The sequence below is a fragment of the Oryza glaberrima genome, chromosome 1, assembly GCF_000147395.1.
Source record: "Oryza glaberrima chromosome 1, OglaRS2, whole genome shotgun sequence".
NCBI lineage: Eukaryota > Viridiplantae > Streptophyta > Magnoliopsida > Poales > Poaceae > Oryza > Oryza glaberrima.
The window spans coordinates 8,138,414-8,371,782 of record NC_068326.1 but is presented as its reverse complement, the minus strand read 5'-3'; the positions used below and the strand labels follow the sequence as shown (position 1 = coordinate 8,371,782).

General features: G+C 41.8%; 26 protein-coding genes, 1 long non-coding RNA gene, 2 other non-coding genes and 1 pseudogene across 50 annotated transcripts; 14 read left to right on the top strand and 16 right to left on the bottom strand.

Annotated features, from left to right (window-relative positions):
• The first annotated feature begins 3,949 nt into the window (after positions 1–3,949).
• LOC127781130 (peroxiredoxin-2F, mitochondrial) lies at positions 3,950–7,204 on the top strand. Its single transcript, XM_052308039.1, has 5 exons — positions 3,950–4,262; positions 4,371–4,400; positions 5,149–5,307; positions 5,870–5,964; positions 6,898–7,204. The coding sequence occupies exons 1-5, from the start codon at positions 4,056–4,058 to the stop codon at positions 7,001–7,003; spliced, it is 597 nt and encodes a 198-aa protein (XP_052163999.1). The 5' UTR covers positions 3,950–4,055; the 3' UTR covers positions 7,004–7,204.
• Positions 7,205–7,884: 680 nt separating this feature from the next.
• LOC127781115 (uncharacterized) lies at positions 7,885–10,869 on the top strand. 2 transcript variants are annotated; one of them, XM_052308024.1, is made up of 7 exons: positions 7,885–8,079; positions 8,184–8,408; positions 8,496–8,816; positions 9,411–9,572; positions 9,963–10,038; positions 10,368–10,451; positions 10,611–10,869. In XM_052308024.1, exons 1-7 carry the CDS (start codon positions 8,050–8,052, stop codon positions 10,820–10,822), a joined length of 1,110 nt encoding a protein of 369 aa, XP_052163984.1. In that variant the 5' UTR covers positions 7,885–8,049; the 3' UTR covers positions 10,823–10,869. The 2 variants fall into 2 exon arrangements, with proteins under 2 accessions (XP_052163984.1, XP_052163992.1); XM_052308032.1 differs by lacking the exon at positions 9,963–10,038 and having other exon boundaries at positions 7,887–8,079.
• A 156-nt stretch (positions 10,870–11,025) lies between these two features.
• On the bottom strand, positions 11,026–11,812 carry LOC127781138 (uncharacterized). Its single transcript, XM_052308050.1, has one exon. It carries the CDS (start codon positions 11,446–11,448, stop codon positions 11,194–11,196), a length of 255 nt encoding a protein of 84 aa, XP_052164010.1. The 5' UTR covers positions 11,449–11,812; the 3' UTR covers positions 11,026–11,193.
• A 15,686-nt stretch (positions 11,813–27,498) lies between these two features.
• Positions 27,499–28,457, bottom strand: LOC127760068 (E3 ubiquitin-protein ligase EL5-like). The gene has a single exon (XM_052284278.1). The coding sequence runs from the start codon at positions 28,390–28,392 to the stop codon at positions 27,775–27,777; it is 618 nt and encodes a 205-aa protein (XP_052140238.1). The 5' UTR covers positions 28,393–28,457; the 3' UTR covers positions 27,499–27,774.
• Positions 28,458–32,861: 4,404 nt separating this feature from the next.
• On the bottom strand, positions 32,862–42,041 carry LOC127779338 (la-related protein 1A). 2 transcript variants are annotated; one of them, XM_052306081.1, is made up of 14 exons: positions 41,367–42,041; positions 39,651–40,209; positions 39,399–39,561; positions 38,075–38,165; positions 37,847–37,918; positions 37,250–37,761; positions 36,717–36,786; positions 36,048–36,113; positions 35,056–35,360; positions 34,620–34,754; positions 34,422–34,485; positions 34,052–34,197; positions 33,853–33,957; positions 32,862–33,318 (listed from the first exon to the last, which is right to left on the bottom strand). In XM_052306081.1, the coding sequence occupies exons 1-14, from the start codon at positions 41,673–41,675 to the stop codon at positions 33,138–33,140; spliced, it is 2,778 nt and encodes a 925-aa protein (XP_052162041.1). In that variant the 5' UTR covers positions 41,676–42,041; the 3' UTR covers positions 32,862–33,137. The 2 variants fall into 2 exon arrangements, with proteins under 2 accessions (XP_052162041.1, XP_052162033.1); XM_052306073.1 differs by having other exon boundaries at positions 34,620–34,760; positions 41,367–42,039.
• A 3,224-nt stretch (positions 42,042–45,265) lies between these two features.
• On the top strand, positions 45,266–49,504 carry LOC127766533 (uncharacterized). The gene is made up of 7 exons (XM_052291599.1): positions 45,266–45,454; positions 45,541–45,677; positions 46,308–46,387; positions 47,014–47,155; positions 47,237–47,386; positions 47,482–47,683; positions 48,718–49,504. Exons 1-7 carry the CDS (start codon positions 45,295–45,297, stop codon positions 48,819–48,821), a joined length of 975 nt encoding a protein of 324 aa, XP_052147559.1. The 5' UTR covers positions 45,266–45,294; the 3' UTR covers positions 48,822–49,504.
• A 369-nt stretch (positions 49,505–49,873) lies between these two features.
• On the top strand, positions 49,874–53,889 carry LOC127782334 (RNA-binding protein P). Its single transcript, XM_052309498.1, has 2 exons — positions 49,874–51,446; positions 52,372–53,889. Exon 1 carries the CDS (start codon positions 49,974–49,976, stop codon positions 51,444–51,446), a length of 1,473 nt encoding a protein of 490 aa, XP_052165458.1. The 5' UTR covers positions 49,874–49,973; the 3' UTR covers positions 52,372–53,889.
• Positions 53,890–55,575: 1,686 nt separating this feature from the next.
• Positions 55,576–58,775, top strand: LOC127766223 (uncharacterized). The gene is made up of 4 exons (XM_052291310.1): positions 55,576–55,886; positions 56,688–56,781; positions 56,853–56,957; positions 58,069–58,775. Exons 1-4 carry the CDS (start codon positions 55,690–55,692, stop codon positions 58,396–58,398), a joined length of 726 nt encoding a protein of 241 aa, XP_052147270.1. The 5' UTR covers positions 55,576–55,689; the 3' UTR covers positions 58,399–58,775.
• A 3,915-nt stretch (positions 58,776–62,690) lies between these two features.
• On the top strand, positions 62,691–71,449 carry LOC127773893 (uncharacterized). Of its 14 annotated transcripts, XR_008017671.1 has the most exons (8): positions 62,691–63,190; positions 63,808–64,015; positions 65,043–66,892; positions 68,030–68,319; positions 68,384–68,436; positions 68,826–68,899; positions 69,089–69,183; positions 71,354–71,449. It is a non-coding gene; the product is annotated as an uncharacterized LOC127773893 (long non-coding RNA). The 14 variants fall into 14 exon arrangements; XR_008017673.1 differs by having other exon boundaries at positions 65,043–65,117; positions 65,808–66,892; positions 68,384–69,183; XR_008017665.1 differs by having other exon boundaries at positions 65,043–65,117; positions 65,577–66,892; positions 68,384–69,183.
• A 6,438-nt stretch (positions 71,450–77,887) lies between these two features.
• Positions 77,888–84,091, top strand: LOC127773844 (probable envelope ADP,ATP carrier protein, chloroplastic). The gene is made up of 10 exons (XM_052300041.1): positions 77,888–80,424; positions 80,554–80,610; positions 81,692–81,754; positions 81,853–81,909; positions 81,996–82,079; positions 82,190–82,258; positions 82,325–82,437; positions 82,535–82,704; positions 82,877–82,955; positions 83,079–84,091. The coding sequence occupies exons 1-10, from the start codon at positions 79,660–79,662 to the stop codon at positions 83,176–83,178; spliced, it is 1,557 nt and encodes a 518-aa protein (XP_052156001.1). The 5' UTR covers positions 77,888–79,659; the 3' UTR covers positions 83,179–84,091.
• A 635-nt stretch (positions 84,092–84,726) lies between these two features.
• Positions 84,727–88,651, top strand: LOC127773870 (ADP-ribosylation factor 2-like). Of its 4 annotated transcripts, none has more exons than XM_052300084.1 (7): positions 84,727–84,789; positions 85,828–85,996; positions 86,422–86,492; positions 86,718–86,837; positions 87,509–87,627; positions 88,084–88,165; positions 88,364–88,651. In XM_052300084.1, exons 2-7 carry the CDS (start codon positions 85,849–85,851, stop codon positions 88,367–88,369), a joined length of 546 nt encoding a protein of 181 aa, XP_052156044.1. In that variant the 5' UTR covers positions 84,727–84,789; positions 85,828–85,848; the 3' UTR covers positions 88,370–88,651. The 4 variants fall into 4 exon arrangements, with proteins under 4 accessions (XP_052156044.1, XP_052156054.1, XP_052156067.1 ...); XM_052300094.1 differs by having other exon boundaries at positions 84,772–84,793; XM_052300099.1 differs by lacking the exon at positions 84,727–84,789 and adding an exon at positions 84,857–84,962.
• Positions 88,652–88,736: 85 nt separating this feature from the next.
• Positions 88,737–90,493, bottom strand: LOC127773849 (uncharacterized). Its single transcript, XM_052300051.1, has one exon. The coding sequence runs from the start codon at positions 90,287–90,289 to the stop codon at positions 88,916–88,918; it is 1,374 nt and encodes a 457-aa protein (XP_052156011.1). The 5' UTR covers positions 90,290–90,493; the 3' UTR covers positions 88,737–88,915.
• Positions 90,494–91,789: 1,296 nt separating this feature from the next.
• On the bottom strand, positions 91,790–95,508 carry LOC127773857 (pre-mRNA-splicing factor SPF27 homolog). 2 transcript variants are annotated; one of them, XM_052300065.1, is made up of 7 exons: positions 95,173–95,508; positions 93,766–93,941; positions 93,065–93,148; positions 92,664–92,733; positions 92,453–92,586; positions 92,324–92,382; positions 91,790–92,216 (listed from the first exon to the last, which is right to left on the bottom strand). In XM_052300065.1, the coding sequence occupies exons 1-6, from the start codon at positions 95,419–95,421 to the stop codon at positions 92,325–92,327; spliced, it is 771 nt and encodes a 256-aa protein (XP_052156025.1). In that variant the 5' UTR covers positions 95,422–95,508; the 3' UTR covers positions 91,790–92,216; position 92,324. The 2 variants fall into 2 exon arrangements, with proteins under 2 accessions (XP_052156025.1, XP_052156033.1); XM_052300073.1 differs by having other exon boundaries at positions 91,790–92,211.
• Positions 95,509–100,107: 4,599 nt separating this feature from the next.
• LOC127760571 (uncharacterized) lies at positions 100,108–103,784 on the top strand. Its single transcript, XM_052284853.1, has 6 exons — positions 100,108–100,426; positions 101,123–101,236; positions 101,340–101,519; positions 102,024–102,122; positions 102,646–102,888; positions 103,147–103,784. The coding sequence occupies exons 2-6, from the start codon at positions 101,162–101,164 to the stop codon at positions 103,504–103,506; spliced, it is 957 nt and encodes a 318-aa protein (XP_052140813.1). The 5' UTR covers positions 100,108–100,426; positions 101,123–101,161; the 3' UTR covers positions 103,507–103,784.
• Positions 103,785–111,460: 7,676 nt separating this feature from the next.
• On the bottom strand, positions 111,461–113,472 carry LOC127759850 (protein PHYTOCHROME KINASE SUBSTRATE 4). Its single transcript, XM_052284069.1, has one exon. The coding sequence runs from the start codon at positions 113,260–113,262 to the stop codon at positions 111,658–111,660; it is 1,605 nt and encodes a 534-aa protein (XP_052140029.1). The 5' UTR covers positions 113,263–113,472; the 3' UTR covers positions 111,461–111,657.
• Positions 113,473–116,016: 2,544 nt separating this feature from the next.
• LOC127763872 (uncharacterized) lies at positions 116,017–119,664 on the bottom strand. Its single transcript, XM_052288675.1, has 6 exons — positions 119,471–119,664; positions 119,018–119,068; positions 118,676–118,727; positions 118,093–118,151; positions 117,225–117,270; positions 116,017–116,445 (listed from the first exon to the last, which is right to left on the bottom strand). The coding sequence occupies exons 1-6, from the start codon at positions 119,552–119,554 to the stop codon at positions 116,318–116,320; spliced, it is 420 nt and encodes a 139-aa protein (XP_052144635.1). The 5' UTR covers positions 119,555–119,664; the 3' UTR covers positions 116,017–116,317.
• A 1,847-nt stretch (positions 119,665–121,511) lies between these two features.
• Positions 121,512–122,342, bottom strand: LOC127755097 (uncharacterized). The gene is made up of 3 exons (XM_052280738.1): positions 122,063–122,342; positions 121,883–121,935; positions 121,512–121,782 (listed from the first exon to the last, which is right to left on the bottom strand). Exons 1-3 carry the CDS (start codon positions 122,196–122,198, stop codon positions 121,666–121,668), a joined length of 306 nt encoding a protein of 101 aa, XP_052136698.1. The 5' UTR covers positions 122,199–122,342; the 3' UTR covers positions 121,512–121,665.
• Positions 122,343–124,705: 2,363 nt separating this feature from the next.
• On the bottom strand, positions 124,706–124,841 carry LOC127760898 (small nucleolar RNA Z247). Its single transcript, XR_008015173.1, has one exon. It is a non-coding gene; the product is annotated as a small nucleolar RNA Z247 (small nucleolar RNA).
• Positions 124,842–131,204: 6,363 nt separating this feature from the next.
• LOC127760899 (small nucleolar RNA Z247) lies at positions 131,205–131,347 on the bottom strand. The gene has a single exon (XR_008015174.1). It is a non-coding gene; the product is annotated as a small nucleolar RNA Z247 (small nucleolar RNA).
• A 2,254-nt stretch (positions 131,348–133,601) lies between these two features.
• On the bottom strand, positions 133,602–141,377 carry LOC127758561 (UTP--glucose-1-phosphate uridylyltransferase-like). 2 transcript variants are annotated; one of them, XM_052283922.1, is made up of 22 exons: positions 140,796–141,377; positions 140,638–140,688; positions 140,449–140,539; positions 140,222–140,312; positions 139,324–139,384; positions 139,161–139,235; positions 139,045–139,089; positions 138,870–138,943; positions 138,624–138,696; positions 137,916–137,973; positions 137,793–137,839; positions 137,651–137,716; positions 137,424–137,456; positions 137,264–137,316; positions 137,121–137,196; positions 136,986–137,042; positions 136,800–136,883; positions 136,622–136,720; positions 136,380–136,484; positions 136,033–136,104; positions 135,042–135,941; positions 133,602–134,324 (listed from the first exon to the last, which is right to left on the bottom strand). In XM_052283922.1, exons 3-21 carry the CDS (start codon positions 140,525–140,527, stop codon positions 135,042–135,044), a joined length of 2,148 nt encoding a protein of 715 aa, XP_052139882.1. In that variant the 5' UTR covers positions 140,528–140,539; positions 140,638–140,688; positions 140,796–141,377; the 3' UTR covers positions 133,602–134,324. The 2 variants fall into 2 exon arrangements, with proteins under 2 accessions (XP_052139882.1, XP_052139883.1); XM_052283923.1 differs by having other exon boundaries at positions 133,602–134,320.
• A 1,775-nt stretch (positions 141,378–143,152) lies between these two features.
• Positions 143,153–144,802, top strand: LOC127760067 (uncharacterized; annotated as a pseudogene).
• A 5,606-nt stretch (positions 144,803–150,408) lies between these two features.
• On the top strand, positions 150,409–153,739 carry LOC127758587 (cyclic dof factor 2-like). Its single transcript, XM_052283924.1, has 2 exons — positions 150,409–150,735; positions 151,968–153,739. Exons 1-2 carry the CDS (start codon positions 150,589–150,591, stop codon positions 153,471–153,473), a joined length of 1,653 nt encoding a protein of 550 aa, XP_052139884.1. The 5' UTR covers positions 150,409–150,588; the 3' UTR covers positions 153,474–153,739.
• Positions 153,740–154,146: 407 nt separating this feature from the next.
• On the bottom strand, positions 154,147–171,399 carry LOC127760042 (protein STABILIZED1-like). The gene is given in 6 exon segments (XM_052284252.1): positions 154,147–154,833; positions 166,810–166,940; positions 167,686–167,955; positions 168,910–170,774; positions 170,776–170,864; positions 170,866–171,399. Coding segments are annotated over 3 exon segments (2,460 nt in total). The 3' UTR covers positions 154,147–154,833; positions 166,810–166,940; positions 167,686–167,955; positions 168,910–168,937.
• Positions 171,400–173,174: 1,775 nt separating this feature from the next.
• On the bottom strand, positions 173,175–177,718 carry LOC127758645 (mediator of RNA polymerase II transcription subunit 27). Its single transcript, XM_052283929.1, has 7 exons — positions 177,371–177,718; positions 175,436–175,597; positions 174,224–174,671; positions 174,068–174,127; positions 173,909–173,977; positions 173,699–173,742; positions 173,175–173,598 (listed from the first exon to the last, which is right to left on the bottom strand). Exons 1-7 carry the CDS (start codon positions 177,691–177,693, stop codon positions 173,454–173,456), a joined length of 1,251 nt encoding a protein of 416 aa, XP_052139889.1. The 5' UTR covers positions 177,694–177,718; the 3' UTR covers positions 173,175–173,453.
• Positions 177,719–177,863: 145 nt separating this feature from the next.
• Positions 177,864–182,809, top strand: LOC127758544 (pentatricopeptide repeat-containing protein At5g57250, mitochondrial). Its single transcript, XM_052283921.1, has 4 exons — positions 177,864–181,264; positions 181,365–181,429; positions 181,542–181,630; positions 182,685–182,809. Exon 1 carries the CDS (start codon positions 177,911–177,913, stop codon positions 181,181–181,183), a length of 3,273 nt encoding a protein of 1,090 aa, XP_052139881.1. The 5' UTR covers positions 177,864–177,910; the 3' UTR covers positions 181,184–181,264; positions 181,365–181,429; positions 181,542–181,630; positions 182,685–182,809.
• LOC127758678 (peroxidase 72-like) lies at positions 182,803–185,032 on the bottom strand. Its single transcript, XM_052283931.1, has 4 exons — positions 184,682–185,032; positions 183,836–184,027; positions 183,492–183,657; positions 182,803–183,399 (listed from the first exon to the last, which is right to left on the bottom strand). Exons 1-4 carry the CDS (start codon positions 184,919–184,921, stop codon positions 182,978–182,980), a joined length of 1,020 nt encoding a protein of 339 aa, XP_052139891.1. The 5' UTR covers positions 184,922–185,032; the 3' UTR covers positions 182,803–182,977.
• Positions 185,033–196,775: 11,743 nt separating this feature from the next.
• On the top strand, positions 196,776–198,858 carry LOC127758661 (peroxidase 9-like). Its single transcript, XM_052283930.1, has 4 exons — positions 196,776–197,090; positions 197,219–197,410; positions 197,660–197,825; positions 198,201–198,858. The coding sequence occupies exons 1-4, from the start codon at positions 196,827–196,829 to the stop codon at positions 198,620–198,622; spliced, it is 1,044 nt and encodes a 347-aa protein (XP_052139890.1). The 5' UTR covers positions 196,776–196,826; the 3' UTR covers positions 198,623–198,858.
• Positions 198,859–202,096: 3,238 nt separating this feature from the next.
• Positions 202,097–209,600, bottom strand: LOC127758619 (uncharacterized). 2 transcript variants are annotated; one of them, XM_052283928.1, is made up of 18 exons: positions 209,299–209,600; positions 208,975–209,040; positions 208,349–208,452; positions 208,213–208,251; positions 208,025–208,087; positions 207,494–207,568; positions 206,411–206,476; positions 206,265–206,307; positions 206,074–206,122; positions 205,231–205,324; positions 205,093–205,145; positions 204,195–204,279; positions 203,855–203,957; positions 203,686–203,778; positions 203,148–203,214; positions 202,824–202,890; positions 202,682–202,735; positions 202,097–202,566 (listed from the first exon to the last, which is right to left on the bottom strand). In XM_052283928.1, the coding sequence occupies exons 2-18, from the start codon at positions 209,036–209,038 to the stop codon at positions 202,432–202,434; spliced, it is 1,254 nt and encodes a 417-aa protein (XP_052139888.1). In that variant the 5' UTR covers positions 209,039–209,040; positions 209,299–209,600; the 3' UTR covers positions 202,097–202,431. The 2 variants fall into 2 exon arrangements, with proteins under 2 accessions (XP_052139888.1, XP_052139887.1); XM_052283927.1 differs by having other exon boundaries at positions 209,478–209,600.
• A 1,193-nt stretch (positions 209,601–210,793) lies between these two features.
• Positions 210,794–216,357, top strand: LOC127758603 (uncharacterized). The gene is made up of 7 exons (XM_052283925.1): positions 210,794–211,130; positions 211,545–211,687; positions 212,815–213,086; positions 213,398–213,552; positions 213,653–213,915; positions 215,130–215,192; positions 215,995–216,357. The coding sequence occupies exons 1-7, from the start codon at positions 210,836–210,838 to the stop codon at positions 216,250–216,252; spliced, it is 1,449 nt and encodes a 482-aa protein (XP_052139885.1). The 5' UTR covers positions 210,794–210,835; the 3' UTR covers positions 216,253–216,357.
• Positions 216,358–216,544: 187 nt separating this feature from the next.
• Positions 216,545–218,809, bottom strand: LOC127758694 (uncharacterized). Its single transcript, XM_052283932.1, has 5 exons — positions 218,325–218,809; positions 218,079–218,219; positions 217,869–217,988; positions 217,129–217,224; positions 216,545–216,936 (listed from the first exon to the last, which is right to left on the bottom strand). Exons 1-5 carry the CDS (start codon positions 218,559–218,561, stop codon positions 216,823–216,825), a joined length of 708 nt encoding a protein of 235 aa, XP_052139892.1. The 5' UTR covers positions 218,562–218,809; the 3' UTR covers positions 216,545–216,822.
• Between the last annotated feature and the right edge of the window lie 14,560 nt (positions 218,810–233,369).

Sequence of the window (233,369 nt, the reverse complement as noted above, 5' to 3'; positions counted from 1 at the left end):
CCCGTCCAACATTCCCGAACCAAACATATAGATATTCGCCACCATTTCTTGAGAGACCATTCCACAAGAGGCGACATAGACATCCAACATGTGAGAATCGACAAACAATTGGCGGATATCTTCACCAAGCCTCTAGATGAAGCTAGGTTTTGTGAGTTGAGAAGTGAACTAAATATCTTGGATTCTCGGAATGTGGCTTGATCTTTTGCATGCATTTGTTTTCAATTACTAGAATAGGATTGCATGCCACATCATGACAAAGTGAACATTCAATTCATGAATGAACACTAGTCATAATCTAAGTGGATAGCTTGAATCTATGTGTACGGGGATCTCATTCTCTAATGAATCTTGGTCCTTGCATAATTTGCTATAGATTCGTAAATTCCCTCTCTCGAGGGTGAATCATCTTGTCTCATGATAATTCACTCTCATTTGATTTTTGGATCATCCATTTGACTTGTGGCTATTGTTTTGTGTGGTTGATTGTGTGCTAGCCATGAACTCACATGGGGCCTAAATGTTCGACCATTCCTTTCTCTCCAACTCCCATCAAAAGTTTGTGAAAAATTGAATCTCTTCAAAATTCCCGGTGCAATTCCCTTAAAAAAATTCATTTCCAAAAGTTTGCAAAATGTTTTCATCAAAATTCCGGCAAAAATCCTCCCTTTTTGGTGCTTAGATGCCAAAGGGGGAGAAGATCTATCCTTTTATTTATTATGGTCGATCATGAGTGGTTTTTATTTGTATGAGAGATGTGTGTTTCTTAAGTTAGTTTAATGCTTTGTAAGACATTATTGTTTAATTATGAATGTTTGGGATGTAATGTGATATATTTGTTGTCTTGTGAGCTTCAATGTGGATGCAAAGATTTAGGGGGAGCTCTCTACTTGCTTTAATACACACTTTTCGGGGGACCTTTACTAAATCTTTGCACCAAAATTATCTATTATATTTATTATCTCTTGTGATCTAATCGTATTGTCATCAATCACCAAAAAGGGGGAGATTGAAAGTGCATCTAGGTCCCTAATGATTTTGATGATTGATTACAATACGATTAGAGAGGACTAACACTTTTATTCAAGCAAATGTGAAGGTTGTTATGTCCTCGACATGTTGTAATGAGATGCATACCCCATGAATGCGACATCACGATGCAATGTGGCAATGATCAAATGGTATATTGTATCTTTTACCTTACATTATGTCGTAGGAATGTTGTACTATTAAGAGGGATACCACATGCATATTATTGGTAGAATACTAGTGCTCAAAATGTTTCATCTTTGTGTGAGTTGAAAAACCTAAGTCAAAATTTCAATCCCGAGTTGTTTTACTTGTCACAACACTTACACCGGGTTTCTTTGCAAGTTTTTCAACATCTCTTAAAGGTTTTGGACCATGTTTTATGTTGGGTTTGATAGCCCACGAAACTAGCTTTCCATAGAGTCCAAGATCTTCGAAATCGGAGTTCGGAGTAAAAAGTTATTGCAGTTTTACTTGAGCAACATCAGACTATCTGATTTGAAATCAGACTATCCGATGTATCGGACTATCCGATTTTTCACAGAACTTCACTCTCTGTCTTGATTTAAAAAAATCCTATCGAGTGAGTTTTTCTAAGTATCGGAGTATCCGATGTCGGATCAGATAGTCTGATGATATAGAGACTCCGAAATTTCATAGAACTTGAGTCTCTGTTTGAGGACGGAGTTTTTGCTTCTAAAATATCAGATACTCCGATTTAACATCAGATAGTCCGATGTCTCGGAAAGTCCGAAATTTCATGGAACTTCATTCTCTGTTTCTCGTTGCCTTGGAGGTTGAAAATATCGGACTATCCGATCTTGTATCGGACTATCCGACGTGGGCTGAAAGATTCCCCTCCAACGGCCACATTTTTGGGGGGTCTATAAATACCCCCCACCTAACCCTTTTATAGGGTTACCCAACTTATTTCATTCTCATTCACTTTGGGTTGAGCTTGGTGCTAAGCTTCTTTGGATCTTTGAGCTCTTTCTCCCTCTCTCAAATCCCTCCTTGTTCTTTGTGTGGTGGATCTTGGTGGTTGTGGATTTGGTGTTTGAGGGCCTAGTGTGTGTTTCACTCGATCTTGAGCACTAGGGTTTGACCAAGAGTTGTGTGGTGTTTGTTGCTTTTGGAGGTTGAGGACTCCTAGACGGCTAGGTGTCACTCCCGAGCCACCGATCTACGTGTGGTTGGCCGAGAGAAGTTTGTGAAGGCCAGATCTCGCCTCCACAAGGAAAGAGATACCCTTAGTGGAAGGAGGAGTGCTTAGTGCAACCTCTTGAGGAAAGGGTTAGTAAAGACCCGGCTCTTAGTGAGCTCCTCAACGGAGAGTAGAATCCCCTCAAGGATTTGAACTCCAGGAACAACTTCGTGAACTTCATCATTGGTGATCTCCCTTCATCCTCCTTTTAGCTTTGCTTAATTGTGCCGCTATAGATCTAGTCGCTGTTTATGCTTTACTCTTGTTTATGTGATAGATCTACTTGTTGTGCTTTATTGGTGGATCAGACAGTCTGATCTAACTTCAGACTATCTGATATTTTCGGATAGTCTGACTGTGGATCAGACTTTCCGACCTTATTTCAGTTTTAGCTTCCGCATAAAGTTTTAAATTAGCCTATTCACCCCCCTCTAGGTCTAATTGACCCTTTCAAACTCTTATAAAATTTTCTGTTTACATTAATAGAAAAGAGTGGTCACAAGTCACAACTAGTTTATTTAGTTCCGCTGCCCCCTCTCTCTCTCTGCTATTTCTTGATAGATCCTTTCCTGATCAACGTGGATTTTTAAATAAATAGTTATCGAACTCGAGCCGCTTTGGGAGCTAGATAATTTGAGATATGTCCATTGGTTATTTTGCTGGCGAGATTACAAAGAATTCAGCTATAATCAGCTGATGAGAATCTGAATAAGTCGGATAACTCTAGCTTTTGGCTTAGTTTTTGGATTATGTAGATGCTAGGCTCTGTTCGCTATCCCCTCTTCCGCGTGCACGCTTTTCAAATTGTTAAACGGCGCGTTTTCTTTAAAAAGTTTCTATACGAAAGTTGCTTAAAAAATCAAATTAATCTATTTTTAAAAAATATTAGCTGATACTTAATTAATCAAACGCTAATAGACCGCTCCATTTTCCGTAATCACTGTTCAGGATGGGAACACCTATGTGCGAGCACAGCCCTAGGGGTGTTTGGTTCACCGTCACTCTTTTGCTACAAGTTTGATCAACTTGGTAGCTGTTTAGTTGGTACCATAATATTGGTAGGATTTCTTTTAACAAATTAGATCCCATATGTCAATTACTTTAAAAGGTATGATGAGATTTCCTAAGGCTATGTTCGGAGAGTTTTAAGATTACGAGAATATGTTGGTTGGTAGTCAGTTTTTGAGAATTTGTAGAAGTTGGTTTTTTTAAAATACGGGTGATAACTGATAATCTAGATTGTTGGGAGAAGCTAAAGATTACGTGAGAAGCTGTAGCTGTTAGAAGCTCTCCCAAACTGAACCTAAGATCTAAAGGTGTCAGAATGGATTTGGTCGTCTCAACTTAGACAATTACGACAACTTTTATTGATATATGTTGGCTAAGTATGGCCGGTAAGCTAATGCACCCAAAATCTTAAGATTAGAATTTGGACGGATTGCAGGGGAAGTTGACGCAGGGGAGGGGGGCGCTAGCCACTCTGGCGCGCTCCCCCTAGCCACCTCAGCATCGCCCCGCCACGTCGGCAGGGGGACGGCGCCAAAGAAGCCGCCGCGCCAGCCACTCTAGCGTCCTAAAAAGAACCATTTCTGGGATAAGTTTTTCCAGGGGTTTATTTACGAAATAAGTTTTTCAAAAGAACCAAAATGTGCAAAATGTGAAAAATCCAGTCACTTGTCGCCCAGTTTTACACTGCCCAGTGCCCACCCCACAACGCACGCGTGAGTTCGTGACGCGTCACGCCCCGCGGCCTTCCCCTCCCAAAAAGCGGCAGGACGCAACCTGATCCCCATCCCCCGAGCAAGCAAAGCGGAGGAACGCGATGGCGTCGGCGCTGCTTAGGAGGGCGACGGTAGGCGGCTCCGCGGCGGCGGCGGCGGCGAGGTGGGCTTCCAGGGGGCTCGCGTCGGTGGGCTCCGGCTCCGACATCGTCTCGGCGGCGCCCGGCGTGTCGCTGCAGAAGGCCCGCTCCTGGGACGAGGGCGTCGCCACCAACTTCTCCACCACCCCTCTCAAGGACATCTTCCATGTACGCCCCCGCCGCCGCCGCCGCCGCCGCCGCTAGCCCTACACTACCCACGTTCGTCTGCTCTGCTGCTCAGCCAGGCTTTTCTGATGATCCCTCGTGTTTTTGCAGGGCAAGAAAGTGGTCATCTTCGGCCTGCCTGTAAGCTCTCCCCTCCTCTCTTCCTCCCGAAATTCATGCGTACTCTATACATTTCGGATACCAGATGAGGACCTTCGGTTTGTTGCTTTTTGTGTGGATACACTCATCCTGAATGCGCATTGGGGATTATGGATTCGTCTTCCTGTAGCCTCTGTCATTACAGTCACATACATTAGCCATGGGCCATGGCGAAGAGGTAGTTTGGGCATCGATTACTTCAACTTTCAAGATAAATTCCAACATTTGAAGTTGAGTAGGAAATGCCAGACTTGAGAGTAGTTCTTTTGCGGATTAGGAGTGCAGAAATTAGAAAGCCTGGTATTCGTGGTGCCCACAGGTGAAATGGTAATAGAACTCTCTTGTTCGTGTAATAGAACTCTCCATTTCTTCGATTCTTCTCTATTCTCTGAAACAGCAAACAGGGTGCTGCATCTAATCAAACAATCTAGTGAGGGTAATATGGTTTGGGGTTGCAATAGTAAAAACAAAAAGGTAAAAATTTCATGTTACTTATCCACACAATTCTGCTTTCAGAGCCAGCCAGTAAGGCATTTCTATCAAAATTCCTAGTTGATTTCTAACTCTGTCTCTTAGTATTTATGAAGCTTTATATGTTTGATATCATTTGTTTATTGTCTAAATTTTTTCATCGTTTATTCCAAATTCTTATATCCTGGAGCGATTCTCTTTCTGAATGATCTACTGATCTGATAATATAGGTGACTGTTATCTTTACCACATATTTCAGGGTGCATACACAGGAGTCTGTTCACAGGCACACGTCCCTAGTTATAAAAATAACATTGACAAGTTGAAAGCAAAAGGGGTTGACTCTGTTATCTGTGTCTCTGTGAATGACCCTTATGCCCTGAATGGATGGGCAGAAAAGCTACAGGCAAAAGATGCTGTGAGTTACCATTCTATATGCTTAAATAGTAAGAAATGCATTAAACACGCTGTATGTTTTGCTAATCTAATTATATTTACTAATCATGCATGGTATATTAATATCCACCTTTGTGTTTGGTGGACTTTATCCATAATACAAATGCTGAATGCTATTGTATTCTCTCCCTGCCTCAGTACTTTGTAATGATTGAAAGCTGCACATGTCTGCCAGTAATGTGCTTATTTCATCATATAACCTGTAAAACAGTAAATTGCAAAGCTAATTTCATGTATCTCCTCAAGTTCACCTAAATTTATTTATGTTTTTCTTCTGATTTGTTTAATGTCCACTTTAATGTAAGAAGAAACATAAACATTCTTCAAGTATATAATAGTTATATGTTCTATACTTTAAAAATAATAAGGACCAGTGTATCATAGTCTCGTACCATTGTAGATGGCTATTGTATATGAATGTTTGTCCCATGAGTCCATGCAGATATAGTTCATATCAAACTTGCTCACAATCACATAATATTCAAATCTAACCATCTGCTATGATTTTGTAATATTGATACCAGATTGAATTTTATGGTGATTTTGATGGGAGTTTCCACAAAAGCTTGGATTTGGAAGTAGACCTCTCTGCTGCTTTGCTTGGCCGCCGTTCCCACAGGTCAATGAATTTTACTTTGGTTAACTTGGTTTATGTCCTTAAAAAGTTAAAACTGCTGCCTGTTTTATATAATTACAATTGAACATAAAACAACGTATTTCAGTTGCCTTTTGCTTTATTTGTTTAATTAAATCATTGTGTTAAACTTATTACTTACCATGGGTTAACTCAAGTACTCCTTTTCCTTACTGTAGCTTTACCCTTCAAAGTGCATTGCATTCGTTGTCATATTTGAGCATGTTTTATGTTGTCAAGGACATTCTGCATTGGCGGCATTGCTAATCTACACATGTTCCCTATTGTTAAACTGTCATGATTCATGACTGTAAATGATCAATTACTTCAAGCTGCATGCACATGCCTATACATGATTTAAGTGTGAGTCTTATTCAGTCGATTTCCAATGGATTTTGCTGTTGTTGTGACAAAATTTACTGCACTGAGGCTAACCTCTCAAAAGACTCCAATAAATGAATCCAAACCACTTCCTAAGTGTCGCACTTTAGCATGCCCTTGTTAGCTCCACAACTATCTATGGGTGCATTGAAATTTCAAACAAAAGAGCTGAGGTGCATATTTGGAACATAATTATGGTTCACCAGGTGCATGTATTGCATGTTTTTTTCTGAAGGAATATGTAGTTGCGTGATTCCGCAAAGTTGAACATCATTCAACATTGAGTCACTTTTGAACCTCCTTGTGTGCCCCCTTTCATTTGTTGTAAATAGTACTCTGGTGACACAATGTATGCATTTGGCTAAGCCTGAAATGCCTTTCCATAATCTCCATGGACAGCTCATGCTGTGGTACACTTTTTTTTTTTTTTTGAGGATGTAATTTACATGTTTTTTCATTTAAGAGATTGTGAAATGTGACTGGTTAATGGATAGATTTTTCTTACTTCTCTTCTAAAAGTATTGCTGTCCGTTTTAGGTGGTCAGCCTTTGTTGACGATGGGAAGATCAAGGCTTTCAATGTTGAGGAAGCTCCTTCTGACTTCAAGGTGTCTGGTGCCGAGGTGATCTTGGACCAAATCTGATCCGAGTAACGAAATTCTGCCGTTGTTTGTTTTCTCATGCAGCATGCATGCTTTTGCTGTAGTAAATAAACGAAAACTCGACTACTCGAGTATCCATGTAAAGATGTTTGTAGTCTGCCTTGCTACGCCCAGAATATTTGTTTTCCTGTTACAAATCAGCTTGCCGGGCAACATGTTTGTCAGCATTGACGTGAGCTCTAACTTCAACTGGATTACCAAATTGATTGGTTGAGCTCTGCCCTTGACTATCATTTTAGCTGGTCAGAAATATGAGGATAGAAAAAAGAAGGGAGCAGGTGAAGAACTGATGATGAAGTTGGCTCTTGGGTTTGTCATGGGAGCCGAACTGATTGATCATTTTCCATCTTGACTGAATGGAGAATTCTACTAGTACCAAGTTACTCTCACCAGTAAATACATTCGATATGATATAGTATATTATATTACAACAAATCTGGATAAGTAGGTTTTAATATAATACCATGTTGCTATATTTTGGTATTATGGGAGGAGTATATGCTAGTAGTATTAAACTATCTCGAGTCACCTAGGCCTTGTCTAGGCTGTGTTTAGTTCGACCCAAAGTTTGGAATTTGGTTGAAATTGGAGACGATGTGATTGAAAAGTTGTGTGTGTATGAAAGGTTTGATGTGATGGAAAGTTGGAAGTTTGGAAAAAAAACTTTGGAACTAAACACACCCCTAGTTTCCAAATTTTTCTTCAAAATTTTTGTGATGGGTGAGAGGCCTTCCAAATTTGTAACTTTCCAACTGTTCCCACACCGAGGGCTCCACTTGTCCATGGGCCCCATCTGTCAGTGACACTTGTCCGGTGCGGCAGTGCCTACAAGGAATAAAAGCCGCCAAGCTCCATGTCGTCAGTGCTGATGAACACAGCACCAGCATTCACCTGCAGCACGACTGGTCACTCTCTATAAAGTATAAACAAACGTGCCCCGCCTGCGCAGCCACCTCAGCACGCGCGCGAATTCGGAGCAGCCGCCGCCGCCCGCCGCAGTCGTCGTCGTCGCCGCCGCCTCGCCGGAAATGGTCAAGAACGCCATCCAGTACGCCGTGGTCAGTACATTATCCGCCCTTTCTCTTGTTGACCCACCGCGCGATGCTGATGCTGATGCTGACGCTGACGTGTCGGTGGCGCCACGGCGGCGCGGTCGTCGCAGGTGGACGCGTTCGCGGCCGAGCCGTTCAAGGGCAACCCCGCCGCCGTGTGCCTCCTGGAAGGGGAGGATGCCGCGGCGGCGGCGGACGAGCGGTGGATGCAGTCCGTCGCAGCCGAGTTCAACCTCTCCGAGACCGCCTTCCTCATCCGCGACCCCTCCTCCTCCGCCGCCGCCGCCGACGCCGCCCCGCGGTTCCGCCTCCGCTGGTTCACCCCCGTCGCCGAGGTCGCCTCCCCCTTCCCCCCAACCCTAGGTTTCCTCTTACTCGTCTCCCCTGTGTTCATCCGCACGCGTCGTCGTCGTCGTCTTCAGGTGAATCTCTGCGGCCACGCGACGCTGGCATCCGCCCACTTCCTCTTCACCACCGTCCTCGCGAAGCAACAGCACGCCGCCGCCGCCATGGTCGAGTTCGTGACGAGGTCCGGCATCCTGACCGCCAAGAAGGTTCCTGCTCCGCCGCCTCCGGCGAACGATGGCGGCGTCCCGGGTGAGGAGAAGCTGTTCATCGAGCTGGATTTCCCCATGATCGATCTCGTGGAGTACGATTCCGCGGAGACGCTGTCGATTCCGGAGACTCTGAATGGCGCCCGAGTCGTCAGTGTTTGGAAATCATCAACCGCCGGTGACCTCATCGTACTTCCTCTTATATCCCCTTAATACAAGTTACAACATCCGGCAAAATTTGGCAAAATTTGATATATGCTGCTCTGAATGTTGCCTTCATAACTAGTACATTTGGATATTACCATGTCTTTTTTTTTTTGGTTAAAATGATTGGCAACATCAATTGAATTATACACACTTTGACCACTACTTTTTGGTAATAAATTTGTAAATACTTTGAACTCTGCACTGTTATGAAAATAGTAATATGGAATGAATCTTACAATTTTATTTTTAGCCTACAAAGTAGAATAGCTTTGAAATTATTATTTGTCCAAATTTAATTAGGCGAGTCAACATTGTCAATGATTAAAAAATGTCTGTTCAAAGATTAAAATGGAGGTCATGAACCATGGCAATGCTACCGCTACGATTATTTCCCTAAGAGAAAGAATTGCTAATCTTTTAAGGATGCTAATATTAAATGAGGAGTTGGTAAGCTTTTCTGAAATGATGGAAAATTTATAATGGATTTTTTTTTTATTAAAAAAAGAAGATGGAGAGGAAGGAGTTGGAATTGTTCATTTGTTTGTTAGTACTAAATGATTCTGGCATGGCTTTCAGGTGGAACTTTCTTCCGGAAAAGAGGTTGCTGATATTATCCCTAACATTAATGAAATTAAAAAATGTGATGGTAGAGGAGTTATTGTTACGGGACCAGCACCTGCTGGATCTGATTATGACTTCTTTTCACGATTCTTCTGCCCAAATTTTGGGATAGATGAGGTATGCCGATTCTTTCCACCCAACAACCAAGTTTTTTATGCAGACAATGTGGTTTGTTAAGTTAAAAATGGCCATTTTAGTTCCAGAATATGTAGATATAATCTCATATGTGGTACACTTTTTAGTCATTGCATGGGTACAGAAGGATTCTCTGCTGTCACGATGTTACCAATGTTGCTTGTCTAAATTCAAAATTGTTAAATCATCACAAGCTATTTTTCATCAATCAGAGACATAAATTGATTACACCTTGCATGATTACTACAATACTTAACTCCTTTCATAAAAGAAAACAATACTTAACTCTATATTATATGGTGTTTTTTATTTGAAGTCTCTACAGTTCTGGTTTATGCGTAGTTTTAATCTTCCTAGTTCCTACCACACTAGGTGAGAAACATTGGCATTGATGCAGTGATGACTGATATAATCTCTCCAAAGAATCAGAACCTCTTAATACCTCAAGGTGAGTCAAGGGGTTATCGACAACTAGTAATTAAAAAAACATCATTTTAGATAGACTTGTGAAGTGACCAAAGTGTGAATTTGACTGAGTACTGAAATTTATTTTGGTCATGATTTCTTGTGACAGTTCCATAAACTTGTTATCATGCATTTGATAGTTTTATGACGATTCCCTGTATGGCTGTATCGTTCCTTGAGTGTTCAGAAACTTTTGGTATAACTTGGCAAGTTAATCTCTATGCCCCTTATCGACCAAAATTTGAAACTTCTCGTAGTATATTTTTTAGCACAGGCTTTTAAAACACTAACAACTCGGATATACTCTTACAGGATCCTGTGTGTGGAAGCGCACATTGTGTTCTGGCACCTTACTGGGGTGGAAAGCTGGGGAAACAAAAACTTACGGCGTTTCAGGTATTATCCTTTTGCTACCTTCTTGTGACAAGTAGGGAGTAAACAATTGTTGCCAACATTATACTTTTCTGAAAAAAAGAGATAACTACAAACTGCACAATACCATGGTCGTTTTTGAAAAAAAGATAACTACAAACTGCACAATACCATGGTCGTCAGGCTTCGCCAAGGAGTGGAACATTGTACTTGGAGCTGGACGGCGAGAACAGGAGAGTCCGGATCCAGGGAGAAGCTGTCACTGTGATGGCCGGGACTCTCTTGGCGTAGCATCTCTCTCTGTCAGAGTGTCTGGCGATCTGCTTGCTCTTGTATGCTTGAGAGTTCAGTGGAGAAATTGTTGTTCGACGCGTACCGCGAACGATTGTAATTGATGTTATATTTGGGAATAAAAGGTCATGTGATCTGCAATGTTTATGAAGCAATCTGGATGCGGGAACTGCATTGTCTGAAGAAGCAAGTGCGTATTTAGGTTAAGACTTCAGAGCGAATCGTGATGGTTTTTGAGACGGAATGAAAAAGAGTGGAGAACTAGTGAAAGAAACGAGTGAAGGAGAAAATCGATGACAAAATGACATGAAAAACATCCAAGAATCACTTCGTATATTTACAAATCTGATCTCAAAAAGAACAGTACACAACACATGCCTCGTTGGCAACCAAAAAAAAGGAGAAAAATAGAGAGAAAAAACTCAAGAATAGAATTTTCTTTTTCTTCTCCGGCGAGATGGCGGCGACGGATGCTCTAAGGCCACATCACGTCGACCGCGATCCGGGACACGGCGGCGAGATCCTCGAACGACTCCTCCTTCTTCTTCTCCCCCGCTGCCTCGGCCGCCGGCCGCTCGCACTTGGCCACCGCCGCCGCCGCCGCCGCCGGAGCAGCCGCCACGGGCCGGAACTCCCGGAGGCTGTGTCCGCTCATGTACCAGTCGGCCGCCATTACGCTGGTGCTCTCGCCGCCGAGCAGCTCCGACAGCAGCAGCACGATCGACGCCATCGACCAAAGCTCAAAAAACCTCACACAACAACGAGATCGATCCGAGTGGGGGGAAAAGAAAACCAAGCAAGCAGGAAATTGCACACAACTGTTGCGGGATTCGGCTGTAGCTACCTCCGATTTTGGGTTTGGATGGATTGGGAATTCTAGCTCAAGTGGGGGTTGCTATATATCGCACCGCGACGGCAGCGCGCGCGGGTACGGTGGGCGGGCGGCGGGTGGTATTTTGGTGCCGCCATGAATAGCCGCCGGCTTGGTTGGTCAGGCAGGTCAGCTGGTGGCGGCACTGACTGCGGTTTCGTCTGTACGACGCATGGGGCGAGGCCAGGGTCGGTCGCCGCTGGGTTTTGGGACGGAAACCTGCGGGCCGGGGTGGGGTGGGGGTGGGGCACCCGGGAAAACGGCCGCGCTTTGGCTTTGCCGAGACGGCTTTATTGTCTGTGATTAGTTTGTGCGGCAAATTTATTTTTAAGTATATGAACACATTTAAAGTATTAAACTTATACTAATAATAAAATAAAATAAATTACAGATGCCGTATGTATACTGCGAGTCGAATCTATTAGGCCTAATTAATCTATCATTAGCAAATGTTTACTGTAGCACCATATTATAAAATCATGGTGTAATTAGGCTCAAAAGATTCGTCTCGCGATTTACATGTAAACTGTGCAATTTGTTTTTTTCGTCTATATTTAATACTTTATATATGTGTTAAAATATTTGACGTGATGGAAAAGTTGAACGTTTGAAGAAGAAAAAAAAATCTAAACACGGCCTTAGCTGCTGGTTTTCTCGATGAAAAAATGGGCAGTTTGGGCGTCAATTTTGCCTTTTCGGTTGGGGACAGGTCAGGGGGGCCTGGAGGTGCAGGCGTACGTGCTAACGTGCAGCTGCTGGTTTATTTACCCGTTGACGGCTGCGCTGCGGCGTGGGCGTGTACCAACAAAAGGGTCACGTCTATACACAGCACATGGTTAAACAGAGCGACCACCTCATCCGCCGTGTGTCAACGAGTAACCCTTCCTGAAAATAGCAATATATTATTCTCTCGTACTATATCTTTTTAAAACTTTTTAATGATTTATATTTCCTAAACCGTATAGTATTTTTAAGAGCTATTTGCACTATTACACTTCACTCAAAATATATAACAAATAAAACAAGTATAGTGTTGAGTATATCTAAACATATATCAATTTTAAAGTAATTTAATTAAATTATAGAAGTAGCTTAGCTCTGTAATATAAATAACTCTTTATAGCACTACAAATTATTATATCGTGAGGCTATTTACAGTAAATTTACAAGTAAAACGTACGGACGATTTTCAAATAAATACATATACTTTCTTCATTCAAAGTGATCTCTATGTTATTTTTAAAAATACATATATAATTTAGCATCATGTACGGAGTAATTTTTCACGATCCTAGAAGTAACTACACTGCTTACAAAGGTAACTTTGAAAGAACAGAAGTAACTTTCTATGGTATTTGAAGTACCTACACTGGTACAGCCTACAGGGAACTAACTCTTAAAATTAGAAATATCTCTATAAGATATTAGAAGTAACTCTACTGCTAGAGAAAAGTATCTTTTTATGGTGTGCAGAAATAACTACAATGCTACAAGGTCTTCAAAATACTAGAAATAACTGTACTGTTAGAAGAAAGTAACTCATTAGGAAGTAACAAAATTTAAATAATTTTAACATATTTGATATTAGATTCGTTTTGTCACATATTTTAAGTACAGTATAATGGTTCAAACATATTTTAAAAATAACATATTGTCTAGAATATATAAGTAATGAAAGATTCTATTAAAAAAATAGCAGTGTTAATTGACGTGATAACTGGCGGATGGCATGCAGTTCTCTTTGTCTGACATTGGAATAGACTCGCTTCTTAGATGGTCACGTGTTCGTAACTCGACTACCATTAGCTAATTGGACGGCTTACGAAAGGGTAACGGGATAAGGACAAATAGTACGCGAGCACTATTTAGATTTTACCCAACGGAAGGGGTACATCCATGTTAGGGTACTTCCGTAGTACTCCGTATGAAACGGCGTGGCAGCGTTTTTTTTCCTTTTACATAGTCCACAAAACCAGGGTGGTGCCTGAGCCGTTCAATCATACTACAATCATAGTGTTAATACAAAGTCATTATAGTTTTGTTTTAAATTAAATATGTGTATATTTGTCCACTAATATCTAAAAAAATTATATAGTTCAATGATAAGATTTATGATTTTTAGCTTCACCATATGAAATATTTTCGTAATGTATAATTTACATGATGGTAAACTATACGTTTTCTTTAAAAAAAACTATACTAGTTTTGAAAAATTTATTGTCAAAGTTAGAAATAATTAGCTAAGGACAAAGCTAAGAGATAAGTAACATGAAAAAAGGAGGGTGTACTCCGTATTCTCGATGTCATATATTATTAATACACATTGATTTGTTATGCCGCCACCATTATTTTTATTAAGTATACTACTCCGCACTGGCTAAATGTCTTGGACACTCAACGTCATACATTGATCAGAGGAAGTACAACTTTTTACACTAAATTTCCATATAGATAAACCATCCAAAATTAATCAAGAACTTCAGTATGTCAAACTGCAATGTTAAAGGTTAATTTGTAACGAGGGATTTTCATAGGATTTCTAAGGATTCAATGCCCTTTGGTTTGTAGGATTTGATGGTTGGAAAAGTTTCGGACGAATATTTTTTTCCTCCACTTCTTGGAGGATTTCAAGCATGAGCTTAAACCTCAAGTTTTGAATTCCTTTTAAGTCTCTGTTCGGGAGCCGGCACACAAAACGAAGCAGCGTTTTAGTGCGTGATTAATTAAGTTTTAGCTATTTTTTTTAAAAATGGATTAATATGATTTTTTAAGCAACTTTCGTATATAAATTTTTTTTTGCAAAAAACACACCGTTTAGTAGTTTGAAAAGCGTGCGCGTGGAAAACGAGAAGGAGTCGGGAACTTGTACTACCAAAAGTCCAAGATACCATATCTCTATCTCTCTTCTATTAACTCTACTCTACTTTAAATTAACTCTACTCTACTTTAATGATACTTTTTCTCTAAAGTCTTTATAAGTTTTATGTGGAGTATCCAAACGACCAATTTGATAAATTTTTGTTTTTAATTTTTATAGGATTTCATACAGAATGACCTTTTATCCTGTGTTTTTTTATTTGTATCTTTTATTTTATGTTTCAAAGGAGTCCTGAGTACAAAGTGAGTTGAGTAAATTTAAAAAACTCTATGTGCATGCACAAAGTAAAAGAAAAAAACTTTTAGTCCCCTCCTCCGCAATATCAACAAAAGTAGGCTGGTTGAATATTGGCAATTTTGCCTTTTTCAATTGGTTTCAATTGGTGGCTGGCCTGGTCATCAGGGGCCTGCTGGTGCAGCTGGTTTACCCGTTGACGGCTGCGGCATGTGTGGGCGTTTACCAACAAAAGGTGGTTTTCGTGCTTCAGCTGATGTACGGTCCATGTTAGGTAGTACTACTCCAGTACAAGAGAGGAACCGGCGTGTGGTAGCGTTTTCTTATTTACTGTACTTCGGGCCCCTTTGAATCACATGAATGAAAAAATGAAGAAATAGGAAAAACATAGGATTCAGACAGGAATACAAGTGTAAAACAGAGGATTGTAAAACACAGGAAAAATATAGGAATGACCGTTTGATTGAGCCGCAGGAAAAACACAGGAATTTAAGGAGAGATAAAGACTCAGGGCCCATTTGAATCACAGGAATGAAAAAAATGGATGAATAGGAAAAACATAGGATTCTGACAGGAATGTAAGTGTAAAACAGAGGATTGCAAAACACAGGAAAAATATAGGAATGACCGTTTGATTGGACTGTAGGAAAAACACAGGAATTTGAGGAGAGATAAAGACTCAAAGGATTTCTTCCATGAGGTTCTACCTCTTATTAAAATTCCTCTAAAACTTGTATGGGAAGAGGCATTCCATAGGAATTTCATAGGATTCCATAGGATTCATTCCTTTGATTCAAAGAGCTTTGTGGGAAAAATTCCTATAGGAATGAAATCCTTTAAAATTCCTATGAATTTCCTTTAAATCAAAGGGGGCCTCAAAGGATTCTTAACATGAGGTAGAACCTCATGTTAAATTTCCTCCAAAACTTGCATGAGAAGAGGCTTCCATAGGAATTTTATAGGATTACATAGGATTCATTCCTTTGATTCAAAGGGCTATATAAAAAAAATTTCTATAGAAATAAAATCCTTTAAAATTTCTATAAATTTCCTTTGAATTAAAGGGGCCTTCGTTTTGTAGTCCACAAAACCGGGCTAGTACCGGTGTTCAATTCATACGGACACCATGACTTTGTTGGAGCACAACACTCCGTATTCTCGATTCCATATATTACTAGGTACACTTGCTCATATAAACACACACAAACTCACCCTATAAATGCTCACAGCCACACTCATATACAAACCGAGCCAACATATCTTTATATCAATGAAGTCACAATAATTAACTTGTTGTCACTGAGTATATCGTCTAGCATTAAAACAATAAATAGTTGTAAATGCAAGCACTTAAATTCAGGTGGACATGTTACGCCACCAAACATACTTTTTCCATTCCAATCGAACGGTATTTTTCTCGGGTGCACCAACCTTTTCTCATTCCCCCCTCTCCTTTTCCCCCTTATGGACCACATTCTCTCACCGAAGCCACTCATTTCTCTCCGGACTCATCCAACGCGTGGTTCCAGGTCGTGGCGTCGTTGTTCCCGAGCTGAGACGCAATGAGACCACCGGAACCTCTGCAGGTCACGCACAGCATCGCAAGACCACGGTCCTCACTGCCACGAGCACACGAATCCGACGTAGAGGTCTAAGATCACGCTCTACGGTGGAGCGTTGTACATGGTCTAATCCTCCGCCCGTTGTGGCCACCACCCAGCTCCTGTCTCGCAGCCGCTCCCCCTTCTCTCCGCTACGGCACGTATCTGGTGACTTGTCCATAACACCTGGCGGCCAACGCCGATGTCCATTTTTTTTAACGGAGTTGAACCAGGTATAGGACCATTTGATTTGCTCAAGTCAACTTCTCCTCACGAGAGCATGCTGTTTCCCTATGTATGTTTCGCAGCTTCACTCGCTTCACGGCTTCAAGTTAGTCGGCAACTGCTCGGTGCTGTCACGTACACACGCAAGCAAACAAAATGCACGACCGTCTCAGCTAAAAATTACTGGCGCCTCTGTTCTGAAAAAAAAAACCATTTCTCCACCTATCCCCTCCTCTCAACAAATCACAATAGTTATCCATTTAATTGTTTTATCTCATTTTTTTTTCTCAACCGATCACATCAATTTTTAAAAATGCTTATATTTTTTGATATAAGATATTTATATTATATTTTAGGACGGAGACAATATAACAAGTACACCAAGCCAATGAATAGTAACACGGATGCTGTCGGGACGAGGCCAAAGTCAGGGTGGTGGCTGGTATGGATGGTGTGATAGTGACGCCGCAAGCAGATCGGTCATCGGCGCGGCGCATGGGTCGTAAGCCCATAGCCGATGGATTGAAAGTGGACTTTTTCCATAATTGGATGTGGATGCACGCTCGACGCCACCGCGGCATCGCACACCGGAACAGGCCGAGCAGTCGGCAGAAGGCCCAATCGGGCACGCGGTTTCTTCTCTCTCTCTCTCTCTCTCTCTCGTTCTCGATTGTTGATCACGCATGTCTTTTCTTTTTGGATTTAGCAAGAGCACACGCATATGCTCTTGGATGACTACGGAGTGAAAAGGAGTGAATCTTACGCCCTGATCTGTCCTTCATGGATGTAGGATTATTTTGGATTGATACCAAAATGTGGAGTACTCCCTCCATTTCAAATTGATCTATATATTTCATAGGTACACTAAGATCAAGAAAAACTAATAACTCTTTTATACTACATTAACTCTAGCAACAAACTTAATGCATGCATCATCCCCACTATTTTCTAGCTAATAGCAAATCAAGATATTGTATGTGGGTTATAAATACTTGTGTGCATGGATGCATGCATCAATGTCCATTTACTCCAATACACAAATAACGAATAGACTTAATAAATGATCACAAATGTATAGATCATTTAGGAATAACTAAAATAAAACTATATGTAGATCAATTTAAAATGAAGGGAGTAGTAAATATGATGGTTTGGTTTGGAGCTTGCTCATGCTTAATTTGATAAAACTTGGCTCTCAATTGGTATCAATTTAAACCCACTTCACTTACTTAGAATGCTACGGACTCTTATTTTGATAGTGCCAAAAACATGTTTAGGTTTTGACATTGGTATTGGTACGACTAAACCAAACAAGCATGTACATATAGCTGTTGATTCTTTTACGCATCTCTTCTTGTTAACACTAGAAAAAACCTTGCCCGGGCGGTAGATTGTTAATTACTTTTGTTGCAGATCACAACTTCCAAACGTCCAAACCATCGACAAATATTCATATATGTCCAAGTCCAAACTGTGCCTAGGTACGTTATCATGTATGAGATCGTACTTTCTTAAAGCGTAACAACCTGCAACTGCACTGCTGTCCGCGTACGTAAACCAAGAGTTTTGCTGCAGCACGTTCTGTTTCGAACAAGATAGTACGGGGCTGGGAGGTGAGGTCCCGCACGCAAAACAGATTTGACACATTTTCTTATAATTAATTAAATATTTATTATTACTAGTAAAATGCCCATGCTTCGCTACGGCGTATTAAAACTAAAAATATTTGTTTTTAACTGAAGTTATTTTCACACTGTTTTGGTACTTTTGTTTTTTGTTTTTTTTTAAAAAAATGACGTTGTCCAATTGGATATCTGCATAAAACAAGTCTTTTGCCAAAAAAAAAAACCCCTAAACTGGATATATTAATCTGTCTGTATAAATAATACAACTTAATATAAAGGATGTGCGGCCCAATAGCTAGGTGGCCTAGGAACAACGCCCGACCTGACGCGGGAGAAACCAGGGCCATCCGATCTGATGGACGGTCTCGATTGATCCCGACCTAGATAAATATTCGGCAGCTCAAACCCTAACCTTAATATCATTTCCCCCGATCCCCTTGCTCTCTCTCTCTCTATCTCAAAAGGCGATGGTAGCGACCTCCCCCTCCCACCGCAAGCATTGCCGGCGGCGCCCTCCCCCACTGCGAGCGAGTGAAGCTGCGCCGTCCCCCACCGCGAGCAGCGGCGCCCTCCGCGGCTTCCCACGGCCGGATCCAATAGCGACAGCGACTTCCCGCGAGCGTCGTCGATGGCGGATCTGACGCCGACGGCACGCGGCTTCCCACAGGCCAATCCGATGATGACAGTGGCTTCCCGTGGGTGGATCTGGCGGTGACGAAGATTGAGATAAGATTTATGCGGGTTTTTTTTTCCATTCGTTTTCTCTTTCTTTGGATTGTCTGATTGGATCTCAATCGGATTTACAGACAAAAAAATTGATGTTACGGATGAAAAATGATGTGATGAACGGAAAATTACAAATTTTTAAGTAGTTAAGATAAGATTTGTCTTATGTTGCGATCCGTAATGTCTTGCGGCGTTGCGATCTGTCTTACCTGTTTGAATTTTGCTTTATGGAGAGAAAATTGTATCATCTTACATATGTGGGGACGCCATATAATAAAGAACATAACTAAACCAGCTACCACTCCATCTATAATAGGTATCATCCACCTATATTTCAAATATAATTTTCTCTCAAACTAATGTAGGAAAAGAAAACAGATTAGGATATGTTGTGACTGGTGCGAACGTATATGGGCATTTTGGGCTTGTACTGGACTCCAGGCTAGCTCCGGACTCTGTCTAGGCCTGCGCGCATGAAATCCGATTAAAACGGTTAAACGCGTACGGATTTACGGACCAAAAATTTGTGACGAAAGGAAAATTATTAATCTTTTAGTTAGTTAAGATTAAGATATATTTATTTATTTTTGCTCTGGCCGTTGTACACGATTACACTCGTGCGAAGATGGAGGGCGCCACTCAGTCGGACTTTACAGATGAAAATTTTGTGACGTACCTATAGCCCATTAAAAGTGTTGAGTGTTGGCACCAGTAATATTTTATATATTTTTTAAAACCGGTATATATATATAGGATATACGTGTCCGTTTTATCTGGGATATACGCCTCTCCCTCTCCCCTACGCCGCGGCAGGCGCCTCTTCTTCCCTCTCCCCTGTGCGGCGAGGCCTCTCCTCTCTCGTGAGGTGGAGGAGGAGGCGCGGGGCGGCGGGGGCTAGATCCAACGGCCCCCGAGCTGGGGACCAGCACGGCGGCAGGGAGCATGGCGAGGACGGTGCGATGGTTCCACGAAGGAGGAGGCGCGGGGCGACCGGTCCAGATCCAACATTGTTTTTTATGCCTTTCCTCCTGCTTTCACTCGAGCACCCCTGCTTCTGTTCCTCCATCAATCGTGGGATGGTTAGTAAGAGGATTCATGAGCGATGTTCTTTGGAAATTTGTGGCCTTTTTTATGGGGATCTTTGGTGTTTACCCGATTTGCTCTCCATTGGTGTTGTGGAGATGTTTGGGCTGATTTGGTCACAATTGGATTGGCCGCATCGCGAGCTGCTGCAATTGGTTTTTTTAGGGATCTAGGATTTGTTTGTGTGTTTCTGCTTCCACCTTCATAATTTTTGTAGTGTTGATCTTGTAATAGTGAATAAAAAACTGATTTTCTAGGATTATCGGTTGGTTTTGATGTTGTGATTTGTCATACACGATTAGGATTTTGTATCCTCTTTGATTTTTTCTTTGGCCACTGTACACGATTGCGTTCACGCGGAGAGGGAGGGCGCCGCTCAGTGAGACATTATTAGGGATGGAAATTGGGCGCCGCTCAGTCGGACATTACGGACGAAAATTTTGTCGCATGATCGGACAAAAACAGCGATCATTGAGAGGTGACGACAGGAAAAATCCAAATATTTATATTAGCTATAGATATATTTATTATTGAAAATGTATTAATATGATTTTTTTAAAGCAACTTTTGTATAGAAATTTTTTATAAAAAATACGTCGTTTAGCCGTTTGAAAAGCGTGGGCGCGAAAAACGATCAAGGTGAGTTGGAAAAGTCGGGGAAATAGCTCTACCGTCGACGAGCATGTTCAGGTTCATGCGCACTGCACATCATTCGGACCCCGCATGCAAAATCAGTTTATGAATAACTTACAAATTAATAATCTCCGCTCAGTTTAATAATTCTAGGTCGCCAAGCCGGTTAACTTTGATTTTTACTGTTTTTGTTTACTACTACTAATTACTCTCTTAATCTCATAAAAACCAACATCTAGATTTAAAGTCGGAAGTTGGTGTTTTATGGAACGGAGGTGGAGGTAGTAACTGGAGAGGAAGGGCCTGTTCACTTTAATGTCATTTTCAACCTTACCAAATTTTGATAAAGTGCCAAAAAAGTGGCTACATTTAGTTTGCTACCAAATTTTGTTAACTATATAAGAAATCCTACTAAAATTTTGACAAGTTACCAAAATTTTAATAACTATACCAAAATTTTGGCATTGCTAAAATTTAGTAAGGTTTTTTTTATTAAAGTAAACAAGCCCGAAGAAAAAAAAAATGGTGATAAAAGACACTGCGGAATCATGAGCTTGGGTACTATGGCCTCGAGGAGAAGACAAGTAGCTGACATTGACGCACAGGACCCTCCTCCGTTCAGCGTCACTCTTTTACACCCCCATCGCCGTCCATCTGACGATATATATGATGGACGACGGCGATAGACAATGAACAGCTACGGACGGCCGAACACACGCACTGATGAGATGGAATTATGAAGGGGCGAACCCAAACGTAGAAACAACTTTTGTAATGGTTTCCTGAAAAATTCCTATTTAAACTGTCTCCGTTGAAATTCCTATTTTTTTAAATAAGATCTCAAATTATGTTAGTATGCTAAAACAGGGCGAGACTAATCGGTTGCTTGAGTTATGTTTGTGACCTTTTTTTTGTTGTAAAGATACCCCAAACACGTAAATTAAAAACTCGAAAAAGGGCCATGTAAATCTAGGATGTCGCCGTGTAAATCTAGGACAAATACTCCCTCCTTTCCTAAATGTTTGATACTGTTAACTTTTTAAAACATATTTAACTGTTCGTTTTATTCAAAAACTTTTGTGAAATGTGTAAAATTATATGCATACGTAAAAGTATATTTAACAATAAATCAAATGATAGAAAAAGGATTAATAATTACTTAAATTTTTTAAATAAGACGAACGATCAAACATTTTTAAAATAGTCAACAGCGTCTAAAATGTTTTAGGATGGAAGGAGTACGTGAGAATCTTGACGATGTATATACTAAATACGTTGTCCACATGATGTTCATTTCTAGCATTACGGATAGGTTGAGTGTCACTGATATAAGAATAAGGCGACGTAAAGTGATGTTTTAGGAAAATACTTCTTCCGTTTCAAAATATTTGACACCGTTAATTTTTTAGCACATATTTGACCATTCGTCTTATTCAAAAAATTTATAAAGTATGTAAAACTATATGTGTACATGAAAGTATATTTAACAATAAATTAAATGATATGAAAAGAATAAATAATTACTTAATTTTTTTAAATAAGACGAATGGTCAAATACATACTAAAAAGTCAACGGTGTCAAATATTTTGAAACGGAGGGAGTATATTGTCTTTTTAAAAATGGAAACTCGTTTGTCTTTCCGAACCTGTCTGATTTCCTTTAGCAAATTAAAGTTGCTTTCGTGAAATGAAGAGAGTGATGACGATTCGTGCAGGCCATATGTGCGTGGGAGTGGGAACGTATTTTTCGGTTTTTTCCTAGGTAGTACGAGGGAAATTAAATGCACGGGGATTGAAGGGAAATGTTTTTTTCTTCTCTTTGTTTTTGCAACCGACAACCGAATCAGGTAGGGTTTGGATCCAGAGACTTAACTTTAGTCTCTATATTTAGACACTAATTTATAGTATTAAATATAGACCACTTACAAAACTAATTACATAAATGAAAGCTAATTTGCGAGACAAATTTTTTAAGCCTAATTAATCCATAATTAGATAATGTTTACTGTAGCATCACATAGTCTAATTATGGATTAATTAGGCTCAATAGATTCGTCTCACGAATTAGTCCAAGATTATGGATGAGTTTTATTAATAGTCTACGTTTAATATTTATAATTAGTGTCCAAACATCTAATGTGATAGAGAGTTAAAAGTTTTAGTCCCTTTAAAACAGGGTCTCATTGTTTGTGAAGTCCATACTTGGGTAACAGACTAGCTTGTACGAAATATACTGCAAAATCAATTGCAAGGGTCTGTATTAAAATTATACTATAATTTAGCATATAAAATCTCTCCCATAAAAAGTTATTCCCTCCATATCCCAAAATATACTTAATTAGTACTTAATTTAGGGACGAAGAGAGTAGCTACATAGTAGATACCACATAGCTCAACGATTCTAAATAAAGGGACCTGTCTATACTCGTACTACTAAATATTAGTATTAGGTGGTATCTATTCGAGCACTTGGTTGCTATATTTTAGTAAGAAGTGAATAAATATTAAAAAGTATCTACAGAGTAATTAAACCATGCTTAGGAATTCATTGAAAAGAAAATCATGGTCAGGACAACCAATAGTCACTACTACGAACTATGGGGTTTATGGCTCCTTTGAAATGGAGTATTTCTATAGGAATTTCAAGGATTTGAATTTCAAAGGATTTAAATCTTAAGGAAAATTTTCTATCTAGCTTGTTTGAAGCATAGGAAAATTCCTTTGAATTGTAATCCTATACTCCAATTCCTAGGAATTTTGCACATGAGCTCTCCTACCTCATTTTAACATTGCTTTGAGAAGTCCAATGCTTCCTCTATTTCTCTCTCTTCTCTCTCTAAAATCCATCCAAATCCCCAAGTTTTTACTATGAGCTATCTAAACACATTGTCTTGCAAATTCCTGTGTTTTGTATTTCATGGGATTTGCTTACATATGGCATCTCATTTCTATTTTTTTTTCTATTCATGTGTCCCAAAGAAGCCTTTAATGGAAGACGTTGACATCTTTTTCAATGTGATACTAATTTATCTGAGATTTTCTAAAAATACTACTCTCCCCGTCTAAAAAACTTAACTTAGGAGGCAATGTGACCCCTCCTAATACAATGAATCTGGATAAATGATATGTTTATATTTATCGTACTATGAGAGATCGTGTCTCTTTCTAGGTTGATTTTTTTTTTTTTTGACGGAGTGAGTAACTCTTTATACGATGAATAGGAGTAGTAGTATATTGAGAGGGAAGCTAGACACAAGGCAGCGTGGCGTCACCGTTAAATCAGAGTGAGTCACATGCAGGACTGATCCCCTTCTTCGTCGTCGTCTTCGATCGATGTGAATTAAGATGTCCGAGGCAGGGCAATTTAGCGAGCAAGCAAATGCCTAAACCATATTATTGGTTCTTGATCAGTGGCAACGAACATTGAATCCAAGCGGGGACGGGACAAATTAAATCGTCGACGTAGACGGCGTACGCCTTACCAAGCAAAACACCCTCGATTTTGATAGGGAACGTATGATCTATCGTTGCATATTTTGCATAACCTCTTCTCGGCGACCGTCCGACGATGGAACTCACCGGCTCTGTTTCAACTTTCACGGCTTCACGCGGTATACAAACTGAATTGCCCGTCCTTAGAGGCTATAAATCAACTATAAACTTATAAACTTATGTGGAGAAAAGAGAATTTAAAAAATAAAGAGAGTTGGCTCTCATACAATAGCTAGCTATTCATATATTTCAAGATAAATACATTAAATACATAGGTAAGAGATAGAGAGAGGAGGAGAAAAAAAAGAGATAATCTTATAGCTTATTTACTATACTTGTTAACTCTAATATAAGCTATAAGCTCATAGTTGGCTCTATTATTAAACTTGCTCTTTGTTTTCCCTCATCAGATCAGACATAGAGCCTTATTGGTTGGTCTAATAAACCAAAGAAAAAGCTAAAATTTAACTTTTTGAATGATTTTTAAATATTTTGAATGTAATTTACTTTTAGTGTTAGCTTTTAAGTCGCTACGAACAAATATATATAGAAGTTGTACTTATAAATTAACTTTTATTGTTTAATAAGCCGTTTTGGTTTATTCGAAAATATATGTGCGACAGAAGAGGTTAGTAGTTTTTTATCAATCGGTTGTTACGTTACGTCCCTCTTTTTTAGGAAGAAAAAAAGATCTGGCTGCTACACAGTAGTAGTACGTACAACTCAGTACGCCACAGTGCACGGCGGATTGAGTACCAAACGGCGATGGATATGTCGCCTGCCGGCCATATGCAGGTACACCACCTGTAGGCTGTACTGCCACGGCAGTTGGGGAACGGCTATCTTTTTGCTTATTAGGATACAAATAAAAAATAATTTATATATTTCTTATATATATACACACACGTGTTCTTAACGATTTGAAATTTTAAATTTTGGTTGATAACTATAAACATAAGAAAAAGATGAGGTTGTTTAGCATGCGCCCTCGCGGGATCGTGTTGAATGCTGATATGTTTTGGTCGTCGTGGCCGGGCCGGTCGCCGCGGCACCTGATCTCTCTGCGCTTCGGTGCCGGGTGCGCGCGCGATCGAGCTGCACCTGCAAGCGGGAAGGAGGATACCGGTTCACCACTAAATTTTAAGTCTCATTGATATCACGATTTTCGATGATTTTTAATTGGTTTTTGATAAATTCCGACTGAATTTCGACCAAATATACTGTTTAGCCTTCGAAATTCCAATTGAAACCTAATTTTGAGCCGTATCGAAACGTCGAAATTTCGAGGAATTCGACCGGTTTTCGTCGGAATTGTGAAGCCTGGAAGGATATATCACGCCCGCGAGGTTGTTAGAATGCCGGTCCGGATCATACTATGTTAGGGCTTCGTTCTGTTCTGATTTCTGAATTAAGATCATTAGCACGTTCTTTCGAACTGCTAATGATCTTAACAACTTCGGATAGGGGCGCACGGTCACGGATAGCTCCCCCGTTTGGGCGGAAATGCGGTGGGCGCGTACGTGCGCCATGCTACGGCTGCGCCACCTGCTGGTTGCTGGGCAAGTTGGCCTTGTCAACTTGCTACGCGACGGAGGATTAGGTTAGCTTAGGCTTATGGCTGGCTGGCCTTCACAGTCACTCACTGTACTCTCTTATGGCCTATTCACTTTAATATAAAAAAAAAACCTTACTAAATTTTGGCATTACCAAATTTTGATATAGTTATCAAAATTTTGGTAGGATTTTTTATATAGTTACCAAAATTTGGCAGCAAACTAAATGTAGTCATTTTTTGACAACTTTATCAAAATTTGATAAGGTTGAAAGTGGTATCAAAGTGAACAGACCCTTAGTTAGGAAAAAAATAAATAATTTAGAAATGGATTTGACATCATCTATTACAAAACAAATCTGAACTGTTCTGTTCAAATCTGTTGTACTCTCTCCGTCCTATAATATAAGGGATTTTGACTTTTTTACTTGCACTGTTTGACCATTCGTCTTATTTAAAAAGTTTTGAAATTATTATTTATTTTATGTGTAACTTAATTTATTATCCAAAGTACTTTAAGCATAACTTTTTGTTTTTTATATTTACACAAATTTTTTGAATAAGATGAGTTGTTAAATACTACCTCCGTTTTTTAATAGATGACGCCGTTGATTTTTTTCTCACATGTTTGACCATTCGTCTTATTCAAAAAATTTACGTAATTATAATCTATTTTATTATGAGTTGTTTTATCACTCATAGTACTTTAAGTGTGATTTATATCTTATACATTTACATAAATTTTTTGAATAAGACGAATGGTCAAACATGTGAGAAAAAGTAAATGGCGTCATCTATTAAAAAACGGAGGAAGTAGTACAAGTAAAAACTTAAGATCACTTGTATTATGAAACGGATGGAGTACTGAATAGTGTCAAATAGTGTCAAATCTACTTCAGGTACTTCTAGATTGTTTTTTACTGTGATGGAGAAACTACTACTGTAGGGGGGCTGCATAATCGTGATCGCGATGGACCGGTGTTGTCAACTCCGGCTGGCTGGCTGGCTCGCTCGGTGACACCGCCACCTACCCTAATTGCATTAGTCTACGTGCTTTGCACACTAGGTTAGGTCAATCCATCGATTTGCTGTGATATTATCCACCATGGAGCGGGGAATTCCACCATGGATTGGGACTCCGCTGATCCTTTGATAATGGAGGATGGATCAGGAGAACCGATCCAACGAATTACTTCCTCTTTCACGATCCCAGCAAACTTATTCCTATTATTAGGTGGTATCTAATCCATATTGTTAGTTAAATTGCTCACAAATAATATATTACTGTTTCCTTTTTGTGTTTTCTGAATTGGCATAACACTTCATTTCTCGCTATATATATACATCAGTAGGATTGCAGGAATGAAGCACTACTTCTACGTGGATAAAATATTTTATATTTTAGGATAGAGGTAGTATTTGTATATGCCCAGAAATGAAGCATTAGTGGGACGGTGTGTGGTTTGCATTATGCAGCGTTTTCTCGTGATGAATGCATATGACCATGTACTCGTGTAGTAGATGAAAGATGTACGGACGATCCGAGAAATAGTAGCAGGTGAGGCATCGTTATCAGTCGCTGATATTTACCGGGAGAGAGAGCAAGACAGGACAGGACAGCAGCCAGCAACCGCCACCTAAGCCTGATCGTCTTTTGCACTAATCAGGCAATCCGTCCCAAAATTAATTAGCAATTAACTACTAAAAAACCCCAAAATATGAAAAAACAGAGAGAATACTATGCTAAAAAAGACGTGAATATTAGATAAAGATTTAGTATCAAATAGCTAGAATGAACGAGGATTTAAATTCAAGTCGTCTAGCCTATCACCTCGTAAAGCTAGTCAAAAGATGCCTGTGTGTTTCTCGGCTTCTCTCGTGTGGCCGCAGCAATGGAGAATTGGAGATTATTACATTACATTACATGGGCCACCTAGCCAGATCATCTTAGATTACATTAGATTAATCAAGCAATCAGTCCCAAATTAATTAGCAACTAATTACTAAAAAAACTATGCAAAAAGAAACCAAAAAAAAAAAAGAAGAAGAAAAACAGAGAGAACACTCTGCTCCTCGGCTTCTCGCATGGCGGCAGCCGGCAGCCGGCAGCGGCAGCAATGGCGATTATTACATTTATTACATGGGCCAGAGCGCGACGCCGTGTGGGTAGGCGACGGCGGCGGCGGCGGCGGAGGTGGTGGTGGTGGTGGAGGAGGTGATGGAGAAGTCGTTGAAGCCGAAGTGGACGTCGTCGTCGTCGTCGTAGTAGTCGAGCGGGAAGCTGCGCGGCGGCTCGCACGGCGGCGGGAGGAGGCAGTCGCGGCAGAGCGGGCAGGTGGCGCGCGGGAGAACGAGCCAGGCGTCGAGGCAGGCGCGGTGGAAGACGTGGCGGCACCGGAGCTCGCGGACCTCCTCGCCGTCGTCCACCCGCGACAGGCAGAACACGCAGTCCACGGGAGCCGCGTCGCGCCCGCGCCGGTACACCGCCACTGCGAGGCGGTCGCAGCACTCCGCCGTCGGCTGCGCCTCCTCCTCGCCGTCCGCCCCGCCGGCGCCGCCGGAGACGGCGGCGCGGCGGCGGCGGGCGATGCGGTAGCCGAGGAAGTCGGAGCGGGTGGGCCAGGCGTAGCGGCCGCCGCGGAGCGCGAGGGAGGCGAGGCGGAGGCCGGCCTCGGCGAGGACGAGGAGGAGGAGGAGGCAGGGGAGGGAGAAGGCGGCGAAGAGCAGCGACACGAGCACGCCACCGATCTCCATGGCGAGCGCGCGGCGCGCGGCGAGGCGGCGAGAGCGAGCCGAGGCGCTTGGCTTTGGGCTGGAAAATGGCGCGAGCGAGCGGGAGCGGGAGGAGATGATAATAATAATAATAATAATTTAGATAAGGGTGGTGTTTTTTTTATTATTTTTATTTTTATTTTGAAGGGGTTGGTTTGTTTTGTCATGGCGTCCAGCGACATAGCGATGTGTGGGAAAGCCACGCGATGAAAGGGACGCGGTGGCCGGCGGTGGCCTCACCGAATTTATATCAGATTTTGCTTCCTTTTCGAGTAAATTTCATGGGCCTCAGCAACTTCTAACCGTTCTAAGCCTGAAGTGGCATATTACTAAAATGGAAAATGAGAACAGTATCTAGTTCGGATGGTATGATACCTTACATGTATTGTCTGATATCTAGTAGATATCGGCCGATACCCCATTCGAACGGAATAATACCTCTGAGGTCTCGACTGATACCTAGTAGGTATCAGCTGATACTCAAGTATCATGCGATACCTAGAGCTGTTTGATGGTTAGAAACATTTAGTTACATGGAAAATTGTGTGATAATCCTAGTTAATTCTCATGTATATTACAATCATACGGATTTCCAGTTAGGTGTTTGCACGAAAACACGGGAGCACACCGCAGCCAAGCCTTCCGGTGAAACATGCCGAATCGGAAGTTCCGGCCTTTGAAATGGAATTCCGAACTTGCACAAGATCCGCAAGAAACTATCCGATTCAAGCAATTGATAGTCATTCTCGTTTTCGTGGAGATGCATGGATGGTTTACACGATAAACGACAAGGAGTGTACTTCAATTTCGTCAAGGGGACGGATTTACATGTGAAAATCACTTACTTCTAGACTTATATTGAAAAGCTAAAAAATTGATTTGTGATGATTGCTTGGGTGGGGTTTCAATTGCTCTTAGGGCCTGTTTGGATGGGCTTGAGATTCTGAGAAGCAACTGCTGAGAAGCTAGTTGGTGAGAATCTGAAGAAACTGGGAAACCCAGCTTCTGGCTTCTAGTTCATTTTCCAGATTCTATAGCTATAGATTCTCAGAATCTGGGTAAAAAGCTGGACAGTTTGGGGGAGCGTCTGCTAACTAAAGATTCTAGGAGAAGCTGCAGCTGCTGGAAGCTCCTCAAACAGGCCCTTAGCCTAGCAGTGGTCTTGCCTCGTACCTACTCCAAATGTTTCATATTATAAGAGCAAGTTTAATAGTATAACCCACTACTAGCTTCAATTCATCTATAGCCAATCTAATAGCTAATTCATACAATAGTTGCTTACTATACTATTAATATATGGTCCCATACGTCATACACACATTACATCTTGGAGTCCGTGCTGCAGCTGGCTATAGATCTGTAGCCTGCTGCTTTTCTCTCTCATCTTTTATCTTAGTAAAATATGTTTACAGCTGGCTAATAGCCTGCTATTGTATCTGCTCTAAGTCGTTCTGATTTTTCTTATCAAATTTCTTTAGTTTTCATCAAGTTTATAAAAAAATTCAACATCTACAAGACTAAATTTGTTTAATTAAATATAGTACTTTAAATATTACAGCTATTAATATTGTCTTTGTGCAAACAAATGCTCCCTAAAGTTTTTAGAGTAGGTATGTTTTCTTTTTAATTTTCTGTTGCTTATAATGTCTGCTTGGGCGACACAATTATACATGTACGTTCATATCTTTTTCTAGCATTATGAGCCTTGGAGTTGATCTTAATAAGGGATGTGTCCACCATATAATCAACCTGAGTAGGTGGGATTGTTCTCTCTTTAAAAGCATTATTAGTTGGTGGGAGGCAACATGCTAACATCCTCACTCCCATCACTAACAACACTATTGTAGCGTTAGATATATGGTAATACTCTATTTAGTTAACTCTAACTGAGAGTAATTACACGTCCTAAATACATTTAATCTATAGTATTGACTATTATAGAGAGCTAGTTTAAATTGATTTCAACCATTCACCACATATAAACGATGCATTTTTTAAAAATAATATATAAAAAAATCACTTTAAAAATCTTACTAATCTATTTTTTTAAGCTAATACTTAATTAATCTTGTTTTTCCTGTGAGGGGAATGAGTTATCAACCAGTACTCCAAAGTCCTAACACAGCCCAAGCACTGTTTTGGACGACAAAAATCGGGGAGTAAATGTTTGTGTAGATACACACAGATACTTCCTTTGTCCAAAAGTATATTAAGCACATTCCCATTTATCTTAAAATACCCACATCACCGTTTATGCGATTTACATGAACAACGGTTTACGATTATGTACAACATCATGAATAGAGGCCAGAAATTATTATTTCAATATTAAAAAACATGAATAATCGTTTTTAAGAATACACTGTACTTTTAATGATGAAAATCAATCAATATCCACGTCAGTCTGTATCCGGCTACGTCTTATTACAAAAATATTGGCTCGTTTTAGAAGTAATAAATATTGGTGGTTTAGTAGGCGTTTTTCACAATTTGCCAACTTGCTAAGGTCACATTTCGATTAATTACGCAATAACGGCTTTACAGAGATTTTTAACATTTGAACTCCCAAGTGAGCTGGAAAATTATCGGATCTAGCTGGGGCTTGTCGTCACTCGTCACCGTCCATGTGTGAGCTGTTCATTCTGTCCATTTAGGAATGACTCGTAGCACAATTATGCAGAGGTTTTAGGTACACGCCAACTTAGTTACTGTTCTAATTAAATCTAGGGTCAGATGTCTTCTATCATCAAATAATTCCGGAACTACAGTAGTAGTTAGTTCCGTTTGGGGATTGGGTAGGACCAATCTCTAAAGTTAATCATCGACGAATTATTAGACACGTTTTAGAGAGCGACCAAACGTCTTACTAGTAAAGGTGCAGAGTGAAAAACAGCAAGCGAAAAAAAGTTGCATATACAAAATTTCTTAACTAAATGTACAATGAATCACATGTGACAAAAATATTTTCACTCCAAGACCACCACAACCTAAATAGAACACCGGCCTTTGGAAACAAGAATGACAATATCAAATGACTTCTAAGAGAGAAGTGAAAATATGGCGCTGACTATACTATACTAAAGTAAAATTAAACTTGAAGTTTTAATAGCGATATAAAGTTTAAGTTAGCATCAGACTCTAATCCTCTAGTTATTCTTTTAAATACAGAGTGAATATTACAATGTAACAATGATAATGACAATGTAGCAGTCATATAGAGGAAGGATGACAGTTAGGCTATTAAACCTGTAGTAGCCGATGTGCCATGTTGGTTGAGGTGTTTTAATAATTAGAGTCTGGAGATATAAGCTATACGTAAACTCGTAGTATTATTTTGTTTATCGTAATTTGGTATGATTGAGTCGATAGATGGCTAACAATATTGAAAAGATTATTTGGACTAACATCTATAACAAGTGGTCCTTTGACACTGGCATTGGGTACTCATTCGAACTACGAGAGCATCTACTCCACTTAGGCTCGGATCCATATGACGCAGAGCCTCAGCCCTGGCCACTGTATTTTCTCCTATCGTCCGTGCTGGGTTTGGGTCCAACGTCCATTATGTCGGTTTGCAAACAAAAAATCGAAAAACTTGTACATATCCTCCATTCCTGAAAACCAACTTATGAGAATAAATCTGAATAGTCATTTATCTCGTTCTTAGAAGTTGATTTTTTTTAATGAATTTGAAATATTTCCTCTATCCATAAATAAACATAGTGTTTATTTGGGAACAAAAGAGTAACAATACCCCCTATACGGAAACTGTGCTCCGTCAATCGAAAATTTCCTTTACCATTTCCAACCCCAGACACATGGCACTAGTGCTTATTAAGAAACGATTTAGGCCCTATTTAGAGGAGTTTAAGATTTTAAGAATCTTCTAATTGGTGACCAATTTCTGAGAATCTGGATGAGCTAGGTTTTTCAGCTTCTGAGTTCTAGAGTTCTAGTTCATTTTCTGGATTCTACAACTACAGATTCTTAAAATCTGGATGACAATCTAGATTGCTTGGGTGAGCTAGAGATTTTGAAAGAAGCTGCAGCTAGAAACTTCTCCGAACAGGCCCTTACTGCACCAGCAAAAGGCATCACAAACCGAGAAAACCTCGTCGTGCCAGTACGCCGGATAGCTAGAAACTTCTCCGAACAGGCCCTTACTGCACCAGCAAGGCATCACAAACCGAGAAAACCTCGTCGTGCCAGTACGCCGGATCTCCAGTAACGAGAATATGGCACTTTGTGCTGACATATAACGTGCGGCCGACGACAAAAATAAAGGCATTGCCACCAGAGAAGTGAAAGAGACTTCGAAAAGGACCATGGTCCATGGAGAGAAGCTCACAAAGGCAATATGACCGTGACTTGGTTTCCAGCCTCCGGACCACAGGTGAAGAAACTTCCTAAGATAAACCTTCCAAAAGCAACGGCAAGACGACAATGCCGTGTCATTTTAACTCCAGGCTCTATTATTTGTCCATTTAATCAACAAGTAATTATTATCTTTATGTACAAATCCCACAGGGCGCTGCGCCAGGAATGTAATGGGAAAAAATGCGAGAGGAAAATTTCCTGGACAAGGCCACACAAGTATCGTCGGCAGGGGAGAACAAAATCTGCACAGGTGTCTACTCAAATCCTTAAGTTTTTCACCAAACAAAAACGGTTTTGCTACTTTCTCCTTTTTGTGGGATGACCACCAAAATTTCATGCCATGCTAGGACCTACTTCGCATCAGCCTTGTTATGGCCTGCGGCGGCAGCAGTACTGCTGCCAGTTTCTTTCTCTGCTGCCTTCCGTGCCTTGAAATCCTCGATGGTTCGGAACTCCTCCTTTAGGAGCCTCTCCAATTCTGGATGCTTGATAATGGGGCTGCTATCTTGATTTCGGAAATGGTGGAAAGCCCTGGTTCAATTAGCAAAAAGCAGATCTGTCAGCAACAAAGTATCGCAAACTCAAATCTTACAACTGCTAGGTTGGCCAATTCCACTAGTCCAGCATAATTTTAAGATTCATTTTCAGTTACCCTTTTCAGGGCGTACCCAGGCTATCCAGGTCTGAACCAGCTTTCATGTAACAATAGCGTGTGTTATAATCAAAAGAAGATTTGGTTCAGTGCCACCACAAAAAAATATAAATTGGAAAATACGATCTAGTGTGAGGTTCACATGTGGGAGAAGGGAGGTAACGTATTAGTGACACCAGATGGTATTTCTCGTTGATGATCTTTGTGCTGGGACTGAGCATGTACAACTTTATCATGCCAATACTCCACAGCATAAGGTTGTGAATATTTGATATTGGAAATGCACCATTGAGTTGCATACTGTTTGGTGTTTGCTCAGGTGTAAATAGCTCTGTGCTAAATATTTCCCCAAGGACAGTAGCCACATAATTAGATTACTAGGGGACAGGAAGTAACAGAGAAATGCAAATTACCAGTATTTTTCGAGTCCATAAAGATCACCCTTGTGATGGAATTCGAGTGTCAGCTGCTCGAAATCTTCATACACATTGCGTTGGAAGTTTTTCTCCAAACCATAACTGTAAATACAAGCAGGCAGTGAACATTGCTGCTATATTATGGAATGCAAGGAAAAAAATGGGAATATTACTATAAAATTTTTATGTACCGTACCTATAAAATCTGAAGAGACATTCAAGTCCATATCTGTAATTTGCTGCCGCGTCATCTAGTGCAAACTTCTTAAAATGTTTGTACATATCATCATTAAAATTATCTCTCAGATAATACGACCAAAAACGATATAACGAATTCATTTCCTGCATTACATTGGAAGATAGAAGAGCATCAGTATATAATCAATAAACAGAACAAGTATTCATGCGGCATATAATCAGTAATAATTGCCAAAACAATAGTAACACCAAATGATTTCACATATGAAGAAAATGATTCAAAGAGAGTAATAAATGAGCTTGGTCAGATTTATGTATATCTAGTTAGAACGTTGCCATAGAAAGAGAGATGTGCGAGGAAGTTGCACCTCACTGCAACCAATCCCTAACTTCTTGCGTTCAGCGATGCATCGATTTTTGAACTTATTGTACCTTTACATGCAGAAGAAAACATTAAAACGGATCAATTTACTATGAAACAACGAATAAAGGGTAGTAATACACTTGCAAAGGAATGAGTACTAGAAAGAACTGCAACTCAATTGAGATCTATACTGACAGCTTACCTTTGCTGCTGGAATTTATTTTTCTCTAAAAGCTGATGACTTGGGTGTTGAAATGGTGGGAAAGATTTGGGCACAGAACCAACAGGCGAGCTACCAGTAGGGATTCCATGAGGAGAGGAGCTCAACCTTGAACTTCTATAGCTAAACAACAACACTTAGTTAAGATAACTTCAATAGCTTTGCTTCAATGAAAAAGGCACTCATGATAACAGTGGGTGTCTGTCCACCTTCAATAAAAAAAACAGGTTGGCAGAGATGGATTTGTCCATGCAAGTGTATAAACTTGAAACTTAAATGTCATGCGCAAATCATGTACTCAGTTTTCAAATCTCTTGCTAAGAATGGTGCAGGTGTATGACAATATGACCAGCTACAAAGCATAGAGATAAGTATTTGTTTTACAGAAATAAAACCTCAATTAATTTATTAACCTAACCTGTGGTTTTCTGGAGTAGATCCGTAGAAATATCCAATTGAATTGCTTGGGGGGCTCTCTGATACACCGCCATAGTGAGATCTATTATTGGTGTTATTCGCAAAGTTACCAGGAAAGAACCTCTGCTTATGAGAGGACTGTGCTTTTCTATTGCCTCTGTTGTGCCTCCTTCGTGGGATAGGCTGTCCAGAATCTTCAATTCCATTGTTTACAATATTAATGGGATTCCCCTTTGAACCACCAGCTGGTTTAGAATCAATATCTATGGTGCCAGCTTGGGAACTTCTTTGATTATAAGCGTGATTCTAAAGCAAGAATAAATATCATGTATTAGCATGAGAATAATGTAATTTTATAGGCAAGCATAAATCCAGAAAGGGCTTTGGGATAAAGAAAGGCAAGAACAGCTCAGGTTTGGATCAACCTGGCTTGACTTAAATTCGATTTAGCTCCAAGATAACCCTTGTCTCGTACCTTTTTCCCAACACTCAGTTTAGTACAAATGATTCAAAAATTCAAAGAATTGATTAGCCATACCAAAAAAAAAAAATCCAGCACTATACATGGAAAGATTCATGCTACTGGGACATTTCTAATTTCTAACATATAACTCAAAGCTATAATATGTATCAAGTATCAAATGCAGGCAATTCTTGAGAAAGAAAAGGGATGATAATCTAAAAAACAGAAAACCTGAATTAGAGCCTGGACAATTGTATTAAATTGAGCAGGAATTTTACTTAATTTTATGGATACTTCATGATAAAACAGGATACTGGCCTACTGGGTTGAATTGCATGCCCAAAATAAAGCTTATTTACTTGCATAAAATTGAGCATGTAATTGTTAAAATAAAATAATAAATACAAGCGTTGGAGTGAATGGCAGTTCCCAAACAACACAGCACTGTGTCAACATTATATTGGCCCCTAAAATGCACATACAACCCCAATTACTGATAATCTTGTTCTTTTTATGCTCTAAAATATTACCTCATAGTAATATAACCCCTCATTGATTCTTGATATTTCCTCTTTTGAAAATGCTTGAGGTCCGTCCTGTAACGCAGATAGTTGACAAGAGTTTATTGCACTATTACCAAGACAAGACTTGCTTAACATGGTGAAAGCATACAAGATAGCGTGCTGCAAAATTTGCTTGATGGATGCTAAGGTGCTAATTAACATATAATATTTAGAGATGAGAAAATTCAAGTCATTATAAAGCAAATAATGTTAAAATAATGGTATATCACAGTACATGGAAATGTATCTCAATCAAGTCAAAAATCATGAAATAAAAAGGGCATGTCCCTATAAAGCATAAAATTTCACTTAGCAATCAACTATTTATTTGTTATGTAATTATTAAGCATGAACATAATCTGCTCAAATAGGATTCGTAGCAAGGGAAATAGCAAGACTATTATAAATACAAAAAATAAGAAATCAGGTAAATCATCATAACATGAAAATTAGAAATAGTTAAACATTAAACAAAATTATCCAACGCCATTGAAACTGTCCCAAAACTTATTGGTGCATGGTGCATAAAAAAAGGCAAGCCCAGTGTGTTCAGATTACGAAGGCAAGGAGCTGCAAACTGAAGGAGGTATATCACTACACAGAGCTAGCAATACAAAATACTACTTGAAATCTAACCTGCGTAACGATTATTAGCCTGTTCACATCTTGGTCATCAACATAAAAATCATCTTCCTCATCATCGACCCTGCTTAAACAAACATAAAGAGAATCAATTATATGCATACCATTTCTAGAATCTGCAGTGTAGTAGATAAAAGATGCAGTATTACATGAAAAAATATATAATCAATTTTTGAACTTCTGAGAATACATGTGCCTAACACTCCAAAATGTGAACACAGAAGAATATCCAGTTTCATCAAATAATAGGACATTAACTGATGGAAAAGGAGGGTGTAGCAGTATAGCACACATCTCACATAAGTGGCCTGGATACATCTTTCATTTCATAAAACTGTACAAATGAATACATAAAATAATAATCACTTCGGCCAGAGTAGGAAGCCTAAATTACAACCAAAATCGCCTTAATCTCAAATCACAATAACAACACTATAAACTACCAAATGAATAACAAACTAATAAAACAACAAATTATAGCTCATGAAATGAAGTAACAGATCATATATAAACTAGTTAAAATTCACCTTTTGTGCGAATAGAGATCATGTGAAAGCTCTGCATGCTCCAATTCTAATTCCTCATCAAGCAAGAATGTGCTTTGATCGCCGCTGAAGCTAGGAGAGTCACTTGGGAAATCATTACAGAAACCTCTTTCCCTCTGAGAATCAGGCACTTTGATCTTTGTGTTTACTTTCTGAACTTTAACATCACCAGTCCTAAAAGCAGCTTCATGTTTTTGTGAGTTCAGAGAGCATGCAGAAATGCTCTTAGGCTTATTATCAATACTAATGTTTGATAAGCCCTTATTCAGTGAAGTGACTGAACTACTGAGTGTATCATGTGATGGCTCATCAGAAGCCCCCATACCAACACAATCTACGCTGCGAGGATGAGGCTTCTTTTCATCTTCAGAATAAGCATCCTTATTACATTCACCAGTAGTGTTATCCATACTGGTTGAAGATGGACTCGGAAGAGATGTCCCAGACAAGGAAACCCACTTTGACCAGTCAGAACGCCGCCTCATATTACCATCCTGGTGGTATACAAAAGGCATAAGATAAATAAGAGAGATGACATTCTAAGAGGGATCTAAGCAACAATAGTTGCATTAAACGTACCTGAACTTCTAAAAGACTTGAGTTTGCCAATGCTTCTACAATCAGTTGTATATCCGTGGTCATTTTCTTAAGCTGCAAATGAACCAAGCAATAACAGAGTTGTTAGATGTATATCCTTGATAATTTTCTTAAGCTGCAAAACAACTAAACAAGCCAAACTAGCAGAGTAGTTATATGGCATAATATAAAGGTGAAATAGCAAAAGTTTAAGTACTGAGAAAAACATACCCGATTGAAGTCTGCAACTTTGGAAATTGGAACCCAGCCATGTTCGTCCATTAAAGATTTAAGAAAATTATCATGATCCAGATTACTATCACTGAAAAGCATCATAATGGGTAAATAAAAGACCTTATGAATGACAAATGATAAAAGTGCATATGATAACCCATGTGCATCACATACATACAAAATAGTTTTAGTAGTGCAGCATGTCAGTGTTTGCATATAGGATAACAACAATGAAATTGACAAAATCAAATTGTAGTTCATATATTCCAAAGTTCAATAGACATACAATGGGACTAACTTGTCACTGCTTTCTGAAATTGCATGAAAACTCTATCAGGTAGTGTAAATGCTCAAATGCCTGTTTTCTAGTCATCAACCATCATGCTTCCTTGGGGAAAAAGTACTATTTAAGCCAGACGATTTACCCCCTTCTGCTAACCATATGGTGGTTTTAAGCCTACATGGCATCCAACGTGGAATCAGACCCACTTGTCAGCCTCTCCCTACCTTCTTCATCCCCTCTTATTTCTCTCCCCTCTCCCTCCTGCAACCTTTGGACTTTAGGCGCGATGGCATCTGGTTCTGAGCAGCAACCGAGTCGCATCTCCCTGCCCCTATCTCCACTGTAGCAGCACGATGGAGACAACAGTGGCAGACTGGTATGAGGCGGGAGCGACAGCGGAGCCCAAGCTGCTAGTGATTTCCCCGATCTATCCACAGCCAGGCCCATTCAAGCTGCTGGCGATCTCCTCGCGAACTTCCAGGAAAAGGACACCTGACGAGCTCCAACCATGTGCAGCAGCTCCATCTAGGTGTGCATCATAGCTCAACAGAGAGATCAATCAGGAAGTAATCAGTCATATGCAGCTGGATACTTCGATGACATATGGCCTTGGATTCAGTGGGAGGCATCCCTTCAAGCAAAGCCAGTTATTGATTGCATCAGGCGAGTCACAGAAATGGAACTGTTGCTGCCATGTCGGATGTGGTTTTGAGAGATCTCCGATTTGGATGGTTGCTCTTGCTCGTGTAGGAAGAACACAGAGAGAGAACACAGACAAAGGAGAATGGGAGGTGGGTCCATAGGTCTTAAAAAAAAGGTCCACTGATTTTGTTGCCACATAGACACCACTTATGCAAAAACTACCCAATATAGTGGAAAGGGGGTAATTCGTACAGTTTTAAAAGTTTGAGGGCGTAAAATATCTTGTTTAGAGTTAAGGGGGGTAGATCGTACTTTTGTGATAATTGAGGGGGAGTAAATCAGACTTAACCCAATATAAAATAGCTACCCAACTCAATAGAAGAAATAAGAATTTACCTAAAATAGTACTCCACTTGAGTCAGTATTTTAGCTCTTAATTCAGCAGCTTCAGGAGATAAAACAGGATGTGGAGGTGGTTGGTTTTGGACAAAACGTGGTGGACCTCTCATCGGCTCCATGGGTACAGCAGGCATGTAATAATACATGGGAGGCATTGGCCCTGGGTCAACACATTTTTTAATATTGGTGCAAAAAAAGCTCTAATACCAAGCATGAAAGGAGATGCCATTACAGTGAGCATAGCATTACCAGGGTATGGTGGACCATTTATGTATCCCAGAGTGTGAGGCAGATGTGCCATTGGTCTCATGAAAGCTCTTGGCCCAGCACCTTGTGGTACACTTGTGTTTTCCCTGGTACCGAACATCTGGGGATTCTGCCAATTGTGATTAAAATGGCCACGGCCTTCAAGGCCAGGCTGGGGTCTTGCACCAACAGGAGGCCTCCAAGCATGAAGGTCTCCCCTTGGTTGTGGAGGCACTGGCCGGTTACCTTCATTGCCACCAGCTTGATCTACTGGAACATAAGCAGGCATAGAATTCTCATATCCAGATTTTCCAGCATGCGGGTCATGACTTGGAACCGGAACAGCAAAAGGTGGGTAAGGATATTCATGTAGTATCACTGGACTGGGAATAACAGGGTAGTAAAAAGGTTGCCCTGGATGTTGGTGATATGGCATCGCGGCAGGATAAGATGGAGTCCCATTCGCAGCAGGAGAACGTCTCTTGGGGCCATTTCTATGGTATGCTTGATTATTCTTGTTGGGATTTCCATGGCCATCAAACTTGTGCGTGCGATTAGGTGCCTACAAACAAGTGTTTCCCCCTTTGCATCAGACTAAATCAGAACAGGAAGAATGCTTATATGATCAGCAAAAAAAATGCTTGTGTAGAACAGTGACAAAATAATGTATATTCAGCTCATAAGACATTAAAATAAAAAAAAATAACTCCTAAGGGACTTTAAACCATTTGATGAAAAGCATACAATTATCCTTAGTCTGCATGTGAAACACAAAACACCTGTTTGACAACTATTTGGTTTACAGGGAAGGCAAGGAACCAAACCAAATAAGAACGATGTTTTCCTGATCTTACCGAGTGGACCTTGGAACAAATCAGTTTCATGGGATAGACCACCCATGCATCTTAACAATGATAAATGTATATCATGATCGTTACAAAACTGCCACAAATGCAAGGCTTATATTTACCCCCACGATGATAAATAAGTTCAATATGTACTGCATTGCCATAGCACCCAAGAAAGTGCTTCCATGGGAGTCAGTTAGGTAACCATCCCAGCAGTCTTACAAAGGAGATAGCTATAAAAGGCATGTTCAGTTAAGATTGAATAACCGTCTAGATAGCATTGGAATGATTGCAAGTTTGCGACCAAACAGCAATACCTAAAATAATGTGATGGCTACAGACACAGTGGACAAAATCATACAAAGATCCAATTGGATCACAACTTGTGTGGAAACAAAATCTGATAATAGGTTAAAAAATGCACAAATCCTACGTATCAAAATATGACACCTATAATCTATCAACCACTTGCTGTCGGGGCATGGTTGACTTGAGAGAGAACATTACTTCTAAGACAAATAGCAAACTTACATCATAATGCAAAATGCATGTGTAACCTACTTTGAACATAAGCGGACAAGCGGTCTTGTCAAGCAAAAAAACTAACATGGACAGTTGAACACACTCGAGAAAGTTGAACCTGAAATACGTGGTTCCAAAAACAGCCAAGCTTTACTTTACTACTCACCAGTAGACCAATGCATACCCAGACCCAACCTATACCTATTTCGTATAGAGAGACAAATACTATAAACATCTACCGAAGTGAGCAAACTTTACCATACACTAAAATTTCCTTAAGAACTAAACTAACAAAAATAGAAAGCCATAGCAAACAAGCATATGGCTGGCCACGAGCACCAGATTATACCTGCGACTGTGGCGGGGGAGGGGACGGCTGCTGCGCCTGCGCCCCCTTCGCTGGTTCGCCACCGCCGCCAGCATTGCCCGCCCCCGGCCTCGCCGCGGCCTCCGCGGCGGCGACCTTCTGCCTAGCCTCCTCCAGCGCGGGCCACGACTTGGCCCCCATGACCACCGCCTCACCCGCCACAGGCGGCGGCGTGGTCTTCCTCCAGGGAGACGCGGGGGCGCCCGGTCCACCGCCGCCGCCGCCAGCCGGATCCGCCCCCTCAGGCGCCACCACCGCCGCCGCCCCTCCGCCCACATTCGGTTCCTCCATCGCCGACGCCCGAGCCGCCCCCGCCACAAAACGCCCAGATACCACCGCTCTACCGCCGCCTCCCCCGCCCACCACCACCAGCCGCCGCGCCGCCGCCGCCGCCTTCCGACACAGAGAGAGCACAGACTAGTAAGCTGCTTTGGATGATAGATAGCTAGAGCTTATCCGGTGGAGTGATGGGTGCACAGCCACAAGGGCCGCCGCCGCCGCCGGGGAGGGTGGTGAGGTGGGGTTAGGGTTTTGAGAGGGTGGGGGTAACTAGGGTTTTGGGTGGTGATGGGGAGGGGAGAGGCGAGGGCGAGAGCGAGAGAGAGAGAGCGACAGGGTGGCGTGCGCGTCTCGACTCTGCGTGCGTGGAGCACGTGAGGTAAGAGAGAGAGGAGGGGGAGATGACCTACGGGGACTTTTGTGTTTAGGAGGGGATGTGGGAAAGGCAAAGCGCTGGCTGGCATGTGGGGCCCCGACCGTGGGGAGGAAATACCGGCTGGATGAGGGTGTATATGACGGGTGGGGCCAGCAGCGGGTAGGGATGCACGGGTGGCGGCTGCTGCGGTGCTGCCGCGGTGTTTTCGCTGGGGCTCGTGCTCGTCGTCGTCTGTCCCTTGGACGGTTGGACCCTCCTGTGGCCTGTGTGGGCTTGTTGGGCTGTGGCCGTGGGTGACTGGGTTTCCAACGTCTTGTTTTACCGTGTCCTTTTTTCACACAAACACAATACAAAAGCACGGGACCACCTATATATTTATCGACAAATTTTCTTCCAAAAATTTGACAGATATAATTATAGTACAATTATAGTGTAATTACACTATAACTTATATGTAATTACACTGTAACTTGCACGTAACTACGGTGTAACTTGTATATAAGTTTCATGTAATTTTGAATCTTTACATCTATTAAAAGATTTGTTTTGGTGAGGAAGAAAAATAAAATCACGGCACACACATATGTGTAAGGATTTGTTCCCACAACTTCTATTTTACCGAAATAACATATCACGTAGAGATTTTTGCAAGTTACATATAAGTTACACTATAGTTACAGTGTAATTACATGCAAGTTACAGTGTAATTACACTACGATTGTACTGTAATTACATCTGTCAAATTTTTGGGAGAAAATTTGTCGACAAATATATAGCAAAATCGCAAAAGCACATGTTTTTTTAACTCAGAATTTGTGTATCTTTGCAAAATATTTATATTGTTAAGTAAATTATACATAGTTCCTTGGGTGCTTATAATGCTACAATTTTTTTATAAAAAAAAAAGTGGCATAAGTCTATTGCTGTTATACAGAAAATTGTCTCAACGTTACATTTTGTGGGATAATTAATAGTTACTTATGGCTATACACTGGTGTATGGACGGAGTTAGACAGATAGTACAAATGAGTTAATATAGTATGGACGGAGTTAGACAGGTAGTACAGATGAGTTAATATAGTTCTGAACAATATTCAATATAAAAACTCCATAAACAATATTATATATTCCATAAATCTTGTGTCTTTTTCCACACCCATATTCTTGTATTTAAACAGCCTACCTTACAAGGGAGGCTTCTGGAGAACATCAAAGGTGAAGAGAGAGAGAGAGAGAGCTACAGTAAAACCCTTCCATGACCCCTTTTCCACCTTGCTTCCAACAGCTTTCCCTCGGTGATGGTCAAACAAAGGGTCGGGCCTTCTTCTTTAATAAGTGTAGTATAGTTTAGTGTTCGAGTTCCATGTCAAGTCCTCTTGTGTTTTAAGGTTAATCCTGTTTTGGTGTCATGTCCATAGCGTTTGCTGAAGGTGGTTGGACCCGTGGTGGCGGTATGTGTTGCAGGACATCTCAAGTGTCATGCATGCTGGACCATGGTGGATAGTCCCTTCATCGACTTTATTGGCTAAATCATCATGGAGGCTTGAAGCTGTTGTTTCGGTGCAGCCATATTCCGATGGATCCGATGCCTCAATGCTAGGTTCAGGTTCCTCTTTTCGGTGATTTGGATGGGGTTGGCTGGAGACTTCTGCGCCCTTCCACTGGTGGTGGGGTTGCCCGAACCAACATTTGCTTGATCCAAACCTGCTGCTCATTGGCTAGCTCCCTCGATTGATGGATGGGCTACGGATGATGGTCGGTGGTCAAGATGGAGTAGGTGAGTAGATAGGTATTGCTTAACGAAGACTATGACGTTGGTGTGGATTTCATGCTTGTTCAACTGAATGTGGTGAACCAAGTCTACATGTTATAGCATTTAATGGTTTAAGGTTTCCAAAGGTTAATTTCTCTCGATATTCATATGATGTGCTCCAGCTTGATCTAGCAAGACAGATGTTCTACTGCCACCGTCCAAGTTCTCTCTTGATTAAGGTTGGTTGGATTTAGGGAACATCTTTCTCGACGTTTTCTATGCAACGGTAACCATGCAGGGTTCATTGTTCGGGTTGAGTATAGACTGCTTGTGCACCCTTGGTCCAAGCGGTTGCGATTAGTGCTCTTCAGATTTAACGGTGAACAACACACCACACCACATCAACAACAAACCTCCAATGCGTGTACTTTCCGTGGAGGCAACAGAAGGAAATTACCTGTATGTCAAGCGGATTGCACGTTAACGAAGGCCTAAGGACGCAATCATTGCGACAAATGACACAATACCCTATCGATCTGCTCCTATGCTACTCTTCAGTTTCATTAGAAAGTTTGTTTCTTTAATTCAGTTAGCCTCTTTTATGATAAGACGGTTCAATGCTTTCAGTGTATCTCTTCGTCGATGTACTTGGGTTGGGTGGATTCTCCTGAACTTAATCATAGGCCTTGTTTAGTTCGCGTAAAGAAAATTTTTGGGTGTCACATCGGACGTTTGACCAGATGTCGGAAGAGGGTTTTTGGACACGAATGAAAAAACTAATTTCATAACCCGCCTGGAAACTGTGAGACGAATTTATTAAGCCTAATTAATCTGTCATTAGCATATGTGGGTTAATGTAGTACTTATGGCTAATCATGGACTAATTAGGCTTAAAAGATTCGTCGCGCAATTTCCATGCAAACTGTGCAATTAGTTTTTCATTTTATCTATATTTAATGCTCTATGCATGTGTCTAAAGATTTGATGTGACGTTTTTTGGAATTTTTTTTGAGAACTAAGACCCTGTTTAGATTGCACTAAAACTTTCTAGTCCCTATCACATCGGATGTTTGGACACTAATTATAAATATTAAATGTAGACTATTAGTAAAACCCATTCTATAACCCTGGACTAATTCGAGAGATGAATCTATTGAGCATAATTAATCCATGATTAGCCTATGTGATGCTACAGTAAACATACGCTAATTATGGATTAATTAGGCTTAAAAAAATTGTCACGTGAATTAACTCTCATTTATGTAATTAGTTTTATAAGTAGTCTATGTTTAATATTCCAAATTCATCCATATGACAGGGACCAAAGTTTAGTCACTGGATCCAAACACCACCATGAAAAAAGGCCTTATTCGAATTTTTTTTTAGTTTTCTAAAAAAACAATAATAAAAAAAAGCATATTATGCCTTACAAATACAAATCGCACCAAGCGAGGCAAAGGAAACGGAAGTGCCGAGACGGGGCGGGACCCACAATCTGACAGATGTTGCCCCTGCGCGGCTGCCACCGCCGCCTCCTCTCCCTGCGCGGCGTCACCGCCCCCTCCCTTCTTCCTCCCATCACCACCACCCCCACCACGTCCATGGCGGCGCCCCAGTCCCACTCCCACCCCGCCAAAACCCTCCGCGCGAGCCCTCCTCCGCGTACGCTCTGGACGCTCCCCTCCCTCTCCTCCTCCGTCTCCTCCCCTCTCCGCGGTCTCACCCTCTCTGCTCCCCCTCCTCTGCAGCCTCCACCGCCGGCTCGGCGCCCAAGAGGTCCAGGACGATGGCCACCGACGCGGCGGCGACGGCGCATTCGGCTTCGGCGGGGTGCTCCGCGATGAAGGCCGAGTTCGCCAAGCACGCCGAGTACCTCAACACCCTGGTACGTTGTACGCACGCGTTAGAGCGCTCGTCCCTCGCCTCCTTGGCGTGCGGCGACGTTCTCTCTTCTCGAGCTATTTCCCCCCCCCCTGCAGCGGCGCGCTCAAAGAGGACGCTGTCGTATATTAGAGTAGAGTAGAGGCATGATTTTTTTTTTTGGGGAAACTGTTGGTGTGATCTGGTGCCAAGATCTTGTGCGGGCCAGGTGCTCGGAGAAATTCCCGTTGAGCCTATGCGATCACTGGCTTCTGCTAATGAGTGCATTATTGACGAGATAGCCTTGTCGATCACTTTGGAGTGCCGGTTAGTGGTGTAGGGTAGGAGAAGTGTTTTGACAAGTAAAGATTACTGACCTCACGGGGTGTGGACACTGCAAAACTTATTGTTATTGGACATTTGTACCAAACTGATCCTCAAAGCTGCTTGAACTAGATGCTAGGTAGCTCTGCTTAAGATATGTATATTTGGTTTAGTGTGTGATATGGACGGCACTGCTACTCTTAGTGTGTAATTCTTCAGTTGAACATTTTTTTCCCCTTGTACATGCTGAAAGCAGTTATGGTAGTAGCAGGCTGTATCTTTCTTAAGTTAGCAATATTTTTATATTATCTCATCAGTTTTCCATATGTAGAATGATAAAAGGGAAAGGCTTGTGAAAGCAAGTCGGGATTTGACAATGAACAGCAAAAAGGCCATCTTTCAGGTTCACAGGTAATTTGACAAGCAAACAATTGTGCTAGTGGCATTACATTGCTTCATTAAATAAAGGAAGAGAATTATCCATGTATGTTTCCTTGACAGATAATGTGATTCTGAGGGCCCCTTGTGTCATTCATTACCTTAGTTTGTTATGAATTAGTATGCCATGTGATACTAAAATTATTGTGGAATGTCAATGAACCAGTAAATTCTAGTTTATTCTTAGTGTAAAAACGTCATTCTGGTTTTGCAAAACTTATTACTCTCACTGTACGGACAATCAGGAACTCTCCATGAGCTAAGCTTTATGGAGTATTTGTTTCCTCCAAATCAAAGGCGATCAGAAACAAGATTTTAGATGAACTTATTTTCATCTCGTGGCACGTTGTGAGAAGTTATTGCTAGTCTCAACCTTTGGCAATTGATAAAAGCTGTATGTGCAAATGATACATTCAAGTTATTATTTAGTGTCAAAATTGTCCATTCATCTGACAACATTGGAGAACTATACATACTCATCTCAAAAGTCTCTTTCATGATTTCATAGTTAATAACCAAATTGACCTACTCTCTGTTATACTGCTTTGCAATTTTATTTGCTGCTACACTTAATTTATAACTGAACTGATTTGTTTCAGGATAAGTAAGAATAACAAGGAAGAGGTTCTTTCAAAAGCTGAAAATGATCTCACTGTTGTGGTTAACCAATACATTGGGAAGTTGGTAAAAGAACTGCAAGGGACCGACTTCTGGAAGCTCAGAAGGGCCTATACCTTTGGTGTTAGTATAAATGTTGTTCCTTTACATCGGTTCTGTTCTAGGTTTGTAACGGATCCAATATGTTTGTCATGACTATTTCAGGTACAAGAATATGTTGAAGCTGCAACATTCTGCAGATTTTGCAAGACTGGCACTTTATTAAGTCTTGCTGAAATCAATGATTCTTTGCTAGAGCTGGGTGACAAATCTGTTGAGCCCTTACAGATAAATGTACTCGACTATGTTTTAGGGGTAAATGCAACTGTCCAAAACTTAGTTCTGCTAAATATCCTTTTCTTTGTCTGCTTGAAGTTGTTGAGGGTATTTCTGTGCTGTCAATATGTTAGGTTGCCGATCTGTCAGGAGAGCTGATGAGGCTTGCAATTGGCCGTATATCTGATGGAGAAGTTGAATATGCCAAAAACATTTGTGCATTTGTACGTGATATATACAGGGAGCTGACCCTTGTGGTGCCTCTGATGGATGACAATAGTGAGATGAAGAAGAAGATGGAGACTATGCTGCAAAGTGTAGTGAAAATTGAGAATGGTATCACTTCTTTGATGCCCAACAATATCAACTTTATACCAGAGTCCTCATTTATGACCTTTATTTGAAAATACATAAAATCCTTGGACGTATCAATACTTATCACAACATGAATAATAGATGAAACATATTATCTTTTCCTTAAGTGAAACTATATATGGACTTGTTATATAGACTTGTACTCTTTAACATGCTATATAGATTAGTAGTTAACATGCACTATCCTTACTTCAGAGGTATCTTCATTTCTAATGCTCATTTATACTAGTAAATGACTGTTAATAATTTTTGTGCCAACCAAAGATGTGGTTTCTATATCTGCTAAATTCTAACTATATTTTCCCGATTCTTAAAATGGCACACTTTTGTTTGATGACGTGTTCCTTTATCCAAGATCTAGTGTTCTTTTTGGTACAACTGACATATCGAATCCCGTTTTTAACCGGCTTAGTTCTCTATGCACGGAGAACCTCATAACTCTGACATTTTGTTGAACCTTTGTTTTCTAAGGACGCCCCCACTTGAACTAGCTAACTAAGTTGATTTTAAGTTTTTTTGGAACTTGGAAGCATGTACTAGTCAAGTTTAAGTGTTTAATGTGATGGATTGATGGAATCCAAATGTTCTAGTTCAAAATAGAAAATGCTTAACATGACTTTCGTCAGTCATTTCTTAACCTCGTGAATGATTGCAGGGGGGGGGGGGGGGGGGGTGCATGTTAGACTGTAGTTGAGTAGTTGATTTTGCCTCGGCTTACCGTATTGAACTATAGCAATTGTTCTACCTTGTTTAATGTTTTAGTATGGACAAAATTCACAAACTTGATATTACAGCTGGAAAATAAATTATTTCAGTGTATCGTGTGAATCGGGTTCCACTCATTTGTGAAAATATTTACATATGGGCTAGCATCATTTTTTTTCATGTGTCCGCAGTTGATTAGTACAGTATTACCTTTTTGACATATGCAGTTGTCTGGGATACTATATCGCTAGATGTTTGTAGACGTTTGACAGTGTTTATGTATTTTGCAGCTTGCTTCAGTGTTCATGTGAGAGGATCAGAGTACATCCCTTTGCTTGGCTCATCTGCTGATCCAGATTACTCTTTTTTTGGTGCCTCAGACTTTGACCAATGAAGCCTTTGAAGCTAGATCCCCAAACTGACATGTTAGACGAACTATTGCTCTTAGCCTCCAGCTTGTTCACCGCCTGAAATCGTTGCTGGTGTACTACAGCATGGAATGTGTTAAATGGAGCTTGGAAGATTGTTTTTTTATAAACTTAAATTAGGATTTCGTTATCTCCACTCCAATGGTTTCTATTAACCAATATCTATGCTTTTGTCTGACGTCTTGGATATCTCCATTTAAGTTAATAGAAATAAAGGAAAATCTAAATAAAAAAAAGATCACCAAGCTAGGGAATTATTTCCATTATAGAAAAAATAGCGTAAAGCTAAACCCATATTATTACTGATATTTTATACGGTTTACTTTTAATCTTTACATCATTTTCTTGTTGGATTGGACACTTCTTGACAATAAGATTTTCAACTTTCTTCGCACTGCTGTACATACGTTGGGGCAAAATCAACTTTGCTGGATATTTTGTATTTTTGTTTTCTATTTTAAGTGCACGGAAGTTTTTTACATAATGGATAAACCGGCCGCTGCAAATAAGAAGCACAAAGCCGTACTTAATTATTACAATGATTCCACGCTAATTTAGAAAGATAAATATGTACACTAATAGGTTCGATAAATCTAAAGAAGCACAATTTTTCGACTCGCGTATATTCTATTGTTAATATTGTTATATTGCTATGATTGTTGAACACCTTCATTCTTGAAAATGGATTCGGATATTCTCTTGTATATATATTTTTTCAAAAAAAAATGGTTCAAGGCAGATGATTGTTAAAAATTATAGACAAAATTAACAATACAAAAGTATAGTGATATCTACCGCTCTCAAAAAGTCAAGTTTATATATTGAGAAAAAGAAAAGATGAACTCACGTTCTAATAGTACAAGTACTGTTTATAGTTTGGATCTATCATTGTGGCATTGTTGTCTTGGGAAAAACGACCGAAACTGGCCACACACGGAAGCGGGAAACGGTGTGTAGCCCCCGTTCCGTCGCCGTTAACCAAGAAAGCCCCACGACCGCGTGGCCTCGCGAGTCGCGAGCCCCAGACTCCACACCACACAGCCCCCCTTTCCCCTCCCCTCCACAGCCGTCGAAACCCTAGCCCCAAGGTTCCCCCTCGCCTCGCGCTCGCCGTCGCCATGGGCAAGAAGCGGAAGCTCGATTCCAAATCCCCCGCCGCCGCTAGGTCCGCAGCCGCCAGGGCCGCAGCAGCAGCAGCCGCAGCCGCCGCCGCCGTCGCCGAGCCCTCCTCCCAGCCCGAAGCCCTAGCCGAGGACCCGGCCCCCTCGTCGCAGCCCCTGGGCCTATCCAGCGAGGGCGCGGGGGAGAGGATGATGTCCCGTGAGGCTGGCGGTGGCGAGGAAGAGGAGGTGGAGGAGGTCGAGGTGGAGGAGGAGGTGGAGGTCGACGAGGACGAGGACGAGGATGTGGAGGGGGAGGGGGAGGAGGAGGAGGAGGCGGCGGAGAGGGACGCCGACTCGATCCAGGCGCTGCTGAATTCGTTCCCCAAGGACCAGCTCGTCGAGCTGCTCAGCGCCGCGGCGCTCAGCCACGAGGACGTGCTCACGGCCGTCCACCGCGCGGCCGACGCCGACCCGGCGCTGCGGAAGATCTTCGTCCACGGCCTCGGCTGGGACGCCACCGCGGAGACCCTCACCGAGGCGTTCAGCGCCTACGGCGAGATCGAGGACCTCAGGGTCGTCACCGACCGCGCCACGGGCAAGTGCAAGGGCTACGGTTTCATCCTCTTCAGCCGCCGGTCCGGCGCCCGCGCGGCGCTCCGTGAGCCCCAGAAGAAGATTGGCAACCGCACCACGGCCTGCCAGCTCGCCTCTGTTGGTCCTGTGCCGCCGGGCGGCATGGCCACTAACCCTGCCCCAGCGGTAGCCCCAGCCCCAGCGCAGCTGGCACTGCCGCCAGTGTCGGAGTACACGCAGCGGAAGATTTTTGTCAGCAATGTCGGCGCAGACATAGACCCGCAGAAACTGCTGCAGTTCTTTTCAAAGTATGGTGAGATTGAGGAGGGTCCTCTTGGGCTCGATAAGGTTACCGGGAAGCCAAAGGGCTTTGCTCTATTTGTCTACAAGACCCTCGATAGTGCTAAGAAAGCGCTTCAGGAGCCACACAAGCAATTCGAGGGGGTTGTGCTGCACTGCCAGAAGGCGATTGATGGACCAAAGCCCAACAAAGGTGGAGGACTTGGGGGTTTGTACGGTGCTGGCACTTCAGGCGGGAGGAAAGGCGCTGGTGGTTATGGAGCTCATAGTCATTCTTTGCCTGGTGCTGCTGTTGGGGGCCATGTGATGCCATCTCCAGTATCCAGTTTGACTTCATTGCCAGGTGTAGCTGGTGGCCCAGGGGTGAATCCTGCTCTGGGGCAGGCCTTGACAGCTATCCTTGCCTCCCAGGGTGGAGGGTTGGGTCTGAACAACATCCTGGGAGTTGGTGCAAATGGTTCAGGGTTGCCTAACCCAGGGGCTTCTGCAGGACTGGGTAGTAGTGGTTTGCCTGGTATGCCTGGTGCTGGTGGTTATTTGGGCGGCTATGGGGGTGGTGGTGGGTATGGCAGTACTCAACCAGGAGGCCCAGGAAGAAATTACATGGGTCATTAGGTAAGATCCGGATAGGTGATTGTGTCCCAACCATAGGAACCTACAAATAGTTTTCACATGTGTTTTCTGCCAAGAAATTGATCTTGCATTTTTTACATCGGTAAAGAAATAGCTTTCCCTTTATGAGTCGCTATATTATTTATCTCTTCTTGGTTGCTTTTAAACTGAGTTTGCTTTTGCATGAGCCAAGGTACTCTTTTTATGGTATTGCTATTTAGGTAGATGCTTCGCATGCACAATGAAAGTTAGGATAACATGCCATCTTGTGTTAATTTCTTTAATGCCACAATTGTTGCCATAAGAATCTGAAGTCTGCATTTTGCAATCAAAATTTCAGGGAGTTAATGCCTTATGTTAGTGTTAGTTGAATCGTTTCCAATAATTCTATTGCACATACTCTATATTAGGCATAGCTTGGGAAAGATTTGGGAAGCTTGATATTCTATTAATCAAAAGATATTGAAGTACAGCTAAATAATAGTAGGAGATATGCGTAGGCTGGTTGCTAGAGGTGAAATCACGTGCTTTTCTGGTCTCTTTTTTAGTTAAATGATGCTTGATTTCTGGTTTATTTCTTTATCATGTCTGGCTCTCGGATTTACCAAAAGTATCCAAAGATATTTACATGCACTATCCATAGTCATTCACAATTATTCGCAATCATGCATGGTTCATGTTGTGCCTTGTCATTCTCATGTGACTCAGTTTGCTCCTAACCTTATTTTGATGCGTATGCAGTGCAACTGTTCAGCTAGGTTGTAACATATTAGTTATTTCATAACCCTTCCATAACGTTTTTTTAACTGCTAGTAAATCACCATAGTACATGTATATCATTTTTTCAGAAACTTATTTTTTGTACATACAAATTTTAACTTTTTGCAGACCCATTTCACTTATTTTTATTCACCTTGCTATTTTACAGGATGCTTATAACTATTTTACTGTGGCCAGATGATTCTACGTGTTCCTGCTTCGCACTTATAAACTTGCTGTTTTAAGCTGTTTCTGGCAAATCGATTACTCTAGTGGTCAAAGTTTTCACAAGAACTTTGTTTCCTCAATCCTATCTTTCAAAATTAAGCAGTATGTACAACTATTTAGATTTTCGAATGGCCATCAGGGCTTGTGACCTTATTGTAAAAGAGCTTGTGTGGATTTAAAGAACCATGGATCTTTTCTACATCATTTTGGCTAAATAAGTGCAGATTTTCAGCATAAGATCAGGTTACCTTTTAAATTATTTAAATTGACCTGTGAACCCAATGCAGGTTACCTTTTCACATGCTTTATGTACAGAGCTCCTTTTCTATTATTTTTTACATATTTGCGAAACTTATTTTATCCTAACCTGCATGGGAGTGTCATGCAGACATGTTTCTAAACAAAGAGTTGATATTTTTTCATTGTGTAGAGTAACCTTAGTATTTTCAACCCAGTCTGTCATTATTGTTCTGCATACAGGTAATCTTGACTACAGGAATATATTGCATTTTAGAACTTTCTAACAGATGAAACTGTGCTTTTCCTTCATAAATTGCACTGCTGTGCTATGGTAGTTGGCTATGTTGCCATGCATGCCGCCCTTTGTGTTGAACTGTTGCACCTGTGTTCTATTCTAACATCGATTAGTGTTTATTCTGTTAAACTCCTAACTAGCCGGCCTTCCATTCTTGTTTCTTTTCTCTTATTCTTGAAGACATTTTCAGATTAGTGATCTGTCACTCAGTGCTGTTATCACTTATCTTTCTAGCTGTAATAGTTTGAAGTTAAATCCAGTAATATGGCTTCTATTGGTGAAATTCAGCGAGGCAAAACATTTGCCTGCTAAGCACCTCATTGCTGTTGCAAGCAAATAGAAATTGCTTCCCTCTTTTGCATGGATGCATCATAATGCACTGAATTAGAGTTCATGGCATTCATGACATTGTACCATGTGGGATAGTAGAGTTGTCTAATAGCTTGTTATCTTAGCTTGGTTATCTAGCCTTAACGACAGAAACTCATGTAGCTCATGCTTGTTTACTTAAGCCGATTCCAATTATTTAACCAGGTCAAGTTATAATACTGAGGACATTGTTTTGTCACGCAAATTCCATCTTGTGTTTGTTTTTATGCTGGTTTGCCAGATAATCTACTCCAGCATATGCATATCCATCCCATCTTTCTTTAGGAATGGGGTCAGCCAAACGGTGCATGGATGAAGAAGCGACATGGGACATCCGCCCAGAAAGGAACGAGGAACCGGTGTTCCATCGGACGGGTGAACGAGTTGCGACGTTGTTGCGGCAAGCCGGCAACGGCAGCGACGCAGCCATTTTTTCCATGGCACTTGCGAACTGTATACCGCTGGATTATCATTTGGGGGACTGGCCAATGTAACAAGGATTCATTTTGCTAATCGTGAGATGTTCAGGACCAGCAGATGAAGCAATTTCTGTTATACCCTCATTTCGATCCTCACGGAACAAGGCTCTGATTGGTTGAGTGAAGGCGATAAGCTGCGGGGAAGAAAATGAAAGAGCAACGAAGAATAATTTTAGCACTTATATATATGTGTCTTACAAGCGGTTAAAAATCTAACACGAAGCACCCACACCCCAAAAAAAGGGCCTAAAATTAACATTTAAATTTTTGTTGTGATCGTTTTGCATATGAAACCGAACATTTATTGGATTATTGAAATGGATTATTTATTTCACGCTCTGAGTTACTTAGACTAGTATTTATTTTGAGCTACTCCAATAGTCTCAAAAATAGATAACCCATCAGTACAAATCCTCCGTCTTAAAATAGATATAACCTACCATTATAAATCTGAATTATATATTATAAATCTGGATTATATAGAGGAGGGAGTATTTACTATATTTATTTCTTAAAATATTTAATTTATTCTATAATCAAATACATAATTCATTTGAATAATCCACTCATTAACCTACATTAAACATGACCTAACCCGTAGCAAATTTTGCCCCTGCTTCATTCTCTATGCTAAACTATGGTGTGGCTAACAAATTAGGGCTCGTTAGTTGTCACATCAGATATACGGACATACATTTGAAGTATTAAATGTAGTCTAATAACAAAACAAATTATAGATTTTGCTAAGAAATTGAGACGAATTTATTAAACCTAATTAATCTGTCATTAGTAAATGTTTATTGTAGCACCACATTGTCAAATCATGACACAACTAGGCTCAAAAGATTTTTCTCGCAATTTACACGCAAACTGTATAATTAGTTTTTTTCCACATTTAATACTCTATGCATGTGTCTAAACATTCGATGTGATGGGTGAAAAGTTTTTTTTCAGCTAAACAAGGCCTTAGTGAATATAGATTTGGTAAATTTTTGCACAAGAATGTGTATGCAGGTCGAAGGATAAAAAAACTGTGGCAAACCACCACGTGACAACGAAATAAGCAACTGTGTGACAAAGTTTAATAGTCTAAGGGTGTGTTTGAGGAGAGGAGATAGAGGAGATTGGTAAGGTACACAAAACGAGGTGAGCCATTAGCACATGATTAATTAACTATTAAGTATTTTAAACTTCAAAAATAGATTAATATGATTTTTTAAAGCAACTTTCCTATAGAATTTATTTTGCAAAAAATACAGTAGTTCAGGAAGCGTGCACGCGAAAAACGAAACAAAACTCACTCACAATCACCCAGATCACCCAGGAAAGAACACAACTAAGTCTGGACCAGGCTAGTGAAACTTACAAGTACAGTAGTAATTTATACTCCTATAAATAAATCCCCAATCTTATACTATTTGACACGCGAAATTCATAACAAGGAGAAAAACGGCTTAACAAGGAGAGAGAAACTGATTTTTCCTTTTTAACAACCGAGAGAAATGATTCGGAATAATTAATTATTTGCCACTTCTATTAGTGGTGATAAAAGAATTGTCATTGGACCCACATATCATAGACACACGAGAACCTACGTGTCATATACAATAAGTACAAATAATTAATTGGCACATCTTAAAATGGCAAGTTAAATGTCCATTCGGTTTGCTCTTCGATTCCTAACTTAACTGATCTTTTTTTTTTTTTTTAAAAAAAACTCCTGAACCGACCCAATCTCTGGGCCGGAAAAAGAGAGAGAGAGAAGGGGAGGGAGGGGAGGGCGGGACGCCGGCCGGAGCACGCAAAAATCTCGCTCACCTCGTGAAGAGCTGAGATCAAGGGGGGAGAGATCGGAGGCGGCCGTAGCGTGGCGGAGATGGATCCTGCTAGCGTCAGCGCCAGCGCCAGCGGCGACCCGATGGCGGAGTGCCCTCCGGCGGCGGCTGCCGCTGAGGGCAGCGACGCCATGGACTGCGGCGGCGGCGGGCGGAGCAACGCGAGGGTGGCCGGAGTGCTCCGCGGGTTCCTCGCCGTGCAGCAGCGCCGCGCCGAGGCGTACTCCACGCTCCGAAGGTATATATTATACTATCTCGCTGCTTGCTGGGTCCGTGCAACTTGTGCAGTCCCGCCCCTAAAACCCTAGGATTGGAGTAACTTTTAGAATCAGGGGGGGATTTTTCATTGCCCTGGTAACTTTTAAGCCGAGGTTAGAGTGCTGTGTATGTGATTCCTGTAGGCAGGATCTTTGTGGTTTTAGTGATAAATTGCACTCTGAATGTGATTTTTGAGGCGATGAATTGAATATGAAGAGCAAGCCATTTTGGGTATGTAAGTTTTTAAACTAGAAAAGATGAGCTATTGGAGATATTAAGTTATTAACAAAATGATAAAACCTTTTCCTGGAGCACGGAAGTAGTATCACCCTTATGCAACGCTAAAATAACTGAAATTATGGCAACGAAACGAAAGGAATGCGTCGGTATTACTGAACTCATTATATGCTTCAAGTGGCATGTTGAACAGAAAACATGATATCACATATGGAAAGATGTCACTGACTGTCGTATTTGCTAACAGCAATTAAATAATGTTGGTATGCTGGTTAACCTAACTCATCTTTTGTACAGAATTAAAATTATAATCACTACATTAAGCCAGCAAAGCTGTTTCATGTTGAAGTGTAACTTAAAAAGTAGAACTCACAACTCACAAGCATACAATCTTGAAGTGCTGAAAATCAACGCTCAAATCTAATTGTATCGCATACATGGTTTATTTTGGATACTGTGATGGAAATCTTTTATTTAAAACAGCATCGTCATATTTGAGGGTTGCGACCATTCTTTTTGTTATCTCATTTTGAAAGTTATGCAGGGGTTTTTCTGAATACATGGCTAATGGAGGTGAATTAGCTTTTCAACAACTATGCACGAGTGTTACGGCGGAGTTCAATGATTGCTCGAAACAAGTTAGGCAGTTATCACCTGACTCATCTCCTTTTATCATACAAAGTTCCATATTTCATATTATTCCCTATAGGTTCTCGAAATGGTAGCCCTCCTATCAACGCCAGAAATTTGTCGTGGCGATCTTGCCAACTTACTGAAGGATGTGCAGGCACACGAGAAAGAGAAGTTGCATCTGGTAACCTGTCTATGACTCCATTGTGTTGCTATGAAATTTGACATGGTTCAGCCTTATGCTTTATTTTCAACTGAAAACTGATTTTCTTTCAAAAACCAAATTACTTGGTTACCTACTATATTTTTTGCTTTTAATTGTGGCGTAAGGAAGCTACTATGTCGGAATGATTAATCACACAAAGAACTAAATTTTTTGTTTTTATGGTTTCGTTCTGACCGTTTTACAAATAGCAACTCAACCTATTTCAATTAACAAATTTAACATGCATCCCGATTCCTGAATTCAAAGTGCTGACTGGTTTGGAGTTATACTTTGCTCTAAGATCAAATAAAATACTCCCTCTGTTTCATATTATAAGTCGTTTTGACTTTTTTCCTAGTTAAACTTTTTTAAGTTTGACAAAGTTTATAGAAAAATATAGCAATATTTTCGATACAAAACACTCATTTTATCAAAATATATTAAATGTTGATTTCAATGAAACTAATTCGGTGTTGTAAATGTTGCTAATTTTTTTTTCTATAAATTTTGCCAAACTTAAAGAAGTTTGTCTGGAAAAAAAAAGTCAAAATGACTTATATTATGAAACAGAGGAAGTAATATAAACTTGTTTCCCTGATTTAGCAATAATAGTAATTGATATGCATTCAAAGGTTAATGTCACATTGACTAATCTGTTTGAGCATGATAGTATCAATTGCAATAGGATGGCATATTCCTGCTTGAAAACTACACCTATTACTCTCTTACTGATGACCCCTGAAATATTTTGCACTTAGCCTGTTATGTTTACTTAGGGTGTTTAAATTGCTTGTCTAGCAACTAGCAGCAATACCTTGATTTAATATTGAACTATTTTCTGATATACTTTTGTTTTCATCATCTTTTCTTTGTGAGGGAAAAGTAATTTCATTAATCAACGCATGGCATTGCTGCTAAATAAAATTAAACTCAAAACTAGTCCAGAAGCCTGACAAACGATTGTTTCTAGCTGTTGTGTCTAATCACGTTTTGGTTTGATCTAACGCACAATCTATCTGTAGGTCTCAGCTTGGAAATTTCTCAATTCACTGAACAAAGTTTTTTTTTTTTTAATCTCTGATTATTTCAGACGGCAAGAATTCAGGTGTTGAAGAAAGCTGGTCGTCCTTCGGAACGCCTGGTGAACCATGCAGATTGCAGGTCAAGCAATATGGCTCAACATGTCTGTGTGCATGTCAAAGAGATAACCGAGGCTGCTGGCACGGAGGATGCAGAGGCAGATGCTGAGTATGATGGTGCTCTTAAAGAGGCCATACAAGGTGTTCAAGAGGCAGTGACCAGCATAAACGAGCACATGGAGGAGGTGCGCTATGAGATTGATGCCCTTGGGGCAGAAATAATTGGTAATAACTTGGCTGAAGTTGAAGAAGCTTTCCCTGATACTCTATTGATAAAATAGAAAAGTTGCCTAGGCGCTAAAAGGCAGAGTGAAAACAAACAATTGGCACAAATATTTTGGACTAACAAACAAGCTATTCGTGTCCCTTTGGGGATTTATTAAAAAAAAGGAGAGAGAAGAGAACCGGAAGATTTGTTTATGCCAGCATTGCTTCTTTGGTGTTCTGCTATTCACTAGAATTCAGAGGAATGTGGCATGCTTTTGGTCCCTTGTTATTCACTAGAATTCAAAGGAATGTGGGATGCAATCTTTATGGGATCGATATTCGATAGAGAATGTGATCTGAAATTGTTGTGAATATTGTTATACTAATTTGGTATACTCATGCCAATAAGATTTTCTAAGGCTCAAGCTAACCCAGGCTTGACCATTTTGTCTGATGAGGTCATGAGGTTTGATACTTTAGATACTTCTGGAGGTTGCGAAATTGATTGTCATCATTCATTTAGTCTGCGTTCCTTTTATCAACTCCAAATTGAAAGTTTCTTGTTTTTGTTAGCACGCTTTCTAAATTGCTAAATGGTGTTTTTTTTTAAAAAAAAATAAATATCATATATTTCATTAAAGAAACAAACAAATCTATTTTTAAGTTTATAATAATTAATAGTTGATTAATCATACTCTAATCTCCTGTATCATTTTATGTGTCGACGAAAAAGCTCAAGCAAGTTCACCAGCACCACACGGAGTAGAAAATTTTCACGTTTTCTACGCACATGCTTCCCGAAGTATGTGTGTTTTTATAAAAGAATGATCTATAAGAAAGTTGCTTTAAAAAATCATATTAATCTAATTTTTTAAGTTTAAAATAATTAATACTTAATGATGCGATAACGTCTCATCTCGTTTCGCGTATTTTCACTATCTTTTTCTTTTTCACAAGCATACGCCTCATGTGTACGGCGCTAAAGGAGGTGGGTCAAAACAGTTCACCAATTTTTCCACGGATCAAGCCAACCTGGATATATAGACAGTATTCCCTTTTGGGTCTAACTCAACCCATGGAGTTTTTCAACCAAACACTTACAAAAAAAATAGAATGGCCCAGTCCAACTCACCAAAATCCTCCAACAAAAAACATGCTAGGTTAGATGGACCAAAGGGTGCTGCAGTGACAAGTATGACTGGCAGAGTGCTTCTGGACACTGTTCAAGTGCAACTACACATTATAATTATAGACTCTCCATATACTCTAGGGAGTAGCTATATTTATGGCGCCATATTTTTTATAAAAAAATAGCCGGCATGTATTTATATTATAAATTTCTAAATTACATATGTAATTTTAGTATATTTACAATGTAAGTTCTAAAATTACATATGTAAGTTCTAAAATTATATATGTAAATCCTAAAATTACATTAATTACATATGTAAGTGGTGTGTAAGTGATATGTAACTATAGTAGAATCACACTATAATTACATATGTACCTGCAGTTTAAAAACAGACATTGACGTGAGCTCTCTATCTTCCTTGGCTTCTCCTTTTCTTGTCCTTTTGCCTACCATCTGTGCATGGCATCTTGGTTTTTACTCCGTAATGATTAGATATTAGTATGTCCTGGATAGTGTATATCAATGTATAGTATCAACAATAGTAGTAATGATGGTGTTAGCAGTTTTCGACATGCACAAATCGCTGAACTAATTATACGGTAAAAGATCGACTGTAAACTGGAAAAGAATATGGCGCCATATTTATAGCAATTCCGTAACTCTATGCGTTCTTTTTTATAGTTTTATGTGAAATTCATGCAAACAAGTGAACAACTAAACACTGTACTAAGTCCTAACTACCGACAACACAATCAAGTACAGTAGATATCTATTTCCATATATACATTTCCTATTGTATGCCCTAAATGCATATCCAATCAGCCATCGCCGTGGTCCGTGGTACCAAACCCAACACATAAACAGCAACATAATGCAGTCCCATTCACGCGACAGGTTTTTTTTTAAAAAAGAAAAAACACACACTCTCTCTCTCTCTCTCTCTCTCTCTCTCTCTCTCTCTCTCTCTCTCTCTCTCTCTCTCTCTCTCTCTCTCTCTGAAGTCCTCAAAATCATTATAGAATATTTATTTTGGTTAGGCACGGAAATGTATATATTGAGTTAACTTGTAAGTAACTTGCAAATAAATCTATTAAGAAAAGGAGAGAAAATACTTCACCTACATCATTAATCATTAATATATTAAACCCCTAGAGCTACCCTTTTTCTCCTTTTTTGGATTTTTTTGGCTCCTCGGTAGTTGTCCTATGTAATTTGCAGGTGCAGAAGCTCCTCGATTGGGTGACATGATTTTTTTTTGCGCCGTTTCCTCCACCGGTTGTGCCAGTCTCGTCCTGCATGTGTGTCACACACAACCTTTCTTGTAGTAAATAACACATGGTGGTGTTTATGAAAAAAAAAAGACTCCTCGTGTTTGGACGGAATAGCGCGCACGTCCTTCCACCGACTAACACCATATTCCGTTTTATACAGAACACCCCTAGCTTTTAAAGAAATGCGACACGAAGAAGAAAAAATTCTGCTCTTAGGGGCAGCACTGTAAACATGAAAAACACAAGGTTTTTTTTTTCCGAAAAACAACCAAATCTATCCCCTTCCCTCCTATCCCCAAACTCTATCCATCTATTTCCTTCCCTGCCCGTCCCATCTCTTCCCCACGCCGCGAGAGCGCTGTCGTCCCTCCCTCACCACATGGGCGATGTGTGCGTTGGAGCCGGCGCCAGCCCTCTCTCCCCCTTGTCCTCCCTCTCCCCCTCCGCACGCCGGCAATGGGACCTACGGCGGCGGCAACGGACTTGGCTGCGAGCGCCAGTCGTCCCTCCGGTCGCATGGGCACCGACGCCGCATTGACCTTTGTCCCATGTCGCACGGAGACGACGACAACAGTGTGGTTTCGGCGCGATGGAGCTAATGGCCCTCAACGGTGACGGCCACGCTGCGGGGTTCACTAGCGCGGGGAGCAGCAAGCGACGTCGACTGGCGTCGTTTCTGCATTGCGGGCAAATCGGAGGACTTGGACCTTAGCGAGGAGGTTCGAAGGACCTCGTGTCGCTCGACAGCGATGGCAAAGGTCATGGTGGTGGAGCTTGCAAGTGTTGTCGAGCCAGTGGCATGGAGCAAGAGGTCGCGGCGGGCGAGCAGGGGCAGGCGATGGGGAACCGGGGAGCAGGAGGTCGTCAGTGTGGAGGAGCTCGCGGAACTCGAGGGCGGCGACCACAGCGGGGAGCTTGGCGGCGACACTGGATCCGACCGCAAGTTTGCCGCTCCTCCCCACCTCACGCAGATCGAAGGACGTGGAGCTCCGCCGCCAGCGCAGGGCTGCCTCCGTCACCGCCGCCCTCCCATCAACCCTACTTGTCAACACGAGGCAGGGCACAGCCTGAAACAGAGGCATGCCGGATGGGCCGCACGATTAGAGATGGCAACGGGGACGATCATCGATTCCCCACGGTGAAATCACACATTAAGGCCTTATTCGGTTTGGAGGGGATTGAGGGGGAATAATTCCACACCACAATAGGTGTGAAATAAATCCCCTCCAATCCCTCCCTAAAGGGGATTAACCAAACAAGGCCTAAGGGATGAGGATGGATGATATCTGCCATCCACAGGAAATCTAGTGGTGCAAAACTCATCACCATCGGGGATGGCAGGGGCGGGGGCGGGGACAGTGCTCCACTCCCCGTCCCCGTCCCCCGCGGTGACCCGCGTGTCCTGTAGCTAGGGACCTATTGCAACCCATCTCCGCCGCCACCCCCACCGTTTCTCTCCCTTGCCGGCTACTGGCCATGGCTTTGACCTCTCCCATTAGCTCCGACGGTGACGAAACAAGATGAGCACATGCGGTGACGGACCGTGCAAGGTCAAGGATGGATAAAATGTAGCACCGCCATAGTTGGCGGGGGCAGGGACGGTGAAATTTCATCACCATGGGAATGGTGACGCGGATGTAACCCCAGACGGTGAATTCTCCGTTGCCATCTCTATGCACGAGGAACAAAAGGGAAGGAGTAGGCCGGAAACGTCCTACGGAAAAGGAGATGATTTCTGATTTTTCTTTTGTAAATATGAAGGAGTAACCAACAGATACCTAGTTTTTAATGGGCGAAAAAAAACTTTTATTATATACTCACGTACTTTGTATAATTGTGCGAATAAATAAACAAATACGATACTTCTTAAGTACAAGCGTGCCAACGGATAGTAGGAGTACAATTTACATCTCGGCCACCTAACGGTAACATCTTAATCCAACGGCTACTCTTCTGCGTGTGACGCCTTCCTCACGCTCGCCGTCTCTCTCTCTCTCTCCTCCACGCCCTAATCCTCTCTCCTTCTCACACGCCGCCGCCGATCTCCTTCCACGAAGCGCCGCCAGGTGCTGCCTCCGCCGCGTCGCACTCGCGCTGCCGTCCCTCTGCCTCGCCGATCTCCCCGCCCCCGCTCACCTCACAACCACCTCCATACCGTGGTCGCCGACTCTCCCCCCTTCTTCGCGCCGGCCTCCCTCCGCCACCCACCTCACAACTACCTCCAGTACTCTGGCGTGCCGGTGCGGCTGCGGCAGGGAGGCGGCGGCTCGCGGGCTCGACCGGCCGGCGCTTCGTGCCGTGCGGCTGCGGCGAGCCGGCGAGTGGCAACTGCGGCGCGGCCGCGCGGCGCGACTCGTGAGGCAGCCAGGTAGGGGCGCACCGGCGGCAGCGCCACAGCGGCTCGGGCGGCGCTGCAGTGCCACGCAGGGCGCCGGCACGCCATCTCGGCCATCTCCTCAGCAGGTAAATATTCCTCCCGAAGGCTGAAAAGATCAGCAAAAGAGAAGGGATATATCAACATGTCATCACCACTTCACCAGATTATTTCTCAAGAGTTTTCAACTTTCAGTAATTCCTTCAGCAATCCAATGCCTGAATCATTTATGTTTTGATTGATTGGTACATCATAGTTTTCAGTACACTATATTATTCATTCATCTAGAAATTATATAACAGAATTGTTCTTGGCCCAAGTTTTCATGACATTTTATTCTAGAGTACTAGTATTATATCATCTGACTGACTTATAATGGTCTCTATGTTTAAATATACTTAGCATCGACAGTAAGGATATAAAACTCATTATTCCTTTTTTTTGTCTCTATGACTAAAATCGCAAAATTTGATACTTGTAATGAAGATTTTAGGATTGGGAACTACAATTCATTGATTTAGTATACTTGCTTGCTTAGTTCATACCATATTACCATAATTGTTTAATTTTCAGAACTATACAAGCTAATTTTTAGGCTTTTAGGTGTATGAACAAATTTTTAGACGTGTTATACTATATAAGCTAAATTTTTAGGCTTTTAGGTGTATGAACAATTTTTTTAACCCTTCCCATTTCGAATACACAGGTTCAAAAAGTTGGGCCCACCACTGCACTCCGCAGTGGCCTACATCGCCGACTCCCCTTCTCCACGCGCAATGGCAGTCTGCAATCGACAAGGTGTCTGGCTTCTGGATCCGTTTGTCTCCGTCGATCTCCACGGTGGTCCTCTTTGCGCCGGATCGCACGACGCCGCACTGATCCCATTCCCCTCTTCATATGCCCCTGTTGTGAAGGTAAGACCTGTTTATCCTCATTTCGTTGTTTATGTAGATCTGTGGTGTAGGCATTCAAGTTGGTGATATGTGATGCATACGTCCAAGTTGAGAATATGCAACAGAAATTGCTAACATGTATAGTCAATCCATGATAAAGACAAGCTTTCTGATAAGACTGGTTGAATTGCCTAGTGGTTTGGATCCCATCTGACAGTAGATCATTAGCTCTTGTTGCTTGTTATTATTCAAGTACATAAAGGCTAACTGAAATGGCCAACACGAATAATTTCATTTGGTTGGCTCCGTGTACAGCTTGCCGGATGCAGTGATCGGTTCAGTATAGTGTCTAACATCAGTTTTTTTTTACTCTGTTATAAAACCTTAAATGGAATTTTAGTGAAGAATGCCAGGTCCCATAACCAACACTACCATCTTTCAGCAAAACTAGTTCCAGCACACAACGGGTTCAGCTGAATAGTCATATATGTTTACCCATGATAATATACACATAGGCTCTTTTTTGCATTTGCTTTCAGGGCAAATTATGATTTTTTCCTTTTCTGCCATAAAATTCACTTTCTGGGACTGCTGCGAAGCTTATCATCCTCACTGTGGGAGAGGAAGAGAAATTGAGGAATTTTATGGACAGATTCATTTGTGGCCAGCACAAATTGAGAAACCATGCTTAGTGCTATTCATTATTTTGCTTGCTCATGATTTTTCATTGAAGTATACATCTGTTTTTCATTACTATCATAAGGTCATTATCATTATAGCTGTTATATTACATGTCGACTGTACCATGTAATGAATAGTGCTCCCATAGACCCTTTGTCCCATAAGACGTACACTCCCCTGAATTTGTTAGCTATAGCATGTGACAATCCAATTATTGTGGAATGTATAAAGAAGAAGCATTACAAGCTTTTACTAAATAATTACTTTAGGAAAAAAAGAGCAACTTTTTCCGTGTTGTTTCAGTGTACTATTGTGAACTGTGGTTTCTAGGAGCTAATTGGGAGGCTTCTGTTTTTTAATTGTTCAGGTTTGGATATCATGAAAGGTCCCATATTGGAGATTACTACATATAGCATACGGTGAACTTACCAAATGAACAGAGGTATTTAAGCTGCTCCTTTGCAGTTTATTTTTATACGGGTGTGCAATCTGTGACTTTAACCACCAGGCAATGCTTGCTCATAGCAAAGAAGTTAAAATTTGCTAAATAAGGCTACAAATCTGATCAGGACTATCAGAATGTTGAGTTAATTTATTCTTAGTACTTTCAATTAACCATGTATTATTTATCAATATTTAAAGATCGCATAAAATCTCTCCTGTTCTTGCCATTTTTCAGTATCTTTATCAATATTGTGTTCTTCTATGCGTGATATAAATTTTGAAGTATCCTGTACATTTATCCCCTCACCAGTGCTAGGAAATTTTGGGTTCTACATTCTTTAGTTTCATACTAAATTATATATGCATTTCAGCCATCACTCTTTGTTTCTTATGTCTTGGAAAATAAATAAGCTCAGGGCCTTGTCATTTGTATGGCATTTTTTTTGTGGTATGGCAGGTTGATATGAGAAGCTCATAAGAAAGGCACAAACTTTGTCCTCATTAAGGCGCGTTTACATGATAAATATTGTTCCCATTGCTGGATCACTAAACTTCAACAAACCATGTTTATTTTGGTCATAGATTCAGAAAAGAAAATGAGTTTGAATGAATATTGTTTACTTAAATTGCTCCTAAGTTGGTTCAACCTTCTCAAAAAAGATGTGAGGCAATGACTCCAGTTTTTTAGTTCTGTATACAGAATGTATTTGTCACCCTAGGAATTATTTGAGGGGCAATATTTTTATGAATCTTAAAGATTGAATTTCAATCCATCTGCCCTGGCTTGAAGGTAAACATGATTTTATTTTAAGATTGCATTTTAGTTTACACTAGATGTACATTGTAGCTAGGTCTGTCGTTTTTATTTGTGAAACTCAATTGGTGTAACTGCTGTAATTTAACTGCAGATCTCAAAACCATGTATACCACAATTGGTGCTATTAAGTACTTCTGCATCAATATTGATTATTGTTTGGTTTTTATACAATACAACTCTGTTAATTAGTGTGGAATCACTTCACCCATATACTTTTGGGATTTATTGGGATCAATTGTTTCCAGAGTGTGCAAGGGCTATGTATGGTGCTTCAGGGTGCTGGTATATTGTACACCCCATGATAATTTGCCTATACTTCCATGAACATCAGAAGTGTGTCATGCAAGGCCATGTTGGTGATAGTTTGAGGGTGCTATATGCTCTTTTTTTTTTTGCAAATCATTTGAGAACTGCTTTTACCACAATATATATTGATGTACTTTCATTAACAATGTAAAGATATTATTCATCAAATGTAAAGATATTGAATTTCTGATGTTTCTCTAACTCTTTTTTTGTATGGAAATAATAATGACACTTGGTTTCTTCTCCGTTGCAATGATTTATTTCTTGCCAACATAGATTCTATGTGCATTATTGTAAACTGGTGTTTATTTTTCATTTTTAATATCAATGAAAATTTACAATGAAGTTTGATTTCTCTCTAAAATAGAAATGGACTGTCATGTGTGTATATTGAGTCCGCACTGTAGAATGTTAGACTCAATCAAGGTTTTGTACCTCTATCTGTGAGATTGGCCTTATGCTCTGGAGATAATTTGTTTCCTGTGTTTCAACAGTAATTCACTAGGTTTATCCCTTGATGAACACAATTTCTATATATTATGAATACCGGAGGGGAAATTTTGGACCAGACATTTGAAGTTGATTGCTCCTTTGAAGACTCATGCTACAAAGCTAGGCAATCAGGGGTTCCAAAAGATGCACTCCAAATGGTATTTTTTTACTTGTTTTAAGATCACTTATGAACTTAGTTTAATACTCACTTTCAAATTTATGTGAGGCCTTGTCAATATGTATATCGAAAGTCTGAACACGCTAGAGAATATAATTGTCGATGCATTCTTTTCTTATATGTTTGTTTTTAGGCTACAACGGAAGTATTGACTGTCATATACTTGTTGAATTAATTAATATTTACAATTTGTGTTGGCCATATACTTATAGAGTGCTAGGTTATGTTTACAGTCTATGTTGGCCATATATGCTAGGCTATGGCAGCGGCATGGAAAATACCTGGCTGCAGCTTCACTGGTTTTTTTTTCCTCGGCAAATGCATTTCTGATTTTTCCAGGTCGTAATTTGTTCCAGACATAAAATTAAGAGTAAATTTCACAAAACTACATATTTTGTGGTCCAAGTTGTAGAAAACCACACGCACTTTGACACTTGGCACTTGAGTACATATATTTTGGTCGTGTAGTTTCACAAAACTACACTATCGATGTACAGATTCACCCGCGAGATGATGTGGCTGTTTCACCTAGGACGAGGACATGGCATCCTATTACCAGCCATCGCACGAAATTAATATAATGCCACGTCCTCATACTAGATGAAACAACCACGTCGTCATATCACAAGTGAATCTATTCATCGATAGTGTGGTTTTGTGAAACTAAACTACCAAAATATATGTACTTAAGTGCCAAGTATCAAAATATGTGTGGTTTTCTGCAACTTGAACCATAAAATATGTAGTTTTGTGAAATTTACTCAAATTAAATTGAGCTCCCAATGTTTTATGTTCTCATTATTGCTTTCAAAACAGAAATGAGGCCAATTGTAGAAAATGCATTGTGGTGAAAGTTGTGGCTAGGAAAAATGGCTGCTGGGCTAATTGTACTGAGTTACCTATTAATGTTAGTTGGATGCACCAATTAGTACTGTTTTTTTTTATCAAAAAGTATTGTTTTTAATTTATGTATAGTAGTAGCTCTGATCATGTTTTTTATCCATCATGATCAATGAAGATTTTCATTTATTGATGTTAGCCTTTTAGATTTATACCGATTTTTCATGATTACATATCATTGGCCATGTTTGGTGTTGAAAATTCACCAGTTTTATAGTTTTGCAGGAAAATCTGTAGGAAGCTGGAAACAACAGTGCAAGCCCGGCTTTCTGTCGATTGTTGCTGTACGTAGTAAGCAACGTTCATGGTGTTTTTGTAGCTCATGATGTAATTTATGAATGATTAGTACTTTCTCTGCTACATATTTTGTCAAAATATATGTCATTAGATTGGTATCCAGTGAATCTATTAGGTTGTGTGATCAGTGTAGATAAATTTGAAGTGTCGACTCTTTTCTGAAGTGAACAGTCCATGTTGCAGCCTTCAGTGATCCAAACTTCTGAATCAGTGAGTTTCAGCTCTCTTTTACTTTTGAGCATGATGAAGGGTTTTAACTATATTATCCTCTTAGGGAGTGTTTGAGAGGAGAGGAAAATAGAAGATTGAGAAGATACGCAAAACGAGGTGAGCCATTACCACATGATTAATTGAGGTCTGGTCATGTTTTTTATTCATCATGATCAATGAAGATATCCAATTATTGAGGTTAGCCTTTTACAGCCCCATTGTTTAGCTTATTTGAGGAATAAGCCAAACATCTTACTTGCAAACGAAAAATAATTTGTGAATAAAACTTTTATATACGTGTTCTTAATGATCTAAAAGCAAAGGCTGAAAAATAAACTACGATGAAAAAAAACTCAAAATCGACTCCAAATTTAAGGTTGAAAATTTAAATTCTGGCTAATAAGCATAAGCATAAGCGAAAAGATGAGGCCGTTAGATTTATACCGATTTTTCACGATTACATATCATTGGCCATGTTTGGTGTTGAAAATTCACCAGTTTTATAGTTTTGCATGAAAGTCTATAGGAAGCTGGAAACAACAGTGCAAGCCTAGCTTTCTGTCGATTGTTGCTCTACGTGGTAAGCAAAGTTCATGGTGTTTTTGTAGCTCATGATGTGATTTATGAATAATTAGTACTTTCTCTGCTACATATTTTGTCAAAATATATGCCATTAGATTGGTGTCCAGTGAATCTATTAGGTTGTGTGATCAATGTAGATAAATTTGAAGTGTCGACTCTTTTCTGAAGTGATCAGTCCATATTGCAGCCTTCAGTGATCCAAACTTTAGAATCAGTGAGTTTCAGCTCTCTTTTACTTTTGAGGAGAGGAAAAGAGAAGATTGAGAAGACACGCAAAACGAGGTAAGCCATTACCACATGATTAATTGAGTTTCAACTATTTTAAATTTCAAGAATGGATTAATATGATTTTTAAAGCAACTTTCCTATAGAATTTTTTTTTGCAAAAAACGCACCGTTTAGTAGTTTGGGAATCGTGTACGCGGAAAACGATGTGCTTTCTCTCCAATCACCCAACGAACGAACGCTCCGACTAATTTGGAGTATTAAATATAGACTAATTACAAAACTAATTACACAGATAGAGGCTAATTTGCGAGATAAATCTATTAAGCCTAATTAATTCATGATTAATTACTGTAGCACTACATTGTTAAATCATGGACTAATTAGTCTTAATAGATTCGTCTCGCAAATTAGCCTCCATCCGTGTAATTAGTTTTGTAACTAGCCTATATTTAATACTTCAAATTAGTGTCCAAACATCCGATGTGACAGAGACTAACCCTGTATCCAAACTACCCCATAGTAACGATATGTCTAACCCTATCTTCCTTTGTATGAAGGGCATGCAATACATTCGTGTGTTCTTGAAAAAGTGTGTAAAACATATCCATTCTAAATTCGGGGGAAAGCTCCATAGATTTGATTTTGGTCAGTTTGTAAAGAGCGGTAGATCTCTGGTTTAGAACTCAGACGATCTTCATAGTCAACCTTCCTAGAGTAACTTGGGAGTTTAAAAAACTATTGAATCAATGTTCCTATTTTTGGAGGCTAGAAAAGGAGAAAACATGATTATTGACCCTGTAAACTATGGTCTCCCACTGTTGTCTGTGGTTTTGTTTTTCAAAGAATCCTTACGCTTTGATAGCTCAAGTGAAACTGATCATGCAATGGGTTTTATGAATTAGGAAGTCTTGTATTAAATCAGTATACTGTGAGCAACAAGTATAATTAGTTGTTTGATTCTCAACATGATTCTATTTATCTGTCTATCACCATTGTTTTATGAAATATCGCCATAGCATTAGCACGTTCATATTACTAGTATAGTAAGTCAATTAGTAGGCATATACTCTCTCTGTTTCATATTATAAGTTGTTTTGACTAATCAAACTTTAAGTTTAATCAAGTTAGCATAGCATTTTAAATACAAAACAAATATGTTATTAATAAACTTGGTTAAGTTTGACTACGGAAAAAGTCAAAATGAATTAACAAAATATACCCAAATCATTCCTAACCGTTGGATCCTCTCATCTAACGACCTACGTTGTGAGTTGGATTAGCCGATGGATTAGTAGCAGGATTAGTGAAACCAATGGACAACCTCCCTGCTTCGAGCACCCCACGCCTCCACTTCGTCGCTGCCTTGAACCACCCCTCTTCCTTCCCAGGTGGCTCGTCGCCACTGCCATCCCCCAGCCAATGTCATCGCCGGCTCGCCAACAGGCCCACCACCGTGCGCCTTAGCCCACCACCATCGCCTCGTCTCGTGTCACCACCTCCCCTCAACACAGTGCGCTGTGGCTGCTACATATTAACTCCGCTCGACATCGCCGCCTGCCCACCGCTGTCGGTGCTGTCGATTTGTCGTCATCCTCAACTCTGCACTTCGCCATAAGGAAGGCAGTGAGCATGAGTTGAGGGCTGAGCGCGACCCTAGGGCAAGCAAAGCGGGATTAGATAGTAGGTCGCAACGTCGTCACCATAAGAGGAGGAAGAGATGAAATCTTATAAAATTATCCATCGTCTTCCGTTCATCCCCATCCATCTATCACTACAGATGCAATGGATGGGGATATTGGCGGTTTCCTGTGGACAAAGGGGAAAGATGGTAGCGACAATAGCGGTGGTTTCCTGCGGACAAAGGGGGAGAGATGGTAGCGACAACGGTTGGCAGCACGAGCTTGAGTCGCCTGACAGTTGCTGTAACTGATTTGCCAAGGCTTTCAAATTTTTTCAGGTCTTCACATCCCTTGCCAACTCCTATGCGGTTGCTCCTACCGTCTGCTAAAAAAAATGAGTTCAATGCCTCTTGCTTTGCTTGGTAGGGACGATTTGCTGCCCCGCTACAGGCTACAGCTACAGCTACAACTGTTGATGTTGTTGTTGCTGCTGCTGCTATTATGTTACTGCCACCGTATTGCTCTTTCTGATTTGTTGTCGATTTGCTTCTGCTCTACGTTGACCTCATGATGTATGTGCTGCTGTGCACTGCTGCTATGGCCAGAGAATAGGAGGATACAAAGAGAACAAGGAAGAGGAGGAACGCATTAGAGGTTTTTGGTGCTCAAGGACTGCTCGATGAAATGTATCTTGAGGTACTACTAAAGTCTGAACACGTTTTGAATTATCTTTTTAGTACTTTTACATGCGGAAACCTCCTTCCTTGTTTTTGTTATTATACTTTCAGTTGAAAGTAATTTAGATTTAACAAATATTTCAATGACTCATCCATGTCAATCAACTAAATCAATAAGAACATGCTTAGTTTATTCCCATTGGGAGGTTGTATAAAAAATACAAAACAAAATAGATGTTTGGTGCTTGTATTTACTTGGTCTGGCTTTTGGTGTGCTCCTAAGCAAGTCTGTCAACTTTTTTGCCTGTGGACATATTGCAGGGGCTCATCCCAAGTATTTGTCTCTTCTATCGATTGACATGTAGTGATTTAGTGCCTTCCTCTGGATTGTGCACACAAGAACTGTTGGCCACCTAGTCAAGGTTGTTTAGTGTTGTTAAGATTATCATGAATGCATGCTTATCCTTGTTATAAACACCCCTCTCCCCCTTATCTCTCTCTCCGCATGAGGGATGAGCTGCTATATAGTCACAGTTGCTTTTATCACAATCTCACATGTTTGTTTATGTTTTTTTTATTACACCATGTTTCATTTATTAGCTTGATCACTATTTCTCCTTATATACTTTAGTTCAGTGGAAGTATTTTTAGGGAATACTGCAAAGAATTATGCATCATTGTATTAAGAGAAATTAAGTTCAGGAGAAAAAAATAAAAAAATTAAAAGGTTTTGGCCTAATTCTCGTTGGTTCAGGTGCGACCAGATCGACTAAAAAAAAACTACAAAATAAGCTAGGGCATAAAACCTGCATCCATCGGCATCAGGCCAAAAAGAGGAGCACACAAAAACTTCATTCCCTCCACTCCAAACTTCTCTTGGCTCATCTCTATCGAAACTTGATATGAATAATTTGCCACCTATGTTTTTCCCATTTGTATTCACTATCCCAGTTCATGTTCCAAGAATACAAGAATTCCAAATTTATTCAACTACATGTTGTAAATCCTCTCAATAACTAGTTGATTTCAAATTTGAACATAGAGGATTTCCACTTGATGCCTTTTATATCATGTTAGATATATGCTAGCGGTGTTTGTTGGAGTTCTTAGTGTTGTCAAGAAACTACATATTATGGATCCTCGGATCCTGATTTCCTCGTGCCGAGAAGTAGGAGGATCTATAAAACTATACATAGTACTATATGTACACACATATTTCTCGTGTTGAGGATTAGGATGGTATATGTACACATGTCTCGTACTGTTATGTGCACGTCTACATCTGATTGTGTTAGGACTATATATACATCTATGTCTCGTGCTGAGGATTGCATTTCATACTAAGTTTGATATCTTACACTGCAAATGATAATGCTTTTTTTATATTTATTTGTGTAAGTTTATTTTCAGGTGTGATCAATTTATTCAAATATTGATGTTTATTTCTATAGGTTCTCCCTCCATTTTAGCTTAAACTCAATTGGTGATGATGAACAACCCACAACCATGGAGATCAACTATTATTACTATAAGGTACGCTTTGTTCTATGAACATAAGGGGGCATGTGCCCCCATCTGTGCTCCGCTCCGTTGCATCGTTGCAACGACGGTGCGGAGAGGGCAAGATAAAAGAGGTGATAATAGTCGCGGTTGGTCGCGTTGTGCTCATCTACAAAGAATTGTGTGTATGCATGTCTTGATGGATATGCTTACCGACCTTAGGGAGATTTGTCTTTGTGGATATATGGTTTGCGGTGCTTTGGGGTTGCTGGATTTGTCTTACAGAGATGTCTCGGTGGATATGTGGTTTGAGGTGCTTTGGAGTTCCTGGAGTTGTTTCTCCAATTAGCACACCAATTCTTTTGTGGCGTGAGACACATATCCACTACCCTACTTATCACGATGGTCATGATCAACATGATATGTTCACTGGCTCAAATAATCTCCTTGTGCCGAGGATTGTATTACGACTATGTACACATCTACGTCTCATGCTGAGGATTGCATTTCATAGTAAGTTTGATATCCTTACACTGCAAATGATAATGTATTCTTTATATTTATTTGTGTAAGTTGATTTTCAGGTGTGATATCTATCAATTCTTATTTTAGATGATTCGTTTTTGTCATCCTGTTATCTATTTTCTTTCAAGTGATATCTGTTAACTCAAAGTGTTTTAATTAACCAAAATAAATGTTAAATTGGTTATCTCATCCTAATATTTTAAATGTTTGATCAATTTATTCAAATATTGATGTTTATTTCTATAGGTTCTCTCTCCACTTTAGTTTAAGCTCCATTGGTGATGATGAGCAACCCACAACCATGGAGATCAACTATTATTACTATAAGGTACGCTGTGTTCTATGAGCGTAAGGGGGCATGTGCCCCCATTGCCTCCTTGTGGGCTTCGCTCCATTACATCGTTGCAACGACGGTGCGGAGAGGGCAGGATAGAAGAGGCGCTACTCGTAGCGGTTGGTCGCGCTGTGCTCGTCTACAAAGAATCATGCGTAGGTATGTCTTGGTGGATATATGGTTTGCGGTGTTTTGGAGATGCTGGAGTTGCTCGGTGGATATGTGGTTTGAGGTGCTTTGGAGTTCCTGAGTTGCTCCTTGAATTAGCACACCAGCTCTTAAACCCAACTCCACAACTCTAGAACATTTTGTGAGAGAGCTCCACCCAGCTCCACTCCTATTTTCTGTGGAGCTGAAACCATTTGGCTGAGCTCTAGCTCTAGGAGGGGTGAAGCTGGAGCTGTGCCATATAGTCCCTTTATACTCTCCTGATTAATATGCATAGAGCATGACAATAAACAATAAATTATACTCTCAGTTTCAAAGTACAACTATTACTAGTTTGTGTAGCAAAAATTGAGAATAAAATGAAATTCTTTTAATATCTTTTCCTTATATCTCTCCCCAATCAATAATGGACCAAAAATAAGCCTGGCAATAAATGAAGTAGTAAAGCACTACTAGCATTTTACTACTTTCCTCATCATGTAGTATTAGCAAATACATTTTTAAACAACAGTGGATGATGGTACTTGGCTTTGGAACAGTTTCATGAAAATTATTTATAAAACTGACTATATTTTGGAAATGGATAGAGTTAATTAATGCTTTGTTTATATGGGACTCAATGCTGGCCATGCAAATGAGGTCTTACAACTCATTTCCCCCTCAACAAATGCTCCCTAATTTGATTAAGTTATATCTATGTTAATGCATGTGCTCATGTGTTGCATGTGAGGTGGGGGGAATTGCAGCCTTAAGCACTGCCCTGCTTGCTAGACAGCATGATCTTTGCATAAGCGTGGTTGAGTGCACACGGTTCCTAGCTGGATCTGTGCTAGCGGTGTTTGTTGGAGTTCTAGCGTTGTCAAGTCACTAGACATGTTATGGATCGATCCCGATTTTCTCGTGCCCTGATTTCCTCGTGCCGAGAAGTAGGAGGTTTTTTAAAACTATACATAGTACTATATGTACACGTATTTCTCGTGTTGAGGATTAGGATGGTATATGTACTCTACATCTGATTGTGTTAGGACTATGGACTATGTACACATCTACGTCTTGTGCTGGGGATTGCATTTCATATTAAGTTTGATATCCTTACACTAGAAATGATAATGCATTTTTTATATTTATTTATGTAAGTTTATTTTTAGGTGTGATATCTGTTAATTCTTATTTTGGATTATTCGTTTTTGTCATCCTGTTATCTATTTATTTTCAAGTGATATCTGTCAACTCAAAGTGTTGTAATTAACTAAAATAAATGGTAAATTAGTTATCTCATCCTAATATTTTAAATATTTGATCAATTTATTCAAATATTGATGTTTATTTCTATAGGTTCCCCCTCCACTTTATTCAAATATTGATATCTACATACAGAGACGTGCAGGGTCTCTAATACATGAGAAAGATGAGGAAACAAAAACCGTGTAGGAGATAGAAAAAAATTGATGGATCCTATCCAACCCAAGCGTCCATCAATTTTATCTCCCGTTGAGTCCGACGGTTTTCCAGAGCGGTTCTTACCATAAACAACAATTTTGTATTTCTCGTGTTGATTCGGACGGTTTACTCTAACCTTTTTTTAGAAATGATGCTTTTTTTTTTCTCGCGTTACGTTAGAGTTCTCGAACCGTTTTTAGAAACATCGGTTCTTTCTTGTGTTGAACCCGATTGTTTTTTCTACTCGTTTTTTTTATAAACGGTGTTTTTTTCTGATAGTTTTTTTTAGAGCGGCTTGTTTTTTATAAACGGTGTTTTTTTCTTGTGCAGTTTTGTGACAGTTTTTTCCTAGCATGTTTTTTTTTTTGCTTTTTGTTTACTGATGACGAAAACCGTATTTTTCTCTCATGTTTTTTTGCTTTTCTTTTCTCGCGTGTTATTTTGCCCTTTTTTCTGACAATTATTTTCTCGCACGTTTGCTCTTTTTTTTCGAATGTTCTTTTTCCTTTATTCCAATACATGAGAATAGATGACGAAACATTGTTTTGATAATTTTTTCAGAGCGGCTTGTTTTTTAATAGACGGTGTTTTTTTCTTGCGCGGTTTTTTCAAACCATTGTTTTGAAATGGTGCGTTTTTTCTGACAGTTTTTTCCTCGCATGTTTTTTATTTTTTTTACCGACGATGGAAATATTTTTTCTTGCTCGGTTTTTTATTTCTTTTGGAAGATGGAAAACCTTTTTAGCATGTTTTTGCGCTTTTTTATGACTTTTTTCTCCCGTATTTTTTGAATCGTTTTTATTTTCTTGTGCATTTTTTCTTTTCAGTTGTACGATGAAAACTTCTCTCTTTTTAAATAGTTAGATTAGATTAGAGATAAAGAAGATATATATACTGACTACTAAAACGAATAGAAATCAAACTTTTTAGGCCTTTTTTTTTCTCGCGTGTATATTTTATTTTATACGAACCCATTTTTATTTTTTACAAACAGTTTTTTTCGCCACTTTCTTAGGGAATCGGACAAACTTTTTTTAGATGTTTTGGATTTTTTTTCACCTTTATAGGAATCGGATCTAGCGTTTTTTTTCACCACTTTTTTTTTGTTTTTGCCTTTTATAGGAATCGTATTTTTTTTCCCGTTTGGATCTGCGGTTTTGTTTGGCCACTTAAAGGAAACATATTTTTTTTGTTGTTGTTTTGTTCGCTATTTTTTCTCATATTTTCCCTCTTTTTAAGGGGGAATCTGATCTATTTATGCTGCATTCGTTCCCGCTTGTTCCCAACCCCTCTTCCTCGTTTTCCGGGTGCATGTTTTTTAAAATGCTAAACGGTTCTTTTCTTTTTGCAAAAAGTTTATATACGGAAATTGCTTAAAAATCATATTGATCCATTTTTGAAAAAAATATTAGCAAACACTTAATTAATCACGCGCTAATGGATCGCTCCGTTTTCCATACCGGAGGGCCAGCCCTGGCAAACGAACGCAGGGGAGTCGGACTTTTTTTTAGTTATTTTCTTCCTTTTTTTTGTTTTGATGGACGAAGGAAACGTTTTGATTTTTTTAAGTAGTAGAGATATATATATATACCGACATCATTATTTCTATTGTGGTTTAGAATAATTGTAGTCATTTGGATCATATATTTGAATGGACGATATCATTCATAGACTTTTTAAATAATTATTGATCATAATTATACCTAACTATACAAGATAACTGAGGTATCGAAGTAAGACTTGAAAAGGCTTATACGGAATAATCTTCATGGACGCATAAAGGCAATAGAGAAGCTTACATGTACATAGGATCATTCATGAATAGGCCTGGAGAGTGTCTAATAAGAATATAACGCACAGAAAACTTGCAACAAAAAGGAGGAACAAACATCCATCTATATATGGGCATGTGTTGACGTGAGATTTGCTTAGCTCCAGTGCAAGTCCTAAAATATCAGGTTTGGGTGTGCCAGTCAGTTTGATCCTGCAATTGACAAGATAGATAAATTGATGTTCAAAGAACCGATCAACCATTAAGCCAATGTATCAGTACTAGCCGATGTCGATATGGTCTTAAACAATAGGTTATATGCCCGATCTAAATTCTAACGCTTAGATAAATAATGATATAAAGACAATCAATCCAATCGACCGATGATAATATGTTGAAGTAGATGTCCAATGATATGCGCCGAAGTTGTATTGATCGAGAGATAGATTACATTTTTACAAAGAAACACCCATGGTTAGATAGTAGTTCATATCGGACGCGACACCATGTTTCCTAAAGACAAGGAAAGATACAAGTCCTAATCGGACACTAGACAAAACTTCCTAAAGATAAGGGAAAATAACTAAACTCTACCTAATTAATAGATAGAAATTAATCTGCCACGCCATGGTATTCATGACTCCTTCTTGAACTTGGACTCTTCTGGATGAGCTTTACATCGGCTGATTGTGTTTTTTCCTTAACCGAATCCACTACAAAATCTTACCAAATTTTGGCGTTAACAACCTGCTATATAAAACATACATAAGAATCCCTAATCAATAGTATATAACCAAAAAAAGGAGCATATATCACATAAATAGCGGTTGATACATATAATTTGCCTGGCACGCGTATATAAACAATATATGTGATATTACAAAAGGTGAAGCAGGTGCAATAACTCTTAACATTTTGTAGGAACCATCGCAACAAAATATCTTTTGAGCTAATAGAGCGAAAGAATGTATGAACATGAAATGCTTAATTCTGTAAGAAGTGATTTCAAAGACTTGGAAAAATAAAGTTCAATCCCTCTACATGAAAATAAGAAATGTAAAATGAAATGTCAAATTTCAAACTTGCAAAACAACAAAAAAGTGTAGTTCCTACTACTTTGTCCCATAAAAAGGCAAACTCTAGCTACGAATCTGACACACATGTGTCCAGGTTCGTAGCAAGGATTAGCAAGAATTGGACTTTTTTTTTGGAACAGAGGGGATACCTAAGAATAACCACATTCTATTTTTATCTCTTTGTGTGTGTGTGTTGGGGGGACAGGACAGGATCCTATATTTTGAAAGAAACATTATGGACATCATACAATTACTAAAAGAACCTTGACATAGATAAATACTTCTAATTCGGTATACATACCTGTCAACTGTTTATGTATTGAAATGCTAAAATAATTAGAAGAAGGCCAATCAATATGACACGAGAATCCTAAATAGTACTGAGCAGTATTGTAGAAAACCTGAAATGAGAAGAAATAAACAAAACACACCGTGGACATATCATATTTAATAGTGCTCAGTTGTGAATAACAAACATCAAAAGGTGGCAAAGAAAGTCAACTAATTTATGCCCTATATGTAATCTTACCGTTGATCTGCAAATCCAAGAGCAAAAGGGAAAAGCAAATAGACTTGCTCCAATTTATCCCATGGACTTTCTAAAGAATAGCTGGGACATGAGTTTTCTTTTTGTTTTGCTGTGTATCCGAATGGTTTCTAAACCTATATGCTTTACTTGGGATGATCTAGATGTCGTTTTAGCTTGGCTAGCTGGATCATTGCTCTAGTGGTACTCAATATAGACTAACTACATGCGTGCTAGTATAATTGAACTCAACTTTTAATAATCCTCGTTCATTCAGGAAAAAAAACTTAAACTTTTAATAATCCTCACGAAAAAAACACTTCACGTACATGCATAGTATTATTGTGGTATGCGTTTGCTGCAAATGATGTCAGCCTTTGATATGCAGCTATGCACCACGCTCAATCCAACCATCCACCCAACAACTCTTTGGTCTTCTTTATTAGGGAGCTAAATTCTGATAAACATTTGGTTGGTAGTTAGTTAGTTTTTGAGAATCTGTTCTGGTTTTTAGTTTATTTTTTGGATTGTATTTACTTAGAATTTGAATGAATCTCATTCTAAAATATAGCAATTTAGTACCGAAAAACCAGATTAGACACAATTTAGTACTTCAAATCAATTTAGAGGGGTATAACAAGATCTAGATAAGATTAGTAATAGGTTAGGTCTAATCCAGCTACTATATTACTATACTATCCATGTCTCAAAATGTTGCAACCTACGACAAAATTTAAACCATCCTATAAATTTGTATGGAGGTTTTGTTTATAGGATGGGTTAAATCGTATTGTAGATTCTAATATTTAAAAGTATTATTTAAGTACATATGAAATACGTATTGGTTCTAGTTACCACCCTATTAGCTGTCCCTTCTTCCACGATTCGGTTCCCATGTCCATGTACGGCACAAATGCCGAACAGACGGGCAACCAAAACCGCATTTACTTGCTGACATTGTGGCAAGAACCGAAACACGTCCCTTTCATTGTGCCACACTCATACACCATTAATCCTCTCAAGAAAAGAAAACGAAAAAGAAACAAAAAAAAAAGAAAAAAAAAGAGAGGAGTGCATTGCCCGCGTGTCCGGCGTGCGCGAGGGTTTAAACAACCAACCCCCCTCCTCACCGCTCTCTCGAGCTTCGACATAAAACGGGGAGGAAATCAATCCTCCCCCCCTTATCCCCTCTTCCTTCTTCGCTTCTTCTTCTTCCTCCGCATTAATTCTCTCTTCCATTCCGCCTCGCCTCGCCTCGCCTCTCGCGGCCAAGCAGATCCGGCCACCGCCTGCCCACCGACGACGATGAGCCACCGGCGAGTGGATGCGGCGGCGTGCGACTCATGGAGGCCCCCACCCACGCCGCCGCCTCCCCACGCCCGCCGCGCGCTCGCCCTCCGCGTGGGTGGGGGTGGGGGTGGCCCGGCGTTCGCGTCGCTCACCGTGCGGGAGGGGGGAGGGGGAGGGGAGGAGGGGGAGGTGGGGGAGGGGAAGGGGAAGCAGCAGCAGCTGCCGGCGGCGGGGGTGCTGGTGCGGCACCCGCTGGCGATGCTGGCGCTGGTGCCCAACGCCGTCGCGCTCTTCGCGGCGGGGGCGGCCGCGGGGGCCGTCGCCAAGACGATCACCGCGCCGCTCGACCGCGTCAAGCTCCTCATGCAGGTAGGGCACACCATGACCCCGCCCCTCCCGTCCCGGGGGTTTCTGATTTCTCTCCCTCTCCTTGCTGTGGGGTGGCCTGTGGGTGCGTGGTCTGTAACCCACTGTATTTCCTGCTCTTCTTCTTTGTAGACGCACAGCGTGCGGGTGGTGGGGGAGAGCACCAAGAAAGGGATCGGATTCCTCGAGGTAACTCTGATGATGTCCTCCACCTCTTCTCTTCAGTTTGCTATAAATTTCTAAGTTGGTAAGAGTGTGTAATTCTGTTGTTGCTATAGAATGGCTTTTCTGTAGCCATGGAGCTGATGCAACACTGTCTATTTTAGTAATGTTAATACTATCATCTGCGATTTTCATGACAACAATGTCAATCTGTTGTTGCTATAAAATGCCTTCCATCTAGCCATGGAGTTGATCCCAACCCTGTCTATTTTAGTACCTGTCATTTGCAATTGCATGATAAATTCCCTGAATTCATAAGTGCAGCTTCCGAATACATCAGGGATAAGTTAGAACGACCCGAGTTCTGTCTGTGTGTGTGGTGTTGAACATAACAATGGGGTACTCTTCTCTCCACTACAAATATGCAGTATTCTGGTCTTGCGGTTGTATGTGAACTGATATGGAACAATGAAACTCGTGGTTCACTAAAAATTAACACACAATCTCAAAATTACGTTTTAGAAATTTGAAAACTATTCCGGGAAACATATCATGAAAAAGGCTTTCGTGAGGCATGGAGCATTTTTCTTTAAAAAAGAACCTGTGAGGCATGAAACTGATGTGTTTCACCACTACCAATTCGTGGTTGCTATCTGAGGGAAAGCCATAATTTGTTCCAATATACTTATAATACACTGTACCATACTCACTGTGTCCTGAATTCATGATGCTTCTTGTATGGTTCAGAAATGAGGGTAACAATGGTTTTCAGAAATAGGCAGTGGCATGCCATTAAGTTTTACTTATGGCTTCATGATGTTTGTTCGTTTAGATGTTTTTAATATGATATCAGATGCTGCCATGCTGGTGCTTCATGTGTTGATGAGTTAGACACAAAGTACTGCCAGTTCGCATATGCTTTAACATGTTGTTTCTATGTGCGGTCTGACTTCTTAACATAATTGTTTCTAATTTCTCTTGGATATATGAACTTGCACTTTCCACTTTCAAACAAGGAGGAGAAGCATAGCTATCTTTTTCATAGATTTTACTTAGAGTTGTATATCTGGTACTACATAACTAATCTGATACATCTACAATTATGCAGGCTATTGCAGAGATAGGGAAGGAAGAGGGCTTGAAGGGTTACTGGAAAGGCAATCTTCCACAGGTGCTTGATATTCCCCATCATGCAGATTGTGGCTCATGCATGGTTTATTTTATTCTGTTGGTCCTGTTCTCACTTAGTTTCTTTATAAACTACTTCAGGTTATCCGCATAGTTCCTTACAGTGCGGTGCAACTGTTTTCTTATGAAGTTTACAAGGTGATAACGGCAACTCTTTATCATCAGTCAATTACCTATTTTGGATTCCTGTCATTTCAATTTCCATGTACCTGCTTTGCATTCAGAAATTTTTCCGGAGAAAGGATGGAGAGCTTACTGTGTTTGGGAGACTTGCTGCTGGTGCTTGTGCGGGCATGACATCTACACTTGTAATTTATTTATTTACTCCTAAGCAATTGTCCTTATATCTAGTTTGATTTGTTTGTTTGTGTTCTGATCATTATGAAACTTCTATATATACTTGGCTACTTGCTGATAGGTAACTTACCCACTGGATGTTCTTCGGCTGAGGCTAGCAGTTCAATCTGGACATAGTACTATGTCTCAGGTAACTAGTTTATAAGCTTGAGTTTTGTTTCTGGAAATTAATGTAACCTGATGACTTAACTTTTAGGTTGCTATGAACATGCTGAGAGACGAAGGTTTGGCCTCCTTCTATGGAGGCCTGGGTCCGTCTCTTATAGGAATCGCCCCTTACATTGCTGTGAACTTCTGTGTTTTTGACTTGTGAGATTCTTTCTACCTCATCATCATACAACGATATAAAAAAGTTGGTCTCAAAAGTAGATATTCACCTCACCCTCTATTCTTTTCTGTATGTAAGAATGAAGAAATCTGTACCAGAGAAGTATAAGAGTAGACCAGAGACATCTCTGGCAACTGCTCTTCTTTCAGCAACATTTGCAACTTTGATGTGTTATCCTCTGGACACTGTTAGAAGGCAGATGCAAATGAAAGGATCACCCTACAACACGGTTTTGGATGCTATTCCAGGTAGCTGATTTATATATAGTCCTTCTGGTGTTGGATAAACATCATCTTTTACTTACTGCATAACGTTCACTTCAGCTCTCAGATGCCAGTTCTACATGCTCACTTGTAGCTTGGTCTTGTCCTTTATGGGCTAAACTGAAGCATTTCTTAAATTTGTCTCTGCTGAATGCAGGCATTGTGGAACGTGATGGTCTAATTGGACTATACAGGGGTTTTGTTCCAAATGCATTAAAAAATCTACCAAATAGCAGGTGCCTTTTCTTTTCACCGTGGTGGTCAACTATATATTTAAATTTATGGCAACACTGATAGGTAATAGTATGTTTACTGGCACATAACTTCTCATTGCTCACAGTATTCCTCAATCCATGCAGTATTAAACTGACTGCGTTCGATACTGTGAAGACACTGATATCTACTGGGCAGAAGGAACTGGAGAAACTAATGCAAGAAAATCAAGAGAAAATGAGCTAAGGAAAAGTTGACCTCTTTGCATGCTGCATTTTGTTTGGTTTTCCCATTTCTTGGGGCCAATTCTAGGGTTTGAATAGTAGCACATCTATTCTGTTGCTTTGCCGGATATTGAGGCGGCGTTAGAAGCAAACAAGACAATAAATTCATTTCTTTAGTGGCAATATGGCTTTAGATAGCGTCAGCAGGAGCATTAACCCTACAAGATCTTATTTATTGGATTGCAAGTATTTGGTGATATCATAAGTTCTTCAAAAAGATCAGGATTATACCATACAGACAGATATATGAGGTGCTGTGGAGCACCCTGGTGACTGAAATGGCATCTTCCCTATGCAGATTGGCCTGGTCGCTGATTCTGATGCTGTGAATCCCAGTCCGAAGACTTGATTCATGTTCTTCAGTTCGTCTCTTCGTCACCTTTATATTTTATAATAGTATGTTGTAGAAATATAGGAGATGAAATGAAAAGAGTGAACTACAGTTTAGGGAGAGGAGAATGTATCTATTTTTCTTTTTGATATTTAGGAGATCGTATGTATTTATTTTCCTAGTTTTCAAGGTGTGGGGAAGTGATGTTGGAGAATTGAACTATTTTCTCATGTGTTTAGGTATTGATTGATTTAATTTTATCTTATGTGCAGAGTGAATATTTTGTATTTCCAGCGCGCACATGCCAAATATATTTTGTGCTAGAGAACACTTTACATCCCAAGTACCCTGACCTTAAACATTTGAATTCTGCACGACTTTATGTGTACATCTTATATACTCGAGCAAAAGATCTGGGTCGTCTGAATGAATTGTGACTGCAAACTAGCGGAACAACAGCATCTTCACAATAAATTTGCAGCTCTGCCCCAACGTTTTGGGTACACAGCCCAATCGAATTTTCCTATTGGTATCATGGCCAAGGGTTCCACCCTGACTTTAAACATTTGAATTTTATACGACTTTATACGTGTACACATGCTTATATGCTCTCTCCGTTCCATAATAAGTTTATTTTTAAAATAATCATTGCATCGGAGTTTGTGAACATAAAGAATAATTGTATTGGAAATAAAAAATAAGAAATAATTGCAGATGAATAATTATATTAGAATTTGATAAAGTGAGGACATTCTAGACTTTTTGGTTTTGGTCCTGATTGAAAAGCTTAAAATTCTAAGAAACAACTGGTTGGTAGTTAACTTTTGAAAATTTTAGTTCATTTTCTGGATTCTATAATTACAAATTCTTAAAATCTAAATAAAAATCTAGACTATTTAGGACAGCTGGAGCTTCTGGGAGAAGTTAGAAGCTCCCTCAATTTTAAAATGGTTTAAAAAATGAAACTTAGAGAAAGCGTCGGTTGCACGTTGAAGCTTCAAATGAGAAGCACCGCTCTCTCCTGCACCCGTCTCACGTGCACCGCACTCTACCTAGACCACCACCACCACCAGTCCACCACACCCGGCTCACGTAGACCGCGTCCACCCACCGCGGCGGCTCGAAGCCTCCCTCCGCAGCAACCACCGCGCGTCGAGGCGTCGTCTCCTTTTTCTTCGGCTCGACGAGGTGGGGAGGAGATGAGAGAGGCCACGCGCGCGCACGAGATCGATCTCCAGCAAGGTTGGTACGCCCAACTCCTTTCCCTCTCTCCTCTCCTCTCCGATCTCCGCCTCGCCCTCGGGGCATTGCTGGGGAGGGATGCGGTGGCGCTGGCGCTGGCGGCGAATCGGCGATGCTGCTGCTGCTGCCCAGGCCCAGATCCGTGGAGTGGAGGCGTAGATCTGTGTAGCCGAGTGAGTTCGTAGCGTGTGGTGCGTAAACTTCCAATGGCGTCGCGCGTGTGTAGATCTCGTTCGGTTCGATCCAGAATTTTTTTTCCTCGAGAAAATGGCGTGGTGCTGTGTGTTGTGTTCCGTTGCGTAGATCCTTGGGAGGCCTCTACGAGTCTGCGGAATTCGTTCGTGCGTGAGGTGCGGAATTGTTAGTCCGTAGATGAGCTTCTGGCCGGCCGGCGATCCGTTGTTTGCTTTGGCTGAGGTGATCGCCTAGCCGTTTCCATTGCCGGCCTTTTTCACGTGTTAGACTTGCATATTGTTCATTTTAATCCAGTGGCATCGTGTTGTGTTGTGTTGCGTTGCGTTGCATAGATCCTTCGCACAGCAGACTGGTCTGTGAATTTTGTTTACTGGTGGGATGTGAAATCATAGTCTGTAGATGCTGTTTTCTTTGCATTGCCTGAGGGATCACGGTGCCGTTCCAAATACTACCTCCGGTTTTTATGTATAACACTCTTGACTTTTCACATAACGTCTTGTTCAAAAATTTAGTATAAATATGTAAAAGTATCAAGTTAAGATTATAGTTTTAATGATAAACCAAGTTACAACAAAATAATGGTATTTATATATTTTTTTAGTAAGATGTCAAACGTCATGCTAAAAGACAACGGCGTGACGGGAGTACTTAATGTCGATATCCTTATATACTTTTCTCGTTTGCAAAAGATCTGGTTCGTTTGAATGAATTGTGATTTAACTAACTGAACTATGGAGCCCATTTTGGTTTTGGTCTTCCATCATCTGATCTGAGATTTACATTGTGAACTTTGCCTGCATGTGCTTTTGTATCATATCTCATATTGATTCTTGGTTGTTTAAGGGCTTGCACAACTGCGGCAAGATGGGGCTCACTTTCACGAAGCTTTTCAGCCGCCTCTTCTCCAAGAAGGAGATGAGGATCCTCATGGTCGGTCTCGACGCAGCTGGTAAAACCACAATTCTCTACAAGCTCAAGCTTGGAGAGATTGTCACCACCATTCCGACAATAGGTAAAAACCTATTCGATACTTTATATGTTTTGACTGGATGTGTCTATTAAGTACATTCATATACTCCCTACTTTGTGGTCGGTAGGTTAGGTTCAAACTGTAGTGTCGTTAAAAAGAAAAACAGATCACATAGAAGGTCGGTCCCTTATATGAAAAAGGGCTGGATTTCTTCCATTGGTTGCTTGGTGGATGTTAGTTTACAATTGTGTTTAGTGACTCACTTGCATTATTTTGTATCCATTTTCATATTGCAACCTGATAATTTTGGAAATATGAACAAACATGGTTGCACGCTTGTATGGCTATATATATATATATGTGCAAGTGCAAAATATTACTGTTAGACAGATGAGATATAGTTGTTCATTTTTGAAATAATGCTTGTAAAGAGGGCAAATCAACAAGTTACTTTTTTTTATGTCTAGGGTTTAATGTGGAGACTGTTGACTACAAGAATATTAGCTTCACTGTCTGGGATGTCGGGGGTCAAGACAAGGTAAAAAATAATTCATTCTTGCTTTTTTAACCAAAATCACTTTTCACTTCAGAAGGTACTTCTACAATCAGCAATCAGCAGTAGATTCTCCATTGTGCTGTATTGGAATATTTTAAACACATCAGACAGTAGGGAATATATGAACTTCATACTAATATATGGTCACAGCTCACAGGGTTTTAGAAACTTTTTTTTTTTCATAACATTCTGTTTTCTAAACTACAGATCAGACCTTTGTGGAGGCACTATTTCCAGAACACTCAAGGTCTCATCTTTGTTGTTGATAGCAACGACAGAGATCGTGTGGTTGAGGCAAGGGATGAACTCCACAGGATGCTTAATGAGGTAAACTTTGTTTTAAGGATCGTTTCTGGCTAAACCTGTTACATGGATAACTTTGTTCTGTCATATAAGATGTATGCTGAACATGCCTTTGATTTTGTTAACTTCGTCCTATTTCTTGTTCAGAATACTACCTAACATTTTTAAGCATATAACCACCTCCAAATAGTTTGTGCCGTAAATTGGACATACCATTATAAAATACTCATTTTCTGATGTCACATATTTTATTGTTAGTTCGTCATATTCATACACAAGTACCCTTTTTTTTTCTCAGATAAGCTCATAAGTGGTAGTAGGTTTAAGTTTTTTTTCCTAAGCTTGCAATACTTATTAACTCATCAATACAGATATTGGGCATGTTCCTACACTTCTGACATATCCTCATAATTTTTTGTTACTATATCGTTTTCCCAGAATTTTTTTAAAAAATCTATGCTGTCCAAAATATGTCATGGTATGCCACACACTATTACACACATAGCATATGTTTTTCAGAGCTTAAGACGTGCCTATGCAAAATGTTGCTAGATATTAGTTCCATATGGTTAAGGAATCTATCCTCTTAGGCAATTAGAATCCTGAATTTTGCTTTCATATACACTTGGACTTGCATGCATATAGGAATTCTTTTAAATCACTGCTTTAAGCATTCAGTCATATGGCATTTGCAGGATGAGTTGAGGGATGCGGTCTTGCTGGTTTTTGCTAACAAGCAAGATCTTCCTAATGCAATGAATGCTGCTGAGATCACAGATAAGCTTGGTCTCCATTCCCTGCGCCAACGCCACTGGTAATATATGGTTGCTTTTGTTGTCACTTGTATGCTGTCTACTTCTCATCACATCCATTCCTATTTTTGTACTAAATTTGATGGTCTTGTATTCTGGTTTGTCGATTTCTATCTTTCAATTTTAAACTTTTATGTTTTAATATTTTACTGAATCAGCCTTTTGGTTTACCTTACTCCACTTTGTGGTTCAACTCTTTTTTATCTCAAACTAAATAAGTCATAGGAGGTGAATAACTGTTACTCCGTATGTATCTTCTGCCATATACATATTTTCACCAAGAACCATCCTAGATCTATAAAACTTTTTAGTGATGTTCGCCATACAAATTATGTGGCTCATTATTACATGATGAATAGAATCACCTTAACAATGGATCAATAACTTTTCCTTCTTTTCCTTGAAAATATTATGCTATTGTTACATATCATAACCTGTTGGATTTTGCTGTCATTTAGGTATATCCAGAGTACATGCGCCACAACAGGAGAGGGTTTATACGAGGGCCTTGACTGGCTCTCGAGCAACATTGCAAACAAGGTAGTTCCCATGTGCCATTACCACATTACTTTGTCATGCAATTGTACCATGAGGGTGTTTGAAAGATGGTGGTACATGGTTTGAAGCTTAAGAGATGCCAACTCCTTTCCCAAAGTGTTGTTATATTGATAAAATTTGATTGGTAGTTTAGTTCTTTTTACAGTATCTGTCACGCTCTCATCTTTCAATTGACTGCAGGCCTGATTGGATGTCCAGAAGACCACATTTAGCTGGATTACATTGCAGCTACATTTTCAGGAGAACGGATGAGCTGGTCATTTTGATGCTGAGATTTGGATTATTATTTCACTGGAGTGTTCGTTGAATATATTGTATTTCTTCGTTAGGCTTTTCAGATCTGGTTTGTTATGTTACCTAGCTACTCTCTACAACCCCTTCCGGTATTATTAAGAGACTAATTGTCAGCTTGAACTATATCATATATTCATATACGATATACCCGAGTAATGCAGTTCTTTTCCTCAATTAATCGTTGCTAATGCCCACTAAATTCCCTATGTGTTGAGTACTGGTACACATAACAATCATCACGAATTCATGACAACTGGGATTTCCACTAAACTGAATAAAAATGTCACATATTATTGCTTAGAAGTTAAAGCATCCCAAAAATTACCATGCTTATTACTAGCAGCAGCATCTTTATGTAAGATACTATTGCAATTTGCAAATGCAGAGTTGCTACTACAAAACATGAGAAAGAGAGAGAGCAGAGCAGTACACACATCTTCAATGGCGGAGGAGCACCTGGTCGGCGGCCTGCTGCTCGAGACGGCGGAGGCGCTCGACCTCCCTGCCGAGCACGCCGCAGCGCACCATGGCCGCCGCCGTGCGCCACAGCAGGCGGAGGTCCCCCCACGGCTCGGCGGGCGCCATCCGCTTGTGCAGGTAGCTGTCGAACGTCCGGCGCTGCACGTGCTCGTCGGCGCACATCTCCACCAGCGCCTCCCTCCCGGCGTTCCCGCCGTAGAACACCCGCTGCAGCAGGTCCAGGAACCGGAACGTGGGGCGGAACTCGTCGTCCCACCGCCGGAGGTATCCCGCCCGTATCCCGGCCTCCGTCACCGCGCCGGTGAGCCGCCACTCGTCGGCCATGGCGCGGCCGCAGAGGCGCCCCGACCTGGCCGCGAAGTAGATGCCCTCGCCGGAGCACCGGGTGACGTAGCCCGCCGCGTCGCCGACGAGCGCCACGCGCCCCACCACGCGGCGGGGGCGCGGGTGCTCCGGGATCGGGTGCGCCTCCACCCTGACCACGCGGCCGCCGGCGACCTTGCCCGCCGCGCGCGCGCGGATGCCCGACTGGAGCCTCTTGATCTCCGGCTTGGCGGCCACCGTGCCCGTCCCGACGGCGACGTGGTCGCACTTGGGGAAGACCCAGCCGTAGAAGTCCGGGGAGACGTCGCCGCCGACGTACATCTCGGCGAGGTCGTCGTAGTAGGCCATGGCCTCGTCGGGGAGGCGGATGCGCTCCTGGAACGCGATGGCCGTCGAGTAGTCCCCCGCGCCGACCTCGCGGGCGACACGGCTGTTGGCGCCGTCCGCGCCGATGACGGCGTCGACCTCGAGGACGCACCGGGAGGAGGAGGGGCCACCGGAGTCGGAGGAGATGTAGTGGACGAGGTAAGGGTCGGTGGCGGGGTCGGCGGGGAGGGAGAGCGAGGTGACGAGGCCCGGGACGAGGGTGGCGCCGGCGTCGGCGGCGCGGCGGCGGAGGAAGGAGTCGAGCACCTCGCGGCGGAGCATGGGGATGTGGGCGCCCGGGGGCAGCGCGCGGGAGAAGTCGGCGGCGAGGTTGGACGGCGAGAGGACGCGCATGCGGGTGACGCGGCGGTCGACGAGGTCACGCGGGATGGCGAACTCGTCGAGCATGCAGAGCGGGATGGCGCCGCCGCAGGGCTTGGCGCCCGACGGGTTGCGCTCGAGGAGGAACGCCTGCGCGCCCGCCGACGCCAGCGCCTCGGCCGCCGACGCGCCCGCGGGGCCGCCGCCCACCACGGCCACCCGCAGCGGGCGCCGCGGCGGCGCGGGCGTGGCGGAGCTCGAGCAGGTGACCACGAGGCGCGCCGGGGAGTGGCAGGCGGCGGCGGCGACGGCGGCGGCCATGGTTGATGCGAGATGAGATGCGAGTGGAAGATTGGAGTGTAGCGGCGTTGTCGAATTTACCCAAATTGTTTTTGTGGGGATCGAGTGGGAGATTGGAGTGTAGCTCCGGTCGCGGCATGGTGGTACAGCAAAAGCTGGGTGGGATGGGAGATGGCGCCACAGCTCAAATTTTTTTTATGAATTTTGGACAGGGGGGTTTGATGAAATTTCAGAGATTTTCAAATGAACCTTTGTGTTTCGATGCTTATTTCTTTGTAGCTAGAATAGGGTTTTTTTTTTAGAATTACACAGTACAACGCAGACACTCACAACGCACGCACACTCACCCTATGAACACACGTACGCAAACCCTACCCCTATGAGCATCTTCGAAGAATAGGCCGGCAAATCCTGGAGAGATTGACGAAGTCAGCGCCTCGCTGTCGACGGGTACGTCGCCTACCACTGAAAGCACAGCGCCGCTAAATCCTAGAAAATTCGCTCCCATGGGGTGTCGAACCTAGGACCTCAGGTGTAGGGGTGGAAAAAAAAGTTTAGGCTCGTGAGCTCAGCTTAGGCTTGACTCGAGCTTGGTTGGCTTGACTCGGCTCGTAAGCCAAACAAGCCAAGCCCAAGCCTCCTTTTCAGCTCATTGCTGAAAATGAGCCGAGCCGAGCTAGCTCGCGAGCCGCTTGTTTTGGCTTGTGAGCCTAGGTAATCGTGTGTTTATATCGATTATTTTACTTTATATGGTGTTATTATTTGTCAACTTGAAATTTATCATTAAGATTTTGAAGAATTGAATAAACAAACTTATTTAAATTTTATATGTTGATGATTTGTTTTTACTTTTTCTAATAATTACAAAATATATATGAATAGGTGTTTTAACAAGAAGGCTTGCAAGCCAGCTTGAGCTGGCTCGAGCCAGGAAACGAGCCGAGCCGAGCTCAAGTTTTATCTTGTTTCCGGCTCGGTTCCATCCCTACTTAGATGCTACTGCCTTTTGCAGAATAGGGTTAATTGGATCATATGATCTATCTGTGTTTTAAAATAACTCAAAAACATTTCTTCAACATGAGAAGATACCATGTTGAAGGTTAAATTTGATAGCTTTTATAGTAGTTGAATAATGTTTGGTTTTAAAGCTGAAGATTTGTTTCTTACATGGAGTATTTTTTTAAAACAAAAAAAATAAATGCCGGAAAATGAACTTCTAGTTGCTTTAGTGCTTTCAAAACTAAGATTTTCTTTTGAGGTGTGGTTCATAAAATCAAAATAGAGTATTCACGCTCTAGGTGAACTATAGTTGTTTTTCATTACAAACTTAGAGATGGCCTCAAGGGACTACGCCGACCAGGAAGGTGGGCTTACTTCAATAATTCAATCCATGACATGCTAAGTATAATACTATGTCCATTTCAAAATATAAAAACCTAAAACCGGATGGATGGAATGGACCATCTCCTATTACTAGTGATCTGAACAAAGATCCTGTCGGTACTTCTATTCTAGGATGGAGGTAGTAATTATTTCCATATCAACCTCCATGGTTAGTACAACTCATGTTTAGTAAAACTGTATGGTAACAGCAGGAAGAGTACACAAACATGTCAACATAAATAACAAAAACCTTAACTGACGCTTCAATGTCAAGGTACATTCTATTTCAGTGATGAGATTTCTGCCTCTCACACAGGTTAGATCACTTGGAACAGAAACACAGCATGCATACGATCTGTTTCTCTATCAGGTCTCCATATGCACACAAGTCCTCGAAAAATGGATAACGGAATACAATCACAAGTGCGGGTTGTCAAGGTAATCGCCTAGATTGTTATCTTGGATTTGGCAACTGCAGATCATGCAAACAGATGTGCCTTGATGGAAACCTCCAGCTCCCATCTCATGGAATTGTCTCACCTCCATTGCTACCTATGTATCTGTGCTGTGGTAAAAACTTGTAAGCATGATGAAGGTAGATTTTGTCTCTTGACTTAACTTCAATACTCCTAAGAATACTGCTTTCTTTGAGAACAAAATAACAAATAGTACCTCAAATGGCTGATGATGCTTGCTGATTAGTTCCGGTGCTGTCATCGATGGGCATTCCCCTGTTAAGGAATCTGTTAGTCATGTGGATGTGGAGAGAGAGGGAGGAAAGTAGGGAGAGAGGGGGAGTACAATTCTTTAGCTCCAAGTTTAAGCTGATCAATCTGATTCTGCAGATCAACACATGCAGCTTGAATAGCTATATTTTTCTGACACAGCTCCTGCCATTCCGTCGTCAAGGCATGGAGTTGACCACCAGTGTTTTGCTGATCAAAACACAAATAATCAGCTTGGCTGTGAAATATGCCGTGGTTAAGAACAAGAGCAGGAGTAATATAATTACCTGGTGAAATTTCCTCTCGCGGTTGACAGTTTCTATCTTCTCATTGTATTCGACAGCCATATTTTGCATCCTATAAAGAGATCAACCCATCATATGCTGCTAGAATGATAAATGCTATATTCGACGTCTTAGATACCATGCAATCAGGCATAGAAATAATCTACCATCCATACTGTTACAGTGATAAGTAGCATTGAGACTTACAAGAATGTCGAAATAAGTGCTTCAAATATCAAAATAAGTGCTTTACTGGAAGTTTAAACAGCTAAGCTACACTATCAACATATGAGACCAGAGTCTACAAACAGGAGTACTGAAATGGCTCTAAATGAATCTCATGAATAACACAGGATACGTAGCTCCAAATTCAAAGATAATAAACTTATGTCACAATAGCCTACCTAGACAAAACTGATTCCATTTGTCTATTCTGAAGCTTCCAAACCTCAACACCATACTTCAGCATAAGCTCCAGATTCTCTATCCTGCAATATTAACTTTATTTCAAAACTAATAATAGCATAGAAGTATGCTGACTCCATAGATGATAAGAAACCATGGTCAGAAAAAAGCAGTATATCCTACACAGTGCGTACAGCAGTCGAATTCTGAAGTAACATGATCGAAGCTTTACATATTCAATCATAACTAACCTAGGAGCTCCCATTGTCAAGTAAACTGTTGAAGCTGATATTAGGCAATACATGATCAAATATCTTAATTTACCCAAGATACATTTAGTAAAGTACAAGGAAAAGTCTTCTGCTATGAGCATTATACAATCCTCCAATTTACAAATTGTCAGTGTATCCAAAAAACATGCTCTTTTATCAAAATAATACTGCTTGTTATTTTAAACAGACTGCAGAAACCTTTGTCAAGCAGCCCATCCTATCTACTCTGATACTATTCTCGAAGTCTATGTTTTCCACACCAGGGAAAGCTTAAAAGCTATTATGGTAATGAAAAATTATCAAAAGGACATGCCACAGGAAGACACTGGTCCCTGTGATCCTCACAATCAAATGCACAACGTTCAACAATACTGCACCTTTGATGGTAAATTTCATTAGTTCAGTACCCTGTGGCTCTCTACTCTTACCTTATGATTTGATGGTGCAGCTGGCTCTGAGCATTTCTTAGAGCCTGCCTCCATGCAGCAACATCATTCCTCTTGTTCGCTGGGGGTGGCTCCAAACCATAGCGGGACATCTCTATGGTAGCAGGAGGTTTCCCAGCTCTAACACGCTCGTACTCTTTAGCAAGCATAGGATGATTCTAGAACAGATGTGCAAAATGAGTATCAAATAATAAAAACTCATAAGGTTGTAAACATATTCACATGATGAGGCATAAGTTCTAAAAAAATGAAACCCAAATTGTGATTCAAATATTTTGTATAATTTCAATAAGCAATACAAGCCTACAACGAATTAAATGGCTGTATGTATCTTCAAATATGACTCAATTGCACAGATAAGCACAGATTATATCATCCAAAAGGGCAAACTTTGTGAAAAAAAAGGTATTAACCCTTTCCTTGCTCTCTGAGCTCTAAAACAACTATTTTGGAGCAGAGTTAATATGATGCAAACACCTAGACTGGTACATCTCATAAGAATTATTCAGATGAAATCATCAAAGCGTGAATGCCCATTCAATTTAGTTCTTTTTTCTTATAATAACTATTCTTCATTGACTGCCGTGTGCACTTTTGATACCTTAGGTCATATTATTGACTGCCACAGGTTCAAATTGCCTGTCGGTTTAGCTCAATGCACACAGAACATGGAAAAGAGCTTATATTTCAGTTCTTGGTGCCTCAAATTGTATACTTAATTTCAAGTAACCGATCAAATCAATAGGTTCATTTGGTGGTCAAGAAATGTTGCTAAGTAAAAAAGTTAAATATTTGCAGCCAAAATATGTTGCTTTTCTGTTTGCAGCAGGGTGGATCTAGTCAAAACTATCAATTATTATTATTTCAGAAAATTTGAAGGCACGGACCATCAGGCATCTGTCCTCCATACGAGCTAATCAATTGAAGCATGTGGCAACAGAAAAAAATACTCTCTTGTTCTTTTCAGGATCAACGTTAACATACAGACATTATAGCAGAGCAAAACATTAAGCTTTACAAAAAAAAAAAAGTTCTATACAAATCCAAGCAAGCCACATATACTCAGTTAATTAGCTCAACTATAATCCAAAATTCCGCCACCAAAACATAGTTATAAGCACAGTTCTAAAGGAGGATAATGTACAGTATTTAGCAATGTGCTCTCACTTTCAAGTACACAACTACTAACCCTATACACCCCCCAGCCTCTAACCCGTTTCATTCTTACAAGTAGCTAGAACCCTAACGCGAATCACATTCGAAAGAAAAGATACAGTTCTATTTTTTTTCGCCTGAAAAGATAGTTGAACGCAACGACCCCGACGCTGAACTAGAGCTGCTCCAAGAACCCACAAGGAGAGGAGAGGAGATGAGAGATCGCGAATCTACCTCGAACCCGATGGCGGGGACGGGGGGGAGGTCGCGGAGGAAGTCGGCGGGCTTGCGGCTCCCGCGCCGCATCTCCTCCTCCACCATCCGGTCCACCTCCCGCTTCACCGCCGGGTCGCCGTAGTCGCCGTCGATGTAGGGCAGCGCGTCCACGGCCTCCGCGTCCGGCGGCGCGCGCCACGGCGCCCCGAAGGGCGCCGGCGGGGCCTCCAGCATGAGCACCTCCCTCGTCCCCGACGACGACGCCATCCCGGTGGCCGCCTGCCGCTGCCGCGCGCCGCTGGTCGCAGGGGAGGTGGTGGAGAGGAGAGAGGAGGGTTCAGGGTTGTCGCCGCGGGCGAAGGGAGAGGAAGAGGAGGAGAAAAGCTCGTGTCTTCCTCTCTCTTTCCCTTACGGCCCACTGGCCCAAGGCCCAAGAGTGGCTGCAAGCCCAGCCGATTGGGCCAGACAGGTGCAGGCCAGCGCTTTCTTTATTTATAAGTTTATAACTAGCAAAAATGGCGCTGGGTTTGAAGATAATTTTTACGATGGGTAGAAACTCTGCCAATTTAAATGACAAACTAAAACAAGATAAATAAAACAATGGCAAAACAAAGTTAGAAATCATATATAGCATTGAGCCCAATTACGCTTGCTTCATGCGTCATCACACGGAGAATCCTTTACGTACACTTTTCAATAGCCTCACAAAATCGATCGGGTGGCTATTCCATAATTCGACGCATATGTATTTTGCTATATCTCATTGACCAAAAATTGAAATTTTGATTATTCAATTAGTGAAATTTTTTTTTACTGTAGATGGAAAGCATTTGCATGAGAACAAACTTGCCACTTCACATCTTAAACAATGATAATTTCAAAATGAAAATATTTATGGAGAGAGAAATTTGGAAGAGAAAAAAAAGGAGGAAAAAAAGAGGAGATAGGTTTGTCCAGATTTGTTGTACTATATTATGTCGCATCAAAGTCTTAGTTAGATTTTTTTAAGACGGAGGAGTACATAATACTAAATAAACTGCTCCTTGGCTGCTACTCCTATAGTACTATTGAACACGAGATTTGCCCTGTGAAAGAGACTAGAGCATCTTAAAGCGTGTCCACGTCACTAGTAATTAACTGTATACCACATCATTATCATTTATACTCAGGGCATCCACAGTGTGCTAAAAAGTAGGTAGTAAGAAGCCCTACTACCTGGTTCACCATTATGGGGCATGTAATAAAATGGGCAATAGTATCATCTGGGTAGTAGCACTACTACCAGGTAACAAGTAATAAACAAATATTAAAACTCTATTCTCTCTCATTCTTTCTTTCTACTTCACCCATCCACTCTTCTTATCTTCTTAAATGTGGGACCCAGCTTACTACCTATACATTGTGAGAATCAAAATAACTACTATCTAGTTTTATGGGTCCTACCTTACTATCCACTTACTAAATATACATTTAGAATGCCCTCATAGATAGATTCCGATCTGCGCTCAGCCTGATGGAATCCCTCTACCATCTTCGTTGACAACTCGACATGACACATTACGCCCCTTTGTGTTAACAAAACGCCGAGAGCCATTCGAGAAGAACATGCCATGTTGAAAGTATGTACAGTAAATCAGTAATCTATGGCTCTAGGCCTCTAGCATGGATCCAGGAGGATCCAGAGTCCAGACGATGCCGGGTGGCGTTCTGGCGGAGATTTCCTTTTTCTTTTTTTTTAAAAAAAGAAACATACTCCCTCCGGAAGCATTTACTTGGTAATTTCAAATTATTACTATATATTTCAATTTTTCCTAATAGTAATTTTAAGATGGCTAGGCTACAATGAACAAAAGTTTCAGGGCTTGTTTGGTTTGCAACCATGTCAAACTATTGGCAATGCCAAATCATAGGTAAGTTTTTGCCAATGCCAATATTTTGGCAACATTTATGTGGTATTGGCAAGGATTGGTAACAAACCAAACATTACCAAAATGATTATTTAAAATGCCAATATTTTGGTATGTAAGTTTTGGCTTCAAACCAAACCATCCATCAACTTTACTAGCATATAATGTCGCTTGTTCGCGTGACTTTAACCATCATGTTATATGTGTACATGAGCATGTAATTTAAATTGGCATCAATAAACATCGTTTCATTCTGTTAAGTATGTGTTGAGAGAAGTGTAGTTGATCAGCTATAACCTGAAAGCGTATCGGTAGGTGAAACACTCATTCTTAAGCCCAATCTATTAGCTTTTATGCTAAAGAAGTGAACCAAAGTACAACATTAAAATCATAGCAAATTTTATTAGTATGTTATGTGATAACAAATTTTGACATTCAAGTTACAGCAGTAATTTGGAATTAGTAGGTTGTAAGGATTATCTATAGATAAAATATAAGCCTATAAGCCGATAGTCCATTTATAAAAAAGTTTGAATTATTATTTGTAAATAAAGGATGAGATTTTATTTGTAACATAATTTCTATTGAGTGTGCATAGTGCAAAATTATCACATGCCATAAGCTAGCTGACTCTCCCACTCTTTTCCAATGCTACATTTCTTTCTTTGCTCTTTCTCTCTCTCATTTTCAAATTGTTGGAAGGTTCCAGAAATTCATCATCCATTTTTCCCTTTATAATCGATGGCTCAACTCTCTTCTCTTTTATTTTGTCTTTTTCTCGATGCAATAACCATTGTTCACTGGATGATGTGGCTCATCCCGAAAGCATTTTAGAATTTACTTTTCACTAGCTTAGATGTTCAGCGCACAGCAAACTTTGACAAAAGAAGATGTTTTATATTCTAAGTATTTATGTTTTTAAAGAAAAAAGTTGTCAAAAGCACGTATCGATAGTGCCTCAGTGCAAATATTTAAAAATGGAGAAAATAAACCTTTTACAGTAGTTTGTATGAATATATCTTCAGAAATTTTGTCCTCATGTCCTACCGACGCAAAACAAGCCCTACATTTATTGCTGATTGAGAGGAGTCGATCCTCGTGTTCCTGCGTTCGGTAGTAGTAGTTTCCAACCCCTTGTCCTCGTTTTTCACGCGCACGCTTTTTAAACTACTAAACGATGTGTTTTTTTTTAAAAAAAGTTTCTATACGAAAGTTGCTTTAAGAAATTATATTAATCCATTTCTTTTTAAGAAAAGCAAATACTCAATTAATAATGCGTCTCCTGAACAGAGCTTATCATACATCGGATACCTGGTGAGACTGTGTCCTCAATGTGACTTTGCTCGCACGCGCCGCACCACCGCCTGCTGGCATATGCTTGTGCTAGGTGCTCCTCCGCTCACTTGCCTGTTGCGTCTTGCCGTCTTAGCTAGTGTCAGTTATGCTGTTTTTGAATTGAGAAACGACATGGCCCAGTGTCGCTCGATCAAGAGGTAACAATGTTTTAATCGCCCGTTGGTCGGTGACACGGGTATATTTTTAAAACATAATGTATTTCTACAAAATTATAAAAACAAAGGCAACTGAAGTAGTTTAAAAGCGTAGTGTTTCTTAAAAAACCGCTATATCTCTTTATATTTTTTAAGAAAAAGAACTTAAAAAACCACCAGCTTAGTTGTTCTCCTTCGTTCCTTAAAAACCTCTCTTAAAAAAACTCTCAAGAAAAGTGAAAGAAAAAAAAAATCTCATGATCACGTATAACGTATTGCATGTAAAACTAGTTTTAGAAAAAAAAAATCTTGTGCGAGCACTCTTTTATTTGCCACTTTTAAGATATAACAATTAAAGATTCATTACTCGTAGTTCAGTGATAAATCTTTAATAATTACCCATGTAAAAGCAAGTTTAATAGTATAGCCAACTACTAGTTCTAAATCACCTATAACCAACTTAATAGTCAATTCATACAATAGTTATCTATAAACATATACTTATATGGTTCCACCTATCATACACATACTGTATATTCGAGTCCGTGCTTCAGTTGAATAAATTTGTAGCCTACTCTTCTCCCCCCTCTTTTATATTATTGATATATGTTTACAGCTAGCTTATAGTCTACTGCTCTAAGGTTCTGATCGGGAGCCCACTCCCCGGCACACAAAACGAAGCAGCGTTTTAATGCGTAATTAATTAAGTTTTAGCTATTTTTTTTAAAAAATGGATTAATATGATTTTTTAAGCAACTTTTGTATAGAAACTTTTTGCAAAAAACGCACCGTTTAGCAATTTGAAAAAAGCGTGCGCGCGGAAAACGAGGAGGAGGAGCTGGGAACTTGTACTACCGAACGGAGCATAAAGGCAAGTTTTATAAAAGAGGTGGATGTTGCATCTAATCTTGACCACATCATCAACTAATAAATATAGAGGTAACATGTACAATATATCACATCTATACTAATTCTAATACACTAGCCCCAATGTTTGTTTGCCCAATCTACTCTTCCTCTCTCTCCTTTTGTCTTGAATTTTGTGTAGTGGTTGCCTCTTACATGAGATCACCTGCAATGGTAAAGTAAGGTGCTTTCTATAAAACATGTACATCTCAGCAATAGACTAGATTAATAGTAAACCATCTCAATAGTATGTCTACATGGGTATCTATAGCTCTCTAATCTATTGCCTCGTTTTTCTCTATAGACTATCTCCAGGTTAGTAGATAGTTTTACTCTCTCTCTTCATTTAATCTCTTCCAAATAGGAAAATATGCTGACATGAATCTTTTGTAGAGAGCCTATAGATAACTATTGCGGGTGCTCTGAGAGGTGGCTGCTTATCTCTCTCATCTCTTCTCTCCTCCATCCCACTATTTTAACTTATGTGGCATCTATGAGAGTACTTGCCCTCGGAGTGGTAATATCTCGTTGGGTGGTGCACTCCATTCCAGTCCACACTCCGCGCTCCCGTGATCGCGCATCATACTTAACCACCCCCACCCCGACCCCGCGCTTGACCCGGCATCTTTGGCAGGTCATACACGCGGGGGGCCTTTGCCTTTGGCACCCGGCGCGCGTCCCGTCTCCCACGCCCGCACCCGCACCACCGCCCACCACCACACCACGCCACGGCAGCCGCACCGCACCGCACCACCATCCTTCCTAGGAAAACCCCCCCCACCCTCACCCTCCAGTTCCACCGCCGTCTCCACTCTCGCCCTCCTCACGTCACCCCCACCCCCACCACCACCACTCTCCCACCTCGGCCGGCGCCACCTCCCCACCCCAGCCCTCGCCGTCGTGCCCAGGCGGCGGGCCCTGATCCGCGAGCCTCCCCGGTTGTTGGGGGCTGGGGGTGCATCGATCCAGGTTGGTTTTCTTCTACTCGGCCAAAGATCGGATTTCTCTACTACCTAATCTTTGATGTGAGGAGCATTAGGTATACGGCGGCGATCTGTGACTGTTCGTGCTCGAATTGCGGGTGTTCGTTCTGTGTTGTGTCGTGCTACTAGGATTGAAGATGTAGTAGTAGCAATTGCCACCGGGATTGTTTGCGTTGACGTGATCTTGACTCGGCTACTTGTCTTGTAAAATCTGCAAGAAACTTAGCGTTGCCGGATCTGGCTCATACGGTATATGGTGATGCTACTTTAACTTAGTGACATCTTGGATGGTCAATTTAACTTAAGAAATCAGTTTCGGGTCGCAATTTTGTCTTCTGTGGAACTGAATCGGCTGGTTTTTCAGAAGCACGGCCTTCTGAATTCTGTGAAATGCTTCTCATTTAGGATACTGCTCTTCCAGCCACGTATGAATTACATGCGGTAGCAGCTAGCTAACCATGTACTGATATCAGTTTAAAGTAGCATTTGTTGTTACTTTCTGTTATCTTTTGTATGAAACTGAATTTTTGTTAACGGCAAGTTTTTTTCTCGCACCTGCCTCATAAGCTGTTATTCTGTTGTTTAGTTCAGATGGTTGCCTTCATACAAGGAAGCTGAACAGAAAGTAGTTCGTGCATATTTAGTACTCTTCAGATGTCTGATGATATTTATTGCTTTTCAGTTCCGTATCTAGTGGACCCTTCTCTGTCGAGGTACTAAAATGTCCTTTCTATTCAAGTCAAGCAATGGTGCTACAACAGAGAAAAACTTGACCCTAGAAGAGCAGCAGGAGAAGGTATTGAAAAAAATCTCTTGATTGTATATCTCTTCGTAATTTAATTTAGTTACTCTCGCTTTGAACCATTTACTTTGTTGTTGTGCTATCTACTGATGAACAGATAAATGACTTGCGTAAGGAGCTTGGTGAACACTCATCAGAAGAAATACAAGATTTCCTTTCAGATGCCTCGTGCCTGAGATTTCTTCGAGCAAGAAACTGGAACGTGCAGAAAGCAAGTAAAATGATGAAGTCAGCTGTAAAGTGGCGGGTGTCATATATGCCACAAAAGATTAACTGGGTATGCTTGTGTTAATCATCAATTGAATATGCATTTCTTTATGGGCTGTAATAGAAATAGCATTATAACTGAAACATTGGTGATGCTGAGAGCCATAGGTAATTTCTAGGTTGTTTAGAAGGGATTAAGGTTAAGACTAAAAGACTTTGGTGCCCCTCACTAAATGGGGGATGGTTGGGGGGGGGGGGGGGTGGAAGAGTAGTTGGGAGTAAGGTGGGAAGTAATTTCAATGAGAGGTGGTCAAGTGGCACTATAGGAATCCTTATATTTATGGACAAATTACGCTTGGAATTCTTATATTTTGTGGAAAGAGGGAGTAGACAGGAGGAATAACTGCTGTTAGTGTCAATTTAGACAGGATTGTGCTAATAGGAGGATAGCATTCTATGAATCATTGGGGAGAAAGCATTGTGATGCTAAAGCAGAACATTCTTGATACTTAGGAAGTAACTGCATTTTCAGGTTTACAACATAATGTAATCTTATTGTCCTTTCAACCTTCAGGATGATGTTGCACATGAAGCAGAGACAGGAAAGATATATAGGGCTGACTACAAGGACAAACATGGAAGAACTGTTCTTGTCCTGAGGCCAGGCTTAGAGGTTAGTGCACTTTCGGCAGGAAGAAAGGAATGCATTAACATCATAACAGTCTTGTTTTGATATAGCTCGTGCTTTCTGTTTACTTTGTATGTATCTACTCATCTGCATTAGTTGTACATCTGCCAACCATCTAGTATGCTCTGAAATCAGATTGGGATTATACCTTCCAGATAAAAGGGACATAATTACTTCTCCATCCAATGTGTGCAATGCTATCATGTTATCCTTCCTGCTATGAATCAAATCGACCATGTGGATAACGGAGGGATACATACATCTTTACAATTTTAGCTTGAAGTCAATCAGCATTTGGAAAAACCAAAAGGAGAATCTCACTCTTTGGTTATAATTTTATTATTCCGGATTTTTCTTATTGTTTCTCAAATCAATTGGGTGTGTGTGTGTGTGCATTGTTAGATCATTTGTTATGAACCAATATTTTGTGACAGCTATGCCACAACAGTTTCTGGTTTGATTGCATGCTATGTGCTGATTTTACATGTTTAACTTTGAAACACAACAGAACACTACTTCAGGAAAGGGACAGATCAAATATCTTGTTTACTGTCTGGAGAAAGCAATTATGAACCTGACGGAAGATCAAGAGAAGATGGTCTGGCTGACAGACTTCCAGAGTTGGACATTGGGGAGCACACCGCTGAAAGTGACCCGAGAGACTGTGAACGTCTTGCAAGACTGTTACCCTGAGAGGCTTGGGTTAGCAATCCTTTACAATCCTCCTAGGATATTTGAGTCCTTCTGGAAGGTGAGAACAACCTTAAAATATCTTGAGAGTACAGTTATTCACTTATTCTTTCTTCCGTCTTTTTACCATATAGGATTTTTACCGTTCAACCACACTAGCTAGTGTATTGTTTTGGTACCTCCCTAATGTTGAGGTACTGAACCACAAATTAACATTACAAAGTGTGCATATTCTCAAGGACAGTAAAATTAATCTGTTTTTAGTGTGTTACTCTGTTGTCATGAGATAAGGTAGCCTAACATTAGTTACTGTTGGCAGATAGTGAAGCCATTTTTGGACCATGAGACCTACAAGAAGGTGAAATTTGTGTACTCCAGCGATAAAGAGAGCCAGAAGATAATGGCTGACGTCTTTGACTTGGACAAGCTCGACTCAGCATTCGGAGGAAGGAATCCAGCTACCTTCGAATACAATAGCTATGCTGAGCGTATGAGAGCCGATGACATTAAGATGGGTTCTTCATTCAAATCAAACGGCATCACCCTGCCTCAGGACCATTCACATGTATCCGCTGACAAGGAGGCTAATGGTGGCGGTTCGGACGCCTCAAGTGAGGCCTCCTTCTATAGTGGAACTGATTCCCCGAATCACGAAGAGGGAGGTAGCATACTGGCTTGAGAGCTCCTCCCTCTTCGTGCTTAGCTGAGTTGAACTGCTTGCTTGCTCCAGTCATGGGTTGGGAATATCGGATAGGTCAATATATACAGTTAGCTAACTAGGATGGAACGTTTGGACCATCGGCTGTGATGCATTGACATCTTCCTGAAATATAAATGAGAAAATTCTGATGGATAAATTCGGTCGGGGCATTTCTTTGCTGCTGGCCCGGCGGAAAAAAAATTCTGATGGATACCCTGTGGCATTCCTCCATAATAAATAATTTGATGTGCCGTGTACTTGTATGCGTTCAATTCCTGTGCATCTGAATATTTGCTAGCTTTGGACATTTGTGTTGTTTCGTGCTGTGCTAGAAAGGAAATGGCTGGTCAGTGATGTACATCTTCAGGCCTCCTTTGAAGATATGGGATTTGGAAACAAATTTTATGGGAATTGGGCTAATTCCTATAAAATTGTTGCATTTTAAAGGAGCCCTTAAAATGGTCAAGCTCGATTGACTCAGCATTAGCTCGGTTGAGACTTGAGAGATGGGACAAATCAAATTTGTCAATGACAGTCAGCTAGGAGTATGTGTAGAGACCTGAATGAATGTTTGGACCCATTTCGCCAGTTTACGAGCTGGAGGATAATAATTAATTATGTATATCTTCTGTTCATGATATCATTGAAAATCCGTGAGAAAAGTTTGGGCAATCACTCGTCTCTCGATAATAAATGGGAAGAAAACAGAATGGATAACATGTTGCATTCCTCCTCACAGAATAATTTGATGATATGTACACTTCAACTTGCATGAATTGAGCACTCCTGAATTCCTTTTCTCTGGAACAAAAAGGTCACCCATGCCTCGTTTAAAGAAACCAACTTTCCAGAGTTACAAATCGATCGTAGACTACGAAAACAAAAGGGATATCTGGGAACATGCATGTTATGTTTTATGCAAGTATATCTGTCAGATCTGGTGTTCACGGGCCTACTTGTTTGAGCTACCGAATTATTATTTTTTTGTTTGTGTATGTGTGTGTTTTACCTTTAGCACTCGGTTTTGGCTTGAGGATTGCTAAGTGGCATATGTACCTGTTTGTTTGATAGTCATAGACTCATAGTGTATTAGTGTATCAGAGACCGCAATTATTAAGAAATAACCTAATATCAAATAAATAGAATAAGCGAGGCTTCGAATCCAGACCGGCTAGCTCCAAAACCCACCACCTTATAAAGCTAGTCGGAAAGACCCCTAAACGTTTCTCATAGTGTATCAGTCTACCAAAATTTGTCAATAAAAACTGCTATATTGTCAAAATCTTTGACACCTTGGCAAGCTTAAGATGATCTTGTCGTAACTGTGGCTACAACCACACAGCCCCATTCTACTATTTTTCTTGTATCCATGATGTGTCTTCAAAGCTTCAGCTAAGAAAATATGTGTTTTAAGGTCGAAGCAAACCTAACATAGATCCACCAATTGACGACCTTGGACAGTTGTCATAACTTGTTGGCGAACATGCAATATAATTTGAGCGTAACTTTTAGTATTGTAAATAAATTTCTTTTAGTAAACACTTGATATAACTATACTTGCCTATGGTCTAAAACTTTTGTAGATCCACCACACCATTTGGTCCGATTGGCTCTTCTGAATAAGATGATCAGATCGCCCATCGTAAGCAGAAGTTTCCATCTACTTCCTCCGTATCTCATATTATAAGTCATTTTATTTTTTTTTCTAATTAAACTTCTTTAGGTTTAACTAAATCTATAGAAAAATTTAGCAACATACACAACACACTGAATTAGTTCCATTAAATATAAAATTAAATATATTTTGATAATATTTTTTTTGAAAATGTTACTATATTTTTCAACAAATTTAACCATCTTTTTTAAAAATTCTAAAAAAAGTTAAAGCGATTTATAATATTAAAATAGTAGTAAATAAACCGTGTTTTCCTTTGTGTGCAGTTCAGAATTAGGCCCTAATTCCTCTCATATACTATCACGAGGATGCTTAACAAGATTCTAAACTGTGCGATTTTTAGAAAAGCTTACGTATAAATTGCTTACGATAATTTTAAAAACAACCAATTAACTTCGTAACAGTTAATCCATAATTCGTTTATGCCCACAAATACCATCGCAAAATCAAATAACATATCACCTATTCATCTTATTCAGAACAATCAAGCTAAGCTGGGCATGTTAATAGAATCATGCGGGAGATAACGGGTTTGTTTATATTAGTGCCAAATTCTGCCCAACCATTTTTTTGTGGCAACTTTAAAAATAACAAATTGATTTGATACCAATTTTTGCCTAAACTAATACCAACTCAGCTCTACCAATTAATTTGATAGTGTCTAAACTTGCGAAACTTTCAAAACTTTCAAAATACTAGCATGTCAAAAATTGACACTAATCTTAGTTTCAAAAAAAAATTGACACTAATCTAAACAAGCCCAACAATTATTCCATCCTCTTGTCCGTCTTAAGTCCAAACCATACTCTCGCCTTGTAAAAAGATCCTCTAACTTACTACCCTCTAACTTTGAGGGGTTGATATGTGAGCCCCACAGCTCATGGACCCACACGCCCCTCTCGCCTCATGCAGCCGGGCCCCACAATGCCTCGGGTTCCACCGTTCTATACTTGCATCTTTGTTAAGACCAAGTTTAAGTATAGTCAACTACTAGCTTTAAATCATCTCTAGTCAATTTAATAGTTAATTCATACAATAGTCATCTATAAATATATATACTACTCCTTCCGGTCCCATATTAATTAACGTTTTAGACATGGTTGAGGTCAAACTTTTATAACTTTGACCATCAATAACTTTTAAAATGTTTAGTTTAAAGGAACTAGAACAATAAATATATATTTGTCTTTCAAAGCACTATAAGAAAAGTAAATTAACATATATTTATTTATTATATATCTTATATTAAAAGAATAAGATCAAACATATATTTTGTTGACTGTATCATTGTCCAAAACATCAATTAAAATAAAACCGGAGGGAGTACACTATTAATACATTGTCCCATCTATAATACATACACTGTGTCTTAAAGTCCGTGCTACAGCTGGTTACAACGTTTCTCTTAGAGCAGGTACAATAGCAGGCTATAAGCCAGCTACAAACATATTTTAAGGAGATAAATAATGAGAGAGAAGGGCAGCGGGCTACAGATTTGTAGCCAGTTGTAGCACGGACTCAAGACGCAGCGTGTGTATGAAAGGTGGGACCAGATATTAATAGTAAGTATATAGTATATAATATTGTATAAATGAGCTATTAGATTGTCTATAGATAAATTGGAGCTAGTAGTTGGCAATACTATTAAACTTGCTCTTAGCTCCAGGTGGGCGTCGTAGGCTAGGCCGCCGCCGCTGGCCAGTTTGTTCACAAATCAATACCCAGCGATCGATCGATCATGCGACGCCCGCCCACACGCGTTCCACATGGCCACCCCGCCCCCATCCCTTGCTGCTGCATGTTGCCCACTTCAAACTCTAGCAGCAGCATAGCTAGCTCTGTAGCTCATCGGAAACAGGCGGCATCCAGAAATAATTCCTGAATTTTGTTGGCGACGCAGCCTGTGGCCGCCCGCGAGGCCACGTAGCGCATGCAGATGTAGGTTAAGCTGAGCACAGTGTGTCATGTGTGTGCTCGTGCAAAGCATGGGTAGCTTCGTCAGCTGCCGGAGGGGTATGGATGAACCTGGTAGTCCACAAAGTTTTTCAATATCTGTCGATCGACGAGTTACATGGATATCATCGTCTAAATAGTTAAGAGTTCTTTTTTGAAAAAAATATATAGTGAAATAAACTAGTATGTGATACACATATTCTACAAACACACAAGTTCAATTCGACTTTTATAATAAACCAGGAATACAATCCCTATTTCCATCAATAATACAAGCTCTCTCTTTAGAATATAAAAAAAATCAACTTTTATAAATTGCGATAAACATAACAATTTAACTGTAAATATACATATACTAGTAGAGTTTATTTTAATTTTTGCAAATGGTAGAAGTTAAATTTAATCCTATGTGTTTTTTTAGATAATGGATTAAACCGGCCTCTACACCCAAAGGATGTACACAGCCTAAAAGTCTCTTACACGAGCACTTAGGCTCACACCCTTACAAAAGGTTTAACGCAAATTTGAGTGACCACAAACGAACACTTAGACAATGACAGAGATTAGCCAAAACAGTACTTAAGACAAAAAACCCCATGGTGCATAGAAAAGAGAGCATTAAACTTCCAATCTTCTTCTTAAGTTCCACCCTCTCATTGCAAAGAAACTAGAAACTCTCTTCTCCAATATCATGCAACCATCTTTTACTCTTTGGCCATCTTCCTCCTTAAGCAGCGAAGTCCATTGTTTGGTCAATTTTGATCTTGTCAATTTTGTTAATCTTCCTCCTATGTGTTTATAGAATGATATATTTCATCTTTATTAATTTTGTTATTTTTTAAAGAAAATCATAACAACTTTAGGAGACCTATCAGAAACAACGGGACATTCCCTCCCGAGGCAAAAATCCATCTTCTTAGTATTCTGATACATTCATTTGATGCACTGGGTGACAAACTTGATACATTCATCGATCGGTCGCCGGCCGGCTTATCCTTTTGTTGGAATCCAAGTGTCCTGATTGCTAGCTAGCTCGTTGGCTTGCTTGCTAGCCCACTGTAGCAATTTGCACTTGCTGGACGAGGGAATGCCGCGTACGTTATTTATCTGAAGTCTCGCTTTCGTTTATATGGTCTTTTTTGAATTTTTGGAGCGCACGCATGCATGGGTTCATATGATGTACAATTTGTACATTATGCATGTTTGCTTAGAAACGATCGGCGAGAAAGCTTCATGAGAAACCAAACTCCAGAATGCTAGCTCGATCTTCCCCATACGGATGACGCGGACATGATATGGCATATATATGTTGCAATCTACTCGCGACTAATTAGCTCACGATTGGTGATTTTTTAAAAAAAAATTTGCTAAATGTCATTCGTTAGAAAATTTGTACCCAAGTCTTAAAAATTTCCAATATTGGGATTTAATTCGAGATTCGTGCTCTAATGACTGTAGCTCAATTCTCCTTCAGCTCCAGCCAGTGGTGGATCCAGAAATTTAGTTCATTGGTGTCATAACGTGTTTATCGGTGTCATATCATACTAATTATATTTAGAATATAGTGTTATAATTATGGATAGACGGTTTAAGCATAGCTTTTATCAAAAGTCGTCGGTGTCACCTGACACTGGTGGTACTACTGTAGATCCGCCCCTGGCTCCAGCAACGGTGACAGCAAGACGAGTTAGTGTTTACTTAGGATTTCAGAGTTAATTAAAACCTACATTTTATTCGTCGTGCCGGAGTTATTCGTGCAGGGGTAAAGGGCAAGGTGGAAACACCATAGCACTGTATGGATCTTAGAGTATTTCGACAATTTGACATTTAAAAAGTTCTAGGGATTTTTTTTGTCAAATAAAATGTAGAGCGTTCCATTTTTGTTTTCAGATAATTAGAGAGCAAGCACAACTTAAAAACAAAACAGCCGTGTAATAACGTTAATGCAAATGTAGATTTATAGCACTAATTAGTCATGTGTATGAAATGTGGTCCCAACAAAGCAACAACAACTCATATACAGTGGGGCTTAATTTGCACGAGTTAAGTACACACGCTCGTCTAGCTAGATGCTAAACAGTCAACGTACTTGCCTCCCACACTCAACATGGGCATTGGCCACACATCACATCGTGTTGATCCCGTTTTTGGATTAATTGTCTCCATGTTGAATTGACAAATCAAGTGCATCGGAAGGCCATAAAAGAGATAAGTTTATCTAGAAGGTACACAATAAAGGAAAGCAATCTCATTAAGACATTCGTTGTCTTTATATAATTGTACGGACGTAGGGTGACGTCAGCCTAAAGGAGGAATATACATACTATTTTTTTAAAACTTTTCTCGATTGCATATATATTTCTTTATGGAGCTGAAGAGAGAGGGGTAGAGAAGAGAATGTCCAATGTTTTTCTTTAAGAAAAATATATGGCCGATACGGACATACACCACTATTACACGCAATACCACACCCACACATTCACGGATACACCCTTAACACATGTTTAAATAAACAAAAAAAATAGCGACATATCTCTAATATGATTAAATTTCTTTTAAAAGTCCAACTTGCATTTGTGTAAATGTTAACCAATAAACGGTCTAACAAATAACCTAATACTATCATATATAGCATTGTAGTATATATGCTATCTATAAAACCAAATCACTAATTGTAGAAATCTATACTGTTGAAAACTAGCGGTTGGCCTATCTGATTGTCTAGATATATGACATCAAAGGCCATCCATTAACAATTTTTCATTTCAAATCCTTGCAAGTTTATGACTGTTCAACAAAATTTCAATCCATAACAATGTCAATTTACGGATTTGTTCAGCCAACGGCTATAGGACACAGGTCGTCTGCAGTACTGCAGGCTGACATATGGGCCCCACATGCAATACTACAGGGGATCTCAATTGGCCGCTATATGCTACTCCCTCTGTCCCTAAATATTTGATGTCATTAACTTTTTTTAACATGTTTGACCGTTCGTCTTATTTAAAAACATTTGTGAAATATGTAAAACTATATGTAGACATAAAAATATATTTAACAATAAATCAAATGTTAGGAAAAGAATTAATAATTACTTAAATTTTTTAAATAAGACGAACAATCAAACATGTTTAAAAAATCAACAACGTCAAATATTTAGGGATCGTTCTAATGCATTTACGGATGATGCATGTGCTTGTTACATCTTCTCTATAATCGAAGAAACCAACTCGTGAACGGAAATGTTGTTTGGCGATCGCTCGCCCTGGGGAGGGGGTAGCGATCAGATTCGCTCCCCACCTCCCCCCTCCCTCCCTCCACCTGTTTCCTTTTTGGCACCGCATTACTTTCCTATTTTAGTAAATTTATGCACCTAAAGTTTATACACCTCAAGTTTACACATCTAAAGTTTAGAGACCAAAAGTTTATATATCCGATTCAAATTTAAATTTGAATTCAAATATTTTTTATATATAATATTTCTATACATCTAAAGTTTATACACCTAAAGTTTATAGAACTAAAGTTTATGAGTCAAAAGTTTATATACCTGATTCAAATTTGAATTTGAATTATATCCGATTCAAATATGAATTTGAATTCAAATATCCAATTCAAATTTGAATTTGAATTCAAATATTTTTCATATATATTATTTCTATACATCTAAAGTTTATACACCTAAAGTTAAGTTTATAGACCTAAAGTTTATAGAACTAAAGTTTATATACCCGATTCAAATTTGAATTTGAATTATATCCAATTCAAATTTGAATTTGAATTCAAATATTTTCTATATACATCTAAAGTTTATACATCTAAAGTTTATAGATCCAAAGTTTATAGAACTAAAGTTTATATACCCGATTCAAATTCAAATTTGAATTATATCCGATTCAAATTTAAATTTGAATTCAAATATTTTCTATATACATCTAAAGTTTATACACCTAAAGTTTATAGATCCAAAGTTTATAAGTCAAAAGTTTACATACCCGATTCAAATTTGAATTTGAATTCAAATTTAAATTTGAAAATTCAAATTCAAATTGAATTCAAATTTTAATTTTAATTTTAATTTTAATTTTAATTTTAATTTTAATTTTAATTTTAATTTGAATTAAAATTTTTTATATATAGTATTTCTATATATAAATTTTTCTAATGATTTGTTTTTTTAAATTTTTTTATGGTTTACTATATAGTAGGAAGAGAAGAAGGAGAGGAGGAAGGGAAGAAGCGTATATGGAGAGGCGGGGGGATTCGATCGCCCACGCGTGAAGGGTCTGAAGGGATATATACGTACGAAATCTGTATATAGATAAATTAAAAGTCTTGGTTTATTACAACACAAATGTGCATTCCTTACACCAACACATTTCTCACTCACGATTAATTACTCACAAATTTACACATCAAAACTAATTAAACCATAGCGCACGCCTTCGCGTTCTCCCGCTCGTTGAACGTATGTACGTCGCCGGTGCTCGCCGGCGGCGAGTTCACGTCCGGACCGGCATGCGGACGCGGCCGGGGTGATACCGTGCCGCGCCGCCGCCGGCGAGCCCCACCGCGTGGCCGCCGCCGGTGGTCTTGACGTTCACCTCCGGCCGGACCATCCGGACGGGAGTTGGCCCGACGCTCACAGCCTTCTCGCACCGGCAGCTGCTCAAGAACCCGCCGCCTTTCTTGCGGGCGGCGCTGCGCGACATGGCGGCGGTGAAGCCCTCGTGGCCGCCGCCGCCGGCGGTGGCGGCGGAGTCAGGCGGCGGGACGAAGCTGAACTCCTCGACGCAGCAGGCGGACGCCGCGCTGGAGAAGTTGGCGACGCTGGCCGCGTCGAACGCGCCGCCCTCCGCCGTGGCCACGCTCCACACCACGCTCACCTCGCTCGGCGCGTACATGCACTCGCTCAGCGCCGGCTCGACGGCGGCGGCGGCGGCGGCCGCGGCGCCGTACGGAAGGTCTTCGTCGTCGTCGTCGTCCTCCCGCGAGTTGCGCCGGCTGCTGCGCCCGCGGCACGTGGTCGGGAACGACGACGACGCCGCGAAGCTCTCGAGGTCGAACAGGTCCGAGCTCGCGTCGCTCATCGCCTCCTCGTCGGTCGCCACCGCCGCCACCCCTGGGGCGCGCGCGAAGCCTGCGGCGAGGCCTCCTCCTCCTCCTCCGCGGCCGCCCTCCGTCGCCAGGTGATCGGCCGGTGGGTCGGCGAGCACCGACTCCTCGTCGATGGGCCGGAACACCTCGAGCGACTCGCGCGGCTGCTCGTCGCCAACGGTGCTCACCACCTTCGCCGCGCCGACGGCCACCGGGAACGTGAAGCCGCCGGAGCTCACGACGCGGCGGCCAACAATGTCCGGCGCCGGGAAAGCGGCGAACGGCGCCGCGCCACCGCCGCCGCCGCCCCTGTTCGGCGCCGCCGCGAAGATACTGTTCGCGAGGGGAGGAGGAAACGTGCTGCTCCCCGGAGATATCTTCATCTTGACGGGCTCCTCCTCGCATGGCGGTGGCGGCGGCGGCGCATTCGCTTTAAAGATCGTGCTGTCGGCGACGACATGGCTGTTGTCAAACCTCGCGTGGGTTCTCGGCGTCGCCGGGCTCCTCGGCTCGGAGGCGACGTCGACGGTGACCGCCTTCCTGCCGGCGCAGGGGCAGTCACGAGAGAACAGCCCCCACCGCTGGCCGGAGCCGGGCTTCTTGCCGCGGTGAGCGCTTGCGGCGGCGGCGGCGGCGCCGCCGCCGCCATTGGCACCACCCATCTGGAGCTTAGCAGCAGCACCCGCCGACGCGGCGGACTGGGCGTGGCCGGAGAGCAGCCCGGAGCGGCTGGTCCAGCTCGCCTCCGATGAGCACGCCACGGTGCGTCCGCTCTGGCTGGCCGCGTCCACGGCCACCTCCTGCCGCGGCTGCTCCTCGTCGCGGTACTCCTCCTTCTTGACGACGTCGTCCGCGTTGAAGTAGCGCTCGGCGGAGAAGATGTCGAGCTCGGCGCCACCGCCGCCGGCGACACCGCGTGGCAGGCGGCGGGGCCCATCGCCGTGATCACCGCCGCCGGCGGCGGCGGCGGAGAGGTAGACAGGTCGCGGCGCGACCCTGTACCTGTCCATGGAAGGAGACCACTTGTTGCAAACTCTTTTATCGCGTGTGAGTGAGTGAGAGGTGAGGTGAGGTGAGGCGGGATGGAGGATTTGTAGGAGGAGGCGAGCGGGTGGAGCCACGGGAGCACAGGCTGTCGCGGAGGGCGACGTACGGCGACGGCGAGGCGAGCGGAGACGAAGGCTGGTCGAGCACTCGAGCACGCTTCGCGTCAGTGGGCAAGCGGGAGCGGCATGAGTGTGTCCGCGTCGCTCGCGCGATCTAATTCCTTATACTCCTTCCGTTTGATATTATCAGATTTTTTTTTTTAGCATTGCTCATATTCATATGGATATTAATGAATCTAGACATAATATAGAACAGAGGAAGTATAAAAAAAGAGGAGAACATTTTAGAAATATCAGCGACAAGCGTATCAATTGAAGAAGAATCATTGACAAACCCATCTTTCCGATAATGATATCGTACAAGTGTCTTTGTGCTAGACATATCACCGCCGGTAGGTTTCTGTTAGCGGTACTTGTTAACCGCTATAAAAGATCATTTCACCCTACGAATTGTTAAAAGCTAATTAAAATTTATGTTCAATTTGGGGAAACACCCGTGGTGTGGTGGTAGAGTTGTGAGTGCATGACTTCACCCAATATGGTTTAAATCCTGGTGTCCACGAATATTACACACATGTAGGTGGATTTTCAACCAGACTTTAGTGAGATTAGGGACGTGCCGCTGGTTTCCATTTCTTAAAGTACTTGTCATGTGTCTCAAAAAATTTTTATCAGCTTAGACTAGTTTGTACTCCCTCCGTCCCATAATATAAAGGATTTTGAGTTTTTTCTTGCACTGTTTGACCACTCGTCTTATTAAAAAATTTGTGCAAATATAAAAAACAATAAGTTATGCTTAAAGTACTTTGGATAATAAAGTAAGTCAAAAAAATAAATAATAATTTTAAAATTTTTTGAATAAAAGACGAGTGATCAAATAGTATAAACAAAAACTCAAAATTTCTTATATTATGGGACGGAGGGAGCAATGGATTGCTTCTTTATATTTTCTCTAAAAGAAATTGTGTGTGGTTGACGTCGCGCGAGCGAAGGAGTGCGGCGGGCGCGGTACAACGATGTACGTGAGTCCCCCGCGCGGGCGGACGACACCGGCGGCGGCCAATCGGTTTTCCTCCGTTGCGGTGCACTGGGCTCTGCGTTTACAGCGTTGCACTTCGGCCAGGACCGATCAGTCCAAGGCTAATGCGCCATACAACCTGCTATTATCACGTTGTGCTGTTGCAAATAATAAAAATATATATATATTTTTTTTCAGTTTAGAAAACATCCTACGACAGATTTTTAATTTTTCAATTCAGATGAGCACATATGCTTATGAGTACACTCGCTTAACACATACTTCCTCCATAATCGTAAAGGAAGTCGTTTAGGACAATGTTTAAGTCAAACCTTGGAAATATAAATCATGAATAACTCTTAAGTTATTGAGTTTGAAAATGTAAAAATTATATGAATAGATTTGTCTTGAAATACTTTTATAAAAGTATACATATATCATTTTTTAATGAATATTTTTATAGAAACAAGAAGCCAAAGTTGTGTTTTGAAGACCGTGTCAATATCCTAAACGACTTCCTTTGTGAGTATGGAGGGAGTACTACAAGAGATAAAGTCCAGTGACAATTTTGCTGGCTTAACTAAAATCCAACCATAAGTATCCATGTGTAATATTTGTGGACGCAAGGATTCCAATCCTGTCAACTGGGGTGAGTTTGAGGAGAAGGGGATTGAGAAGATTGGAAAGATACGCAAAACGAGGTGAGCCATTAGCGCATGATTAATTAAGTATTAATTATTTTAAATTTTAAAAATGGATTAATATGATTTTTTTAAAACAATTTTTCTATAGAAATTTTTTACAAAAAATACATCGTTTAGTAGTTTGGAAGTGTGCACGCGGAAAACGAAACACACAAACTAACTAACTCATCACAACGAACGAACGCAGCCTAGAGTTATACCCAAATAGGGCGTGAATTATATTAAGATAGTAGCTGTACTACTCCCTTTGGTTCTAAAAAGGAACATGCCAAAATTAACACAAGCATACATGATCTATCTCCACTCTAGTTCAACAAGCTTCCCAAACATCTCGAAGCATCGCCAAAGCACCAAATGAGTGAGTGCTTGAAAGAGCACTGGATCTCGTCGAACTTTCGGCGAGAGATCTTGGCAGTCGCACGCAGTGACGCAGGTGGCTAGATGCATCTCACAGTGCCTCGGCGTATGTACACATGTAAGCATGTACTCCAACACATCACAACACAAGGCTGCAAAGAGAGGCACGTCCACACACTGCCATTCCGCGAGGATTCAGCCAGAGATCGCCACTGTTTTGCATCATCAGTGGCCTTTTTGGCACATGAAATGGATGGAGCGAGAGGAGATAGATCAAATGGCATCCGAAACGAGGCGCGAGAATTCAATGTATGATGGCTACGATTCAATGCATGCAAAAACATTGGACACCATGCCACACCCTATCATGCACGGTCATCACAAACGGTGATCCGGCACCGGCAGGGGTATCCTAGATTAGATTCCTAGGGTGGCACAACACACTTTAATCTGCCACATGCCATCAAATAAATTGAGGCAGGAGTACAGATCACATAAGTAAAAACTCACTTCAATGGCATGCGCGTAAAACAGTCAAAACGACAGACATCGTACATGGTAAATGTTTAGACAAGTAGAGAGCAAAAGGTAATGTGCATATATATTGCAAACGAAAATGGCATCCTGAGGGTTAAAGCAGATCACAATTCGCAACACTCCAGGCTTATTGCGACACCATAACAAAAATAACAGCCTGTGCATGGTGATAAATAGCAAAATTGGGAACATATATAAGCACTATTCCACAGGGGAAAGTTTTACCATTTACAAGAGCATTCCTCATAAAACAGATGATATGTGGTAACACATGCACATTTATAATAGTATATGGTGTTTTGGATAGTTAGGATTCCAGTTAACAATTTGCTGCCACTGTAGATCACAATGTCGAGGAGCTTCTGGCCTTATGCATTTCATCACGAGAAGTTGTGTGGGCAAAGGAGGACGACGCTGTGGCTGAGTGATAGGATGATGATACCAGCTGTGCAAGCGCTGGTATTGTCCCACCTACAAACATATCAACCTTCAGATCATCCATCACGCATAGTGAATAAAAACAGTGACATGGCAAAAATCAACAATTTTAATGAGGTTTTGAACTACATCTGAATATTCCAACTATTAGTTCTTTCTATTATTATTAAAACCACATGTGTCATTGCTGCGTTTTAGTGATTTTTTTTTTTTTGGCCTCCAATCAATGTATCTGTAGCGAACAATTTCATGGAGATCCATTGAATAGAAGATAAGATTTGAGGAAGAGAATAAAACATTTCCAGGATGAACCTTGACTCGCTAGGTTCGTCAATGAGAAATAACATGGACCACACAGTAACCAGATGGCAGATGACTAGTCAATGTTTCACGAGCTCATAAGATCTATCAGCATAAACAATATAACACTACGTCCTGGCATTGTTTACATGTAAACAACAAGAAAGGTACTCACATACATATTTTAAAGAGTGCATAGAACATCCTTAAAAACAGAATATGTATGTGTAGTCATAAGACTCATAGTTTCAAGTAACTGTCTATGATGAGCAGGTATCAAGGCACTATAGAAACATTGCAACTAGTCATCATCAGGAATAAAACAAACAGGAAGATAGATTAACTCTGCAGAAAACTTAAATAAGATCGGCTTGAAACCTAATATAATGACCACGAATCCACGATATCACAAAACTCAAATAATAATTTGAGTTTGTAGACAACAGAACTATGAGCAAAAAAATAGTTAAATGGCCAAAAAACCAAAATAAAATAAAATAGTAGTAACTGACCTGCTAACCCAGCACATGCAGAAGAGAAGACAATAACTGGAGGTGCCTGCAAGATTTTTTTTTTAAAAAAAAGATCAGAGTTATCAATGTCCACAGTTTGCTTCAAAAGGTAGCATCTCTGCGCAGTTTATACACTTTTATCAGTAATAGCGAGAACATTTTTATCTGTAATAACCATGAGACAGTCAATTAAATGTTGTGAATATAGTAATTATCACCATTAGTTAATCGAAAGTCAGGAACTGCACAGCATTTGTTGAACCAGAAGGAACTGCACAGCATTTGGCTGAGACTGCCCTTTGGATGCAACTGTGAGTCTGTGACCATACGCGTGAATTTGAACTCACGATCCCGTCCAAGTAAAAGAACATAAGAGATGTTTTGGCGATAAGAGATAGAACATGAAATTTGAATGCTTTCTCTGTAGTGTTTTAAAATAATTTACATAGAAACGGAGGTGTCAAGAAAAGAAGGCATCAAATTGTGTTTCTAGTTTTGAGATGACCTAGAGATTGTGAAACATAATCAGGAAGTGAAAAAATAATACACCATCTAAAAACTGCAACACTCTAAGGCTGAGTTCTTATCTCTACTTTCCCAACTCACCTCCCTCGATTTCCGCGCGCACGCTTTTCAAACTGCTAAACGGTGTGTTTTTTATAAAAAATTTCTATATGAAAGTTACTTAAAAAAAATTATATTAATCCATTTTTCAAATTTATTTTAGCTAATACTTAATTAATCATGCGCTAAACACTGCTTCGTTTTGCGTTCTAGGACCCAACCCTCACTCCCGAACACAGCCTAATTCATGCTCAATAGATTGATAATAATATAATATAAACTTTGAAAAAGAATTGTCACTTACACCAACAAGAAAATGCATCCACATTGGCCCTTTTATGTACCGTCGAACAAAAGGCATAGCTACAAAAGAAGTTCAAAATCAGTGCTGCTCAGAAGATATATCAACTTTTATGAAAGGGCAAACATGGTCAATCAATTTTGTTCAAGATGCATCCGCCAACAAAAGTTGCAATCAATAACTTAAAACAGGAGGAATTACCATGCATATAGACATGGACACAGAGAGGATGTACAAGAAAGGTGTTCTATAGTGTGCAAGGTGTTGTTTTTACAAAGAAGATAACAATCATCATTGAGTGGACAACATGAACAATACATTTCCGAGACAATAAAAAACTACAGATTATCTTGTCCACATATGTTTCTGAGCTTTGAAATGACTGAGGTTCACCAATAAGGCAAATGACTATTATAAGTATGCTAACTATTAGAACTCCCCACAGTAAGCTAACTATTAGAACCCCCCACAGTAAATAAAGTGCAAACAAGGTGCTAAAAGGTATTGTTAGAAACCTAATGATTTACTTTCCTGCAAAATACCAACTTGTGCATGAGTAACTGAATGAAATGGGTTAGCAACTTACTGTGGTTGAAACCATAAAATGCTCCAGCTGTACCCCCAATAGCAGAACCAATCTGTCAGAACATAACACAAATATTATTAGCAAAGATCTTCTAGGACAACTTTAGTATTATGTAAAAGTTTGTAATTATAACAAATCACATACATGTCATGAAACAAATCTAATCAACTTTAGCAACATACCGATCAGAATTTACAAGATAGAAAAAAGAATGTACAATAGTATCAACCTAACACAAGAAAAACAGAGAAAGAAAAGCCGAATTCGATAAAGTTGTGCAACCACAAAAAAAGAGAGAGTAATTTATGTGTGCAGCACAGTTGAAGACAAAGGAACACAAACCATGGAGAAGCTATCTCGAACCAGTGGAGGCACCGTCCAGCTGCTCGTTTCCTTCAAAAGCAACCACACACGACGAATCAGTTCAATCGCACAAATTAGTTTGACCCCGGCCTGAAACAAAACTCTTCCCTCCCGAGCCGAAACTACTTGTCCTAGGGTAGGTAGCCATCCACACAGCATGATCCAAAAACAAACCACGGTGCAGGCCAAATCAACAAGGGGGAGAAACAACCTATATACATGAACAGCCAACACCACCATGGCACCATAACTTACCAACTAGAACCACGACCCAATTCCGGACGCCAAACGAAAACTAAACCCCACTCGAACGCGACGCAGGGGCACCAGCCACCCACGACTCCTGCAGCGGAGCCTGCACGACCAAGGGGAGAGATCCCGGGGAGGTGAAGACGAGCTGTGGTGGGGTGGGGGGAGCGGGATCACGCGTACCATGTCCTTGGAGAGGGGGCCGGCGCAGTGGTGGCACCTCGTGGGGATCTCCGGTGGCGCGGGCGGCGAAGCCTCCCCCGCCATGGCGCCGCCGCGCGAGACACGGATGGATCAGGCGAGCGAGCCGCCGCGAAGTCGCGAGAGGAGAGGAGAGGAGAGGAGGAAGCGCCTCGCTGGACTTGTCGCGGCCGCTGGAAAAGGTGGAAAACCCAGGATGGTTTCAAAACCCTCCTCGGCTTGTGTCCCGTGCGCGACTTTGCGACGGCCGCGATCGGGACACCGCGATGGATGGGAGGATCTCGGCCGTCCGATGCCTTCCCGGCCCATGGATTGGTTGGAAGCCCAAGGTATAGGGGGGCGCCCAATGGACAAGTGGGCCTAGCCCATTAAAGCCAGTGTACGACATTTTGCAAAATGAGTAAGTCTATTTGGCCTCCCTCATCTCTGGTTCTGATTGAATCACAACCCTCAACCGCAAAACCGGTTTAACGCCTCCCTCAACTTTGAATACCGGCGTAAATCAACTCCTTGGGTGTTTGGGGAGTGGTTTCTGCTGATGAGGCAGATTTGACTCGCTGAGTCAGCAGGTGGGACCCACATGCCAATGACTTCCTCCTCTTTCATCTTCTTCCTCACCTCTCCTCCTCTTTCTATTTCCTCTCTTCCCTGGCGAGCCAATCAGAGGTAGGTGATACTCTCATATCAGCAGGATGCTCAGAAGGTGAGACAGGCCGGTGGCATGGGGAAGCAGTAAATCTTCTTCGCTACTCTCTTTCCCTTGCTACCCCTGCCGTCGCCAACCACACTGCCGTCTCCGGACCCAATTTCAACGCCGCCACGGGGGGCTCTTCAAGCATGAGTGTGGGACAGCGTGTGCGACGGCAGTGCTCGTTGTCATTGTAGGTGATGCATGTCATCACCGTCATTGTCCGCTGCCGCCAGCGGCGACACGTCAAGATTGAGAAGGGAGTAGTGGGCTAACAAGTGGGCCTCACAATTTTTAAAATTTTACTCTTGTCACTTACTTGTGGGCCCCACTTTTATTTTCAATTTCTTTGATAACTGGATGCCACATCAAAACACGTGGACCAGTTGACCAGCCACGTGAGAAGAAACCGTTTTAAAACCACCAAAGGTGTTAATTTACATCGGTTTTTAAAGTTAAAGAAAATGTTATACCCAGTTTTAGAGTTGAGAGATAAGATTTAACCAAAAGCAAGAGATGAGAGAAGCAAAATCTTTGCAAAACATTGGATCGCTACCAGCCTACCAATGGTAGCGTCTGAGTATTTGCATAAGAGCCCCTGGTCCGAGCAGAGTCAGGATAGCGGCTGCTCCATCCGCCGGTTGGCGTCATCACCAGTCACCGCTTTGGCCTTGATCTCAGCATTATTCATCATCGGATGAAAAGCTGGGTTGTTTGTGGGGAGATTTTAATTATGAAAGAAGCTATAGATGCTAGAAACTTGCATGAATTGGGGCGGACTCAACTTACATACGTTTGCAAGAATTGTTTGTTCTGCTCAGCTCCCAAGCTCTCTGAACTTTTTAGTTGTGACTGAAGCTGCTGAATTAATTTTGGGTCAAATTTAGTCGATGCACTTTTTTCCCCTGCGAGTGACAAATGTACTGCCTGCATCTTCAGATTTTGTCCCTTTCAGCTAATACGAACTCGAAAGTACAAAGCTAGAAATGGATGCTTCTCTTGATCTCTCTTTCTAATACGAAAACGAAGCAAAGGTGAAGGTACATGCATGCCTCTACAAGTACAGGTTGACCAGCAGGGAGAGTGGTGTGTGAGCTTGTTAGGCACTAACAAGTACTCCCTTCCCTCCGTCCCATATAAAGGATTTTGTCTCATAATATAAGAGATTTTGAATTTTTGTTTGTAATGTTTGACCTCTCATTTTATTCAAAAAAATTTTGAAATTTTTATTTATTTTATTTGTGACTTGGCTTTATTATCTACCGTATTTGAAGCATAACTTTTCGTTTTTTATATTTGCAGAAAAAAATTGAATAAGACGAGTGGTCGAACGTTGCAAGTAAAAACTTAAAATCTCTTATATTGTGGAACGGATGGAGTATTATACTGAGGAGAACACATTACATTTTTTTAGATAATGAGGAGAACATTGCATAGATAATTAACTAGTAGTAGCTAATTAAGATCCAGCTCCGGTTGGCAGGTCATGTCACGGATGCGGGTTGTGGCGGTTGTTGGCGCTGGCTTGGCCGTAGTCGTTGATGGACTCCATCTCCACCCTCTCCGGCGGCCGGTCACCCTCCTCCTCCGCCGCCGCCACCGCCTCCTGTCACAGCAAAAACAAGACTAATTAAAGAGTAGCGTAATCAGGAGGAGAGGATGCACATAGATGATCAAAGATTCAAGAACTGGGAAGGCAGGCAAACCTGTCCTAGCGGAGTCGCCACCGCCACCTCTCCCTCATTCCAATCGAGATTCGCTGCAAGAAAGAAAGAAAGAACCACGGCCATGAGCGCAACGACGGCGACGACGACGATGCCAACCGAAAGAAGAGGGAGAAGCACGGCCGGCCGGCGACGGCGAGGTATAGCGCAACAGAGTACTACCTGACGAAACCGTGGCGGCGGCGGCGTCGACGCGAGCGAGGAGGGAGAGGGAGAGCAGCAGCGCCCCGAGGAGGAGGAGGAGGAGGAGCACGGCGAGAGAGCCCCCGCGCCGCCGCCGCCGCTGCTGCTGCGCCATCACATTCTCCTCCTCTTCCTCAATTTCACTTCTCTTTTTCTCTCTTACCGGTGACGAGACCGGGGCCTCTGCTTGGCTGCTTCTCCTTCCTTTCTGCCGATCTGTGTATCAGTGTATGTGTGTGTGTGGCTTGACCTCTGCACAGTAACCACTTTTTATAGAGGAGAAAAGCCTCTCGTTGCCTGCCTGCCTGCGAGACCTTCCTAGCCCTAGCATACGCACGCGTGCCACCATAAAGCGTGCCACACACATGTGTGTGAGTCGCGAGTGCGTTGCTAGTGCTCGCGACAGCGAGAAAATTTACAGGCTTTTTTTCACAGTGATCGTTGACAGTAATACCCCTCTCGTGTTTCAAACGAGCCCTGTTGTTACACAATCGAAAGCTGCGACGACTTGTAACACATAAATCTCTATATTTTCATGATTTCGTCGTTGCGATCACAGAGAGAACCGCACCCCTGCGCACTACTCTATTCGTCAAAAAAAAAAAAAAAACAAAAACAACCTTGTGCTAAGATGTGGCATATAATAATACAAAGAATTTAGACATTTTTATAGTCGTTATCACATTCTAATACTATGTTTTTTTACGGAGGGAGAATGTCAAATATAAACGAAACAGAAATTGCTGAGTGATCAAACACAATTTCTATAAAAGTAAAATGAATTTTTAAACATCTATATAAAGTCAATTTGTAGAATTCATCCCCGCAAATTTTTTTTTTTGTAGAATTCATAAAATACGAAAACTACCGATCAATCGAGAACCATTTCCATGGACGTAATGCCGTTTAATTTCACCCGTGTCCCACACACGGAAGAGGGGTCAACCACCGATCAAAATTTTCAGCGGAAAATGGCAGGACGCTGCCACCGATTGCCCTGTGTGGTGTCGGGTTGGACTTTTGTTCCCATCTGCGAAGAGATTCCCAGCGCTAATCACCAAACCCGGCGACGCATTATTTAAGCGTTTGAAAACTGCTAAACCCAGCCAGCTTAGGATCTTGCCCCACAGCTGGGCTAAACAAATCAAGATCACCCCCCACCTTCACAGCGCTCGCAGATCACAAGTCAGAAATAAATCCTAACTAAGCGATCGATTTGAGGTCCAATTATTCTGTCAGAGGCTCGCACTTGCCACCCATGATTAATTCGAGGTCGTTTTTGTCTCATGTTTGGGGCTTAATTAGTTGGTCGGCGGCTGTCATGTGTTCTCACCTTATCTTATTACGAGAATATGTTTGTTATAGCAAGTTTAATAGTAAGCTCATTTAGCCTATTTTAAAACCAACAGCTTTAATTTTTCTTCTTCTCTCTCATTTATACATTTAATATATTTGTCTTGCAACACGTGTTAAACTAGCTCTTGCATAACAGCCAATATTCTTTTTTTTGGTTACTTCTCTTTTTCACATAAGCTTATATAAGTTTTATAGCCGACTATAGCTTATATCAGTTTTATAGCTTATTATAGCTTATATCAGTTTTATAGCTTATTATTATTCTTCTTGCTCTTACGGAGCTAGACACAATAACGTTATAGTATTTGTTGGCAGGTTAGGCGTAATTGGTTCTATATGCCAGTGACTGTTCACGAGGTTTTTAGAGTATACGTAGAGGTAGTTAACGATTAGTGACCGGTTTCTCAATAGGTTTAATTAGTCTAATCCCTTGGTGCTCGTACCAAATTAGGGCAAAGAAAGTTTGTGGCAAGTTGCTGCCCTCGGTGGCAGTGCAACTGCAACGTTGGGTACAAGACACGCATAGAATAATCGAAGCTCCAAGTCAAACATGCCGGCAACCAGTACACACTTGAGCCGTTTCCTCTCCCCTGCGATGATGCGTGTATCGGTTTTGGACCACACATTACATGGTTAGATTAATTAACCCCTAACAGGGTGGTTTGAAAAAAAAATCAAAAGTATAGGCAGACCGCAGACTGTATTTAGCAATATATATGGACATATTTATTACAGAGTATCAAGGATTGAGTATTTTTTGGAGGAGGTGGTACGGATTAATGGGTTTTTTCCCTCACAACTAAATCAATCGATCAAATCCAAAATGCTGGTTTGTTTATATATTATAAGACGGTCTTTAATAAACATAGTATATGACTATTATTTGTTAATTGTGACCCTAATTTTTTTAAAAATAGTCATCCCTCTGTTTCATATCAGAATACATTTTGACATCTTTTTAAGTTTGACTATTTAACCCAAAAAAATTATTAAGAAATATATTTAGTGTTAGATTTAATGAAACTAATTTAATTTTATATGTGTTGCCTTTTTTCCATGTTAACTTGGTTAAACTTAAAAATTTGAAAAAATAATCAAAGTATCTTATAATATGAAATGGAAGGAGAAATAATTTGGAAGCAATTATAATGACAAATCTAACAATTAATATTTGTTTCCATGGGATGAATGTTATTGTCGCGCCGACGTCCGCGGCCGCAGTCACCACCTTGCCTGCGGTCGAAAGCCTCCACGACTCCATACGAGTCTCAAAGCTAACAAGTCGAGCAAAGAGTTCACCCACAGTGATAGCTTTAGTCCGGTTTGCAACTGATGTCACCACCGGATTAAAATCAACATCCATACTAGCAAGGATGTAGGAGACGAGATCATCATCAAGGTGCTTTCCTGCGGACTGCATCTTGTCCGCAAGGCCTTTCATCTTATATATTGACCTACTCCACAACACTCAAATTAAATTCCCTTTGTGTGAGTGGTCGTGAGAGAAATGCGCGTGTTGAGAATAAAGTCCGAGAGGCAAATCCGCAAATATGTCATCGATCGTCTACCTACTCTATCACACCTCAGCAGGCGTCTTCAACGCATCAATTTGGAATTGGATAGAATATATACTAGTCCAATAAATCTGAACAAGGGCCTGTCCAAATCTATTATATTATTAAAGGAATAGAAAAAGGAGCCTCCTCGTTCGCTCTCATGACCTATAAATTCTCACATTAATCGGAGAAAAAGAAAAAGAAAAAAGCAGAGTCCATATTGTAGGATCAAGGAGGCCGACTAGAGGGGAGTGAATAGGCGGTTTTAAAACTTTTGGCCGACTAGAGGGGGGTGAATAGGCGGTTTTAAAACTTTTGGCTAAAATCGAGTTTTGTATGCGGAAGCGTAAATCAAAACGGTTTTGCACAATTCAAAACCTAAATCAACTAGTCTCACGTAAGTGCACAAAGAAGCTAGTCTATGTTAAGGTTTGCAAGCCTAGGGTGATAATAGCACAAATAAGCTCTACTATGTAAACTTGCTCAAATGTAAATGCAACAAATAAATGGGACAAGAGATGAGGGATTTTTCACCGAGGTTCAGAAACTCGCCGGTTTCCTAATCCCCGTTAAGGCGAGCCCAACTCTACCGCTCAACCACGAAGCCACCGCACGCCCCCTTTGTCAAGGGGTGGGCAAGGTGGGAGCCGGCCCACGGAGAGGACTACCCAAGCCTCGATCAATAGAGTAGTTCTTCCTTCACTCCGAAGGTGGTGAACTCCAAACCACTCACAACCGGCGCCGGGCCTCCTCCACAATCTCCTCGGAGAGGTCACCGGGCAACACCTCCACAAGCCATCTAGGAGGCGGCAACCTCCAAGAGTAACAAGTCTAGGATGCTTGCCGAGGATGATCAAGTGCCACACTAGCTATAACAATGAAGCAATACACTTGGATTGGCTTAACCCACTCTCTAACACCTCACTAGATAAACTAAGTTCACAAGGATGTGAGAGCTCTTGCAAAGGTTCAAGATAATGCAATGGAGTGCCAAAACCTTAATCTTGCTGCTGGGGAGTAGGTATATATACTCCCAACCACCAAAACTAGCTGTTGGAGTTGAAATCCCTAACTCTGTGCTCTGCCGGTTAGACCGCCATAGAGTGGCCGATCAGACCGGACTACTTTGTAACGGCTAGAAAACTAGCCGTTACAGGGCAATCATTGAGCCCACTCAACCTGGCCGGTCTGACAGCAGTGTAGTGGCCGGTCAGACCGTCCACGGCTCGGTCAGACCGCCGTCGGCTCGGTCTGACCGGTTGCGGCTCTGGCGGCTCTGTATCGCCACCAAAAACCAGACCAGTAGGGCCGGTCAGACCGGCCTTACCACACCGGTCAGACCGGCTAACAGCCCCGGTTAGACCGACCTAAGGCCTACGGTCAGACCGCATGTCACTTTTCAGCACAACCAACCGTTAGTAAAACGACGTTATCTCTTGACTCGGATCTCGGAATTTGGCGTTCTTGGACTCTATGGAAAGCTTATTCAAAGGGCTATCCAACCCATGAACAATCCATCCAATAAACACAACTTTTATCAGGGAGAAATAGCTCACACTCCAAAGGATACTCCACCGGACATAACCACATGAGGCTACCCAAACCTATAGGATGTGCCCACTTCTCTCTTTGTTTGGGACTTGATAAAACTCACCACACTTAGCTAGACAAGCCCACAAAATACACCTATATGCATATGAACTAATATGGCACAAGATCATCCACATGCTCGCTTCATAGACCCCTCTTGATAGTACGGCGCCTATCTAGCAAATCCGGTCTACACCAAACACCAAGACTGGGAAAAGACTAAGAAAACATTCTTAGTTCTATTATATCTTTGCCTTGCGCCATCCAACTTGGGGTCAATGCTTGAGCCAAGATCAACACTCGTGACCATTTGCTTGAACCATGTTTATCCCGAGGTCTTGACCATCCTTTGTCAAGACTTTCTTCTAATCACAATCTTGACTTCACTATTGTCAACATGGCGATGTCCTTGTCTTGGTGACCATCAACCCATGTTGTCATCCATTAGCCTCATTACGATGGAACCTATTCCTTTTCACATCTCAAAGGAGAACATTAGTCTCAACAAATCGGTTGTCATCCTTCACTTGATGACCAACCGGTTGCATATGAAAGATATGGATATGTTTGTTGAGTATTCATTTACACCTCAAGTGTCATATACCCGTATGCAAGCTCAAGTGCAAAGATCCGATATAAATAATAGGTGAACAACATGGATCTTGCACAATAAATGTATAGGATTTGCTCCCCCTAAGTATATGCATACAAAGAAATATACAAGAGAGACAAGTGTATGCATAAGTAAAGAAGAACCAATGGGGGGTTTATCCTATACACATAGAGAAGGCATACGTAGTAATGATGTAGACCAATATAAAACATATACCTTCATGATTTCCATGTTCTTAATGTAAATTAGACTAAATAAGATATGACTCGAGTAAACATTAGTCTCACACTTATATAACAATAACATGAAAATCATACATATAAACCTATCAAAAAGGAGATAAGAAGTGGTACATATCGTTTTATCTCCATGCATTTCATCCTTGTCATGATTAAGGTCCATCACCAAAGAATGCATATCTACCACATCTCATCATCGAGAAATAACCTAGTTAACAACTTATGAAAAAGAGAGGTTAATCCCATAAACATCGATTTATCATCTATCACCAAAGCAACAATTACACAAATTGTTTAATCCAAGATCTTTCAATCTTTTCTCTTTTTTGTGATAGATAATAACCCGATATAAACAATACAATGAGATGAGATGAAAGATAATTTCAAATCAAGGTAGAGATCTTATAATGAACAAAATATAGAATAAGCTCCCCCTCAAGATGTGCATATGTATGGATATGAAGGAATGCATATGCACATAATCAATCAAGATCAATGAGGGAGCTCACACTATATTTTGGATCCACAAGAGAGACCAAGTTAGAATATGTGAAGTTTAATACATACTTCTCATCATTTTTACTTTCATATCCAAATAAGATTAGTCAAAGAAAGGCTCATAAAAACGTTAGTCTCATATAATTAGATTTGTCATTAATCACCGAAACCAAATTAAGGCACTTGAACTTACACATATAGAAATACAATTTAGAAATAGCTAAAATTCGGAATTAAAAATAAGAAATATTAGAAGAGGAGACAAGAGTCCATATAGAAATACAATTTAGAAATAGTTGAAATTCGGAATTAAAAAATAAGGAATATTAGATGATGAGACTAGAGTCATATAGAAATACAATTAGGAAATAACTGAAATTCGGAATTAAAAATAAGGAATATTAGAAGTGTATAGAGTTCATATAGAATTATAATTAGAAAATAATAGAAATTTAAAATTAAAAATAAAGAATATTAGAAGTAGAGTATAGAGTCCATATAGAAATACAATTAAGAAAAGAAATAGAAATTCGGAATTAAAAAAATAAGGAATATTAGAAGTAGAGTATAGAGTTCATATAGAAATTTAAAACTAACTAAAATTCGGAATAAACATAATTAAATTAAAAGTAGAGTTCAGAATCCGTATAAAAATATAATTTACAAATAACTAACATTCGAAATTAAGAAAAACATGGGAAGAAGAGTTTAAAGTCAATATAGGAATACAATTTAGAAGTAATTGAAATTCGAAATTAAAAACTAAAGAAAATTGAAAGATGAGTTTAGAGTCCACATAGAAATACAATTAGAAATAATAAAAATTCAAAAATAAAAATAAATAATATTGGAAGAAGAGCCTATAGTTTATATAGAAATATTACTTACAGAAAATTCGGAATTAAAAAATAATTAATAACTAACACGTATATAAAATACCATATGAATATTGCACATTAGTAGTTTTGTAAAGTTGTTGCAAAATTTAAAATTATATTGTTATTTTAATATATTTGAATAATATAATGAGAAAATATATATGATATTACATGAGGCCGAGCTGGCCAAGCTCCGTGTGAGAGGAACTGGACGGCAATGGCGGGAGGCGTGGAGAGTGGTGAGCGCAAATGGACAGTGGAGAGGGACAACTCCTACGCGCGGCGACGCCCTGCCTCGAGCGGAACCAGCCTCGTGACCCGCGCGCGCGAGCCAATACGCATCAGATAACCAAACAGATCGGGGACCGAGATGTTTTAGGACACGGATTAGTACATGATTTATATTTTTCCGGTTCATATATACCCCAACCAACATCAGATAACCTAAACAGCAACAGATTGAAAGAGAAGGGGGGCAAGGGCCAAGAGAAACATTGATAGGATCAGCAAAAAAAAAAAAAAAGGGAATTCTCTCGGCGGCGGCGGTGGCCGGAGGGGGCCGGGGATCGATGGCGTCAGCGGCCTCACGCGCGGCGATGAGATCGTCGGACTTCCAGACGGCGGCGGTGGGGATCGGCTTCGCGCTCTCGTGCGGCGTGCTGCTCGTGGTGATGAGCCTCGTCCTCCCCTTGCCGAGGGTGTACCAGGCCGTGATGTCGGACTGGGCCCTGATCCTCTTCTTCGCTGCCGGCGTCCAAGCCCATAAGCGACCAATAATCTGGTATCCTCTAGCCGATCTCATCCTCAAACCGAACAACAAGCCCAAGCCACCCGCTGCCTACTAGATTCACTACAGATTCAGCCTGTCCGTTACTAGTTCAGATCTGTCTATGAATACGTGTTTCTTTTATATGAATAATTCAGATGCATGTTTTCTTTCTTTTTTACTAAATTTAGTACAGCTACATGGTGTACGCCACTGTCAATATACGAGATATACGGCACAGTCATGCTAGTGTAGCATATATGGATACCATGAACCACAAAAAAACGCATTAAGAACATGCGGCGAAATTAACCACAAAACCGCAGTAAGAACACATATGCTGTTTTATAGTTGCATCATGAGAGCATGTGAAATAGATGGCAACTGCATATGTAGTATTAGCAGCTGGCTTGAAACCTCTCGTGGATTCTTGGTATCCTCGCCTGGGATCAGGATCATGATCTTGAGTATAAAGGGGACCTTCCGACCTTGAGTACCTGAAAGTAAGAAGCTATCACAGTCATGCATAGTTGTACTAGCAAGGATGATCTAGTGATTAGTAAAAGAAAACAACAACATAGGCAGACAACAGTGCATAAGGATTAGCAAAAGTGTTTACTGGTAGGGAAAAGATGTACAGAAAAAACAAAATCGATTGATACCATGACAAAGTAAGCCCCTGTCACTTTGATGTCATTTTCAACCTTACCAAATTTTGGTAAAGTTGCCAAAAAAATGGCTACATTTAGTTTATTGCCAAATTTCGGTAACTATATAAGAAATCTTGCCAAAATTTTAGTAAGTTGCATCAAAGTGAACAGGCCTTAAGTCAAGTAAAACATGAAAAAAAACTAACTGGCTTGTTTATACTCCCCCGTTTCAAAATGTTTAACACCGTTGACTTTTTAGCATATGTTTGACCGTTCGTCTTATTAAAAAAATTTGTGAAATATGTAAAACTATATGTGTACATGAAGGTATATTTAACAATGAATCAAATGATATGAAAAGAATAAATAATTACTTAAATTTTTTGAATAAGACAAATGGTCAAACACGTACTAAAAAAATTAACGGTGTCAAACGTTTTGAAACGGAGGGAGTATATTATAAGACGGTCTTCAATAAACAACTAATATGACTATTATTTGTTACTTATGACCCTAAATTTTAAAGAATATTCGTCCCTCCATTTCATATCGTATTTTGACTTATTTTTAAATTAAATTCTTTTAAATTTGACTAAATTCATAAAGGAAATATAACGATATTTTTTATATTAAAAATATTATTAAAATATATATTTAGGGTTAGATTTAATGAAACTAATTTAATTTTACAGATGTTGCTTTTTTTCATGTTAACTTGGTTAAACTTAAAAATTTGAAAAAATAATCAAAGTATCCTGTAATATGAAATGGAGGGAGAGAAATAATTTGGAAGCAATTAAAGTGACAAATCTAACAATTAATATTTGTTTCCATGGGATGAATGTTGTTTTCGCGCCGACGTCAGCGGGCGCATGCAGTCACCACCTTGCCTGCGGTCGAAGCCTGCGCGAGCTACAGTGAAGGCCAACGACTCATAGTTGGACTTGGAGCCACCCTACAGAATCTCCATACGAGTTTCGAAGCTAACAAGTTGAGCAAAGAGTTCACCGACGGTGATAGCTTCAGTCCGGTTTGCAACTAGCATACGTCACAACGGGATTAAAGTCAACACCCATACTAGCAAGGATGTAGGAGACGAGATCATCATCGTCAAGGTGCTTTCCTGCGGACTCCATCTCGTCTGCAAGGCCTTTAATTTCATCTTGTTAACATGCTATGTTATTTTCTTCAACAAAAGTTGGATAAACTTTTCGATACTCGTGGCATACTTTTCAAACCGCTAAACAGTGCGTTTCAAAACTTTATATATGAAAGTTGTTCTAAAATATCATATTAATCCATTTTTTAAGTTTGTAATAATTAAAACTCAATTAAGCATGCGTTATTATCACCTCGTATTGCGTGAAACACTTAGGGCCTGTTTGGCACAGCTTTAGCTCCACCTCTCCTGGAGCTAGAGCTCAGCCAAACAATTTCAGCTCCACCTAAAGTGGGAGTGGAGTTGGGTGGAGCTCTACCAGCTCTACCAAATAGGTCCTCAATCTTTATCTTCATCTTCAGGAGATTCAAATATCACCTGTACTCTATATTTAACATACTCAAACTTCCTTTGTGAGTGGCCACGAGAGAAAATGCGCGTGTTGAGAACACAAGTTTGAGACTGACATGCAAACATGTCCTCAATCGTCTACCACACCTTGGCAGACGTCTTCAGTGCAGCGACTGTTATGACTTATGAGCACCTCGCGAGAAAGCGAGGAGAAAAGATAGCCCAACCGCCTAAGACCTACTGGTCTCGAGCCTCCCAAGTTACATACTAGTACTCAGTATTGGAGATCGTCGTCAGAGTCTTGTATTTGTTGGTGACTTCAAGAGTCTTTGGTGGTGCTACCTTCGTTCTATCCAGGAACCCAGCAAGAGCAGGTACAATAGCAGACTATAATTAAGCTAGTTATAAACATATTTTAACGAGATAAAAGAAAAGAGAGAAGAATAGTAGGCTATAGATTTGCAGCTAGTTGCAGTATAGATTTCAAGACATAATGTGTGCATGATAGGTCAGACCATGTATTGATATTGTAGTATTTGTTTATAAATAACTATTATATGAATTGACTATTAAATTAGCTATAAATGATTTGGAGTTATTAGTTGGCTATACTATTAAACTTGCTCTAAGCGGCGCAAATGGGCTTTTCCACAGGAGATGATTTTCCTTCTTGAGTTTGTCAACCACTGGATGACGGGGACAAACGCGAGTGACAGCGAGGATGCAGATGATTGGTTTTGGTTTGAGGAAAATGGTTCTAATTACCATGTGGGATATTTTAGAAAGCGTATAACCCCGTTAAATGCCGTGTCATGTATTTATACAGTTGAGAAGGGCCTTTAGCGTGGTATTATACATCTTAGTAAGGATAGCACCGGGGCGGTGTGGGGCCAGGTTGGGCTAGAACGCCCCCGCCCTCGACCCCCGACTTCACCCCCTGCCCTCAGCCCCGACTGGAGATGTGGGGCCAAATCGGGCCCCATCCACGACCCCTCCGAGGCCCCGCATTAGGTAATATCTCTCTCCAATCAGAAAAAAAAATAGGAGTAGAAGACAATCATCAATTCAGCAATAACAAATATTGTATATAATTGACACAACATCAAAAATAGCATGAATATTTGAATAGCATCGTAGAAAAATTCAGCAAGATCACATGGATCCATCTTTCCATCCATGAACAAAGTGCAGCTGTGCAGGGATGAAAAATTCACATCCGTTTTGCAACTTTTGCTTGACCGAAACCAGCCTCGTGACCCGCGCGCGCGTGCGAGCCAATCCGCATCAGATAACCAAACAGATCGGAGACGGAGATGTTTTAGGACACGGATTACATGAGTATATATATTTTTCCGGTTCATATATACCCCAACCCCAATCAGATAACCTATACACAACAGATTGAAAGAGAAAGTTGATAGGGACGGACAACGGCGGCGGCGGAATCGATCGATCAGCAAAAAAAAAAGGAATTCTCTCGGCGTCGGGCGGAGGGGGGGGATCGATGGCGTCGGCGGCCTCGCGCGCGGCGATGAGATCGTCGGACTTCCAGACGGCGGCGGTGGGAATGGGCTTCTCGCTCTCGTGCGGCGTGCTGCTCGTGGTGATGAGCCTCCTCCCCTTGCCGAGGGTGTACCAGGCCATGATGTGGGAATGCGCCCTGCTCCTCTTCTTCGCTGCCGGCGCACAAGCCTACAAGCGACCAATAATCTGGTATCCTCTAGCCGATCTCATCCTCAAACCGAACAACAAGCCCAAGCCACCCGCTGCCTGATTATTCACAGTTTCACACTGCCAGTCTGTACTCTGTTCCTAGTTCTTCAGATCATCTTCTACGTGGAGTATGTGTGTGTGTTTTTTTTTTTCAGTTTGTTGGGATAGTAGCATTGCGAGGGAATACATTATTTACGCATACTTATGTTTTATGGCCATTATACTTATGTTTTATAGTATTCAGCTGGCACAACTAGTCTATACAAACAGCTGTCCCCGTTCAACAAAACCCTATAATGCAGATAATAATAAGATAAAGTACTATAAAGTACTCCCTCCGTTTCAGCTTATAAGACTTTCTAGCATTGCTTATATTATTCATATAGATGTTAATGAATCTAAGCACACATATATGTCTAGATTCATTGACATATATATGAATATGGGCAATGCTAGAAGTCTCATAATATGAAACAAAGGAAGTACTTATTTGCACATAATTACATACTAAGACATACGCCACAGTCAAGCACATAGTACATACGAGATATACGACATACGACAGAGTCATGCTAGTGTAAGCATATATGGATACCATGAACCACAAAAAAAACGCATTCAGAACATGATACGGAGTTAAACCACAGAAACGCATCAGGAACATGTTGTGTGATTACAGTAACAATATCATCATGAGTTAGTAAGTGATAGATGGCATCATACGTAGCATTAGCAATTGGCTTAAAACCTCTTGTGGCTTCTTGATACCTTGCGTGGGATCAGGATCAGGTACTGGATTGAGCTGTGCAGGCATCATGATCTTGAACTTGATTTTGGGTTCCCCTTGTAAAAAGGGGACCTTGAGTACCTGTCTACCAGAGAAGTTAGAAGCTATCAGTCATACATAATTCTAGCAAGGATGATCTGGTGATGATTAGTAAAATGAAACAACAAATAAGCTGACAACAGTGCATAGGATTAACAAAGGAAATCCCATGTTTACTGGTAACATGATGAAGCAAGTCAAGTAAAACATGGCAAAAAACTAACAGATATGCCCTTTTGAAGAGAGTACAAATCAATCTAATTGAACATGGGCACAGTGCGCAGAGCACTACCAATGGCATACGTTATGTATTGAACATGACATGATCCTTAATGAATTAGCATCATGATAATGATACTAAATGCTGATGAGTAATTCTTGACAAAATGTTTACGATTGAGAGCTTTTGCTCACAGACCAACAAGCATACCAATCATATTTAGCAAGTGTTGCAACTGGATTAAACACTAACCAAAGCCCCTCATATGGCTACAGAATCATTCCACTATCAATTTTTTTTAGATAATGGAACTTCCGGCCAATGATATTTATTAAATATTGTTTTAGTTGTCTTATAAATTATAAGTAACAAAGTAGAAGCAATATATTACTCAGATAAAGCCAATATCTATTGCTGTTCCAACGACATTAACCATCTACTTATCAAAGATATGTGAAGTTCACCTTATGTTCAAAGATGGGAATAAGTAATGAGATAGAGCAAGATGGGAACAAATAATGAGATAAGAGGAAATTTGCATACCTATAACTCTGGCGGTTCTGCATAGTGCTCAATGTCGTAATTAAGTTCAACAGCGTATGAACCTATCACTTCGATGGCAAACACCGTTGAATGTATGGCAAGAAAGCCTAGGTAGTGATTCTTCATATAGTTGCGGTTTACATCTTCCAGCACATTGGATATCACTCTAGCAACACTGTGTACAATCAAATGCCACATGTCGGAGTCAGAGTAATTGTCCAAGTAACTCTGGATATCCTGATGAATAGATCTGAGCGTCCTCCTCCTCCTCTCACCCCAGCGGAGGCGCCGGCGGCTACGCAACTTGAACTGATGAAAGACCAATATTATAAGCCACAGCTTTCCTTGCACCAGTTTGGCAAACCAATTGTCCTTCAAAGTTGCTGTGATAATGCAATCTATTCCATACAGTACGATATGATAAATACCATAAAATATGGCAAGATCTTTCGCACTGCTAAACTTTATACGCCCCCACAGCCACCTAAATTGTGAATGCAGTGCCCCTCGCGGATTCACGAAAATAAATCGTGTATACCAGTAAGGCGCTCGACGGGCTCTAGAGTGATATAAGGGAAGCAGTGATGAAGAGCCAAGTGAAGAAGAGAAGGGAGCAAGGGGTAGGGGTTGTATCCTGTCACTATTATCATTTGGAGTGAAGGGAGTTCCATTGTCTTGGAGTAACTCGTTGTTGCTGGATGAGGGCTTACTGCTTTCTGAATGGAACATTGCCCGGTTCTGTGCCTGAATTGGGTCAATGTATCGATACAAATCATCTTTCTTTAGGATCAAAGTTGATCCTGGGTTCAGCCGATTGAGCGCAGAATCAATAGATGCACAGTCCGCTCCCTCATCCAATTTCATTGTATATTTGATGGCTCCAGAACTATGTGTTGAATGCTGTGAGATAAAAAGGCCAACATCATTGAAATAATAGTACAGTTTCCAAAATAACCACAAAACAGATAATTATCCAGAGATGAACTTTTACCTTGTTATCAAAAACACTGCCATCAAGAATATCCAGCTTTAACCCTAACTGGGCAGCAATCGTCACCTCACCCTGTAATAGGAGTAGCATCATTAAAGCCATTTTTCCACAAGAGATGCGTTCAAAAAGAGGCATTGAATTGTGAAGTATGTAAAATCTTTTTTTTTTAGAAAATGGATTAAAATCCGGCCTCTACATCCACAATGGACGTACACAGCCCAAAAGTATGTAAAATCTTGAAATGGGCAGAAAAAAAACTGCAATTAGGAGGCATACCAAGCACCACAGAATGGCAACCAAGGAGTAAAAAAAAATAACAATATGTTACTGTGACTTGTGAGGTTTACCTTGAGAGTAATTCTTGAACCGAACCAAACATCCCCAGAGATTTTCAAGCTATCAAGCGCAACAATACTAGGGATTGATTTAAATCGGTCAAGGAAACTGTCAACCTACAGTTTTGTGAGGAAAAAGAAGGGAAATTACAGTCAAATTCCAGATTTATTCACTGATTTCTTGATTCCTTCAATGACCCTTCTTGATCTTCAAATTTAAAATATCTCAGATGTTTTAAATACAACTGCCATACCTTTCTGAACTCAGATCCAAGATCAATCAAGGGGTTTGTTGAGTTATCTCTAGCTGGGTTACGGGTTACAGTGCCATCCATCACAATATATAAATCAGACTGGAACAAAAAAAATAAACTTAGAACCAATCATTTATGATTCTAGACCAACAAGAACATGGAAAAGATTCAAATATACCAGGATGAGGAACAGATCGGATGTATTTTTTACTGCAAGGAACCTTGAGCGAGGAACAGTAACACCAATGGCCTTTTCAAAGCACTAGATAAATAGAATGAAAAGCATTAGGGCATATTATTTTGAAGATGAACAGAAAGGAGGAGCAACATATCATAAGTTCAAGACTAAGAAAGTGTCTTGCACCTGTATTGCTGAACCAGCTTCCTTTTCAAGTTGCAAGACTTTCACACCATCAACTTCCTGTAACACAAAAAAACAATGGTTAGATAAATGTAGTGCAAATGAGAAGTAGACAACAAATTCACCCGGATGGTGCACCTTTAGGTTTGGAATGATTTCCATCTTTAGTGCTTCAGCTTTTACCAGCCTCTTGATGGCCTTCAAGTTCACCCGCCTATATCCAAAAGCTGTTAGCAAGGGTTCAAACTCTTAATAAGAGACAGACAACCTGGGTTTCTTACAGGTTATTAGTGTTGAGCATATTGAAGTTCTCAATTGACTGGAATTCATCTACCTGAAGGCCACCCCCCCCCCCCCCCCCCCAAAAGAAAAGAAGAAAAGCATCCATCAGACCTTAAAATTGACGAGTTGGAACAAAATAATTTAGTAGAGGTTACCTACATTCTCATCAGGGACCTGAAAAATCTCCAACAGCTGCATACAAGTATATAACAACAGAGAAAATTATTTACTGTTTTATATCGCAATGTGCAATTAGTAGAAACAAGCAACATGATGATTTGCTACGAATTTAACATTGCAACTTGCATGTAAATCATAGTCTTTTCTCCTGAACTAGCAGTATGTAATTAAGCGCCGGCAACAAAGTTAAGATTAAATAAGTATACCTTAACCCTTCCTTCATAACATATGAGAGAACCACCTTTAACATCAGCCGATGTTTTTGGAGTAACCTGGCATAAATACTTGAGTTGACTTTTGTATTATCCAAATTCTATGGGAATTAGTTCTTGTTGCACACTTGCATACCTCCATGCAGTACTCATTTTTGTTATGGATCAAGTGGTTTAGGATTTCTGTGCTGGTTAAGGATTCAATTTCTGATGCAAGCCATGAGACATTAATAAGGATGTTGTACTCATATTTGGATACCAATATCGACTGTAGCGCCCAAGTTCTCTGAACTCGCTATGAAGACATATTCCTTGCCCTGAAAGAAGATTTGGAAAAGAAACTAAGCACAGGAATATCAATATGCAATAAATTACTAAAAAGATATATTTATAGTCATTTTTTTATCAATCATGTATGGTAAAAAATCTAGTCCCTAAAATAATTTTAGGGGTTGCATTCAATTTCTTTTGGCTACCCCCTCTTTTGTTTCCCACCCTAACACATTTTTTATGCCTCAACTATTCTGAGCAACAATATTGTTTTTAGCAAACTCTGAAAGTTCCCCTTACACGACAGATACTTGGACTTCATCATTGGACATGATTTATGACTAAAGCATAATTGTGTATCACTTATATAAAATGCAAAAGAAAAAAAAATCTACCACGTTTCTTTTCTTATGGAGAAACATTAGAGAAATTTTATAATCCTTGAAAAAGTACCTCGAGGTACTAAATTTTACACTAGAAAATATGTTACCTTCTCAAGGATGATAAGATTACCGCAAGACATTAACATTCCATGTTACAAAGATATGAAAAACACCATGAGCATATCAAAAATCAAGTTACATATTTCTGGAAAACAATACAATATATTTTACACAATCATTGTAAACCAACGAATAGTGCTAGGTGCTAATGCTGTTGCCTATATAAAAGGGTAAGACTTCAGACTTTTTCTTACCTGTGACAACATGGTATCAAGTATTCCACTTTTGCACAATGAGAAAAACACATCACCGTGGCCTGGGGGATACCTTCATCAAAAGATCACAGTATTGGAATGTTCAGGTTTAAGGAAATGGGATGAGTTAAATATAAACATTTCAAAATATAGCACAGGCCAAACGACTGTGTATTTGAAATGTATTCATTAAGCAGACAATTCACTCGGAATGTGATAACTTTAGAATTATTGGAGAAAACTAACCAGCAATGGGACCCTGTACTTCCTTCGCTTGAAAGTGGCAAGAACTTTTCAGTAATGATATGAGGGTACTTATTCTGTATAGAATATGATTCTTGTAAGTTGAACCCATAATTGTGTAAATATGTGATATTCATCAAGAAAAAATGAAGAAAATATTATGAAAAGAATGTTATACCTGATTGAAAGTGTGAATTTCAATGTTTGTGTACTTCTCCACGATCTTCAAAAATAAAAGGTCATAATCAAGATGCTAAAAGGATATCTTAAATGATGAGTGAAGGGAATATCAACCTTATTCACAAGGCTGGTGTTGAATGAGTTCATTAGAAGGATAGGAACGCTGCATCCATACTTCTTGTTCAGAAACTGCAGATGGGTGAAACTTATAAGGCACAAACAATTACATGTTATATCCAGTCATTAAAGAAAAAACACCAATATATGTTAAGAATACCTCAGTCTGCATTATAGCAAGGTCAAGAAAGGTAAGGCCGCTGCGGACTTCAATCGTACACCTGCACAATTACTTGTTTCAGAAGGCAAAATCTCAAAGATGGTGCAAGGAGAACATAATGATTCCTAGTCCACCCAATATCGATGCATTGCATCAAATATGTTAGAAAAAACATGTTGGCAGTGAGCCTGTAATGATTTGAATGTTTGAATACAGAAAAATTAAGCACAGTGGTAGAGCATTCAGATATAGCTCAACCGAAACGATGAATATGCCTGTAAGAATGTAGTACCTAAGATAATTCATATATGTGGATATCAGGACACTTAATGACAATGAACATGCATAACCAAGATCAATGTCATCCATTCAAGGAAAGGAACGATCTGTCATTTGAGCTGCAGTGTAGGAAATTAAAAGGAATAGAAACATAAAGCACTCAAAAGAACATTTAGGACATCAACATTTAGGACACCATTCAGATATCATAGATACACGCTGAGCAAGAAATATGTTCTTTTCAGCATGCAGTGTCCAAAAAAGAAACATGGCAGTAAAATCAAGACATATCAAGGCAGATTTCTAGTATGCTATAACCAATTATACATCTTACCAAGCACATTAAAATTTGATGTGAACATACATTTGTTAAAACAAAAGAGTTACAAGCAAAATAACAAGAAAAAGCATCATCAGGCTATAATATGATAATGTGATCTTCCACGTCAGTGCATCATCATAAACACCCTACGGAGGAAGAACCATCTAATTGCTTTGCTTTGGGACTACAGCCGTACACCCGTTCCACTGAGGAAGAGTCTAACAACAGTCAGCAGAAGCTGACCAGACAAATCAATTCAGAGGTAAAATGCACCAATTCGAATATTTATATGCTTACTTGGGAGCAACGCACTCCATGGTCGTCCCAAGTCCTCCATTAAGCTTGAGCACAGCAAGTTTATTAAGCAGATTTCTAATCTCAGGGATATCTGCAGCGCCAAACACGATCCAGTTTCAATCGCAGAAACAGCATGTGAATCTCACAGCACTTACAAACGAAACCAGCACAACAACATCGGATCATCAAGCTGAAATCGAAGGAGGCATCCAGAACAACGTGCGTACCTCGGGGAGCCTGCACCAGTGAGTCGTACGGCACCACCATCTCAGGTGTGGGTCGCTCAACTTTGTTCCAGTCGATCATCTCTTTCTCCTCCTTACAAATGCACCCAAAAAAACTCAACAAATCGAAACGAGAAACTAAAAAATGGAGAGAAATCATGCCGAATCGAATCTACTATAATCTCCATCTACCTGATCAGGTAGCGAGAGACGAGGTGCATGAAGGAGTCCTTGTCTTCGTCACTGCACAGGGGAAAGGCCAGAGATAAGCATGTAAGTTGCAAGAGGAAAGAGGATCGGAACGATCGATTCGAGGGAGGAGACCGGGAAAAAGGAGAGATCGAACTCGCCTCATCTCGTCGAGCTTGGACACGGCGGCTCGAAGCTTCTCCATGGACTCCACGGCGTGCGCCATTTCACCGCGGGGAAGCGACCCGCCCGACGTCGACGAGGAGGAGGAGGAGGAGCCGTCCGCGCTGGGCGTGGTCGCAGGCGTAGCACGAGCGCTTGTAGGACGAGGTAGCGGCGGCGGAGGAGGAGCGCGGCCGCCGTCGTCGACGCTGGTGGCGTGGGGAGATTCGCGCGCCTCCGACGAGGTAGCACGACCGCCGCTTGGTGCCGATGACGGTGGCGGCGTGAGCGTCCCGTTCGTAGGAGGAGGCGGCGGCGGCGGCGGCGACGGTGGCGTCGGGGAGGGGTACGGTCGACGGCGGTGGCGGAAGATTCCCGCGCCTCCGACGACATCGCCTCGCCCTCAACCCTCCCAAAAACCAGCGAACGCTGCAGTGGAGCGAGCGTAGGAGGCAGCAGCGGCGTCGGCAGCGGGGGCGTCGGAGGAGGGGTCCGGTCGCCGTCGCCGTCACCGTCGCCGTGGCCGGCAGCGGCGGAGGATTTCCACGCCTCCGACGAGAAGGCCATGAACCCTCCCTAAACCCCGCGGACCCTGCAGTGGCGTGGCGTGGCGTGGCGTTGCTTTTTGTTTGTTGATTCGTCTTCCTCTCGCTTCCGGCACGAGGCCCCGTGGACCGTGGTCGTGGTCTACGGGTTCCGCACACGGGGAGAAAGGGGCGGGGAGCACACTGGTCTTGTGGACCGAGACCACGGAACATGGAGGGTGGTGTCAGGCTGTCACCTCACCTGTCGCTTCTTTTTTTTTTACCTTTTTTTCTCGAAGCGGTGGAAATGGGGATGGAGTTGGACTATGGTTAAAGGAAAAAAAGAATTCACCTTTTGTTTTGTTTTTGTTTAGGGCTCTGCTTGATTGATTTTTGCTTGGGCAGAACAAAAATGCATATCGTGTGGAATCAAATGGAACCAGCCGGAATTCTCTCGCAAATTGTAATACTGCGTCTAGATGGCTAGATGATTAGAAGTTAGAACTGTGATTGGAACGACCTTCCCAGTACTGCAATACATGGATGGATTCTGTTTTCTTCTAAACAAAATGAAATTGCGCCCTAATTTTGAATTTCATTTTTCGAACTGGGCCGAATTCTACCCATCTGGAAAGAGCTAGGCTTCAAACAAGGAATAAGTTCACTTTGGGTCCCTCTATTTGTTGTCCAGTCTGATTTTCGTCCCTCGATCGCAAAACCGGATAAGACAGGTCCCCTAACTTACGAAACCGTTTAAATAAGATCCCTCGACAGTATTTGACTCCGGTTTTGGCTGAGGTGGCGCCTACATGGCTAAGTTGACTCGGTCTTCATCTGACGTGGCGCTTACGTGGTAATTTGATTCCAAAAATAATAAAACCTATGGGGCCCACATGTCAGTTTCACCCACCCAATAATAAAAAATGGTGGGGCCCATGTGGACCCCACCTGTGATACTCACTACCCTTCTCTCTCTCTATCCTCTCTCTCTCCCTCTTCTCTCTCTATCCCCCCTCTCTCTCTCCCCTGATAATGGTGGGCGGCGCAGAGGGGCGGCGACGAGCGGCGAGTGGAGCAGAGGGGTGGTAGGTGGCTCACCGTGTCGAGGTCACGCCCCAGCATGTACGTCCCCTTGGCCGCCGTGTCGAGCTGCTCCTGCAGCTACAGCAACGACCTCGTCATGGACCATCGCCGCCTCGCCGGCCTTGCGACTGCCACTGCCGCCGTCGTCACCTTCGTGAACCCACACAGCTCCGCCGATGCCTCCGCGCTCGCTGGCAACAACGACGCCTCGCCATCGCATATCGCCTTCTTGAGCCTCTCCTAGGACAGCCTCTCGCCGGCGGGTAGGATGGGGCAGCGACCCAAGAAGCCCGGCGAGGCACCGCGTGACCACCTCGGAGCCGATGCCTAGCTGCCGCTGGCGGCGTCATCGCTGCTCCCGTCGACGCAGCCGGAGCCGCCCATCCACGCCGACTGCCTCCCAAAGCCACATCTGGATAAGAGAGGCAATTCAACAGTGCTTGTCCCAAAAAGATCAAGGAACTCCAAGAAAGCAAACAGTGCTTGTCCCAAAAGATCAAGAAACTCGAAGAAATTGAGTTTTGGAATCGGGGCAATCCAAGGTGAGATCAGTAGAGAGAAGAAAAAAAAGAGATAGAACATTGAGCTTTTCGTCATCTGTTTATATGTTCTTGTGTGTCAGTTCATTTTGCCATCAATAATGGTGAGAAATTCTGGTTTGTATTGGAACACAGCCATGGAATCCATGAGCATTGAGGAGTACATCAGCACGCTGCACCGAAGGCGTCGTCCCCGCGGAATTGCAGCGAATGATGCACCGGAGGACGTCGTCGGAGATCAAGCTGGCGATGGCGGGCTACTTCGACGCCAACTACGAGGCGTCGGAGATCTGCAAGCAGCTGCTGACGAACATCAAGAACGCGCAGAGAAACTACCTGTCCATGGACAGCTTCCTGGCCACCATCTCCGACAGCGTCAGCGCTACCGATGGCACCGTGGCGCCGCTCGCCGCCGTGCGGAGCAACCCGTTGTCCCGTTCAGCGACGCGGCGACACGGAGCAGCTTCGGGCGGATCCACGACAGGTACTCGTCCATTCTCCACGCCATCAAGTCGAGCCACGGGAAGGTGGCGAGGAAGCTGAAGGTGGTGAGGGCCATCAGGAAGGTCTCTCGGGCGTGCCTCGTCATGGCGTGCGGCGCCGCGGCGGCTACCTCCGTCGCCGTGGCCGCGCACCTCTTGTTCTTCAACCTCCTCGTCGGGGTGCCCGGCCCGCTCCTTCCCGCCCCACTCCGGCCGCCGACACTCCTTCCCTGCCCCACTCCGGCCGCCGCCACTCCTCCCCGCTGCTCCGCCGCCGGCACCGCTCGGCCCGCTGCTCCGGCAGGAGAGAGGAGGGAGAGAGAGAGAGAGGATAGAGAGAGGGGGATAGAGAGAAGGGTAGTGAGGATGACAGGTGGGGTCCACGTGGGCCTCACAATTGAAACTGACATGTGGGTCCCATAGGTTTTATTATTATTCGGATCAAATTGCCACGTAAGTGTCACGTCAATGCCATGTCAGATGAAGACCGAGTCAAATTAGCCACGTAGGCGCCACCTCAGTTAAAACCAGGGTCAAATACTGACGAGGGACCTTATTTAAACGGTTTCGTAAGTTGGGGAACCTGTCGTATCCGGTTTTGCGATCGAGGGACGAAAATCAGACTTGGTGACAAATAGAGGGACCCAAAGTGAACGTATTCCTTCAAACAAAGAGTCAATATTGAGCCTGGGCTGCACATATAGCTGCCAACCTCAACATAGGAAAAGTCTACATTTCTTCCCTCAAGTATAGGCCGAGTTTGATTCGCCTCCCTCAACCGTAATACCAAGTATAGCACATCCCTCAAGTATCAAAACAAGATCAATTTTTCTCATATAGTGGTTTTATCGGTGGTTTCATCTGACGTGTCGCGTACTGGTGTCTACATGGCATCACAATTAGAAAAACAATTGTCATGTGACCCATATATAAGTGCCTTCTTCCTCCACCTCTCCCATCCTCTCTTCATTGGGCATGGCGCACCATGTCGAGCTCGAGCTTGTTGCGGTGGTGATGAAAGTAGTGAACCTTATTGAGGGACGCGGTGGTGATGAAAGTAGTGAACCTTATTGAGGGACACAAGCAGAAAGGCGGCAACACCCGAGGAAAAGAAAGGAAGGTGTGGCTTCATCGATCTCGAGCTCATACGGGCAGCTGCAACGTCCGACCTCGTCGAGGACGCGAGCAACCGAGCAGCGAGGCGTGGTGGGGGAGGCACGGTGGCATTCTTCTTGGTCCTCTCCATCTCCAACTCCACTTGCACACTTGCAAGCTCCGTCTCGACCACCTATAGCATATGTTTGAGCTCCGTAACATAGTCCTTGACGCTAACGACTTTGTGCGATTGAAGCAAGCTCGACTACCAGAGCCAACGTGATCAATGGTAGCAGATGGACGCATAGTTGGGGGTGATGTGCCTAGCAACAATGGATGGGCTCATTGGCCACCATTGCCACTACCATCTCTACCAGGCGAGCTCTAGCTCTAGCTTGTCGCCGGCGGTGGTCGTTTGTCGACCTCAACTACGCCTAGAGCATGTTGCATAGGCTCATGGCCAAGGACATCCAGGGCATCGCCAAATCTAGCAATAGCAAAGGTACAAACATTGTCAAGGAACACTCTACCTCATCTAGGAGCCCTTCACCGCAGCCGTTGACTGTGTTGGGATCGAGGCCGTATTGAGAAGAGAAGGGAGGGGTGGGATGGTGGCACTAGGTTTTTTTCCTTTTTCATGTGATTGACTTGTAGGCCCACATAGGTTTTTGTAAATTTCTCATGCTAGAATTGCCACTAAGCCCCATGTTGGCATGAGTATACCAACTCTTAGATAAAACAATTGTCTGTAAAGCCACGCAAATGTTATATAGGACAAAACCACCATCAGAACCACATGAGGAGTCAAAACAAGCCGGTTTGATAGTTTAAGGACTCTCTATATCTGGTTGTGCGATTAGTGGATGCCAATCAGACTCGACTTATAATCAAGGGAGAAAAAAATAGACTTTCCCTTCTACATTATTGTATTGTAAATTTGTAAAACTACAATCAGGCCCAATCCATCGAGCAAGAGTTAGAGATTAAGGCCCCATTTGAAATGCAAGACTCAAAACATAGGGATAGAGAAAATATAGGAATGGAATGTCATGCTCATTAGATTCTTATAAAATTTTTAAAACACATGAAAGTTTCAAAACTAGCATTTGATTGAAACACGGGAAAAATGGAGTAATATAAGTCGTAGCAAGAAGAAAATTAAAATGAGAACCCATCAACGAGAATGGCTCGACTACGAGACTAACTCAACTACGGTATTAGTACTAACATTGGGAGGAGTTTGACCCCTCTCTCTCCCGCTAGCAGCAGCAAGGCCACCAAAATTAAGGAGGAAGAGGGTCAAGAGAGTAAAAATATCGTAGCTAGGCTGTTTCGACAGGGCACGAGGAAGGACAAGAAAAAACAGTTATAACGAATGTACTTTCCATGATTGGAAAAAATGCAAATGAAATATTTGCTCGGGATCCAGAAAATTTCATTCTATTTATTTATTTATTCATGTCTCACAAGCATGATCTTTGTTATAGTCAGACAAACGAAGCAAAGCCGGTTGGTATGCCTTTCGGCGGAGGCAAAATCCCTGCAGGCGGCAGCCACGAACAGTGTGGTTCACCGGAGAATCCTTCTCTGCAACCTGCGGGCCCCACCAGCGCCACTTGGCACGGCCCATGAGCCGCCGCGCGTACGGTGGACGCAACCCGCACCACAAACCTACAAAAAGCACTCCCACCACAAACCTCACTCCGACTCCGAGCCACAGCCACCTACAGGTGGGCCTCACAAACATATACTAGTAGACCGCATAGCGGGCGACATAGCCGTACTTCTCCTGGTCCCACACCACCCGCTTTGGAGGAAAAAGGTGCCGGGGCCCACAGCGGTGGTGGACTCGAGTACGCGACGCGCGGCGCGCCGCGGTATTTTTATGTGTTCGCGCCGTCGTTCGTGCGCCGGGAGACCGAACCGTGGACGGCGGAGAGAAGATGACGTGACAAGTGGACGTGGCCGCGGCCCGCGGGTGGAAAGGAAAGTGGCCCCCGCGCCGCGAGCCATTTTCCCTTTTCCCCGCTGCTAGTAGATGGTGGATTGCTGCTGGTCGGACAGCGGCAGATGGGGGTGGGCCCGTTCTGATCCTCAAACTGGAAAAGGATCCCAAGAGAAAAAAGGTTGCCCGCCTGCTTGTGGCCAAGGACGCTTCGCTCGGTCGCAGCCTCGAACGCTTCCGCTTCGTGCGCCGCGTTCCTCCCCCAAGTTTGGCCAACTCAACTTTTTTTTTTCACGCACACGCTTTGTAAACTGCTGAACGATACTCCCTCCGTCCCAAAATATAAACACTTTTAAGTTTGATATAAAAGTTTGATATGGTCTACGACATACTACTTTAACTAATAATATATATAAAAGTAAGATGTTTTAAATAAAAAGAGTTGTATATTATGATAGTTTATTTAATGATATATCTAGTAACATCAATTTTATATGATTGAATTTTTATTTTTTTATTAATAGTCAAAGATAAAAATATTTGACTTAACACTATGCTAAAAATGCTTATATTTTAGAACGGAGGGAGTATGTTTTTTTTTAAAAAAAATCTGTACGAAAGTTATATTAAAAAAATCATATTAATCTATTTTTGAAAAAAATAGTTAATACTTAATTAATCATGCAATAATATGTGCTTCGTTTTGCGTGCCAACCCTCCTCCTAAGCGTAGCCTAAGGTTATTTGGGGAGCTTCTAGCTGCCGCAGTTTTTCTTACAATCAAAAGTTCTTTCAAATAGTTCAGCTTAAGTTGTAGTTATAGAATCCAAAAATAAACTAGAAGTCAGAAGCTCGGAAACCCAGTCTTTTCAGATTCTCAGAAACTGGCTACCTATTAGCTGCTTCTCTTAATCTTAAACTCCCCAAACAAGCCATCAACATGATACTCAACATACGTATCAATTCTGGGTAATTTCGCTAGCACACACCACTGGCATTTGCTCGTATAACTACGACTGTGAATTATATATAAACCAAGACGAGATGGAGTACGTAGCAAATGGAGTAGAAAATTTTGGATAAGATTTTTGTACTTCAAATTCTAGCAGTCTAAATTTAGAGTTGAAAGATTAGGAAGCGATAAAACAACACACTAAACTAACTTTAAGGTTGAGTTTTTTTTTTTCAGATGTCAGTCTTCTCGATGTGTTTATAAAAGTTGGGCGTGGGTATTTACAACGGTGATTGTGCACATTGTGAACCCCTATGTTTTAAAATGAGATAATTGAGTTTAAAGTCCAAAATTGTTTGTGGCTTATAAATAGGGGTGGTAATGGGTCATGAGCTATGGGTACTTAGAGCATCCCCAGCAGCTTCTCTATCTAGTCATCCATTTGATATTTGGAGTATGGAGGAGAAAAACAGTGCTCCAGCAGAGTCTCTATCACGTACTCCATTTTTAAAGGTCCTCCAAACCTAGCCCTTCCCAAGCTAAATATGGAGGTTCTCTCTCCTCACTCTATTCTCAAGTACCCACTTCCCAAGATTTTTTTTAAGTGGTGAAAGGTGAGAGGAATAGGAGTAAAAATGTGTGGTAGTTGAAAAATATTAGTAAAATATAGGATGTTGGTATATGTAGGATGTAATATGGATGATCTGTTGAAGTGAAAAGTTATAGAGTGGGAATCTTTTTAGATAGCCATCCAAATGGGAGTATGGAGGATAAAATTTAGATGAGCCGCTGGGATGTTCTTATACAACTTTATCATCTTGCTCTCATATATTGTTAGATGAGGAAAAAAATTAGTCCACTATTTAAACCTTTTACCATTTCTACTTATAAGCCGTAGCTCAAACAAGTTTCTTGCGACCTTGCCTATGTAAACACGTACTTCTAAATTCAAAATTTTGACACATTGATTCCACCAAATGGACGTCCTTTTCTCACCACCATTTTATCCGCAACACCACGTGGACGAGAGCAACCCAGGGCCCCACATGTGCACACAAAACCAACCCAAATCCATGATTTGCTTAGACCGAGAGCGAGTAACAAGTGCCACGAATAAATGTTGGAATCCCACTATTTTCTTTAAAAAAATTTACTCAAAACAAAACTTGTGGATGGGATTGTCTCCAGGGAAAGATCTCTAGCCACGTGGCCTACGAGCACGACGGGACCATTCTCATGAGCTAACGGATTTTGATCTGCAGCTGGTTTTTTTAGTAGAGCGTGGGGACGTGGGGTTCGGTATTTTATACTACTAAAATTATTGGTGATTCTAATTTTTATATAAAAACAATTCACGCTTGGTGACATTTTTACCCCAATTTTATGGTATTTGGGGTTCGGTATTTTATACTTCCTCCGTTTCATAATATAAGTTATTCTAGTATTTCTCATATTTATGTTGATGTTAATGAATCTAGATAGATTTATATGTCTAGATTTCATTAACGTCAATATGAATATGGAAAATTTTAGAATGATTTACATTGTGAAACGGGAGAGTACTAATCTTGTTTTTTTTTTAAAAAATACAATTGGTGCCATTTTACCCCAATTTTCCGGTATTTGGGGTTCAGTATTTTATACTAAAATGCTTGGTTATTTTAATTTTCTTAAAAAATATAATTCACGTTGGTGTCACTTTACCCCAATTTTGGGTATTTGGGGTTCGGATTTTATACTACAATTCTTGGTGATTTTATTTATCTTGTATTTCCCATGCCAGTTCAGCTCAAGAGTGACAAAAATTATCAGCCAATCAGCGCCAACCGGGCCCACCGTCAGCTCCCCTAGAAGGCTAGAACCCCTACCAACTAACTCCCCACTTGCGCTAGGCCCCCCACCACGCGCCGTCCCACTGACACGCGTGGCCCACCTCCGTCCAGCACGTGCCACGTAGGATAAAGGAAGAGGAGAAAGAAAGAAAAAAAGAGAAGGAAAAAGAAAGGAGAAGAGAAAAAGCGGGGGGCGGGGTGGCCGCCTGGACCGCCCCTTTTTGGCTCCGCTTTTTCGCGAGATTCGATCGCTTGCCTTGCGCCCGCAGCAGCTGACGTCACCCCGGGCGCCTCCCAGCCACGAGAACTCGTGGCTGACGAGCCCCCCGCGCCGCTGACCTGGACGCCAGCTGTCCGCCCCTGGTGCCCCCCGCGTCGCCATCCCGAGCCTCGGACAATTCGCCTCCACGCCCCTATATGAACCGATATTTAGATAAACACCCCCTGTCAGTACAGGCTTTACCTACGCTCCCTCCATAAAAAAACAAGAACTCCCTCCGTCACATAATATTAGCGATTTTGGTTTTTTTTTGCACTGTTTGACCATTCGTCTTATTTAAATTTTTTTAAAATTATTATTTATTTTATTTGTAACTTACTTTATTATCCAAAGTACTTTAAGCACAACTTTTCCTTTTCTATATTTGCACAAATTTTTTTGAATAAGATGAGTGGTCAAACAGTGCAAGGAAAAAGTCAAAATCCCTTATATTATAGGACGGAGAGAGTATATGACACATCTTAATACAACGAATTTAGACAGAGACATATCTAAATTCGTTGTATTATGATGTATCATATTAAGTACTACTATATTGATTTTTTATGGGATAGAGGGAGTATGCAAGAGCCTCATCGATTGCTCATATTCTCTGATATGACAAAACGGCTTATTAGGAAATAAAAGTTATTTATAGGTATATATTTGTTCGTAGCGATTTAAAAGCCAATACTATAAAGAAATTATATCGAAAACATCTTAACTTCAAAATCAAGTTTGAAAATTCAAATTTTGGCTTTTGTTTTGGCTTATTAGGCTAACCGATGTTGCTCCGAACTTTTATAGGGGTGTGTTTGAGAATAGTGGGTTTTGGGAGGGTATAAGAGGGTTAATCCCCTTCTTTAATATAGCAAGAGCAATCCCCTCTGAAATGAAATTTCTCGTGCTCTTTTTTGTTCCCATTTCGTCCCATGCGTAGAGGAGACTAGCTTAGCTAGTTTTATTTCCAAATTAGCCCCTCTCGTCTTCTCTTCTCTCGCCGCTCCGGTCAGCGGCTGCGGCGGCGGCGGCGGAGGATCACGGTGGTTGTCGGGTTGTTGGTGGGTGAGGGGGGATCGAGGATGTGTGACAAGGATCCGGGCATAAAGCTCTTCGGGCGGGTGATCCCGCTGGCTCCAGAGGCTGAGGCTGCTGCGGCGGCGGACGGCTCCGACCAGCCGGAGGCGGCTGCGGCGGCGGCGGAGGTTGAGCCGGCGGCGCAGGATGAGGTGAGAATAATCGCGTGCGCATTTTGTTGCTTTTCATTCGAGTTTGGAGGGTTTTGTTGCTTTGTGGGGAAGAGAAAGGAAAAGATTGATATGATCGGCTTAATTTAGGCTGTTATTTATGTGTTTCTGTGAAATTGAGCTCTTCTTGATCAGATTAAGGTGAGGAATTCGAACTATGGGTCATGGGTGAATGTTACGGGGCACTTTCCCTGATCAGTTGGTGTGTATGAAAAAAAAGTTCAGTTTGGATTTTAGGTGTGTGGATAAGGCCAAGAATTAGGATGATCCTACCTGTCCGTACACCATGTTTTGTCCTTGTCTTCGACTTAGGCGGCAGTAAAGTAGAGAATTGCCCATAATTGTTCTGTGTTATTGCTAATTGTGATTGGGGGTATTTGCAGGTGAGAGAGGGCAATTAGCATAATTGGTTGGTTGGGTACTTTGGGTGTAATCATCCTTGCCTCCTCAAAAAGTGGTTAGGAGTGTAAAATAGGACATCCATGCAAAATCTAAGGTTCTTTTGAGCATGTGGTGGTCTTTCTCTTTCTACACCATGGCTTTTCGCTTTCATTTAGCGAAAGAGTGGTCAGCTTTTTTTCTCAGCTAGTAATTAGGATGTGTTCTGGTTTCAGTAAAAGCAATTAATCCACGTAGCCGATTGTACCGAGGCAGAACGAGACGGTGAATAGATGAGAGTAGAATACCTGCATGATTTTATTTTTAGTGATGATTGGCCGTTGTCCTTTGGATCATCTTGGCATATCTCTCTGCAGCATGTTCTGTGGATGGATGAAGCTAAAGTCGATTGAATTAGGATCTGTGCAACTGGGCTTGGATTAGCATGTCCAAATTGTTCAGATACCCAACTTATGAATTTACTTACCGGTGTACACCTCATAGTTTCATGCTCCCAATTTTCAATGTTTGGAGCAACACAATAAGTGTTAGGCCCATAAAGGTAGAATATCTGCTTGCTAACATGTCTCTTCTTTGGAAGAAAAGAAACACAAAGCTGAATAAAGGTGATTATAGTTGCATATCATTTGCTTGAAAGATTCATTCATGATATTATTTATCTTTTGCCATGCCATAGACTTGTGATCCTATTACATTTCTTTAATTTCCAAACTTCCTGCTAAAGTGATTTTTTTCAAAAAGGGTTTCATTATTAGAGGTTTCTTTGAAGTTTGAACTGAAGTACCTTGCTAATATCCACTACGGCAATATTTTAGGATCATCACAAGGAAACAGAAGAAAGCAAAGATGATGAAATGAAGGTTGATGTGCCACAAGAGGAGGAAGATAACGAAATGAAGGTCGATGCACCACAAGAGAAAAAGGATAATGAAGTGACGGCTGATGTGCCAGAAGAGAAGGGAAATGATGAAATGAGGGTTGATGCATCAGAGTCAATAGAAAGCATAGAGCCAGTCAGCAGATCTACCTTGGACAATAAAAAAGAAGATCAGGGTCAGATGAACAGCGTTGAAGAGAAAGCAGCATCAGACTCAAAAGATGAAAATGAAAAGACAGCAAATGATGAATCAGGCCAGGACAAGGTACTTAAGAAGCCAGATAAGATTCTCCCTTGCCCTCGGTGCAACAGTATGGACACAAAGTTTTGTTATTACAACAACTACAATGTTAATCAACCCAGGCACTTCTGTAAGAACTGCCAAAGGTATTGGACTGCCGGGGGAACCATGAGAAATGTACCTGTTGGTGCTGGGAGGCGCAAAAGCAAGAGCTCATCGTTGCACTACCGTCACTTACTGATGGCCCCTGATTGCATGATGGGGTCTAGAGTGGAAATATCCAAGTCAATGAACCCTGAAGCTTTCGCATCTGCGCATTCGACCCCTATACAACCAATTGGCAGAAACGAAACAGTTCTCAAATTTGGGCCTGAGGTGCCACTCTGTGAATCGATGGCATCAGTGCTGAACATTCAGGAGCAGAATGGAACCAATGCTGCAGCAGTACCAACGGGTGAAAATCAGGAAGATAACTCTTGCATCTCTTCAATCACATCACACAACGTGTTACCTGAAAATGCAGCCCAAGTTGACAAGAACAGCACGCCGGTGTATTGCAACGGAGTCGGCCCAGTGCCGCAGTACTACCTTGGAGCTCCTTACATGTACCCATGGAACATAGGATGGAACAACGTTCCTATGATGGTGCCAGGTACAAGCATGCCAGAGTCTGCTTCCCAATCTGAGAGCTGCAGCACCAGTTCAGCTCCATGGATGAACATGAACTCCCCCATGATGCCGGTTGCCTCGAGGCTTTCTGCACCACCATTTCCATACCCTCTAGTGCCACCTGCACTATGGGGTTGCTTATCCAGCTGGCCGGCCACGGCATGGAACATACCGTGGATCAGAACGAATGGCGGCTGCATGTCTCCATCGTCGTCGAGCAACAGCAGCTGTTCAGGCAATGGCTCCCCTCTGGGGAAGCATTCCAGGGACTCCTCTCTCCCACTGAAGGAGGACAAGGAGGAGAAATCACTGTGGGTTCCCAAGACGCTCCGCATCGACGATCCCGACGAGGCGGCGAAGAGCTCCATCTGGGCCACCCTGGGGATCAAGCCTGGAGACCCTGGCATCTTCAAGCCGTTCCAGTCCAAAGGTGAGAGCAAAGGCCAAGCAGCATCAGAGACTCGTCCTGCTCGTGCTCTTAAGGCAAACCCAGCTGCATTGTCGCGGTCGCAGTCGTTCCAGGAGACTTCTTGACTCTTTACCTGTTGAATTTCCTATAGTTTTTGTCAGCACAGTGTGTGTACTGTAAAATGTGTATAGCAGTAGAGGTTTTGCGGTATTCAGAAGGATCAGGAGAGAGCTTTTTGTGCAGCCACTAACTTGAGGTGGATAGGAGTTGCAAAGCGCTTTCATGAGAAACTACATCGAGATGTATATGTATTGTAAATACTTGACAAACTGGTTGTGTACATCTAGGTTAAGTCAGGAAAATACACTCACCTGGTTTAGCTCTCCTAGTATATTATACTACATTGGTATGTCTATCTTTGTTTTTGAAGAAAAAAAAGGAGTGCAAAAGATTCAGATTAATCAATCTAACCACACTTGATTTGATTCATATGGCACAGATTTTTAGTTGGGTGCAGTAATGGACAAAAGATGAATATGAACAGCATCTGAATGGATATACAGGATATTGATGGTTCCGTCAATAGGACCATCATTAACCGTATTTGTTAAATTATGACAATAATCAGCAAGAGTAAGTTGAAAAAGATTAAATGCCATGCGTAAGAATCTATATGTCATTTCCAATGTTCTCTGGGAAATCAATCTTCACACAGCTTGTTCTGCTCCCAATGGCACCACCTCATGACACAGGCCAAAAAGATGAATCAAATTGAGCTAGCAGACTCAAAAACAACCAACATAAAGAACGCTTAGAAGAAACGAATAAGGGATTAAGAAAATATATCTGTTCATAGAACAGCATAATTAATTCCCGAAATGGCAGTCTTAACTCATAAGCACATAACAACTGAAAAACTGATCTTGTTATCTCCCAAGAATATGATCACATTACATAACTGATCTAAATATCAGGTTTATACATCCATGTTCTGACATCTTTGACTTTAAACAATACTTCGATTATAAAAACTAAGGATTCAGATGAGTCCTACAATGAAGTACTACCTCCGTTTCAGGTTATAGGACTTTCTAACATTGCCTACATTCATATAGTATTTAGATTCATTAACATATATATAAATGTAAGCAATACTAGAAAGTCTTATAATATGAAACGGAGGAAGTAGCAATTTGGTCTTATTGTCAGACCAGAATTTCGATTATCAAATACTGCATGTGATACTTGAAAACGGTATTTCTCAGGGAGGGACTGCACATGCTGCATATATTTCCTCTTTGAGAAAAAGAGGTAGCTGGGAAGCAGTAGAAGCTCCAATGAAAATAATCATTAAATAAATTGTAGGCCACATTATTCTGGACTAAACATATCCATGGCATATTCCTATCTGCCTCCTTTGAGCAAAGCGTCAATCATCATATTGGAGGTAATAACATGAAGCTGAAGGTCCTTCGAACGTAGGCTCTGGAAACGGCAAAAGAACAAAAGGATATGCATCAAATTGAGCAAGCAAACCGTACCCCAAAATACCAATGCAATTCAAAACAACCAATCATAAGTGTTTTCAAATCATATTATCCTAAACTCCTTAATAGAAGTGAAGAAATGAACGAGAAATTTTACTGGTGCATGAAAAACAAAGCTTGATTCCCTAAAAGGTGGTCATCCATGAACATCACTTTCATTATCTTAAAAGTAGTCTTAATTTGTAAATACGCTGATCAAGTTATCACCCATGAATTCACAGTATACAATTAGATGCAGATATCACGTTCATACATCCATGTTCCGACCTTTCCCTTCAACCAGTACTTCGATTGTGGACTTCCATGTTTATCAGTATTTAAGAGGAAGTTGCTGAAAGCTATCCATCCGTACAGAATAACACACAATCTTTGATAGAAACAGAAGTTATTGAAATAGACCTCAAATTATCAGTTGTTATGCACTGATAGCAAAGCATTACAAACAAATTTCAAGACATACAAGAGCAATGATTCCAGAAAAACTTGGATAAAATGATTAAGTAGGATTAAGATAGCAGAGCATGTCAACACAAAAACCTTCATTTTTCCGTACATATATTAAGCATCTATAAGAATTATTAAAATCCATATCCGCTGCCAAGAAATTTAACTTCAGACAATTACTCAAAAGAAGCAAACTGTTCGGCTTTTGTTTCATAGAATAATTTCAGATAATCAAGTACTGCATGTGACGTGATGCACTAGTTCTCTCTGAAAATAATGCGAAAGTAGTCAGTACCCATCTGTCCCATCATTAAAATTAACGAAGCCCTGTTAATTTGATGTCTGAAAATAATGCGAAAGTAGTCAGTACCCATCTGACCCATCATTAAAATTAACGAAGCCCTGTTAATTTGATGTGTATCACACTAATTTCACCTGGCACAGAGCGGTACAGGTCAATTGATGAGGGGCTCTTTGCCTCTCATTTGAACCCAGACCAAATCTTCTTATACCGGTCCGTTCGAGAAATCCCGCCCAACGGTGTGAACGGGCGGCCGGTAGTCGTTGTTAATTTCCAGGGCACGTATCCGCGCCCAGGAGAGGAAGTGGACCTACACGCAGTACGGCAGCGAGACGATGAGTCCCTCCGGTAGTACATCCAGCGTTTCTGCCAGGTGCGCAACACCATCCCCTGCATACCCGCCCATGCGGTCATCTATCCATTCGCGCCGGGGGGGGGGGGGGGGGGGGGCGTGCGGCACAACCGCATGCTCAAGAAAATAGCCTCCAAGGAGCCCCAGAATACCGCAGAGCTCTTTGAGCTCGTGGACCGTGTGGCTTGCAAGGAGAAGGCCTGGACCTGGAACTCCTCCGGCTCCAGCGCAGCCGCAGCCACGCCCGAGCTTGCCGCTTGCAACGAGCGGCGGAAGAAGCGGAGAAAGAAGAGGTCGGCCCGCTCCAACGATGAGGGCCATGTCCTTGCCGCCAAAGGTGTTTCGCGGCCCCAGCGCAAGGGGAAGGCTGCAGGTGGCAAGCAAAAGGACACCGGCACCTCCAGCGGGGGGCGTTCGGCGGACAAATGGTGCTCCGTGCACAACACCTCCCACCACAGCCTCGCCGATTGCCGCTCGGTCAAGAATTTGGCCAAACGCGTCAAAAAATACGAGCAGGAGCGGAAAGAGGGACGCCGGGAGGAGAGAGCCCCAGCGGCCCCGTCCAACACCCGGCGAAGTGAGGCCAAGGAAAAGGCCCCTATCGAGGAACCCGATGACGCAGACCTCGGCTTCCAGGAGCCGCAACACGTCATCACCACCATCACGGAGGGGCATGTGCCCACGCCTCCCGTCGAAGCTTCAAGGCCATGAAGCGCGAGCTTCTGGCCGCTGTCCCCACCCACGAGCCTGCACGGCGGTCGCGCTGGTCGGAGGTGAAGCTCACCTTCGACCAAATCGACCACCCCGCGAGCGCCGCCAGGGGGGTCAACTAGCTCTGGTGCTTTCACCCACCATATGCAATGTCAGATGGGGCGCGTCTTGATCGACGGTGGCGCGGCCCTCAATATCCTGTCCCCCGTAGCCTTCGAGGTGATCAAGGACCCGAGGATACAACTCAAGCCGTCACTGCCGATCATTAGTGTGACCCCGGGCCACACCTAGCCGCTGGGGCACATCTCGCTCCCCGTCACCTTTGGTGGGCCCTCCAATTTCCGCACCGAGCGGATCGACTTCGATGTGGCGGATCTCAATCTGCCCTACAACGCGGGGTGCTCGGGAGGCCTGCGTTGGTGAAGTTTATGGTGGCGGCCCACTACGCCTATCTTCAGTTGAAGATGCTGGGCCCGGGCTGCCCCATCACCGTCCACGGCGATGTCAAGATCGCGCTGGCTTGCGTGGAGTTGCGCGCGAGCAGCCTTCGAAGTCGAGGACGGCGGCGGAAGGCACAAGGCCTCAACCTCACGCGCCCCGAAGAAACAGAGGACTTCGAGCGATGAGGTGCCCATCAAGTAGGTCTAGCTTGGCGACGACTCGTCCAAGACCGCCAAGATTAGTGGTAACAAGACATGCTCGTCTCGTTCCTGCGGGCAAATGCCAATGTGTTTGCACGGAAGCCATCGGATATGCCCGGGGTCCCTAGGAAGGGGATCGAGCACCGCCTTGCCGTATGACCAGACGCGAGGCCCATCCGGCAGAAGGTGCGGCGGCAGGCCTCGGAGCGCTAGGCCTTCATCCGCGAAGAGGTGGCGCGTCTCCTGAAGGCCAGTTTCATCCGGGAGGTGGTCCATCCAGAGTGGCTGGTGAACCCGGACGTCGTCCCTAAGGCCAACGACAAGCTCAGGATGTGCATCGACTACACTAACCTCCAGGCCCGTTATCCTCAAGCCCAGAAGATGTTGTACGCAGTTCTAGTGGCGTCGAGGAAATTGCGTCACTACTTCCAGGCGCATCGGGTCAGAGTGGTGACGTCCTACCCTCTCGGTCAGATACTGCGCAACCGAGAGGGTACGGGGCGGGGTGGTCAAGTGGGCCATCGAGCTTTCGGAGTTCGATCTCCACTTTGAGCTACGCTACACAATCAAGAGCCAGGCCCTCGCTGACTTCATGGCAGAATGGACCCCATCGGTCAATCCTGACCCAACGCTCGGGCCTTCCGCCCCCGAGCTCGGAGATGCCCCCAGTCATAGCCAATCGACCATGCACTGGGTGATGAACTTCGACGGCTCCCTCACCTTGCAGGGCGCCGGTGCCGGGGTCACTTTGAACTCACTGACCGGCGACATCCTCAAGTATCTGGTTCGCCTAGATTTTCGGGCAACCAACAACATGGCGGAATATGAAGGACTCCTTGCGGACTCAGGGCGACGGCCAAAATGGGGATCCGCCGCCTCCTGGTGTTGGGCGACTCTCAGCTGGTCGTCAACCAAGTCTCTAAGGAGTACCAATGCTTCTACCCTCAAATGGAGGCCTACATCCCGGAAGTGCGACGTATGAAGAGCCACTTTGATGGGTTAGAACTTCGTCACATGCCCAGATGGGAGAACACGTCGTTGATGAGCTATCGAGGCTTGCATTTTCGCGAGCCCCAACCCCACCCGACGCCTTTGAAGAAAGGCTCGCCCATCCATCTGCGCGTCTCAATCCCCCCGCGTGGGAGCCCGACGTGACCATGCAGCCCCAGGAGCCCGATGGAGTCCAGGCCCCGGGGCCTGCAAAGGCCAGCACTGACGCCCCTCGACAGGTTGCTTGGATGATGGAGATCCAAGCATTCCTCCAAGACGCGACTCTACCAGAGGATCGCGAAGGGGGCAAGCGAATCGCTCAAGTCTCCAAAAGGAATGTGTTGGTGGAAGAGACCCTCTTCCGACGCGGCGCCAATGGAGTCCTCCTGAAGTGCATCCCTCAGAAACAGGGCATCGAGCTCCTTACCAATGTTCACGAAGGTGAGTGCGGCACCCAGGCCTCCTCGCGCTCCTTGGTCAGCAAAGCTTTCTGCCAAGATTTCTACTGGCCAACCGCGCTCCAGGACGCCGCCGACTTGGTTCGGCAGTGCCGAGCATGCCAGTTCCATGCCAAGCATGCCCATCAGCCGGCCCAGGCTTTGCAGACAATACTGCTCTCTTGGCCGTTCGCAGTCTGGGGGCTGGACATCCTAGGCCCCTTCAAGAAGGCCCGCCAAGGGTACGAGTACATCTACGTCGCCATCGACAAGTTCACCAAGTGGCCCAAGGCTCACCCTGTCGTGAAAATCGATAAGCACTCGGCCCTTAAGTTCATCGGGGGCATCATTGCCCGCTTCAGGGTGCCTAACCGCATCGTCACGGACAACGGCACCCAGTTCACTAGTGAGCTCTTTGGCAACAACTGTGACGACATGGGCATCAAGCTCTGCTTCACCTCACCTGCCCACTCCAAAAGCAACGGTCAAGTGGAGCGCGCAAACATGGAGATCCTCAAGGGACTCGAAACCAAGACGTACAATGTCCTTAAGAAGCACGGGGTTCATGGATTGAGGAGCTACCAGCGGTGCTCTGGACCAACCGGACCACTCCGAGCCGTGCAACGGGAGAAACCCCTTTATTCCTTGTGTACGGGGCAAGGCTGTCCTGCCATTTGAGCTGACCCTGGGCTCCCCCCGAGCCACGATGTACGCCGAGGCCGATCAAGATCAGCTCCGGCGTGACGACCTCAACTACCTCGAGCAACAAAGGTGATGCGCAGCCCTTCGGGCTGCCCGCTACCAGCAGAGCTTGCGGCGCTATCACCAACGCCATATCTGGACCCGATCACTACAAGTAAATGACCTAGTCTTGTGCCGCGTCTAAACGCGCGCGCGGGCTTGAGCAAGCTCTCCCCCATGTGGGAGGGACCATTCAAAGTGATCGGTCCCCCGGCCGGGCTCTGTCCGACTGCCCACGAAGGACGGCATAGAGCTGCCTAACCTGTGGAACATTGAGCACCTCTGCAAGTTCTACCCGTGAAGACAACAAGTGTTTGTACCTTGGGCTCGGGCCAACCCCGCACGACCTTCGCGTCGTGCCGCGTTGGCCGGGGGCTGCCACCACTTGTATTATTGTACCTATTAAATAGCAAACTTTTTTTTTGTTGTCTCTACCTTATCCGCTATGCCCACTTTTGCCTTCCTCTCTCGAGTGCTTACTCGAACTGGGACGCTCTCGGCATTCACGTTGCTCTCGGTGACTCGAGCCGTCTAGACGCCAAGAGGGGGCCAGACGCGAGTCGTGCCCTGAGGTGTTGCGAAAGCAGGGGGCTTCGAAAGGGCCGAGATCAGGTCGTCCCCGACCCTAGGTCGCAACACCCTCGGCCTGGTCAGCCTGCTAGTGGATCTCCCCTACGGTTCTAGCGCCGGCCCATATCGCACGAGAACGCAGCTCGAGCCCAGACCCCAGTCAAGTAGGCTCGGCGGTAGCAAGAAGTGGGTTGGCACCCTTCGTCAATCGCAAAACTCACAAACATATGGATATCTCGATGCAGGCACATGAAAGACATCAAACGTGGATAAGACATACGGCGAGCAAAGGCAGTCGTTCACTTAAAAAAGCTTAACACGCGGTTTTAAGGTAAAACAAAAGTGCTTTAAAGATAAAGAGCTATGTACATCAAGCAAATAAAGGAGGAAGGGGGGGGGGGGGGGGGGGGGCGAGGGGGACAGGCTACGGCTCAGTGCGGGCTAGCTTTCCCCGCTCCCCCCGAAGGACCTGGAGCGTCGGCCGCGTCGCCATCGCCGGGCTTCTCCTAGGCTTTGGCGTCCTTGGATTCGCCCTCGTCTTCCTCGTCATCGGAGGGAGAAGCAAAGGTGAACTGGGAGGCTGTCCCCTCGAACTGGCCCACGATGACATCCACGGCCTCCTAAACCGCGGCGCGTGCCGCCTTCTTGTTGGGGGGGAGGGAGTCATCCAGCGTGAGGAAGGGCGAGAAGTCTGGGTCGTAGGCCCAGTGGCTCGCTAGCACCAGCTCAACCGCCTCCTGTGCCAGCGCTGCCGACAACTTCACCGTGTCGTCCACCACCTTGGGGATCTGCTCCAACTCGATGGCCACCTCCTCCAGCCGACGGGCGAGCCCGGTCAGACCGGCGGGGAGCTTGGCGTTCTGGTCGACCAAAATCCCCGACCAGCGTCCTGCGAGAGTTAGCAGGAGAACGACATCCCTAAGCATTTGAGGCCCAGCGTGGATCTCAAAGCGGAGGGCCTCGATCTCTCCAAGATAGTGCGCTCCGCCGCGGCAAGGCACTCCCGTGTGGCGTCTCCCCCGCCCTCAAGTGTCGTGCCGCCCCGAGTCGACAAGGCCAAGCTCCTCTCCCGAGCGTTGAGCTCGGCTGAACGCTGGTCCAGGTCGGCCCCTCCATGCTAGCGTGCTCCAGGTGCCGGCTCTCGCGGCCCGCCATGCATCCTAGCGCTTGGCGAGCCGCCGTGCCGCCGCCTCCCGGCAGGAGACCTTGGACTCGCGCTCCGAGATCTTCCCGTCGCGCCTCCGCCAGCTTCCCTCCCGAAGGCGCAGGCTCTCCTCCAGGCGCCGCGCGGCCACCTCGGCGTCCGCAAGGGCGCGACCCCACTCGGCGTTCGCCTACTCCGGTCTGCCGCCGCGGACTCGTGCGCTGCTAGCGTCTCCTCCCGTGCGTCCAAAGCCCGGGCCCGATCCTCCATCTCCCAAGCCCGCCGCTCCATCTCCCAAGCCCGCCGCTCCATCTCCCGAGACCGGAGCTCGACGGCTTCCTCGCGCCGGCGCTCAGCAGGGATAAGGCCCGCTCGTGCAGCTCGGGCCTCCACGACCTCCTCGCTTAGGTGCAGGGACGCGTCGGCCTGCGAGGCCCGGAGCTCCCGAACCGCCACGGCGTCGCTCCTCTCCTGGAGCGCGGCCGAGTACGCGTCGTCAGCAAGCCGGATGTCGCCCACCGCCTCCTCCATGGTGTCAGTGGCGATGAGGGCCGCAACCCTTTCCTCCTCCATCTCCCGCATCACCTCCTCCATCGCCTCGGCCCGCGTTTTCAACTCCGCCAGGCGGAGCTAGTGCGCCTTGCGGCCACCAAGGCCTCCACGGCACACTGCCCCTCCGCCACTCGCTCCCACTCCTCCTGCAGCGCGGCTCGCTCATCGTGTAGGGATTGCAGTTGGGCGTTGAGCCCCTCGATGACGGTGCTGTTTGTCGTCGCCATCACCTGCAGAAGCGGCTCCGAGCCCGTTGGAGCCGGTGAGGAAAAAGGAGACCGCGCCCTCTTGATGACCCGCCGGTGGTCGGGGCCCTGGTCCAGGGGGTGGAAGGGGAGCCGGTCCCCGCACTGCGCGCGTGAGGCCATAGCATCTGCAGCACCGGGAGGAATGCGTTGCCCCCATTGTCCTGGGCACCGCCCCCGCCAACGCCAGATCGCTCCCGGCGGCGTCAGCGGCAGAGGCCCCCCGGGCGGCCTCCGCCCTTGGCACAGCCGAGGAATCCTCGCCATCTGCCGAGCGGGACGCATCGTCTCCCGCGCCCGGGTCGCCTCCTGAGGCCCTCGCCTCGGGTTCGTCCTCGGGCGCGGTGTCAGAGGCCGTGGGCCTCCTCTGGACCCGGGGCTCCGCCTTCGCACCCGATCTCTCCGCCTCGGTCTCCCGCGCGCCGGGCCTGGCTTCATCGCGCCCGGGTACTTTGGGCCAACGCGGGGGGAGGGGGGTTACCCATGGTGTACCCCGAGAAGAGACCTCGCTAGAAAAAAGGTGGGGGGGGGGGGGGGGAGAAAGGACGAAAAAAGCAAGAGTCGGGGTGGAAAGTTTGGAAGGGCGTGTGCAACGTGCGCGTCGAGATCGAACCTCTAGGGGCAACGTTTGAAGCTCCATTCCGGGGGCTTGATGAACTCCCCCCGGTACGGCTCGGTCTTCCCCATCTTCCGCAGCCTCTTCTTCTTCCGGCCTCTAGCGGTGCGGCGGTTGTGGGCCGTCGACGTGGCACCCGCTAAGTGCCCGCCAACGACACGCTCCGTGCCGCCCTAGTGGGATGGGGGCCGAGGAGAGGGGAGGAGAGGAATCCCTCTGCTTCCGCTTTCCTCTCAAGTCGGAGGGACGAGCGTAGCCTGAACTCCCGGCCGTGGGTCCTCCGTGTTAGACTCCCCCGGCCGAAAGGGCGTGCTCCCCATGAACGCGGCTGCCACCTGTGCCGCCACCACCACTGTGCCCCGCGTCGGCAGCCACCGTCTGCATAATGGCCAAAATGGAGTCCCGCACCGGGTCACAGCAGAGAGGGAGGATGCCCTCGGGGACCAGCGACGGCTCGACATTGCCGAGGTTGAGCACCCTCTAGACCACTGCCTTCAGGTCGCCCAAACTCCAGTCCTAGGTCTCCTCCCGGTGGGTCCGGGTGGAGTTGTTCGGGCCGGTGTACGTCCACTCGCCCCGGGCCCACTCCTGGAGAGGCGCGAGCCGCCGGCGAGTGTAATCACCGAAGACCATAGTGCCGTTTAGCCCCAGGGACCGCAGCCCGACGAGGCGATCGAGGGCCGTGTTGAACGCGTCCCCCAGCACCGGCGCCTCCTGCTAGTTCGCCGTGTGCACTGACGAGGGTGGTCGGGGTGGACGGTGTAGAACTAGTCGTTCCACTTCTTGCACAGAGTCTGCCCGATATAGCGCTGCTGCATGTTTGGCTGCGGCTGGAAGTAGTAGCCCCCGGTCTCCGTCGGAGGAGACACTAGCTGCATGGTGAAGAACCACCGGAAGAGCTGGAGGCATGGTCTCACCCCGATGAACATCTCACATAGATGTACGAAGATGGCCAGAGTCAGCACGGCGTTCGGGGTGAGATGCGCCATCTGGATCCCATAGAAATCCAGCATGTCGTAGAAGGAAGAGAAGGGCGGGATCAGTCCCACCATCGCGTAGGAGAGGAAGAACACAGATCGCTCGGGGTACTGCGGCGCTGGACGAGCCTCGCCGTAGATCACCGTTGCCCGCCCGGACGGCATTGGCACGAACTTCCTCGGCAACCCCGCGAACCTCTCGTTTGTAATGCGAGAGGGGGGAAGGATGCTGCCATCGAGCGGCGCTGAGCTCCGCGTCATGACGTCATCAAGAGGGGGAACGGGGAGCGAGAGTGTGGCGAAGGAAGAGCAAGATGCGAGTTGAGTTGGGGCGCAGGAGAGCGGCAGAAGCAAAGTAGCGAAAGGAGGGGAAGAAAACCCCTTCGTGCGCCCTTTATCCTCCCTCTGCACCTCGGCTCCTCGTTTCTCGCGGCCACTTCCTCCGCCCCCTCGATTCACCACGCGCCTGTTTCCAGCGCGCGGCCGTTTCGGTCAGAATGCGGGTGGGGCCACGACTACCCTAATTGCGCACGGTTACCGCGAAGAACTACCCTCTTCGTTTCGTGCACCCATCATTATCTTCACGGCCCCCGTAAGATGCGGTAATCACGAAGTGATGGCCCATCATTACAAGGGAGGCAATCCCACTTCGCCCGGATTCCACGTTTTCGAGGTTATATCGTGGCTCTAGCCCCGCCTAGGCGTGGGGGCCACACTCGTTGAATCCGTCCACGTGGGACGAAGACCGGGCCCACAAGCCATTGACCGAGAGGAGTGGCGTCAACCCTAGCCGTCTGCAAAGAGCGCCGGTCAGAGCTAACGCCGGGGGCTACTGTCGGTGATATGGCCCGGGGGTACCACGTACAAAGAGAGAAGGCCGCCTCAAGCCCACGTGACGCTCCCCCCCCCCTCGAGGAGGGTTGTGCCTGGGTAGGGATGCAATGGGACCCGACCCCCGATCCCCCGCGGGGAAAACCTCTATTAGGGTCTGTAAATGGGAGCATATCACTCCCCATGGGTGTGTTGTCTGCCAAATGAGCCACCCGTCGGGTGGGCCTGGGCCGGGGGTGTTCTACACACCCCGGCCCTGAATCCCCATGGGGCCAAGAGTTATCAGGGACAGGTAGATATCCCCCAAGGCCGCAGCCCAGATAGAAGCTAAAAGCTCAGTTACACAGCCCAATTCGAAGGTCCACATATATATTCTAGTGAAACCCTAGCACACCCCTCCTCTCAGATCCAAATACGCACTCCTCCAGTCCCTTCCTCCGCACTGCACTGACGCATCCATGCCGTCGCCGTCCTCAAGGTAGCACGCCTGCACGAGCCACGCCTCCAAGCAGCAGAAGTGCTGCGCCGTCGTCGCCGGATCAAAGGCAACATTACACAAGCGTCTGCGTCGCTCTCGCTCCGCCGTTACCACATCCAAGCTTCCAACCATAGGATGCTAACTGCACTGCAGCAGCGAGGTGTTCTAGTCTTGCTTGTCCTGTGCGACAAAGCAAGAGCTCCATCGCACATCAAACTCTTACTAGCATTTACTTGCCCTTTTTATTTTCTTGTATTTCTTTGGACTCTATGCTTCTATAGCTCTCTGTTGGGGATGAATCAAATAGATCTATGCATGTGTATCTTCAAAAGACGTTTGTGGATGTCTATGCTTATTTCAAATAGTTTTTTTCTCTGGGTGATTTTTTATTCTCTACCACAAATTAGACTCTCTGCCTGCTGCTCCTCTAATATCTGAGAATTCATCGTCGGGTGTGGGCACCCGTCGGGTGCTTCCTACCTGGACGGGGGCGGGGACGGGGGAAAACCCTCCCCAGTGTGCGGGGATGGGGATGGGAACGGGAAAATTATTTAGCCACGGGGGCGGGGACGGGATGGCAAAACCCGTTGGGTGCAGCCCCGTTGCCATCCCTATGCCCGGGGTTGATGTGTTGGCTACCTGCCACGGCAGGGGTCGGGCCGCCCCAACCCCCTCCATGTTGCGCCTCGTGTGTGCAGCTTGGGCGGGCACTCTCAGCACCCACCTACGGCATTTATTGAGGGGTGTCAACGCGGCACGTTGCATTAAATGCGGCGTGCAGGCGCACTAACCGGCCACTCAAGACCGGAGTAACTAATGTGACGGTGGACAGGGTGCCCTGCGCGCGCGCCTGCTGCTGGCAGGGGACGTGGCCTACGCCACCCCGTCTAGTCGCCATTAATGAGGGGCTTTTTGCCTCTCATTTGAACCCAGACCAAATCTTCTTATACCGTTCTGTTCGAGAAATCTCCGCCCAACGGTGGGAACAGGCGGCCGGAAATCGTCGTTAATTAAGAAGGAATGACACGGGTGTCCACCCGTGTCGCTCGGCGTGATGGAATGGACCCACGCCGCGGTAAGGCGCGCGTGGCTCCGCTCGTCGGAAGACAAGACAAGCATTAATTGTCTGTAAAGAATGTTTTCCTTACCCTTGAAGCTAGGTCTTGGGCCTTTGTGGTAACCCCTTGAGATATAAAAGGAGGTCCATGCCCCAGTGGAGGGGGGACAAATCCTAAAAATAGGAAGCACTTATATTCTCCCACCGAAATCAACCACACATGGGAGTAGGGTATTATGCTTTTGTGGCGGCCCGAACCTGTCTAAACCCCTAGTATCTTTCATCGCTCCTGAGGGGCCTGACCCCCTCTCACTCTCTCCCCAACGATTCTCGATCCTTCACCTGCGTCCCCGGTCCGAACCGGAAAGGGGGTCCCATGGTCCCCCGCTTGAGGGGTTCACCCTCCGACAATATATGAAGGAAAAAAATTGATCTTAGCCTCAGCCACATACAATAGTATTTTCACAATGATAATTACCTAAAAGACAATAAGAGAAAATTAGTTACAATTTGAAAAAAAAAGAAATTTAGTTAGATGATTCAAAATTTTAGATCGTCCATACACTGCTGCCGGATGTCCGTCCCAATTAATGCCTCTATAGCTTTCTTGCTTAAGTATTATAATATTTTAAGCATTGCATTGGATGCCCATATCAAATGCAAGCACTAACACTTTCTTGTTTAAGTATAGTATAAAATGGAATACATGAAAATTCTAGGTGAAATGAAGTTTCTTCAGAATTGTATAATTTAGTCACATGAAATGGAGAAGAGCTTTGCCGAAAGAAACATTCATTTGATGGCATGATATCTGTATAACACTATACCTTACATGTAGAACAAAGCTCTTCTGCCGACGCCAAGGAAGGCAGCAGTGGGACTGTCCCATTTATACACAAAACTGTTTGAAAATGATCCTTCCCTGAAAGTTGATCTTGTAATGCTTCATGCTCCTGGTCTGCCAGAGATTTTCCAACAGAAATTTAAATAAGTAAAACTAAAATCTTTATTTAATCGATATGATGGTTTACAGCCAGATGCAGGTAAAACAAGGAAGGCATGTACTGGGATTATATAGAAGGAAGATCTATTAAGAAGGTTCAATTATGATTCATACAATGCGGTAGCATTTTGCAACAAGATAAGTCCTTCATATGACTCTTTAAGGCTTGGCCAGAAGGTGTGGTTTCAACAAACATAAAAATAAACTAACAAAAACAAAGATGCACGATATATGTGTACTAATTTTATCTAAATTATATCTGTAAACGATCAGCACTACGTTTGTGCCTTTGCAAAAGAAGTTTTGAATGACCTGCCAAATAAGAAAACTGGCTGTACTGGGAACCTCAGATTTAGAACTAATTTGTTACTTGCAAGCAATTCTTTGCTACGGAATTAAATTAGAAAACTAATCTCAAATAAAGTTAGAACACTTGCAAACATGTATTTCGTCAATCACAAACTAATCCACGAACAATGTGGCTAACTGGCAAACAGAGCTATTATAACCATAGAAAAAGTCGCTAGTGCACAGATAATAAATAGAGCCCCAAGAAACATTGCATCATTCCTGAGAATCTAGTGACGACTAGCAAATACACCAAGCTAACAATTTGTGGTAGGTATCTCAAGGACAATGTCTACATGGTCATGGTAGTTCAAGAATATTGCTAACCATTAAGGACATAAAAACAATATACCTGGTGCTGGTAGTTCAAGAATATTGTCTACATGGTCATGGTAGTTCAAGAATATTGCTAACCATTAACTAGAGATAGCCAATCACATTGGAGCAATGGCATGCCTGGTGCTTCTTCAGGTAAGCTTCACGGTTGGGGGACTGCAGCAATCAGTTCGGTGGGTAGAGAATGCGAGGTCGTAGCAGAAGCAGTTGCTTGAGTGCATCCCAGTTCACTGTCTAGTTGTATTTCTTTCTCTACATATTTCTTTATCGACCTGCAGAAGAAGACCTGTGAGCAGAACAGGTAACATAGTTATGCTTGATTTCTTACAAAATATAAATTTGGTAACAAAAAGAAATTAAATTATGCTCCTGAAAGTGGTATATTGTCCTAGACATTTTATCAACCCACTGCTCCAACAGTTAGAATTGGAAGAGGATAATTATTATGTTTTCTCGCAAAATTAGATAGCTTGACCATTATACTGGCTAAAATGCACATTCAAAAATCACAAATGGTTGGAGCAGCCCCCTGGTGAGTTTTTAGTCAGATTGCTCAGTAATCAATGTTACATTGTTACTCCCTTCGTCCCATAATCTTGCTAGTATAGGATGTAACATATCCTAATACTATGAATCTGAACATATACTAGGTTGCTATATTATGGCACGGAAGTAGTAAGATTGACAAATTTTGACCTAGAATTGCCATACCACATTCCCCAAAAACTTCAGTTGAGGTAACATAGTCAACCTAAGGAGTAAAACAAAATCAATCTTCAACCGAAATATAATTAAGTAGATGAGAAGGTGATAAGTATATTCTTTCAGAACCTTAAGGCCATGCCAAGAATAAACACAATTGTATAATTACCATGGATTTTGCTGCATTTGTGCACAGAGCATAATACAGCATCAACAGATTTTCATAGTCGTAGTGCTTATAATTGAGTTTTCCGACTACCTTGACACACAACCTAGCTAGATTTTAAGGTAGAGCTACTTAATGATACCAACAAAATAAATGATAACACTGCTTGTCTCAAACAAATTACTTGGAGGTCAAATCTTAAAAACTGGTCATGATATTTCTTAAATAATAAATACTGTATATCTTATAGCTGAACAGTAAAATAGAACACAGCGAAAAGCATTACAATATGACCTCATAAAGTATGGCAATAAAGGACACAATAGCAAAGTTCTCTATGAGAGAAGTCTGAGAACAGATTGCACCAAATACCTTAATTTAAAGTTAAAAGTGATACAGACTAGGGATCTACAGCATTTGGATTTTCATCCTGGCCAAGAGCCACCACAGCTTTCTTCAGAAGGGCCTCAATCGACAGGTGTGAGTTCTCAACAGCCTTCACTATTGCTTGCCATCTCTCTCCATGCTTTGGTTCTGATGCAACACATCGTTGTACAACATCCTTATGTGTATCAGCGTTTCCATGTTGTAGTTCGAATTTGTAGTACAAGGCCCAAAAATCTCCAATGTCTGGAGCAAGAGTAACAGCTCTGTTCAACCAACTCCTAGCTTTATCAAACTTCCTATCATGCCAGAAAAGTTTAGCCACGGCTGCAATGACATGGGGATCATGGTCACATCGTTTTATAGCATCCGAACTCTTTGCTTTACGTTGGGGACGTGGCACCATCTCTATAGCTGCAGCCCACAAGATACCACTTGTTGGGCACTCCTGCAATGCCTTGGCTAGTAAAGCATCAGCTTCCTTCTTGTTCCTATGCCTCAATTCAGCTCGAACTGCTGCAAGCCAGAGTTCAGGTGTAGCTGGGTTCTTCTTTCTTGCCATGGTGAGAACAGCACGTGACTTCCTCAAGCCATTTATCTTCTCCTCTAGATTAGCTACAGAGAGCCAAAGAGGGATGCAACTCGGGCAGTGTTTCAGTGCGTTCTCATTAGCCTCCTTTGCCTTGGCTACATGACCAAGCCAGTCTTCCATTTGCCCAAGCATTAACCACAATTTGAAGAATGAGGGGAATAACTTCAGACCTTCCTCCAACAGCTTTCTTTCCTCGTCTACATTCCCTAACTCCCTTTCAACAATGGCAGATTTCATCCAGACCCTCTCAGTGCCTCCTCTTTCCCTGGCCTTTGACAAAAGAATTCTTGCTCTCTCTGGTTCATTGTTCTCAAACTCAAGCTTGAAGGCAGCTAGCCAGATCTCCTCTGAATTGGGAAGATAAGCGTAAGCTTCCTGAAGAATGGTTTGGGCAGCAGGGACATCTCCAGCCAGCCATTTCTCCTTTGCATACATAAGCCATAGCACTTCTGCATGTCGATTGTATGTTGTAGCCTTACTGAGGAGAATATAAAGAGACTCCTCAGTCCCATGTCTCTTCTCAAGCTGAGCCGCTTTCAACCAAATACTCTTCTTGAATTTGAAGACACTGAGCGCATGTGCATAGATGGCAGGGGCTGTCTCAACTGAACCACGCTTCTTGCATTCCTCAGCATCAGCAACCCATGTGCGTTTTCTGTCTTCATCATCAACACCAACGCCAATAGTGTTCTTCACAATAGCCTGGCAAGTCATCACAGATCCAGCATGCTCAGCAGCTTCTGCTTCCTTTAGCCATGCCTCCCTGTCAATACCCAATCCTTTTCCCTGTAAAGTTTTTATACTTCTCTCAATCACCTCGTTTACTGACTCGGTGTTTCCATTAGCTTCCTCCAGCTTTGCAGCCATAATCCAGATGGCAGGCTCCTTAGGGAGCTTTTCTTTTGCCTTGTTAAGTACCTTCTTTGCTTGGTCATACGTCTCCAGCCTCGCTAGTGCAAGCCACAGTTCCAAATGGAATGGGCAGCACTCCACAGCCCAGTGAAGCAACAGCCTTGCATCCTCCTCATTTGCAAGCTCTACTACTGATTTCCACAGCCTGACTGAATCAGGAATGTGTTCCAACCCTTTTCTCAAAACCCTGCTCTTATTCAAGTCACTAGTTTCCAACTTCGCTGCCTGCAATCACAGCTTCACAGAATTGGGAATTTCCTTCACACCCCTGGCAATCACGGCCTTTGCCTCATCTGGGCTGGCCAACCGGCATGCCTTGAGCCAAACATCCTCATTCGTGGGGCACTCCGCAGCCACGCTGGATGAGCTGCCGAGCAACCTGAAGCTTGCCGGCAACCTCTTCAAGCCTAGCAGCAGCAATCCATCCTGGTGGATGCTTTTGGGTTCGTCTGTATCACTGACTTGAGCAACAACCTGGCCTTCTTTATGTCAGAAATTTCAGCATCACTAGTAATCTTCATACTCTTCAGGTTAGTCAGGTAACCCCTTGGATCAACAATAGTAACACCGGATACCGAATCGGATAACCTGTCCAGCTTCAAAGAAAGCACGGTGCCACGGCCTTCGGCGACGGCTGTCAGATCGGTAACCGGAGTCTGCGCCCATGGCGTCTCTGCGCCAGCGGCGGCTGCACGGCTCTTGGGGTCCAATGCGGTGACATGCCCCTGCTCCTGCCGGGCCTTCTCGAGCAGGGTGTCAGGCACCGGGACAAAGCTCTCAAATCGCCTCTTCTTGTTGCGACGAAGCGAATAATCCCCAATCTCCGGTATGCTCTCCCACTCCTGCACTGACAAATCGACCAATTTCCGCTTCAGATCGGCGAATTGCTCGGTGATTTTAGGGTTGGACGCGCGGTACCTCTCGATCTCCTGCTTCAGCCGCGCCTCTCGCCGGTCCTTACGGCGCGAGTCCATCCTCCGGTCGATGCCCTCCCGGACCGCGTCCGCCTCGCGGTCGTCGTCGTCGTCGTCGTCGTGGCCGGCGTTGGAGAAGAGGCCGGCGTCGTTGCCCTCGAACTCGTCGAACGGAGATTGGTGCCGTTACTAAAAGTTGGGCGACGTGGCGTTACAGTATTTGAGGGATTGGAAATCAAGTCGGTGGGACGGTGGCGACGTGAGGCGGTGCGCCACGTGGGCCTTTCCGAGCTTTTGTCCTACTACGTGGGCCGTGGATGATAGGCTTTTGGGCTGGGTTCTCTTGGAGGTGGTGTTCTATTGGATGTGGTGTTAGAAACCTCTTTCCTTCAAGCATAAAACGGAGTGATGCATTAATAAAACGGAGTGATGCATTAACGCATAACTAATTAAGTATTAGCTAAAGAAAACTTAAAAAAAATAAATTATTATGATTTTTTAAAACAATTTTTTATATAAACTTAAAAAAATATTCCGTTTAGCACTTTAAAAAGCGTACAAGCGAAAAATAGGGATGTAAGTTATCGTGGGAGAGAACACAGGGACCTGGCTGCATGGTTTTGCAGGGGTTGAGAATCTTTCATCTCTAGTGCAACATTGAGCGATGGAGTGATATATGATTAATTATGAGTTGTTAGTAAAAAATAAAAAAAACAGATTAATATATTTTTTTAGAACTTTCCTATATAAGTTTTTTATAAAAAACAAATTAGTTTTTCTTTTTGAAAAACATGCGTGTGAAAAATGAGAGAGTGAAAGTTGGAAAGATGGGAGTAAAGAACACAGCCTAAACATGACTGGAACTTCCTTAAAAATATGACTGGAAACTTGCCATAAATATGAAGGACCTGTACAATTTATTACCAAAATTCACCTTTCAAAAATTTGGTATTGTTAAAATCCACATTTTCATTAGAAGAACTTTTAAAAATGAGTAGAATGACAATGCCAAGTCGTTATTACCCCTAGAGTTAAAAAGTACTCCCTCCATCCCATAAAAATAAATCTAGTACGAGATAAAACATCGGATTTGCTAGAAATATGGTGCCATATGCTACAGTCAGTCGATTTTTTTTCAACTACTTGTACAGTAGTTACACCTCATTTACACCCCACTTATATATATGTAATTAGTATGTAATTTTCGAATTTACATATGTAATTTTAGTACTTACATATGTAATTTTGAGACTTACATTGTAAATACATTAAAATTACATATGTAATTTAGGGACTTACAATGTAAATATATGCCGACTATTTTTTAATGAAAGATATGGCGCCATAAATATAGCTACACCCTTAGTTTGAACACTTACATATCCCGTATTAGGGAGTACCAGCGAACTGAACAAATTACGATCGGAGGGAGTAGATTCTTGCCGTTCAGCTCTTTCCCTGTCACTAGCCTTTCATTGTCCCCGTGACTAAAATTATGCAGATCAAATGATCCCCAGACCCCAGCAAGACTCATTTAAGCACATGTATTCCATAAAAGTTTCATAGTAAAGGAAAGATGTAGAAAAAAACTGGATGCATTTTCTCTTCCAAAAGGAAAAAATACTCTTAAATTCTTTGTTCCAACCAAGAGACTAGTTTACTGGGCAATTTGAGTACAATACGTAAAGTCAGTATTGAAGTTTCAAGTCCATGGATCAGCAGTATGACCGGCCTAATCGGCAGGCATCACTTATTAAGAACATGCTTTGGAATTTGGTAGAAAATTCACAAAATGTTACCAAAAGGAAAATGCCACATTCCAAAGAGGGCCAAAATGATAATTGAAATTCACAAAAAATGACTCAAAGCACCTTTCCAAGTTTTACACCATCTGTTCCTGAAATGCATGCTACCAAGATGAAACTGCAACTACAGTAACTCATCAAATAACCACGCCTTTTTCTATGTAGAAAATTAACAGCTACACTGCAGGAACCCCATGGAAAAAAAGAATCTAGAACTGCCATTACAAATTAGTCTTGCACATGTTTGTCAGGCAATATATCCTCAGAATTGAAACATCCTAGCTAAAAGTCGAGAGTTCATTAGAAGAGTCAGGCATCATAGGAAGAACATCCAATGTGATAGGCATCCTGAGGATCTGAACCAACACTAGAAGTCTGATGATGGTATGGGCGCTGGACAGGGGGTAAAAGCAGAGCCAAAGACTTGTCCATCAGCAGAAGCCGTCCGCATTTACTGCACGCAAAGTAATGAAGAGTGTTACTTATGTAGTGGAATGTAAAATTGTGACGATAGTACAAGAGACATCTGTTAGATATATAATATGTGTGTGTACCTGCAAACTTTTGTAAATAGAGTCTGATAGCTGGCAATCCAACGCTGCAAGAAGTTAACATGTTAAATAATTAGCATTACAATGTGACGTTATTGCAATAGGATTGTTCAAAATAAAGGAAATAACGATGAGTAAAAATAATTTTAATGAACCTTTGAAAAAAACTGGATTACTATTCTGAACAATTTACCAATTCTTGTTGAAACTTACCAGCAACAGAGAAAGTGATTTAGTTGGTTCCACACTGACAAAGTATTGCAATGCTTTATCTGCATGCTCCTACATATAATAAAAAACAGTGTATTCGTTACACCGTAATGCCCTCTTATTGAAAACAATATTAAAAGAGAACACAGAAGAAGCATTTACCGATACATGCTTAAAAACATGATGCACCGATAGGCCTCTTGCATGTAGGTAACTTCCTCCCTAATATAAGATTCACTTCATGTGTCAACATTAAGAAAAGGTATTGTGCATCCATGACCACTAATTAACAAGTTAGCTTTTGGAAAACATGATTACCTCAGTAGGAGAGAAGAAAGCCACAGCATCAGGATCAGTAGATCCTGCAGGATGCAGTGATACTATAGCTCTAAATATAGAAGGAGCTAGCAACTCAATTATCGCAACCTGATCTATTGGAGTTGTATCACCAGATCCCGATTTGCTCATGTTTTGCAGGTTCAGCTCCGATGGATCCACAAAGTCATCATTCATAAGGGTTGCTAATGATGCAGCTCTTTTTGACCAATCCAGCCGCCGGTATGTGAATATTTTCATGTTAGGAACTTCATTTTCTAGATTCTTTAGTATCTCAGATAAAGTTCTTTCTTCAAGCTCCCCATTGCTAGCAGGCAGCCTTGGCTTTTTAGCGAGACCAGGTTCACCATCATGCAGATGGTTAAACCCTTCATCATCTAGATGAGGAAAGAACCTTCTTTTCTGGTCAGTGAAGGCCTTGAGAGCTAACCTGGAAACATCTATATGTTAGCATAAACCTGAAATTGATATACCTCTGAACATTATAATCACATGATAAATGGATAATAAAAATTCCATATGTCCTTGCCTGTTCACAAGCCAAATAATTTGTGCATTAAGCAGCGGCATACATTTTAAATTTTAAATTTAAAAAAGGTGAGGCCAGGCCACTAGGTACAATCGCATGTGGCTGATAGCTGTTAAGTTTAGTATAGTAACCCATTTTTGTAAATAGTAATAAACTTCGGGTATCTTGTCATGGGGACTAGGGGATGATCCGAAGGCTTGAAGCCTTCAACATAAGTACATACATCTAAAGAAGCACATGAATGAAGGGCGTTGGCGTTGGAATATTTCCGATGCATTCTGTGTAAAATCAAAATAAAATATGGATGCAACGAAAACAAGAACTGATCTAATACTTCAATTCCTACAAAAGCACTCCACACCTTGGAAGAATGTAATTATCATAGTAGAAGGATTAGAGAAAGCAAAGTGCAAAAGAAGAAACAAAAGAGGGAAAAAGGAGAAATAAGGGAAAAAGGGGAAAGAGGGAAACAACAGTACAAATTTATCGGCCAAGAAAATTATCGTATATCGCAGGAAGAAACAACATGGTATAAATATTTAATCTGCATTCTGCAATGCACGGTTGATGAAATCTCACACATCAACAGAATATAAATAAGACAAATAAGCACATCATATTGTGGCAGCAAACATACAACACAACAATGATGGTAATGAAATTACCTAGTTCTGTCAACAGCTGATGCACCAGCCTGACCAGCCAGCTGACGCTTCCAAGCATATGCCACAACTGCACCATCTGGACAAACAAGTGGCATGTGCAAGCCCCATGAATTGCCTCTGGCTTTAAGGGCTCCATTTAGAACTCCAGACTCTTCCAATTGCCTTCCTAACAGCAATGGATACAAGATATTTATTAGGCTACAGTTTAAAAACTAGATCTTTACTTTCAGTTGGCTAGGCCAACACTTATGAAGAAATAGTGGAACTTGAAACATGAAGTTCAATAAAAATAATTGGAACTTACCAGGAGAACTGTGTAAGCAATGATTGATGGTTCATCACAAAGTAAAAACATCATGAATAGCAACAAGCACAACTAACCCAAACACTATAACAAGAATACTGTGAAAGAACAATAAGAAAGCACCAGCAAAATCGAGTGAATCCATCCTGTTCACATACCTAACTTTATTGAAGATGGCTCCTAATATCCTTTGACTTAAAAAAATCTCAGTCACATGGCTTAAGCTTATCTAGTACTCCTAACTTCAGGATTTTCACAAACTAACTATTCTGTCTAAAATCATAACTATATCACCTGCAAATTTCATCTTCCGTTTATCTAGCAACTTCAGGTCGCAGAAAGACTCAAAAACCATCGTTTAACAAGCAGTTCATATTGCTTGGACATTTTATTCATCAGACAGAATAGTACCATGTTGCCATGAAACATGGATTTTCCAAATGCCTGCAGACTTCTTCAACAAACGACTGGTCAAGTGGTCACATGTAAACAATTGTACCCAACACATAACTGCTCTGCTGAGACAATATTATAGAGTGAGCACCTACCCTACATCCTTACCATCCACGAGTGATACTAAAACTAGTTCGAGCCCTGAGTGGCACTAAGGTGGTGTTTGGATCCAGGGACTAAATTTTAGTCCCTGTCACATCGGATGTTTGGATACTAATTAGAAGTATTTAACGTAGACTAATAATAAAATTAATTGCATAAATGAGAGCTAATTCGCGAGACAATTTTTTTAAGCCTAATTAATCCATAATTAGCACATGTGTACTGTAGCATCACATAGGCTAATCATGGATTAATTAGGCTCAATAGATTTGTCTCGCGAATTAATTCAAGGTTATGAAATGGATTTTTTCATTAATCTACGTTTAATACTTCTAATTAGTGTTAAACATCTGATGTGACCGGGACTAAAATTTTAGTCCCTGATCCAAACAGCCCCAAAACAAGTTCGAGCTGAAGCTGTTCAATTAAGGTTAAATATTGCTCTATTACAAGCCAAGGAACACGAGTTCCAGAAATGCATCCCAATCTGATAGACCCAGGCACCCAGCCAATATTCTAGAATGCTAAAGTTCATATACCAAAGTTGAGCAGTTAAGCCTGTCCGTGCATCTCTCGTAGCAAGGTTTCATAGGTAGAAGGGTTTCACAAGATACAAGCAATTGGATAACACCAAAGAAGAGTGTGGCATCAGTTTATGGTGATTAACCATTATTACAGAACAATTTAGTGGAAAAAAAATGTGCTGCCATGCCTAAACTGGGAAGGAGATTATTACTTTAAAAAAAGTCCAATCATACAATCCAAAGAAGTTAAATCAATATCCCAGCCACCAATTTCCAGAAATTATCTAGACAAGGGTTTTCCTTTTTCTTCTTGAGACTGCAACCGTGGTATCATGACGGGAATGTTTCTTTTTCATTTTGAGACTGCAACCGTGGTATCATGACGGGAATGTTCCTTTTTCATTTTGGAACTGCAACCGTGGAATCATGACGGGAATGGTTCTTCTCGGAGGGAATTAGTTGTATTTTGCGACGTAACAGTCAAAGGTTAAGGAATCGATGAAAAACTTCTGAATCGGAGAGTGTGGGGGCACGGGGCGGAGATGGGTTTACCTCCCGAGCGCGCGGAGGTCGTCGAAGTGGCGGTGCATGGCGGCCTCCTCCTGGGCGACGGCGAGCGCGGTCTTCTCAACGTGCTGCGGGGCGCTGTGCGGGGGCGCGTCGCCGGCGACGAAGAGCGCCTCGAGCAGACGGTCCGCGCCCAGCCGGATGTCCGCGATGAGCCGCCCCGCCCGCCCCAGCCGCTCCATCGCCTGCGCCACCTGCTTCGGCGGCGCGTCACCCCTCGCCCCCTCGTGCTGGTGCCCCGTCGCCCCCGCCGCCGCCGCCGCCGCCACCGGCGCGGCCACCACCGCCGACGCCTGCGCTTGCTGCATCTTCCTCTTCTCCCCTTCTCGCTTCCGACTCGAAACGCCTAACCTAAATAAGCCCATATCCAAACAGGCCCAGATCCAATACAAGCCCATATCTATTCAGGCCCAGATCCAAACAAGCTCGTATCCAAATTCGGCCCACGCCATCGGCTTCCAACGTTTCGAACGTTTGCGCTTCGCTTCCCACGCGGCGGCGGCGCCACCACCACCACCCTCCGCCATGCCGCTCGCCGGCGGCGAGCCCCGACCACCACCGCCGCTCCCGTCGTTGGTCAAGCTCGGAAGGGCCGTCACGCCGCGCCGCGTGGACATCCTACTGGCGGCGCTCCTCCGCCGGCGGAGGCACCGCCTCGTCGGCGCGCTCGCCTCGCAGGCGGTCGCCAACTCCGTGCGCCCCACCGCGCGCACCCACCTCCTGGTCGCCTCGGCGCTTCTAGATTCTTCCCGTCCGCGCGACGCGGCAGCGCGCCTCGCGCTCGCCGGCCCGGCAACCTCCTCCGCGCGCCGCCTCTGGGACGCGCTGCTCCGCCGGGCCTGCGCGGTGCGCGGCGATGCTCGCCGCGCGCTGGAGGTGCTCTCCGCCGGCGTAGAGGAGTGCGGGCTCGTGTTTTCTCCGTCCACGTATCGTGTGGCCCTGACGATGCTGTGTGCCCGCGGTGACATGGAGACCGCGCTCAAGGTGTTCGACGTAATGGCTGCAGCGGGGTGTCAGGTGGATGATCGTGTTTGCAGCGTGATCATTTCAGGCTTCTCCAAGGTCGGGAAGGCTGGGGATGGGCTGGAATTCTATAGGAGGGTGAGGAGAGAGTTCAATGGATTTGAGCCAGGCTTGATCACATTAACCGCTTTTGTCGATGTGCTTGGCCGTGTGGGGAGAACTACTGAGGCAGCACAATTGGTAAGGGAGATGGAAGGGAAGGGGTTGGTTGGTGATGCTGTTTTATATGGCAGCTTGGTTCATGGATACATGAGTAGCGGGTTATTGATGAAAGGGCTCCGTGAGCATCGGGTGATGTTAGATAAGGGCATTGCAGCTGATGTAGTTAGTTATACTACTGTTATTGATGGACTTTGCAGAGAACGTAGTGTGGAAAAAGTGATGGGATTCTTGGATGAGATGAACCGAAGGGATGCTAAGCCGAATTTGATCACTTATACATCATTGATTGGTGGTTTCTGCAAGAGAAACAGGTTGGATGATGCTTTTTCTATAGTGAGGAAACTGGAACAGACAGGAGTGGTGGTGGATGAATATGTTTACTCAATTTTGATTGACAATTTGTGCAAAAAGGGATATTTGGATAGGGCTTTCTCTTTGCTTGAAGAGATGGATAAAAAGGGGATAAAGATTGGAATCGTAACATACAATTCAGTAATAAATGGTCTGTGTAAGGTTGGTCACACCAAGAAGGCTGTTGAAATATATGAAGGTATTGCTGCTGATAACTTCACATATAGCACGCTGTTACATGGTCACATTAAGGTAGAAGATGCAACTGGTGTAATGGCAATAAAAGGTAGGCTTGAGAGCAGCGGTGTTACAATTGATGTTGTCACATGCAATGTACTTATCAAAGCATTATTTATGATTAAGAAGGTGGATGATGCCTGCAGCTTGTTTCTTAGAATGCCCGAGATGAGATTAAGGCCTAATATTGTCACATATCATACAGTTATTGACATGATGTGTAAACTTGGAGAAACTGACAGGGCACTGCAGTTGTTTGATGATTACAAAGAAGACATCTTGTTCTCCTCTACAATAGTACACAATTGCCTGATTATAGCATTGTGTAATGGAGGAAAGGTAAACATGGCTGAGCAGATTTTTAATGATCTTATCCAAAGAAATTTAAGGCCTGATTCCTGTACTTACAAGAAGTTGATCCATACACACTTTAAAGAAGGCGGTGAACATGGCATGCTGAATTTCATTCTTAAGGTGGATGGATCTGAAATTGACTTATTTTCATCTCTATGTAATTATGCTTCCGCTTTCTTAAGCACAAGAGATTGCTACCAAGGAGCATTGGATGTTTACAAGCTTCTAAGAATGAAATCATTTACTGTAACTAGCAAAACATGCTACAGGCTACTCAAATGCTTGCTCCGAAATGGTCATGAACAGACCATCCAGCCATTATTAAGTCAGTTCATTAAAATTCATGGCCTGGATGAACCTAGAATGATTAATATGCTATCTTGCCACCTCAGCAAGAACAGTGTTGGTGAAGCTATTTTGTTTTCCAATTACATGAACAATGGCCGTGTTCCTGTCAGTGTTCTAAGAGAAGCTGTATACACACTAAAGAGGGAAGGTAGAATTCTGGATGCATGCAACTTTTTGAAGGAAGCTGAACAAAATGGTTATTCAGTGGATCTTGCCATGTACTCCATAGTAGTGGAAGGCCTTTGTAAAAGTGGTTGTCTTGAGAAGGCATTAGACCTATGCGAAAGCATGAAAGAAGAAGGGATTCAGCCAAACATTGTCATCCATAACTCTGTTCTGAATGGTTTGTGCCAGCAGGGATGCCTTACTGAAGCATTCCGGCTATTTGACTACCTAGAAAGCAGTGAAGTGCTTCCGACACTGGTAACTTACTCTATACTTATAGCTGCTTTGTGCAGAGAAGGTTTTTTGGATGACGCTCATGAGTTGTTTCAGAAAATGTCCACCAAGGGTATCAAACCCACTACACGTGTTTACAACTTGCTAATAAGTGGTTATTGTAACTACGGGTTAACTGAGAAAGCACTGGAGCTTGTATCACATTTTGAGGAAATATTTCTATTCCCAGACGCTTTTACAATTGGTGCAATAATTAATGGACACTGCCTAAAAGGTGACATTGAATCAGCATTAGGCTTCTTTAGTGAATACTATCATAAGGAGATGGTTCCAGATTTTGTTGGCTTCATGAGCCTGGTCAAAGGACTCTATGCAAAAGGAAGAATGGAAGAATCTAGGAGCATCTTGAGAGAGATGTTTCAGTGCAAAGAAGTTGCAGAGTTCATAAACAGTGTTGGGGATAAGATCCAAGCAGAATCTTTTGTTGGCCTTCTATTTTCTGCCTGTGAGCAAGGGAGGATTGATGAGGTCGTGACTATCCTAAATGAAGTGGCGCTCATGTCTGTATCCTCTTCAGATTCTAATAATTGTAGCACGCTTAGTCACCTAAAGAACGTAGAGACACCTGTGGCTTATGATCGTAATATGGATAATCCTGGACAAGTTTTATGTTCAACTACTTATGGTGTTTCTAGCAACTGTCTTCATGGAATTTCTGAAGGCACAGTTCAACCCACAATAGATGGAGCTGAGAATTTATGCACACCAAGTGATGATACTGATATTTACTATGATAATTTGCTACGGAATTCTTTCCATGATGACTTTGACACATATTATCCAGCAATCGCTTCACTTTGCTTAAAAGGGGAACTGATTAAGGCCAACAAAGCAATTGAAGCAATGATTCAGAATTCTAGTTGAATTTGGTAGCTAGTTCATTCTGTTAGCGAAGTATTGCTGGTTTGTAGTATCATCATTGGCAAACAAAGTGTCATCTAACTTGTAAGTACATCATGTTCTTTTAGATATAACTGAAGCTTGGTGATGCATACTTAAGAAACCACGAGATATCTTAGACCTGCTTCTGTCCTGTGTTCTGTAGGTGAGGAAAACATTTGTCAACATGACTGAACTGTCTTGTCAGTTGGCAAAATAGGGTTCATAAAGGTGGAATTAACTATCACATGCAGGAACATTTCTCTCTTCTAACAAAAATGATGTGTCCTTTTGACTCGTTATCTAACCTTTATGGTCTAACTGTTTTTGTCTCTCTTTACAGCCTGAGCAGTGCAACCTGGATGAGCACCCTGAATGCCTTAGGTTCCAAACTTCAGTAGTTAGAGAAGGCCTCTGATGGTGGACATACGGGTACATGTATTTTCCTTTTGTCATTCATGTTGGTCAATTGTTGTGTATATGTTTGTCCAATATGGTGACATTGTTCAAGATCCTGAAATTCAGTGTCTATCTTGTTGCATTCAACTCTAGTAACCTCAGTTGATATGTTTGGCATTTAGGTCTTTTCCTTCTTAATTGACATTGGTTTCCTCTCTTCACATTAGTGGGTGTATTCAACTAGACAACTATGGCATACAAAGATTCTTTTTTTAGGGAATGGCATACAAAGATTCTATGATTAAAGAAAAAACATTGTACGAAAGAAAGGGAGCTACTGTCAGCCAAACTCCTTTTTATGCATCCTTTAGAGGAGCTATGTTTTTTTAACTTCTTTTAAAGAATGTACTCATGTGATGTCCAGACACATTCTTTCAGTAAATAACACAAATATGTTTTGTGGCCATATTAGTAGAAATCAGCAGGTATTTAATTTGGCTAGTGTCACCTTATTCTGTGTTTTAAGGTCATAACTCATAAGGTTGACAAAATCAACAGTAACCAAAACACAGTTTACTGGCTTGCTGACCTGCCCTACTTGTTGGTCACCTCCACCTGTAGGGCTGTAGAATTAGGTGTTCTGAAACTTAATGATCAAAAAGCATAGAGTTAAGTTCATTTTTTTTTTAAAAAAACATTGTGGCCATAAATCCTTGAAAATTGTTGTTCTGTAGCTGCCAAATAAAGATGAGACTGTTAATAGTCCACGGCTATAAATACACTGAAATATATCACTTTTGCCTGATTTCTTGGTCTAGAAATTGGATGGTTTACTTCTTCCATGGTACTGTTGAAAACCTTTTGAATTTTCATACTTTGTATACCTTAGTGGTGATTATTATGAAATTGTTCAGGTCATGTTTAGAGTTTAGACTAAATGATTACATCAGGGACTGGTCAAGTCATGTTTAGAGTTTAGACTATGATTACATCAGGGACTGGGAGATTTCTTGAGATACAGCATACAACATGACTACATGAGTAACTGTAGGTATTTCTTACAAACTACATCATATCATTTTGACAGGGGACAAATGTCAAAGCTAGCACAGCTGGAGTACTAGGGTAACTCATGAAGAGTAGGTGGATATGTACCATGAGTTCGGACTCCAGAGTCAGAATTTGGTAAGTCAAACAACCAGATCTAGAACAACCAAATGAACTCATTTTATATATTGAATTATTAAACATACGCGTTTTGCAACGCAATCACAATAACACAAATGATCAAACAGCCTTGACGCATTACAACCAGCTTTACTTATTTAAACAAAACATGCCACTACCACCACCTTGTAAAACTCAGCACACAAGACAACCTCAGTGGTAGTAGTTGTTGAGCCTCCTGCAGTTCTTCCTGATCTCCCCCTGTGATCCAGTCAGAGGCGAGATGTTGCCCATATTCACCATTGACTGTGCGAAGTGCTTGAAGAAGAGGTTGACATCATCAGCATACGCCTTCACGAGCGCCGCTGTTTCAGCGCTCTTGGTAAGCAGGACCTGATCAGAGCTGAGAAGGCCCTTGCCAGACAGGATGTTCTTGAAGTAGAAGTTGTCGAACTTTGCGGGGCTGACAAAGTCTAGCGGGAAGAGGTTGTTGTCACCACCAGAACGGGGGCATCCCTGCCTCAGCTGTGCCGCGTAGGACACATCCAGTGTGTAGTCAGCCATGCCATTGCCGCTCTGATTGTAGAGCCTCTGACGGAAGCTGGTGCACCGAGACATGCCAATGGTGTGGCCACCTGTATGTATGCACCCATTTTTGTGCAATGTAGGAAAGATCTCTCTCAAGAAATGATGGACGCACATACTGATAAGATGGTAAGAAGTTCACCTGAGAGGGCTACGACGTCGACGATGTTAAGGCCCTGGCGCTTGAACTTGGTGATGATGGTGGGGAGGGTGTTGTTGGGAGCTGGGATGTCGTTGTTGGAGCCCTGGATGCTGGCACCCAGTGAGTCCCTCCGGCCAAGTGGCACATCCCAGTACGGGCCACCAACCTGCAGGTTTGAGTGCAAATTCAGTCACAAAACCCGGCACTGTTGAGCTCATCCTAGGAGCGGTTCTTTTCTCTAAGCTCATACAGAAATAATAATAATACACAGTTCATTTCTCCTTCTATTTCCGAATGTGATATTCTTTTGTGTGGTTCTGATAGAGCTTATCTCTGTTACATACGAGGACAGTGGAATCGCGTGCAGCGAGGGCGAGTATGTCGGCGCAGGAGACGGTGCCGGGGCAGGCTGCTTCGAGGGCGGCCTTGATCTCGTCGACGACCTCGAAACCCCTGAGGGAATTCATGTTAGGGTTTGACCCCTTCTCACTGATGATGGTGGTGCTGTTGTCCAGGAGCACAGACGCGTCACACCCCTACACAATGTTGGTACATAGATTAGGTACATGGAAGTAGTACATAGATTAGGCACATGCAACGGAACAGCAAAATATATATTGATTTAGGGTCCTGTACTGGGTGAAGGTCTCTGATAAATGAAACATCGAGAGCGCCAATTATTGTGCATTTGAATTAAATAGTCATCCTCTCTTTGAAAAGAAAGTGAATAATCAAGAAATCATGGTACGGACTCATCATATCACCAAGGCAGAAAGTAGTGCTCGCATGGGCAATGTTGGTAGGCTATCTTATCAGTGGTAAAAAGTTTGCCTAATAACTATAGATTCTTCCATGCTCCTAAGGGTACCTTTTTTAATACCTAGGTACAAATATAACAAAGGTTTGATCTCCTACACTTTGCGTTTTCGTTATGTAACAGCTAAAGTTGCATCTGCAAATACATGTCTTTTTTTTCTCTATTTTTGATGACTATTTGCAATACCTTCATATGGATTTAACCATCGCAAAAGCAAGTGAAACGCATATCATTGCCTTTCTAGTTGCACTAAGCATACAACTCATTTGAATTATGTTTTTGCAGGCTACACTGCAGGTGCTATGTCAACCGAGCACCATTAGCTTTGTGAAGACAAGTAAAGAATGCTACAGCAGAAGAGAAATCACAGTACCTTGACAAAGCAGTCATGAAAATGCAGCCTGACCAAGGATGCCGCCATCCTGGTCTCCCTGGCCACCGCCTGTGCTACGATGGACTGCACGATCTCCTTCGCCTTGGGGCACGAGTGGTCGTAGAACTGCGGGAACAAGCCATACCCATACCCATACCACGGGTTGCCGTGGACAGAGGTGGCGAGGAGGAGGGGAGAAACCAAGCAGAGCATCAACAGGCAACCCATGGAAGTCGCCATGTAAGTAAACCTTCGCTGCACTGCACTGCACTGCACTAGGTTGCTAGGTAGGAGAAGAGAATTGCTCTCTGTTTGTTTCTACTTCTCTTGGTTGTGGGTGGCGAGAAGAGGCGGGCATGGGGTGGCATATATAGCACCTGTGGGGGGGTGCATGTAGGAAGGGTGGTTTGGAGCAGAGGACAGTGAGATGAGACGCGGCAGGGGCAGCTTGGGTTGTTAGGGTGATGCGTATAAAATAAGTCAGCTAGCTACGCATTGTGCTCAACTGCTTCAGTAATTCCATCAATTATCAGCTAATAGTAACTCCAACTTGCTTGCAAGGCTTTTCGGTCGTCTTATTGTTTTGTTTTGGGCTTTAATTTTAGCAAAGTCATTTGAAGATTTAATGCTTGTCATTGTCAACAAGTGTAGATGGAGTGATAAGTGATAACCTCTCAAAAATGAAGCTCAATATTGCCTAGCAGTTGGAGAGAGGATAAAATGGTCTGATGAAACAGAAAATGCTACTTAAAAATAAGCATTCCAATTAAATATTCACATAACTGCTTGTACTATGAAAAACTAGAAGGCAGCACAATGGTGATTATGCTGCCCCTGTACACTACACATTATCTTTCTACTCATTATCGAAACCTTTGATGGGTTATATAATATTATATTATACCCTCCTGTATCAGAACGTTAGAGATGTTGTTTTAAATTACCATAATGAGGCAATGCATATGCACAAAGATATATCAATCGTTCCTCTCACTTTAACCTTTTTGCCTCATAGTAGGCCCACACCTGACAGGTTATACTAGTATATATATATTCCCTGGACCATATCCAAAATTTAACCTCACAAAACACATGATAATTTGCACATCATGTGTGAAATCAAACTGACAAAGCACAAAAGCGTAGACAAAAGTAAGGTTTTGCTTCCGTTTTAATCCTACTACTTTGGTTATACACAAGTGTCACTACAGATCATACGGCTTTGTTTAATGCAATACCTTATGTATGCTGGACTATTCACATGAATGTTTTCTATTGTTGGTGGTCATCAAACTTGGATTCGTATCCCTGTCTTTGGGGATCAAAAGTATGATGCTACATTGCCGTATATTTATTACTACAAACGTTATATCACAGTATAATCTCTAAGGTTTCTTCATATATTCTGTTGTCCTTGTAGATACCACCAAACTAGGTTACCTTTTCTATGTTATTGCAGCGATCAAACTGGCATTTTTGATGGCTCATTTAAAGTATGATGCTACATTCCGTATACTTATTAGTAGAAACGTTATATCAAAGGATAATATCCAACATTTTTCATATGCTGTTGTCCTTGTATAATTGTACTGCCAAACTAAGTTACCTTTTGTATGTTGTTGCAGCGATCAAATCAACTGGGAGTTCTGATGGCTCATCAATGGTCGGAGAGAGGATGTGTAGTACCATGGTGCGTTTTGTTGTACAACACAGGTGCTGATATCCTAGCTAACACATGCATGGAGATGGGGGATCGGTCGATCAGGTCAAACGAGATGTGCCATGTACCAACTCTCAACACACGGTGCGTGATGATGATTCGGCGTTAGGTGTCTTGCATGGCCTACATTCTTGTCACAAAGCAGGTTCTTCAACTGTTCCAAGGCTTTGTCACCGGCAGCCTTGTTCTTCTGTGAAGCACATATCAGTGGCCGTTTCTTGAAGGAAGCAGCATGGCGGTTGTTACAGTCACAGGCTCACAGAGACAGTCACAGGTATGCATGCTACGTGTATAGCTCTAGAACCCTTGTTCTGATGTAGATCTGCAAATGTAGTGCAGAAAAAGGCTCTTTTTTAAAGAACATTATTACTATGTGATGTTATATCATAAGTACCTGACTCAATGAACACAAGATGAATAAACCAAGACATAAATCGATCTAGGAGCTTTCATCTTAATACGGCCGTCCCAAAAAAAACTTCATATTTGCCATGACGAGGAAAGTTTGTAGCTAAAAATGATATATTTTTGGAAGGGTGTAGTACTACTGAATCTGAATGGTGATCTACATTAACCTCTCTCGCTTCATTTTGCGTATGGTAGTATTTGTGTTGATTATTTATCTCTTAAGCCTGAACACAATATATATTTTGTTTTGATGGGATCAATGCCTTTAGGTTTCATGTTTGTTTGTATCATACCTATTATTTTGGTCCCAGTAATTATTGTTGTAATGTACTCACAACTCATGTGGTAGGGCATTACCATGGCAAGTACACACGCCACATGCCTCAAAGGAGGCTACAGATTTGGCATCCCTACTGCCAAAACCTTAGAGGAGACAAAAGTGAGATGAGCAAGAGTACCTGCTCATTTGACTTCTGTTGTGTTGTAAGGCTAATGATACTTTTATTGTATCCTATTCCTCTCCTTCCTACAGAGTTATAACTTAGTATATAGTTTTAAGATCTTTGCAATGTATTAGTCATGCTTACTGTGCAAGAGAAGACCAAAGTTTGAATAGGTCCTACACATTTCTTAGAAGCTAACCAACACAAGTTTTTCAAACTGGATTGAAGATAATTTTACATTGGTTTCTTATACTAACCTGTTCCGATGTATACAGGACTTGAACACTAATAAATGATTTGGTTAGAGGGTTGCTTAATGTATTTTTCTGATTATACTTTTACCAAACCCCGTCCCCATCTGCTTGTAAGCAAGCTTAAGTTAAGGAAAAAAGAAAATATATAGTTAGTATCCAAAGCCCTATAAATTACTCATGTTTTCCCCAATACTAGCATACATGACATTTTGGCAACTTGTATTATGAAACAAAGCAAGTATTTAACAAGGTCCCTTGGAATGGAAGCCTAAAAAATGTTATACTAAGAATGTCTAAGGTCTTAGTAATGATAGGGGATTAGGAGGTTGATCACAGATTAAGGCAAGTTGATCACTGCTTTGTTGACTGTTAAGACTAGCCCTTGGCTTGCAAGGAATTCAATGGCTAAACAGTTTTTTTTTTTTTTGAAAGTTAGGCAGGAGAAATTGGTTTTTATTTTTAGTTAGCTGCCTTATTTTGCAAGTGCTGTGTGTGTTGCTGGCGAAGGGAGCTATTGTGCATGTCTTTTCCACGTTTCTTCTGGAAAATATTTAGCACTTTTACGCAATCTGAAGAGTGCGTGCGAATGAATATTAATTTGACACTGGCTGCAAGCCTGCCATGCCACGTTAATACGTTATACGCTGCAAAAGAAAAGGTAGAAAAATCTGTGGCTAATAGAAGGGTAATTAAGTTAACCTCATTACAGTGTAGAAACATTATGGTTAATTGTCTGCAGCTTACTATTGCGATAGCAGAAACAGAAGCCTTGGACAGATCGAATTAACCTCTGTATCACAAAGATAATTTTGCAAACTGATTCTCGGGTTTACCTAGGTCATCAAATGATCCAAAAACACGTGCAATTTCGTCAAAACAGCTCTATGCTTTAATTTGAAAGTTGAAACATGAGTGCCTTAGCTTGATAATTTGGTGCATGGATGTAAATATGTTTTTATGCAGAATATCCTAAGTTAGAAGATATATATAGCTGGCACAAATTTGATTATCCAAAAAAAAATGTCAATATACACGTAATAGTGATGAGTGAAATTATTTTTTACAGAAACAGATTTCAGGTGATAATTAACATATTCAATGTTATCATACTACTATTATACTAGCACTCTAACAGGATCCATTAACAGTGAACATATAATACAATTGTACGTACCTACTCGCAAGTCGCATGGCATGTATATCGACCAAAAGAGTCAAAGACGACGCGTGGGTAGATTCGATTCCATGTTTGGTTATGTCCTTGCTAGAGTATATTAAAAACATCCCCCCGTATTTCTTTTTTAACTAACCAACTTCAAATAAAAAAAACAAAATAAATACACCCTCCGAAAAAAAAGACAACTTCTAGGGATAAATCTAGATAAATGATTTTACAGTTCATCCTCAGAACTTAAAAGTTGGTTTTTTATAAGACATAGGCCCTGTTTGGATCTGGAGCCCTCCGGAATCTTGCTATTTAGGAGCATTAAACGTAGATTATTGGCAAAACCCATTCCATAACCCCTAGGCTATTTTGCGTGATGAATCTAATCATGGATTAATATACATCATTAGATTCGTCTCGCAAAATAGCCTAGGGGTTATGGAATCGGTTTTGTCGGTAATCTACGTTTAATACTTCTAAATAGCAAGATTTCGGATGGCTATTTAATAGCTCAAAGGATCCAAGCAAGGCCATACTAGCATATATCAAAGCTCAATAACCGAAAGAAATGTAATACTACGAACGTACAGTACCCCTTTTATTTTTTATTTCTTCACACACACACACACAACGACACTCTCTCAATCATCAAAATTAGGCAATATGTGTTATGATTACACAATGTGTTGGTTTATATGCTAATACTAGCATTAATTTATCTAAGTTCACTATATATGGGACTAATCTCACCAATACCAAAAAGTTTCTACTAAAGGGTCGAGATATTGCATACATTTTTTTTTCTTTTGAAAATGTTCTTATAGCTCAATCATATTTGAATATTCAAGTATAGGGGTGACATGCATGCACAATTAAAAAATAAAAAGAAAACAAAATGAACTTTCTCCAATATATTGCTCAATCATTTTTTTCCCATTTTTGCAACAACTAACTAACCACTCTGACACACTCATTTTATCCATGTCACATCAATTTGTTAAAACTTACAACTCGATTCTCGAGAAAGGAAAGATGTGGCAGACATGCATTGAGCCATGGGAAAGCATGTGGATAGTACATTTGTGTTCTTATCATCCCCTACATTAATTAAGCAAACTAAATCACATCTAGCTATCCACTCCATAATATGGTGTAAAAGTAGTCCATAAGCAATAGAATATTTCATTCAGCCACCTATTACCATTGTGCAACTAGTCCATATAGAAAAATAGCAAAAGATACCCATATGCATATGGACTACCCATATAGAATAAATTATATTATCTATCTCTACTCCTCTCTCTTCTACTAATGATACCTTGTATCTATACATTGTGGACATTGCCATAAGGATAAACTATTTATGTGGGTCCCATCTATATGGATCACTTTACCATATATATTGGTGATGCTCTAATACTGGAGTACATAGATAACCATAGTGCCCCATAACCCTATTGCCCTAAATTCCCATGATGTATCATGCATGGGAGAAATCCAAATTAAGTGCATAATCATGAATCATGATAAGTACAAGATCAAAGTTGGTAGTGCTAGCTAGCTAGTACAAATGACCAGTAGTAGGGGTACTAGTGTACCAAATTAGAAGTACATAATTGTGCAAGATCAAGTATAAGTGGCCAAAGTACAAGTGTACCAACTACAGGGCCCCACTCCAACTAACAAGCTCGTCTGCTTCCATCTGGCTGTACGGCCTTTTTCACCTGCTCTGCATCCAGCCGGCAACTAAACACAGCATCAGACCGGCCATGGAATCTCTAGAGATAACAGCTTGACTCAAATTTGATTTTGATTAGTATAGGTATCAATTATATGGGACCTGACTGGCTGATGGAGTGATTGACTCTCTCTCAAAATAAAGAAAGAAAGAATGAGAAATGCATGGAGACATAGCTAATTAGCTATACCAGCTACTAACTTTGTGATCATCTGCACATATGTGTTGTTCAGCTAGCTTAACTATAGCTCTTTTTAGGTCAAAGCCTCATAATCTCCAGTGGCTTGCTGTCGGTTGTATCAAACCCAACCAAATTATATCTTTTTAGGTCAAACCTCAACATGTGTTTAATTAAATTGGTTTATAGTTTGCTATAGTATATGCTCTAATGGCGATCATATGCACATAGTAATCATTTTGTGCTATTGTGTTACACAAACTACTGTAATTAACTAAGGCGTTTACCTAGCTAATTAAGCTAGCTAGTAGAGATCTATCAGAGCTAGTCAACTTTCCGAGAGGGGTGAGGTCAACAAACGATTAACGGAACCATCCATGCTTAGGTCACCTATCCAACTAACATTCATTCCACCAGTACTACTATGTGATTATGACCTCGATCGATATATCGATAGATCGATCATCAATCGAGTGATGATGGCAACGGTTGAAGTTGCGAACCCTTCAATTTCTCTTCTTCTTTAATTTGACAGAGATAGCACATCTGATTATCTATCGATCGATCGCATGTTGATCTGATCAACTACTCGCCAATGCAATGCATCAGATCTGATCAACTTCTCCTCGTACGTGCATGCACGTTGTTAGTTGCCATAGCTAGCTAACTAACTGAGTTAACTGCCAAATTGAGATGACTAAATAGTGGCTATATCAAGCTAAGTCACAAGTTTTCCTGAATAAGCAGATTAATAGATTACAGACAAATCGTAAGTATCGGCGTCTATTAAAAATCGACTCATATTTTTGTATACAGCTCCTTAAAAGACTCGCATGCGAAAATCTATTTTAACAGACGATCCTCTTATCGAGCCGTATATACAAATAGAGTCATTTTTCTAAACGGGCCTCTTAAACGGCTGCACGGAAAAATATATTTTCGCAGACGGGCTTCTTAAGGGTCCGCCCAGAAATCGGAGTTACCTCCTCTTTCCCTCTTTAGCACTTCAAATTTTTTCAAGTCATCCCCTCCTCTCTCTCTCTCTCTCTCCTTATTACCTCCTCCTTATCTCCTCTCCTCTCTCTCCTCCTCATACTCCTATCTTTCTCTCTCTCCCGGGCGTGCGGCAGCGGGCGCTTCACGCGTCGAAGGCGGCGAGGGGCGACGGTGGCCCTCCCTCGCCTATATCTGGCGGTGGCGAGCACGCGGTGGTGGATCTGGCGTGGGGCGGCGGGAGTCAAAGGTGGTGAGGGGTGCGCGGCAGTCGGCCGGTGGGCATGTGGTAGCAGGCGAGTGGTGAGGGCTGTCCCACGCGTAGATCCGGTGGCGGCGGCCGTCCCCCGCCCGGATCGGGCGGTGGCAGGAGGAGCATGGCAGCGGTGGGAGGAAGAGCACGGCAGCGGTGGAGGAGGAGCACGGCGACGACAGCAATGGAAGAGCCCAGCAGTGGTGGGAGGAGCACGACGGTGGCGGAAGGAGCACGACGGAGGCGGCGGGAGGAGCCCGGCAGCGGTGGACGGACGTGCCCTCCCGGATCCGGCGGCGGGTGCGCGGCGAGCGGCCGACGGGTGCGGTTTTTTTTTTTTGGATTTTTGTTTTCGCGTGTGGACAACATAAGCACCCGCGCATGAAAAATTGATTTTTGTGTGCGGGCGCGCCACCCTCATGAAAAAATTGGATTTTCGTAGACCCTTCCAGACAGACAGACCGGAGGTCTGCACACAAAAATCACTTTTGGGCCATCTGGAAATATTGTTTTTTACTAGTGAATGATGGATGCATGCATGCACACTGCCCACTCTATGATACCCATTTAATTATCATATAAATTTTTTAAGGTCTTTCAAAATTAATCATCATCTATTATAATGTTTATTTTTTTATCTGCGTAGAAGTGAATGACATCGTTATACATATGTTCGTTTATCTGTGCATGAGTAAATGACATCGTTGCATGTCTCCCATGTATGCAATTGCACTTTTGCATATCCACATGTACATGTATCATGTATGCCTAACACAGCATGTTGATCGATGATAATTAGTTTTGGAAAGAAGAAGGGTTTCTTGCATAGATCTTGGTGTTATTTGCAAATGTGACAATTAAATGGGCATGGAGGAAGTAGCTAAGGGCCACCGCAATAAAAGAAAGTAGCCATGATTTCCATATCCACATTATGAATCAGTACTAGATACTATTTTTTTCTAATGCAAACACTATTGATTCATATTCAAATTTAATGCTACTCCTTTCTCATTATGTCTTGATGTTGTGGAGAATTATTCTATGTGATAACTCCTTTAATATTCTGCCAACATTGTTCTAGTCATTTTATCTTGAACAGTGAGGAATCCAGACTTAACAAACTAGAAAAAATTAAGCTACAACCTCATCTTCCCATCTTTGTAAGGAAGCCTGTACGATCCTCGTGTCAGTAGTAGAGGTCAGCTTGAGCCCTCTTATATCCACCCCTGATCGTGAATGCATGTCCTAATTATCACTTAATTGGACATGCACGTAACGTGCTTACGTGTAGCATATGCTTGCAGCTAGCGGCAGCAGTGTGTGGGCCTAACTAGTATACTGTTGTGTCGAAAGTTGAGTGCATTAGAGCATGTATAATAGCAGGCTATAAACCAGCTATAAATATATTTTAAAGAGATAAAGGAAGAGAGAGAAGAGCAGCGGGCTGTAGATATGTAGCCAGCTGCAGCACGGGCTCCAAAACGTAATGTGTGTATGATAGGTGGGACCAGGTATTAATAGTGTAGTAAGCAACTATTATATGAATTGGCCATTATATTGGCTATAAATAATTTAGAGTAGTAGTTAGCTATACTATTAAACTTTCTCTTATGTTTCTCTATATAGTATTTTTCTCACGTCAAGTCCTACATTTGAATTGATTGCGCCGACTGGTCGGCCAAGAACCACTTGCCGGCCGGCCGGCATGCAGCCGTAGCCATATTTTCCGACGCGCCATTAATCACTACCTAAAGCTGGTAAAAAAATCTCCAAATTTTATAAAGCGCCGCCTGCAAATTAAGAGATGATGCATATATAAAGAAAATAACAATAATAACATATTAACGATAATTTTTATTAATTAAAATTTTATAACAACGCACGAACAATAGGCTAATTTTATGGAAAGCACAAGGGAGTACTGAACTACAGTTTCTCTTTTGTCTACACACAATTAATACATGTAAGCATGTTTCTGATTGATACGAGGTAACATACTTACATATCTAGAGACGGATCCAGCGTAGGTGTTGGATACTCAAGTCCCCCTACCCCGCTGGATCACCATTGAGAGAAGGGGATAAGAGAGACTGGAGAGGGAAGAAGAGGGAGAAAATTAAGGAAGAGTATGAGGGCTTGAGGAGAAATGACATAAGTCCTTTCTACTAGAATTCTAGATCTGCCCCTGCATAAACCCAATAAACTATTGGTCTTATCTTTTCACTTATACTTATACTTATCAGTCAAAATTTAAATTTTTAACCTTAAATTTGGAGTTAATTTTGGGATTTTTTATCGAAGTTTATTTTTCAGCCTTTGCTTTTAGATCGCTAACAACACGTATATAAAAGTTTTATTTATAAATTATTTTTCGTTTGTAAATACGCTGTAATAAGCGAAACGATGGGGCTGCACGCTTATGAACACGTGATTACTCTGCTTCACCCCGGCCGGGCAGATAACCGGTCGTGTCATGCATGATCTCCATAAGATTGGAAGGCCGGGCATTTGCGTGCTAAGACAGCAACGAAACTCGCACATGATCATGTACGTGCGCAGCTATTTCTAATTTGTCTCCAGAAGCTAGCTAGTTAATTACTAGTTTATTAAGTAGGTTAATTCATCGATTAATTATTAGGCCGTGCAATTGGGAATCGTCATTCATCGCGTCACTGTACGAGACAGCGAGTGACCATACCTGTGGGGTTCCAAAATGGTTGCATTCCAAGGCTCGCCAATGCACTGAATTGCACTCTAAGCTTAGGTCTGAAAAATTCTGAAACCCGGACAGAGCAACATGTTGCATTTGGCCGAAAGTTAAAGTTCAGGGATTCAGAGTATATTTTGTTTATAGTTCGTTGATCCAACTACCCAGGCGTCCGAAACAGATTAACAGTGGTAACTGTTCATTGATGCATATTCAGCACCGACCAGGTGATGGCTACTGTTAACAGACACAGTCTCGCACAGTTTAGACAGCGAGATCTGTCTATAGCTCCTGTATTGCCATATGAGAGTTTACTGTATTATACTCCCTCCGTTCCTTAAAAACTTGTCAGTTGTCACCACGTACTATTCACATTTTAACTTGCCACTCGTCTTTTTTTTTCCCAAAGAAAAGATACCGTGTTACAAAGTATGTGTAGGATTCTAACTTATATAAGAATTAATCTTTCGTTCATTGTAATTTAACCATTTAGGAGGTGTTAACGGTTAAGTGGAATAGTAATAGTCAAAGACAAGAATTTAGAAACGGAGGTAGTAATATTCAACCCTTGAAAATACTGGATTTGAATAGTTTTACAGTGGTCTCTAGTCTCTACTACTGAATACTGATCAGCACAACTGCAAGTCTGAACTTACTTTCCTTGTGGTTATAGGAATTTTATCATCCAGCACACCCCCGAGGTACCGCGCGGTACCAACGAGGTACAAAATTTGCGCCGTTGATTCGCACAGATCTAACGGTTAGGAATTCACGGTACCACACGATACCATTTGTATCCTTTGCGCAGTACCACCTGAAAACGTTTGGTGCAAGAGCACTGATGTCTTTTCACAATATCTGGATCGATGAGTGCTGGAGTGAAGGGGTAACCCTAGCGATTTGTCCCAATTGAGCCGCCGCATCGCAAGGGCTTCTCCGCCGGCGATGTACACCGCTTAAGGGGAATGGTGGCTGCTCCAACGACTCAGACGACGGCAACTACTACGGCCGCAGTTGCTTCCGGCAATGTGATTTGGGGCGGCAGTTGCTTCCGGCGGCGATGTGATTTGGGGCGGCAGATGCTTCCGGTGGCGATATTTGGGGCGGCAGATGCTTCCGGCGGCGACGTGATTTCGGGCGGCGACGTTGGCGAGATTTGGGGCGCGATTTAGAAGGCGGACATTTGTTCGGCGGCTAGGGTTTACGATGTCTGGTTGGCGGGTCTCGCGTCTGATTCGGGAGAGAAGTCGCGCAAAATCAAAGGATGGAGCGGTGCCTCGCTTCTTTGCCTGTTCCTATCCTACCCCCGCAAAATCAATGGCTGGATGGGTTTTGGTACCACGCGGTACATGTACCATGCGGTATAAAATGCAGGACGGGAGCAGTGCTCTTGTGGTTAACATGGGCTTTTAAGTGCAAGACTTTAACTTGCATTGTTTGTATAAGGTCAAGGATCTTTCAAAGGAAATATATGTTACATTTCTGAATAATTACATTTGTTGGATAACTAATGTGTTATGTGTCGAAATTCTCACTAAATTTGGTCAGTGTATATATTAGGGTCTCGTGAGATTTTAAACTTTTTGCTCTTTCATGCATGCATAAATATACACGAAATGAAACAGTTAAAAATTCCTAGTTACCAAAGCTGTCCTAATACACTACTTAGTACTAAAGTGTAGATGTGCTTTCTTCTCAAGCTCTCTCAGTTGTGTTACAAGGATCGATGTATTTGGAGTAGCTACAGCTAATTCCAACATTTTCGATTTATATTACCAGGGATTATTTTAGAGAAGTAGGTTGAACAAATGCCAACACTTTCTGTTCCCAACATGTATTATTAGAACACCAAAAATGCAAAACCATAGCAGTGAAAACCTCAATTATGTGTAGTGCCTTACACAAGAAAGACATATATATAGCCCGATTATAAAATTCTCATTGTTCTTGAAGTGGAACCAATAATAAGAGACCAAAAGGGTTTAGGCAGGTCAGTTTAGCATGGCAAGGCATTATGAGACATCAGATAGTGGTAACTGATACACAAGACAAAAGCAGCCTCTAAATCAAGCAGTAGAGAATATCAGGTACACCCAAAGCAACTCCATGCATGTTCCTTTTTCTTACCACAACTTAGCTAGTGGAGTGGATGAAGTGGAATGTTGCAGCTGAATCAACATGAGTTCTATAACATTTTGAGAGTTCTTGAGTTCTATAAATACGAAGCGAAATTGCGAGAACTGATCAAACCACAGATTCACAGCATCTCACTCTCCAGAAGCTATCATGGCTTCATCCAAGACTGTTCTTTCTGCAATTTTCACTGCTTCTCTGTGCTTCACTGTAGCTCTTGCTTTCCCTGCTCACCATGAGGATCTTCACCCAGTTGTGCAGAGCCCACCAAAGCCAGTTCTTTCTCCAGATTACTATAAGGCTACATGCCCACAAGCTGATGAGATTGTGGTCTCTGTCCTAAAGAAGGCTATTGCCAAGGAGCAGAGGATTGCTGCTTCTCTTCTCAGGCTCCTGTTCCATGACTGCTTTGTTCAGGTTAGCACATTTTCAAGTGTCCTCCTTGTTCTAAAACAACACAAAATTTCTAGAAGGAAACACAATTTTCAGTGTTCACTCATTGATATAAATGAGAAGTGGTTTTGATCGTCTCGATGAAATTTCAGGGATGCGACGCGTCGGTTTTGTTGGATGACAGCGAAGAATTCGTGAGCGAGAAAAAGGCTATTCCTAACAAAAATTCTATTAGAGGATTTGAAGTTATAGACGAGATCAAGGCTGCACTTGAAGAAGCTTGTCCACACACAGTCTCTTGTGCTGACACCATTGCCCTAGCTGCCAGAGGTTCAACAGTTCTGGTAAACATCTCTGCTCTTAAAATTAAAAAAAAAAACTTCATTCATCTGTTTAAAATATAGACTTCATTCTTTTTCAAGAGAACACAATAAGAGAATTTCTGAAAGCAACTACAATACTTTGGTTCATCTTGTTTGGATGTAGATGTATATATAACACTGGCATTTCAAGTAAAAATAATGTTTCTAACCTCAGTTTAAAATTATGTACCACAAGCATGATGAAATTTAATGGTTTTTATCTCATGACAGAGCGGTGGCCCATACTGGGAACTTCCACTAGGAAGGAAGGATTCAAAGGCAGCATATATGAAATTAGCAAACAAGAACCTTCCTCCACCAAATGCGACACTGCATCGTCTTGTGAAATTCTTTGAAAGGCAAGGACTGGATAAGGTGGACCTTGTGGCACTATCAGGTATTGAATTAATTCCACCTCTTCAGTGTTGAAACTAGAATTTTTTTGAGGTAATGTAGTAAAATAAAAACTCGGCAGAATAAAATAGATTTGTTTGTACTTGTTCTCCACATCAGTTTCTTGTCACAAGTTTAATCTTTCAAAGTAGTACTGCAAGAACCTAGAAAAGATGAGAAAAACACTGAAACAAAGCATAACAAGCAATGAAATTTGCCAGAAAATCAAGTGAACAACAAATATAAGGATAGTGCAGCTCTAGTCATACTGGGATAATTAAAATGCTAATCCAAACCATCCTCCTGCATCAACATAATTGAAACAACTAATAATATTTTTTCTCATCAAACAAATACATACATTTTTCTGCATTGACAGGAAGCCACACCATTGGAATGGCCAGATGTGTGAGCTTCAAGCAGAGGCTCTACAACCAGCACAGAGACAACCAGCCTGACAAAACGCTAGAGAGAATGTTCTACTCCACACTGGCCTCAACATGCCCACGCAGCGGCGGTGACAACAACTTACGCCCACTGGAGTTTGCTACCCCTTCGAAATTCGACAACACCTATTACAAGCTGTTGATCGAGGGAAGAGGGCTCCTCAATTCAGATGAAGTTCTGTGGACAGGACGAGACCCGCAGATCGCGGGTCTCGTCAGAAGCTATGCAGAAAACGAACCGCTGTTCTTCGAGCACTACGTGAACTCGATAACCAAGATGGGGAACATCAATCCCCTCACTGGTTACGACGGAGAAATCCGCAAGAACTGCCGTGTGGTTAACAAGAAGATCTAGCATATGAAAGCGGGTTCGGTTTAATTTGCATCAATATATTTCCTTTGCTTTTGGTCACCGTTGTAATTTAGAGATTGTTTTCCAGTTTGGATGTCACCACGCAAGTGTGGTGGCATGAGGTGTAATTGCAGTCTGCAAGCCCTGTCTGCTTTTCTTTTTCAAAATTAATCCTGTTTCTTTTTTGTACTCAATGTAATTCCAGTCCTTTCGATGAATGTTATCACATCGTCTCTTAAAAGTCAAAAGTCACCAATTTGTTTTGCCACGCACCTGTTCTTATTTCTTTAGCCACACCAACGTTTGATTTTTGAAATTTGCACATAATCAAAAATCATACATAAAACGAAGATGAAGATGAAGATGAAGATTAAGTTTTTTTTACGTAAAACAAAGTGATATTAACGTATGATTGATTAAGTTTTAATTATTACAAACTTGAAAAATAGATTAATATGATATTTTAGAGCAACTTTCATATTGAAAATTTTCACACAAAACGCACCGTTTAACGGTTTAAAAAGCGTGCCACGAAAATCCAAATTTTCATCCTCCACTTTTAGAAGAAACGAACAGGGCCATCCGTACACACTGGTAAGGATAATTTTATCATCTTTGAATGGGATATGGATCAGGTGCAGTCAGTGACTGCACCCTAAGCAGTAGCAGTACGCATCGTTGGATACAAGCTGGACGGCCTAGATCACGTATTGACTGTTCACACTACTGTAGCAGTAAACACTGTAGCACGAATTACTGTTCACCTGGTTACTGTAGCTACGAATCTAGACCATTGATCGCAAAAATGGATGGCCGATGTTGCGTGCAGTTGCTAAGTTGTAGTTACTACTGCAACTGCACCTGATCCGAATTCCTTTGAATGACCCGTGGAAGGATAGTTTTTTACCTCGAAGCAGTGAAAAATGTAAGTAACTTAAATTTTTTCATAAAATAAATACCAACAAACTAATTATGTGCTGTAACATAATTAGATAAAATTTAAAGATACCCATTGTTTTAGTTTTATATTTCATAATTTAGACCACTCTCTAGTCTCTACCTCTATGTGTAGGTGCATAGCTAAAAATAATGTATTCTAGGGATGGGTGTGATAGAATATAAAGGCATGTTGTTGAAAAATAGAGGAAAATATAGAGTACAAACCTAGAAACTACGGGCCTGTTCACTTTGATGCCATTTTCAACCTTACCAGATTTTGGTAAAGTTGCCAAAAAAGTGGCTACATTTAGTTTGCTGCCAAATTTTGGTAACTATATAAGAAATCCTGCCAAATTTTGGTAATCTTAGCAACGCCAAAATTTGGTAAGGTTTTTTTTTCATCAAAGTAAACAGGCTCTACATATGATGAAAAAGTGACATCTAAGATTTGTTCATATCATCCAAAGTAAAATATTTACTACTCTGATACTTAAGTTTTAGCGAGAGTAAAAGTTTTACGATTTACATCATATTTGTGGTTTGAACTATAGATTTTCCCCGAATAACAACAGAGACAGTGTGATTCAGATGGAATATATCTAAGTTGGAGATGCGAGACAAGAATATATTTGAGTAAAGGAACATATTTAAACCATCAGATTCCCGCGCGCGCCATGGCCACTCGGCGGCGACGGGACGAACACCTTTGATCACATCCTCCTCGACGACGACCCGACACGCCGGAGACGCCGGCCTCCGCCGCCGCCGCCGCTCTCCCCATGGCCATGGCTGCTCCTGCTCCTCCTCGCCGCCGTGGCCACCGCCTTCTCCTTGAAGCTCGCCGGCCTCAGCCGCAGAGACCGCCGCATCCGCTCTTGCTTCCTCGCGCCGCCGCCGCCACTCCTCCCGTGGCGCCGGCGGCCGCCACCGTACTCCCCGCCTCCGGTGGAGGAGGAGCCCCCCTCCTCCTCCTCCTCCTCCTCCTCCTCATTGGAGCTCCAGCCGAACCCCGACGACGAGCCGCCCCATCCTCCTCTTCCTTCCTCCACGTCGTCGTCGCGGCGGCGGCGGCGCCCGCGGCGCACGCGCCTGGTGCTCCGCAGCGCGCGCCAGAGGTAGCACGGCGCGGCCGCCATGGCGTGGCAGCAGCAGGAGCACGCCGCCATGGCCGTCTTGCAGGCGCTCTTGAGCACGCACTTGCCGCCGAGCTTCCACATCACCAGCAGCACTGCGAATCAAATCAAATCATCGAAAGATCAATTAACACGCTGCTAGATTAATTTAGAACAAACTTGGATGAAATTTAGTATAGAATTCAAACAAAAAAAAACGCTACGAGTAGCAAAACTTACTGAGGTAGGAGAGGACAAGGAACAGGATGAGTTTGCCGAGGCTGAGCGCGCAGAGATGGTCGATGAAGCAGAACGTGTCCCATGTTCCCGCGCAAACGCCACTAGAAGATGATCAAGAATTAATTTAAACAACAACAACAACAACAAAATCAGCGCACGATTAATTTGAACAACATTTACACGGATTATTCTTCTCATCGGACGCAAGAACATCAATTTCAGTAAAAAAAAAAAAACAGAAGTTCTTACTTACTCGCAGGAGACGTCTAAGAGGGATCGGAATGGCGCGAACAAGGTGTTGCCGAAGAAGGCGGCGACGCCGTTCGCCGCCGCGCCGACGGCGTTGCCCATCGATCGTCCGTGTGTCCGGTGAGGGTGAGAGAGTGTGGTTGCACGAACCGAATAACGAAGGTAATTAAACCGCCTTCAACAAAAAATCACCGCTGCTTGCTTGGTCAGTTAGGATATGATGATGACGACGGCGCTCGATCCAACGCCGAAGGGGATTCGGCGACGGTGGAGGACGCGGGGGATCGGCGGCGGCGATCTGGGAGGGGAGGGAGGTGTGGGTGCCGCGGCGGATTGCGGAGGCGGAGGGGGATTCGCGACGGGTGCGGGAGAGAGGGCGGCGGCGGTTGGCGATTTGGCGTAGGCGCGCGCGGAGGGAGAAGGGCGCGCGATTTGGTGGATCCCGCGTGCGCGATTTTCCGGCTGGTTGATTCTGATGCATGCGTTGGATGTGAGCGAGATGATCTGGACCGTTGAACGAGAATAAAAAGAATGAGTGGTGAGTAAAACCATTTATTGAACTATAGGATAAATATATGATCACGGTTTGAAATTTCGGTAATTTCGCCCCCTACTGGCAAGCTCAAATCTCACCTGAAATTTTCAGTTTTTTTTTTTGCATTTTTTTTGAATTTGGTCAAATTTTATTCGAATTTAATCAAAATCAGTCAGTTTCAAATAATTTTGGCAAAAAAAATTTCTGAAATTACCGAAATTTCGGTCTCCCCCGACAAAAAAAAACTGATTTCGAAATTGAAAACCCTAGATATGATAGATGTTGACATCCGTGACTTTTGGTTTTGGATGTACGTCGGACTATTCATCATCTTATATTAAAAAAAATAATGTAAGTATGCAAAAAAAATATAGTCATGCTTTTCTTTAATAATAAAACAAATAACAAAATAAATTATAATTACATAAGTTTTTTAATAAGATAAATCATTAAACATATGTCCAAAGTCAACAATGTTGAGCATTAAAAACTGGAGGGAGCACTATCTAAGAACAGAGGTCTAGTATCTGCTAATGAGCATGCACATCGATCGGATGGCGATGACGATGGTGGCATGTGAATGATCCACCACCACAATTCATAACACCATCTAAGCTGAAAAGATGATAAGCAATGCTTCGGAAGCTCAACTGCAGATGAAGTGCAGAGTTTGTCTGATTACAGAATACTTCAAACTTACAAAAAAGCAACCCTCAAAAACTAAAGCATCGTTCAGTTCACAGTGATCCGTATCTCCTATCTTTGGTGCCATGCTCTGCTGCTTGTGAGGTACCAGGCATGCGTTCCCATGATGCTTGGCTTGCATGGTTTCCGCCATGATCATCTGCTCTCATGTAGCTTGGTCCACCAACCTGATCACAAACGATTAGGTTACAAATAAGTATTTTGGCATTTTATTATATGATTATTAATTACTTTGTCATATGGCAATGAGCAGGTAGTTCAGATAAAAGTTTCAACACTTACCGCATCTAGGAAGGCAGACAAGATGGTCATCCCAGGCAGCGCATATAAACCAGACTGAAATTGGCGCAAAGGTGCCATTTATCAAGACAATTCTGCACAGTATTGCTTATAAGATTTTTTTTTTTACAGAATAAAATTTTACCTGATGTTGGACACGTGTTTTGTAGATGAAACCTCCACAACAAAGTAGACTTGACAACACAATGAAGCTGCATGCCCATAGAAAAACAGTAAAAAATCGATGAATAGAGCGTCAGAGGAAAACTAATTGCAACAAAGATGTTTACGAAAGAATCTGAGGTGGTCACTGTGAAGCTAGTTTATAAGGCCCAGGACAATTTATACATATGAAACAAACGATTCCAAATTTGAGGAAGAGCTAATTTCAGAAAACAGACTTTGTAATTCATGGTACGATATATACCATTGCTGTGAAGCTAATTTACAAAGTTCAAGGCACACATACATGCAAGAAATAATCCCAAATGTTGCCCAGCCTCTCATTGGATTACTCTCTTTTTCTTGTATATGACCTACACAAACAAACAAATGCATAACTCACAGGGTAATCAAACTGAAATATATCTGTGCATTTTTGAACAAGGAAGATGAGAATTGTAAGACTAATCAACTAACTTTTGTTCACCTTGCTTGTATCACAATACTAGTTATATGCAGCTTTTAGTAGTTATTCATCTTCAAGATAAATATAATAAACTAATGATTGCCATAAATATCTTGACTTCTTGACTTCAAGATAGGAACACACTTGTCCAATCTACAGAGCAAATATTCAGATGGTGCTAATCATAGAATTGCAAACTACACTAAGTTAAAATGAATGTTAGTTTTTTTTATTTTTATTAAATTTATGTCCCATATTATTGAAAACTAAACCTATCGGATTTCTAACGTACAAAATTTTCTCAATTGAAATGTGTCTAAATGCGACTAGAAGTCAATATGCACTTATGTAGAACTGACAATTATGTGGTCGAACCAACCACATTCTTTGGTGAGCGTAAATTCAATTGGATCATAGCCTTCTACTGGAATCAAAATGTTGACCTCATAAGGACTGCTCCGCGCGATTTCACCTACAAAATATAGAAAACAAGCTCATACATTGAATGTATCAATGCATCTGTTCGGAGAGACAAGGATGCAACTAACATCTCCAGATCACATTCAGAATTGTAGGGGACAGGGTAGTAGGCATAGCACCGTTGGTCCCTGATCCTGTCAGTGTCACATCAAGCCCTTTAACTGGATTAACCTGGTTCAATAAAATGGTTTAAAAGTTACATGTATACAGTACAGTTCTACTAATGACAACTGCAGTATTATTTATCAACTAAGCTAGGCTTGACTGCACTGATGAAGTGGTCACTAACACGGAGCAACATACAACATCACAAAAGTACGAAATCTGATGGGAAAAAAACATTTCATCAATGAAGAAAAACATATGGAAAAAGTGTTGTTTTTATGGCCTAAATCCTTTTTTCCCTACCTTCAAGGAAGGTTTTCCAACAAGTCCTGAGAGTGAAAACACTGCACTAAGATACAGGGATACATGACTCTGCTCACCCTGAAAGCTGCACAGAAAACAGAATAATGCAATGGAAATTACATGTAAATAATGTAGCGGTTGTTTAAAATTTCACAGCAGAAATTCTGGGAGTTTAGGACTAGTTGAAAATTTTCACATGTACTGGGAAATAACAAAAAATATATCTATATATATTGTGTTACATTCATCCAATCAACCATTTTAGGACTATCCATCACTCAATCACGTTTTGAATCATGTCCAAGTTTTTCTTACATAATATGCATCAGAATAAGCTTTGATTATTACCCTGTCCGACCTACATTTATTTCAGCACCTACTTGGATCCACTAATAGCACCAGAATTCATGGCAAAACAACAAACTCTAGTTTTTGACTTGAACATATGGCATTTTGTTTAAAGACTTCCCTTCCATCCATGCATTTGGATGGATATGGGGTGTTTCATTTAATCATCCCCCCCCCCCCCCCCCCCCCCCCCCAAAAAAAAAAAAGTTCCCACAATGACAGGTCAGTGCCTGAGTGGTCTAGCCCATGCCATGCATCTGTTGTAGCCACTAAGTAACAAACTGGTTACTCAAGCAACTAGATCACCCCACAGACAGAGACAGCTGGGTCCAACCAACCATATAGGCTTTATACTTAATAACTTACAGAAATCCCACCTAAAAACAAGTCAACCCTCTCTAGGCACTGCATCCTATATTAAGCCTGATGAAAGTTCTTTTCTGAAAGCAATCAAAGTGTCCAATTACGTATTTTCTATTCAGATAAGCTGAAGCTTAAATAGGCCAACATCATTTAATTAAAAGTTAACAATACTTTGACAGGATAATACCTGAACTCATGATGAGATTGCTCAAATCCCAGTTGAGTCAATCCATTATAAACCTAGGGTAACAAAATTACTTGTAAAACAAACTGAAATAATAGTTAAGATCCCCAAAAATAAGAAAAGCCAATCAGCCAACATTACCAACTCTGATGACCGGGGATGGAATCCGACAGTGAAACCCTTAAATACTCTTGGACCACTTTTAGGACATGGGATAGCAAGTTCAACAGTCACCCTGACAGAAAGATCACATTTAGCCACCAGTCAAGCACACACTAGAATCAATCAAGTAACACCATAATGCTATAAACATATATAAGAACATATAAAAAAAGGAGTAAAACAAAACAACAAGAAGCAATCACAGATTTGAAATATATATCATACTCAATGTTCAAACTTTATTTTCTTTGATTTTAGAGAATCATGTTTATATCAGTCATATTCTCTACAAAGTTTGGCACCATTCTGTTCAAAGCAATTTACATGATTACATCCTTGTCCATCTATTCCTCTTCTTGTGTCTAAAAAAGTTTGTGCTAAACCGCTTCAAAGTTTAACACAATATTGTCTTTCGTTTTACAAGATATTATCATGGCATGCTAACAGCATGGGAACAACTTGGATGAGAAGACCTAGACTCAATAGTAATCTTGGTTTCCTCTAAAAAAATAGTAATCTTGGTTCAATTATTCTGTTTACTAGCGAACATAAAATTTTTTGGAATCCGGTTACTACTTCCACACTAATAGTTCTATACAAATGAAAACATCCCCAACTCTTACAAGTTTTTTGAATACAGCAAGGGAGAGCCTGGCAGTTAGTACTTAGTACATCAAACAAAAAATAGGGATGGGATGCATTTACAAGAAACTAAAAAGGAAAATTAGTATAGGCAGTAGGCACTGGGTAAAATCCACAACTACTGCATCAATTATCAGAAAGAAAACTTCACCCAAAATGCAAATAAAGTAAACTGGTTACCTGCACATCAGTTCATCATAAGATATACTACAGATGCATCCTTGTTTGCCTATAATAAAGTTATCAATTTTAGTTAGTACTCCCCGCAAGAATCAGAAACTTGTTATATGCAGCCAACCATAATCAAATTTTAGTTAGTACTCCCCCCAAGAATCAGAAAGGTGTATGGAAAATAAGAAAAATCAACAGACCTTTGCATTCTTTATTTGGGCATTGACCGCATATGATGTTTACCTGAAATATGTTCAGAAATGCATCCACAATCCTAAATTGGGACCACAAAAATCCGAAAAGTAGTGAAAATAAGAAAGAAGCTGATCAGAATTTAGACACAAACCTGTGATGTGCGGCCCATCTTCTCAAAAGTAGTTTCACAGTGCACTAGATCTCCATATTGGAATGTCTGGAGTTGCAAGTATGGAATTAGAACGTGCATGCTGATTAAGTTAGTGTTATGATGGTAATCAAATCTGTTCATGAATATATTTACAGTCTAATTGTGATGCAACACAAGAGAACTAAGCTGTATGAATGGAGATCATAAGTCAACAACAATCATTCTTATGTATAATGGCTTATGTATCATTTATGCCTTTCTGTTAACCCCAATGAACTGTTTAGATTTTATAATCATTCTTATGTTCCAAAATGTTCACACTTCACAGGCAGTGTTACTTCCATGTAGCCTTCTCTTTTCAGTTTGATCACTACTGAGTTTGTTCTAGCCAGGAATTATTGCTAAGGGAAGAGAGATGGGATTACAGAGAGATATCCCGTGAAAAGGAGGAAAACCCACCAAGTCTCCTTTGGGAAAAAGAGGTATAGAAATATTAGAATACCTAGAAGAGGTATTTTTCTGTTAGAATTGAGTTATCTTATCCGTCATCCATCTTTTCTCGAACCACAAATGATATTTAACTTTATATCATGAATTCATAATCCCTGTCCAATCTTTCTTATCCTTAAAGCAAATGGACCTACAAAGGAGAAAGTAGCGCATATTTGAGTTGCAGAAAACTGGAACCTGGGTGATGGGAGTATATACACCCATACCTGCCAGGCTGCCACCATGCTAGGTTCAGGCCTTTGCTACTTATGAGAAAATTCGAGCATGTCAATTAGAAAGGATGGGAAATGAGGCACATACGAGAGAGCTTATAAACCACATGTATCAGTCTGAAACATTATTACCAACATAGTAAATGCAGAATAAGGCACAAAGACATCATGGGATTTTTCTTGAAAACCAGATGCCAGCAAACCTACCAAAACCTCTGACCCCTAACAGGTCTAAGAAAATCTCAAGGAATGTTATATACTTATATTGAAGGTGAAGCCTCGTCCTCAACTATGTGGTAATGAGTTATTGTAGCCATTACTTTGTTGTAGAGAAAAATGATTCAAATTCATGAAATGTTACCTGAATAAAGTCAATAGGCTGTGAACCAGTTATAAAAGAGCGAGAACTGATAAAACGTCCAAAGTCCGTATATCCCTGAAACAGGTGAGCAAATGCACTGCCTTATTCACATAATGGCCAAGACAAAAAGATTTGATGACGAAATTGATAATACTGACCATGTATATCAAAATAATAAATTAGAACGACCAGAAGCTACAAATGTATGTCGGCACCATGGAAAATAAACATATTTAAATACAATAGTGTGCATATAGCAGGGTGAAACTAAATAGGATAGATAAGCAGATGGATGATGAGTAATTGCTCTCTTCGTTTACCAATATATCATTGTATAATGAGCAATTCTTCTGCAAATGATATTTTGGTACAGTATGAATGATTATTGTAATTGATAGAATATTGAGGAACATCTAAGTTTGATGAACATGTATTGTTTTCACCAGATTCTCATTCTTATCTGAATTTTTCCTTTTAAGAATACAATGCGACGGCTTTAACCATTAGAAATGGCATTTCATGATGTCATACCGCTTGAGATCTTCTCTGCACATCTTTGCAGAACTGGACAACCAAATCAGAAGGTACTGAGCCCTGACACAATGATAATGTAACATGAGCCTATATCTGGATACACTTGCCCTAAGCCCATAATTGAATCCTAGTGTAAGTAGGCTAGAAGAATATTCAGCATCTTGTAGATAATTTCTGGTAATCACCTTTTCATTATATTCAAAGTTCTTCCCGATTAGATCTGCCTGGCAGCAGGTTAGGAGACAACAATTCGAAAGAATTTGATGTTGTTTCAATTTTCAAATATATAAGTGAATATCACAATAAATGGAACAAGGATACAAAGTCCACAAGGCGGCTATCGTTGTCGAAGGTAAAACAGTTTGAATTCGGAACAACAACGATAGCAGTGGCTGGCCACTGCATGAAGGTTACCACTAATAACACTGTAGAATGAAACAAAAATTATAAAGAACTGCCACAACCAATAACTATCATTGGTTAACAACAACTAATGTCAGACTTCAGTTGACACAAACACAAACACGTGTGTTAACAAAATGAAAGTAAGTGTAGGAAAGGAAATGTATGTGTGGAAATTAGAATTTTGTGGTGTGTATTAAACATATAATTTTGTGAATTATCAAACAAGAAAAGGCTGTTGCATAAAGTTTTTCAGAACCCTAATATGCAATGTATACTTCAAGAAATACTTCCAGTTACATGTTTCTTCAGTCAATTGGATTTTTGTCTTCAGCAGAACTTAACCTCACATTGCACTAGGCTTTCTACACACCAAGAACCTTTCAATTTCCCCACACCCATTTCATTTTGGAAGTTGGCTTCAGACTTCTAACAGGAAAGTCTAGTTCGGAGGCAAGGTAGACCGCACAAAACAGTCCATAAATTTCAAAAGTAAAGTAGACACTTACATAGTTCTTTCAAAAGCATAAGATGCATAATAGTACCTTTGATCAACGAATGAATGACACTCGCAGGACAGGAAGCCAATGTTTCCCAGCCTGCCAACATCCCTATTCAGTTTCAAACAACAATTCCCAGTTATAAACTTAAATATACTTTCAATGTACGGTGATTCATCGTCCAAAGAATGAAACTGCGCATGAACATGCACAGATTCTGATGTAATGCTATTCGCTTTGGTGTTGAAAGAAAAATCATGAAACCGAACTTGTGCAAATCGAGCTGCGGCGAAGAAGAGAGAAATGTAGGGAAAGGTAGTGGGCTAATGGGATAAACCCGTCTCGTGGATGGCGCTGCAAACAGAGCACCTGATTGAGGCAGCCCCAGTGGCAGGACGACGGCGGCGGCGGCTTCCCGGAATCGCGCCGACGGGCACGTCGGAGACCCCCACCCTCACGGCGGAGTTGAATGGCTCAGGCGAACTCGACGGACTCTCATGGCACCGCTCGGAAAATCTGGTTTAGGGGATAGGGCAGCGAGAACTCACCGGCGTCACCGCGGCGTTCGAGGGTGGGTGGCCGGCCGCCGGCGGCGATAGGCGGAGGGGCGCACGAGGCGCCGCGAGTGTGCGCCACCGCCACCGCCACTCCACTCCAGTCCACCGGCAAGCGGAAAGACCAAAGAAAATAATAAAAATATCAATAAAGAAAAGCACCTCACAAATCATGCGAATTCTAAACCGTTGGATCGCTTTAAGATTCGTGCTGGCATTTCTAACCCTAACCCTCGCCTCGTCCTTCCAGGCCGCCGCCGCCGCATCCTCTCGCGCACGGCTGCCTCCGCCGCCGCCCCACGCGCCGTCTCCCGGACTCGCCGGCTGGCCGGAAGGGGTCAATGGCGCCGGCGAGCCCCCCTCTCCCCTCCCCCCGGCCGGCCTCCTCCCCCTACCCCCTACCCCCTCTCTTCCCCAACGGACGGCGCGAGTGCCCCCGCCCCGCCGTCTTCCCCGTCTCCGACGGCTTCCCGCCGCCGTATCCGTCACCACTAGCCACCGCCTCCTAACCACTAACCGCCGTCTCCTAGCCGTTTGCCCCCGCCGCCCCCGCTAACGCCGGCCCACCGCCCTCCTCCATCCCCGTGGGCCGCGCCGCCTCACCGCCCGCCCGTGTCCACCGCCAGCCGCCGGGCCGCCGCCTCCCCCCAACCCCCTCCCAACCCGGGACCCTAAACCCTAATTCCATTGCTTTCATCAGGGTCACCGGAGTTGGAGAAGGTGTCGCCGGAGTTGGAGGAGAAGAGCTAAGGTCGCCGGAGCACGAATCTCAAAAGCAAACCATTCGCCAGCCATTTAGCCATTCCGATAAAGGAATAGAGCTAAGGTTAGTAATCTGCATGATTTTGGCCTCAAAAATCATTCGCCAGCCATTTAGCCATTCCGATAAAGGAATAGAGTAAATTTAGAAAAACCATTTAGCACATGACACGGTTTAAAAGTTTAAAAAAAGCACAATGTTAACATCCTCTTATATCAAATTTAAATAAATGGATGTAACATTTATTATATCGCATATATGAATAAACAATTTATAAATTTGAGATGTGATTGTAAAAAAACAATACTATGATAGATTAAAGATAAAATAATCATTGGTGTGGTTTTATGAAGTTTTATAACTATAATATCCGAGGTTACTACATGTCATACGCCAAAAGTACTGTGTATATTTTTAACTTTTTTTTACATGTATTTTTCTTAACTTGGACATAATAATAAATGAGGTTTTAAGAGACTTACTTAAAGAAATAATAAAATAAATTAAAATAACACAAAGCGCTAAAATGATGGGGTTGCGAAATCCAGGCCGTCCGTTCGATCCATACAACCCCGCCCCGCACCGGTCGGCGATGGCGAAGCCCTCGTCGGCGGCGGCGGCGTCGGGCGGCGGCCGAGGCCCGGCCCACCACCACAGGACCCGCCTCCTCCTCCTGCTCCTCCTCGCCGTCGCCGCCTGCGCATCCACCGCGGGCTTCCTCCTCCGCGGCGCCATGCTGGATCCCTGTGACGTCGACGCGCGTAGGGGCTCGGGCTCGTCGGCGGCGGCCGTCGCCACCACCCGCACCGGCGCCGTCGCAGGGAACCCCCTCGAGTTCATGAGGTCCAAGCTCGTGCTGCTCGTCTCCCACGAGCTCTCCCTCTCCGGTAAGGAGTAGCAGTGTGCTTCAGTATATTCTGTTGAGGAATCTTGCGATTTGTTCATGTTACCTTTTGAGAATGCGATGCCTCCAAGATCGTTATATGGATTTTATTTCCAGTAGCAAACAGACTGATAGGAAAGTGAAATTTCTACTCCTAGTGCTCAGCACGAACTCATGATCCCTGAAAAGGAAAAAAAGAAAAACTGGAAATTCGGATTATCACAGATCACAAATAAAATTGTAGTATGCGTCGCTCTGCTTGAGTTGTTTATAAGCGGGAAACTTAGTTTGGAAGTTTTAGCATATCTACGCAGTTCTCATTGTCACAGATCTCATAGAATTGTTTGCTGTTAGTGACATCTGTAACTATGTCTGATTGTCTACTGGTGTTACTGGAAACATTTTTGTTTTGATGCAGGGGGACCATTGTTACTGATGGAGTTGGCATTTCTTCTGCGGCAGGTTGGTTCGCAAGTGGTGTGGATAACAAACCAGAGATCGGAAGAAACAAATGATGTTACATATAGCTTGGAGCATAAGATGTTGAGCCATGGAGTGCAGGTATGTTCTACGCTACTTAGTTCTGCAAATTACCCGTATGTCAGCAGAATATCTAATAGGAGTTCACCTCGTTGAAAGCCACCGCCATGCTATTCAACACTACCTTAAAATATGGTCCAGGATATCATTTGTTCGGATTGGAAGTTAGATATGAAAAATAACTTTTTTTTCTGTTCAGTTTGATAATTGGACTTTAAAGCAAAGTTCGATGGGCAAAAATGGAATTTCTTCAATGAATCATAGTGTAAACAAATTTGTTGAATAAATCATCTTGTGGGAAACAAGAAATTGAATTACCACAATGTAATGTTTTAGTTCTGAATTAGAACCTATTTAAATTTTTAGAGAATACTAGATTGATTGTTTATGTTGAGTCACACAAGAAGGCACAATGGAATAAAATATTGCACGGTAAGGGAAAATAAAAGAAGGGTGGAAGTTTTCATATAACACTTGAAACTTCAAGGATCAAACAGTTCAGTATAAATTGGCATTAACTGTTTGATCCTTGAAACAACATCTTGTAGCATGCTGTGTCATGCTTTTGCTCATGTACATTGTTGAGTCCTAATATAGACCAATATATATATATACATTCATTAAGACTAACAGGATTTCTTGTGGCTGGTCTAATCTTATCCCATCATTCATCTGCATGTTACTATATGCACAGAAGCCATAATATTTCTTGCATTGCAAATTTATAACTGATTAGTATATAGTAGTTATATACTACTTAAGATTGTTGATAAACCATATTGATGGGGTGATAAATAAATAGCTACAGATGAATTTACTCTGTTATTATTGTCTTGTAGTCTTGGAGTGTTAGTTTTGAGTTCTCTTGCTTGTTTATTTGTCAGTACTGCTAATTTTGATGTTCTACATACTCGTTGCAGTCCTATCTTGGTCTCATGTACTATGATTACCCTCTTAAATTTGTTCCAAATGGCTGTTTTCTCCTGAGATAATTACTTAAACGTTTGAAATAATTACTACGCAATATTTGATAGAATATGTTGGAGTACAAAAGAAAAACAGGTCCAAATACTTTCCCTTCTTTTGGCAGACTTAACAAACATTCCATGCTCTCGTCAATTTTCACACTATCACTGCTTGCTTCATAGGTATTACCTGCTAGGGGACATGAGGCAATTGATACTGCCCTAAAGGCTGATCTTGTTATCTTGAACACTGCTGTTGCTGGCAAGTGGCTTGATGCTGTCCTAAAAGACCATGTTCCCCAAGTTCTTCCCAAGATTTTGTGGTGGATCCATGAAATGCGAGGGCATTACTTTAAGCTTGAATATGTCAAACATCTTCCTCTGGTTGCTGGAGCCATGATTGATTCTCATACAACGGCTGAATATTGGAAGACCAGGACTCATGACCGTTTGAAGTATGTGCAAAATTATTCACATTCTTTGTAATATAAATGCTGGATCATGTAACATTTGTCACCGTTTCTGCTTATTGGACTTGCTAGTGCTTTTATATTATTTACTGCCCTAGATGATGATAAACTTCTTTGGCCCTTTGCTTCTCTGCTGAACTCATTGGCAACTTTTCTCTTCTTCAATTAGCCTATATATGAGGTTTCACTCTATAAAATGGATCATGATAGCTATGATCAAATGCTTGTTCAATGCTTTTAAATTTCCTAAATTCGTACTTCGTTGTTATATAATTCTGATTTGCTTTCATGTAAAGAATACAGATGCCACAAACTTATGTTGTTCACCTCGGGAATAGTAAGGAGTTAATGGAAGTTGCTGAAGATAATGTTGCAAGAAGAGTCCTACGGGAGCATATCCGTGAGTCCCTTGGAGTACGGAGTGAAGATCTTGTGTTTGCAATAATAAACAGTATGCGCCATTTGCAGCTTCTTATCCCTGTTGTTATTCCAACTATATATGTATATATTGATTATACCAATTCATTTCTCTGATTGATGTTAAAATACAGGTGTTTCACGTGGAAAAGGGCAGGACTTATTTCTTCAAGCGTTTTATCAGGGTGTCCAGCTCATCGAACAGAAGAAGTTAAAAGTGCCCACAATGCATGCTGTAGTTGTGGGAAGTGACATAAATGCTCAGACCAAGTTTGAGACACAATTACGTGATTTTGTGGTGAAGAATGGGATTCAGGACCGGGTTCACTTTGTAAACAAGACATTAGCAGTGGCTCCTTATTTGGCTGCAACTGATGTGCTTGTTCAGAACTCTCAGGTGAGTAATAATTGTAATAACACTTCCATTTTCTCTTGTTTTCCCAGTTCAGTGGTGTTTCGTGATGCAAACTGTATGCCTTTTGTGTATTTGCAATTTTGCATCATAGTTTGTTATTTCTCTTCATATTCTTTGTGTGCGTATGTGCGCGTGCGTGGAATCAATCAACTGTTGGTTAAGTGAGTGTGCTGCTAGCAGAAAGTCAAGAATTTAATGTGATTTACAATTTTTCTGCCATTTTCTTTTTTTTTTTGGAGAGTTTTGAAGCACATCTGATTTTAAGAGTAATACTAACTACTATTTTTTTTTTCATCTGGGAACAGTAAGCTTGATAACTCGATAGGTTGAACCACTGTATTATGGAGTTAATTCTATTATTCTAGACTATTCTGTCAGAACTATTAGCCTGAATCCTAAATAGCTTCCAACTTATCTTCATTGTCACAACATGCTTTTAAGTAACTTGACAGGAGATGTTATTTCTACATAGATAGTGCAGAATGCTTCAGTATATTGGCATAGAATGTTCAGCAATTGTGTTTATTCTCTACGCAATACTGACAAACCATTTTGATTACTTTCTCTAGCTTTTGATTTTTTACATGGTCTCATGCTCGGTCGCTCACCCATGAGGCCATAACCATGGTTATATGTATTGTTTCAGTGTGGCTAGGACTGCCTGTACCAATCACATTCATCAGTAAAATATCTGGAACTGTTGGTCCATTTTTTATTACTTGTTAATTGTTATGCTGCAACGATCAGTAATAATGCATATTTTTGCTTTTGTATGTTCCGTTATGGCTAACAGGCAATATCAGTCCCCAATTTTTAAGAACAAGACAGAAAAATAATATTGTTTTCGTCCAAATAAAAACATATATACTTGTATAGATTTGTTATTCCTGGATTTGCCTCCAATTTATCTATGGAATGTTTCCGTACAATAATAATGTCTAGATCAAGTCAATGAGCACATAGTTGAAAGCAATGTAAAAGTAGGGTATGGTCAGTCTGCAAATAGCTGAAAGGGCCTTAGCTCCAGATTGGTCTATGGGTGTGCCAGTTGCAAATGGTTCTGTTGGCACAGAGCCCTGCTCCTGATTAGGCACGTGGAGAATGCTGTATGTTAGGTATCAATAAGTAGAGCTCTTCAAAGCTAGAATATCCATAAGCTGATGTGCTTTTGTTTTTGCTGTTCTTTTCGTACTTAGGCCCGTGGAGAATGCTTTGGAAGGATAACGATTGAAGCAATGGCATTCAAGTTGCCAGTGTTGGTAAAACTCCCTCCCTCCCTCTCTTGAAGTGCTCCTAGTTATACCCCATTGATCCACAAACACAAATAGTTTTTAACTCACTAGTCTCGATGCAAGAGTTGAGTACAATTCTTTTTTTTATCAAAGTATATTAGAAACAAAAATATATCATAATTTTACTGGGGAATGCAAATCCAATGACACTAATTTCACATGATCCATTTCTATAACCTCACAGTTCAGTGGTCATGAATGATTAACTGCATAGATCTCAAGATAACATGTACGTATTTATCGATGGAGGGAGTATAATTTTCTACTTCTATTAACCATCAATCTGCCAGCTAGAAAGCCTTACGCCCTTACCATAATATAGTTTGGAACAAAGGAATTTTATAAATACTCCCTCCACTCTAAAATATAAAAATATAAGTATTTCTAGGATTCAAAGTTTGTATCACAATATAAGCATTTCTGGGTCTGGGGCTCTATACATTTTCAGAAATACTTATATTTGGAATGGAGGGAACTGAGGGAGAAGTTCATTTTCCATGGGAGTCAAAAAAAAAAAAAAAGGATTCCCACGTTCCAAAGGAGCCCTGGAATGTGGGCCAGTATGCCTCTGAATACTGAGTTATTATTGACAATCATGAGCCTTGGACTCAACTGTGGACTGTCTGACTGTCCGTACAAACCCTCGGCTCTTGAGCCTGCCATCCTCTGTTTCAGCCGGCATCTCCTGCCTCATGCTTCCATATGACAATTTCATTGACTTTGGGTTTAATGTCACACTGCACCCTCCTATATCTATCTATACTATCAGGGCACGGCGGCCGGAGGGACCACGGAGATCGTCGTGGACGGCTCAACCGGCCTCCTGCACCCCGCCGGGAAGGAAGGCGTTGCGCCCCTCGCGAAGAACATGGTAAGGCTCGCGAGCCACGAAGAGGACAGGGTCTCCATGGGGAGGAAAGGCTATGGCAGGGTGAAGGAGATGTTCATGGAGCACCACATGGCTGGTAGGATCGCGGCCGTGTTGCAGGAAGTTCTGCAGAAATCGCGGGAACATTCTCACTCTTGAGCTTTTGCTTTTTGTAGCGTCAAAAATGGCATTCTCAGTTTTCTGTGCTAACATGGAGTATGTAGATCCAGATTTTACCAAGTTTGGACTCGAGTTTGATTGTAACTTGCTGTCTGTTACATATGTCCATTCTTTTTCCTTTTTCTTCACGTAGCTTTATTATTTTTTTGGTTTACCTGGTTGGGGTTTAGTCATCCAACTTTACAACAACATTCTAATTGGTCAATTCTTCTTGTTGACGTGCAAGTAATCTTACTCTTAGCTGGTGTTTCTCTTCGCTGAAGTTGCGTTAGTGTTATCCTTGTACGTGTCAAGCTGAAAGTGAAATTTATCCTCTAACGCAAACTGGAAGAGTCGAGGAAATTGTTTCTCCAAATCTCTAAACACTTGTTTTATGAACCCACAAAAGAAATCGTTCCTAATTAATTCAGTGGGCAATGATATGGTAAAACTAATTAAATTACTAGAGTAGTACAAATCATCATATCCATTGTTTGAGACATTCTTGATTTCTTGCCATGAAACAATACTATGTTACAAGCACGGCTCGATCCCAAACAAGATTTTGCATCAATCGCCGGCAACTTTCGGCGCTGGTCTTTTCTTCCCCAGCTTGTGCCTGACCATCCTTAGGATCCTCAGGAACCAGTAGGCACTCACCAGCTGCAAGCCTGTCGCCATCGCCTTGTTGAAGAAGAAAAAAAAAAGGATAAAAAACATCAGGTTTGTGTATATGTATAACTGTACAAGTACCATGCATGCAGAAAATGGTAGATGAGAATTTGGTATGCAGTTGAGATTCCGGTGCAACAGAGAGAGATTTGGACTGAATTGGTCAGATAATGATAATGGATATAGGATGGTGGATTGTGATACCTTAATGAGGATGGGGTTGTCTGCCGTAACGGTGACGTACGTGAGGTATGGCCCAAAACCCATTCGTGCCACCGAGAATATCACGGCGAATAAAATCTGCACATGCAAAGCGAACACACATGAGTTTCATTTTTTAAAAAAGTTTATTTAATTAAACCCAATAAATTTTATAAATTTCCTACAAGATTTGAGCTGATTTAGTTCAAAAACTAAAAACTACATCTATATATGTTTCGTGTTATAAGTCGATTTGACTTTTTTTTTCTAGTTCAATTTTAATTTTAATCAAGTTTATAGAAAAATATAACAATATTATTTTTACATAAAACAAATATATTAAATGTTACACCCTCTGTTTTATATTATAAGTTATTTTGACATTTTTCCTAGTTAAATTTTTTTCGTTTGATCAAGTTTACAAAGAAATTTAGCAGCATCTACATCACCAAATTAGTTTACTAAATATGAAATTAAATATATTTTAATAATATATTTGTTTTGTATTGAAAATACTGTTATATTTTTTATAAACATAATTAAACCTAAAAAATTGAACCTAATTGGAATATGAAGCAAAGAGAATAGTTTTTCTGAACCTAATTTAGTGTGATGGATGCTGTTAGTTTTTTGGGTCAAACTTAAAAAAAAAAAGGTAAAATGACTTACAACATGAAATGAGGGAGTATAAAGCCGGAAAGTAAAAATAAAAAAAAAAGGACCGAGAGAACGTGTGTACGCACATCGACTAGGAGGTTGAGGTCGGTGTCCTTGATGCCGAACTCCTTGAGAATCTCGCGGAGATGCAGCAGCGGGCTGGAGATCTCCGTGACGAACAGGCTGGCCACCATCTCCGTCCCGCACTGTATTATCACGAATATTAGCAAAACTAACCCAGCTAGCCTCACTGCTGAATGATGCCAACTAAATTTAATAGTGGCTAGATAAATTACCCTCCGGTAGGCGAGGCCGGCGGCGATGCCGACGATGCTGACGAGGTGGTGCACGGTGTTGTCCACCCTGACGTCGTCGTTGAGGTAGCAGCACGCCGCGTCGTACACCATGTACGACAGCGTCACCGCCAGCGCCTTCATCTGCAGCCAAACCCACGACGACGACGACGGTGAGGAAGACGACGACGACCACCTGGCGTACGTATGTATTGTACGTATCGTTGTACGTGTAGGTATAATACGTACCTGGGGAGGGGAGGAGGCGGCGGCGAGGGGGGAGAGGGGGCGGGACCAGTCGGCGACGGAGAGGCAGGCGAGGGAGACGGCGGCGGCGGCGTGGGCGGCGGAGACGGCGCGGTTGCAGAAGTCGTAGGAGCGCTTGGGGAAGGCGCCGCGCGCCAGCAGGAACGCCGTCCACCAGAACGCCACCCCGGACACCACCCACCCCACCATCGTCGTCCCCTCCACCACCTCCACCTCCATCTCTCCTCCGATCCGATCTACACCACACCACACACAGTCGCCTCCGCGCCGCCGCAAATGCTGGCTCTCTGCGTGGCGGTGGATGCTGCTGCTTCGGGGTGGATTTGTTGAGGTCTTGAGGAGGGAATCGATGGGTGGATTAATGGGGGGGGAGGAGGCGGTTGGGGACGGGTACGGGTCGGAGTCAGGTTGGTTTGCTTGCGCGGAGGTCAGGAGGAAGAAATGGAGTGTGGTGGAATGATCATCAATATGGGAAAGGGACGCTACGCTACACGTCCGACCTGTTTCTGGGTTTTCTGCTGCTCGATTTCGATTTGATGATGGTAAGCGTGGGTGTACGTTAACCAGAAAAGCTTGTGCATGCTTGTCACGTTGGAGTAAAATATGGTAATCCCTCCGTTTTATATTATAAATCGTTTATTTTTTTAAAATCTTTTTAAGTTTAACTAAGTTTATATAAGATACCTACTAATGTTTTTAATACAATGTATTATCAAAATTTATTCAATATTAAATGTAATGAAACTAATTTTGTGTTGTAGATGCTGCTAATTTTTTTTATAAACCCGGTAACTTTGAATAAGAAAAAAATCAAATGACTTATAATATAAAACATAGATAGCATCATTTTTTTTAAAGAACTGTTGGGAAATTTCCATATTTATAATTTTCACTATTTAGTGTCAATTTTAATGCGATGTCAGATTTTATACGAGGCTGACAGAAATTAGGAAAATCAAATTTTAGAAATAGTAACAATACATAATTATGTTATTATTACTATATTAGTTTTGTGAAAATACGTTCGGAAAAATTTTGGCTGTTTACACCCGTGCACATCAACGCTTATATACACTTGTGTATATAGCAATATATCATACTCACTATGTAAAAAATAACTTACACTAGCATCAAAAAATAATTTAAAGAGAGGAACGAAAGACCACAAAACCTTTAGGCTGTGTTCGGTGAGTTTGGGAACTCACCCTCCCGTGCATGCAAAACGAAGCGTCACATTTTCTTATGATTAATTAAGTATTTACTATTTTTTTAATAAAAAATAGATTAATATGATTGTTAAAACAACTTTCATATATAATTTTTTTGCAAAAAAACGCACCGTTTAGCAGTTTGAAAAACGTACGCGTGTAACACGAGGGAGGTGAGTTGGGAACTCACTAGAAAGAAGATAGAAGTTGATTTATTTTGAGATGGATGGAGTACGTGCTCTTCAGACGTCATACTAGCACCATGCTTGATATAGAGTTTCTACTAGCAAACCACCATCCTTTATACTACTCTGTCACATTATATGAGAGATTATTAATTATCCAATCAATCAACTCTCATTTAAATCTCCCAATATTACTTCTAACCATCTTCCCAGTATTATCCTCATGTCTCTCATTTAATGAGAATGTTATAGTCTTTCTCCTTCATAACTTTTTTTTCAAAACAAGCCAGAATCATCTATATACTATACTGTAGGACGGATATAGTATAAATAAACGGTAAACAAATTCACTGGGAGTTATATACTTATATGTAAACATTGATTTGCAATGGGGTTATACTATTTAACTCTTCAACCAATTGACTGTTTTGTTTCTATAATAGAAAGCCAATTCAAATAAACCTCTAGAGTGGTTATATATGTAGTTTGTCAGCGTAGCGTCTGATATGCAGATGACTCCCCAAGAAAAAAAAAAATGGAGGTGACTCAAGCAATAGCATGCATATTAGTGTCCATTGCTATCTGCATTCATAAAGTGTGTCTATTCATGTTATCGCCGTTTCACTTGAGACTATTGGAGCCAACCACAACAATTGTAATAGTGGTGAAACCATTCCCAAAATTATCCAAGGGATAATTTGAGTTTGTTTTCAGATTTAAGGTGGGATATTTGATTTGCATATAACAAAGGATGATACCAAGCATTCTCATAAATAGGAGAACATGGTCATCAAAATATTCTAGATTTTCTTTAGGCTGAGTTGGATAGTCAATTTTTCAATCTCATAATCTCATACTCTTGTGTTCCGTGAGCACACCTTTCAATCTGTTACAATATATTTTTTTAAAAAAATCTATAAAAAGTTACTTTAAAAATTCATATTAATTTATTTTTTTAGTTTTTTATAGATAATATTTAATTAATCATGCACTTATCCACAACTTCATTTTACATGTCAGGGAAACGGATCTGTTCCCCCTCAGACGGAAGCTATCCCCACACAACCCGTTTTCATTGGTGGGCTACCTTCTCCTCCTTAGGCTACGCTCGATCAACTTCGAAAGAGAGAAATTTTTAACATATGTAAAACAAGAAATCTTATTAGCACATGATTAATTATGTATTAATAATTATAAACTTGAAAAATAAATTTATTTGAACTTTTTTATACAACTTCTATATAGATTTTTTTTAAAAAAATAACGCATTATTTAACAGTTTGAAAAGCATGTAAACGAAAAAGAGTAAGTTGAAGTTTGGATTTGAAGAAAAGAACTAGGACTTAGAGATCCTTCATAGAGCAAGGGTGTGACAAACAACATTGTATAAATTGATGATCAAGGCATAATATTTGAGCTCAAGGTCGTTTCATAAGCTATTGCACATTTTTTTTAATAGAGAGAACAGTTACTGTAGAAAATTTATGTCCATAATTGTAGCACTCACAGGTAGAAAGGGGACGAGCGGATGATGGCCCTCGAATAAAATTTGAAAAATATATTGTTCATTCTATTTTTTCTCAGGAATATTCGGGATGCAAATTTTTTATAAAAATATACCGTCGGCCTCGCACAACCGTTGCGCAAAAATGACGTGAAAATGACGTCGCAGGCAGTATCGCGCGGTGAAAGTGCGAGATCGCGCGGTCTCGCAGAATGGAAAAGCGAGAGACCGTTCAGTCTCGCTCAAGCAATCAGCGATACCGGCTGCATACCCGGGATTAAAGGGGGTTGCGAACCAGGAGTATAGATGCATTCTCTAGCAGTGAACTCTTCTCTTCGGTTTCATAATTCTTGTTGTGTTTGATAAGTTTGAGGTCAAATCTTTATAACTTCGACTACTGATGACTTTAAAAATACTTTGTTTAAAGGCACTAAAACAACATATATAGATTTATCTTACAAACCAACATAATAAAGTAAAAATATATTTATTTATTATATATATTATAATAAAAAAATTTAGTCAAAGATATATTTTGGATAACATGTCATTGTTCAAAACATTAACAATTATAGAATCGGAGGAAGTATTATGTACTTCCATTTTATTTGTCTTCCATTTCATCTTACGGTAGCTGCTTTTTTGCTTTAAGCCAACAATTATGTAATAATTAGATGTAGCTTCTAAACTATTAAAGTAAAGGCCGGATTTCATCCATTATCTAATAAAAGAAAATTATTATCCTGCATCCAATTAGGAGCCACATTAAATAAATTTCTTTCTCACATTTTTTTTAAAAAAACTGTTTAAATGTGCATGTATGTTTGATGGTTGGTATCTGTTTTCCATCGTGTGATAATTAATTAGGGCCGGCATACTTCATCATCATTTGGATTTTTGGTAGTACTGCATTTAACATGAGACAGCAAAGCAACTGGACTAAAATTTAGATCGTACGTGGACAGAGTTGATGAATGATGATTGTGATGGCACTACATATATTTTGGCTCTTTTCTTAATTAATTCACCACATGAGTGGTAGATTGGATCTACCAGATTCCCTGTAGAAAATTCAGCTACATGTACTGAATTAGGTTGCAATAGCCCAATTAATAGTAAAACAATAATGGTCTTCTTAAGATGATTTCGCCCTGTTTTTTTCTTTTCTTAAAAAAAGGATTCTGCTACTTTCGCTATGCTCAAAACAGCGGCACCATAAGCCGCAGGCGGAGAAAGCTCGAAGAGCTTCCCTTCATTCGCTTCGCGGGAATCGCACACAGCACATAGCTGGAAGTCAGAAGGCTCATACTACCTCCCTAACCCTTCGCTCCGAAGGACCGTAGAATAGAAAACGTCTTCTAAACAACTCGGCAAAAGGGAAGGGGCCAATGTATTTGCATAAGACCGACTTAAGCGATCGAGAGTAAGAACAAGATTGAGAGTAAGAACAAGAAGCTACGTACGGCTATAAATAAAGATAAAATCAGTCTTGGGAAGGAAATCTCAGGTTTGGCCATGCCAAATGTAAGGGTACACTTGTATCATTGGAATTTTATACATTTTTCTAAGGAAAAAGGTTCAGTTTTTATAGGATTTTTTTCCATGTCCTAAATGTGCCCTTAATTAATTGTTGCTTGCAGCTAAAATATGGTGACCACCAGCCAACTGCGCATTGCTAAACCCAATTAATCACAGCCTTACAATTGCTGTGCTAGCTTTATAGATCAACAGGATAACCGTGTTGATGTGCTAGCTTTATGTGAAACATTAATTAGCACCTACATTTCATTAAAACGAAACCAAAATGTTTCTATAATTGTCTTTTTTTTTAAAAAAAATATTTCAGGTGCCTCAAAATTAGAATTACACGTTGCTAAGTTTAGAGAACTGTGGTGCTATGCAATATGCAATTTCAGTTCATTTTAACTATAATTTTTTCATTGAATATGGTTTTATTTTATTTTATCTAAGTTTGAATACTTATTTATGTAATTTTGTATATCTTTTATGAATTTTATATGTATTTCAAGCTTAGGTTGGAGTAATTTATTATTCAAACTTCTTTTTTAAAAAAGGGGATTTTTTTAGGAAGAATTGTAAAAACCACCCCATAAATCACTTAAAATTTGAAATTATATCTCATAAGTCACTTTGTTACAAATGCTCACCCCTACTCAATTTTGTTTTGCACCATAGTGTGCACGTGCTTAACCGAGTCAGTCCGTTTTCACTAATGTAGAGACACCACAAGCTAAGCTAGATGAGTCAATCTTGATCAAGTGTTTGCATTAAACTTATCATTTATATTTCATTGAATACTTGTGCATAAGCGTAACTCATTGTGACAACGTTTAAGCTCTCACCCATAATTCAATTTGTGGAACCTAAAAAAAAAGTGTTGATACTATACTACTAGAAGTATTTAATTGAGTGAAGTGTACCAGCGGTCCCTAAACTTGTCCGGGTGTGTCATCTAGGTCCCTGAAATCTCAAAATGCATTTTTGGGTCCCTAAACTTGTCTTGGGTGTCATATAGGTCCATCCAATGACGTGACATGCCACGGTGGCGCCTACGTGTCGGTGGGGACCCCACATTTCAGTCATATGTATAAAAATAAAATTAAAAACCATATTTTCTCCTCACTACCTCTACGTGACTGGCGCAGGTGCTTCGCCCGCGGCGAGCGGAGGACCGCAGCGTGAGCGGTAAGCGGAGGCGGCGGAGCTCGACGCAGAGGTAGAGAGGAGAAAATATGGTTTTAAATTTTATTTTTATACATATTACTAACATGTGGGGTCTCCACCGACACGTAGGCGCCACCGTGGCATGCCACGTCATCGGATGGACCTATATGACATCAAGACAACTAGACGAGTTTGGGGACCTAAAAATGCATTTTGAGAGTTTGGGGACCTAAATGACACACACAAGTTTAGGGACAGCTGGTGCACTTTCACTCTATTTAATTTTGGCAAATACCTCATTAACAGCTCACAATTTATAAAAACATATCGATCCGGTTAAGCACATGCGTATTACGGTGGTTCTTCAAACAAAACTAAAGGCCCATTTGAATTGGAGGAAAAACATAGGAATTTTAGAGGATTTCAAACCTATAGGATAATTTCCTATGAAGCCCTTTGAAACAAAGGATTGAATCCAATCCATTCCTTTGAAATTCCTATAGAATGAACAATCCTATAGAGATTTTGGAGGAAATTTAGTAAGAGCTTCAATCTCTTGGTAACTTTCCTTTGAGTGTATCTCTCTCATCCAATTCATGATTTTTCCTGCGGTTCAATCAAACGGCCATTCATGTGTTTTCCTGTGTTTTGCAATCATCTGTTTTACACTTACATTCCTATCAAAATCCTACATTTTTCCTATTTCTACGTTTTCTCAATCCTGCGATTCAAAGGGGCCCTAAGTAGGGGGTGGATATTTACAAACAAACAACTTACATGGTAAAATATAAACTTCAGATGACTTATGAGGTAGTTTATACAAATTTCTCTTGTTCTTAGTAAGTCATGTAAGAGTGATGTGAACCATTGAATTGTGATGGAAGGGATGAGAAATTTTTCAAAAATTTTAATCACCAATTTAATACTCTCTCTGTTCAAAAATATAAAAGAATATAGTACTAGATGGGACACGTCCTAAGACAGGCTTTCTACCCATCCAGTACTAGATTCTTATAATTTGGTTCTTGTTTAGATTCGTAATACTAGAATATATCCCATCTAGATACTACATTATAATTTGGGATGAAAGGAGTATATGCACTTCATACCAATTTAACCAGACCATGCTTTTATTTGTTAAAATTAACTACAATGTTAGATCTATTTTTATTTAAAAAAAAGGCAGATGATGAAGGTTTATCGGTTAGATAATGCTGATTTTAGGCTGTACGGCTTATCAGAAAAAATATAGTATTTTATATGTACTTTTAGTGATTTAAAAATTAATGTGAAAAATAACTATGATAAAAAACTTAAAATCAACTTTTGAATTTTAAATTTTAGTAGCGTCTTATGACGTGCAGGGTAAACGATGGGAGATTATACGGTTCTACCAGAAAATTTATTATAGCGCACAGACGAGCAATCAGTGGATAATGTACGGGCGTACTGCCAGCTAATTAATTGCATAGGAATTTCTGGTTGAAAATAATGCACACGCACCCTTTCTAGCTTATACTTTGACCATTATTGATGGTACTACCTCTGTTCTAAAATACTTGTCGAGTTTTTGTTTGTAATTGTCGAGTTTTTGTTTGTAATGTTTGATCATTCGTCTTATTTAAAAAATTATAAAATTATTATTATTTTGATTGACTTACTTTATTATTAAAAAAGTACTTTAAGTATAACTTATTTTTTTATATTTAAATTAACTTTTTAAATAAAATGACATTACAAGAAAAAAAAGCGGCCATTAATTTAGAATGGATGTAGTACTCATTAAAATTATTTTATGTATTTTAAGGGGACGTTAGGGAGTGTTTGGGTTGTTATAGGCCTTATTATTACTACCGTCGTTCTAAATTTAACTTTTAGTTATGTATTTAAGTATCTAGATATATATCCATGCATATTGTTTAGATATATAATAAACTTATTATATTTTGAAATGGAAAGTAAATATATCTGCCTACAATAGATCGATCTGCTAATGAAAGCATTTAGTTAAGAGCTTAGCTCCAACAAACTTAATTATAAAGCACCAGCTAATTTTGGGGGTTCTTTGCTCTAATTGTGGTATTAACTTTTGGTCCTTGGCAGCCTTCAATGTATACCTAGCGCCTTTAATTGCTGAAGGCTAATTAACGAACTGTATGTGTTCTGCTTTGTTTTGGCCTCTTCCTGGCCCTAAGCCCTTAACTCAAAAGATACCTCAGGTGATCACAAGCGCCCGAGTTGCATTATACATCCTCCGTCTAAAAAAGAGCTTAATTCTAGTTATGTACTTGATAAGTATATATGTCGGTTCATAGTTAGAATTAAATTTTTAAAACGGGTTTAAAGACTATATTATGTACGTCAAGAGTGGCGATGGGTACGTAGCTGATAGTAACTTTTACAAAAATGACGTTAAACAACAAAAATAATGGGAAAAAAACATGTAAAAAATTATGTGCATCATAATTTTTATGTAAAAAATATTTCTATGCATCATAACTAACTTGATCCTGGCTCCACTATACTCCATATCTTAGGTCCCACTGTTATTCTTTTATTTTTCGTTAGCACTTCTTTTAAATAGTTGAACGGTATGTCTGTTTTTTTGAACATATTTTATGTAGAAGTTTCTTTAGAAAAAGGTCAAATACATTTATTTTTTAAATTTGTAATAATTAATACTCAATTGATCATAATAAACTAATGACTTGTCTCGTTTTATATATCGTCGAGCTACCACAACCAATAGGAAAAAGACTCACCCTAAGAGCAAGTTTAATAGTAGGCTATAAGCCATTCTACATATGTTTTATATAAGTGAGAGAAAGAGAGGGAAGAAAACTTTATAGCTAATCATACATGTTATCTCGAAATAGTATATGTAGCTCCACTGTTAAACTATAGTAGCTCATAACCCACTTCAGGATAGTCCTAAAAGTTCGGCCACCAACTGAAGCTGCTTGATCATCTCATGTGTGCTTGCTAGCTAGCGAGTAGCTTGCACGTCTCAATCGTTGACAGCATTATACCAAGGCAAGCCATTTATGCCTCTCATCGACCGATTTCAACCGCAACCAAAATTTAAAATTTAAAATTTATTGTTAGAATTATTTTTTAGCTTTCTCATCATAGCTGTTTTCTAGCATTAGCTTTTAAACTGCAACCAACACGAATATATAATTTTTTTATCCATAATTTATTTTTTAAATTGTTTGGTTTACTTTTTAATAACTTATCAGCATGATGAGATCGAGCTTAGTAAAATTAAATTGTCAACGTGTTGGTCCTATAATAATTTCAATGCACAATGCAATGGTGAATCTACCTACCTACTCTACCAAAAGTTGCTGAACTTTTCAAGTCTCTGGTGCCTACTCTCTAGTACTTAATTAAAGTTGAAGTTTGGCACGCACTCTTCAGACAAATCAAAACTGTACTTTTTTCACAAATGAACAAAGCAAATAAATTAATCGTGAACTATCTGCATGAACGAAGCACGATCCTTGGTAGGCATGAGACGGCTACGTCCGTTGGAAGTGGCCAAAAAGCGATGCTCCGGTTTTATATCTATGGCTCTATATATGCAGGTAACGGCATCTGCATCCTGCTTTCTCTGCTCGGAAGCAGTGTTATGACGGTAGTACTATGGGCCTGGTTGGGGAGCTTTAAATTTTGAGCAGCAGCTGTTTGGTAGTTTCTGAGAGTCTAGAAAAGCTCTGAAACTTAGCTTCTCCAGGTTTTGACTTCTTAGTTCATTTTTCAGAATCTGTAAGCTGTTGACTGTTTGGGGTAGCTTCTAGCAGAAGTAGCTTTTGGGAAAAGCTGCAGATGGGAGAAGCTCCCCCAAACAAGGCCTATGACTTTGTGCGATGAGTTAAAATTCTGGTTTTTCAGTTCCTCTAGCTTTTAGTTTATTTTATTTTATGCATTCTATGATTACATATTTTTCAGAATTTAGATGACAAGAATCTGCGGGATAATCTGAACCATTTTAAAGGGATGAAAGTTTTGTGAGAAGTCGTAATTACTATAAACTTTTGAGTTAATTTCACTTTGGGCCATGTTTAATTGCTAAAGTTTCATTTGGAATCACCTTTGTCCGATCTTTTCATTTTAGGCTGATAATTTTATATTTATTGTACAATGGACCACCCTAAACCATATCTTCATCACTTCAATGACTTCGAGCAAATTATTAACGACATGCCGATGAATATAGTTAACCTATATGCATGCCATACCTTTATCGAAGGAGACATTAGACATGACCAGTGAATATAGTTAGGGTGATTCATTATACAACAAAGGTAAAGTCACCTAATCTAAAGTAAAAAAAGATTGGTTTTAGGGTGCTCCAAATTAAAATTTTAGTAATAAAACATGGCTCAAAGTACAATTTACTCTAAATTGGACCCTATATATTCTTTTCACAGAACTAGTTACATTGCAATGCTGACAAAAAGGAAGTCTCATAAATCATTTTACATTTTTCTTTTCAGAAGGATGGGCCGGTTCCTTTTTTTACGGGGTTTCTCGGTGGGAAGAGGACCAGGCGTTAAAGTAGCAGAGACTACGCAGTTAGCGAGCGAACTATGGGCTTCAGATTCACCTAGAGAACTACTCCACCGTTAAACTCTACAGTTCTTTTTTAACATATTGATAGTTAGAGATAGAAATTTTTTTACTTAGGATGATAAACGGAGAACGATGTATAAATAATTTAAAATGGAGAAAGCTGAAAACTTGATGACTAAAAACCTTATGATTTGTTATTTATTCTTATCTTACTACTTGTAAAGATTAGGACTTAGCAGTACAAAGTATAGACATGCAGTATTTTTTTTTAAAAAAGAAAGAAAATCCAGACAGAATACAATTTAACAAGTACGATATAAATATCACAGGCATGAATGGAACATATGCCCTCTTTGTATCCAAGGGCTATTTTTATCCCTCCCTCAAATAATCCAAATAGCTCCAAAAGATCCAAAAGGATAAGCTATTTGAGGGCTAATTGGAAATAGCCCACCTAAAAGAACTATTCCACCTAAGAGGTGCTAATTGGAGCTATTTTGAGTGGGGCCCACTAAAAAATGTGGCTTTTCTCTCTCCCATAGACGCACGGGATCAGAAAACGCAACCTCCTCTCTCTCTCCGCACGACTGCGCGCACAAACGCGAGGCATTTTCGCCGCCGCCGCCTCCACTCCTCGTCGGCCCCCACCAGTGCCGCCGCCCCCACCTCCTCCCCACCAGCGCCGCCGGCTCCGCTCCTCGCCGGCCGTCAACCGCTTCGCCGCCGGCCCCGACTTGAGCCGCCACTGGCCCCCCACTGCTCGATTTGTTTTCTTGTCTATGGAGGGTGGTGGCTTTGATTTCTTCTCGAAAGATCCAAATCCAAGTGTCTGGCTTCGATTTTTTTTTGTTTGAATAATATATGCACATGCTTGAATAATGTATGCACGAAGAATGCAATGCATGTATCAGTGCTTATGCAATGGAATGAGCAGTCCACGCCTCCACGGAGCAATTTGATCTCTTTTTTTAAATAAAAAAACTTTGTTGTTTTCTCCCTTTATGCTACAAGCTTATGAGATAGAGCACTGTCCTAGTGATAGAGCACAACGGCATGGCATATGCAGCCGGCCATGCAGAGCACTGGCCATGCAGCCGGCCACACCAAGACACATGCGCAAAAGATCCAGTGGAGAAAGAGAGAAAAGGGGTAGTTGTGATTGGAAAAATATACTAAAGGTCAAATAGCTCTTGCATCCAAACAGCTCAAGGGCTATTTCATTGGAGGGCTATTTCTTGAGTAAAAAATAGCTCTCAAAATAACTCTGGACTACTTCTCCAAACAGGGCCTATAGTGATGAAATGACCATATATACTCCCTCTGTTTTCTACTAATAGATGATATTCTTGAATTTTAAACACATATTTAACTATCTATCTTATATTTTCTTTAAATAAGATAAATGATTAAATGTATGTCAGAAATTTAACGATGTTATCTATTTAAAAATGTAGATATAGATAGTATAAAACCTCTATTGATTATGAATGGACATTGCACTTCCGTGTTATTCAGCCCATATGCTAGTCTTACAGCATCCAAAACATTTGACCGTCCACTTCTAAAACATTTGACCGTTCAATTTTTTTATAACATCGGACGTCCGATTTGTAGCTCTCCCCAATAGCGCAAAACCTCACGTTGGCTAGTTTTAAGTCGACCGAAAATTGCATGCGGATATGGGACAAAATTGCAATCACTATTGGGCCAGTGGGCCGCATTTGCGTGCGAAATAGGCCAAATTTTCTAAGAGACAGATTTGACAGCATGTATGGGCCGAAATTGCCGGAGCATATAGTCCACATGGAATAAGTTTACTTTACATACCTCATCTTAAGCTTGAATTTTAATCACATCCCTCGATCACAAACCTGATAGTACAACATATCACTCATCTCCTAAAACCGGTATAAACAAGATCCTTATTAATCAGCCTGGTTTTAGGGGACGCTTACGTGGCATTCCATTAGAGTGTGGGTCCCACATGTGAGTGAAACGTGTCATTCTTTCTCCAGGCATGGATTCATCGGTGGTGGCCATTGGCGAGAGGTCGGAGAGGAGGCAATGAAGCATCAAGCAGCAAAAAGATGCCCTGAGCTCGACATGGAGTGTCGTTTCTATCCGCACAGCAAGGACCACGTACGCCTGCGCCACCGTGGCCTTGGCCAAAGAGGTCATACATCGGAAGGAGCCCACGCTGTTGTTGGGGAGGACGTACGAGAGTGCTGTCCTGGCCGCGTCGTCCTACTCCTTCTCTGTCGGGCTCATACAGCCGCACCAGGCTAGGCCAGCTGGCACCATGAGCTGAAGCGTGAGCCGCAGACTCGTCTCATCGGCTCGTCGCTAGCCAGGCTAGGGCAGTTGCTATAGGCTACGGCGGCGATGAGGAGAGAGACAGAGAGAGTCGTGATCGCGTCAGATCGATTCCATACGCGCGTGTGTGGGGTCTCTCCGTCTCTGGAGCCGTCATTAGGGAATAGCGCGTCGGGATTAGGGAATAGGGATTATATCGCTTTTTTTCTTTTTTTATTACTAGAAAACATGCCCGTGCTTTGCAACGGGTGAAGGCTATTTTAATCGTATTATTGTTAGATATTTTTTATCTAAAAAGTACATGGGAATTTTATTTTGAGATATTATTGATATCTAATCCGGATCCTTGTTGGGATGATGGCCATATCCTATATATTGTTTTCCTATGGCTTGGTAAAATTCTGAAAAAATTAGGTGTCCGACTCTAATCCTAGGGGAGCACTAGAATTATAAGCCTACTAGAAAATCAGCGCACCAATTGGCGCGCTTATATTTTATATACTGTGTATATTGTTTAATTATTATTTTTTACATTTTGACGTTGTATGGCTAAATAAGTTTATTTTCTCGCATCGAATAATGAATATATGAAAGTGATACTACAATAACAAATAACAAATAACAAATGTAGAATATTATTCATTAAAAGGAGATAAAATTATTCTTTTCAATAAATAAGACTAACCAACTGAATATTTGGTGAATTTATTATCCTAATGTATGACTTGGTTTTGAGTCAAAGGGGAGGAAATGCAAGCCTTTTTCTAAATAAAACCGTCATCGTTTTGAACATAAATTAATTAAATAAACAGTATGTAATCATAGTCACACTATTTTTTATGTTCTTTATGTTGGCGTGAGTAATGCGTAACCCGTGTGTCCTATGTAGAGTTAATTTACAACACATAAGTTTTAGAGGACTTTAATAGAGATTATCTAATTTATTTTAAATTTTATAATTTTTTCATCCCTAAATTTGTTTTCTAGATTCTTTTCTCCTGAATCATTCCAGTTATCATCGATTGAAAGAGGGCAGATAGATACTACTCTACTCAGCTGGGAAGCTTCTAGAATCTGTTAGAGGAGATGTTTTCTTTTCTCTAATTTTTTTCTCTTATATAATTTCTAGATTTATCTCAAAGTATAGCACTGCCACTTGGACCAATAGGATTGCCAGTTCCACTGCCGGCTTTAGAAGTATTGATGCCAGTTTTTTCTAAAGGATTTTTTATATGACTCCTTATGTATTTTCAAAAGTGAACGAATTTAGAAACCGACTCAAATATGGACGACGTACCAAAGTATCCATGGAAACATTTTTAATTTTTATAATAGTAGAGATTAACAAAATTTGTCAAACCACATGAAAATCACGAAATTTATATAATGTATATATATATATTAGGTTAAGGACTGTATAGTCAACTCAATATGCAAAGCCATAAAAGATTACTCTTTGTACATCGGATCAGTCTCAAAAAGTTGAAACTTCCAAGGTCCTGGATATTAATGTGCGAGTACTAACCTAGGGGTATTTTTAAAAATATTTTATATTTACTGAAGTATAGGATATATAAAAGATACTATTAGGGTTTAAAATGAAAAAATTCCAGGAGTCAATGCCACCTGCAAGTTCGCATGTGGTCTTTGGGAGCGGTGCGGTGGCCTCCCCGTCCATCTCTATCTTCCAATTCTCACGCTCCACTGTACTGTGCTACTACTCGATCCGGTTTTGCCTGATAGATGGAAGAGGCGACCGGCTTCTCCGGTCTCTGCATGCATAACGGAGGTTTATGTGAGGATGAACAAGTATATTGATTTATCTAGAAACTGTGAAGCCATTTGGAATGGAAAAGATGGATTTGAGGTCACTGATAAGGATAAGAGATACACAGTTGACCTTGAGAAGAGAACATGTTCCTGTAGGTATTGGCAATTGGCAGGTATTCCTTGTGCGCATGCTATAACTGCATTATTTGTGAGCTCAAAGCAACCTGAAGATTACATAGCAGATTGCTACAGTGTTGAGGTGTATAACAAAATATATGACCATTGCATGATGCCAATGGAGGGTATGATGCAGTGGCCAATTACTGGTCATCCAAAGCCAGGACCACCAGGTTATGTCAAGATGCCAGGAAGGCCACAGAAAGAGAGGAGGAGGGATCCATTGGAAGCAAAAAAAGGGAAGAAGTTATCCAAAACTGGCACTAAAGGAAGATGTAGCCAGTGCAAGCAAACTACCCATAACATTAGAACATGTCCGACGAAAGGAAATTCAGGAAAAAAGATATCAGTACAAGAGAGAGCAAGAGAGGCAAGTAATTTACATGCTACATATATAAGTGGTTGAGTATAGACATATGTGATTCTGATCTCTACTTTGAATGCAGGTTCAGGAATGTAGCAGGCCGCAGAAAAGGTTTAGGCCATCTGTAGCTGCAGGAACTTCGCAACAAAAAGTTCATGTAAGTTGCAACTACATTGCAGACTATATTCCATCACAATAAAGGTGTCCAAAATATATGATCTTTTTTTTCATGTAAGGTGCAGACTG

Coding starts and splice junctions, on each gene's coding strand:
- LOC127779338 (XM_052306073.1), bottom strand. CDS start 41,675: ATGGAGGAACCGAATGTGGGCGGAGGGGCGGCGGCGGTGGTGGCGCCT. Junction 39,562..39,650: donor AAATGGTCCACCATACCCTG/GTAATGCTATGC, acceptor GTGTTGACCCAG/GGCCAATGCCTCCCATGTAT. Junction 36,114..36,716: donor GGCTAATAATCGTTACGCAG/GTTAGATTTCAA, acceptor TCTGCGTTACAG/GACGGACCTCAAGCATTTTC.
- LOC127763872 (XM_052288675.1), bottom strand. CDS start 119,554: ATGGCGGGGGAGGCTTCGCCGCCCGCGCCACCGGAGATCCCCACGAGG. Junction 118,728..119,017: donor TTCGAGATAGCTTCTCCATG/GTTTGTGTTCCT, acceptor ATGTTCTGACAG/ATTGGTTCTGCTATTGGGGG. Junction 118,152..118,675: donor ATTTTATGGTTTCAACCACA/GTAAGTTGCTAA, acceptor CTTCTTTTGTAG/CTATGCCTTTTGTTCGACGG.
- LOC127758544 (XM_052283921.1), top strand. CDS start 177,911: ATGCCGCTCGCCGGCGGCGAGCCCCGACCACCACCGCCGCTCCCGTCG.
- LOC127781138 (XM_052308050.1), bottom strand. CDS start 11,448: ATGGCGTCGATCGTGCTGCTGCTGTCGGAGCTGCTCGGCGGCGAGAGC.
- LOC127758603 (XM_052283925.1), top strand. CDS start 210,836: ATGGCGAAGCCCTCGTCGGCGGCGGCGGCGTCGGGCGGCGGCCGAGGC. Junction 211,131..211,544: donor CCACGAGCTCTCCCTCTCCG/GTAAGGAGTAGC, acceptor GTTTTGATGCAG/GGGGACCATTGTTACTGATG. Junction 213,087..213,397: donor AGGACTCATGACCGTTTGAA/GTATGTGCAAAA, acceptor TTTCATGTAAAG/AATACAGATGCCACAAACTT.
- LOC127760068 (XM_052284278.1), bottom strand. CDS start 28,392: ATGGAGATCGGTGGCGTGCTCGTGTCGCTGCTCTTCGCCGCCTTCTCC.
- LOC127758678 (XM_052283931.1), bottom strand. CDS start 184,921: ATGGCGACTTCCATGGGTTGCCTGTTGATGCTCTGCTTGGTTTCTCCC. Junction 183,658..183,835: donor CACGCGATTCCACTGTCCTC/GTATGTAACAGA, acceptor TCAAACCTGCAG/GTTGGTGGCCCGTACTGGGA. Junction 183,400..183,491: donor CGACGTCGTAGCCCTCTCAG/GTGAACTTCTTA, acceptor GCATACATACAG/GTGGCCACACCATTGGCATG.
- LOC127773870 (XM_052300084.1), top strand. CDS start 85,849: ATGGGGCTCACTTTCACGAAGCTTTTCAGCCGCCTCTTCTCCAAGAAG. Junction 85,997..86,421: donor CACCACCATTCCGACAATAG/GTAAAAACCTAT, acceptor TTTTATGTCTAG/GGTTTAATGTGGAGACTGTT. Junction 87,628..88,083: donor TCCCTGCGCCAACGCCACTG/GTAATATATGGT, acceptor GCTGTCATTTAG/GTATATCCAGAGTACATGCG.
- LOC127766533 (XM_052291599.1), top strand. CDS start 45,295: ATGTTGCCCCTGCGCGGCTGCCACCGCCGCCTCCTCTCCCTGCGCGGC. Junction 45,455..45,540: donor CCGCGCGAGCCCTCCTCCGC/GTACGCTCTGGA, acceptor CCTCCTCTGCAG/CCTCCACCGCCGGCTCGGCG. Junction 47,387..47,481: donor TACTCGACTATGTTTTAGGG/GTAAATGCAACT, acceptor TCAATATGTTAG/GTTGCCGATCTGTCAGGAGA.
- LOC127773849 (XM_052300051.1), bottom strand. CDS start 90,289: ATGGCCGCCGCCGTCGCCGCCGCCGCCTGCCACTCCCCGGCGCGCCTC.
- LOC127758645 (XM_052283929.1), bottom strand. CDS start 177,693: ATGCAGCAAGCGCAGGCGTCGGCGGTGGTGGCCGCGCCGGTGGCGGCG. Junction 175,598..177,370: donor GACCTCCGCGCGCTCGGGAG/GTAAACCCATCT, acceptor GCTGTTAGGAAG/GCAATTGGAAGAGTCTGGAG. Junction 174,672..175,435: donor TCAGCTGTTGACAGAACTAG/GTAATTTCATTA, acceptor AGATGTTTCCAG/GTTAGCTCTCAAGGCCTTCA.
- LOC127782334 (XM_052309498.1), top strand. CDS start 49,974: ATGGGCAAGAAGCGGAAGCTCGATTCCAAATCCCCCGCCGCCGCTAGG.
- LOC127758561 (XM_052283922.1), bottom strand. CDS start 140,527: ATGATCGACTGGAACAAAGTTGAGCGACCCACACCTGAGATGGTGGTG. Junction 137,717..137,792: donor AAAATGAGTACTGCATGGAG/GTATGCAAGTGT, acceptor TATTTATGCCAG/GTTACTCCAAAAACATCGGC. Junction 136,105..136,379: donor GTTCAAGAATTACTCTCAAG/GTAAACCTCACA, acceptor CTCCTATTACAG/GGTGAGGTGACGATTGCTGC.
- LOC127758694 (XM_052283932.1), bottom strand. CDS start 218,561: ATGGAGGTGGAGGTGGTGGAGGGGACGACGATGGTGGGGTGGGTGGTG. Junction 217,989..218,078: donor CCGGCCTCGCCTACCGGAGG/GTAATTTATCTA, acceptor GTGATAATACAG/TGCGGGACGGAGATGGTGGC. Junction 217,225..217,868: donor ACCTCAACCTCCTAGTCGAT/GTGCGTACACAC, acceptor TTGCATGTGCAG/ATTTTATTCGCCGTGATATT.
- LOC127781115 (XM_052308024.1), top strand. CDS start 8,050: ATGGTCAAGAACGCCATCCAGTACGCCGTG. Junction 8,409..8,495: donor GGTTCACCCCCGTCGCCGAG/GTCGCCTCCCCC, acceptor CGTCGTCTTCAG/GTGAATCTCTGCGGCCACGC. Junction 10,452..10,610: donor AAAAACTTACGGCGTTTCAG/GTATTATCCTTT, acceptor CATGGTCGTCAG/GCTTCGCCAAGGAGTGGAAC.
- LOC127760571 (XM_052284853.1), top strand. CDS start 101,162: ATGTCCTTTCTATTCAAGTCAAGCAATGGTGCTACAACAGAGAAAAAC. Junction 101,237..101,339: donor TAGAAGAGCAGCAGGAGAAG/GTATTGAAAAAA, acceptor ACTGATGAACAG/ATAAATGACTTGCGTAAGGA. Junction 101,520..102,023: donor TGCCACAAAAGATTAACTGG/GTATGCTTGTGT, acceptor TTCAACCTTCAG/GATGATGTTGCACATGAAGC.
- LOC127766223 (XM_052291310.1), top strand. CDS start 55,690: ATGGATCCTGCTAGCGTCAGCGCCAGCGCCAGCGGCGACCCGATGGCG. Junction 56,782..56,852: donor TCAATGATTGCTCGAAACAA/GTTAGGCAGTTA, acceptor TATTCCCTATAG/GTTCTCGAAATGGTAGCCCT. Junction 56,958..58,068: donor AGAAAGAGAAGTTGCATCTG/GTAACCTGTCTA, acceptor TGATTATTTCAG/ACGGCAAGAATTCAGGTGTT.
- LOC127755097 (XM_052280738.1), bottom strand. CDS start 122,198: ATGGCGCAGCAGCAGCGGCGGCGGCGGCGCGGGGGCTCTCTCGCCGTG. Junction 121,936..122,062: donor CGCCGCCACGGTTTCGTCAG/GTAGTACTCTGT, acceptor TCTTTCTTGCAG/CGAATCTCGATTGGAATGAG. Junction 121,783..121,882: donor TGGCGACTCCGCTAGGACAG/GTTTGCCTGCCT, acceptor TTGCTGTGACAG/GAGGCGGTGGCGGCGGCGGA.
- LOC127758619 (XM_052283928.1), bottom strand. CDS start 209,038: ATGTTGGCAGGCTGGGAAACATTGGCTTCCTGTCCTGCGAGTGTCATT. Junction 206,477..207,493: donor AGCCTATTGACTTTATTCAG/GTAACATTTCAT, acceptor TTGCAACTCCAG/ACATTCCAATATGGAGATCT. Junction 202,567..202,681: donor TGTCTGCCTTCCTAGATGCG/GTAAGTGTTGAA, acceptor GTTTGTGATCAG/GTTGGTGGACCAAGCTACAT.
- LOC127758587 (XM_052283924.1), top strand. CDS start 150,589: ATGTGTGACAAGGATCCGGGCATAAAGCTCTTCGGGCGGGTGATCCCG. Junction 150,736..151,967: donor AGCCGGCGGCGCAGGATGAG/GTGAGAATAATC, acceptor GCAATATTTTAG/GATCATCACAAGGAAACAGA.
- LOC127781130 (XM_052308039.1), top strand. CDS start 4,056: ATGGCGTCGGCGCTGCTTAGGAGGGCGACGGTAGGCGGCTCCGCGGCG. Junction 4,401..5,148: donor TGGTCATCTTCGGCCTGCCT/GTAAGCTCTCCC, acceptor CACATATTTCAG/GGTGCATACACAGGAGTCTG. Junction 5,965..6,897: donor CTTGGCCGCCGTTCCCACAG/GTCAATGAATTT, acceptor TGTCCGTTTTAG/GTGGTCAGCCTTTGTTGACG.
- LOC127773857 (XM_052300065.1), bottom strand. CDS start 95,421: ATGGCGTCGTCGTCGGGGACGAGGGAGGTGCTCATGCTGGAGGCCCCG. Junction 92,734..93,064: donor ATGGAATCAGTTTTGTCTAG/GTAGGCTATTGT, acceptor ATCTCTTTATAG/GATGCAAAATATGGCTGTCG. Junction 92,587..92,663: donor GCGAGAGGAAATTTCACCAG/GTAATTATATTA, acceptor TGTTTTGATCAG/CAAAACACTGGTGGTCAACT.
- LOC127758661 (XM_052283930.1), top strand. CDS start 196,827: ATGGCTTCATCCAAGACTGTTCTTTCTGCAATTTTCACTGCTTCTCTG. Junction 197,091..197,218: donor TCCATGACTGCTTTGTTCAG/GTTAGCACATTT, acceptor ATGAAATTTCAG/GGATGCGACGCGTCGGTTTT. Junction 197,826..198,200: donor GGACCTTGTGGCACTATCAG/GTATTGAATTAA, acceptor CTGCATTGACAG/GAAGCCACACCATTGGAATG.
- LOC127773844 (XM_052300041.1), top strand. CDS start 79,660: ATGTCCATGTACGGCACAAATGCCGAACAGACGGGCAACCAAAACCGC. Junction 82,259..82,324: donor GACATAGTACTATGTCTCAG/GTAACTAGTTTA, acceptor CTTAACTTTTAG/GTTGCTATGAACATGCTGAG. Junction 82,438..82,534: donor AACTTCTGTGTTTTTGACTT/GTGAGATTCTTT, acceptor TCTGTATGTAAG/AATGAAGAAATCTGTACCAG.
- LOC127759850 (XM_052284069.1), bottom strand. CDS start 113,262: ATGGACAGGTACAGGGTCGCGCCGCGACCTGTCTACCTCTCCGCCGCC.